Source organism: Dendrobates tinctorius, unplaced genomic scaffold (assembly GCF_039654945.1).
Source record: "Dendrobates tinctorius isolate UK_male_01 unplaced genomic scaffold, ASM3965494v1 ptg000143l, whole genome shotgun sequence".
NCBI classification, from domain to species: domain Eukaryota; kingdom Metazoa; phylum Chordata; class Amphibia; order Anura; family Dendrobatidae; genus Dendrobates; species Dendrobates tinctorius.
The window spans coordinates 21,100,827-21,389,184 of NW_027361810.1; the positions used below are offsets into that span (position 1 = coordinate 21,100,827).

At 42.1% G+C, this 288,358-nt stretch overlaps 1 protein-coding gene and 1 long non-coding RNA gene across 5 annotated transcripts; one reads left to right on the forward strand and one right to left on the reverse strand.

Moving 5' to 3' along the window:
- Positions 1-29,780: 29,780 nt before the first annotated feature.
- ZEB2 (zinc finger E-box binding homeobox 2) lies at positions 29,781-213,286 on the reverse strand. 4 transcript variants are annotated; one of them, XM_073545577.1, is made up of 11 exons: positions 213,147-213,212; positions 211,475-211,607; positions 196,524-196,619; positions 64,095-64,352; positions 49,424-49,495; positions 45,370-45,558; positions 44,451-44,665; positions 41,866-41,974; positions 39,582-41,551; positions 35,921-36,101; positions 29,781-31,936 (listed from the first exon to the last, which is right to left on the reverse strand). In XM_073545577.1, the coding sequence occupies exons 2-11, from the start codon at positions 211,542-211,544 to the stop codon at positions 31,359-31,361; spliced, it is 3,738 nt and encodes a 1,245-aa protein (XP_073401678.1). In that variant the 5' UTR covers positions 211,545-211,607; positions 213,147-213,212; the 3' UTR covers positions 29,781-31,358. The 4 variants fall into 4 exon arrangements, with proteins under 4 accessions (XP_073401678.1, XP_073401680.1, XP_073401679.1 ...); XM_073545579.1 differs by lacking the exon at positions 196,524-196,619 and having other exon boundaries at positions 213,147-213,286; XM_073545578.1 differs by lacking the exon at positions 213,147-213,212 and having other exon boundaries at positions 211,475-212,625.
- Positions 213,287-213,405: 119 nt separating this feature from the next.
- Positions 213,406-215,753, forward strand: LOC141049297 (uncharacterized). The gene is made up of 2 exons (XR_012220320.1): positions 213,406-213,489; positions 214,610-215,753. It is a non-coding gene; the product is annotated as an uncharacterized lncRNA (long non-coding RNA).
- Positions 215,754-288,358: the final 72,605 nt, after the last annotated feature.

The window sequence follows — 288,358 nt, forward strand, 5'->3', positions numbered from 1 at the left end:
TTCTACAGCCACCCACAAAGATGGCCACACACTGGACCTCATCTTCACCCGCCTCTGCTCCCTATCTAACCTCTCTAACTCACCTCTTCCTCTCTCTGACCACAACCTGCTCACATTCTCTTCCCTCTTCACTCCATGTCTACAATCCCCACCCCACAAACTTTCACACCCTCGCAGGAATCTTAAACACCTTGACCTACACTCATTCTCCGAATCCCTCCTCCCTCTTACAGATATAAGTTCCTTACACAATGCGGATGACGCTGCCGCTCTATATAACACCACAATAGCTGTAGCTTTGGAATCCGCTGCCCCACTTACACATACCAAAACTCGCAAAATCAACAGACAGCCCTGGCACACCAGCCTGACCAAAGAGCTGAGGCGAGCTTCCAGGGCTGCTGAGCGCAGATGGAAAAGATCCCACTCCAACGAGCATTTCATCGCATTCAAACAGTCCCTCACTACTTTCAAGACCACACTCGCCACAGCTAAACAAACCTACTTCTCATCTCTCATATCCTCCCTGTCTCACAACCCTAAACAGTTATTCAACACCTTCAATTCTCTCCTCCGCCCCCCAGCACCTCCTCCCTCCCCACTCATCTCAGCTGAAGACTTTGCCTCATTTTTCAAGCAGAAAATTGATAACATCAGGGACAGTTTTGGTCAACAACCCCCAGAGCCCTTCCTCCCGACTTCCCAGCCCTCCACCTTCAAAACCAACTTCTCCACCATTACAGAAGATCGACTCTCCACTCTACTCTCAAGATCACATCTCACCACCTGTGCACTCGACCCGATCCCATCCCACTTCATCCCAAACCTCACCACAGTCTTCATCCCAACCCTAACCCATCTCTTCAACCTATCACTAACAACTGGTGTTTTCCCCTCAAGCTTTAAACATGCCTCCATCACACCTATCCTCAAAAAGCCCTCTCTTGACCCATCCTCTGTATCTAGCTATCGCCCTATATCACTTCTCCCATACGCCTCCAAGCTACTGGAACAACACGTCTACCTTGAACTGTCCTCCCATCTCTCTTCTTGCTCCCTCTTCGACCGCTTACAATCTGGCTTCCGGTCACACCACTCCACTGAAACTGCCCTTACTAAGGTCACCAATGACCTCTTAACTGCCAAGAGCAAGCGACACTACTCTGTCCTCCTCCTCCTGGACCTGTCGGCTGCCTTTGACACAGTGGACCATTCCCTATTATTACAGACCCTCTCATCCCTCGGCATCACAGACTTGGCCCTCTCCTGGATCTCATCATACCTAACAGACCGGACATTCAGCGTCTCCCACTCACACACCACCTCCTCACCTCGCCCCCTATCTGTCGGAGTCCCACAAGGTTCAGTCCTAGGGCCCCTGCTGTTCTCTATTTACACCTTTGGCCTGGGACAGCTCATAGAATCTCATGGCTTTCAGTATCATCTTTATGCTGATGACACACAGATCTACATCTCTGGACCAGATATCACCTCCCTACTAACCAGAATCCCTCAATGTCTGTCCACTATTTCATCCTTCTTCTCCACTAGATATCTGAAACTCAACATGGACAAAACAGAATTCATCATCTTTCCCCCATCTCACGTGACCCCCCCTACGAACCTATCAATTACAGTAAATGACTGCCCACTCTCCCCAGTCCCACAAGCTCGCTGCCTCGGAGTAATCCTTGATGCTGATCTCTCCTTCAAACCACATATCCAAACCCTTTCCACTTCCTGCCGACTTCAACTCAAAAATATTTCACGCATCCGTTCATTCCTCACCCAAGAATCTGCAAAAACCCTAGTCCATGCCCTCATCATCTCTCGCCTTGACTACTGCAACCTCATGCTCTGCGGCCTCCCCTCAAACACTCTCGCACCACTCCAATCTATTCTAAACTCTGCTGCCCGACTAATCCACCTGTCCCCCCGCTATTCCCCAGCTTCTCCCCTCTGTCAATCCCTTCACTGGCTCCCAATTGCCCAGAGACTCCATTACAAAACCCTAACCATGACATACAAAGCCATCCACAACTTGTCTCCTCCATACATCTGTGACCTCGTCTCCCGGTACTTTCCTGCACGCAACCTCCGATCCTCACAAGATCTCCTTCTCTACTCCCCTCTTATCTCCTCTTCCCACAATCGCATACAAGATTTCTCTCGCGCATCACCCCTACTCTGGAACTCTCTACCACAACATATCAGACTCTCACCTACCATCGAAACCTTCAAAAAGAGCCTGAAGACCCACCTCTTCCGACAAGCCTATAACCTGCAGTAACCACCGATCGACCAAACCGCTGCACGACCAGCTCTACCCTCGCCTACTGTATTATCACCCATCCCTTGAAGATTGTGAGCCCTCGCGGGCAGGGTCCTCTCTCCTCCTGTACCAGTTATGACTTGTATTGTTTAAGATTATTGTACTTGTTTTTATGTATACCCCCCTCACATGTAAAGCGCCATGGAATAAATGGCGCTATAACAATAAATAATAATAATAATAATAATATACCAAGGTGGGGAGGACCAGGATAGTCGAGAATATACCAGGATGGGTGAGCATATATCAGGATGGGGGACCATATACCAGGATGGGGATATATACCAGGATGAGGGACATATATACCAAGGTGGTGGACCAGGATGGGGGAGCATATATTAGGGTGGGGGAGTATATACCAGGATCAGAGCATATACCAGGATGGGTCAGCATATACCATAATGGGGGACCAGGATGGGGGAGCATATATCAGGATGGGGACATATACACCAAGGTAGGGGACCAGGATGGGAGAGCATATAATAGGATGAAAACATCTAATAGGATGGAGGGCATATAATAGGATGGGGGAGCATATACCAGGATGGTGGAGTATATACACCAGGATAGGGAGAGCATATAGCAGGATGGGGGAGCACATAATAGGATGGGAGGAGTTTATACCATGCTGGGGGAGCATATATCAGGATGGGGCATTATACCAGGCTGGGGAAGTATATACCAGGCTGGGGGAGTGTATACCAGGCTGCGGAAGTGTATACCAGGCTGGGGGTCTTTATACCAGGTTGGGGGAGCATATACGAGGCTGGGGGAGTATAAACCAGGACTATCTATTGAACCTGTTCTACGTTCGGGTGGCAAGCACCAGAAATAATGCTGTTAACTTGCAGATATGGGGTTAATCTGCAGGTTAACAGCATTATTACGCCTGCATGCTGCCGAATGCAGCAAGGAGAAAATTAATTTTATTCTTTCCGGCAACATTTGGTTTCTGTCATGGGGTCAAGGGCAGCTCGGGTTCAGTCATTGCTCTGAGACTACTGACACCATGCCCTCAGTCCTCACTGACAGACAGATTCAATGTAGACCCAGTGTTGGTCAGGGAATAGGGCACAGTTACAGCGAACGCTCTGTATTCTCAGAGCGGTGACCGAATCGGCACCACCCCCACCTCCATGATTAAAATCGAATGCTGCCGGTGACAATAAAGTTAATTTTCTCCCCGCTGCATTTAGCTATGTGCAGGCACTGGACAGCATAATAACGCTGCTAACCTTCAGATTAACCTCATATCTAGAGGTTAATAGTGTTATTTCTGGTGACAGGTTCCCTTTAATTTTGTGGTACAATATTTCAATAAAATGGCAACGGAGTCAGCGCTTGCACATACAACGCTATACGGCGCCATTTTTTAAGACACTGTATGCAAATTTGCATATACAGTATATTCAATAAAATACAGAAATTTTCATGTACTACAACCTAAACATAGCAGTGCGCATTCACCGTCCATCACCATTATTCCTATGGCCGGCGCATGTGCACTGCTTTGTTGACATTGTACAACATTACTTCAATAAAATGGCACTGAAAATGTACCATTAAAAATGCTCACCACACAGGCGTAGAACGGGTTCAATAGCTAATTCTCTAAAAAAGAGATGGTGCCAGACTCCTCTGCTGTCCTCCAGGCTCTTATGTTCTCCTGCAGATTCCTCTTCCTCCTGACTCCACTGTCCTCCTGATTCCTCTGTCCATCTCCAGACTCCTCTGTCCGCCTCGAGATTCTTCTGCATGCCTCCAGACTCCTCTGTTCTTCTCCAGATTCCTCTTCTCTCCTCCTCGAGATTCTTCTTCACGCCTCCAGACTTCTCTGTCCTTCTCGAGATTCTTCTGCATGCCTCCAGACTCCTCTGTTCTTCTCCAGATTCCTCTGTCCTCCTCGAGATTCTTCTGCACGCCCCCAGACTTCTCTGTCCTTCTCCAGATTCCTCTGTCCTCCTCAAGATTCTTCTGCATGCCTCTAGACTTCTCTGTCCTTCTCCAGACTCCTCTGTCCTCAAGATTCCTCTGTCCATCTCCAGACTCCTCTGTCCTCCTCGAGATTCTTCTGCACGCCTCCAGACTTCTCTATCCTTCTCCAGACTCCTCTGTCCTCAAGATTCCTCTGTCCATCTCCAGACTCCTCTGTCCTCCTCGAGATTCTTCTGCATGCCTCCAGACTCCTCTGTTCTTCTCCAGATTCCTCTGTCCTCCTTGAGATTCTTCTGCACGCCTCCAGACTTCTCTGTCCTTCTCCAGACTCCTCTGTCCTCAAGATTCCTCTGTCCATCTCCCGACTCCTCTGTCCTCCTCGAGATTCTTCTGCATGCCTCTAGACTCTTCTGTTCTTCTCCAGATTCCTCTGTCCTCCTCGAGATTCTTCTGCACGCCTCCAGACTTCTCTATCCTTCTCCAGACTCAAATATCCTCAAGATTCCTCTGTCAATCTCCAGACTCTTCTGTCCTCTTCCACATTCCTCTGCCCACCTCCAGACTTCTTTATTCTTCTCCAGACTCTTCTGACCTCCTTCAGTCTCTTAAGCCCTACTCCAGACTCCTCTACCCACCTCCAGACTCTTCTGTCCACCTCCGGACTTCTCTGCCGTACTGTGCTATTAATTTGGGCATTGTATGTGTTCATTGTATGCAAGCAGGCACAATATTCTGGTATTATTTAGGCATGATTCAATTATCTGGGCTGTACTACTCTCTTTTTCCCCTATTTGGAAAATGAGACAGTGATGTCACCCACATATTTTGCCAATGGGCCTTAAACCCATACATATTCCTACCTTGATTGAGCATTTTGGAGAATCGTAGAACCAGTGCAGAGCCAGCAACATTTTTGTGCACAAGTAAATATGACAGGAGCCATTTATTTTATATCCTTTATCAGCATACATTTAAAATCTAACAAAAGTATAGATGAATTGAATAAGGCTACTTTCACATTTCTGTTTTGAAGCATCAGGCGCGATGCGGCGAAAAATGTAAAAAACGGATCCGGCGCCTGCTGCCACCGGATCCGGCTTTTTTCCCATAGACTTACATTATTGCTGCATTGCGCCTGATGGCCATGCGGTGTGTCCGGCTTTAGCCGGAAACGGCAAAAAATGCCTGTTCGGCGTCTGCAAAAAAACGTTCCATGCAATGTTTTTTGACAGCGCTGGACTGCTTTTTTGCAGAGCAAATGCGCGAAGACTCTGTTTCCCTCTCCCTCTCCTGCACCGTATCCGGCAAAAACAGATGATCCGGCGGGCTGCGGCTTCTACCGGATCAGGTTTGACAACTTTTCACCGCAGCCCGCCGGATTTAAAATCCGGAAATGTGAAAGTAGCCTTACCCTTCACTTTCTTGTATCTACTGTAAATTATATTTCCCCAAAAAATAGGGAGTTTTATTTTTGCAATGTAACAACCCTACAGAGACCTCAGGGAGTGAAATGTTTTGCCTTTGCAGCTTGATACCGGTCCTACGTATGAAATGTGAAAGCTTTGCTGCATTAATGTTCCATGAAACTGGACGGAACTTTCTATTTGTTCATTTCTATGGTTACACCCGTGAGTCACAACACAACCTTGGGCTTCCGTAACTGTAAATGAAGAAAGCTGCGTTACCATATTCTCAAGCCACATGAAATAGCCAGGCTTGAAAATCAGCCATTAAATTCCGCACTTCCTGAGAGAAGGAACCCACAAGGCTACATGTGCTGGCAGCGTTATCATAGACAATTATCAGCTGCAGAACTGGAAAATAAAATGTTTCATATTCGCGTCTCTCCGGCACTTATAGATAAAGAGAAGATTCATGATAGGACGTTGTTGTACAATGAATGCAGCCTCATTGCACAGGATCGGTGAGCTGCTAGTCGGTCCGAGAAAAGTGTTGAAATTCCCGATTGTCTTCTTCTGGTGGGGCCATTCTTCATCATTTTATGTGCTACTAAAGCATTTCTCGCTAGGTGCTTCCGGAAGCAGAAATTTCAAAAACTTTGCCGTAAAAAAGTTACATAAAGCAGATTTCCTTGAATAAATCTCAAGATGAAGACATTGTTGCTTGGGGCCATAAGGAAGAAAAATTCCACGTCTAGAATTTTTACAGCCAAATGTATCCAGAAATGAGCCCATTACTACGTGTCCTGATCATATCAGAGGATATTGCTTGCAAGTGCCAATTTTTTTTTTTTTAACTTTCGGATATTAATTTAAGTACCTTTTGGCATCAGATTTGCAGTCTTGGCTCAGTGCTGAACATTAAGCGATTTGGTTACCATTAAAGTCTTGAAGACAATGGTTAATATGTTTAACTTCCTGCAGTTCAAAGCTCAACATGTGAGGTCTAGGCTACAGAAATTATAAATAGGGTAAAAAAAATAAAATAAAAATTATAAATATTTATTTAATGTATTAATTATACTTTTTTCACAAACATTTTTGTAGTGTTTATTTTTTTATAGCAGTGTAGGAACTTCAGCAGGGTGTTAGGGTGTATTTCACCTTTTAAGTATTTTTTCTAATATATATAATGTATAATTTCTAATATACATAATATCTATAAAAACACATGCATGCATATCTATATATATATATATATATATATATATATAAGAAAAACATTGAAAAAGGTGAGAGAATACCAAAAAATTCTTGCAACTCAAATCTTAGTCTCCTTGCTAAAGCTGCTACACTACTATAAAAGTAAAACACCCCAAAAACAATTTAGGAAAAACTATTAAAAACAACGTGAAAAAAATAACAAGTACAAAGAAAAAATTAAAACACTAATAGTGAAGACTAAATTACAGTATTTCCACCAGCTATATACTTTTGTGTGGTATGCTATGATACAGTGGCCACTGCTATACAACCGTTTTGTTGGAGTTTAATTGCATTCAAAAATCATACATTTTTTCACACGTCCTATTTTGCTAAAATTTGCAAATTTCTCCCCACAATGTTTCAAAAGTGAGTTGTGTTAAGTGGAAGGGTATCTATCCGCAATAGTAAAGACAAAAATGGGTGCAAAATTCTTTTTTTCTTTAGGACATCCTATGGCCACGTTCACACGTTCAGTATTTGGTCAGTATTTTACATCGGTATGAATAAGCCAAAACCAGGAGTGAGTGATAAATCCAGAAGTGGTGACGTGTTTCTATTATTACTTTTCCTCTGATTGTTTCACTCCTAATTTGGCTTATAAATACTGGTGTAAAATACTGACCAAATACTGAACGTGGCCTAAAGTTTCACCAAATTTGTTTAGATTCATGGAATTTGCTCCATAGAATTTCTAAGACTGATGCGTTAACTCTTATGACTTTGGATAAGATAGGGTCCCTCCATGAGGTCTAGGTGATTTGAGGTTCTTTGGGGCCAATACCGCGTGCGAACCACAGATATTGGAATAGATATTGGTAGAACTTGCTACATTTTTGTTTTCTCTACCTTCCTAAATATATAATTATGGTGGAGATTATGTCACGGGGGTGATGATTTGTGTACATTCTCATCAGCTGAGAGCTGACAGATCTGAAATCACTTTCTGCCACTGTAATCTATTTCTGCTGAAAGCAGTGTTCGCTCACCCATCCTTATCGTACGTTATTCCTTTTCAATGCTTTAGTAAACAAATGCATTGTGTTTTTTTCTTTTTTTAAACATGGCTTCTGTGATCACATAATAGAGATAGCGCAACAGTTACATTTAGCTAACAATTACAGTCACTAATAGGTAGCAATGAAACGTGCCTGGCGGAGCGAGCCGAGCGCACCGATATATTTATAGGTGCAGCTAAGGTACTCGCATAATAATTGTTCTTGCTGATAGCCCGCTCTGGGACTGCTAATTTCTTCAGTCATACTGGCTGATATTAACTCTGCAAAATTAAACTCACTGTCTAAACACCCAGGACTTATTAATAAATGTGAAATATGGATCAGCTCCCTTATCTGGATACTCACATCGCAGAGACGTTGATTTAATGTGGCTGAACAGTCGTAGCGTCTGTTACCGTTACGAAATAGAAAATGATATTCGCTTGGTCTTTTTTTCTAAAACGACTGGTGTCAATGAGATTAGAAACACCGGTAGCTAACTCTCACGAAATACAAAGCTCTGATATCGTCTTGGCTGAACATGTTGGGTCACCCATCATCATCATCATAACTAAAACTAACAGGTCTCTCCGGATGTTCCACTTAGATTTTACCGTAGAATCGTGACTTTTTTGGAGAAAGTTTCATGTGACATTTTCAAGTTCTTATATACAGGTTTATTCGAAGAACTGGTATCTCCATGACTCCACTGGCCGCTTATTCATGCGTTCCGCTAACTGCCCCATACACAAGTGTTTGGCTCGCTTGTGCGTTGATTGTGTTGTCCAATAGTAATTTTGTTTTTTCAGACTATCTTTATAAAATTTTCAAATTCGTATAAAACAGTGTTTCCCAAACTCCAGTCCTCATGGCCCCCAACAGGTCGTGTTTTCAGAATTTCTTTAGTATTGCACAGGTGGTGGAAGTATCATCAAGGCATCTGGAATTCTCTCAACTGTGCAAAACTATGGAAATCCTGAAAACCTGACTTGTGGGGGACCTTGAGGACTGGAGTTTGGGAAACACTGGTGTAAAGGTTTACCCCCTACTTGGTATTTCCATGGCTGCACTGGCGGGTATTCATTCTTTCTGCCAATTGCCCTATACACATAAGCATTTAGCTTGCTTAAGCTTTCATGTGTTTCCAATAGGGAGAGAGGAAAAAAGTTGCTGCCAAACACCTCTAGATGTGGCTTATCTCAAGACAAAATCCAAAAGGATCCAGTGTATCTGTCTGACCTTTTTTCATTCCCGAAATCATCTGTTGGGGGAGAATGGGGAAGCTTCCATTCACAGTAGATGGTCTGCTGGTCTCATCGAACCTGTGTACTTTATAATATTATGTATGAAGTGGAGGTGGGGGTGCTGCCAGATATTTATGGAGGGGGCTTATCTTGAGGAAGATCAACAGATTAGGCATACAAATTCAACCTGCCAGATCTCTTCCACTCTTGACATCATTTGCTAAGGGAGAGTCGAGAAGCCTTAATACACGTTACATCCTCTGCCAATCCAGCTGAACCTGTGTATGGGGAGTTTTAGCTCAGATAATTTTACATCAGGTTGCTGGATCAACCTGCAGTATTTGACAGGTTATCTTGAAGCCCTTGTCTTATTTTTATGCTGAGATATGTTTGTTTTCTAATCAGAAGCCTAAAATGTGAAGCCACAAAATGGTCAGGACATCATTACTGGAGCAGAACAAGTTATAGAGATCGTCGGGGACCATCAAGTGCGAGAAATGGAGAACAGGGCACTGAGTAGCGTGAGTTGAGGACGTCACAAAGATCAGATGAAAGTTGCCCTAACCTGCTGATTTCAGCGGAACTACTTGTATTTGACCAGCTGATGTGCATAGGGACCTCTCGTTTCTCCCCAAACAGATGATGTCGGTGAAGAAAAGAATTGGGCAATTGAAATTTTTGACAATGGCTTTCTTCTCTCAAAACACATGAACGCTCAGTGAGACCAAGCAGTCATATGTTTGGGGGAGTTAGTAGAGACTAATGTCTGCCGAACAAATATTCAGCCGGTAGGTTTTTACATGTCTGGCCAGCTATATTTTACACACAAAAAGGTAATGAAGGTACATAGGATTGGGCTGGTGGATATTAACGTGTTTTCTAAGTAACGTTTGGGGGGAGGGAAGCCACAAATATGTCCATTACATTATATATATTAAATAATATAATTCAAGTTTATTAACAATGTCACATTTGTCGTCTTCAGCACCGAGTTATTGAATTTTGATTAATGTTCCATTTTGAGTTTTTTGCTACAACCACAACATTGTGTTTTCATTTACAAAACATATTTTCCAGGTTACAGAATTAATGTTGTCCCCATGTGTGTCCTTTGTGCTTGGGGTGCAGTCTGTGGGGGTTTTACAAAAAAAAAAATGCAAAATGAAGATTTTGTAAATGAATAGGTAATTTTTGTGTTCTGTTTGTGCTGTTTTCTGAGCTTTCATTGTATTGCACAAGTTCTGTGAAAATACTCAATTCCCTTTTTAATGTTATGAAATAAGGGCAAGATATTATATCCACCCATACAATGTTTAAATCCGCTACTACACCACCCACTCCTGACTATTTGTGCACTTTTGCCATAAATTAATCTATATACCATACACCAATTAGCCATAACATTAAAACAAGTTGAAAAGGCGATGTGAATAATATTAGGTTATCTCGATGTTAACAGTGATAGGGTGGGACATATAAGGCAGTAAGTGAACACTACAGTAACAATCAGTTCTTGCTGCAGCTAATCACTGGCTTCACCTACATGCTGCACATGGCAGCATCAGCATTGAGGCCACCAGTGACTGTCTGCAGTGTTCACATTGATAATTTATGAGACTCTATTGCTGAAGGGCCAGTGAGTTATTATATATATATATATATATATATATATATATACATATACAACTGCTTTTCACAAAATTAGAATATCTTCAAAAAGTTAATTTATTTCAGTTCTTCAATACAAAAAGTGAAACTCATATATTCTATAGAGTCATTACAGAGTGATCTATTTCACGTGTTTATTTCTTACTGTTGATGATTATGGCTTACAGCAAATGAAAACCCAAAAGTCATTATCTCAGTAAGTTAGAATAATTAGCAAAAAACACCTGCAAAGACTTCCTAAGCGTTTAAAAAGATCCCTTAGTCTGTTTCAGTAGGCTCCACAATCATGGGGAAGACTGCTGACCTGGCAGATGTCCAGAAGGCAGTCATTGACACAGTCCACAAGCAGGGTAGGCCACGAAAGGTCATTGCTAATGAAGCCGGCTGTTCACAGAGTTCTGTATCCAAACATATCAATGGAAAGTTGCGTGGAAGGAAAACGTGTGGTAGAAAAAGGTGCCCTAGCAACCAGGATAACCGCAGCCTTGAAAGGATTGTTAAGAAAAGGCCATTCAAAAATTTGGGGGAGATTCACAAGGAGTGGACTGCTGCTGGAGTCATTGCTTCAAGAGCCTCCACACACAGACGTATCCAGGACATGGGCTACAAGTGTCGCATTCCTTGTGTCAAGCCACTCATGACCAATAGACAACGCTAGAAGCGTCTTACCTGGGCCAAGGAGTAAAAGAACTGGACTGTTGTCAGTGGTCCAAGGTGTTGTTTTCAGATGAAAGTAAATTTTGCATTTCATTTGGAAATCAAGGTTCCAGTGTCTGGAGGAAGAGTGGAGAGGCCACAATCCAAGCTGCTGGAGGTCTAGTGTGAAGTCTCCACAATCAGTGATGGTTTGGGGAGCCATGTCATCTGCTGGTGTAGGTCCACTGTGTTTTACCAAGACCAAAGTCAGCGCAGCCGTCTACCAGGAAATTTTAGAGCACTTCATGCTTCCCTCTGCCGACAAGCTTTTTGGAGATAGAAATTTCATTCTCCAGCAGGACTTGGCACCTGTCCACATGGCCAAAAGTACCAATACCTGGTTTACAAACAACAGTATCACTGTGCTTGATTGGCAGCAAACTCACCTGACCTTAACCCCATAGAGAATCTATGGAGTATTGTCAAGAGGAAGATGAGAGACACCAGACCCAACAATGCAGACGAGCTGAAGGCTACTATCAAAGCAACCTGGGCTTCCATAACTTCTCAGCAGTGCCAGAGGCTGATCGCCTCCATGCCACGGCCGCATTGATGCAGTAATTGATGCAAAAGGAGCACCGACCAAGTGTTGAGTGCATTTACTGAACATACATTTCATTAGACCAACATTTCGGATTTTAAAATAATTTTTTAAGCTGGTGTTATAAAGTACTGTTTTTTACGGATTATTAGAAGCACCCTAAATTTTGAGGCGAAAAATAGGAAAACATTTTTTTTAATAAAATGGTGGTGCTTCTTATAATCCATGCGTCTTATTGCTTACCGGGGGTGGTGGCTGCGGTGAAGCGAGGTCCCAGGGTTGCTGCTGGAGGGGGCAAGAGTGGGGTGATGCTGCAGGCCGCAGGCTGTGATGAGAGGTGCTCCGATGTGCGGCGCGGCGCTGCGGGTGTCTGGTGCTGCTGCGGTGTCTGGCACTGCTGCGTGTGTCCAGTGCTGCTGCGGGTGTTTGGTGCTTCTGCGGGTGTTCAGCGCTGCTGCCCGGTGCTGCTGCGGGTGTCTCCGGTGCTGCGAGTGCCCGGCGGTGCTATGGGGGTGTCCAATGGTGCTGCCTGATGCTGCGGGTGTCAGCGCTGAAATCTCATCTCCCGAGATCTTGGTGCCGAGATCTCCATCTGCGCATTTTCCCGGAGTCGGCCGCACAGGAAATCATGGAACTGTCGGGGCTCTGGCATATCACAAAATGTCAGCAGAGCCCCGGCAGCACCGGAGACACCCCCAGCAGCATCGGGCAGCACCACCAGAAACCCCCACAGTGCTGGACACCCGCAGCACTGCCAGACACCCCTTCATCCCAACCTGCGGCCTGCAGCAAATGTATATACGCATTATAAGACGCACCCCCATTTTCCCGCCAAATTTTGGGGAAAAAAGTGCGTCTTATAATCCGAAAAATATGGTATTCTAATATACTGAGATAATGACTTTTGGGTTTTCATTGGCTATAAGCCATAATAATCGACATTAACAGAAATAAACACGTGAAATAGATCACTGTTTGCAATGACTCCATAGAATATATGCGTTTCACTTTTTGTATTAAAGAACTGAAGTAAATTAACTTTTTGATGATATTCTAATTTTGTGAGAAGCAACTGTATATATATTTATATATATATATTGTGATAAAACACTCCGGGATCGCCTTTGCTGGGGTCAAAGGTCACGTGCATTCAGCATGAAACTCAGGCGCAGAGCTGGGATTTGGGTGTAACTGACCCTGGGTCAGGTTTATTAATGGTGAAAGCAATGCAAAAGGAAATAAAACATAAAACAAATCCTTGCCTGTCCGGCACTAACTAAACAATGGACAACCTAACTACCAACTGGCGGGCTTCTCCCGTCCAGCCAAACCACAGTTGCAGTGGGCACTGCTTCCACTCACGTGTGTCTCTCACACAGACAGGCTCTCTGTGTTCCCAGGCTGAGACACTCACACAACCACCTTGCATCCTTTTATATCCACCTCCCATTATCCATTAGTAAGCAGGTGCGATACTGACCAGACTAGGCCACATAGGAAAGGAATCTGGGCGAGATATACCTGCCCTCATCCACTATTCCCACATGATTCTCACATATCCCCCCCTTCTGCTCAGACCACTCTGGTCGAGCAATGACACCCGCCAAACAGTGCACTTGGGACAGGGCATCTGCATTTCCCATCTGTACCCCTGGGCGGTGCTCCACCGTAAAAGTGTAGGCCTGCAGGGCAAGGAACCACCGGGTCACCCGGCTATTCCGTTCCTTGTTCAAGTGCATCCACTTGAGAGGGGCATGGTCAGTGATCAGCCTGAACTTTCGGCCCACCAGGTAATATTTGAGGGCCTCTAGAGCCCACTTAATGGCGAGGCACTCTTTTTCTACGACTGCATACCTTTGCTCGTGTTTATTCAGCTTCCTGCTGAGATAGAGGACTGGGTGTTCCACTCCGTCCCTCACTTGTGAGAGTACAGCCCCGATACCGGTATCAGAGGCATCCGTTTGTACCACAAACTCACTGCAGAAGTCTGGAGTCACCAGTACGGGCTGAGAGCAAAGTGCGCGTTTTAGGCTATGGAAGGCTTCTTCAGCCGCTAAACTCCATTTAATCATGACGGAGTCTTTCCCTTTTGTAAGATCCGTCAGGGGGGTAGCGATGGCTGCAAAATTGGGTATGAACCGGCGATCCCCAGGAAGGCTTGCACCTGCTTCTTGTTGACATGTTGTGGCCAGTCCTGAACCGCCTGAATCTTATCAACCTGGGGTTTAACAACACCCCTCCCAATTACATACCCCAAATACCGGGCTTCTTCTAGCCCGATGTGACATTTCTTGGGGTTCGCGGTTAGACCTGCCTCCCACAGGTCGTCAATCACAGCTTGTACTTTCTGGAGATGAGTCTCCCAGTCCAAGCTGTAAATGACAATGTCATCCAAATAGGCCGAAGCATACCGCCTATGTGGCCTCAAGACTCGATCCATCAGGTTCCGTTACGATGTCATGTTTCATTAGCATAGTCTGCCCGGGTTTTTCTGAGAAAAACTTTTGGTTGTGAAGTAGAAACTGCCTGACTTCTGTCTTTTGCCGCTCCGAGAGAGTCTCTGCAACCCGTACCTCCGGTACGGTATGCGAGCAGACAGGACGGGCCAGCTCCGCTGACAAGGCAGACCGATCCTTCCAGGGCTTTATCAGATTTACATGATAAATCTGTTCAGGTTTCCGTTTACCTGCCTGGTATACTTTGTAGTTTACTTCACCAACTCTTTCCTTGATCTCAAAGGGGCCCTGCCACTTTGCCAGGAACTTACTGTCCACCGTGGGGACCAGGATCAACACCCTATCTCCGGGTGCAAACGTACGGATCTTGGCGCCCCTATCATAGATTCTTTTTTGGGCTCCTTGAGCCTGTATCATGTGTTCTTTGACGATAGGCATAACAGCCGCAATACGGTCCTGCATTTGTGTGACGTGATCTATCACTGTTTTAAACGGAGTGACCTGACCCTCCCAGGTTTCTTTTGCAATGTCTAACAGTCCGCGAGGACGTAGGGCGTACAATAACTCGAAAGGCGAGAATCCCGTGGAAGAATGGGGTACTTCCCTGATGGCAAAAAGCAAATACGGAAGTAAATAGTCCCAGTTCTTCCCATCCTTGTCTATCACCTTTCTCAGCATCTGCTTCAGATTTTTATTGAACCGTTCGACCAACCCGTCTGTTTGAGGGTGATACACGGATGTGCATAACGGTTCAATTTGTAACAATCGGCAGAGCTCCTTCATTACCCTGGACATAAAGGGGGTCCCCTGGTCGGTGAGTATCTGTTTTGGCATACCGACCCGACTAAACACATGCACCAGTTCCTTGGCAATCGTCTTGGTGGCCGTGTTACGCAAAGGGATGGCCTCTGGGTAACGAGTGGCATAATCCAAGATGACCAGGATATGTTGGTGTCCACGTGCAGACCGTGGAAGGGGCCCAACTAAATCCATCCCAATCCTCTCAAACGGGACTTCAATAATAGGTAGGGGTACCAAAGGGCTACAGAACCGGGGCTTAGGTGCAGAGGCTTGGCAGTCAGGACAAGACTCACAATATACTCGAATATCGTGATGCATGCCTGGCCAAACAAAACAGTGTAATATCCTTTCGGTGGTTTTCTGGACTCCCAGGTGACCTCCCATCACATGTCCGTGGGCCAGGTCCAGCACCTGCCGCTGGTAGGGTTTTGGCACGACTAATAGTTGCACCGTATCTTCCCCCTTTTTCTCTATCTGATAGAGTAAATCATTCTCCAGAACCATGTAAGGATATGCCAGCCTAGAGCCAGGTTCAACGGGTACCCCATTTATCACTTTTACATTTGTCCTAGCCTGAGAAAGGGTAGGATCCTTTATTTGCTCGCTTTGGAAGTCATCTTTCTGAACTTCCAAATCCGGCAAACGGGGAGGTGGACGGCTGTCGGCCTCCTCCTCTTCCCCGGTCTCCTCCGTATCACCCGCCATGACTGAAAACGGGAACTGTAGGTCATTTCCAGCAGACTCTTCCCCCGTGTCTTCCGGGGAGACCTCTTCCAGGGGTTCGGGACCCACACGCGCCCTGGGAGAAGAATCATGTACACTATTACCCGAGGGCATCAACTGATTCTCCCACAATTGCCAGAAGTGGAGAAAATCCCGGCCCAGGATAACATCATGCAATAACGCCGGGACGAGTCCCACTTTATGTTGCACAGACCCATAGGAAGTAGTAATGCATATGACCGCGGTGAGGTACGAACAGGTGTCTCCATGCACACACGTTACAGAAAATTTGTCTGATGGTCCAGTCGGGGCTGACACCAGACTGGCCTTCACCAGAGTCACCACACTTCCCGAGTCTAACAATGCCACCACATTTTTGCCATCAACAATTAAATCACACAAGTGTTTTTCCACATCCTTTTGACCGGCATTCACACTCACTACCCGTGCAACCATAGACATGCGGTTTTTAGAGTCAGTGATGTCGCACTGCATGGGTTCAGTAGTGACCGGACAGTTCGCAGCAATATGTCCCATCTCTTGGCAGCGGAAACACCTAACGGGCCCCTTGCTTAGACCATAGTTCGTTACTCTCGGCCTCGCAGTGCGGGCAGTCCCGTTTTCCTCCCCCACTGTCTTAGGGATTTTTCCATCTCCCCTACTCCCTGGAACAGTCTTACCGGTTCCACGTGGAGATGATGAAGAACGAGGTGGGGTAGCGTCGTCTCGGAGTCCTTCCGCCACGGAGTAACGTTCAACCAGATCCACCAGTTGATCTGCCGTCGTAGGATTTCCATGGCTTACCCACTTCCTCAGGGCTGGCGGTAGAGCTCTCAGGTACTTGTCCATGACAACTCTCTGGATTATCTCTGGCGCTGTCAACACCTCGGGTTGTAGCCACTTCATCGTCACGTGGATCAGGTCGAACATCTGTGACCGCGGTGGTTTATCCGGCTGATAAGTCCATTGATGCACTCTCTGTGCACGGACAGCGGTCGTCACTCCCAGCCGGGCCAAGATCTCGGCTTTCAATTTGTCAAAGTCCTGAGCGGCTTCAGGCTCTAAGTCATAATAAGCCTTTTGGGCCTCATCGGAAAGAGACGGGGCAATCAGGCCGGCCCATCGTGCCTTCGGCCATTTTTCTCGCACCGCCGTCCGTTCAAACGTGGTCAGGTATGCCTCGACGTCATCTTCGGTCGTCATTTTCTGCCAGTACCGACTCACGTGAATCACTCTCGACTCGGCTTCCAGGTTAACCTCCTGTAGGCTTGCCAAGCGCTGCGCCACCTGCTGGAGAAGCGAACGATCGGTAACTGTCATGTCCACCAACTCCTTCAGCTGGGCCATCATCACCCGATTAGCTTCTTGCTGGACGGCGGTGGACTGTACCAGCGCTTTCACCACGTCCTCTATGCTCATGCTTGCAACGTGATGCCCGCGTTCTCCACCACAATGTGATAAAACACTCCGGGATCGCCTTTGCTGGGGTCAAAGGTCACGTGCATTCAGCATGAAACTCAGGCGCAGAGCTGGGATTTGGGTGTAACTGACCCTGGGTCAGGTTTATTAACGGTGAAAGCAATGCAAAAGGAAATAAAACATAAAACAAATCCTTGCCTGTCCGGCACTAACTAAACAATGGACAACCTAACTACCAACTGGCGGGCTTCTCCCGTCCAGCCAAACCACAGTTGCAGTGGGTACTGCTTCCACTCACGTGTGTCTCTCACACAGACAGGCTCTCTGTGTTCCCAGGCTGAGACACTCACACAACCACCTTGCATCCTTTTATATCCACCTCCCATTATCCATTAGTAAGCAGGTGCGATACTGACCAGACTAGGCCACATAGGAAAGGAATCTGGGCGAGATATACCTGCCCTCATCCACTATTCCCACATGATTCTCACAATATATATATAAAATATATATATATTTTGTTATACTGTATATATATATTTTTCCTACCCCCTTAATATTATGCATAAAGCATATGGAACAGTTGCAAAAATTGTCAACCCCTGGGGAAACAAGCTGTGCAACCATGGCTGTATACTAAGTGCTGCCCACAGGTGAACGGACCAGTCTTACGCTCTGTAGTCTCACAGGGTCCAAGGTTGCTTTTTGCCGCTTGGACCCCCTTTGTCTCTATATTCACTTACTGCTCCAAACAGGAATGTTTTTCTTTTGTTCTGTATTGTGGCATTGAATTATATGTTGGAGTTGAGGCTTTCTATGTAATCAACTGTAAATATATTCAGATCTAAGCTTCAGTGATTTTAATGTTGACACAGATAATGCCGTCGTAAATTACATAACGGTAAACTATTAATTGTGAAATTACAAAAAAAAAAATAGGATTGTTAAGTCATTTTAAAGAAATTGCATTGTTCATCAGCATAAAACTTAATTTAAAAAGGAAATAAAGTTAATTAATCCCCACATCACAGAATTGGAAAGCTGCTGTTTAAACCAACTAGTTAGCCGTAATATGATAAGTCTCCGTGTAAAAAAAAAAAAATCTAACGGCAATGCCTGGAAGAGCGAATCCATCAGGATGTTCACTTCTCACCCCAACATATTAATTGTCTATCATTGTAAAACAATTGTCATGTTTTAAAAGGAATGAATTCATTTACTAAGCTGCGTTCCATCATTTATCCTCAATCAACGCAGATGAGAGGGAAAAGTCGCCACAGTGCAATTTATTTAAAAATAACGGCTATCATTACCAGCAATCTCTTAATTAATTCAACTGTGTTTTATTTGACATTATGCCTTCTACGTGCTAGTCAATGGCTCTCATATATAGGGTCTGTGGAGCCTCTTCATTACTGTTGGTGGTGTTATAAAGGCTCCAATCTGTGAGTATTGTATTATGATGCACGAAGAATAAGTCTCAAAAAGAGCACGTCCGGCAGTCCATTGGAAGTGTGGTATAAGCCCATAGCTGTAGGTTCTGTATTATGACTGTGTGCACAAGGCATAAGCCTTATAAAGAGTCTGTGTGCTGGTCTCTTGGGGTGTAGTACAGGTCCAAAGCTGTGGGTTATGTATTTCGACTGTAATCAAAAGGCATAAGTCTCAAGAAGACCATGCCCAGTAGTCTATGAGAGGTGTAGTAGAAGCTCATAGCTGTAGATTCTGTATTACCACTTTGTGCATGAGGCATAAAACTCATGAGTAGCCTACATAATAGTCCAATGAAGGCTCAATATAACTGTGGGTTTTATATTACAACTGTGTTCAAAAGGCATAGGACTCAAGAAGAACATGTCCGGTTATCCAAGGGATGTGTAGTACAGGACCATAGCTGTGGATTGTTTTTGGCTATGTGAATGGGGCATAGGTTTCTTGAAGATCATGTGTGGTAGTCTGTTGCAGTGGTAGTATAGATCCATATCTGTGGGCTCTGTATTATGACTTGGTGTACAACGTTTAGGACTCATGAGGAGCCCATTCAGTGGTTTGTTGGAGTTGTACCATATCTGTTACTACTGTGTGCATGGGGTTTAGGACTCATGGAGAGCCTGTGTGGTTGTGTGATAGAAGCCTATGACTAGGGCTCTGTAACATGACTGTGTGCATAGCACATAGGCCTCATGAAGAACCTGTGTGGTAGTCTGATGGAGATATAATATAAGCCTATAATTGCGGGCTCTGTATTACAACCAAATGCATGAGGCCATTAAAGAAATTTAGATATTTAACTAGTAACCTCTTAAAACCGATATATTTACATTGCCATGATCATTTTATTCAGATTTAATGTGATATTACAATACAAAGTAGCAAGTATTTGTGAAGTGTGAAACAATACATGGTTTTCTAATCATTCTAAAAACATAAATCTGAAAATTGTGGCGTGCATTTATATTCAGACTCTAGTTGTCTGATACCCCTAAATAAAAAACTGAGTGACCACTTGCCTACAGAAGTCACATGATTAGTAAATTGAGTCCACCTGTATATAATTTATTCTCAGTATAACCACAGCTGTTCTGTGAAAGCCTCAGAGGTTTGTTTTAAAACATTACGGATCATACAGCATCATGAAAACCAAAGAACCCATCAAACAGGTCAGGGATAAAGTTGTGGAGTAGAGTAAAGAAGAGTTGTTATAAAAAATAGCCTAAGCTCTAATCTCACGGAACACTGTTCAATCCATCATCCTAAAATATAAGGAGTATGGAACAACTGCAAACCTGCCAAGATATGGCCGTCCACCTAAACAGACATCCCAAGCAAGGAGCGCACTAATTAAAGATGCAGCCAAGAGGTCCAAGCACACTCTGCAGGAGCTACAGAGATCCACAGCTTATGTGGGAGAATATGTCGATAGGACAACTATTCGTCATGTACTCCACAAATCTGGACTTTATGGACGACTGGCAAAAAGAAAGCTATTTTTGAAAGCAAGCCATAAGAAGTCTCATTTGCAGTTTGTAAAAAGTCACCTGGATGACACAGCTAGCATGAGAAAGAAGTGACTCTGGTCAGATGAGGCCAAAGAAAAACTATTTGGGCTAAGTGCAAAACGCTATGTGTGGTGGAGAACTAACACTGCACATCACCCTGAAAACACAACCCCCACGGTCAAACATGGTGACGGCAGCATCATGGTGTGGGAATGCTTTTCTTTAGCAGAGACAGGTAAGCTGGTCAAAGCTTGATGGGAAGATGGATGGAGTTAAATACAGGGAAATCCTGGAGAAAAACTGTTAGAGGCTGCAAAAGACTTCAAACTGGGGCTTAGGTTCACTCACCAGCAGGACACTGACCTTAAACATCCAATCAGAGCTACAATGGAGGGTTTAGATCACAGCATATTCATGTGTGTGAATGGCCCAGTCACAGTCCAGACCTAATTCCCATTGAGAATCTGTGGCAAGACTGGGAAATTGCTGTTCCGAGAAGTCGCCATCAAATCTCCTTGAGCTATAGTGAGAGTGCAAAGAAGAAGAGGCAAAAATGTCAGCTTCTAGATGTGCAAAGCTGGTAGAGACATATCCCAAAATGTTGCAGCAGTAATAGCAGCGAAAGATGGTGCTTCAAACAATTGACTCAGGGGGGGCTGAATACAAATCCACATCCTAATTTTCAGATTGATATTTTTTTAAAATATTTAGAAAACCGTTTATCATTTACTTTAGAATCATAGAATCATAGAATCATAGAATCATAGAGTTGGAAGGGACCTCCTGGGCCATCTGGTCCAACCCCCTGCTCAAAGCAGGATTCGCTAAATCATCCCAGTCAGATGTCTGTCCAGCCTCTGTTTGAAGACTTCCATTGAAGGAGAACTCACCACTTCTCGTGGCAGCCGGTTCCACTCATTGATCACTCTAACTGTCAAAAAGTTTTTTCTAATATCTAATCTGTGTCTCCTCCCATTCAGTTTCATCCCATTGCTTCTAGTCTTTCGTTGTGCAAATGAGAATAAAGTTGATCCTTCTACAATGTGACAGCCCTTTAGATATTTGTAGACAGCTATTAAGTCTCCACTCAGTCTCCTCTTTTGCAAACTAAACATTCCCAAATCCTGCAACCTTTCCTCATAAGACAGGGTTTGCAGACCAGTCACCATTCTGGTCGCTCTTTTCTGAACTTGCTCCAGTTTGTTGATGTCTTTTTTAAAATGTGGTGCCCAAAACTGGACACAATATTCCAGATGAGGTCTGACCAAAGAGGAGTAGAGGGAAATAATGACTTCATGTGATCTAGACTGTATGCTTCTGTTAATACATCCTAGAATTGCATTTGCCTTTTTTCCTGCTGCATCACACTGTTGACTCATATTCAGTCTGTGATCTATTAGTATACCCAAGTCTTTTTCAGATGTGCTGTCACTTAGCCCTATTCCTCCCATTCTGTATATGCTTTTTTTCATTTTTATTGCCCAGATGTAGTACTTTGCATTTCTCCCTGTTAAAAACCATTCTGTTAGTTGCTGCCCACTTCTCCAGTTTATTTATATCTTTTTGAATCCTCTCTCTCTCTTCTCTAGTATTTGCTATCCCTCCTAGCTTTGTGTCATCAGCATATTTAATCAGTTTACCCTCAATTCCTTCATCTAAATCGTTGATAAAGATGTTGAACAATACAGGGCCAAGGACAGAGCCCTGTGGTACCCCACTTGAGACATTCTTCCAACTGGATGTGCAGCCATTTACGACCACTCTTTGGGTCCGATCACTAAACCAGTTATGAATCCACCTAACAGTTGCCTTGTCCATTCCATACTTAGTCATTTTTTCAATAAGGATTGTATGAGAGACTTTGTCAAATGCTTTGCTGAAGTCAAGATATACTATATCTACAGCATTTCCTTTATCCACCCAATCAGTGATTCCATCATAGAAGGAAATTAAGTTAGTCTGACATGACTTATTAGTTACAAACCCATGCTGACTCTGTTTAATCACTTCATTCTTATCCAGGTACTGACATACATGTTGTTTAATAATTTGTTCAAAGATCTTTCCTGGTATAGAAGTCAGACTCACCGGCCTATAGTTGCCTGGGTCCACCTTCTTCCCCTTTTTGAAGATAGGAACAACATTTGCTCTTCTCCAGTCTTCTGGCACTTCTCCTGTTCTCCAAGAATTTTCAAAGATTATGGAGAGGGGTTCAAAAATTTCTTCTGCTATCTCCTTCAGTACTCTGGGGTGTAATTCATCTGGACCTGGAGACTTGAATTCATTTAGGTTAGCTAAGTGTTTCCTCACTATCTTTCTGTTTATAGATATCCTGGATTCTTCTATTCCCTTAATAGGACAGTGAAGAACAGTTGATGTTTCATTTCCTTTCTGAGAGAAAACAGATGCAAAATAGGAATTTAAAAGTTCAGCCTTCTCAACATCCTCTTACCATTTCATCATTTTCATCCTGTAAAAATCCTATAGCATCTTTGACTTTTCTTTTACTTTTGACATATCCCCAAAATCCTTTATTATTGCTTTTGACATCTCTTGCAAGCCTCAATTCATTTTCAGCTTTAGATAATCTGATTTGTGCCCTGCAGGTTCTGCAGACAGCATTATATTCTTCTTTAGATATGCCTCCCTCTTTCCATTTTATAAACATTTTTTTCTTCCATTTTAGCATGAGCTTAAGTTCTGTGTTCATCCATCCTGGTTTCCTTAAATGCTTCCTATTCTTCCCTCTTTTCGGAATTGTTAACAACTGTGCTTTGAGAATTTCATTTCTCAAGATTTCCCATCCTTCCTGGACATTTTTGTCTTTAAGGATATCCAGCCATTGGATCCCTCCAATTCTCTTTCTGAATCCCTTAAAATCTGCCTTTCTGAAATCTAACCTTGACTATACAATGACTTCATACTTCATCTCAATAAAACTATATTTACGTTTTTTGGTTGTAATGTGAAAAAATGTGGAAAATCTCATGAGGTATGAATACTTTTTCAAGGAACTGTATATATAAATTATGCTGAACCTGCAGGTGCTGCATTATACCCATGGGATGAGCTGCAGGAATCTGGAGATACACAAAGCTGGGCTCGTGTAGAGACAATGGGCTCATTTAACCCCTTAAATGCTGCAGCCATTAACCACTGTGGCCTCTGACTGTCTAGACAGAACAAGCTTCCTCTGTCTTCACATTGACACTCTCAAAATAGAGCCATGGTGTGCATTGTAAAAAAAATGAAATGAAAAAGTTTCAAAATGGTGTTTTTTTTACTTATTGTATACACCCCAATACGATGTCATTAAAAATGTAAGTCAACCCGCAAAAAAAAAAATCGATCCTCATATGGAAATGTCAATAGGAAAAAGGCCATAGTAAAAAAAAAGCATCAACTTCCCAAGGGGTTTAAGTATGGTCTAATTAAAGCCCATAAGACTATCCTGAGACAATCATGTGCCTGTGAATTTTACATATATTAAAAGTCCTTTTATAGGTTAAGTTTTGTCCTAAAGTAGAACTGAATATTTCAGAAAATTGGTCCAATTTAAATATAGAAAAAAATATTATCCGTCATATTTGTATTCATCACCTTATTGAAACACTCGGAATCCGTAAGTTGTGTGCATGAAGCCCCAGGACTACCTTGTCATATGGGCTGAGTTCTAATCATGGAGGATATTGTAAGTCCTGAGACTGAATATTTTTATTATAGTTACTGTATTAATAATAATGTATGAATTACTTCTGCCAATCCTCAATAACTTAAAGACTACCTGTCTCTTCACACAAAACCAGTAAAAAAAAACCTTGGTCTTGCTGCCATTATTGTTCACAACTGCACACACCAGTCTAATATAGACACACTAACTTCCTCTAAGGAGACCATGACCCACTCTACTTCTTGTAGAGAAAAAAAAGGCCCACCCCATTTCCTAAAGAGAGGCAAAGAATCGCCTCAACTTTCTATAGAGACAAAAACCTGCCTCACTTCCTGACAAAGACAAAGTTCAGTACTCACTTCCTATACTGAGACAAGGGCACACCCTCACTTCCTGTAGAGACAAAGACCCACACCAAATTTCTTTAGAGTCAAAGAACCACCCTCATTTCCTGTGGAGAGTCAAAGACTTATCACCACTTCCTGCACAGATACACTCACACTTCTTGTAGGGAGATAAAGACTCATGCCCACCTCCTGCAAAAAGAAAAAAAGCGCCCCACTTCCTGTAGAGACAAATGAACCACCACCATTTCCTGCATTGAGACAGCAACCCATCCCCACTTCCTACATATCCAAAAGATCTACCCCACTTACTGTAGAGACCAAAAAAAAATAAGCCCCAACCTCCTGTAGACACAAAGACCCACCCACATGTCCTGTAGAGAAACAAAGATATGCCCCAACTTCATGTAGAGAAGCAAAAAACACACCCCCACTTCCTGTAGAGAAACAAAGACACGCCCCCACTTCTTGTAGAGAAGCAAAAAGCACGCCCCCACTTCCTGTAGAGAAACAGACATGCCCCCACTTCCTGTAGAGAAGTAAAAAACACCCCGACTTCCTGTAGAGAAAGAAAGACATGCCCCCACTTCTTGTAGAGAAGCAAAAAACATGCCCCCACTAGAGTTGAGCAACTTTAGTCGGATCGGGTTTCATGAAGCAAAATTTGTTTCAGATAAAACTGGTCCGACTAGGGCAAAAAAAAGTCGGAGTTTCGTCCGAAACCCAACCCCAATGCAAGTCAATGGGGAATGAAAGTCGGCATTGAGCGGATGACATTCATCCACTCAATGCTGACTTTTAATGCCCATTGACTTACATCGGGGTCGAGTTTCGGACGAAACTCCTACTTTTTTTGCCCTAGTCGGACCAGTTTCATCTGAAACAAATTTTTCTTCATGAAACCCGATCCGACTAAAGTCGCTCAACTCTAGCCCCCACTTGTAGAGAAACAAAGACATGCCCCCACTTCCTGTAGAGAAGCAAAAACACCCCCCCACTTCCTGTAGAGAAACACAAATGCCCCCACTTCCTGTAGAGAAGTAAAAAAACACCCCCCACTTCCTGTAGAGAAAGACATGCCCCCACTTCCTGTAGAAAGAAAACAACATGCCCCCACTTCCTACATATACAAAAGATCTGCCCCCACTTTCATAGAGAGCCAAAGATCCGCCCTATTTCCTGTGAAGAAACAAAGAACCGCCTGTTATACACTTATACAATGCACTTCTGTAAGTACCAATGATATATCCCATTGATATTTTTGGTGTGTAGATTTTATACATTTTGCCTTCAGAGACTTGACAATAAAGAGGAATACAGAAAGAGGTAAACCACTAATAATAATTACTGAAATAGATCCATCTCTGCACTGATTTAAGACAGACGATCCCTGCACATGTAGCGGCTGTCGAAAATATTTTTTCAAGCACGCCGAAGTCAGCATATGAGCATGCTCGGACGGATAACCCCTTATCCGAACACATTCGCTCATTACTACTCATAATCTCACATCAGGGTCATGGGAGGCGTATACTCATACTGCTGAACAAAAAGTTACCTTGGCCCCACAGAATAGCATAGTGTTGAGTGATGCTTGCTTGAGTTTTTTTTATTATTTTTTATTGTTCACTTGGTCAGTGTACAAAAAATATGGGACATCAAACCAGAAAAAGTACAAAAACAAAAGAATAAAAAAATGTACATTAGAAAAATAAATTACAATTCAATTTACAGAGACAAACTCAGCGTATTTTATTTTATTCTTGTTTTCTTTTACTGAAATGATTTTTGTAAATTACTGACATTGTATATTTTTGGCTTGTCTGCCCATCATACATTTACAATGGTCTAGCTGGGATACAACCAGACGTGAATCTGGTTAAAGTGGAATAAAAGAAACAGCCCAATGAAAAAAAATCACATGCTATATACAAAGCTACAAGTCAGACAGTAAACGTATTTGAAATGTTATTTGTTGTACTTTATAAAGCCATGTTGAAATAAATTTTTGTAGATAAAGATAGATAGATAAAGACAGATGGATATATATAGATAGATAGATAGATAGATAGATAACTGAAGTATTTTTGTGTGCAGTGGGTGTATACATATAAAGTATATACCTGATTGATTTGACTTGTGTCTGCTCAGATATCTAAGACCAGTAATATTATTAGGAATTTATGTTGTTTTTGTTCTTTTATAAATTAAATAGAAAAAAATATAAAAAATAACATCATGAATTTTTGAGTAGTTAAATATTCTTTTTTTTTACATTTAAATTACATTTTTTAAAATAGTTAAAATTAAAGAGGGTTTTGCCATTGCGAATATTTAAAGAGAACCTGTCTACAGGTCAAAGAGACCTTTTTTATTTTATTCCTGCTGCTCCCAAGTATTCCATTCATTTATTTATTTTATGTGCCATTTTCGGTTCCAGATATACGGGTCTTTTTCTTTGAAATGCCCATCATTGTAATTTTTATGTTCCTTGGGGGGACTGCTCACAGGATTCTCTGGGGCGTGTCTTTCGGCTGCCCTACACTATTATTCTGTGAGCAACACCCCTTTGTAAAGACCATAAAATGTAGTATATTGGGCTTGTAAGCTTGCGAGCACGGCCCTCACTCCTCTTGGTATCTTGTGAAATATGTGTCTATTCCGTTATGTCTTTATGGTCTGTACAAGTCCCCTCTGAAATGTAATGTGCTGCGGAACATGCTGGCGCTATAGAAATAAAACATATTACTATTAATAATAATAATAATAATAAAAATAGTAATATTATTTTATGCATTAACTAAAAATACACACAGTCATGCCGAAAGTGTTGGCACCCTTGAAATTGTTTCAGAAAATGAAGTTTTTCTCCCAGAAAATTATTACAGTTACACATGTTTTGTTATACACATGTTTATTTCCTTTGTATGTATTTGAACAACACAAAAAAACAGGAGTAAAAAGGCAAATTGGACATAATTTCAACAAACCCCCAAAAAATGAATCAGACAAAATTGTTGGCACAACTTTAAATTTGGTTGCATACCCCTTATAACAAATAGCTGCAATCAATCACTACCTATAACCATCAACAAGCTTTTTGCACCTCTCAACTGGAATTTTTGACCACTGTTCTGTTGCAAATTGCTCCGGTCTCTCATATTTGAAGGGTGCCTTCTTCCAACAATTTTAAAATCTCTCCACAGGTGTTCAATGAGATTAACATGCACTTCAGAACTCTCCAGCTCTTTGTTTCTATCCATTTCTGGGTGCTTTTTGAATTATGTATGGGGTCATTGTCCTGTTGGAAGACCCATTACCTGGGAGGTAAACCCAGCATTCTGACACTGGGAACTACATTACGACCCAAAATTATCTGTTAATCTTCAGACTTCTTGATGTCTTGTGCACAGTCAAGGCACCCAGTGCCAGAGGCAGCAGAACAACCCCAAAACATCTTTGAACCTCCACCATATTTGACTGTATGTACTGTGTTCTTTTCTTTGTAGGCCTTATTCCATTTTGGGTAAATAGAATAATGTGCTTTATCAAAAAGCTCTATCTTGGTCTCATGTGTCCACAAGAGGCTTTCCCAGAAAGATTTTGGCTTACTCACATACTTACTTACTCACTTACTCCTGGGTGTCCTGCCATAGTATGTGATTTCTCAAGTTGATATTTTTCAACAATTTTGGTTCTCAACTCCTCAGACAGTTCTCTTCTCTTTTTTCTGTTTTCCATGCTTAGTCTGGTACACATAGACACACAATGCAAAGGTTGAGTCAACTTCTCCCTTTTTTATCTGGTTTCAGGTGTGATTTTCATATTGACCACAACTGTTACTTGCCACAGGTGAGTTTGAACAAGCATCACATGCTTGAAACAAAGTTGTTTACCCACATTTTTGGAGAGTTGCCAACAATTTTGTTGGGTTATTACAGTATGTCCAGTTTTGCTTTTTTTCTCTGTTTTTTTGTGTTGTTCCAATACATACAAAGGAAAGAAATTTGTACAACAAAACATGTGTAATTGCAATAATTTTTTGGGAGTAAGACTTCATTTTCTGGAACGATTTGAAAGGTGCAAACACTTTCAGCCATGACTGTACCTATGGAAGAAAATCATTAAAAAAATCAGATAAAAGAAAGAAAAAAGGATGAATACTTAGGAGGTAGCATAAATATAATAAGGGCTAAATCTGGCTTCTTTTTATCCAAGTTACAAGTTCCCTTCAGGGGCTATTAGTTAGGCTACTTGCACACTTGCGTTATCAGTCGCAGCTCTCGGCCACCACTAAGCTCCGCCCCGGCCACGCCCCCTCCGGTCAGTTCCTCCTATGGTCGCATGACGCTGCATGCGATCAGTGTACCCTATATTTAGCATTGGGTACGCTGGCTGTGCACTGGTATGATTTTGCTGGCGCATGTGCCCTTTTTGCATTGCACCGATGTGCGGCAAACGCACCATGTTGCATTTTTGTGTGCTCGGCGCAGCGCAAAAAGGGTGCATGCACCGGCAAAACCATACCAGCGCATGTCCAGCGTACCCAACGCTAAATATAGGGTACGCTGATCGCATGACCATAGGAGGAGCTGACCGGAGGGGGCGTGGCCGGGGGCAGAGCTTAGCGGTGGCCGAGCGCTGCGACTCATAACTCAAGTGTGCAAGTAGCCTTAGAGAGACCAGACTAATCTGACCCCAGAAAGGGGATGTCTACTTTTTGCAAGAAACTACTTAGCGCAATGGCTTTTCAATATTATCTATGAGGAATATGGAAAAGAGCAGAGTACACTCCTAATCTTGGAATCATTGAGGTCACAGGAGTTCACTGGCATTGTACATCCAATAGATAGCTCAATTGTATGTCCTGGGAATGTTTTCACTTGTAACTTTTTTTACAATTGCTTTATAAATCAAAGTTAGCAAATAACATATCAAATATTCTGAGCTATAAAAAAAGGAATGGGCTACTTTTTTTTTTTTTACTAATTTACTGATATTTCTGAGCATTGTCTATTTACTATTTCCTGTTTTTTTTATATTGAAACTTCAACTTTTTCAACATTGGTAAACACAAATGACGTAAATCACAAAATCCACAGGAGCATAAATACCGTTCTTGGAAAAAACCACACTTATGAACTAGGTTAACATGTGCAAATATTCTACGGATAATTCATCAATATAACTGTGTTTGCAAATAGAATATAAACATATAAAATTACTTTATCAATAAACACTACAAAACCCACCTAAGTATTTTTTTTTTAAGTAGTCAGTCACACTTTGCATAGTTTGGCTACATTTTTTTATTTGAGCATGGTCATTTTCAAGAGAAATTACAAATTGAAAATTCAATAATACTTTTACAAAGACAAGTCAGGAAAGATTTTTTTTGTCATGGTATTATACATTGTATTTAACAGTCCCTCCTTTTTTTTTTTTTAGCTAAAAAACAAGATGAAGAAAGTGGAATTTTTTTCAGTTGAAAATACAGTGTTTTCACAAGATCGTATCAAAAGTTCCCAAATTTGGAATTTCCAGTAATTGGAAAGAAGAAAAAAAAAAAAATAATAATAATAATAATAATAATAAAACAAAAATAAAATAATAAAATTGAAAAAAAAAAAAATCGCATTTCACAATTAATGTTTCAAAACATATAAATGCTCTTCTCTTTACGTAAAATTTGCCCAAGTGATCAACATCATGTTCCTTTTTTACTAAAATATATCTATATTGAAGAACTATTATACTGTACACTACAGTATGAAATAAATAAAATTAGGAAATATAAAATGAGCCACATAAATAAAATGTTATTTGACCTAAAATTAAATGAATGCAAAAAAAAAAAAAAAATGAAAAAAAAAATTGCAAATAAAATTTTTTTAAAAAGTTTGGTGTAATACTGACAAAATTAATAAACAAAATAAAAATTACAGAAAAAAATTGCACAAACATATGTAAACTAAGGAACTGCCGCCTATTCTAATACTGACATGGGTGCTTCAAAGAACAGGGTAAGCTTAACACTGAAGCTGGTGCGTTGGGTAACACATGTTACCTTCTTAACACTGTACAAGGATGGCACTTGCAGAAACACACAGATTAAAAGGTTTGCATATAAGGCTTTTTTTTTCTTTAAAAACACCTTACAAAGGCTTTCTTAATAAATCACCTTTCTTTTTACCACCATATCCTGTTCACTCTTAAGACTTTGAAATCTCCATTTTTTTTACACATGCATCACTTCATGTTCCTTCACATTAAAATAAAAAAAATAAAATTAAAATAGGCCTAAAATTGTGTGGTTATCTATTATGAAACTGAGAGTAGCAAAGTAAACTTATGAAGGATTTTTAATAAAAGTTGTATTGCAGTGCGGGCACCTTAAATTAAAGTGAAGTGATAATACTGATGTACAGCAATGCGGGCACTTTTTTTTTTTTTTTTTTTTTTTTAATTTTTAAATGTATTAATATAAATTAGAAATATCTTTTTTTTTTAAGTCTGTAGTGATATATAAGTAGAGTGCAATTCGTACAATTAACTATTTTGTGCTTAAAGAATAAATGCTATTAAACACAGGGTTTAGTCTCTGAAACCACACAGTTTCTAGGCCTTTAATACTGTACAAAAAAGTTTGCATAATGCAGTTCTCAACAAAGACCACCTCAAACTTCAATTAACTTTTTTTGTTTTGTTTTGTTTCGTTTTTGGCAGAACTGCCCACCCCCCCATCAGTTCATCTATACAGGCTTCGTGGAAGCTTCAGGCACGTGCATGGACAGCTTAAACACAGCAGAGTTTTCAAGCAGGTAACAAGACTACTGAAAAAAATCGGAAGCTTAAAATGCAGTAGTTTATTACATGCCATCCTCCATGTTTTCTTCTTCATGATCTGACTTTATTTCCATTTTACCATCCTCGGAACTATCGTCCATTGAATGTTCCCCGTTTTCTTCCTCGTCCCGGATTGTGTCCGGATCCGTGTCCATGCTCTTATTTTCGCTCTCTTCCTCTTCCTCCTCAAACTCCTCATCTCCATCCGGTCTTCCAAGTTTATCGTAAACATCCTCCACCTCTTTGTCGTGCTCTCTTTCAATCTCTCTGTCTCTCAGCATACTTTCTCTTTCCTCTGAGTCAGAGTAGCCCTGAGGTGTAATACTCTGTAAGTAAGCTCGATTCATCAGCAGCTCCGTGGGTTCTAAATGACCCTTCTCTCTGGCTTCCCTCTCCGCGGCCTCCCTTTCTTCGGCCTCTCTTTTACAGTAGGAATACCTGTGGTTCATGTGCTGTGAGTAGGACCCAGAATGTGAGAAACGCTTCCCGCACTTGTCACATTGGTATGGCTTCTCGCCGGAGTGCAGACGTGAATGTTCTATTAGATGGTGTTTATGTTTAAATGCTTTTTTACAAATCTGACATTGGTGTGGCCTTTTTCCTGCAAAAACAAGAAGAAACAGAGTTATATTAAATTTCATCCAAATAAGAAAATCTACAAATAATTCTGAAACAGTCATTGATCGCCAAGTCTCCAAACCCATGTTAAATTGCATCCATTTAAAATAAAAAAATCCCAAAAACATTTTGTTGGTAAATTTTCCAACATCCCATGCTAAAATGTACTTTAGAATTGCTCCATAATCGGCAGTAGACTGTCCAAGAGATCAATTTTTTCAAGAGCAGTATACACATTCTTCAGCCCAAGATTGGAACTTGAGAGTAACGCTGAGCCTAAACACATCTGGCTGATTCCAGGCTACAAATAGATTAAGAATGCCTTTCACACCTACCATAGCGGCCATGCTTGACGTTGCATTCAAAAATAGAACTGACACTAAATGCTTGACAGCTTGATGCCGGGGCACAAGATTGGGACACATGATGCAACGAAGAGACATAAAGGCATTAATAGACACTACAACTGCATTGCTCTGTAGGATGTAGGATAGTAGAGCTGAATGAAGAAGCGCTCCTGTATGTTTGTCCTACTACTTCAACCAGGAATGAGAAGCTTACTAGTATTATGTCTGCTATTTGACATTGTCAATCTAGAGTGTGTGTCCAGAAATAGTGTCTGTGCTGACAATCTGTTCCCAACACCCAGACAATTGTCCTTGATTTGGTCTAGCAGTAGACAATTTTAGATCTGTCACCTATGTGGCCAATGTTTGGCCAAGCAGTAATTTCCTGAGTGTCAAAAATTATCAGGGAGTAGAAACCAACATTGATCTGGTCAATGCCAAAACGGGAGAAGCCGGAGATAGTAGTTGGATGAGCATATTTTTTTAAGGGTCCAACCCATGGAATTACTGATCATCTTATGGAACAAATTTGCAGTGGTACTAGGAAAATACCACCAACTTCTTTTAGCTTTTTTTTGGTAGCGACATGGACTTTCATTGACTGTAATAGTCGTCAATGCAGACACTTGGAGAAAACGAAGTGAAACTCTTGGGAAATGGACACACGATAACACAACTCTTTCAAGTAGGCTCTGGCCAATTCTGTGGTCTAATTTGATATTTGAACTGGGCGATATAGGCTGTGAATTATGACCATGTTTTACTGTACATATACAAAATTTTGCACTGAGAACATTAGTCCATGGCTCCGCTTACGACTTTTCTCTATCTAAGGGCTTTTTCAGATGTCTGTGATATTCGGTTTGATGTCGGATCTCAATGCACAGATTAGCAGAACATCTCTTGACCCGAGCATGACAGTTTCATAGAAATATATGAAGTGGTCACACTCGGGTCAGGAGATGTACTGCCAATCTGTGCATTGCGATCTATCCAACATCAAACCGGTTATCACAGACATCTGAAAGAGAGCTTACATTCAATGCCACCTGAAACTTTTCATCACACACTGGGAGTAGGAAACATATTTGGTATTAGATCTAAACAAAATTTTGGTAATACAACTGAAAACAAAGAATTGGAAGGAATGTAGAAAACAATTTTAGAAAATTTGGAAAAACCCTACTGGAAAATTGGACAAAAATTTTGCTATTCACCATCACCTAGTATCTATTATAAGTATGTGTTAATAATAATATGGGGAAAACATTGCTAAATGGTAGAAGAAAGCCACTGTACTCTAAGAAATAAAGTACAGTAATTTTTGTTTGCTGTCAGTAGCTGAGTTAACATTACTAAACGCTACGAGAAAGGAGAAAGATTCTTTTCCCGAGACTGAATATCACTGTAAGTGATCTCTATTTGCATCTCTTAATGAAGGTTTTTAAAGCGTTCCTCAAATAAAAGAACGTGCCTTGTGTGAAAGGATATTTCATTACTTTTTTAATAGTTGAGCATTAAAGTGCTGAAGCCATAACTGGTTTTCTATTGAACAATTGTAATGAGACGAGCAAATCGTGGCTTTAAATTGCTTGAATTTTTATGAATCGACCTCAAAGTGAGCAAAAAGAATGTACGACGGCAGCCAGGGCTGGTGTGTAACTAGAGGCTATGTACACCTGCTGTGTCAGCACCAGAACGAGAATGACAGAGGAGAGGAATGCAAACATTAGGGGTAGGCTGGCAGGGAATGGCAGGAGGGTGGCGGTGTTGGCGGTGGTGGGGGGCTCTTGTCATATTAATTATCTGGGAGGATCACATACCAGCGGAAATAGACAGATTTAAAAAAAAATGTGCAGCTGCTTCAGAACCTCTTAAAGCACACAAAGCTTCAAACATCTTCACTTTTTACTAAGTTTCTTTATTGCGCAAGAGATTCTGAGGCATCTGAAAGCAAAAATGGCCTAAGTGCCAAATGGTTTACTTTAATATTGTGACTGGCACTTATTCATGCAATACAGACCTGAGACCTCAGACTTCCCAGCTAATATGCATGATAAATTTGGCTAAATATTCAAATTATTTCAATTTAAGGTGGGTGGGTATATGTATCTACCAGATCACCTTGTTAGGTCCTTGTCTTCTCCCATGGCATAGAGTGATATACTTTGGCCATTAACTTCCATTGCACAAAAGGATACAGAGCTGTATACTATTACACTATATGCCAAGAGGTCACTCATTACATATATTCTGGGGTACATGGGACCTATGGGTTTGTGCAGCATATGTCATTGGGAGATTTCACGATACAGGATGTTGTTATGTTGATAGAGTCTTACCGGAGTTATCCAAGACTTTTATTATTTCAGCAGGTAGTTTCGAACTAACTTCCGGTTCTGAACAGGATGATCTCTGATGGCTCACCTTGGCAATTCTGCTGCTTTAATTCACCACTCATCATCAGAGCAGCTCTCCCTCTTCTGGCCTGCTCCGTCGATGAGGCATCACTACAGAAGTCTTGCTGATTTGACAACTGGCTCCCTGCAGTTAGGCAGCGGGGAGCCGACTGTTAATCAACATGACATTGGCAGAGACGTCCTGTCAACAGAGCAGAATGGAAGAGAACACGCAGCTCTGTCAATGTGACATCAGCAGAAGTTGCAAATTTGACGGCAGAGGCGGTCCATGACTGCTCTGAGCAAGCAAAGATCGGCACCAGACAGAACAGGAAGGTAGTTAGCAACTGTTAGTTCTAAGCCCCATGTCAAAAAATGATAAAAGTACAGGATAACCCTTGTCTTCCCTATCCAAAAGTTTTATACTGTGCGAGTTATAGCAAACATTTGTCATCCCTAACACTGGCAATACAAAAAATGATTAAAGGGAATGTCAGGTGAAAACAAGTATCACTTATTCAAAAGGATATGCTATAACTTGTTGATTGTAGGAGGTCTGATCACTGCTCAATGCTCAATCACTGCTCCATTCATTTCCTATTGGGCTGACGATGGTTACTCTTGGCTTTTTCTAGCAGCCCCTTAGAGAATGAATGGAGCTGCAGTCGGACATACAACCTGCTGCTCCATATTGGGGATAAAAGTGTCCTGTGGAGGATAAAAGTTCACCCATTTTCAGTGCAGGTGTCACTGGTTGGACCTCCAACTGATGAGTTCTACCGGAAAACACATTTAAGATTGGCAGCAATGCAGCCAATTAATAGCATGTGAGATTTGGATTGGTCTGACCTGGCTGAATTGGCAAATCAGGGGAATAAGTTGAAAAAAAAAAATAGCTGCAAATTATTGGCTGTTTTTTTTTTATTCCTCCCATTATACATTATACACACAGCCAATGAGCAGCCCAAAAAAAACCCATATGATGAGTAACCGTTTCAGAAGAAAAAACAAACGGATGAGTAACAATGAGCCATTTCTTCCAACTGTGTCCTAGGTGTTGAGAGCCTAAAAGCAAAATGCAAGATATCTACTTCCTCACTAGCTTGAAAAGAGAACTACTAACGGTGTTTAGTAGACTGTCCCTTTAAGAATATGTGTAAATATATATTTATATGCATAGTAGGATTTGCAGATGAAGGTACAGGTGAGCAATGTATTTACCTGTATGTTCGTATTTGTGTCTCAAGAGGGAGCTACTTTTCTGGAATGTCTTATCACATAAATCACAAGCGTACATGCCACTCTCTGTCTTTTTAATCTTCTTTCGACTCAGGCAGGAGTCGGAATCCGTCAAGTCATCTAGACCTGACATGTAATCCGGGGTTCCATCAAGCATTTCACCCTACAATCCAACAAATTATCGTTAGTGTGTTTATTAAACGTTGATGCGGTTCTAAAACTAATGAAACTCTCTGCGCCGTCATTAAAAATATTGTTTTATTCAAATTTAGGCATATTAATTTTGATCAGACAATAAACACTGCAAGAAGAAGTGAATTTGTTTTCATTTTTCTCCTTTCAAAAAAAAAAAAAAGTTTTAAAAAAAAAATTGTATAATTGAATTTTATGATCAGATGCAAAATGTTATTACACAATCCATTTAAGTTTATGTCTGCTGACAAGATGCCCTAAGCGTAATACTTAATTTTGTAATTTAAAATGGAGAATTTTTTTTATCAATGTTCGACGTCCACATGCCTTCAGCATTAGAGGATGATGAAAGTGGGTTGGTAAATCATTCGGTGTATTTAGATTTATTTTCGGCATGACTACAGAGAGCACTCGCGTACGTTTACATCGTACATATGGCTTCGTCTATTTGACTTCCAATTAATTAATAGAAAGCAGATTACTTTGGCTTTGTGGGGTGGATGCACTTTAATTTAAGTTCTAGATAAGGCTCTAAAACTTGAAGGCATATTCTTTGTCTTGTATACGGAACCAAACCTCATTGAAATGAAGCAATAAGTCACGCTGCGCAATTTACCTTCAGTTTGATACCAGGTGAAAAAAAAAACCCTTTGGTCGATATTGTAAAAACTCCATTTTTAAAATTTTTTAACTCTGGGTTAAAACTTCACCTCAATCATAGACAATAGTGAACAAAACTTTCGGATATGTTCAAAAACTCTTCAGAATATCTACATAATTTCCGGCTTTTTTTCCCCCTTGATTTGGGAGAATACAATCTATCTTATCCATTCACAGTCGGCAATAATGTTAAAAAGACCCGAGCCTCAAAAATGTCATTGGCAAAAATGTAAATTAACGTTTGACTTAAAGTAGTTGTCTGATTCACCTTTCCATTTCTTTCTTAAAATTCACCCTATTGTCACATTTGGCTAAAGTAGAAAGTATTTGAAAATAGTTTAGATTTTTAATTTTTTTCAACTTAGATTTGGTACTTGTTGCGTCTTAAAGGGAATCTGTCAGCAGGTTTTTGCTATTTAATCTGAAGACAGCATGAGATAGAGGATGAAGCACAGAATTTAGGGATGAGTCACTTGTCAAAGAGTGTGCTGCTGTTTACTAACTGTCAAGGATTTATCACTATGAGATTAATATTGCAGAACTACACTAGTCCGGCAACGCCCCTTCCTGTGATAAGCAGCTCACTGTCTATGGAGTTTGTACACAGAGAGCCTGGTGTGGGTGAAGCTAGCTTTCTCAGCTCTGCTTCATTCATAGCTCGGCTTCATTTTGCTGTAAATCTAAAAGCTCTGATTGTGTCAGAACGGCTGAACCTAGTAACCTAATTGATACATCATTGGATTCATCTTCTCTTTGCTTACATCAGGCTGCTCTCAGATTGGGTAGCAAAAATCTGCTGACAGATTCCCTTTAAGGCTTCCTCCCCCAAACTCCCTGTACCCATTAGACTAAAGTTGGCAAAACCCACTGATACTGATGGGAGTGGCCGATGGTCTGGCTAAATTTTTTCTTATAGAGAACCCAGAACTGCTTTCTGTATGAGGAAACAGAGCTTTTGGTCGACAGCTATGTAATGTGCACGGGGGCCTTTAGTCTTTTTAGATATACTTGTAGTTAGGTTTAGGGTAGGTTGACCAAAGCTTTGGCCATACTTTTTATTTGCGTAAATACATATAGTTGCTGCTTAAATATATATATAAATATATATATATATTTTTTTTTTTCATTAAAAATGTTGCACTGTTTGACTTTTACAGGCTTTTTGTTTCTCTGGAAATTCAACTTTAAAGTGATCTGTAGTCATAAACTAGGAGAGAAGCTCAAAAATAGAAAGAAAAAAGTTAGGGCAGCAAGGAGGAGGTGGGGGGTTCAATGGTGAACACTGTTGCTTTGCAGCACTGGGTTCAAATCTCATCAAGAACAATATATGCAAGGAGTTTTGAACGTTCTCTCCGTAATTATGTGGGTTTCATGATCTACTTGAAAGACATACTGATAGGGAATCTAAGGAATTTAGATTGCGAGCCCAATGGGGACAGCGATAACACAGTCTGTGGAATATGATGGTGCTATATAAGCGAGAGCATAATAAATCATATCCTCTCCTATTATCGCCTTCAGAATAAGCTCGGATTCTCAGTTAATTCATTCCGCAGCCAGCAATAAATGGTGCAACACAGAGGCAAATGTTGCAAGAATGTTTTAAATGAAACCAAATTACAAAAATGATTTTAAGTAAGAAAAAAAAAATGAATTTCCCAAAAGGTGGAGAACCCCTTTAGGTAGATATTCTATCATTGTAAGGATCATTTGGGTTTTCAACCTTGGACTCTAACCATTGAGGACATAATAGCATATCCTTGTGATACATCATCACTTTCAATGAAAAAAACAAACCTTTTTCGTTTAGTCAGATTGGTGTCAAAGTCTTAACGGGGTTTTCTGATTACATAAAGTGATGCATTATCGCCTGGATATGTCATGACTTTAAGATCAGAGGTATGACGTCTAGGTCCCCACCAAAACGTAGTACTTTGTCCTTTTCTCATTTTTTTCCTAAACAACTGGGCTTGTGGCCACAAAGATCTGCAGGGAACTAAATCTTGCCTTATGCACCTAAATAGAGCCAGTTCTCTGCCCAGCTGGGGGCCACAGCACTGCAACCCATCCATCCTCAAAGATTAGACCTCTTTAATCACAAAGTAATGGCATATGCTCATAATATTCCATCACTTTATGACATAGGAAAACCCCTTAAAGTTTGGGATTGAGACTATCAAAGTAAAAAGAAGGTGATTGAGAAAGTAGCTGAATATATGTATTCATCTTTCGAAATTCTCCACCTTCAGCAAGTATAGATGACAATAGATGACAATTACATTTATCCAACAAAGGATGCTTGGTATGGATTTCTTTCTGATCCTTTCTTGCCTGCAGCCATCTTATACTTCCCGTATCTACCAGCTTAAGCATTGACAAATCGGAATCTAATTTTCGGCTTCTTCCACTAGATCTCTTTATTTAAACCTCTATACCGAAGTCTACAGGCTGCATAATATCCAAAAATAGTTAAGTACAGAACTCAGCTTTTGTTAAATTGTTGTAAAACTGTCCATAGACATGAGATAGAGAGAGAAGCGGCAGAAGACTAAAAATTAATACAAATTGTTGGGAGTCATCTATTTGGGCTGACCATTTTCTCATGTCTTTGGGTAGCTTCACTCTCAAACTTTCCAAAATCAATATATTCTGGTTCATTAGATATATTAACATGGTATAATATTGCCAATAAAGAGCTGTATTTAATAAAAATGATAGGAAAAGCTTCAAAAAGCTTGGGGAAAAAGAAAATCTAAAAATTGAACAAGTATAACATACACATAAAAACTACCTGAAATCCCTGTTTTCGCTGATATTTCCTCCTCTGTTGCATATCGGCAAATGTAGCTGCTCCAGTAGGGTATGTGTAGGCCATATGTGGAAGGAAGCTCATGTGATCAAGCCCTGGATAGTGTCGCAACCCAGGAATACTCGCCTGTACTGGAGGCATGAAAGTGGCTGGTGGAAAGGCGCTCTGTGGTGGAAGCGCCGTGTACAAAGGTTTACCACTAAATGGATTCAGACCAAATAGCGGGTTAGTGCTTTTGTCCAGATTATTAGAATGACAAAATTCTTTCTTAATGTACGTTAAGTTCAGGGGCTCATCTACCATGTCTGTAGATATAGGAACATTGTTATGTTCGATTGTGATGTTATTAGGTTTGGTTTTGTTCTTTGTGGCTATAACACTTTTCATTTCCTTCATTTGTCTTGGAACAGATAAGTCCAAAGGCTCAGCTTGAAGCTCCTCTGAGGAAAAACTGTTTGGAGTGTAAGAACTACTATGGGAGTTTTTAGAAGATGTGGAAGAAAGATTTAAAGGAGATGGAGTATTGCTCCTAGAGTGGTCCAATTTATCAATGACTGGCTTCAGACCAGCAAAATGACTAGGTTTTGTTAGCCTGAGAGGCATATCGCAATTAGATACCCGATTATGAAGTTCTGCTATAGACGGCGAAGTGATAGAATCCACAGGTTTTACTGGTGATCTGGCTGACATAGAGTCTTTAGTGGGAGTGGTGGTTACTGGAGCCACTTCCACACTGGTCCTTTCCAAAGACGGCGACCTGGAAGTTGCATATTGGTAGACTTTTCTTTGTTGAAACCAGTCCTTCACAAATTCCTGAGGAAGGCCAACTGCTATGGAAATTTTCAGTAGTTCATCAGAGTTAGGTTCCATATTCATAGCATAATAAGCTTTAAGTACAGACATGTGGTCCTTGTATGGGTTGATCGGGCTAGTCATTCCTTTCTCGGAAAGTACCGACGACAGCAGGAGTGCTTGTTTCTCAGCAAACGTTCCCTGTTTATTGAGAATCAGGTTTTCACTAGGTTGGAGGACTGCTTTTATTTCTTCATTCATTTTACATAAATATCGTTCATGTTGATGTAAAGGAATGGGGCCATTAAAACTTTCTTTACAAAACTGGCAAGAAAATGGAGTGGATATAATATGGCTCTCTAACATCTTTTCTTCACTTACAAGGTCTATCAACGTACGTAACTTTTCCTTCTTAAAACTGTTAAATGGCCTTCTTGAATCAGTGGTCAAGCTCTGTAAACAAGCTTTGGCTTCATTCACTTTCTCCAGCGTATAGTCTATAATACTTTTAGTGGCACCATTATGACTCACTACAGGAAGACCGACTTGTGGAATACTAGGAGACGTCATACCTTCATCTCCTTGAGGTCCTGGTTCCTTCATGTGATATCCCTTCATCTTTGTTATCTCATCACCTTTGCATTCCATCTTCTGTCTAGAAACTGTGTTGTCCACAATTTCTAAGACCTTCTGCACCTCACTTAAATTACTGCTTATGGTTGGATACCCAAGTAGCGCTGCTTCCATCCCTATGTTTAAGTGCTGCATTGGACTTTGGGCTGAGGAGTGAATTCCCAAGGGACTCGTTGCTCCAAGACCACCATTCATGAATGGAATAGGACCATTGAACCCGTGAGTGGCTGCCATGAGAAGTTTATAATCATTATAATCTAGTGTTTCAGTCTTGATCTTCAACAAGCCAGAAGATTCAGTCATACCGAGTGGTTTACCATTCTCCAGTTTGTGCCGGAGCTGCGTTATGGCTGAGTTGGTGGGAGATGAAGACACAGAGTTAGGAGATGATCCCGCCTTCATGTTGTTTCTCATTCTCCCGTTCACAGAGATTAGGCCGATGCATTTTTTACTGCTAATGTGTGAACTGTAGGAACCTGAATGGGAGAAGCGTTTCTTGCAATTTGGGCATTCGTAAGGTTTCTCCCCTGTAGAGAAAAATAAAAATAAATCAAATGTAACATAGGTTTATAAATATTAGAAAAATGTGGTTTGATGTATCAGTTTTTCTGTGTTTTTTTCATTATATTTTTTAACTTGATAGAAAATATTAACATTGGCTAGTTAACAGGTAACTTCTGTTAACTATTGTGTAATTAATTATTTTGGGGTAAGCTAAAAGTTAGTAAGACAACCCCACAAGGAATAGCTGAAATCTACCCAAAAAGTTTGTAAAAATTAGTCACATTTCATTAATAGAATTGTAAAAATTAGACTTATTTTCTATCAATAAAACACTTACCGCTATGTATTCGCAGGTGTTCTTTTAAATGGTGTTTGTACTTGAACGCCTTGCCACACTCTGTGCACTTGAACTTCCGATTGCTAGCTCCCTGGGTCAACAATTGGTGCTGTGGACAAACAAAAATTAAATTGTAAATTTAGTTTAAAAGTAGAGAAAAATCTGTAAAATACATTTTGTTCACCAACGAGTGTTTTCTTAACACAATAGGACACAATTAAAAAATAGAATAACATTTTTCAACAATTAACAACTCCAATTTGCAAGATGTCTAATAAATGTCTACATTTCCGGATTTATTCTTCTTTTTACATAGCATATGTGCTTTTTACTTTCATAAATTGCTGAAAGTAACAGGAGATGCATAATGCAGCCCCTGCAAAGAACAGATTGTGCCAAAAGAGGAAATCAGGTGTACGTTGAAAGCATTACAGAAATATATGAGTTGTGACAGAGAATGTTGAAATAACGTAGTGTCGATGCTCAAGGTATGTCAGTTAGCTTCAAGCAGTAAGGACACAAAAGCTTCACACAAAAAAAACCTCAGAAGCAGTATGACAACTGCTGGGGTGTACTGAGTCTTCCCACATTCCTAGTGAGACAGATGGTGTACACAGGACACAGGGAGGTTTGTTCAAACACCAGCAACCTTCAAAGATCAAGCCTAGCCCAACCCGTCGAGCGCCATTGAGGGACCACGGTTCATATGTTGCCGAGTTGCATAAACAAACAGCAACAGCTGCTTGTCCTCCCCCCATGGCCCTCAGAGGACCACTATAAACTTTAGTTGTGCCACTGTTAATATGATACAATCATTTTAATTTACTAATTGTAAATGCCACGAGCAAATGAGGGGACTTTTCAACACCAAAGCTTTCTATTCATACCGCGCCAACACAATCGTCATGTATGCATTTAAGGTTCAGCTATGGCACACGCTGATAAAATATGTAAATAGTGTTGACATGTTACAATTGTTTGACATCTATTGAATTTGCATTTTACACTTAAATATTCACAATTTAGCTTTGAAAATTTTGCAAAAATATCAGAATAATTGGAAAACAAAATTGCAAGACTTCTTAAAAATCTTACAGGTATTTTCTTTTTCTTTTTGTTCGGCTTTTAATGATGAAACTTTACAAACATTTAGCAATCATCTTAAGAACATCTCTCTAAACTTCTAAAAAAAATTATTGGCGGTACCGATAAATCATACCATCTTGAACTGGCAATGCTCAAAAAATAATGTCTATGGTGATAAAACTTCTTGTGATTACAAAATTTTTCAAATTTCATTATTTTCCCTAGAGTTGAGTGAATCTCCCAAAGTTTGATTCAGGGGGGAAATTTGATTTGCATTGAATAAATTTGAAGCTAATTGAATCAGGGTTAAAAATAATCTTATACCTGTCCTTCAATGAGCTCTTTTATCTTCTTTCTTCTAACTTTCTTTCTGCCAGGGTCTTCCATTCACTAGATCCCACACTCTCACTTGGGATGTGATGAACGTCATTCACGTGTGTGCTACGCGTGATGGCATGGGGCCTAGTGAATGGTAGATGCGGCCACAAGAAAGACAGAGGATAGCTCTTAGAAGATAGAAAAGCCGATAGGAGGTCCAGCAATGAGACAGCTACATGAGAGCCAAATTGCAAAAAGTTCAGATTCTTGTGAAACTGATTTTTTTTGTAAATTTTGTAGCAATGACATTGATTCACTCTTCTATACTAAGCAGCTACCGCATTATTACTACAGTGATAGATGTTAATTCATTGGTGCTAGATTTTTTTTTAATAGAGTTGGAAGAAATTCTAGTCTTGGCGTCTGTGTTGTTTACGTGTGATCATTTTGAGATTAAATATTTATATTTGAAAGTCAACCTTCTTGGGGTTACTTTTTTAATATTGACCAATCAAAGCTTACCCTATACCCGATTTAGAATGAAAACTAATGATTGGTTGCTTCATTTCTTTTGAAAACACACCCAGGCACACGCTAACATTAGAGATTAAAGCTTTGGCTCCAGCTTTTCTAGCAATGACAGCACATATTCCACTTACAACACTGTCATTGACATGCAGTCACATAATAACACAGATGTCTTAGCCCCATGACTCATTACGGAACAAGAAAATTCCACGCACATTATTATTTTTCATCATTTTTTCATCCAGGAGGACGAAGCGCATTTGGAAGTTAACGCTTGCTTTCTAACATTTTGCCGAATGACTAAAGAAAACCTTAACGACAGTAACTTCTCTTACATCCCGTTAATTAAAAATACCAATGTTTCATTCACCTTTTGAGCGGCATTAAAAAAACGTTAAACTAGAGTGAAGTTATCGTGCAAGTAAAATTTCTAAATTAGAAATTAACACACTCATTCGATCGTGAACATAAGACTATTAAATTATATTAGGAGACACCATCAAAAAATCATTTAGCCCTCAATTAAGGCTATTACCATTAAAAGATCTGCATCTTCAAAATGCCATGAAAAATTAATAATGATTGCCAATCAAAGCAATATAGTTTCTCTAAGGGGTAATTATAAAAAGAATCACTTAAAGCCAAACCCCCACCTGATCTCTCCCCGGCTTGTGCGTCACCATATGCCGCTCGAGTTGGGTGCGGTAGGCGAACGTATAGCTACAGAGAGGGCAGGAAAAGTTCTCCTCGTTCTTCTCATGGCGGTATTTGATGTGCTCCTTCAGTGACGTCAACCGCTTGTAGCCTCGGTCGCAATAGGGACAGGTCAGCAGCTGGGCAAAGGCATCTGGTGTTCCAGGTGGTAGGTCTACAGTGGAGATAAATGAGAAGGAGAGACAGGCCAAAAGGTCAGTTAATCAATGGCAGCTAATGGGCTCTTTGCCCAGTATGGATTTATGGCGGCAGCAGCGTATCATCATCTCACACCAGCCTCAACGCACTTCAATCCCCTCTATACACCCAGGAAATACTTGTATGATTCATTTCAAACTGCTATAGTAAATTAATTAAGTACTTGGCTCCTAACCTTTTACAGTCTGAAGAAGGTACAATGGACCCTGGCCTCTTTCAGGAGCTACAAATGGAGTACTCGTGTACAATTTCATCCTTGGCCTTTGGCTACATAGATCTTTTTCTTGTCTTTTCAGAAATTACAATTAGCCAGAGGAATTGTCACATTTCCCAGCATATGGGCATCTCGTTCTGTTATTATTTATGCTGGGAATTACCTGGAACACTTGCTCGTTATTAAATTTCAACACTAGTTAGGTTCAATTCATCCCAAGTTCCTAAAGCTCAGCAATTCCTGTCCTTCAAATGTTGAAGAAAAATGTTAGGAACTTGCAAACAGGACAGCATGAGCTTATTGAATGTTCAGCTCATGAAATTCCTGGCCCGTGCAGCTGTTGCCGAAATTTTAAGGTAAACACCACGCGGCCCATAATGCATGTACAATTGCAACAGCTGCAAAGGGTTCTCCTCAAAGTATCTAAAAATGAATCATGGCCTTACCATTCTCCTCCTGACCATTGGCCTCCGGTGTACCCAAACGACAAAGCTCTTCAGGGGCTTCTGGGTAAATAATTGCCGTATCACTACGATGCAAGTATTCTGCTATGCTAACGCCGTGCCCGTCGCCATCATCCATTTTTCTTTTGGTAAAATATTCTTCAAATTCCGAAGTGCAATTCGTGTTCTTCACTGTTGAAAGGAATCAGTATTAGAAGTTGTCAAAAGATATAATTTTCCGTCTATCAAAAGGTAGAAAATAAATGACAGTAATGGACAAATTGTGCATTTCCAGACTGAACGGTGATCAGAATCCACTTTATTTTGTGGGATTAAAGAAATGTCACCCATTATTACTCTCAGTGGTGAAAAAACATGCCCCGGGGATGAATGTTACTCGCTAACAGTCAAGTAGGATACACTTACGTAAATAAACACAACTAATGCTTAACAATGATGTCTTCTATAACTGGCATTCGCTGACCCATAGTGAAGTGCCAGAGCTGTTAACTTTGCCTGAAACCTCTGACCCCATTCCGATTCTTAACAGCTTACAAGTGGACTCTTAACGTAACAATATTGAGTAATTGCTGGCTGAATAAACAGTCTTATTGGTAGCGAAAACCTCACGGAGTGCACAATTAAAAAATGATAGAATGCACTGAAATATAGAGTACGCCGCGTTTTTATGTTTTTACCTTTTTATGAAACATATGTAATATTGTTAAAAGAAATAGATAACCATCTTTGTAATAGGAATTAAATGAATTATTTATTTATCATGCTTGCTTCTGTACCATGATATCCCGCAGCACTTTCCAGACATCACCATCACTTTCCCCATTGGGGTTCTCAATCTAAATTCCTATAGGAGGAATCCGGCAGAAAACCCCAAAAACACAAGGGGAAGATACAAATTCTTTTCTGATGTTGTCTTTGTTGGGATTTGAGCTCAGAACCCCACTGGAGCAAAGCAACAGTGCTAACCACTGAGGTACGTTGCTTTCCAAAAGATAAGGCTGGGTCCACATTGCGTTAGGGGGCTTCGTTTAACGCATCAGTTACATAGCGGCATTAACGCTATGAACGGATGCGTCAACGCACCCATAGACGGCCATAAGGTAGCGCATCGCTAATGCATGTCATAATCGGCATGCGTTGGCGATATGCCGTCATTCTGTGATGGGCCCTTGGACGCGGTCTGCAGTGTTCGAGGGTCCGTCACTGCTAGTGAGATGGAGCATCTGTGCTAGTGCAATCGCATAACGCGATCTTGTTAGGGAGTAGCATTAGCGCATCCATTTAACGCATGCGTTGAATGGACTGCTCTAGTGCAATATGAACCTGGCCTTAGAGTGGAGATTTTGGCTCATTGTAGAATGCATATGCGGCAGTTCTACGTTTGGTGTATTCTCCAGGACAAACCCCTGCAAGGGATGAGCAAAAAGTTTTGCTCTACCCTGGCTTGGCGTCCACTTAGGTACTCCATGGCAGCCAGACCAGGCACTGTGAACCTCCTTGGCCAGCACTCGAATGCCAGCCAAAAACATTTGCACCATCTTTGTCCAGCTGCCAGAGAATAGTGAAGTGGACATCAGTTCTAGGTGTGTGAATATATATATATATATATATATATATATATATACACACACCGAGGAGGGCATCAGCTTTAGGTAATTCTATTTAAATATACAATATATAGGGCTCCATTCACTTTAATGAGGCCTAAAAAGTATCTTTTTGGCATTTTTCAGGATGGTATAAGATGGTTTACCTCACTTTCATTGAAGGGGTTGTCCCGTGAGTACAAGTCATCATCACCTTGCCACAGGATAGGTAATAACTCATTGATCGGTGGTGGTCATACCGTGGGGATCCGATCCGCAGAACTTTTATACCTGGTAGATTGGAGCGGCAGTGCACATGCTCAACCTGTGCTCCATTCTCTCTCTTTGGGCTTCTGAGCGCTGCATTTGGCTTTTTCCATCATCCCCATAGGGAATGAATGGTGTAATGGTCGGTCTTCTGGTGTTCAGCTCCATTTTGTAACGGGTTAAAAGTTCCCCATCAGGGATAAAAAGTCTATTGGTGTGGGTCCCACCGGTCAGACACCCACCAATAGGACAGGTGATAACTTGTTTTCATTAGACAAATCCTTTTAAGGGGCTTTGTCGGCACAGAATGACTGTTCAAACTAAGTACAGGTGCTCGGTGCACCATGGTATGGCCAAAAATTTAAGAGCACCTTCTCAGCTACTTGTTTCCATCTAGCTGTGCCCGTCTGTGGCTATAACGCCAGAGCTATCAATCAAAGTATGGGGTGGAGATAAAAGGAAAACAAGTAGATAGGAAGGTGCGCTTATATGTTTGGCAGTACCAAGCACCGAGCGCCTGTGCTTGGTTTGAACAGTCATTCTGTGCGGACAGAGTCACTTCAAGGCCAGATTCACACATCCATGTTTCACAGTTCTAGTACATGCTATGATATATGGAACAAATAAGTGGTTGTCGATCTAGACTCATATAGGAGTCTCTCGATTTCAGACAGCCCATACATCACGGTCCATGTTTACACCAAAATAAGGCGCCATTTGGACATCCATTTTTTTTCCTGATCACTGTACTGGATCCGATTTTCAATTTTGGCCCGTATGTCGACTTTTACCATCAGTATGGTATCAGTTTTTTTCTTGGATGGCTCCGTGACTCCTCAGATCAAAGACGGACATGACGCCAATTATTTATTTTTTTCATTAAAGACTCACGGTTGTAATAAACACAGACATGTGAACAGCCCCATAGACAATAATGGGTATGACTTCTTTCTATAAAAACCACGGATAGATCACACATGTGGAAAAATCGGACCTCTGAGTGACCCTTTAAGGAAAGCGCCTTCCCATACAGCAGCCCTTTGCAAAATAAAGTGTAGCACACAGGATAGGGTTTATACAGTTGCATTTAATGGCCGACATTTGCCATACTATGCGTTTTCAGCTGCACCTTCCCTCAGTGGTAGACGCTGCGCTGGGAAATTTTTCTGGCGTATACCTCCGAAGAATGGTATAAAACCTTACAAAAAACAACCGGAAGTCTCCATCTTACAAAGGCCTGTATTCTTATTGTCACATGCACCTTATCTACGGCATATGCCACTATGGTGCATCACAAAAAACAAGAGGGGCGCAAATCTTATGATATCAACCATCAGGATTTAAAGGCTATGACGACTCAAACAACGGATGTGTCACCTAAAGTATTATGGCTTCCTTCCTTACACATGGAGTTGTTATGAAGGATATTTTTTTTTTTTGCCATCAGGCCTAATTTCATTGGTAAATATCACCTTAGGTGCCATATAAAAAATGAGAAACTGTTGCCCATAGCAACCTGTTAATTTCCAATTTCTAAACCTGACTGGGAATCTGAATGGTTGCTACAGGTTAATCTATACAAATCAGTGACACAAATAAGCCAATCAGATTCTTTCTTCCATCCTGTACCATTCCTTTGCGGAATGTGAGCTGGAGTCTGATTGGTTGGTGCAGGTGAGGCCTCCATCTTGTTTTATATAGGAGGCTTGTTATGGTTGTGTTTAGCAACCAATTGTATTCCAGTTTTCAATTTTCAAAGGCCACCTGATTGGTTGCTAAGAGCAGCTTAGCAACTCAACGTGAGGCCCAAGCTATACAATCAGTGACATAAATAAACCAATCAGATTATGTCTTTCATCTTGTAACCTTCCTATGCAGAATGTGAGCTGGAATCTGATTGGTTGGTGCAGGTGAGGCCTCCATCTTGTCTTGTATATGAGGCCTGTTAAGGTTGTGTTTGGCAACCAATCACATTCCAGTTCTCATTTTTCAAAGGCCACCTGATTGGTTGCTAAAAGCAGCTTAACAACTCAATGTGAGGCCTAAGCTAAACAATTCAATGACATAAATAAACCAATCAGATTCTTTCTTACATCCTGCACCCTTCCTTTACAGAATATGAGCTGGAATATGATTGGTTACAACATCCTCCTGAATATTTAGCGAAATCATGTATTATTTACCTGTACCATTGTTCATAGTGGTGGCATGAGTGACTTCTGGCCCCATACAGTCATAGTCGCCCTTCATTTCATCTGCAAAATAAAAAAAAATATAAAAAAATTGACCATTTAAACTAAATATCACATGTCTGCATTATTAAACACTGGGATACAATAATATGGGGATGTAATATGGATTTGGAGTCTGTGTTTTTGCAAGGGGCGGTCTTTATTCCGAAATGAGGTTTATGAAGTGTTTAGGGGAAGGTGTTGGGTTAATCCGACCCTCAGTCACTCCGACGCTTCCGGCTTGTCACAACTTGTATTTCCAGCGCGCCGAGTCTGACGCCGCCGACACCTTGTAATAATCCCCCAGCCGGGGCACTAATGTGCGAGGGAGCTGCGACTGGGAAGAACAATCTTCATACGTGTGATCCGGGAACATGCGTGGAGAACTCTCGAAGATACAAGGGCCACTTACTGCTGGATAAAGACACTCACTCGCCTATTGTGGCCCTTTTATTTCGCTTCCGTCTATTGAGGGTGCGGAAACGTCCACATTTAACGAGCGACCTGCTCTTTATCCTTCATATTTAGACGATGTTGTTCCTTATGTCATTATTACCGATGTAGCAGAGATGAGTTTGTCATTGAGTGCAACTCCGTATTATTTATGGCTTTACATGGGACTTCAGGCGAACCTAAAGCATCACCTTAATCCAACTATAATGATAAATTCAGCGTAGCTCCTCTGCATATATACTGTCCATATTTATCAGACATAGCAGAGATGAGGTAGTCGCTAGGCCCTTATTAATGTAAAACTGCGTGTTATCTGTCGCTTTATATCAGATTGAGTTATTACAGCAATGCTGAGCCAGACCTCACCAACCAAGTCAGCTCAGCTCTGTGTCTATATACTCCAAGATTGTGAGATATAGCTGAGATGAGCTTGTCATGTGGAACTCTTAGGATATCAAGATCTGTTAGCTGTGGCTTTACATGGGACTGCATTATCTCTGTTATCATAGTGGTCAAGCTACAGTATGCTGCTCTATCACAGCTCACGTGTAGCAGAGCTGAATTTGTCACTTCAAAACTTATCTATGGTTTTCTCCAGAAGTAACAAAATGAGTTACTGTTAAGCAAGATGGAGCAGTGCAATGACAAATTCACCTCAATTCCAAATCTTTCTTTCTATCTATCTATCTATCTATCTATCTATCTATCTATCTATCTATCTATCTATCTATCTATCTATCATCTGTCTATATATCTATTATCTAATATCTATCTATCTATTATCTATCTATTATCTATCATCTATCACATCTCATATTTATCTATATATTATCTACCATCTATCTATCTATCTATCTATCTATCTATTATCTAATATCTATCTATCCATCTTTACAATGTGAAGCAAAAAAAGGAGAAATATGCAGCACTCACCGATATAGCTGAAAAACTGTGCATCTTTATTTCACATAAATTCCATCAATAGATATGTGGACATGCAGGACGTTAGAGGAATGCTAGGGGAGGGAGGTGCCGGACAACGGCCGTTTAGCGATTACTCGCTTCTACGGGTCTTCTATCCGTCTTTACATCTACCTAAGATCTATCTATCATCCATCTCATCTCATCTCATCTCTATCTATCTATCTATCTATCTATCTATCTATCTATCTATCATCTATCTATTATCTATCTATCTATCATCTATCTATTATCTATCTATCTATCCATCTTTACATCTATTTATTATCGATTTATTATCTATATCTATCTATTATCTATCTCATAATTATCCATCTTTACATCTATCAATCTATTATATATCTATCTATTATCTATCTATCTATCTATCTATCTATCTATCTATCTATCTATCTTTCTCTCCTGAAAGCCATCGGCGAAAAGTATGTCAGAAATATGCTGTTGGTGCGAGGTCTTCATGTATGGTAGATATCTGCCTCTGATTATTCATTACTGATGTATTCATTTTGCCTACTATGCTTTCCTTCACTTATTATTACTTATTGTTATTGAAGCATATAGAGCTACCAGGTTTTACTCTCTAACTATTGAAGCACTATGCACTTCATACATGTATACCTTCAATTATTAGCTCTATGGCAGCATATGCACTCTATCTATACAAGAAATCGCATGGGATATGTATATATATTGTACTGAGAACCAACCGCTAGATATTATACCTCTCACCATCTGATGTACTTACTGTTTTTAATTTATCTGTTGATGAAACTTCCCCTTTCTCTTTTCCATTATGCTTTTATAGTTATCTAATAAAGATTATTATTCATATTTAAATTAGCTTTTGGCTATGCATCTCTATGTAGGATGGTAAATATTGTGCAAGGTTGTCAAATGCGGCAGTGATGAGCTTGTCGCTTGTTAAGATATCAGCATGTGTTATCTGTGGCTTTACATGGGACTGCATTATCTGTGTTATCACAACGCTCAAACCATGCAGTTCTGTGGTATCTCAGATCTTGCAGAGTTTGGTTTCTACATGAGTTGAAAGTTCAATTACAAATTCAAATCTGCTGCATCTATATATATTTATATGGCTTGTAATGATTTTCTTTCCAATATATATATATATATATATATATATATATATTTGTCATGTTACCACCTGCCTCCTAGAGTTCCGTTAGGTTAGAAGGTTCGGATTGGATCCCATTGTGAGAAACCATCGTAGTGATGGTGGTGGGTGGTGGCGATGGCGACAGAACATTTCTCTACAGAGAAATTGAAAACATCTCACCCACCTCCTTCTGCTGCTGTCATGTCACAGCACAATAACAGGCTCCAATTACAACATGGAAACCAAAAAAATATACAAAAAAAAAGTCTGAATCCTTCCCCTCGTGACCATTATGCATTATTAATAAAATGCGGGATTGTTGACGCGACTGTAACAATATTTTTACTGCATCATTTTCGCTGCTGCAAATATTTCCTCCTCTGATATTTGCGGGGTAACAATACTTTGGGACAATATGTCACTTTTTTTCCTTTGATGACTCAGATAATACACAGCCCCCTATTTCATCTCCATTTTCCATCCATATGATGGCATATCGATATTCCTACACTGTAATCCACTTAGCAGAAGTGCAACTATAGCGGGTGCAGGGGTAGCACTTGCCCCCCTCAAGGGGCGTATAAGAAGACTAGTATTATTAAACTCCCGATAGTTGGGGGCCTTGATAGAGATTTTCCATTGGGGCCCTCAAACTTCAAATTATGCCACTGCCTCTTAGTTATGTACTTATTTATTTTACTCAATTTTCTAGCACCATTATATTCTGCAACGCTTTACAGACATCATCATCACTGTCCCCATCGGGGCTCTCAATCTAGATTCCCTGTCAGTATGTCTTTGGAGTGTCGGAGGAAACCGGAAAACCCGTAGGAAACCCACGCAAACACGGAGAGAACATACAAACTCCTTGCAGTTATAACTTATGTGGCTTTTACAGTCTTGTTGGTAGGACTAGCTGAAGAGCCCGGCATTGCCCGGGCATAGTAACTAACTGCCGTCCCACTCTCTTCATCCGCAGCCCCACTCTCCACTCGCCGTCCCTTGCTCTCCCTCCACAACTCAAGCTCTCCACCCGCCATCCTGCATTCTCCCTCAGCAACCCTGCTCTCCATCCACCGTCCCGCTCTCTCCCTTCACAGCCCCTGTCTCCACTAGCGGTCCCGCTCTCTCCCTCAACAGTCATGCTTTCGCTCCGCAGCCCCGCTGTCTCCCTCCGCAGCCCAGCTCTCCATCCACGGCCACGTTCTCTCCTTCCACAGCCCCACTCTCCAATCGCCATCCCGCATTCTCCCTCCACAGCCCCGTTTTCTCCCTCAGCAGCTCCTGTCTCCACTGGCCGTCCGGCTCTCTCCCTCCACAGCCCCTGTCTTCTCTGGCCATCCCACTCTCTCCCTCAGCAGCCCAGCTCTCCACCCGCATCCAGCTCTCACCCTTAACAGCCCCTCTCTCCACCCACCATCACGCTCTCCCTCCACAACCCCGCTCTTTCCCTCCACAGCCCAGCTCTCCATGCGCCGTCCCACTCTATTCCTGTGCAGCCCCGCTCTCCATCCGTGTCCCGATCTCCCTCCACAGCCCCGCTCTCTCCCTCCACAGCCCTGCTCTCCATGCGCCATCCCGTTCTATCCCTCCGCAGCCCTACTCTCCATCCATGTCCCGCTCTCTCCCTTACAGCTTTGCTCTCCATCCGCCTCCCGCATTTTCCCTCTGCAACCCCACTCTCCAGCTGCCAGTGGGCGGTGCTATGTACTTTAGAGTGGTTTGGCTTGATACATACACACACACATACATACACTCAGCTTTATATGTAGAGATATGCCATCACTTTATGATTAGAACAGATCTGGAACCCGCACAATCCTGGGAATAAATGGCATGAAGAATTGCACAATAGTGCCCCTGATGCGTGCTGTGCAGGACATTCCAGCACAGCCCCATCTAAATTAACGGTAACAGCGGTGGTTCCCTGCACAGCCTGGTGACCTGGAGCACCACTGGTTTTATTTGGTGGGGATCTCAGGGGTACCAAATTATAATATAATACAGCCCCTAGTACCTTCTTTCTCCCGTACTCATGAAGAGTCTAGGAAGCTGACATATGTGTAGCTATTCGCTAGAGACGTTCTGTGACAAAAGAACCAACAATGGGGTCGCCAAAGACTTTGTTTCCCTAAGATAGCATGGCATGATCAAATGCTGACTGCTACAACTCTTCAACATACAGCACCACAAATCTCATCTTCCCGAATACATGTAAATATGAGTTTATTTTGAAGTGACAGCAGAATTTTTCAGGTTTTGCAGCCATGGCTAGTTTGTAGCAAAGGTCAAAGTATATATTATTCTGCAAAGCCACTGTTACATTTTTTTGAGTCTGCCATATGGCACAATACAATGCACTACCTGTGCATTTACAACAGAGCACTGCCACAACATACAAACTGGTAACCCAATCAGCTCTGCTACATCCTATGTATATCTAATGTGCTTCTTGGGAAGTCATGTCTCTGTAGTTCCAGGAAAGTCCTGTTTCCGCATATACCTGTCAATACACACCCAGAGCGGACAGCGCAAGGTAAGACGTAGCTGTCTCCAACCCTGCTCCTGAGATCTGTATTTCAGGGCATACGGCGGAGTTAACCGGCCCGCTTCTGATATTTATATCAATCTCTGCAAGTAATTAGATCAAGGTATTTCCGAGAAGGTTGTCGCTGAGAATAAATATAGCTATTGTGTATCCAGCTCCCCTACTCTACTCATGTGATTCTCCTGGTAGCAGTCACAAGATTCCCATCTGAGGGCACACGGGCTCAGCCGCCCAAGAAAACCATTTGTAGAATTTTTTTTTTTTTTTCCTCTTTTTGCATAATACTGGTAATTTTTCAAGATTTTATTTTATTTCCTTCCTTATTTTACATGCGAATAAGTAAAGAGAAGTTCATGGGTTTGGAAAATTTCCAACTTATAAACTATTCCGTCCTCAAACCATATGCGAGCTTAGCCTAAGGCCTCATTCAGACTCAGATGTCCGTTTTTCACGCTCGTGTTTTTTTTTTTATTAACCGAGCGCTGTTCACATGTCCTTGTTTTTTGCAGACCACGAAAAAAAAAATATGGAGATTTCCATGTTTTGATCCGAGTCATAAATCAATCTCATCCATTTAAAACAATGTGTCCATGAAAAAAAACCAAAAACATAAACCACACGGATGGTACTGTTTTTGCTGTTTAATGCATAGAAGATCGGAATTTTATTTTAGTTTTTTATTTTGCATATAAGAAAAATGGATGCCGCCCTGATGGTAAAAATGGGCACAGGAAGCACAAAAAAGGATGAAAATCCGATCCAGCAAAATTGATAGAAAAAGGCCATTTATTTCACATATGTAAAAAAAAATACCTGGACATCTGAATGAGGACTTAGTTTGTGACGTCATTCGTCATGATTAAGAATTAGAGGGGTACTCTCACCATAGACTCTAATATCAGAGCCCAACTGCACGACAGGGGGCTGTAATCCACTTATGTCTCGTCCATAAGGCCATTGTATACAGAGGACATGGCCCTACAAATACCGCAATGTATTCCCTGCATCTCAATAAAGATGTATCAACTAAACCCAGGATTCCTACCAATCACAAGAACGGAGGTCCCAACATCCCAAATGTGAATGGAGCGGCAGTGAGCATGTGCGACCACTGCTTCATTCACGGTCTATAGAAGGAATGATCACTACTGTACCATTCACACGGAGTACTTTGGACCCCCATTCTCAAGATCTGTAGCCAGATCTCCAACGTCCCCACATTTATGACCAATCTGAGGTTCAGTGACGGATTTTGTTTATGGGGCAACCCCTTTAAAGGGGTATTCTTTTAAGGACAAGCTATTGTCGTAGGATAGGCATTAAATTCTTGGTCCCTGGGGGTTCTGCAGCCGGGACCACCACAATCCTAATACTGCAATCCTAATACTAGAGTTCTACAGAGTTCTACAGTGCCCCTTATGGATGAAAAGGGGGTCAAGCATTAGCATCACAGCTCAATTATTTGTCTAAATACTGCCCGCTAGTGCTGCAACCCCTAAGATCATCCCCAGGGGTCTGTATTTTAAACCATATATTTGCGCTCATCTTTCTATCGCTTAAAGAAGACCTGTCTCTTGCTCTCCAAAAAATCAAGTTAAATACCTTGTAAAAATCCCTGAGCTTCACTGCTTCTGCAGCTCTTTTGTGATTTGCTCTGCATCGCTCCATTGCAGAGATATTCACATTTGTTGCTTTTGGAGCGCTATATGTGAAATCTCTTCTTGCAGTGCAACTGGGATTTACTTGAGAATTTTCTCTGGGAGCGTGCACTTTGACTACTCCATCCCAAGCACTGCCAATCACAGCTCGGGAGTGTCTCAGACTGCTAGACTTCTAGATTATCCGCTGAACTGCGATTGGCAGCATTTGAGAGGGAAGTGTAAAAGTGCACATCCCACAGAGAAGACCCTGAAGAAGCGCCCAACTGCACTACAAGCAGAGATTTCACATGCTGTACTTCAAAAGCAAAAAAATGTGAATATCTCTGCATTGGAGCAACGCAGCACCAAATGCAAAAAATCAGTATAATCGGGGGATCTCAGTGATTTCTCAATATTTTGGAGCAAGTGACAGGTCGTCTTTGAACTGTAAGTAGTGAAGACAGTCATAAGTGCAAAATCAAGCAGCGAGGATAAAAATGGTCTTATGAAAAATAAACTTTCTATAGGACTTAAATTGATATATTCCATCTCCAAAAGGGAGGTAAATTGATCTGCTTCGCCGCCCGTCCCCATGCAGTGTGAATTCTGCCGGACACTCATAGGATTAGTCTTCACTGCATTACTTCACTTCACAGGTGATGAGCTTGTGGCATGCGGGAATTACAGAGAATTCACGCGGGCTCCGGCCTTTTACCCCCTAACGTGTGCAAGCTGGGAATCACAGAGTTAAAAGCACAGGGTTCTTTTGCCTATAAATACAAGCCTAATTTACAACCCTATAGGGGAATTTCTTTTGACCTTTACGCCAGTTTTAAGGCATACAAAAAGTACAATTTTTGGGTACAAATATTTTGTAACTTTTATCTTTTTTTGCGCCAACTCCCATACATTTCTGAGTCTTAGAAGGAGCGGCGGTCCATCAGCTTCTCTCTAATTTACCCCAGAATGTGGCATAAATTGTAGCAGAAATCTATTCCTTCTCATAGTTGGGTTCAATTTCCTATTCTGCAACATGGATCCAAAAGATGATCCCAATGTCTTAAGACGTTTGTGCCTCTTAATTAATTTGGCGGACTTTACCCACACATATGGTATGTGTGCATGGGCCTTTACCCTTTCTTTACCAGACTGTTCAGTTTGCAGTAGATGTGGTTGCGAGTGTTGGGCTTGGACCAACTGTGATAGTATAGGTTGTGGAAGCTAAGGGTACTATATGGGCATATTTAAAGGGAACCTATTTTTGCATATGTAGGTTGTGGTATGGCTGTATGGGTGCTGCCACCCACAAATAAAAATTATACTTTTTTTTTGTAGCACTCCCATGTGGCAGTTGTGAGACATCTAGTGTAGAAGCCATCTTCAAATCAGTCTGAAAGTGCGGGTCATTTCGTTTGAAGCAAGAAGTCCAAGAGTATTAAAGGGATTGTCCTGGACTTTAACATTGATGACTTATCCTGAAGATAGGTCATCAATGTCTGATCGGTGGGGGTGCAACATTGGCACTAGAGTTGAGCGTATATCTTCAGTTCCCCGCTTATTAGGCAAGCTATAGCGCTTGCCGAACCGAATAAGCTACAGCGGGAACCCAGCTTCCTGGATCACGCCGGCTGAACAGCTGATCGGCGCCGCAGCTGCATGTGTGGAGACTGTGTCACTGTCACAGCACATGCATGGACAGCCTGTGTGTTGGGCTCTCCATGCATGTGCTGTGACTGTCACACAGCCGTGACACATGCAGCTGCGGCGGCGATCAGATGTTCAGCCGCCGCGATCCAGGAACCTGGATTCCCCTTGTAGCTTATTCAGCAAGCACTATAACTTGCCGAATAAGCAGGGAGCCAAAGATATTCGCTCAACTCTAATTGGCACCACCTCCGATAAGCTGTTTCTAATGTCATCCAGAACTGCTCAGTTGCGGAGCTGCATAGCACTGTATATTGGTTGTGGCTGGGTACTGCACATCCACCTCCTACAGTATTCAAATCAATAGGGGGAGGATGTGCGGTACCTGGCCGTGGCCACTACTTCGACAGAGCTGTGCATCTCTGCAACTGAACAGTTCCAACGCTACCGACTGCGGACATTATGGCGACAGAGCTGTGCTGTGCATCTCCGCAACTGAACATTTCCAGCTGCTACCGACCACGGCCACTACATCGACAGCTGTGCTGTGCATCTCCGAAACTGAGCAGTTCCGGATGCTACCGATCACAGCCACTACATTGACAGAGCTGTGCATGTCCGCAACTGAGAAGTTCTGGCCGCTATCGACCGCGGCCAATATGTCGACAGAGCTGTGCTGTGCATCTCTGCAACTGAACAGTTAAAGCAACTACTGACCATGGCCACTACATCAACAGCTGTGCTGTGCATCTCCAAAACTGAGCTGTTCCAGATGCTACCGATCACGGCCACTACATTGACAGAGCTGTGCATCTCTGCAACTGACAAGTTCTGGCCGCTATCGACACTGAGGGTGCCAATCACACATTGATGACCTATCCAGTGCACTTCCAGCCTTGTTTGAGTGTAAGGGTACCGTTACACTTAGCGACGCTCCAGCGATCCAGACAACGATACGACCCGGTAAGGAGCGCTGGTGCGTCGCTACATGGTCGCTAGTAAGCTGTCAAACAGGCAGATCAACTCAACGACGCAGCAATGATCTGGCGATCCGTATAACGACCTCGGCGGTTGTTGGTACCTTGTCACACAGCAGCTATTCTGACGCATGAGTTCTGCGTCACCAACGAGGTCGCTCGTCGGTGTCAAACACAGCGATGCATGCTGGCCAGCGAGATGCCAACGATCAAAAAATGGCCCAGGACATTTGAGCACAATCAGTAAGATCGCAGCGGGGGGGCCGGTCGCCGCTATGTGTCACACGTAGTGAGATCGCTGTTGCGTCACAAAATCGGTGACGTTTCAGCGATCTCGCTAACGATCTCGTTATGTGAGACAGGGCCTTAACTTCTACGCTAGATATCTAATGACTTTCACAACTGATCTCTACAAAAGAAAATATTTTTTATTGTTGGGCAAACTTCTCTATAGCCCTACCACTGCTTACATCTAGTTAAAGGGAAGAGTGATTGTGATCCACTCTGGCTATAGATTGATTTCTATTGCAGCTGTAAAAGAAAAGTTTTACCCAACTTTTAGGCCTCGACAGGTGTGCGAGGAACAAGCTGGGAAAAGTGAAATTGCGCCTTATGGTTTTTTTCTTTTTAAGGTCGCGGTGTATTTATTTTGAAAACAAGAGGAAAAGTTAGCATTTTCCTGTCGCCCTTGGGGATAAAGGTTTGTGAAAATAAAGCATACTTTCCCCCCCTCCGGCGGAGGAATCCTTGTCTAAGCAGAATGCGGTCCCAATGCAGGTGATTTATTTAAGCGGATGATGATAATGATGTCATGCTGCATTTCAGCACACGGCGTCCACCCTATTGTGGGACCATGGAATGTCAAGGACAATTGCTAGCACAAAACTTTGATTGTGCCTGAACCGGAAAAGGCACAGTAAGAAGTCTACAGGCCTCTTCAGTTCAAACCCTACATCCTGCAGACAAAAAGGAGAAAGTATGGCAGTGTAAGCAAAGGAGAAGGGCTTATCTCACAGAAAAACTATGCACAGAGGTGCCACGCTAGACAGACAGGCACCAGGGATAAAACACCACTGAAACAGCCTACAATCGTTGTCTAGAGTCGTTGTTTTGGGGTTTTTTTTTTTTTTAAACAATAAATATGTAAAAAGAAAGAAAAAGAAAAAAAAAATTATCAGAAGAGGAAAAAAAAAAATTGTGTTATCTGCCTGTCAGGATAAACACTGGCCTGATTGCAAGGGAGAATGGGAGGAACAACAATCTTTTTTCATTTAGACATCAAGGCACCACATCCCAGCACTACAGAACAATAAAAAAAACCCGATAAATCATTACCAGTCATTAGGAGCAGACAGGTAAAAAGCAAAAGTATCTCCCCTGCCCTCCTAGAATAGTAAAATAAAATTATGGATGTAGACATTGCCGAGCAGCTGAAAACCAGGCTGGACCCGAAAAACGTCCCAGGAAAGTTAACCGTTGAAAGCAAAGGAAAAAAAATGAATTAGAAAAAAACTAATAAAAAAAAAAAGAAATATTAAATTCAGTTTTTTATGTTGGAAATGAGCATGATTGTTTTAGGGAGTATATCCATCACATGTAGCAGAGCTGAGTTTATTGTTTAACCCTTTTAACCATTTTGACAAGTAAAGGTTTAATGGTGGGAAGGGGGGAATAGGTTTTGGGGGGGGGGGGGAGGTGATTTTCAATTTTGCAATGAAGCCTTGTTCCAAATGACCGACTCAGCTCTGATACATCACTGATAATACAAGCCTATATGCGCACATTTTCTTCAATGAGTGCAAGCAGCTGTAGCAGGGCTGAGTGTGTTATTTAACTCTATGGGGCTGCATTGCTATGAGACCTGATGTAGTGGGATTAGTGGCAATGATATATAGGATGGGGTACAGGTTGTAGTGTCAGTCGAGGTCTTGTACATGAGGGAGGAACAGCGGTATTACAACCGGAGGTGGCGCGCAAGTTTATATTTTGCATTGTGGTCTGGGTGATAAAACCAATAAGTCTTGTTCCAAATAACCGACTCGGCTCTGCTGCATCTCTGTAAATAGTAGAGCAACCGTTCAAACCATATACTCACACTTTCTTCATTGGATGCTATCAGATGTAGCAGAGCTAAGTTTGCTATTTAACTCTTTGGAGCTGCATTGTGATGAGAAAAGATGTAGTAGGGTTAGTTACCTTCGCGGTGCCGGTATATAACGAGTCGCAATGCGTTGTGGGCTAATCTAGAGTCTTGTACATAGTGGAGGAGCAGAGATATTATAATCGAGGTTGATGGGCAAATTTACATTTTGCATTGCGGCACAGTGTAAATCAATAGCTCCAACTGTTTCAAACAATCAACTCGGATCTGCTACATCACAGGAAACAACAATCACACTTTTTGTACTAAAATCGCAGATGGATAGTTATAAAGATTGGATCTGTACATAGATCCCCATAGTGATCCATGCCGGAGTATACGCACATAAACATGGCCCCACTTTTGCTTTCCTTAAAGGGAAAATAGCTGCAGCATCCTACTTCTAAATTATTAAAGGAATGTTTCCTCTATAACTAAATAAGCCTTCAACGATTAACCCTTTAAAAAAATATTTCTAAGAGTCAGAGACGCAATAAATAAGGACCACCGGGAATAATAATAACTATATATTTTTTTGAATATGAAGTATACAAAGGAGGGTAAATCAGATTTATTTTGCAATAGTTCAGATAAGTTCATCCTATTCCTGGAGGGAAAAAAAAAGAAAAAGAAACTTTTTTTTTCCCTTCTAGAAGTTTGAAGTCTTGCATTTGTTAAATCCCTATTAATTATTCCTTTAAGGGTAAAAAATCCCAGTAATTGGCCCTTACCCTTGATTTCTAGATATTAAAATTTAAACCATCAGTACATTCACTCTTATGGCCCTGCATATCTTGTTCATTAACAAGTATGAATAGCTAACGCCAGCTCATTTAAATAGTATGTCTTACAAGACTTCTCGCTACACTCAGTTTCTGTCACACTGCTCCTAAGAATCATTGGCTCTTATTATACATGTAAATGGCTATCATAAAAATAAAAATTTCATTTAAGATTGTTAATGACTCCTACAGCAGTCAGACTTCCTTTAATGATCATCTTCTGCCCCCTAATTAAACGTATTTATCTTTTCTCCATCTTTGCCTGGTCGTCGTCGTCGTCCCCCCCCCCCCTTTGCCCCCACCATAGTGGAGAATCTGAAACCTTAAGGTCTTTCACGATAAATGTTTATGTGAGATTCGAGAAATAGTTTGCCCCCACCTCGAGGAAAAAAAAATATCAAATTTAATGTGCAGTTTACAATTTGTTCGATGACTTGAGGACAGCTCGGTTACAAACACTGCTGGTGAAATGTAGATGTGAACTTACGGTTCTTCAGATGTTACTGTTATGGCACCGTAAGTTCAGCTAGACAGACAGCTAGTCTGTCTTTGTCTTAGATGATTGATTTCGGATAAACATCTAATGTGTAAGGGTGCCCTGACTTTCCTTAAAGCTTCCATACACACATGACAAAAGTGTGTTGAACCCGCCAATATTGATGAGACCTGTTGACAATCTTATGTTTATGGGGGCCTCCTGACTTTCCCCAATAGATAAGGTCTTGGGGGGCACAAGGATCGAGCCTGGACCCGCCAATATTGATGAGATCTGTTGACAATCTTATGTTTATGGGGCCTCCTGACTTTCCCCCAATAGATAAGGTCTTGGGGGGCACAAGGATCGAGCCTGGACCCGCCAATATTGATGAGACCTGTTGACAATCTTATGTTTATGGGGGCCTCCTGACTTTCCCCAATAGATAAGGTCTTGGGGGGCACAAGGATCGAGCCTGGACCCGCCAATATTGATGAGATCTGTTGACAATCTTATGTTTATGGGGCCTCCTGACTTTCCCCCAATAGATAAGGTCTTGGAGGGCACAAGGATCCAGCCTGGAACCAACAAGATTGATGAGATCTGTTGACAATCTTATGTTTATGGGGGTCTCCTTACTCTCCCCCAATAGATAAGGTCTTGGCAGTGGCATAAAGATCCAGCCTGGAACCCTCCAATATTGATGCGATCTGTTGACAATCTAATGTTTAGGTGGGTCTTCTGACTCTCCCCTAACAGATAAGGGCCGTGGGGCACAAGAATCCAGACTGTTGGGTTTACAATGGCCGATTCTTTTTTTCCCCAGAAGATAAGTCACCACCAGAAGAGTCAGCGATAACATATAAGCCTTTGACCAAGTGTTCTTGTGTATGGTGAAGTTGGGAAAAATAGTTGTTGGCCAAATGATCGTTCAACTGACAGCTATCGGAAGGGTAGGGGGTCTTAGATGTCAAGAGGAAAAGGGAAATGCCAATACCACCGATACGGCCTCATCGCTCATGAGGACATAAGTCCCATGTCTGAATGGGGCAGATGTCGGGCATCTGTGCTGCCGCATCATTCATTCATTGCCTACAAACCTTGTACAGCAAGTACTCGGCTCCCTTCATCAGCCCTAAAAATGTTGAAGGAAGCACACCCCACGTCTCTGATGGCATGCATTTAGAGCACTTGCACACTCGGCTCAGTGTACATGTGTTTTGATTTGGAAGAGTAAGGAAGCTCCCAGACACAACTGGCACAAGTTTATCACATAAGTACAAAAGGATTGGCCATATGGAAGTCCAACAGTACGATTGTTCCAATCTCCGGCACGTTACATACACATCAGATGGTCATCTTTGAAAAAACGCTATAGCTGAACAGAAGTCATGACTAGATCATCACATACATCGCGCTATGACGTCACAGGGTCTACTAACCAAAAGAAGCACTGGGGATGCCACTACGTAGTAGAAAGTTTGCACTGTGCTCTTCTGACTGCCACGGAGTACCGATGTTTCCATTGGACTAAGGTTTTGTGATTTGTTTTGCTCAACTCTAATGTACTCCCAGTTTCACTTATAACCACATTTCCCCCCAATGCTTCACTAAAGTCATCCATTGTGACCTTAAACACCTTCAGGTAATTTCCACCCCAAAATGACACTCTCACAACTGGAAAAAATGACCTTATGAAACAATTCCAAAGTCCTACAATGCAAAGTAGCCAATAAGATACAAACATGGCAACCTACTGCAGAGCTCCGCAAATATCATGGTTAAAGTGTACAATTGGCTTCAAGTCAGTTCTTCTTTTTCTCCAACAGTAATAAGTCTATCTCTACTGAAGCGAGTAAAACTTACCTGTGCCATCTACAGGCGCCTTCAGAAGATCTTCATTGTGCCAACTGTGTTCCATTCCTCCATCTCTCAAGTCATCTTCTTCTTCTTCTCTAGCCAGTAGAGCTTGATTGACATGCGGAGAAGACTCATGGTTGAGCATACTAACTGGACTGGTTTCCTGGTCCAAAGTGGTAAGAATACTGTCATCTTCAGCAATATGAAGCTTGTCGTCTTCATCTGTCTCCGAACCCGTTTCCACTACATTATCGTAATTCAAAACTGCAAAATAATCAAGAAAAAACATTGTAAAACTCTCCGAAAATCTAAAATATCCCCCCCCAATTGTAGATATTTAAACATACTTTAGGAAGTAATTTAAGGCAACTCAACTACAAAACTTTTTAACGTCTCATTTATTTATTTTTTTTTATTTCATATTCTATCAATTTTAGTCAAAAGATTCGAAGACCTCAATTGATGAACATGCCCAATTGAATCCCAACTACCCTATTCGTATTCTTTTTCTTTTTTTTTTTTAAAACGCACCCTATAAAAAAGGTCCGTGAGCTTCTATTGAAAGGTGGCCGTTTCTGAATTAGCCAGCCCTCGCAAGACACCCAGCCTACATGATAGTACATAAATTGACCACTATACCAGCAGACAAGAAAGATTAGCGTAATAAACACCGGGCATTAGCTCAGCTACAGCAACACACCATCCGTTATGCACACATGGGATTGCCAAAATACGTTAACCTAACTCTGTACAAACATGCACAAAAAAACAGTCAGAACCATGACATCATGGGAACGCGAAAGAGAGAGAGAAGAGAGGAGGGGGATGGGGGGTGCTGAGAAGAGAAGACTGAGGAAAGGGGGAAAAAAACAACAATTTTCAGCTTCATTTTGATTTCTGTGTGTCTAATAAAGCCGCCCGCTCTTAAATTATCAACTGAGCTATCTCAAGTGGCTCTTGCCAGCTATCGGATTATAGAAAAGTATCATAAAAGGCTAAAAGAAGAAGAAGGAAAAAAAAGAAGGATTGTGTTTCAGGATCATAACGCTTAAGGAGAATTTTTGTAACACGTCTAGTTACAAATTTTTGTCGTTCATATCTGTTTGCTTTGACAGGTTCCCAGGGAGAAAAAAAAGGAACAAAAAGAGATTTTTAATTTTTTTTTTTTTTGTCATGTGAGTCTGGGGACAAAAAGATTACACCGTGCATATCTGCTCATAATATGATCTTTGTATAATCCGCGGGTCCGCACTTGCCTTCTGAACAACTGCACAACAGGTGCAAATTAAAATGAAAACGGCTGCAGGAGCAGCAAACAGAATCTGCTGACCTGGTTTGAATACCAATTGACGGGGGAAACAAAACCTTTTCAAGAGGTGTGACCACAAGGGTTTAAACAAGTTCAGGCTGGGTAATGCCCTAAGATGTACAAAAAAAAAAAACCCCAAGAGATATTCTACCGTCCCCGCTCGAGCTGTGTGGTCCAGATATACCTTAGTACAATCAATATTGTGAATCTTTCTTCCCGTTGGTGACAAAGGTTTAACCAATTCTTAGCAACCCACAGACGGCCCTTTATAAATGTTCTGAGCTCTGAGTCGGGGAGGGGGGCAAACAAAAGATCCTTAGGCCTGGGAATCTTTCAACCCACCTCTTAAAAAGTGATCTCTGGGCACAGGAGAAATAAAGGAAGGTCCAGGAGGAGTGAATAAAATTATCTAAGGCTGGACAAGCATTAAAAGTCCTTTATCCTGGGAGAAAATATATCCTTTGAGGTCTCTTTTTTTTGCCCATCGTTGACTATCCGGAATGACACGTAGTTTTTCCTAGTGCAATTGGAACTCAAAGATATGTTTTTTTTTTCAAAATTTATAAAAACAAAGATAGATGATTTATCAACAAACCCCTGAGGAGCCAAAAAAAAAAAATCAGAACAATTTCAACAAGTAGTGAAGTCATGTCTCAGGATACAAGGTCAGGAACGCAACATCCATCACCATCACAGGACAACAATGCTTTACGCCTGCTGCTCTGTTTTTCCCAAACAGTAGTAAATACTTTCAGACAGATAAATAACTTAAGACGAAAGAACGAACAAGAGTTACGTTGCTCAATTAACAGTCATCCCTTGCACCTATTGATACACGCACATGTAAATTTCCACATCTGTCTTTGTTGTTGACCAGTCTACTAAAAGGCATAATCTAAACTTGTCAAAAGTAAAACAATTTCTATACATACAAATTCAGATACAAAAAGGTTCTATAAAAGCAGAAAAATAAAATTGCTGCCATCCAACAATAGAAATGTAGTCCATGGAGTGAATTGATTCAATGTAAATTTAATTTGTGTCCGATTTATAGGAATTTGCTGGATCCAGCGAGTCCAAGCAATAGGCAATTTACTTTGCACAAATCACCAAAAAATGGCCACCGTAATTTTGCACAAAGCAGAAGATTACATCAACCAGAGATGGCTCAAATGACCTCAGGCATGGACAGGCAGGCTTCCCTATAAGCCTTGCAGCTATCACATCACATGGCATAGCACAGCCAACCAATAGCGACTATCACAGCCTGTATAAAACCAAAAGCAGGAATTGCAGCTGCCACTTTAGAGTGAATCTGGAAAGTAAAACAACGTCACAGCTTAGCCATAACGTTAGGAATGGAAAGCCATAAAACCATGAACATACTTGACTTGTTAATAAAGCTATTTTATTTACAGAAGTCACAAATTACTGTCTACTTTGACCTTTTTTCGGGGTTTTCTCTTCATTGGTCTCTGATTTTTTTTTTAAGTATTAGCTGTAATCAAAAATTTAGGGTCATTGTCAAAAAGTAGCAAAGTCTAAAGTCTGTTAAAAGTTTCTGAAAAACTTGTAAGATACCAGTACATAGTTATAATGTACAGTAAAGGCCCCAATACACACTGGACTTAAGTTCAGTGAACCCGCCGATATCATCAAGTTCTGACGACTGTTTTATGTGTATGGGAGCGCCGTCCGACTGATGGTTGGGAGAGATGCTGATCAAGCATCTCTAATTTCGGACTGCCAATTGCATTGCTCTCCATGAGATAAGTCGCCAGCCAATGTGCCAGTCAGCGGCTTTCTCATAACACGGGAGAGCTCGGCCAAATGAGTGCTACTGTCTATGGGAGAAATGACTGAGATGCCTGTCAGCTGAATGATCGACTTAGTTGGCTGTCAACCAAACGATCAACTGAGATGGCTGTCAACTGATCGACTGAGATGGCGCTGTCAGCCGAATGATCGACTGAGATGGCTGTCAGTCGAGTGATCGACTGAGATTGCTATCAACCGGACAATCGACTGAGATGGCTGTCAGCCGAACGATCGACTAAGATGGCTGTCAGCCGAAAGATCGACTGAAATGGCTGTTAGCCGAACGATCGACTGAGATGGTTGTCAGCCGAATGATCGACTGAGATGGCTGTCAGCTGAACGATCGACTGAGATGGCTATCAACTGGACAATCGACTGAGATGGCTGTCAGCCGAAAGATCGACTGAAATGGCTGTTAGCCGAGCGATCGGCCAAAGCATTTTTCAGCCGATGGCCAGCTAATGAGTATTGCCGGCTTAGTAGTAGTAGTAGTTTGGGTTAAAAAAATAGTAGATGAATTAGTAGTCAGGGCTGGTGTAGCCCGAAGGACATGCTGGTAACCACAAAGAAGTTGGAAGCCCCAAGAATTCCTTTGCCTTAGTTCTATAAACAAGCGGGAAGATGTACTACTATTTCTGGCTCAAAAATAGACACTCATTCTACATGCCTCTCCGAGGAGGAGGTAAGAAAGAAAGCAAAAACAAACGCACAAACATCTACTAAACAGAGGTGATAAATGGCCAAAAACACCAGCATTGATAACCAATTCCTCACAGTAATCTTTAGAAATTAATTACAATCCAAGGCTTTAGAAGCTTTGCCAGATAGCGGCTGTAATTATGTTCCGTACAGGTAGAGATGGACGACTGCCATGTGATCCAACGATTACAGGATAAGACGTAGTTAGGCAGCGGGCTTAGGCTGTGCATGGTAATCACAGGCAATCCCTGGAATTCTAGGCTGACATTACTTAAATGGTTTTCTATAGTAAAACTGTCACACCATTTACTATTAAAAAAATCAAAAATCTAAGTTTCATCCCCCAAAATTCTGTAGAGACATTCTATGGATTCCTGATATATGTTATTTATCTTCGCATTCACTTCTTTTATAAACAGATAGGAGTTTCCAATAACAATTACAGTAAGTCATTTTTTATTTTGGATTTTTTTTTTTTAAAGGGGCTCCAGATTAATTTTTGGAAGCGTCCAAAACGCATTTAAAAAAATCAAACAACTCAACGTTTTTTTGTAACATTTGTTCTATAATGATTTTTTTTGCTTATAATCTCATCAGAGCTTGACATTTCAGATCACCTTTACCTGCTGGAAGGAATTACGAAGACATTCCAGGCCAAGGTACTTAGTAAGTATGGCCGATAATTAGTCTGACATTTGAAGTAGCTCAACCATTATCTGTGACCGCTGTAGACAATGTTACCTAGTGAGCCCCCTTCGCACAGATGGACGTTACTTTTGTCAGTTGCAGAACACAGAAGCATCTGTTCCTAATACATGGGGTATTGATCATGGTGACTTTTCGCCTTGAGAAACTTGGGGGGGGGAGGGAAGAGGGATCCATGGTGTCAACGTGTGTCATCTCAACAAAGCTTTGTTTTGCAAGAAAGGAGAAGAAGGCGAAATATAATTAGTGATTGGTCACACTGTGCCTGTGCTGCCATATACTGATGCATCTGTACTGATAGCCCTGGCAGGGCAGAAGAGGCTCATCAGGGTGTTCAAAGTAAAACAAAAAAAGCTATTTGGCACCTTCACAGTTTATTCTAAACAGGAAATCTCCAGGGTTTTACAACAAATGGGTCTGATCACACTGCAAGCAAGTGGCTCTTTCTTACAAAGAGGTGATGCAGCAGCAATAAGACTTATGTCAACCACCAGATGTGTTAAGCCCTCGTCACACACAGCGAGATCGCTGCCGAGTCACAAGTTTTGTGGCGCAACAGCAATCTCACCAGCGATATCGTTGTGTGTGACGGGGATCAGCGACCGGCCCACCTGCCGGGAATCGCTGATCGTACTCGAATGCCCTGGACCTTTTTTTTGATCGTTGGTCTCCCGCTGGCCAGCACGCATCGCTGCATGTGGCAGGCGGGAGACCAGCGATCAGCGAGCTGGACGCCGGTTTCCAATGTAATCCGCGGGTAACTAAGGGCGCACGTCACTTAGTTACCCGCTGTGTACCTTAGATACCAGCGCGCTGGTGCAGGGACCTGGTAACCAAGGTAAACAGCAGGTTTCTAAGTGCTTGTTACCTGCGTCGTCGCTGTCCTGATCGCTGCTGAGATCTGCCTGTTTGGCAGCTCACCAGCGATCATGTAGCGACACACCAGCGATCCTGACAAGGTCACATCGTTGTAGGGATCGCTGGTGCATCGCAATGTGTGATGGGGCCCTTAGATCCAGGGCCACGATGCAGAACTGATAACCATACCCAGCAAGTATCATTGGCCACTACCGATTCCATATCTAAAAGGGCCTTTTGGCCCCATCAGAGACCAGGACCAGGGTGTCACTGCAAATTTTGCACCACCTATGGACTGAGAAAAAATGGTAATCACCTCTCAGGGAAGATAAGTCAGTGTGAAAACCACTTGAATTTACATAGGAACCCTAGTAGACCTTATTCAAATATAAACACATGGGCCATGCACAAAGTGAACAAGTCTGTAGGACAGTGTTCACACCACCAAAAGACTGAAACACAGAAAAACACAGTATAACAAACGTATAAAATTACTCTGTTGTAAAAAAGTAACAGTAAACAGCAAGTGCTAGTAAAAAGATGATAGTAAAACAGGGTATTTGGCTGATACGTTGTTTGCAAAAAATGTATACTAAGCCGCTCTATACCAAACGTCAAGACCGGTCAGGATGTGGTGTAAGGAGTGTAGATCACCAGTCTGGTATCCAGGTCAGAAATGGAGGAAAGGTCCATGAGGGCTGGACCCAGCAACGATGAGAATGTTAAAACATAACTTTTACTGTGCACATGGTGAGAGAAAGACAATAACAAGAAACAAAAGATTAAGGATCCATAAGCTTACGCGTTTCGATTTGGCAACCCTTATTGATGACATAAGGCTGGTATCCGGTCAGAAATGGAAGAAAAGTCCATGAAGAATGGGCTCCGGCACCAATGAGAAAATGTTAAAACATAGCTTTTCCTGTACAGTTAAAAATTTGGTGAGAAAAAAGCAAAAAGATAGAAAAAAGATTAAGGATCTTTACGCGTTTCGTGTTCGCAGCCCTTATTCATAAAAAAATGTTGCTCCTCATTTTGATGGAAAATCCACTTTGCTTTTCATTTGAGATTTTTGAGCTTGTTTTCTCCTGTAGAAGTTTTGAAAAACTTGTGGTGGAAAAAAAAGGGGAATGCCACATAGATAAAGCAGAACCTGAAGACACTGCCCGATCGAAACACTGCAAAAAACTCTTCCATAACGCTTCAAAACTACATCAGACAAAGAAAAACTTCTCCAAAAAAGAGCAATTACTGGGGTGGTTTTCACTTGAAACACAGTTTGTTTCCAAAGTTTCTGGAGCAGAAACTATTGGGGATTTTTTTTCTGACTTTTAAAAACAATAATATTTCAAGGAACATACTCTTCTCTGGAGTTTTGCAAGCCTCAAACGTCTTTTTTTTCCTGCTTCTTTTGATTGTCTCCTGAGCATTTCTGGTTTGTAGCATTTTTGAGCGTTTTCTGTATGTTTTTTGAACTCCATTATGCAATGAAGAAAACAATAGCTTTATTTGTGGCAGAAACTTTAAAAAAAACTGTAAAAAAAAAAAAAAAGCGAAAAAAATGTCCAGGCGTCTTCCTAGCATCTTATGGTCTTTTTAGCCTTCAAATTGACTCGCATTGTAAGAATTGAGGGTCTTCTTAGTGGTAAAAACATGGAATCCGCCTGAAAGAGAGTCGTAAAATTGCCGCAAAAATGGATAAAATGCACAGTAATGTAAAAGCCATGCTGATGTGCACATTTTCATCCATTTGTTACTTCTTCTAACCGTTTCAGGGTTCGGAAACCGCGTAGTGGTTAGAAGAAGAAGTGACATGCTCATTCATTACGCGGCTTCCGCCATGTAGTCGTTCTCTAGTTTAGTTGAAATGATAGAAAAAAAGACGCAGCGAAGATAGCAGCAATAAAGTCGGCAAAGCTGCTTCAGAAAAAAAGACTGCCGGCTAGTTACTGAAGTGGCTTCTGGTTACTAAAACTTTGGCAGGTACGCCGCCGTCTTTAAGACACCATGTGCATACTCTCTGAGCTATGTTCATACAGAATTTTTCAAGGCGGACAAAAATGATGACTTATTTTTGAAGGAACCACTTCGGAAAACATTTCTTTTTTTGGGGGGGGGGGGTCTATGTGCACACAAAGTTTTTGGAGAAGAAACTTTCCAAATCCTCCACCAAAACTGTGACTTTCTGCTTGGAAAACTCAGCCACAAGACTCTGTGTGCACAAAGCCAAAAGCTCAAAAAAGTTTAAAAAAAACATCTTTCTATCACTCAGCAACAACTTTCTCACATGATCCGATGACATAAAGTCTCTTGTGAACCAAGTAGGGGATGTGATGTCCGCTCGCTCTCCACTGACAGATAGCACTTGGCTCCGCATGTCTTTGATGGACAAAGCGCGTGAATGTGACCGATCACAAACGCTTTAATAGATCATTCCCAACCTCTAGGGACAGATAGAATCCCATGCCATTGGCTGATGTTCTTTCTATACATTGCTGCGATATACCATTACGATCGGAGCCGGTGGAGGTTTGGGTGTATTTACTGATGGTAAATTGCTTTTTTCTCAGTATACAGTGAGTACCTAGGTGTAAAGAGCCAGAAAAAGGTAACACTTTTACACTACGGTGAGAATGGATGGGCAGCATGAGAACTGAGCAAACATGCTAAGTAAGTTGTGTAATGGGGTATGGCAAGGATCCTTTATAAAGCTCTTCTGGAGAGGCCATCACTCCATCTATTAATTCCAGTCTCAGCTACCAGTGCTACCACCACAGCACAGTCATCTGCCATGTGGAGAAATTGTGCATTGTGAATAAACATAGTAATTAACACAACACATTGCCCTGTACTGCTCATTACTCCTGCTCAAGTGCACGCGCTGAACGTGGAGCAGAACAATGGCGGAAATACAAAGTGTAAAGATCAGGACTTCCTATCCGAAAGGATCACAGTAACCTCGTCACGGCCACAGGGCTGGAAGTTACCATGGCTGAAGAAAGCTCAAACTTACAAGTGAAGGAACAACATCAGACAGATAGATAGAGAGATGTATGGATGGATAGATAGATAGATAGATAGATAGATAGATAGATAGATAGATAGATAGGTAGATAGATAGATAGGTAGATAGATGTATATTAGATAGATGATAGATAATAGATAGATGATAGATAATAGATAGATAGATAGATAGATAGATGATAGATAATAGCTAGACAGACAAACAGATAGATAGAAAGATAGATATTAGATAGATGATAGATAATAGATAGATAGATAGATAGATAATAGATATTAGATAGATAGATAGATAGATAGATAGATAGATAGATAGATAGATAGATAGATAGATAGATAGCATTATGAATGTTGTCCCACATTTTGTACAAATGGAATCACCTCTTCCAATGACAAAAAGTTGTACAATCTTCAAAAAGATGACGGCAGCAGTCACAATCCGGAAGGTAGCACACACCAAATCTTTAATACATGTGGAATATATGTGTCAGGGGGTGAGATAGAATTACCTCCTTGCTCCCCTTCCTCTAATTGTTCTCAGTGTGTCGATATTTACAAGTGCTAATGTTGGTATTGTCTATGTTAATGTTTGTGGTACTGTTACATACCAGTATGTATGACCGCTCACATTTATGGTGCTGCCACATTCATACATGTGTTACCATTCTCTGTAGGACTTTGTATATTATGTTGTGTTCCTTTAAAGTAATATAATAATGTGTTGTCATGTTCCTCACTGTAATAATGTAATAATGTTTACTATGGCTCATGTACAGTTTAGGGAAAGTGAAATGCACCCTTCGAACATTAGAGAGGGGAATTTTAATATTATAGTTCTCATAGATAAGCCTAAGTGCAGTTTCTTTTTGGGCCACTAGATGGAGGCATACTAGTGTGCACGGTTAGAATAGGTTATTGTTAGTGTATAGAGGGTTAAGAGTAAGAGGGGCTGCTGGGTGGTAAGACTGAAGTTTTTAGGAAGTTAGTTCAGAAGGGGCCAGGGTGTCCGAAGCGTCCACATGGGCTATAAGCCCGGACGGCTCGGCAGCCACACAACGTTAAATAACTGCAGCCCACGTTATCCACGGCCATTGTGCATCATTGCAGTGGGCCAGTACGGGAGAAGTAATATGTGGAGACTCATAACCTGGGCGGACGCCTTTAGGGCGAGAGTCGGTTGGAGTGAGGAGTTGAAGGAAATTGGAGCTGTACAGATGGGCTGGAAGCTTTTCCAGAGGCAACCAAACCGGGTGACTGATGATTTCGAGTCTGGGGCGAAACAGGCAGAAGGAATTGCCATCATGGCGAGATTAAGCCAGGAAGGATCTGGGGAGCAGTCTAAGACGGTCCGGTCCGGACGTGTGCCGCACAGAAGCGTCAGCGAAGTAGGGAAAGATGAGGAAACAAGTGAATTCCATGATGTGCCAACTGTGGATTTAACGTGTGAAGTGCTAAGTCAACTTATCCTGGACTGTGTCTCCATTACTGGGGGTTGCCTGGAAGAGGGGCCATCGCCACCTGGGAGTGCCCGGGGGGACCTGAAACTGGAAACGCAGGTACGCTGAGAAGTGGAATACAGTTTTCTGTGAGGGAAGGTCGGGACACAGATGCTTCAGTGACTCTGGCCATGACTACAGTCAGGGGCGTGACTACAGTGGTTGCAGCGGTCGCAGCTCCGGCGGGGCTCAGAGTGCTTAGGGGCACAATCGTGGAGCTGCAGCCGCTCATTGGCTGTGCAGCTCCGTGCTTTGATTGGCTGCCAGGCTGCAATTGGCCTGACGCGATGGCTGCTCTGTGCGCACAGGACCTGTGATGAGGTCACAGGAGGGACGGAGTTAGGGGTCACATGATCAGGAGCCTCTGTGTGTGCAGGACTCTGTTGTGCTGGTTGTCATGGTGCTGGATGAGAGTTAGTTTGTGTGGGGTCAGGATGGGTTTACAGGGTGGATGTAGCAGAGCCGTGTGTGTACAAGGTGTACGGAGTGGAGCCATGTGTGTACGAGGTGAGCGGAGCCGCATATGTACGAAGTGTACGGAGTGGAGCCGCGTGTGTATGACGTGGACGGAGCGAAGCCGCGCGTGTATGAGGTGTACGGAGAGGAGCCGCATGTGTATGAGGTGGATGGAGAGGAGCTGTGTGTGTACGGAGCGGAACCGCGAGTGTACGAGGTGTACAGAGCGGAGCTGCGCATGTACGAGGTGTATGGAGCGGAGCCGTGAGTGTACGAGGTGTACGGAGCGGAGATGTGCATGTATTTTGGCATGGGGGCCCCATTTGAAAGTTTGCACTGGGGCCCATAACTATGTAGTTACGCCACTGACTATAGTCCTGGCCTCCCCTTACGTTGGTCCAAATCCACGTCATTCTCCAGTCTAAGACCTGACCTCCTCCTACTTCTGCAATACATAGATTACATAGATGGCTGTAGATATCTTATCGGTAGAAGCACGGATGTAGTATTCATTTATTCTTTTTTTTTTCGAGTCTTGCATTTTGTTATCCAGTGCAGGGACCTTGCATAGAGTTACGTTTTTTAAAACCTTGGACCTAAAACCTTGACAACTAAATGAGAAGAGAAATATGAGGAAACGGCGTCCTTGTGAAAGTTATTGTGTCTAATACCTTCCTCTTAGAAAGATTACAAAATGTAAAAATGTGCATGACTGAGACAAGAGGCACCTCCAGACCTCAGACCTGTGCTCATCCTTATATACCCACTGCTCAAATAAATAAAGGGAACACTTACACAACACAATGTAACTCCAAGTCAATGACACTTCTGTGAAATCAACATGTTCAGTTATGAAGCATCACCGATTGTGAATCAATTTCTCCTGTTGTTGTGCAAATAGAACAGATAACAGGTATAAAGGCTCCGAGATCGCTAGCGGTATCGCTAAAGCGTCACCGATTTTGTGATGCAGCAGCGATATTGCTAGCGATATCACTATGTGTGATAGATACTTACCTCCGACCGGCTCCCCCGCTGGCTATCGCTGATCACGCGAGAACGTCCTGGGCCGTTTCTCGTTGGCCGCTTCCTGCTGGGCTTCCTGCTGGCGCCGACGAGCGATGCGTGGACGCGGGGGGGAGGACGTCTTCATCGCCGCGTCTGACAGGTAAGTTACGACCGTCGACCGCTGCTATGTCGCTGGTGAGACCTGCCTGTTTGGCAGCTCACTAGCGACCATTTAGCGATGCACCAGCGATCCTGACCGGGTCGTATCGTTGTCGGGATCGCTGGTGCATCGCTAAATGTGACGGTACCTTAAATGATCAGCAATTGGCAAGACAACCCCTATAAAGAAGTGGTTTTGCAGCGGGTGACAACAGACCATTTCTCTGTTCTCATCCTTTTTGTCTGTTGTTTGGTCATTTCTGTACAGCAGTATGAGGTAGTGTCTACAACCCATATAAGTTGCTCAGGTAGTGCAGCTCATCCATGATGGCACATGAATTCGAACTGTGGCAAGAACGGTAGTTGTGTCTGTCATCACAGTGTCCAGAGCATGAAGCAGATAGCAAGAGACAGGCCAGTACACCAGGAGACCTGGAGGGGGCCATAGGAGAGCAAAGACCCAGCAGCATCACCACTACATCCTCCTTTTTGCAAGGAGGAATAGGAGGAGCAGTGCCAGAGCCCAGCAAAATGATCTCCAGATGGCCCTAACATCCATGTGTCTGCTCAAACTTTCAGAAACAGACTGCATGAGTGTGGTATGAGGGCCTGACATCCACAAGTGGATGTTGTGCTTAAAGCCCAACACTGTGCAAGGTGATTGGCATTTGCCAGAGAACACCAGGATTGGCAGATTCGACATTGGCGTCCTGTGCTCTTCACAGAAAACACCAGGTTTATACTGAGCACATGACAAAGTCTGGAGATGCCGTGGAGAACGTTCTACTGCCTGCACACACTACTGAGAATCATTTCCTTGTCTTGAGGCATTTCCACTGAAGTTGGATCAGCCTGTAATTTAAATTTCCGCTTTGATTTTGACTATCACTCCAAATGCAGACCTCCATGGGATATTACGTTTGATTGACATTGATCATTTTTATGTTTCATTGTTCTCAATGCATTCCACTATGTAATGAATAAAGATTTACATCTGGAATATTTCATTCAGTGATATCTAGGATGTGATATTTTAGTGTTTCCATTTTTTTAACAGTGTATTTTCAGCTGAAATCTTGCATCAGTTCATAGAGGTATTACGTCTTGACAAGACAACGGTGACGAGTGCACCGCTCTCCATATATCACATAGGGATGTAGGACATCTGTCACGTAAAACTAGTTCCGATATCTGAACCCCGATCTACAGCGGCTTTTAACAAACTCATTCACGAATACCTTGCAATGTAAAAGCTCCTTAATGTCAGTGTGTAACCGGGGTAATCTAGACTAGGGTCAGTGTATAACAGGGGTAATCTAGATTAGGGTCAGTGTATAGCAGGGGTAATCTAGACTAGGGTCAGTGTATAACAGGGGTAATCTAGATTAGGGTCAGTGTATAGCAGGGGTAATCTAGACTAGGGTCAGTGTATAACAGGGGTAATCTACATTAGAGTCAGTGTATAACAGGGGTAATCTACATTAGGGTCAGTGTATAACAGGGGTAATCTACATTAGGGTCAGTGTATATCAGGGGTAATCTACATTAGGGTCAGTGTATAGTAGGGATAATCTACATTAGGGTCAGTGTATAGCAGGGGTAATCTACATTAGGGTCAGTGTAAAGTAGGGGTAATCTACATTAGGGTCAGTGTATAGTAGGGATAATCTACATTAGGGTCAGTGTATAGTAGGGATAATCTACATTAGGGTCAGTGTACAGCAGGGGTAATCTACATTAGGGTCAGTGTATAGCAGGGGTAATCTACATTAGGGTCAGTGTATAGCAGGGATAATCTACATTAGGGTCAGTGTATAGTAGGGATAATCTACATTAGGGTCAGTGTACAGCAGGGGTAATCTACATTAGGGTCAGTGTATATCAGGGGTATTCTACATTAGGGTCAGTGTATAGCAGGGGTAATCTACATTAGGGTTATTGTATAGTAGGGATAATCTACATTAGGGTCAGTGTATAGCAGGGGTAATCTACATTAGGGTCAGTGTATAGCAGGGGTATTCTACATTAGGGTCAGTGTATAGCAGGGGTATTCTACATTAGGGTCAGTGTATAGCAGGGGTAATCTACATTAGGGTCAGTGTATAGCAGGGGTATTCTACATTAGGGTCAGTGTATAGCAGGGGTAATCTACATTAGGGTCAGTGTATAGCAGGGGTATTCTACATTAGGGTCAGTGTATAGCAGGGGTAATCTACATTAGGGTCAGTGTATAGCAGGGGTAATCTACATTAGGGTCAGTGTACAGCAGGGGTAATCTACATTAGGGTCAGTGTACAGCAGGGATAATCTACATTAGGGTCAGTGTGTAGCAGGGGTAATGTACATTAGGGTCAGTGTATAGCAGGGGTAATCTACATTAGGGTCAGTGTATAGCAGGGGTAATCTACTTTAGGGTCAGTGTATAGCAGGGGTTATCTACATTAGGGTAACTGTATATCAGGGATAATCTATATTTGGGTATTCGTATAACAGGGGTAATTACACTTTGGCTGATTTGCATGAATTCCCATTAGTTGTCCTACCTTTGTTTCCTTTGGTTGACGATGCCTCGGCTTCTACTTTAATCCCATGTCTCTTACGTATTACCCGTTTATATTCCATGGATAAAAACCCTTTTCTCCTTTTTCCCTCTTCATACAGAGGAAAGTTACTTTTCCTCCTGTGCATCTCGCCTCTCCCACCAGACTGTCCAAGGCAGCAGTTGTGAGGGACAAATGTTTGCTGCAGGTAACGGATTTGTTGTCCTGCTGTCCATTAGTAAAAGGATAGGATGTCTCCAAGATTTTTTTTTTCCTGCCTCATGCTAAGTCAGCTGGGGTTAGCTGATCACCTGAATGGTTAAAAAACAGGGGGAGGTCAAACCATTAAAGTGGAAATGAGGGTCTTGCTTGTCCTAAAAGGAAAAAAATGGATTTGTAGATCTTAATAATATTGGGGTTAGGATATTTTTATGGAAATCTTCCAGTTCCTTCTATTGCGAGTTGTGAAATTAGTTTTAGAATGGTTAATTTATTATTGATAAAAACTGTTTATCCTTCTTTGGGAAACATTTTTGCAAAAATAAATTTTTTTTTAGGATCAATCCTTTGGATACCAAGCGCAATCCTTTGGTCCCATGGTTATCGGTCAAATTTATGTATTTGTTTATTTTTTTATTGTTACTTTTATGAAAATATTTATTTTATTTTAATCAGAGCATTGCTTGCTTCTGACACATTAAACCTCTTTGTTTTCTGGAACGGCATAGTCGTCCGAACCTTACAAAGCCAGACAGGGACAGTGACATAGCTCAGACAAAAAAAGCTCAATGCATTACGGTCACTCGAAACAGGGTACAAAAGGCGACAGAGGCAGCGATGTGTAAATTAAACAATGCGAAGGGGAGAAAAGAAAAAAGTAGGGGGGTGGCAGCGAAATATTGAATCATTTTTGTCATGAGGCACTGACTAAAGCCATGCTCTAATTGAATTAAATTCCATTTATTTGCTCAGGCCTAAACAACAGGCTGAAAAAAAAGTAAGGTTTGTTCAACTGTTCGGAGGTACCACCTTTCCTCACCCCAATACACTCCACCATCTGTGCTCGCGCACACACACACATGTTCCACCTCGCAGCAAATGTATCCAGACCCACAGTGAACACTGAAGCCAAAAAAGAGAGAAAAAAAAAGGCGCACAAAAGCTCTTTAGGCCGCCCCTACCCCAGGAGAATGGGGTAATAGCTACGGGGTGAAGGGGGCACTTTCTTTCTAGCCACTGCCCAGGTGAGATGGTCTAGTGTTGTCCTCTGAGCCTCGACACGCGTCAAGAAAAAGAAAGGTTAAAATTAGAAAATTCAATTTATTTGATAATTTCCCAGAATAATTAGAGTTAATATGGGTTAATTAATATGCAAATCTCTCAGCAGATGTTCTGCAGCAGGGCCTGTGTGAGAAAACAGCCTTTGCTTTTCTCCTACGTGATTTTGGCTGTCAGTTATTGGGTATAATTACTGTAACTAACCGAATACACACAAAACCTTTGGAATATCAAATCGTTACAGTTTTGGTGCTGCTGAAGCTACCACTTTGCTGCAATAAAAGCTAACAATTTCTTTCACTAAGACCCTTATTTATTTTTTTTTTGTTTTTTTTTTGTTGTTTCTTTTTGTATTTTTTTTTTTTTATTCAGAAGAGAAGAAATGAATCCGGGCTGAATAGATTCTTCTTCTTCTTTTTCTCCATAATTAGGTCAGTATTATAAGTGCATTCCAATCATCGCCGACACGAGAACGTCACCACCTGCAAAATCAAACTTCATTGTTTGCCGGTCTTTATGCTGACCAATGAGGGTGCTCCGTGCCAAGATTCTGTCGCTATGACTCAATGCGGGGAAAGATGGATCCTCGGTAATGAAGATCCTGCATTCAAACCGGTAGAAAAGTCACATATAATTAAAAGATGTCATAAGTAACAGAGAGATGGAGGCGGACAAAGAGCCCGTCGTTCAGATACTTGGGTCTATCTACTTTTCCGAAAAGGGATCCGCTCACATGTGGATGTGACTTTATATAATCTGCACGTGTGACGTGAATATACGACAGCTACCAAGGTGATATAGCAGAGCTGGGGCTGTCAGTGCCATGGGATGAGGAAGGGCGGCAGTTGTGGATTCCCATAGGACTAAGAGATAGATAGATAGATAGATAGATAGATAGATAGATAGATAATAGATTGATATATATATAGATAATAGATAGATAGATAAATAGATTGATAGATAATAGATAAATATATGATAGATAGATGATAGATAGATAGTAGATAGATAGATAATAGATAGATAGATAGATAGATAGATAGATAGATAGATAGATAGATAGATAGATAGATAGATCCGCTCACATGCGGATGTGACTTTATATAATCTGTACGTGTGATGTGAATATATGAGAGCTGCCGAGGTGATGTAGCAGAGCTGGGGCTGTCAGTGCCATGGGATGGGGAAGGGCGGCAGATGTGGATTCCCTTAGGATTCCAGGTAAAGTTACTAAGAGATAGATAGATAAATAGATAGATAGATAATAGATAGATAATAGATCGATAGATAATAGATCGATATATATATATAGATAATAGATAGATAAATAGATAGATAGATAACAGATAGATAATAGATAGATAGACAGATAATAGATAAATATATGATAGATAGATAATATATAGATAGTAGATAGATAGATAATAGATAGATAGATAGATAATAGATGACAGATAGATAGATAGATAATAGATAGATAGATAATAGATGACAGATAGATAGATAGATAGATAGATAATAGATAGATAGATAGATAGATAGATAGATAATATCCAGGGTCACATACTGATTCCCGCCATATAATGACCTCGTCGCTGCCTGACGTGGCGCGCTCGGCTCCGCTATATCTTGGTACCATTCCTACACTCGTGCCGAATAATGAGCAAATATTGAAACAAATATAATCTTCAAGAGGAAGCAAAACAGCAGGAGAAACGCCGGCATAGAAAGATGTGTACAGAGCGCGGAATCAGAGCCGCGACTCACAGGCCGCACATTACAGGTGAAGGAGGGAGTGTACCGGTAAAGGTGACCACATACTTCATCAGGGTTACTGGATGGTCAAAATATGATCTCATGAAAAGGGATTTTTTTGGTTAGTGTTTATAGCTATTTTATGTGAATGGTCTTATGATATTCCTGCCAATTGCAGTTGGATAAAACTTAATACATTAGTGTCACCGGATGTTTTAAAGGGTTATTTCCAAATAATCAAGTAACCCCCAATTCACACGATAGCCAAAAATAAAAAAGAGGAACAAATGCTTCTTAGGCTGCTTCCTGATAGTGGGGTAATAGGCACTTCCTTCTCACCACCGCCCAGATAGGATGGTATGGTAGACGCCTCGATAGGATAAGAGATAACTTGCTGATAGCTGGTAGTCCAACCTCAGGGACCCCAATCAATTCGGAAAAAGGGGTCCACTCCATTCATTGTATATAGGACTGCGGGAATAGCAGAGCGCAGTACTTGGCAGTCCTGTAGACAATGAATGGAGCACGGAAAGCATGTGCTCCTCCATCCCATCCAGTATGGGGCCGCAGAGCCTTGTTCTCGCGGTTTTTCTTAGAGGTCGGAACCCCAGTGTGATCAGCAAGTTATTCTGCATTCTATGTATAGTGGATAACTTAAGTTTTGGGAAATAACCCTCAAAATTAACTCAGGCAGCACGGGGGCTCAGTGGTTAGCACTGATGCTTTGCAGCGCTGGGGTCCTGGGTTTGAATCCCACCAAGGACAACATCTGCAAGAAGCTTGTATGTTCTCCCCGTGTTTGCGTGGGTTCTCTAATTTCTTCCTACATTCTAAAGACATCCTGATAGGGAATTTAGATTGTGAGCCCCAATGGGGGCAGTGATGATGATGTCTGTAAAGCGCTGCCGAATAGGATAAGCAAAGCATAACCCTTTAAGGCTTCTAAGTCCCAGTGCAAAATTTTGTATCAGGGCCCACGACTATCAAGCCCCGGCCTCCCCATAGGGGAGCGGCACCTTCTGAGGATCCGCAGGCCCACAGCATCCTTTGCGCTGTTTATGGCACAGATTTCTGCCTTTCCAGCTAATTCCATGTCCATTCTCCTCCATCCCAGCAGCTTGTGACAATCAGCTGTCACTTATGCGTCTCTGTTTAAACACCAATTCCGTTATCTGCTCTGGTGCGGATTTTCCCCTCTCCCAAACCCTTCGACTTGGCTCCAGATCGCTAAAAGAGTTGTCATGGCCTGGTGCCACTAGTAAAGCATGGCGCTGCCCTCCTCCCTCCCGCAGGGCTCCTCTCTCCCCCTCAATCTCTTTCAGGTAGTGGAATTTGCTGACACTGGCAATGTATGGTGGCTTGTCAGCTCGAATCCTGGGTGTGGCGGTAACCAGACAGATAGCTCCAGCACACAACCAGGCTGTTCTTAGGAAAGGTGGACTGCCGCAGTCAGCTGGATTTATTAACCCCTGCGCTGCACCCGCTGTTTACCCAAAGAAGAATATCAGTTTATTAAACGAAGGCGGGAAAAACACAATTCTATTCCGCATTCTCCCAACCTGTCGCTCTCCAGCTGCTGCAAAACTACAACTCTCAACATACTGGATATTAGGATAGGGCACATTGGGAGCGGTAGATGCGCAACAGCCAGGAGATCAATGCAAAAATCAGGCTGAAATTTCTCCTTACTGTGTAACAACTCGTGCTTTATTATACTGTATATTATACTGATGGATACCATATCAAGCTATATTGTTGTACGCAGGCATCTGAGCATGCTCGGGTGGTAACCGAGTGTCTTCGGCGTGCTCGAATAATATGTTCTAGTCCTCGCGGCTGCAGGAATAGCGGCTGCTCGACATCTACAACACATGCAGGGAATGCCTAACAAACAAGTAATCGTTGCATGTGTTGCTGCAGTCGAACAGCCGTGAGACATGAAGGCCCCGGAGTCTTGAACTTATTTTTCGAGCACGCCGAGGAAACTCGGTTAGCACCCAAGCATACTCAGATAAGGCCGGTTTCACACTGGTGTTTTTTTGCACAGCGCATCGTGCGCAATAGAAACGCATGCAAAAAACGCATCATGCGTTTGCGATTTTTAGGCGCATTCGTTCAATAGGGGTTAAAACCAGTGTCTACACAATTTTACGGCAAAAACGCATGCTCACCAAAACGCAGACGAACTCATGTCCATGCGCACGCCTGCGTTCCCATAGACTGTAATACGTTATTTTGTCGCATTCCATGCGCATGCGTTTTTTGACGCAACAGGTTGCGTCTGGAGCGCAAAGGCACACACCTTGAAAAAACGCATGTGCACAAAAACGCATACGATCGCGTGCAAACACAAGACCATGCCCCCCCATGTTAAACATAGGTACGCATGACGCATGCGCATGGAAGCGCACGATGCGCTGCGCAACGAAACGCCAATGTGAAACCGGCCTAACACCTTATCCGAGCATGGTCGGTCACGCATCACTAATGGTAAGGTTTGAATACTAGAGGATAGGACCATCCCGGTTGAGGTTCACCTTGTCGCGGTGGGATGACTTTTACACTTTTTTTAAAATAAAAAACAGAGCTTACAAAGTCCCCGATGTTATTTATACGCACTACTACTATTTGATTTACTTACAGCAGGGGACATGAACATTTTGGTTCTATCTTTGGTTTTGATGTAATGTGTTATTCTATATTCGATAATATACCCATATGACTTTGTAATACAGGACACTTTACTGTATCATTTTATATTATTCTGTGGTGATCCAATGTGTGATCCCGTCCTTATACAGCACTCTAGTGTGTCTCTAAACTATGATTCAGGGGCGGATATATCATTGGGGCTACTGGTGTGGCCTCACAGGGGCTCAAGAGGTAAGGGGGCCCATTAATACCTCCAAAGGAAATGCAATTTTGCATTTTTAGGAGCTCTTGGGCCCCAAAGGGCCCATATATATGTATATTGTTCTGGCCCAGGGGCCCTCTTCTGTCTGTGTCCTCCAGCGCTATGTGTTACGGTATGCGGTAATCTATTACTATATGTTGCATCTATTTAGACTGTGATATATTATACTTTGCCATTTTGTACTTTTATATACTTTGCTTTATTATTCTGCATCATTTTCAACTTACATCATAGTAAATCTCACTAAACAGTACAAAACTAATGTATGCTACGATATTGTAACGTACTCTTATTTATTGCATCTATTTACATTATATTACACTATGCTCTATTTATCTTAATACTTTTATGCCCAAAAACACAAATGTATTCTTGGAGTTATTCCTTTATTGGCTAACTAGAAAAATTATATTTTACAGCTTTCAGAGCTTTCTGGTTATCCAATAAAGGTACCTCTCTGAGAATACTTATGTATGGTAATTTTTGGGCATAAAAGCACCCCATGGTTTTTCTTGTGAAATTCTCAATAAGTTTGATGTGTCACATGACCCTCTTCCCATTGGAAAAAATAAAGTTGGATCCAAAATGGCCGACTTCAAAATGGCCGCCATGGTCACCACCCATCTTGAAAAGTTTCCCCCCTCCCATATACTAATGTGCCACAAACAGGAAGTTGATATCACCAACCATTCCCATTTTATTTAGGTCTATCCATATAAATGGCCCACCCTGTATTTATATTGATTTTTCTGTCTTTTGGTACCACAATATAATTTTACATCACTATAATATATTATAATTTAATATAACATGCAAATTTATGTTATGTTGAACTATAATATACTGCCATATATTGCATTTTTGCACACTATTCGGCAGCATTTTAACTTACACCATAGCAAATATCTCTAAACTATACTATACTATGTTACATTATGTCACAATATATTACCATTAATCGCATTTATTGACACTTTATTACACTTTATTATTCTCTAATAAACTTTTATATGCTATACTTATTAGTTACATTATAATATACTACTATATAGTACATTTCTTTCGACCACATTATTCTATACTATATTATACTTTTATATACCTTTTTTTTATTATTTGGCAGGATTTTAACTTACACCACAGCACGGGAAATCTCACTAAACAGCGCTACATTAATTTATATGACATTATATTAAAGTATGCTATTATTTTTTTGCATTTATTTACACTATATTATGCTTTGCTGTGCTTTATTATACTTTTATATACTTTGCTAATTTGTTACTTTATATTAAACTAGATATTGCATCTTTTTACATTATACTATTTTATACTATGCAAAATTATACTTTTATATACTTTTCTATTGTATATTATCTTATATTATAATATTCTACTACATTTAGCATCTTTTTATACTATATTATGCTATATTGTACTTTTATATACTTTTCTATTGTATATTATCTTATAATATTCTACTACATTTAGCATCTTTTTATGCTATATTATGCTATATTATACTTTTATATACTTTTCTAATTTATATTATCTTATATTATAATATTCTACTATATATTGAATCTTTTTACACTACATTATACTATATTATACTTTTATATACTATTTATTTAATTATTATTTATTTATTTATTTATATACTAGGTTAATTTGCTCAATTATATTATGTTATATTATAATATTACACTATATATTGCATCTTCTAAGGCCACATTATTCTATACTATGCTATATTGCACTTTTATATACTTTGCGACGTCGTGTTGTACTTTCATAGTCACTTAGCTAGTTTCTGTTACGCTACGACATACTATTACGGTATTTCTTGCCTCCATTACGGTGCACTACGCCGACTATTCTACACTGTGCTTTTCTACGCAATGCCTTCTTTTTCACTTTCCCGGGCCGCGCTATACTATACCGCCTTTAAGAATCCATCAACTCCATCGCTCCCATACCGTTATATCGCGCCGAATCAAATAATAATTTTTATTTTTTCCTCGCTGTATAAAAATGTATGAGATTTTGCAAAAACTCAATGAATTTCAATGTCGCGCGAGATAAGTGCATAGTATCGCCGCCGTCCTCATGAATCGCCCATAGTCCCATACCTCCGCTATTATAAAGTAATGCCGATACAACGTGACAAAGACAGGAGGGAACCTGGGAAGCAAAAGTTTAGTCCCAAACTGTCCAAACTGGAAAGCTCCCAGTACAGGAGGCCGATAAGACTTTTATCTCCCGCAGCAGAATTTTACTGTGCGCGGTGATAACGGCCCGGCTGCAGAAGGTTTCACACTTGTGCACTTATCAATGCCATGTGTTTGTGTAGACCTCAAATACTTATCTAAATCCCTAAGCTGAAAAGTACAGGACCTCCACTGAAAGGAAGATACAGAGGGGGTGTTTGAAAGTGTGATCCTGATAATACTCCTAGGCCTGGTCGATTGCAAACCCCCCCCCCACGCCAATCATGGATGGCACTTAAATTGGTCTCCGGCACAGAACAGGTTAATGGTCCTGATAAGATAGATGGATGAAGAGGTGCAAGACTGGTCTGCAGAAAGCAGACCTGGATATTTGATTCTTATCAGGTAGAAATGAGGCTAAAAAAAATAAAGAAAAACATTGGGACTTCACCATTTAACTACAGTTTACAGGTATTTAGGACACCTAAAACAGCCGCGATTTACTGCAAAATCTGATATAAGGACCAACTGCACCATGGAAGACAATGAGGTGTAGGAAGAATGCCCAAAAATTATCACGGGTAACGATAATGGTCCTCTTAATGGGGAGGCTCTGCTCCGGCTGAACTGGATGGATTCCTCACTCCATCCACAATACTCATTATTAAGGTTCGATTCCTTTATATAAATCCAACAATATACTCTGAAAAGCTGTACAGTCCCTGTCCCATTTGGAAGAACAAAACCGTTGGCACAACCCTGAGAATTGTAGGTGGTGCCCAAGTAGGATCCCAATCCGTGAACTAAATATATATAAACTTGGCACACACCAAAGGTTTCTGATGCAGAAAGGTGATTTTTAATTATACAACAGTACATACATACACAGACGTTTCGGTCTAGGACCTTCATCAATGTACGATATATTGTACTGTGAGATTCTTAGTGACTGGGCTTTGTGAGATAGACCAATCCTGTGAGGAGGCACATGAAGCCGTCCCACTGCGTGGTGGTTTGTGGAGTGTGGACGCAGTATCCGCCGCGAATCCCAAGTGTCCCATTTGGGGCTCCCAATCTAAATGTGTATTTGGAGGCCAAGTCAGCATTCATGTCATCTCAATAAGGGAGTGGAGTAAGCCATGGGAGACAATTCACTTCTAGAAGTGACTTATTATATTTCATAAAAACAAAAGGATCAGGCATGTTGAAATCACTCAGTCCGATCTTTCTTTACTCCAAATTCTGCCTATTATGCAAAGTCCGGATAAAAGTCGGCTGACAATATTGTGTTGAGCGCCTTCAGGGCTACTGAATATGGAGGAGCTTTGTACATGGATGTCCTTAGCTTAAAGGGGATGTCTGGTCTAAATTGATAAGTCTGCAGTCACTTTGTGTACCTGCAGACTTATGAATCCCGCCAGAGCATGCACTGTGGGCTGCGAGGATTCGCAGGTTTCTGAGCCGGAATGGCAGTGATGTATGTGTTAAGGTCCCGTCTCACATAACGAGATCGTTAGCGAGATCGCTGAAATGTCACAGATTTTGTGACGCAACAGCGACCTCGCCACCGATCTCACTACGTGTGACACATAGCGGCGACCGGCCCCCCCTGCTGGATATCGCTGATCGTGCTTGAATGTCCTAGGCCATTTTTTGATCGCTGTGCTTGACGCCGACGAGCGACCTCGTTGGCGACTCAGACCTCAGGGATGCAGGCGGGAGTCGTCAGAATAGCTGCTGTGTGACAAGGTCCCAACGACCGCCGAGGTCGTTATACGGATCGCCGTATCGTTGCTGCATCATTGAGTAGATCTGCCTGCTAGACAGCTTACTAGCGACCATGTAGCGACGCACCAGTGATCCTTACCAGGTCGTATCGTTGTCGGGATCGCTGGAGCGTCGCTTAGTGTAACGGGACCCTTATGCATACTTCCTGGAACCTGTCTATCGGACGCGGCCTCATTCAATAAAAATGGAGGACAAGTGGAGGAAAGCCCCTTTAAATACCTCCATACAATGTGTGTAATCTTCCCTAAAAACAATACTTGTATGAATAAGTCATTGTTGGACACCTCTATAAATGATTTATACCCCAATGAAAACAAAACGATCAGGCATGCTGAAATCACTCAGCCTCATCCTACTTTCTTCAATCTGAAGAAAATCCGGACACCGTGATCACCAGTGATTATTGTGTTGGCCACCTTTTGGCCCAATGAATATGGCAGCGCTTTGTACTGTACATGAAGGTCATCAGTTGCAATGATTTGTGTGGCTCTATATTATGTGGGTCATTTTTTCTAGAAACAATACTTGTAGGGGAGGCCTTTTCCAAAATAAGGGTCCAATGGAGTATGCTATTATTTTTTCCCCTTTAAGGGTCATATTAAACCCAACCGCCAACACCCTCCCTAAAATTAGAGACTTATGGATGGATATACAGTAGGGGCCCATAGAAGTCTTTGGTTGCCCTATTATGGCTGAGAACTTGTACAAAACCATAATAGATGGGATGGCACGTGAGCCCTTCCATGATGTTGTATTGCGGATTCATGCGTAAAGTTGTATCCGATGATGGTTGAACACTATGCGCTATGTGAAAGTGTAGGAAACTTAGAAAGTTTCCCCAAGTTACCATCTTGATCATAAATATCAATAATGAACCCATCTAATATGACCCCCAAAAGATAACCCTCAGTACACGGTTCTGAAGAGTCACAAGTTACAGTTGCAGAAGACATGACCCCGTCGTGTACCTAAGAGCGATCCAAAAAATGATGAGTGGGGCTTGACAACCCATAATTGCCTGTTCTTTCCAACTTGTGGAAAAGCTTCAAGCCCATATCCTGAAAAAGTCCAAATGAGGACCCCAAAGTCTACATCCATGGGTACAAAGAATGCCAAGTTACGGTTAAAAAGATATAACCCGAAGTCTTCGAAACGATGGGATAACAAAGCAAAAACTACTGGTTGATACAGAAAAAGCCTAGTTGGAATTCACAGCCAATAATGCTAAAAAAAATTTTTTAAATTTCACCAACATGTGGGAACAGCAGCAAAAAGTTTCGGAGCTTCAGGCCCGTGTCCTGTTTTAATATCCAGTGAAATAAATGGCTTCCTCGAAATCTATGCAAATTTCAATGTAAGCAATCATTGCAAAATTAATTTTGCCTGAACTGATTAAAAGCATTAATAAATCTATATGCCGTATTGCTTCAATCTGATACTGTAAGAATCCCACCACTTCCTGTAAGATTAATTATAATTCTACAATAACATATTACAGTGCCAGAAGAGTATAACTGTACGTTCTGTTAATAATGGCTAAGTCCAAAAGAACGAGCAGTAATTACGCCGAGAAAGTCATTTGATCGCGGTTGTTTTCTTTAACTGTTGATGTTAAGCGTTGAGCTAAATGTCTGTGTGTGCAGGGACTTTCATTGTATATTTTATTTAATGCAGTTTTAATTAAAATCATCAAACCTAGCTGCATTTCGTTCCCACAGAGTCTTCGTAACATTCTACAAACCACCAAAACTGTCGAGCTCATTTAGATAAAAAGAGAAGGTTAATATCACCACTTTCCTGTTTAGGAGGTTTCTCATTCCTTGTCTTAGCCATAGACATAGAGATTAATTGCTACTTCGGCCAATCACCGGGATGTAGAATTCACACTATTATACTTCATTATTATATTAAAGGCATTTTTGTACATAGGGATGGTGAGATCTGCCATGAAGAACCCAACAGATTGTCCACTTACTCCACTGAAAAAATATTTCATGAGGAACCCAACAGCTTGTCCACTTACTCCACTGAAAAAATATTTCATGAGGAACCCAACAGATTGTCCACTTACTCCACTGAAAAAAAATATTTCCTGAGGAACCCAACAGATTGTCCACTTACTCCACTGAAAAAATATTTCATGAGGAACCCAACAGCTTGTCCACTTACTCCACTGAAAAAATATTTCATGAAGAACCAACAGATTGTCCACTTACTCCACTGAAAAAAATCTTTCATGAGGAACCCAACAGATTGTCCACTTACTCCACTGAAAAATTATTTCATGAAGAACCAACAGACTGTCCACTTACCCCACTGAAAAAATATTTCATGAGGAACCCAACAGATTGTCCACTTACTCCACTGAAAAAATCTTTCATGAAGAACCCAACAGATTGTTCACTTATTCCACTGAAAAAGTCTTTCATGAGGAATCCAACAGATTATCCACTTACTCCACTGAAAAAATATTTCATGAAGAACCTAACAGATTGTCCACTTACTCCACTGAAAAAAATCTGTCATGATGAGGAACCCAACAGATTGTCCACTTACTCCATTGAACTGGACTCCATAGAATATTTTTTTCAACACACTTTTTGGACCAGTGCTTACTGGCTCCAGACACAAGTTTTTCTCTCTCTGTCAAGATTTTTGGCTCGTCCATAGGTGACCATGCCCATACGAGCGAAGTCTATGATTTTAGCTGGACTCGCCAGCTTGAAGGCCCCTTGAGTAAGAAGGCGTCTTGACTGCCTGACTTTAAAGGCCTCTTAAGCTTAGAAAGCTTTTGACCGACCAAATTAATGTATGAGGGTCATCATCACTTTTTAGACCAGTAATCACTGGTTTGAGACACAATTTTTTCTCCCAGCGTCAATATTTTTGGTTCATCTTTAGGTGCCCATGCACATGTAGTCAAAGTCAGTGATTTTAGCGGGACTCGCCGGCTGGAAGTCCTCTTGAGTTAGAAGGTGTCTTGACTACCTGACTTTAAGGACCTCCTCAGCTTGGAAGCCTTTTGACTGACCAAACTAATGTGAGGGTTATCATCTCTTGGGGTGAGAAGGGATGGGGCATGTTGAAGTTCAAAATCCGGATCTATTTGTTCCCATGGCTTGTAAATCGCTGCCAAATGTTGAGACACGTAGAAGCCTTTGAACTGCCAGATCCCTCTTTTCCCCAACAGATAATGATCCTTATACCTCAATTACTTTCTTCTCTCTTCCGACCAAGAACACATGCATGATTGGTCAAGCTAAGCATGCATGTGCATATGGTGATCGAGCAGAGAGCTATTAAAGATATAAGGGTAACTTATGGCCAGTTTAAGCTATTTTAGCCATAGGTTGGCAACTTATGGATCTCCAGATGTTGTTGATGACAAAGATGAGACCAGATAGGTCTACAGCAGATGGTGACTTAGGCATATAGGCTTTCATAGATGGATTTAAGATATCCATGAAATATCTAGGATTGATGACCTGATATTGTTGTGAATGGAACTTTATAGAGACCCAACATGGTTGGTTAAAAACATTCAAACAAACTATCAACTTAATCAGTCATGTGGAATGGTAGGTGTTAGGCTGTGGCTGCAAGACCCCCGAGACCTTGGACTACATCAAAAATACGTTATGTCGGCAGTCAGCCTATGGCGTCTTCGCTGAATGCCAAATACTTTTCCTTATTGTATTTTGGACACACATATTATGGAAGATCAAAAACTTAGAAGCCCTAAAAGCTCCATGTCAGAAAATGTGAGAACCACTGGTGGCCATTGGGCACTACACAAAAACGTGTGCATGAACTACGTGCAATGCCGATATGTACAGAGGAGGTTTTATTTAACGCTGTATCTCCACACAATACACGGCTGAAGAAGCTGAAGGATCACATGTAATGATCAATAACAGTCTGCATGCACAGGAGGATATTCTGTATCAACTGCTGCTAAAGGATCAGGTGTTGTCCAAAAACCCCGGGGGGGAAACAATTGTGTTCATCTGTTTCTTTTAAGAGAATGTAACAAAGTACAGCTCCTAAACTGCAACAGTAAATGGATAAAGAAGAGATGATAGAGGGATCGATAGATCGATCGATAGATTGATAGATAGATAGATAGATAGATAGATAGACTGGGACTGTGTATTCGCACTGTTCACATATACTCAGGATTTATAGACATCTTCAGTATCTCATTTTCTCGTCACGAGTCTTTTTTATCATCTCATTCTGGGTGACGTGTGACAGGTCAGCGGACACTCATGCGTCTCGTGAACCACACGGAGATCACTAACTCTTGTGAACATGATGTTATCGTTCTAAACTTCAGATTAAAGAACATTTCCGCCCGTAATCCCCAGTAACTGTGCGTCCTTCGCTCATCTATTCAGCCATTTCTCCATTATAGCCGGGTCTCGGGGGCAGCGCCAATATGGCGGATACTAAACTTCCTTTCCCAGGTACCTGAATGATCTACGTCATGCAGACATACAGCGTCGGCAGTGGAGTAACGAGAGCTCCAACGTGGCCCCCAATAATTACAAATCCTCAATAGCCATGGTCTTTTCTTATGGGCCGAAGAGACCGTTTTGGACCCCCAACGGTATCAGGGCCCGAGTGCGATGGCAACCCCTGCACCTATAGTCACGCCCCTGAGCGCGGGGTTGTTCAGGGTCCTGGTAAAGTTGGGTGATGTAGACATGAAGCGTCTTTGCTTTTGGCCTTCTTTTTACTCCCATGGAAGCACAACCGCCTTGTCCCCCTATCGTATAATGTGCCCTATTCGCAGATTCAGTCCGCGCCGCTCCACATCGAGGTTCGCACTAATTAGGATCGTTACCGTCACTCACTGATTGCTGCAAAATTAAAACCGCTTTGTATACAAAACAGTAAGCGACACTATATAAAGACGCCGCACATCTCTCGCATGGTGCAGTCTTGATGAGAGAAGGGTATTTTGCAATATGTGCACAATTTCAGCTTTTTTTTTCTTTTTTTTTTTGCATTTTCGATAGATTTTTTTTTGGGAGGGGTGTTGTTTTTGGATTTAATTCTGAGCTCGAAAATCAATGCAGAGTCAGATTTTCTTGAATGACATCTGTGCAGAGAGATACCACACGGTGCCCCCTGCCATAAACTCCTATATCACCAGCTGGGGGTCAGGGATTTGGAGAGGTCGGGGGACCAGGTCTCTCAGATGGGATAAAGATCAGAGGCTCGGCTGACCAGGTGATGGCCGTGGCTGCGGATCAGGACTATCTGTGTTTTTATTAACATGATAATGGCCGAACATCTGTTCCCCCCTCCTGAGTCTGTATCTCTGTCACCTGAATAGCATCCCCACCAGGTATCAAAAACCCCACAGGAAATAGGAGTTTTCATCTATTCTCAAGCTGGAATGAGAAAATGATCACCTAATGAGAGTGTCCACTGCGATGTCAGCCATGAAATTCCCTGATTAATTACTACCCGTCATATACTACAAAATGACCCAAAGGGCATTTGCCCCGAGGCAAAAAAATATATTTTATAATTACTTATTTTACTTTCTTATATAACCATCATATTCTGCAGTGCTTTACAGACATCATCGCTGTCCCCATTGGGGCTCACAATCTAGATTCCCTATCAGTATGTCTTTGGAGTGTGGGAGGAAACCGGAGAACCCGGAGGAAACCCACGCAAACACGGGGAGAACATACAAACTCTTTGCAGATGTCATCCATTGTGGGAGATGAACCCCTGACCCCAGTGATGCAAAGCTCTACTGGGCACCTGAATGGCAAATATGACTTACTTGTTATATATATATATATATATATATATATATATATATATATATATATTGTAAAGTTTGCCCCTTTTTATGCAATGATAAATAATAAAGAAAGTAAAGATATCACAATCTCATTGTAACATCATATAAAATTGTGACTACATTGGAGAAAGAAAAATGACACAGAGCTTGCAATAATTGCTAAAATTGCAAGCGGTTGATTTTTTTAGGATCTCAAAATCGTGTTAGTTTGCAGGGAATTTTATATTTTGAATCCCTGGACTAATATGCTGCAGGTTTGCAATTCAGGCATGACTTATAAAGAAGCTTAAAAGGGTTGTGCCATTGCTTTTGGAGATGACATACAAATGAATGGAGAGAGCAGCGCATGTGCGGCCACCTCTAAGCTTCAGGAGAGCAAATCCCGGAGAGTGAAAACCTGTTGGGGAATTTTGTGAAGTCTTATCCAAGATGCTGCTACTATAATCCACAGTGGACATCAAATTCACCACATACAAGCCCCTTATTCTAAGTACTAGCTATATTTTTTTAAGTTTTATTTGTAACTTACTCATTTGGGGGCCTATATAACACCATAAGGACTGTCACCCAGCTTTCCCAGAGTCTAGAACACACTTGTCAAAATCTGGCCCACAGGTCAAATTTGGCCCAAAAGGTAAGTATATCCCTCCACCATCAGTCTTCCTCTGAATCTGACGTCTCAGCACAGCAGGAGCGATGACGTAATTACAAGGGCAGGCCCACGCTGTGTCAAGCAGTGCAGAGGATCAGAAGATGCACTGCAGAGACCGAAGCAGCAGGGGAATGAGGAGAGGTGAGTATTTATTGATTTTTTTATGTGGGGCCCATTACACTATACGGAGGACTATGTGGGGCCCAGTATACTGTATGGAGGACTGTGTGTGGGTCATTATACTGTATGGCGGAATATGAGGGGCCATTATACTGCATGGAGCACTATGTGGGGCCCATTATACTGTATGGAGGACTATGTGGGGGCCATTATACTGTATGGAGGCCATTATACTGTATGGAGGACTATGGGGGGCCTATTATACTGTATGGAGCACTATGTGGGGCCCATTATACTGTATGGAGGACTATGTGGGGCCCAGTATACTGTATGGAGGAATATGTGGGGCCATTATACTGCATGGAGCACTACGTGGGGCCCATTATACTGTATGGTGGACTATGTGGGGCCCAGTATACTGTATGGAGGACTATGTGAGGGCCATTATACTGCATGGAGGACTATGTGGGGCCCATTATACTGTATGGAGGACTATGTGGGGCCCAGTATACTGTATGGAGGAATATGTGGGGCCATTATACTGTATGGAGCACTACGTGGGGCCCATTATACTGTATGGTGGACTATGTGGGGCCCAGTATACTGTATGGAGGACTATGTGAGGGCCATTATACTGCATGGAGGACTATGTGGGAGCCATTATACTGTATGGAGGACTATGTGGGGCCCAGTAGACTTTATGGAGGACTATGTGGGGGCCATTATACTGCATGGTGCACTATGTGGGGGCCATTATACTGCATGGAGGACTATGTGGGGGCCATTATACTGTATGGAGCACTATGTGGGTGCCATTATACTGTATGGAGGACTATGTGGGGGCCATTATACAGTATGGAGCACTATGTGGGAGCCATTATACTGCATGGAGGACTATGTGGGGGACATTATACTGAATGGAGGACTATGTGATGGCATTATACTGTATGGAGCACTATGTGGGTGCCATTATACTGCATGGAGGACTATGTGGGGGCCATTATACTGAATGGAGCACTGTGTGGGGGCCATTATACTGTGTGGAGCACTATATGGGGTCATAATATTGCATGGAACACGATATGGGGGCCATTATACTATATTGAGGATTATGTGGGGGCTATTATACTGTATGAAGCACTATGCTGGGCTATTATACTGTATGGAACACTATCTGGAGGCCATTATAGTCTTGAGAGCTGTGGGGGGGATTAAAGCTGGCCTGGGGAAACATACTGTGTTGGAGGTCGCTATACATTTGCCACGGGGTTGAGGGGATGTACACCACGGTCATCATACCGTGCATATGGAGGGTTGTTCATGTGACAACCCCTTTAAGTTTGTTTCCATATGAAAAGGTTCATTCATCATTATATTTTATGACAAGGAAAAACTTTCTCAATTGTAGACTTTTTTTTAGTAAATATCAAGGTTGGCCCGCTACTTTGTCCAAGCTTCCCAGCTATACAGTCATGCACCAACGCAGGACTTGGCATAGTTGCCGTCCAGAGTTGTTGGAAAGCTGTGTGCCCATGTCCCATTGCATTTGCAATTTTCAGAAAAAGTATGAAATAATCAGGAATTGAGCTTGGAAGCAGTAATATCTTGCACCTATGAGTTTGATCGCATCCTCACGTTATCAATCATGAATTGATCTGATCAGATGCACAGACGTGTGAAGGCCTTAGGTGCCCGGGCAGGGAAGGTGGTGATTAGCCCAGCAGGATAATTGATGTGTAGATTGCAGACTGAACTTGTTTCTTTCTTCACTCTCTGTTTAGCATCCTTCTTTTTCTTTAACTCGCTTTTGCTAATGAACGTCTCACCTGCTTAGATAAGCTGCTAAGGATCTACATTTCTCACAATGGCACCCCTTGGACCACAATGGGGGGAGAAAGCCGGCATGGGAGCTTTTCTCTCTTTCTGGGGCTTTCTCCTATAAAAGCTTTGATATTAGTATTGCAACTTTAAATCCCTCCTGAAAGTGAAATAAGCACTGGATAAAATCCCACCTAGGAAGCCGCGACCCCTATGGCTGGCCTATAGTGGACTGGATTACCCCATTTGCATGGAGACCATAGGTGCTAATAGCAGGAGTCTATGGATCTCGGTAGAAGTCTCTATGCACAAGTATGTACAGGCGACCCTACGTGATGGGGATTCATTCATTGGGTCCACGTTAGCAAAAGTGGCTCAGGGTCATTATAAATTGGTCGACGCCGCACATTACAATTACCAGGAGCAAAGAATCAAGGTTCTATCTCGACAACATGATGAATTCCAAATGCAAACGTGGTTGTCAGACGAGCTGTGCCCCCAGATTGCCCGCTATTCACAGCTTGGAGGGAATAACGCCGCCATTCCTCAGCAATAATCCATCCCAGGTGTGGAGGGGGGTGGGTATCACTGTAAACCACAGGGGTCTTGGATATGGGACCCCCATGGTTCTATTAGATACAGAGAGGGAGGGGGGTTGTTAAATATTTACTACTTTTTTTTGTCTCGCTAAATGTGACCCCATAAACTAGAGGGGTCGTATTCATGACAACTAGCTGGATAGATAATGGACAGCGAGATAGCTAGACAGATAGATAGATGAATAGATAGATACATAGATAGATAGATACATATATAGATAGATAATAGATATATACATAGATAGATAGATAGATATTCCAAAAAAAAGCAGCACTTTTTTCAAAGTGGTAGGTGAGTTTTTATTCAGCCCACATATCAAGGCAATGTTTCGGCTCAACTGAGCCTTTCTCAAGCTAGATAGATAGATAGATAGATAGATAGATGAGAAAGAAAGAAAGATAGAAGGAAGGATGCACAGATAGATACGAGAGAAAGAATGAAAGAAAGAAAGATGGATGCACAGATTGATATAGATAGATAGATAGATAGATAGTTTTATTTATCTAACACCACACTTTGCACTCAGGGATGGAGCCCAGTTGTCCTAAAGATATATATGATAGGAGCCCCCGTTCCCTCCGGCTGACCTCGCGGACGGCCCTTTAGGCCCAGACCTATAGTTTCTGCTCTTCACTTCTGAGATGTAAAGAATCAATGTCTTAAACCTGAATCCCAAAATGAAATGTGATACAAACTGAAATAGCCGGGACAAGAGATCGGATTTATGTCCCTGGCGGGGTCATATTTCCGTCACTTTGTAAGTTATTAGGAATGTGTTCCTTGTGGCCCAGGTATTGTTACCAGTCGATTTGTGACAAATAAAGCTGCCTCCACATTCCTTACAAATGTCTTCATGGCCGAGTATTAATAGAAAGTGCAGTGAGATAAAGGAGGGGGCACCGGCGGGGTCTGTGCATCAGGGTTACACGCCGTGCAATATACCGGCTAGGACTGATCCCATTGGGGTTGAGGCTTCTCCTGGGCTTAGTCGAAATCTGAAGGGGTCGTCCTCCTTTGAGGCCATTTTTTTTTCCTATTTTACCCAAATGCAAATATAATTTTTGCAAACTGGTTTTCATTAAAAATGTTTGCACCGTTTGTTCTGTATCCTCTGTTGCACTGTCTATCGCAGGCTGCAGAATGAGTGAACTGAGAGTCTATCAGTAAGCCCCAATGCTTTTATCTGTCTTTTTCTGAGCTCTTCTCAGTTGATTAAGATCACCTCAATCTTGTAAAATCCAAACTGTGCAACATTTTTAACGAAAACCCAACTGTCAAAAATAACTTTTGGCCCAAAATAAAACAAGCTCAGCACTGCTACATTGGTAGCGGCACTCGTTAAATAGTTCTAGAATATTTCCTTGTGCTGTCCTTATTCAGTCGCTCATCGCTACGACAGCAGGCAAACAATCAAGACAGCTAATTTCTTAATGAGCTCCGCACCTGCACTAATGATTGCGGAACGCGTCGAGTAAAATCTGTTTGGATTCCTATAAATTGGAGTCCGACAATCCTGAAGTTCCGTCGCCAACCTGATAAATCTCACCCCCCTGTCTTTTGTTTTTACTCCAAGCCTCTTTCCTGTCGCCATCTCGGTATTTAATCTGACACCGCCAGGCAGCGAGAAGGGCTCAACTCTTCCCTTTAAAGAGAAAGAGAGATGGAGGAAAGAAAACTCGCAGTGGGGACAGGAGGGCTGGCTGCACAGGAAGTCTGCGTCAAGGCGAAGCCCTGACACCAGCCTTTAATCTTCCCCTTATTCTCCGCTATATACACTGCTTTTATGTAAACTCTGATTAGACTTTTTTTTTTCCCCCTATGTTACACATTGTACTTCTTGTATCCATTCCTGGAAAAGCTGGGTGACAACCGATACGACCTCCGCAACACTGGGCGACAACGGTGACCCCCCGAATAATCAATAATAGTCATTTTTAGCACTTCCTGCTGGTAATCCCATTGAAGAATAGTACGGAACGGCTGATTAGTACGGAACGGCTGATAACAGGGAATAATAGAATGTATTACAGTAAGACCACATTCAGGAGTGGGTGATAAATTCATGAGTGGTGACGAGTTACTATTCTACTTTTCCTCTGATCGTTCCACTCCTGGTTTTGGCTTACAAATACTGACCAAATACTGAACGTGTGAATGTGGCCTTAGACTTCATATTCCTAGATTAACATTTAGGATCAGTTTTGTATCTTTATGCTTAGTGTCTCTTTAGGGTCAAGTCTCATCTAGACGTCTGGGATTTTTTTCGGCCGAGTTCCATCAGTGTTTTTAAATCTGATTTTCACCAGCGCTTTGGATCAGATGTTATTAGTGTTTGGTCGTTGTGTCAGTTTTTACCATTTTTTGCATGATAAAAAAAAAAGAAATAAATGAAATACCGTAATAATAGTAATATAAATACAAGGTTAATCATAGACAGTGCAGTGATTCACACTGATACAATCCGAGTTCCATGTTCATGATTCCCATAGACTTGTATGTTTCATTCCTATATGCTGATGACACTCAGATCTACCTCTCTGGCCCAGATGTCACCTCTCTGCTGTCCAGAATCCCAGAATGTCTATCAGCCATATCCTCTTTCTTCTCCTGTCGCTTCCTCAAGCTCAATGTGGACAAATCAGATCTACGGTATCTGTCTTTCCTCCATCTCACATACCTTCCCTACCTGATCTATCTATCACAATAAATGAAATCACACTTTCCTCTGTCCTGGAAATCCGCTGACTCTACCCTGTCCTTCAAACCGCACATCCAAGCTTTTGCCACCTCCTGTCGCCTCCAGCTCAAAAATATTTCCAGAATCCGTCCTTTTCTCAACCCTCACTCTACCAAAATGCTTGTGCATGCCCTCATCATCTCCCACCTCGACTACTGCAACATCCTCCTCTGTGACCTACCTTCCAACACTCTCACACCCTTCCAGTTCGTCCTTAACTCTGCTGCCCAACTAATTAATCTCTCTCCTCACTACACTCCAGCTTCCCCTCTTTGCAAATCCCTTCACTGGCTCCCATTTTGCCAGAGTATCCAGTATAAACTAACACTGTCCTACAAAGCCTTCCATAACCTTTCTCCTCTGTATATTTCCGAACTAATCTCTCAATATCTTCCCTCACGTAATCTCCGATCCTCCCAAGACCGTCTTCTCTCCTCCACGCTTATTTGCTCCTCACTCAACCGCCTCCAAGACTTCTCCCGAATATCCACCATCCTCTGGAATTCTGTGCCCCAACACGTCCAGTTATCCACCACATTTGGATCCTTCAGAGGGGACCTGAAAACCCATCACTTCAAAAAAGCTTACAACCTGTAATGACCACGCAGCCACCTCAACACCATCGGAGCTACTGCAACCCCCAACCCACTGTCTCCTTCCCCATAATCCTGTAGAATGTAAGTCCGCAAGGGCAGCGTCCTCTCCCCTCTGTACCAGTCTGGCATTGTTAGCTTGTTTACTGTAAGTGACATTTGTATTTTGTTGTAACCCCCGTCTCATCGATTTAATGAAAAAAACAAACATGTGAACAGCACATAGATCACAATGAGCATGCGTTCTATCTGTGAAAAACACGTATGTCAAAAACAGACGTCTGAATGAGACCTTAGGATTAGTTTTGAGTCTTTGTCGTTTTTGCTACTTTTTAATCTTTAGATTATTTGGACCCCAATTCATCAAGGAGTGTTCTCCAGAATTCTAGAACAATACTCCCTGAGATGTTGCAAATGTTTTTGCGCAGCCTGGATTTATGCGAAAATATGGTTACTTTTGGTGGTTTTACGCCAGTCCTTGGCCAGCTTCAACAACTTTTACAACAGTGTGATGAGTTGGTATGGAGCGTGGGGAAATCCACCGGACAAATTCAGCATCATTGATGAATTACACCAGTCCCTGTAAAGTAACATTTATTAGATACGCTAATTTACTAAGAGGCGCATGACTTTACCTTTAGGGCTTAGTTTTTTATTTAGTGTGTTTTTAGATTAACTTCCTTCGAGGTTAGGAATAGAACTTGGAGTAATGTTGCTTGATTTTGTTCTTTACGTTTAGCGTTTTTTTAGGTTTATTTTTGTATTCTAGCGTAATTCTGCTAGATTTTATTCTTTAGGTTTAGCGTCTTTTTCGGTTCAGGTGTAGATTTGGTGTAATGTTGCTTTATTTTATTCTTTAGGTGTAGCATCTTTTTAGGGTAAGAATGGAATTTGTTGTATATCGGTTTATCGTTGCTTTGCTTCATTCTTTATGCTTACCTTCTAAAAAGAAGAGACAGAGGTGCCAGGGCAGAATTAATGAGTTAAGAAATGATAGGCTTTATTAAATTCAATCAATAAAAACAGCAATATGTAAGTAAACCGGGCGATACAGACGAGAATAAAATTAGTGGGTGAGCGCCCAGAAATGCAAAGCATGTTGCGCAATATGCAGTCAACTAGCGAGTAAGGGTACCGTTACACACTTTAATGTCCCGGCGATCCCACCAATGATCCGACGTGGATGGGATCGCTGGGACATAGTTAGCTGATCGCTGGTGAGCTGTCACATAGGCAGACTCACCAGCGATCAGGACCAGCGAGCACGCTAGTATCCAGGGTAAACAGCGGGTAACTAAGCGCCGCGCCGCTGATCGATGGTCTCTCGCTGTCACACGCAGCGATGTGTGCTGCCCAGCGGAAGACCAACGCTAGATTTATGGCCCAGACCATTAGGCAACGATTAACGATCAACCAACTGATCGTTGATCGTTGCTATGTGTCACACGCAACAATGTCGGCTGCAACGTCACCAAACTGGTGACGTTGCAACGATATCGTTCACAATATCGTTGCGTGTAACGGGGCCTTTACCCTAGTTATAAAATAGTAACATATATAGAAAAATATTCAAAAAAGAATAATATTATTTTATAATAAAGATATGTTATTTTGGTTTCTCTATCGTGCCAGAGCCTTTGGGACACAAACTTCTTCCAGGTTGGCGAGTTTTGGTAGCTTCTAAAAAGAAGGTAAACCTAAAGAATGAAACAATTTGTCCAGTACCCGCCAGTTACATTGTATCAGGCCTCCTTATTCTTATTTTTGCAGCGTCTGGTCCATCCAAAGACAGCAGTGAAGGAGCGCTGATCCATGCACGCTGGTATGCCACACAGACACTCCTTGGGTCATATTTCTGGCTCGTAGACGATCCTTAGCTGCACTGTAAATTCATCTCATACCAACACTCTGAAAATTCTATAAGCGTTCTTTAAAATTTCCACTTATTTCATACATTACTCTAAGGACTTGTATAGACGACATTATCAGAGCTACAAGACTGGGCGTTCTGCCCACCCAAGGGTTTTTTTATTTTTTTTTTTATTTTCTTGTAACCAATGCTTACATTACTTTCTGTGCAAGAAAAACAAAACATATTACAGCAGGCTGGCAAAGGTAAACGGTGACAGACATGTAAGGTCATCAGGAATAAGTGGGAATGTTTAGGCCTCCTCCGCTGGGTAAACATTCCTGTGCTGACGGCCCGAGATGAAGTATGAGGCTGCCAGTTATTGGATCCTCGAGTGAGGATAAAACAAGAAAGGAGAGGGCTTAAGGAGAAAACTCAGAGTGTTCCAGGAGTTATGGTCAAGGTGGGTGAGCATGGAGTAAAAGGGCGCCCCGTCAAAAACTTGGAGAAAGTGGTCAGAATCTGCAAATAGTCTTCATTGGGAAATTCTGGAAGATAGTGATCATAATAGAGGGTGGGCCATGTATATGGATACTCCTGGGTGGGCCATGTATATGGATACTCCTGGGTGGGCCATGTATATGGATACTCCTGGGTGGGCCATGTTTATGGATACTCCTGGGTGGGCCATGTATATGGATACTCCTGGATGGGCCATTTATATGGATACTCCTGGATGGGCCATTTATATGGATACTCCTGGGTGGGCCATGTATATGGATACTCCTGGATGGGCCATTTATATGGATACTCCTGGGTGGGCCATGTATATGGATACTCCTGGGTGGGCCATGTTTATGGATACTCCTGGGTGGGCCATGTATATGGATACTCCTGGATGGGCCATTTATATGGATACTCCTGGGTGGGCCATGTATATGGATACTCCTGGATGGGCCATTTATATGGATACTCCTGGATGGGCCATTTATATGGATACTCCTGGATGGGCCATTTATATGGATACTCCTGGGTGGGCCATGTATATGGATACTCCTGGATGGGCCATGTATATGGATACTCCTGGGTGGGCCATTTATATGGATACTCCTGGATGGGCCATGTATATGGATACTCCTGGATGGGCCATTTATATGGATACACCTGGGTGGGCCATTTATATGGATACTCCTGGGTGGACCATTTATATGGATACTCCTGGGTGGGCCATGTATATGGATACTCCTGGATGGGCCATGTATATGGATACTCCTGGGTGGGCCATTTATATGGATACTCCTGGATGGGCCATGTATATGGATACTCCTGGATGGGCCATTTATATGGATACACCTGGGTGGGCCATTTATATGGATACTCCTGGGTGGACCATTTATATGGATACTCCTGGGTGGGCCATGTATATGGATACTCCTGGGTGGGCCATTTATATGGATACTCCTGGATGGGCCATGTATATGGATACACCTGGGTGGGCCATTTATATGGATACTCCTGGGTGGGCCATTTATATGGATACTCCTGGATGGGCCATGTATATGGATACACCTGGGTGGGCCATTTATATGGATACACCTGGGAGGGCCATTTATATGGATACTCCTGGGTGGGCCATTTATATGGATACTCCTGGATGGGCCATTTATATGGATACTCCTGGATGGGCCATTTATATGGATACTCCTGGATGGGCCATTTATATGGATACTCCTGGATGGGCCATTTATATGGATACTCCTGGGTGGGCCATGTATATGGATACTCCTGGATGGGCCATTTATATGGATACTCCTGGATGGGCCATGTATATGGATACTCCTGGATGGGCCATTTATATGGATACACCTGGGTGGGCAATTTATATGGATACTTCTGGGTGGGCCATGTATATGGATACTCCTGGGTGGGCTATTTATATGGATACTCCTGGATGGGCCATGTATATGGATACACCTGGGTGGGCCATTTATATGGATACTCCTGGGTGGGCCATTTATATGGATACTCCTGGATGGGCCATTTATATGGATACTCCTGGATGGGCCATGTATATGGATACACCTGGGTGGGCCATTTATATGGATACACCTGGGAGGGCCATTTATATGGATACTCCTGGGTGGGCCATTTATATGGATACTCCTGGATGGGCCATTTATATGGATACTCCTGGATGGGCCATGTATATGGATACTCCTGGATGGGCCATGTATATGGATACACCTGGGTGGGCCATTTATATGGATACTCCTGGGTGGGCCATTTATATGGATACTCCTGGGTGGGCCATTTATATGGATACTCCTGGGTGGGCCATTTATATGGATACTCCTGGATGGGCCATTTATATGGATACTCCTGGGTGGGCCATTTATATGGATACTCCTGGATGGGCCATTTATATGGATACTCCTGGGTGGGCCATTTATATGGATACTCCTGGATGGGCCATTTATATGGATACTCCTGGATGGGCCATTTATATGGATACTCCTGGATGGGCCATTTATATGGATACTCCTGGGTGGGCCATTTATATGGATACTCCTGGATGGGCCATTTATATGGATACTCCTGGGTGGGCCATTTATATGGATACTCCTGGATGGGCCATTTATATGGATACTCCTGGATGGGCCATTTATATGGATACTCCTGGATGGGCCATTTATATGGATACTCCTGGATGGGCCATGTATATGGATACACCTGGGTGGGCCATTTATATGGATACTCCTGGGTGGGCCATTTATATGGATACTCCTGGGTGGGCCATTTATATGGATACTCCTGGGTGGGCCATGTATATGGATACTCTTGGGTGGGCCATTTATATGGATACTCCTGGGTGGGCCATTTATATGGATACTCCTGGGTGGGCCATTTATATGGATACTCCTGGGTGGGCCATGTATATGGATACTCCTGGGTGGGCCATGTATATGGATACTCCTGGATGGGCCATTTATATGGATACTCCTGGGTGGGCCATTTATATGGATACTCCTGGATGGGCCATGTATAAGGATACACCTGGGTGGGCCACGTATAAGGATACACCTGGATGGGCCATGTATATGGATACACCTGGGTGGGCCATTTATAAGGATACACCTGGGTGGGCCATGTATATGGATACTCCTGGATGGGCCATTTATATGGATACTCCTGGATGGGCCATTTATATGGATACTCCTGGATGGGCCATTTATATGGATACTCCTGGGTGGGCCATGTATATGGATACTCCTGGATGGGCCATTTATATGGATACTCCTGGGTGGGCCATGTATATGGATACTCCTGGGTGGGCCATTTATATGGATACTCCTGGGTGGGCCATTTATATGGATACTCCTGGGTGGGCCATGTATATGGATACTCCTGGGTGGGCCATGTATATGGATACTCCTGGGTGGGCCATTTATATAGATACTCCTGGGTGGGCCATGTATATGGATACTCCTGGATGGGCCATTTATATGGATACTCCTGGGTGGGCCATTTATATGGATACTCCTGGATGGGCCATGTATAAGGATACACCTGGATGGGCCATGTATATGGATACACCTGGGTGGGCCATTTATAAGGATACACCTGGGTGGGCCATGTATATGGATACACCTAAATAAAATGGGAATGGTTGGTGATATCAACTTCCTGTTTGTGGCACATTAGTATATGGGAGGCGGGAAACTTTTCAAGATGGGTGGTGACCATGACGGCCATTTTGAAGTCGGCCATTTTGGAACAAAACTTTATAAATGGCCCACCCAGGTGTATCCATATAAATGGCCCACCCTGTATAATGACACAATCCAGCCAAGGACATAGCTTAGGGGGTGCGAAAGGTCCCTGTGAGAAGACCAATACCATTAAAGTCCAGTGATATTGAGGCACCTATTGAAAAATTTTCTTTGGGGTTCACCAGCTTTATGTTTTGTTACTGGCTCAATCAAAACCTAATATTACTTACACTCAAGGTCGGACTGGCCCTCGGGAGAACCGGAAAATCCTCCGGTGGGCCCTGGCTTCTCCTTTAGGGGAGTCTATAGTGCAGGCCTTGCAGATGCAATTGGGGCTCTTAAGTAGGGGAGAACCTAGCGCCACCATCTGGATTTCAACGGTATCTGAACAATCATGTGATAACCGATCGAAACAGCAGGCAGAGTCGAATCCTAGCATCGGCTATACCACTTGATACAGTGCTTGATGAAAATTAGCCCTGATCTGAATAAACCCTTTAATGATAATGCGCCGATTATGTATAGATGAAAGTTGGGCCCTCGGAATCAAGTCCTCTTGCAGGCCCAATGTTCCTCAGCCTGATACTACTCGTCCCCTATTCGGTGTGGATACTGTGGTATCTGGGGAACAGGCCCAAAATGCCCATCCTCCTATAGATGTATAGGTTGACATTGGAGAGCAGGTTCATGCAGATAACATCATAGAAGCCCAATTCTTCCATATTTTATGATTATTCATTTATCAGAAAGAGGTGTTGAGGATGAGAAAACATTGGTTTATGGGCAGCTGAATGGAAATGACTGAGGCTGAGCTGCAATAACGCATTCCACCTATGGACAGGTGTGGCGCTGTTTTGGGAAGAATGCAGCCATCCTGAATAAAAAAGGATGACCAATTTTGGCAATCTCTACTCCTTAGAAGAGTAACTCCTCACCTCCCCACCGGCCATATTATCCCACCCACAGGACTAATTAATCATCTAGTCATATATCTATCACTAAGCCGCCTGTGCACATTAGATATAAGTCCGTGGATGCCACTGAATGGGAAACCAGAATGTTCTGTCTTTGATGGGAGTATCAGTGTAAGGTAGGGTCGCACCAGCGTGTTTCCTCTCATCCGAGAGAATCGGGACAATTAGATCAGAGTTTGATCTGATTCTCTCAAATAAGAAGATGGAAAAAAAAAATTCTCCATCTTCTCCATTGTGTCAGTGTGCAGAGATCGGACTCCACTCAGATGTCATCCGAGCACAGTCCAATGTTTTCTCCTTGACTTGCACGGCCGAATGCGACCGGAATATCAGATCATACTTGTGCATGGTGATTTTTTTTCATTGGACCAAAACCTGCTCGATTATTGACCGTGTAAATGCACCATAAGGGTCGTGGCCTATTGCAAGACCCTGACGCACGTCCATATACCTACCGTACATTGCACGATCCTTATATATGAATTCTAGCATGAAACCATCAAGCAATAGCGAGCGCTGGATGATCACACAAATCATCACGTCAAGACGCGTTTAACGACTTAATGTATCGACTTATAAAGAGATCCAATCCCGGCCACTTATCAGTCTCCAGAAAGGATCTTCCTGAGCCGCGGCGGCTCGTACGGGGAGGAATCATTAGACAATTAGCCTAAAAACCTAGAACGATTTTACCGGGAGAGATTGTTCTCTTAAGGAGCCCGACGATATCAATCCCCCGGCGCGCGTTACCTGACTCAGCAGCTTGTAGAAATCAAATTCGCTCAGAGATAGCAGCTAATCATTTGTCACCGTGAGAAGCAATTCCCGGGAATCATGGGGAGACCCCGCCGCTTCCATCCGCAGGTCTGTCAGATTGCCGGGAATTACATTCCGCTACGACTGTAACCTCTGTACTTCCATTGTTAACAACAAGGAGCCCCAGTCTATCAAATCACAAGATCCCGGGAGCCGGAACAGCTTTTCACGTGTTCGTTTCCTGTAACGATGTAGCAGAGCTGAGTATGTCATTTGGCACAACTCCTGTTACTGGTTACCTGTCGCTTTTAAAGGTGAAATCTCATTTCATGAAGTTCGATTTACCATCGCTTTATAAAGGGTGTCCTAAAAATGACCCCTTCATCCAATGGCGGACATACACAGAAGGGGTCCCCTGTGCAACAACAGTACTGTGTCTGTGACAGAAGCTGTGATGTGGTTGTGGCCCCCTTAGCTCTTGGTCCAAGTTGCATCAATGACATGTCCGCCCCTGCCTCCATTGTTTCTCGTTGCACAGTGGCGCCCCCCAGCCATCTGGCTAAGCAGGGAATTGCAGCTAGCCTGTGTCATTCAATGGGTTACTCCCAAAATCCAAATTTATTATGTATCCACAGGATAGGTGGTGATGACTTTCTGATCGGTAGGGGGTCTTTTCCGAAGAAGGGGGCTCTGAAATGCTCTGTCCGAATGTGTGACGCCACTCCGTTTACTATCTCTGTTTTTTAACCGGCCCCGGAGACAAGTGCTTTTGCAGCCAGCGCACCATTCCGACGCGGCATTTCAGAACTTCATTGGTAGGGGTTTGTCCAAGCAGTCGGACCCCCACTGATCCAATGGAATGAAGCAATGGAATGAAACTGAAAGGGAGAAGATACAGATTAGATATTAGAAAAAAACTATTTGACAGTGAGGGTGATCAATGAGAGGAACAGGCGGCCACGAGAGGTGGTGAGTTCTCCTTCAATGGAAGTCTTCAAACAGAGGCTGGACAGACATCTGACTGGGATGGTTTAGTGAATCCTGCATTGAGCAGGGGGTTGGGACATGATGCCCCTGGAGGTCCCTTCCAAATCTAACATTCTATGATCCACAAGTTATTACCTATCTTTTTGATCTGTAAAGTGAAGAAAAAAGGGGATAGGAGAGTCAGCTCCCCCAATCTGGCAGGACTTGGATCACCACGTGGAGACTCCCAGGTCAGTGCCAGAACGAAATGCAGGAGGAAGTAATGGAATCCTCCTTCCTCCTCCCTATCTTTTTCATAGATGATCACTTTCAATTAAAAAAAAACCCTTTAAAGGGAAGATGTCATCATAAAATTACCTATTGTTTAAATCTTTTTTTTTTTATTGCAGCAATGGTTTATTTTTCCATATTCACAATCAAATAAAAACTTGCAATTTTCACGCCGGCAACTGGGAGTTTTTTTTAGACTGTAAATTCCTGTTGTTTCAGGAAATGCACATGTACATTAGCAGCTATGAACATACTCTCCGCCCCTATCTTTTGTATTGAAGCATCTAATGTTCAATGGGGATTGAGAAGGGAGAGGGAGCAGGGGAGCTGTACCATTGCCTAATATGATTGATGGATCCCGTGTTCCGTTTTGTATACAGAGATGTTACCTATCATTGCATTCCTGCCTCTGATGATAATGAGCCTGCTGAAAACTCTTCCTAAAACCACAGGAAGTATGAATCTGAAAAAGCACCCGCCCCCTGGCCAGTGTAGAAATTGCAAATTTACTAATTTTGTTAATAGAAGATCATGGCATGAATTTATTTATTAAATAAATAAATAACTTAAAGGATATGGAGAAAAAAGCAAACACTGGCAAAAATGTTTAAAAAGTACATGTCACGCAAACATCTGATGTAAGCAATAGGTTGTTTTCCGGTTATAGCTTTCCTTTAAATATAGCTTCGCCCCAGTTTCCAGCTCTAGTGATCGATTGTTACGGACCCTTCTCACTTAATCAAGTGATGGCATACGCCAGCAACATGCCATCAGTTTACAAGATGGCAATATCCCTTTAAGGATAAGTACTTTAGTCAAACACATTGAAATTATAAACAACACATTCAGCTCTGCTGCATCCATAAAGTACATGAAGTAAATACACAGTCACATGCATAGTCAGAAAACACAATTTCTCCTCGCCCTGGAACATTTAGGCTGTGTTCACACACAGCGCTTTTTAGCGGTATTTTTAGCAGTTTTTCCAATAAAACCGCTAAAAATAAGCTTCCCATTCATTTCTATGCATTTTGCACTTTTTGTGGATACTGATGCGTTTTTTACCGCAAAAAAAACGCATCACTGTAAAAAAAACGCAGCATGCTCATTAGTTTCTGGCTAGTTCTATGCGTTTTGAAAATGCACGGAAAAAAAACGCATAAACACCGCGCGTTTTCTGAGCAAAAACCGCGCAGAAAACGGACGGAAAACGCGCAGAAAAAAACACGCGGTTTCCGGGAAGGGAGTCAGGTTTTTCAGCAGAAATTTTCTGCTACGTGTGCACACAGCCTTATGCTGCCATTTGCGTTTGACCCATTTGCTAATTCATGTAACTATTGTGTATGAAGAAAAGACAGATACATGAGATTCTGATCTCCGAGAGATCGACTTCTGACCCTCCCGCCATAATATCAGATAGGCAAAACAGGAAGAAGAATGCTGCAAACATGCAGTGATAAGTATGTGCCCCCCCCGGCAGCAAACACAGGAAGGTACAGTGTGATCAGCGCCAATCCTGATGGTTGTATCATTAATTACACTTTTATATTTTATACATCAGGACATATCAGGCAGCTCGTCTGTACGTCCTAATAGAATGGAAGCTCATATGGTCCGGACCGCTAATGTACTTAGTCTATGCTGAGAGGTGAGGGCCACAATGTCTCTATGATGTGGTAGGCATATGTGGCTCAGTGGTTAGCACTGTACTATATAGGGCATCATGGTGGCTCAGTGGTTAGCACTGTACTATATATAGGGCAGTACGGTGGCTCAGTGGTTAGCACTGTACTATATAGGGCATCATGGTGGCTCTGTGGTTAGCACTGTACTATATATAGGGCATCACAGTGGCTCAGTGGTTAGCAATGTACTATATATAGGGCCGCATGGTGGCTCATTGGTTAGCACTGTACTATATATAGGGCAGTACGGTGGATCAGTGGTTAGCACTGTACTATATATAGAGCAGCTTGGTGGCTCAGTGGTTAGCACTGTACTATATATAGGGCATCACAGTGGCTCAGTGGTTAGCACTGTACAATATATAAGGCATTACGGTGGCTCAGTGGTTAGCACTGTACTATATATAGGGCAGCACGGTGGCTCAGTGGTTAGCACTGTACTATATATAGGGCATCACAGTGGCTCAGTGGTTAGCACTGTACTATATATAAGGCATTACGGTGGCTCAGTGGTTAGCACTGTACTATATATAGGGGATCATGGTGGCTCAGTGGTTAGCACTGTACTATATATAGGGCCGCATGGTGGCTCAGTGGTTAGCACTGTACTATATATAGAGCAGCTCGGTGGCTCAGTGGTTAGCACTGTGCTATATATAGGGCATCACAGTGGCTCAGTGGTTAGCACTGTACTATATATAGGGCATCACGGTGGCTCTGTGGTGAGCACTGTACTATATATAGGGCATCACAGTGGCTCAGTGGTTAGCACTGTGCTATATATAAGGCATTACGGTGGCTCAGTGGTTAGCACTGTATTATATATAGAGCAGCTCGGTGGCTCAGTGGTTAGCACTGTACTATATATAGGGCATCACGGTGGCTCTGTGGTGAGCACTGTACTATATATAGGGCATCACAGTGGCTCAGTGGTTAGCACTGTGCTATATATAAGGCATTACGGTGGCTCAGTGGTTAGCACTGTACTATATATAGGGCATCATGGTGGCTCAGTGGTTAGCACTGTACTATATATAGAGCAGCACGGTGGCTCAGTGGTTAGCACTGTACTATATATAGGGCATCACGGTGGCTCTGTGGTTAGCACTGTACTATATATAGGGCATCACAGTGGCTCAGTGGTTAGCACTGTACTATATATAGGGCATTACAGTGGCTCAGTGGTTAGCACTGTACTATATATAGGGAATCATGGTGGCTCAGTGGTTAGCACTGTACTATATATAGAGCAGCTCGGTGGCTCAGTGGTTAGAACTGTACTATATATAGGGCATCACGGTGGCTCTGTGGTTAGCACTGTACTAGAAGCAATTGTCTAGAAGCAATGGGATGAAACTGAATGGGAGGAGACACAGATTAGATATTAGAAAAATCTTTTTGACAGAGTGATCAATGAGTGGAACAGGCTGCCACGAGAAGTGGTGAGTTCTCCTTCAATGGAAGTCTTCAAACAGAGGCTGGACAGACATCTGACTGGGATGATTTAGCGAATCCTGCTTGGGGCAGGGGGTTGGACCAGATGGCCCAGGACTCAGGAGGTCCCTTCCCACTCTACGATTCTATGATTCTATGATTCTATATATAGGGCATCACGGTGGCTCTGTGGTTAGCACTGTACTATATATAGCGCATCACAGTGGCTCAGTGGTTAGCACTCTACTATATAAAAGGCAGTACGGTGGCTCAGTGGTTAGCACTGTACTATATATAGGGCATCACGGTGGCTCTGTGGTTAGCACTGTACTATATATAGGGCATCACGGTGGCTCAGTGGTTAGCACTCTACTATATATATCATCACAGTGGCTCAGTGGTTAGCACTGTGCTATATATAAGGCATTATGGTGGCTCAGTGGTTAGCACTGTACTATATATAGAGCAGCTCGGTGGCTCAGTGGTTAGCACTGTACTATATATAGGGCATCACGGTGGCTCTGTGGTGAGCACTGTACTATATATAGGGCATCACGGTGGCTCAGTGGTTAGCACTGTACTATATATAGGGCAGCATGGTGGCTCAGTGGTTAGCACTCTACTATATATATCGCAGCTCAGTGGCTCAGTGGTTAGCACTCTACTATATATAGGGCATTACGGTGGCTCAGTGGTTAGCACTGTACTATAAATAGGGCAGTACGGTGGCTCAGTGGTTAACACTGTACTATATATAGGGCATCATGGTGGCTCAGTGGTTAGCACTGTACTATATATAGGGCCGCATGGTGGCTCAGTGGTTAGCACTGTACTATATATAGAGCAGCTCGGTGGCTCAGTGGTTAGCACTGTGCTATATATAGGGCATCACAGTGGCTCAGTGGTCAGCACTGTACTATATATAGGGCATCACAGTGGCTCAGTGGTTAGCACTGTGCTATATATAAGGCATTACGGTGGCTCAGTGGTTAGCACTGTACTATATATAGAGCAGCTCGGTGGCTCAGTGGTTAGCACTGTACTATAGGGCATCACGGTGGCTCTGTGGTGAGCACTGTACTATATATAGGGCATCACAGTGGCTCAGTGGCTAGCACTGTGCTATATATAAGGCATTACGGTGGCTCAGTGGTTAGCACTGTAATATACATAGGGCATCATGGTGGCTCAGTGGTTAGCACTGTACTATATATAGAGCAGCTCGGTGGCTCAGTGGTTAGCACTGTACTATATATAGGGCATCACGGTGGCTCTGTGGTTAGCACTGTACTATATATAGGGAATCACAGTGGCTCAGTGGTTAGCACTGTACTATATATAGGGCAGTACGGTGGCTCAGTGGTTAACACTGTACTATATATAGGGCATCACGGTGGCTCAGTGGTTAGCACTGTACTATATATAGGGCAGCATGGTGGCTCAGTGGTTAGCACTGTACTATATATAGGGCATCACAGTGGCTCAGTGGTTAGCACTGTGCTATATATAGGGCATCACAGTGGCTCAGTGGTTAGCACTGTACTATATATAGGGCAGCATGGTGGCTCAGTGGTTAGCACTCTACTATATATATAGAGCAGCTCGGTGGCTCAGTGGTTAGCACTGTGCTATATATAGGGCATCACAGTGGCTCAGTGGTTAGCACTGTACTATATATAGGGTAATACGGTGGCTCAGTGGTTAGCACTGTGCTATATATAGGGCATCACGGTGGCTCAGTGGTTAGCACTGTACTATATAGGGCAGCATGGTGGCTCAGTGGTTAGGACTGTACTATATATAGAGCAGCTCGGTGGCTCAGTGGTTAGCACTGTACTATATATAGGGTAGCATGGTGGCTCAGTGGTTAGCACTGTAATATATATAGAGCAGCTCGGTGGCTCAGTGGTTAGCACTGTACTATATATAGGGCATCATGGTGGCTCTGTGGTTAGCACTGTACTATATATAGGGCATCACAGTGGCTCAGTGGTTAGCACTGTACTATATATAGGGCATTACAGTGGCTCAGTGGTTAGCACTGTACTATATATAGGGCATCATGGTGGCTCAGTGGTTAGCACTGTACTATATATATAGAGCAGCTCGGTGGCTCAGTGGTTAGCACTGTACTATATATAAGGCATCACGGTGGCTCTGTGGTTAGCACTGTACTAGAAGCAATTGTCTAGAAGCAATGGGATGAAACTGAATGGGAGGAGACAGATTAGATATTAGAAACATCTTTTTGATCTTTTTGACAGTTAGAGTGATCAATGAGTGGAACAGGCTGCCACGAGAAGTGGTGAGTTCTCCTTCAATGGAAGTCTTCAAACAGAGGCTGGACAGACATCTGACTGGGATGATTTAGCGAATCCTGCTTTGAGCAGGGGGTTGGACCAGATGGCCCAGGAGGTCCCTTCCCACTCTACGATTCTATGATTCTATGATTCTATATATAGGGCGTCACCGTGGCTCTGTGGTTAGCACTGTACTATATATAGCGCATCACAGTGGCTCAGTGGTTAGCACTGTACTATATATAGGGCAGTACGGTGGCTCAGTGGTTAGCACTGTACTATATATAGGGCATCACGGTGGCTCTGTGGTTAGCACTGTACTATATATAGGGCATCACGGAGGCTCAGTGGTTAGCACTGTACTATATATAGGGCAGCATGGTGGCTCAGTGGTTAGCACTGTACTATATATAGAGCAGCTCGGTGGCTCAGTGGTTAGCACTGTACTATATATAGGGCAGCATGGTGGCTCAGCGGTTAGCACTGTACTATATATAGGGCATAACAGTGGCTCAGTGGTTAGCACTGTACTATATATAGGGCAGCATGGTGGCTCAGTGGTTAGCACTGTACTATATATAGGGCATCACGGTGGCTCTGTGGTTAGCACTGTACTATATATAGGGCATCACGGTGGCTCTGTGGTTAGCAATGTACTATATATAGGGCATAACAGTGGCTCAGTGGTTAGCACTGTACTATATATAGGGCAGCATGGTGGCTCAGTGGTTAGCACTGTACTATATAAAGAGCAGCTCGGTGGCTCAGTGGTTAGCACTGTACTATATATAGGGCATCACGGTGGCTCTGTGGTTAGCACTGTACTATATATAGGGCATTACGGTGGCGCAGTGGTTAGCACTGTGCTATATATAGGGCATCACGGTGGCTCAGTGGTTAGCACTGTACTATATATAGGGCAGCATGGTGGCTCAGTGGTTAGCACTGTACTATATATAGAGCAGCTCGGTGGCTCAGTGGTTAGCACTGTACTATATATAGAGCAGCTCGGTGGCTCAGTGGTTAGCACTGTACTATATATAGGGCATCACGGTGGCTCTGTGGTTAGCACTGTACTATATATAGGGCATCACGGTGGCTCAGTGGTAAGCACTGTACTATATATAGGGCAGCATGGTGGCTCAGTGGTTAGCACTCTACTATATATAGAGAGAGCAGCTCGGTGGCTCAGTGGTTAGCACTCTACTATATATAGGGCATTACGGTGGCTCAGTGGTTAGCACTGTACTATATAGGGTATCACGGTGGCTCAGTGGTTAGCACTGTACTATATATAGGGCAGCATGGTAGCTCAGTGGTTAGCAGCACTGTACTATATATAGGACATCATGGTGGCTTAGTGGTTAGCACTGTACTATATATAGGGCAACAGGGTGGCTTAGTGGTTAGCACTGTATATATATAGGGCAGCATGGTGGCTCAGTGGTTAGTACTGTACTATATATAAGGCAGCACGGTGGCTCAGTGGTTAGCACTGTACTATATATCGAGCAGCACGGTGGCTCAGTGGTTAGCACTGTACTATATAGGGAAGCACAGTGGCTCAGTGGTTAGCACTGTACTATATTTAAGGCAGCACAGTGGCTCAGTGGTTAGCACTGCTGCTTTGCAGCGCTGGGGTCCAAAACTTAAATCCCACCAAGGACAACAAGGAGTTTGTATGTGCTTCCCATGTTTATGAGGGTTTCCTACGCTTTCGTCCCACATTCTAAAGACACAGCGATAGGGAATTTAGATTCTGAGCCCTGATGGGGACAGCGATAATGATGTCTGTACAGCGCGGCGTAATATGATGGCGCTATATAAGGATAATGGAGCTACAATAGAGTTACAACTTTCCAATGTATTTACAGGCTGTTTGGATAAGTGCGATGCAAAATACGCCGAGCAGAGTCTGTCATTTAGCACAACTCGTCCTGTATAGCTGTATTTGTTATACGGCTCACCTTTTCATGATGTAACAGTAATGAGTTTATTATTTGGTTCTCGGATGTGGCAGAAAATGGATTGTCAGTTTGTCACCAATCAGGCTATGGCAAAGCACAACTAGTTATTTTGCGAATGAGTCATGATGCAGCAGAGCTGAACTTGTCATTTTGCTCGCCTTGCCCCTTTTTTTTACAGCAGAGCCAAACTAGTCAGAAGGTTCACACCTCTCATGTAGCAGCAGAACCAAGCTTGTGATTTTTCTCCCATTGCTCTATTGTAGCAGAGCTAAGGCCGGCTTCACATTTGCATTCCTCAGAGCTGCGGAGGGCTGCGTAGTTCCTCCGTGAAGCTCCGCCCACTGCTGCACCTCCTCCGGTCAGCTCCGCACCTCCACATGTGGCCTGCGTACTTATCTTTAACATGTATGCAGATGCGTCTGCGTGCGTCGTTTCGACGTGCGGCGACCTGCATCGAATGCACCGTGTAAAACACAGGGTACGCAGGCCGCATGCAGACGTAGGCGGAGCTGACCGGAGGAGGTGCGGCAGTGGGTGGAGCTTCATAGAGGAACTACGCAGCCCTCCACAGCTCTGAGGAACGCTAATGGGAACCCAGCCTTAACTAGTCATTTGTTTTACGCTGGTCATGATGCAGCAGAACTGAGATTGCCATTTTGATCGCCTCCTCTTGTTGGGGTTGAGCTGTGTTGGTAACCCTAGCTGGCAGGGGCCTAACTATAATAGGTGCAGGGGTTGCAATCACACCCGGGCCCTGGAGCCCTGGGGGCCTAAAAGGTTCTCTGGCCCATATGAAAACACTATTGCTATTAACGGCCTGTGATAGTTTGGGGCCCTGATAGAAATGTTACATCGGGCCCCCTGAGCTTTAAATCGCACCGTTGCTAGGTTGGGCTGCAGACAGTGACCTTGCCCAAAATCATACCACTTAATATTACAGAAGAAAAAAAAGAAGCCAAAACCGTGGCTGTGCCCAGTGTCAGACTGAAGAACATTGGGCCCACCAGAGGATTTGATTCTGAAGGCCCATCTTTCTTCCCCACTCAATAGCCCAATCGCTGCAGCAAGGTTTGCACTATGTAATCTCCTGAAGGAGAAGCGAGGGCCCACCGGAGGATTCTCCGGTTCTCTGGTGGGCCAGTCCAACCCTGCTGTGCCATCTGGTCACCTCCACTACATATGTACGTGTGCTGTGATATCGTCACCCACCAGCTTTACTCGCCGGGTATATAAAAAAAACCTTCTGAGGAACAGAGAATTCTCTGAAATTTAATCAGGGGACTCTTGAAGAAGGAAAAAAAGAAGATAAGACGAGAAGAAAACCAAAGACATCTTCAGTGGGAAAGTCTGCAATTTCTCAGGTTTAACTAAATAATTGATGCCTACATTCTCTTTGGCATGATGAAGCAATTTTAGCCTTTAAAACCCACAAACTACTCAGGAGGGAAAAAGCCGAGTTCCTGCGACTTAAATAATTTAAACATCCAGGTGGAAGTGCTGGCAGCAGCCTTTCCCCTCCAAGACAAAGGGGGCGAGATGTGCAAATCACAGCCCGCACTGATACAAAGTATCAACCTCGTGGCCGAGGAAATCCGGGAAATTAGGTTTTTTCTTCCCTTTACCGGAACAGAGCAGATAGCCACTTATCTCTCCGAACTCCTTGTAATCCTCTCCCAGATCCTCACACTCAACAGGAAACTCCACTCATTACAATGTATTCTTAAAGGAAATAAATAACTATCCCCCCTAACGCCCACCTTACAGGTAAATGGGAATTTTATTTTTCTTGCCATTTCTATAAAATGTCTATACTTGGAATCCCTAGACTTCCTCGAGTCCGGTCTCTCCTCCGCTGAACGTGTAAAATAGCTTTTTGGAAAAAGTTACCGTAAATTTCCTTATTTATTTATTTTTTTATAAAGAAGAGATAAAAAAAAAGGAAAAGTGTAAGTATAAAAAAGAGTAAAATGATACGTAATAAAGAAGAAGTAATAACAAGTAATTATCATTAATCTGAAATAATAACTACCGACTTGTAATAATGAATAAAGTGTAATAATCTATAATAAGTGCTGCAAATATTGAATGGTGAAATGCAATAAGAACTGATAATAATCTGTAATAAGGGTCAGGGCAATGGCGATCTGTAATAAGGACCTGGACTCTGTAATAACCATTTCATAATCTGCAATAATGCTCATGGCAACAGCAACTAATAGTAACGATGGCCGTTAATCTGTAATAAGGACCTATAATCTGAGATTATAATTTATTATCTGTAATAATGCTCCTTGTAAGGCCGGGGGTCACACTTGCAAGAAACTCGCGTGAGTCTCGCGTCTCAATACCCGGCACTGCCGCCGGCACTCGGGACCGGAGCGTGCGGCTGTATGTATTTCTATGCAGCCGCACACTCCGGTCCGAGTGCCGGGTGTTGAGACGCGAGACTCACGCGAGTTTCTCGCAAGTATGACCCCCGGCCTAATAGTAACTATTAGTAAGGATTGCCTTTAATCTGTAGTAATGACTTTTAATCTGCAATACTAATTATTAATTTGTAATAGCGGTGTATAATCTGTAAAAAATGGCCTGTAATTTGTAATAATAACTAATAATCTGCCATAATAAGCATTTCAGTGGTAGTAGCCAGTAATACTAACAGTGGCCTGTAATCTGTAACATGGACCTTATATAGGACGATTTATTCATGCTAATGTCCTGTAATCTGTCGGAATGTCCTTTTTTGTGTAATAATGACAAATGATCCGCTATCATCAGCATCACAATGGCGAGTTATAGTAACAATGGCCTTTAATCTGTAATAATTACAAGTCATTTGTAATATTAGCGCTGTAAGAGCGGCCTTTAGGATTCTTTTCGTGACAGAATAAAAGTACATTAACAACTGTATAATGCTTCCAATAGAGAGTAGTGGCAAACAAAAGAAACATCTTTCCGGATAGTAAGAATGACCTTTAATCTGTAACAATGGCCTCTAATCTGCCATTAGGACCTAATAATGACTCCTAATCTGCCATAATCTGTGAAATATTTGCTATTCATTTGAAGCCAATGACTCTAATATTCTGTAATAATGACTCTAACGGTCATTTATCTGAAGTCATACCTAATAATCTGTAATAATGACCGATCAATGGCCAACAATGATCAATAATCCACAATAAGGACTCCTGAGTTATAATAAGGACTATTTATTAGAAATGACGACCATTACTGGGACGTTATATCTAATAATGTGTAAAATGACGATTAATCTGTAATACCCGTAATCTGACCGTTAGTTAATCTGTAATAAGGACCATTATTTTCCCTATGAATAATCCTAATCCGGAGAAGATAGAAGACACAACATTGTATTTAGGAGCCGATACATACAAGCCCCATCTTACCTTTCATCTATCGCTCCCCCTGCCCTGATGGACTACAACTGATCAGGTATCAGATAGGCGTTGTAGTCCGTGTTTTGTACAGGTGACTGTGCTGTCCGGGTGTAATAACTATTCTACATCTGGCACATTGAGAGAAGCCGAGTAATCACCGTACACTCATAAGGATAACTCGACTCATTCTTTCCTTTCTACATTCACCCACACATAATAAATAATCTAATGAGAGATTACACGTATTATGGGATTCCCCCCGAGAGCCTGTAATACGAGCGGGCCTTTGACTCAATGTCCTCCTAACCCAAAAGTGTGTTTCGGTATAAATAAGGGGGGGAATTTGGATTAAAACCACCATGGAGTCAGTGTCAGTGGCGCAGTGACTTCTTGAAAGAAGGTTCTAAGTTTATTTCTTCTTAACATCACTTGAAGTAGAGATCTGGAGGCCTGACGTCTGTGGAAAATACAGGTTACTTAGAGAGAGGGTGGACATGGAGTATATAAATGAGCGGCGGGCTGTAGGAGGACCGTGTGGTCTCGGTGCTACAACGTAAGCTATGTAACATGAGAAAGCTATGGGTCAAAACAACATAAAGTGAATGCTTCTCTTCCATAAGGAAGCGACGTCATTAAAGGGTTGTATGACATCAGGAAAAGAAGACAGAAACAGCGCCACTCTCGATTATGGATATATTTGGTATTGCAACTCAGTGTCCTCTCCAGTCAATGGAGAATAAATGGAGGGGTGGTGCATCTTTCTTTAGTCATAGTCCCATTGAGGATAGCAACAAGAGCCACCTGACCAAGTGGGATTGAGGTCGGGCAGTAAAGGCATGGGTCGTACTTCTGTTGGACAATTACGATGGGCTCTGTCGATATGCCTTAAATGTCAAGTGGCTGTGACTATCCCTTTAAATGGGGGTTATCTACAATACCACATGCAGCCTATGGACAAGAGTGGCGCTGTATCTGTAAAAAAGAAGTCCCTTTATTTTAAGGTCATAGAATAGGATGATACTAAAATTTAGAGGCTTGCATTGGATCAGTTATAGCTGATGAACTGGAGTGGCCACTAAATAAAAGGTCACCATCACCAATGTAGGCTTCCATGTTCCATCCAATGTATGTGTTGGGAGGATTTGCTCATGTGTGACTGGATGGATGCACAGTGGCATGCGTGGCTCCCATGTTGAAAAAAGATATACTTTGTGTATACTCCTTTTTTACAGGATGGCACTACATAACAAAGTAACAAAAATGGTAGACTGAGATATACCTGCCCAACAGAGGCCAAAACTACAGATTTTTGCGCATTTTTGGGCACTTTTGTCAAAATTTACACCATTTTTTTTGCAAAAAAATTAGCAGAGTAAGGCACAAAAATATAACGAAGGGGTCTAAATCTTAATGCGACATTTTGCACCAATATTTGGTGCTGTCACGATATTCTATTTACCCCAATATGTGATTTAGAAGTATATACAGTAGCCCAATGTAGCCCGAGCCAGAAGGGGCTCTTGTCCCAAGACGTGTGCCAAGAACACAACATGAACCATGTGCCGCTCGCCGTCTTCCCTTCCCTGTATCACTCTCTTCCAATAGTAGAATTCCGCGAGCCGCGTAACAAACATTTCTTACTCTACGGAGCAGATTGCGAGCCTTTGTCTAATTAGAACACTCGCAGATACAAAAGAAACTCAATTTGATCGAGCAAAAACAATCCGTCTGCCAAAAAATGTCTAACTACAATTCTTAAAAAAAACTAAAAAAATAATAATAATCATCCATCTCGCCGTTCAGCGTGCTATTTTGTTTGATATACTGTCTCATTGGAAGCCTAATTTGCTTTCAGCTGGAGAAACAACATGTAACATACGTTTTTGTGATTAATTTACTCGGAAATATGAGTAATTACAGTGAGTGGACCGTTTCCATGGATGGATTATTAAGTTTGCAATAAATGCCGCACATTTTTCTCCTCTCTCTCTCTCTCTTGAAGTTTTATTGCAAGGCGACAAACCCTTGAGTGAGCAGTCTGGGCTGCAGCGCCATGTGAGCAAAGGGGGTTTATTACTCAAGGTAAGCTCTCCCAGGGCCCCCCGGGGCCAGAAGGCATTAGCCGTATGTTCAAAGACAATTACCAAAATCAATAAGCAGGAACCCCCCACCTGTGCTACGACCCCTGTGCTAAGTTTTACATTCCATAATAATGCATATCAATTTCCACCGCCCACCGTACATGCCCTCCAACCAACAGGGAGACTGCTGTGTCAGACTTGTTTATCCTGGTGGGGCGCGCAGATGCCAGCTTTACTGCATCATTGTCAGTTTTGCTCCCTCCAGAAGCTTTTAAGGATCTAGTCTACCTTCAAGTGTGCCTCCTGTATAACCCACCACTATGAAAATGTGCGAAATGATGACAACGGTACCCAAGGATCTCAAAAAAGGAACTTATGTTTACAACGCTCATCATTTTCAGTGCTATGTAGGGGGGACATATACAATCATCACTACTGCAAGAGGAGGTTATTATTGCCATAACCAGAGATGAGCCAACCTGAACTTAAAAGTTCGGGATTCATACCGGAGAGTTAGTGTCCGGCGCTAAATGCCGAACACAAACTTCTCCCGGAAGTCCGTTGCAATGTTCTGAGTTCCAGGGGAAATCTGTTGCAGAGAGAGAATTTTTTCCAAATCCAAAGTTTGGGTCTCCATTGTTTCCATGGCGTTTGGGTTCTGGTTCAAGTTGTGGTATCCAAATCGAACTTTGGACTAAAGTTGGGGTCAGGTCCTAGAACCTGAACTTCCATGGGTCCGCTCTTCCCTAGCCATGACACCAGCAATTGAGCAATAGATAGGGCCAGCTCTACTTTTAGCCAATACAAATACCATTCCTTAATTATCAAATGTTAATGTATGAATGGGCAGATGAGAAAGGTGGAAGTTTTGGAAAACACCATGTACAACAATTGTTTCTCAGAATTTCTCTTCATCGAAGGACTACGTACCACCGAATAATTCTTGGAATTATTCTCCATAGACAGGTTAAGTACCACTAAATGTTTTTCAGTACCATTCTTTATAGAAGGACTACATACAACTAAGTGTTTTCCGATATCACTCTTAATATAATGGTCATTTACAAGCAACTGTTTTACAGTATCATTCTTCATAGAATGACCATGCACAGACAAGTGTTTTTTGGTATCATTCTTTAGAGTAGGATCATGTCCAACCGAGAGTTTGTTTTATATCACTCTTCATAGGAAGGCCACATACAACCGAGTGTTTTTCAGTATTATTTTCATAGAGGGACCATGAACAAAAAAGAATTTTTTATATCAAAGTTCACAGAAGGACCATATACAACCAAGTGTTCTTGGGCATCATTCTTCATAGAAGGATCATATAAAACAAAATGATTTTTGACATCATTCTTCATAGGACCATGTACAACCAAGTGTTTTGCAGTATCATTCTTAATTGAAGAACCATGGGCAACCAATTGTTTTTTTTGGTACTATGTTTCATAGAAGGACCATGTACAAGAAAGTATTTTTTATATCATTCTTCATAGAAAGACCATGTACAGCCAAATGTTTTTTGTTATCATTCTTCTTAGAAGGTTTATGTACAACTGAGTGTTCTTTGGTATCATTCTTCATAGAAGACCATGTACAAACAAGAGTTTTTTGGTGCCATTCTAGATAGAAGGACCATGTGCAACCAAATATTTCTTGGTATCATTTTTCATAAGAGATCCGTGTACAATCAAGTGTTCAATAGTATCAATCTTCAAGATTCCATAGGAAATACAAGTTCATCCATGAGCTAATTGATATCATTTCCCATGAAATGATTTTTTGGCTTCATTCTTCCTACCAGGACTATACACAACCAAATATTTTTCATTACCATTCTTCATGGAAGGACCACATAAAACCGAGTGTTTTTTCCGTATCATTTCACATTGATGGACCATATACATCAAAGTGTCCTTTTGGTATCATTCTCAATAGAAGGACCCTGTACAACTGAGACTTTTTCGGCATAATTCTTCATAGAAGGACTACATACAATGGAGTGTTTTTCAGTGCCAATCTTCATTGAAGAACTATGTACAACCCGGTGGGTTTTTTTTTTTGCACCATTCTCCATAGACGGAGTATGTACAATCAAATGCTTGTATCATCCCTTATCCTCTCCAATATGTGTGCACCTTGCAAACTCCTATAATGTATGTAAGAGCAGATAAACTAGCTGTCCAGGCAAAACTACGATGAAGCTTGGGTCAAACATGCAGCGCGGTGGCTCAGTGGTTAGCACTGCAGCCTTGCAGCTCTGGAGTCCTGGGTTTGAATCCCACCAAGGACAACATCTGCAAGGAGTTTGTATGTTCTCCCCGTGTTTGTGTGGGTTTCCTCCAACATTCCAAAGACATACTGATAGGGAATTTAGATTGTGAGCCCCATCGGGGACAGTGATGATAATGTGTGCAAACTGTAAAGCGCTATATAAAAATTATTATTATTACCGGTACATGCAAACTCATTCCACCTCCTGTAGGCCAAGTGCTACAAAAGGTCAAATAGCCATAGCAATTAACGGTAAACTAAAAGTGGTATGGCGCCTTAAAAGGTCTCATAAGTGTCCTCCACAAGTGTTATTTTTTCTTTTTTCAGATGACACTTGTATAATTATTAGCACCACCTAAATACCGTCAGCAGACCGGGACGAGACCCTTGACTTTCTCTAAACCCGAAAAAAAAGAAAGTTTCTTTGTCCAGGCTGGAGTTGTTGTCATTGTGTCGATAATATCTAAGTGGTACTTATGGCCTCTCCAGGACCATCAGTCAGCCCCACAAAAACAGAAAAGAGAATGTTTACGGCAAGGGAGGAATAATGGCTGTAGAGCTGGAATATTACAGCGCGAGGACGAAGCGAATGTGCAACGGCCTAGATGGATCCAGATAGAGGATAGTGGTGTGCAAATCCACCAAGGTACCGCGTGCACACATTAAACTTTATCTTCTGTAGTCTTGTCATTGACATTGCCGGCAAAGAGCATTATCAGGCATCGGATAGACACTGAAACGGGTACAGTGGTGAACAGCTGGCGTGTAATAGATAATTTAAGGGAAAGTGACCCTTATGTATAATTTTTAACTGGAAAACTGTCAGGGGCCATTAGTTGTAACAGAATCTGGCGAAGCACAGATCTGCTGATGGGGTATTGTAAACCTAAAGCCGCTCGCGCTGTTACCTTTATTGTGCTGCAGAAAATGTATTAAAAACAATTTCAGTCCAAGGTGTAATCGGCGCAATCATTTGTCTACTAATAGCCGGGATAACGTTCGGCCCACTGGACCCATACGGGCGCTATTAAAAATGTAACCTTAGAGTGGCCGTTCATAATGATTACGATACCGATTGACTGACCCATAATGGATCTGATAGATCTTTTTTTTCCAGAAAACTCTGATAGGATCGTATATAGGGAAAAAGCGCATCAGGTTTTGTTTTTAACCATAAAAATTCTTGAATTTTATTGTTGGGTGGATGTGTCAGATAAAATCCTCTTTTTTCCCATATATCGACTGTACTTCACTAGCGGGAACCTCAGCCATCAAGTCTTACATGGTGGTGAGCTCCATACATCCCTTTCCTCTAGGACCATATCTACTGTATTTTTGTGTGTATATATATATATATGTGTGTGTATTTAACGACTATTTTTATAGTTTACCCGATTCTTAAATATAAAGCTAGATAACTTTCTAAATAGTCTTCATTAAAACTTTTTGACAATTTTGCTTCTGCAGAGTATGTGTAAGCTATTTATCTGAGATATCTGAAAAAAAAATATTAAAAAAACAGTCAGAGCTTCTGCTCCTGGTTCTGACTGCTCTCTCTGCTTCCCCCTTCCTTCTTCTCAGTGTTAGGGATGGCAGAAGGCAGGAGGTTGCACAACGATCTCAAAAGTGGAGAGGAGAGAAAGCAGCAACAGTCTCGGGGAGGGCAGGGAAAACAGGTTATAGGTAAAGAAGGAAGCATATGAAGAGGAACTAAGCGCAGGATAGAGGTAATGATACAAATAGAATTCACACCCAGCCTATATTACTAGGAGAAACACTCCCTTACAAGAGTGGAAACTTGAATAAGGCTACAAACTGCATATCAGGGGGCTGAAAATGAATGAAGGAATTAAGATTATAGATCGGATCTTAGTGCAATTTTATATTTATATTAAAAAATGTTTTCCATGTCAAAGGAGTCCTTAGCCTTTAAGTGCATTATTTATAAGGTTTTATTTGTTTAAGTTTGTTATCTTGCACCACTTGTCTTGGGAATATATTTCGGTTTGAAATTTTTTTTACGTTTTTTATTTAATTTTAATTCTTGTTATTTAAAAAAAAAAAAAAAGCAAAAACAGACTATTGTTGTATGAGCTTGGCATAAATTTCACGAACATATCCTCTGCTTCAGTAGAAGAGCAGATATTATTCATTCCGCCAGACTTACTCCAACTTGCCAAGTGCATGCTGGTATAATTGTATGATAAATAAACAGATAGCACCGCGCTACGGCCTATTACTGGCATCAGATCCGACTGCAACACAACCAGGTAACAGAATTCCCTTTGCTGTCAATGATAACACTTGTTAAATCTTAGCTGTAAAAAAATAACAATAATGATAATAAAATAAAAATAGTAAAAAAAATTCTATTTATTTTTATTATTGCTTTTTTTTTTTTTTGCTTTTCTTTTTGACACTATGGGAGTACCGTGAAAGCGAGAGAACAAAAAAAATGCAGCAATTTGGTTTTTCAGCTTATCGAGACAGTTCCTGGTAAACGTAAAAGAGAGCATGATACGATGTGACAGAACATTATGTATGTTATAGAGAACGAACGTCTCCTGGGCATTCAAATTGAAATTTTTTTTTTCCTTTGCACTAAAAAAGTTAGATTATGAATGTTTATTATGCTTTCATGCCTTTTCTTAGCCCCCCCCAAAAAAAAAATATTGGACTCTCTAAAAATAATATTACCTTCCTTGATAGCCTTATTATAGGCCTAAACTGGCAATTTTCAATTAGTTGCTGCCATTTGGTGGAGTTATCAACCCAACCCAAGTCATTCACCTCCGACTCTGCACATTCTATTTGTTCACTTGTCGTAAACTATATACTGCATTGGCGCCTTTTGTTACTACATAGATGCATATTTGGGTATGAATATAATATGAATGCTATGTAGCAGCATTATTTATCATGTAAGTACAATGTGACAGTATTATTTATCATATAAGTACTATAGGGCAGAATTATTTATTATGCAAGTAGTGTATGATTGCAGCATTTATCAAGTAAGTACTTTATTATAACAGTATTATTTATCATGAAAGTATTGTATGGCAGTGGTATTAGCCATGTAAGTAGTGTATGACAGTATTATTTATCATGAAAGTATTGTATGGCAGTGGTATTAACCATGTAAGTAGTGTATGACAGTATTATTTATCATGAAAGTATTGTATGGCAGTGGTATTAACCATGTAAGTAGTGCATGACAGTATTATTTATTATGAAAGTATTCTATGGCAGTGGTATTAGCCATGTAAATAGTGTATGACAGTATTATTTATCATAAAAGTATTGTATGGCAGTGGTGTTAGCCATGTAAGTAGTGTATGACAGTATTATTTATCATGAAAGTATTGTATGGCAGTGGTATTAACCATGTAAGTAGTGTATGACAGTATTATTTATCATGAAAGTATTGTATGGCAGTGGTATTAGCCATGTAAGTAGTGTATGACAGTATTATTTATCATGAAAGTATTGTATGGCAGTGGTATTAACCATGCAACTAGTGTATGACAGTATTATTTATCATGAAAGTATTGTATGGCAGTGGTATTAGCCATGTAAGTAGTGTATGACAGTATTATTTATCATGAAAGTATTGTATGGCAGTGGTATTAGCCATGTAAGTAGTGTATGACAGTATTATTTATCATGAAAGTATTGTATGGCAGTGGTATTAACCATGTAAGTAGTGTATGACAGTATTATTTATCATGAAAGTATTGTATGGCAGTGGTATTAGCCATGTAAGTAGTGTATGACAGTATTATTTATCATGAAAGTATTGTATGGCAGTGGTATTAGCCATGTAAGTAGTGTATGGCAGCATTATTTATCATGTAAGTACAGGAAGGCAATATGATTTCTCATATACGGTAAGTACTATCATTAAAGTATTGTTTGGCAGTGGTATTAACCATGTAAGCAGTGTATGTAAATACTGTATGGTAGTGGTATTTATCATGCAAGTATAATATGGCAATACTATTTATTATATAAGCATAGTATGGCAGTACTATTTATCATGTTGGAATTGTATGGCTGTAGTATTTAACTTATAAGTACTTTATGGCATTATTATTTATCAAGTAAGCATTGTATGGCAGTCTTACTTATAATGGAAGAATTGAATGGCTGTAGCATTTATCTTGTAAGTACTTTATGACAGTATTACTTATCAAGTAAGTATTGTATGGCAGTATTATTTGTCATGTAAGTATTTTGTGTGGTTGTAATATTTATCTTCTAAGTGACTTCTGACAGTATTATTTACCAAATAAGTTTTGAATGACAGTATTATTTATAATGTAAGTATTGTATGGCAGTGGTATATATCATGTAAGTACATTGTGGTTGTAGTATTCATCCTGAAATCACGTTATGATGATATTATTTATTCAGTAATTATTGAATTACATAATTATTCATCATGTAAGTATTGTATGGCAGTGGTATTTATCATGTTCCACAGGACTGGCGTATAGCAGATGTGGTACCAATATTCAAAAAGGGCTCTAAAAGTGAACCTGGAAATAATAGACCAGTAAGTCTAACCTCTATTGTTGGTGAGATATTTGAAGGGTTTCTGAGGGATGTTATTCTGGATTATCTCAATGAGAATAATGGTGTAACGCCATATCAGCATGGGTTTATGAGGATTCGCTCCTGTCATACCAATCTAATCAGTTTTTATGAAGAGGTAAGCTATAGACTGGACCAAGGCGAGTCATTGGACGTGGTATATCTTGATTTTTCCAAAGCGTTTGATACCGTGCCACACAAGAGGTTGGTACACAAAATGAGAATGCTGGGTCTGGGGGAAAATGTGTGTAAATGGGTAAGTAACTGGCTGAGTGATAGAAAGCAGAGGGTGGTTATAAATGGTAAATTCTCTAACTGGGTCGCTGTGAACAGTGGGGACCGCAGGGGTCGGTGTTGGGACCTATTCTCTTCAACATATTTATTAACGATCTGGTAGAAGGTTTGCACAGTAAAATATCGATATTTGCAGATGATACAAAACTATGTAAAGCAGTCAATACAAGAGAAGATAGTATTCTGCTACAGATGGATCTGGATAAGTTGGGCCGAAAGGTGGCAGATGCAGTTTAACAATGATAAATGTAAGGTTATACACATGGGAAGAAGGAATCAATATCACCATTACACACTGAACGGGAAACCACTGGGTAAATCTGACATGGAGAAGGACTTGGGGATCCTAGTTAATGATAAACTTACCTGGAGCAGCCAGTGCCAGGCAGCGGCTGCCAAGGCAAACAGGATCATGGGGTGCATTAAGAGGTCTGGATACACATGATGAGAGCATTATACTGCCTCTGTACAAATCCCTGGTTAGACCGCACATGGAGTACTGTGTACAGTTTTGGGCACCGGTGCTCAGGAAGGATATAATGGAACTTGAGCGGGTACAAAGGAGGGCAACAAAATTAATAAAGGGGATGGGGGAACTACAATACCCAGAGAGATAAGCAAAATTAGGATTATTTAGTCTAGAAAAAAGGCAACTGAGAGGCGATCTAATAACCATGTATAAGTATATAAGGGGAAATACAAATATCTCTCCGAGGATCTGTTTATACCAAGGAAGGTTACGGTCACAAGGGGGCATTCTCTGCGTTTGGAGGAGAGAAGGTTTTTCCACCAACATAGAAGAGGATTCTTTACTGTTAGGGCAATGATAATCTGGAATTCCCTGCCTGAGGAGATGGTGATGGCGAACTCAGTCGAGGGGTTCAAGAGAGGCCTGGATGTCTTCCTGGAGAGTAACAATATTGTATCTTACAGTTATTAAGTTCTTTAGAAGGACGTAGATCTGGGGATTTATTCTGATAGAATATAGGCTGAACTGGATGGATTAATGTCTTTTTTCGGCCTTACTAACTATGTTACTATGTAAGTATTGCCTGGCAATATGATTAATTATGTAAGTGTTGTACGGGACCATTCACCATAGTGAGTCTTGGCTAGCGATTTTAGGAGAAAATGTCTATCAATTGACTAAAAGGGGTTGTCCCTTAAGCAACATTTGTCACCTTTCAACAGGATAAATGGTAAATGTCTAATAGGAGTTTGACTATTGAGACCCTTACTTACCCTCACAATGGGAAAGGAGGGGGTAAAGTTGCCTGTGTATGGAGCAGTAGTGGGCATGTGCAACTGCCTCTTCCATATGTGCAACCGCCTCTTCGGAGACCAACAGGACAACTACTCTAGTGCCACCTACTGGAGGTAGCATTCCAAAAACGCCAATATCTTAGTACCAGGTGGGGTCCTGGGAGGCAAACATCATTTACCCATAGTTGAGTGACTGCTGGCCCTCTGTATGGCCCTTTATATGACCCCTTATATGGCCCTCTATATGGCCCACTGTATGGCCCTTTATATCACCACTCATATGACCCTCTATAGGGCCCTCTGAATGGCCCTTTATATGACCCCTTATATGGCCCTCTACATGGCCCTTTATATGGCCCTCTACAGTATATGGCACTCTGTATGGCCCTCTATATGGCCCTCTATATGGCCCTCTATATGGCCCTTTATATGGCCCTTTGTATGGCCCTCTATATGACCCCTTATATGGCCCTCTATATGGCCCTCTGTATGGCCCTCTGTATGGCCCTGTGTATGACTCTCTGCATGACCCTGTATATGGCCCTCTATATGGCCCTGTCATTATCTTTTTCCAGTATAAGGAAAAGAGACATATAGATACATTTATTCCCGCTGCGTGTGCCCTTCTCCTCTCCGCTCATTTTCCGACTTGTTTACATACTTATATATTTTTCAGTGCATTCAGTAAAGCGGCAATCAGTGCGCATTAATAATGAATATCACAGTTTCTGTGACAATTGCCCATTTATTCGGCCACTTTGTCAGCTTGAAAGAAAGACGTCAGCGAGGCGCACTAACCACAATGCCCGAACAGAAGTCCCTCACAAATACATAATGTATTGAGTTACAGAGCGGCTCCATTATTGACACGCTGATGGCTGCTGTCAGCCCCCCTCGCCCGCATCAGCACCTTACAAAGGGTTATTGTTTTCACAAATGTCTCTTTTTTAAGTGGTTCGTGTAATAACCCTAATGAGGTGATGAGCAAATTAACCTCTGATATAGGTGACCTGATTTGCCAAAATAACCGTCCAGGACCCCTGGCAAATTGGATGCATTATTAATCCCAAAATAATTCCATTCTTAATCCCCCCCAAAAATTGACTGAGCACATTAATGGGTCCGTTCTGGAAATGTGCTTAGTTATTGGTATGAGCACTTCTGAGAGGCATGAGATGGCAGTAACCCCCTGCGCCCTTCCAAAAAAATCTTGGGCTCTATTGGAGTAATACCACCGTCATTTATAGCCAGATTATTAGGTAAAATGGCACTATCCCTTGAGTTGGTGCCATCTGGGGACTTCTTAAACCAGCCCACATCATTCACAGCCTATCCGATGGCTTCTTGTAAACCGTATGCTGTTATCTAAGGCATATGGGCACCTTTAGTCACTACATGGATGTAAGACTGTATAATATCACTTGTACACTATATGACAGAATTATTTATCAGGTAAGTATTGTATGTCAGTATTATTTATCATGTAAGTATTGTATGTCAGTATTATTTATCATGTAAGTATTGTATGTCAGTATTATTTAGCAGATAAGTATTGTATGTCAGTATTATTTATCATGTAAGTATTGTATGTCAGTATTATTTAGCAGATAAGTAAGGTATGTCAGTATTATTTATTATGTAAGTAAGGTATGTCAGTGCTATTTATCAGGTAAGTATTGTATGCACTGTTATTTATCATTAAAGTGTTGTGTGGCTATATTACATATCAAGTAAGTATTGCATGTCAGTATTATTTATCATTAAATTATTGTATAGCAGCATTATTTATCATGTATGTATAGTATATCAGTATTAATTATCATGTATGTAATGTATAGCAGTAACAGAGGGGTCGGGACAAAATTCTGCAGTCAGTCTATGTGACAGTATTCCCCGTGCTAGTCGGCGGTCATGTATGCAATTTGCATATATTGCATAAGTATTATATAGCAATATTATTTATCCTGTAATCACAGTATGGCAGGATTAGTTATCTCTTAAGTACTGTATGGCAATATTATTTAACACGTAAGTGCTGAATGGCAGTATTTTTCATTATGTAAGTATTTTATGGTAATATTATTTATCATGTAAGTTCTGTATGACAGTATTATTTATCATGTACAGTGGGGCAAAAAAGTATTTAGTCAGTCAGCAATAGTGCAAGTTCCACCACTTAAAAAGATGAGAGGCGTCTGTAATTTACATCATAGGTAGACCTCAACTATGGGAGACAAACTGAGAAAAAAAAATCCAGAAAATCACATTGTCTGTTTTTTTTTTCATTTTATTTGCATATTATGGTGGAAAATAAGTATTTGGTCAGAAACAAAATTTCATCTCAATACTTTGTGATATATCCTTTGTTGTCAATGACAGAGGTCAAATGTTTTCTGTAAGTCTTCACAAGGTTGCCACACACTGTTGTTGGTATGTTGGCCCATTCCTCCATGCAGATTTCCTCTAGAGCAGTGATGTTTTTGGCTTTTCGCTTGGCAACACGGACTTTCAACTCCCTCCAAAGGTTTTCTATAGGGTTGAGATCTGGAGACTGGCTAGGCCACTCCAGGACCTTGAAATGCTTCTTACGAAGCCACTCCTTCGTTGCCCTGGCGGTGTGCTTTGGATCATTGTCATGTTGAAAGACCCAGCCACGTTTCATATTCAATGCCCTTGCTGATGGAAGGAGGTTTGCACTCAAAATCTCACGATACATGGCCCCATTCAATCTTTCATGTACCCGGATCAGTCGTCCTGGCCCCTTTGCAGAGAAACAGCCCCAAAGCATGATGTTTCCACCACCATGCTTTACAATAGGTATGGTGTTTGATGGATGCAACTCAGTATTCTTTTTCCTCCAAACACGACAAGTTGTGTTTCTACCAAACAGTTCCAGTTTGGTTTCATCAGACCATAGGACATTCTCCCAAAACTCCTCTGGATCATCCAAATGCTCTCTAGCAAACTTCAGACGGGCCCGGACATGTACAGGCTTAAGCAGTGGGACACGTCTGGCACTGCAGGATCTGAGTCCATGGTGGCGTAGTGTGTTACTTATGGTAGGCCTTGTTACATTGGTCCCAGCTCTCTGCAGTTCATTCACTAGGTCCCCCCGCGTGGTTCTGGGATTTTTGCTCACCGTTCTTGTGATCATTCTGACCCCACGGGGTGGGATTTTGCGTGGAGCACCAGATCGAGGGAGATTATCAGTGGTCTTGTATGTCTTCCATTTTCTAATTATTGCTCCCACAGTTGATTTCTTCACTCCAAGCTGGTTGGTTATTGCAGATTCAGTCTTCCCAGCCTGGTGCAGGGCTACAATTTTGTTTCTGGTGTCCTTTGACAGCTCTTTGGTCTTCACCATAGTGGAGTTTGGAGTCAGACTGTTTGAGGGTGTGCACAGGTGTCTTTTTATACTGATAACAAGTTTAAACAGGTGCCATTACTACAGGTAATGAGTGGAGGAAAGAGGAGACTCTTAAAGAAGAAGTTACAGGTCTGTGAGAGCCAGAAATCTTGATTGCTTGTTTCTGACCAAATACTTATTTTCCACCATAATATGCAAATAAAATGAAAAAAAAACAGACAATGTGATTTTCTGGATTTTTTTTTTCTCAGTTTGTCTCCCATAGTTGAGGTCTACCTATGATGTAAATTACAGACGCCTCTCATCTTTTTAAGTGGTGGAACTTGCACTATTGCTGACTGACTAAATACTTTTTTGCCCCACTGTAAGTACTATATGGCAGTATATTTTTATCATGTTTGAATTGTGTGACAATATTATTTATCATGTACTATACAGCAGTATTATTTAACAAGTATTGTAGAAGTATTATTTACCATATAAATACAGTATGGAAGTATTATTTATCTTGTGAGTACAGTATGGGAGTATTATTTATTATGTAAAGTGTATATGATAATTATATTATGTATCATTGTATGGATTTGCATTGTCATTTTAATCCCTTTTTTCAATAAAAGAAGAAAAGCTTACAAATCTGTTTTGCCCTGGATCCTGCATCACTTATCTGGTTTTATCTATGGCAAATAGGCGCCATAGGGCCTAATTAGAGGTTGGTAGAGCTGTTGTTATGGTGTCTAGTCCAGCCAGACCAATGTTCTAACTGGACCAAGGCAAAATAGTCTGGGAAATGTATGTTATGGCAGCAGCACGTCCACCCCTTGCTGATACAGTGTCACACTGGCAGCACTTCTCTTCCTTTCTATCTCTATAATAGTCTGCCAAGATGCATGAAAAATCGAAGACAGAATCTCGGAATCTCAGCGTAAGAATCAGCGCAAACAGAATAAAAGTTCCAATAATGGATAGGGATTCAAGAACCATAATTCACTTCTTGCTACCTCTCTGACCGGAGCGTTACCCATCGCTGTAGTTAAAGTGAATTGATGCATTTAACGTTTTCTCTCTGTCCTCCCGGGTGCGAGAATCAGCTGTAATCTGATAAAAGCAATGTTTTCTAACATTCCCTCAGCCACAAGTGGGAATCTATGACTATGGCGTAAAATGGACAGAGAAGCGGAGGCTAACAATATAGAGAGACTACAACTCCCAGCATCTACTGACAGTGTATACTGGGACTTCCGAAAAAAAAAACCCTTCTTTATGGACTGCATACTAATCCCATGCAAGGCTGTGTTCACACGTGTGTGGCAATGGTGTTGCATTACTGGTGGGGATTAGGATTACATGGATTATGAAGATTATATAATCCCGATAATCTTTTATGGGGTTTGTAAATCACAACAACGGTCATATCATCATATCACATGTAAGGCCGGGTACACACGTGTGCCAACGGTGACGCATATTTTGACGTGATTAGGATTACATAGATTATATAATACCAATAATATCTTTATGTTACCAAAGAAATAGGAGAAAATGCAGCGAGGAAACAAATGTAGGATTATATAGATTAATAGCTGAAGAGCCCAGCACTGCCCGGGCATAGTAACTAACTGTGGTTAGTTATAACAAATTATAATTATCCTCCATCCCATAGTCCCGTGCCCATATACCATCATACATATCCACCATCCCATAGTCCCGTGCCCATATACCCATCACACATCCTCCATCCCATAGGCCCGTGCCCATATACCCATCATACATATCCACCATCCCATAGTCCCGTGCCCATATACCCATCATACATATCCACCATCCCATAGTCCCGTGCCCATATACCCGTCATACATATCCACCATCCCATAGTCCCGTGCCCATATACCCATCACACATCCTCCATCCCATAGTCCTGTGCCCATATACCCATCATACATATCCACCATCCCATAGTCCCGTGCCCATATACCCATCATACATATCCACCATCCCATAGTCCCGTGCCCATATACCCATCACACATCCTCCATCCCATAGTCCCATGCCCATATACCCATCATACATATCCACCATCCCATAGTCCCGTGCCCATATACTCATCACACATCCTCCATCCCATAGTCCCATGCCCATATACCTATCATACATATTCATCATCCCATAGTCGAGTGCCCATATACCCATCATACATATCCTCCATCCCATAGTCCAGTGCCCATATACCCATCACACATCCTCCATCCCATAGTCCCGTGCCCATATACCGGTCATACATATCGTCCATAACATAGTCCCGTGCCCATATACCCGTCATACATATCCTCCATCCCATAGTCCCGTTCCCATATACCCATCACACATCCTCCATTCCATAGTCAACCATTATGACATCATAATGAGCGGCGGGGCTTGCAACCTATGATGACATCAGCGTCGCCATGGCAACCATTGTGACATCATACTGAGGGGCGGGGCTTGATATGCACACACTGTTTCCCCAGTAGGCAAATAGGGGCATTATGACATCATAATGAGGGGCGGGGCTTGACGCGCACACACTTTTTCCGCAGTATGTAGACGGGGGCAAAATTGGTGAATTGGAATGCGCGGGGTTAAAATTTCACCTCACAACATAGCTTAGGATGCTCTCGGGGTCCAGACGTGCGACTGTGCCAAATTTTATGGCTGTAGCTGCGACGGTGCGGATGCCTATCCTGGACATACACACATACATACACACACACATACATACATACATACATACATACATACATACATACACACACTGAGCTTTATATATTAGATATCACTCCAATAATATATATATATTTTTTTTTCAATCAGAAACATATTTTGAATGGTGAATAGAACCAAATGCTGGATTATGTAGATTATATAATCCAAATAATATGTATTTTTCTACTTAAAGGGAAGAGGCAAAAATGCATAAGAAAAAATAGTGCAAAAAATATGGTCGGAAAAATGGACAACTGTACTGAATGCTGGATTATGCAGATGAAATAATCCCAATGTATCATTTATAGAAAAAATAGCGCAAAATTGGGGTAAATGGTAGATAGAATCGAATCCTGGATTATGCAGATTACATAATCCCAGTAATATATTATTTATTGGGGAAAAAAGCGCAAAATTGGGGGTGAATGGTAGATAGAACTGAATGCTGGATTATATTGATTATATAATCCCAATAATATATTACTATTTATTGGAATAAATAGCACAAAAATGGGGTGAATGCCAGATTGAACTGATTGCTCAAGTATGTAGATGATATAATCCCAATAATATATATATTTATTGGAAGAAATAGTTCAAAATTGGGGTAAATTGTGAACAGAACCAAATGCTGGATTATGCAGGTTATATAATCCCAATAATATATTATTTATTGGAACAATTGGATCAAACATGGAGTAACTGATGGATAGAACTGAATGTTGGATAATCCAGATTATATAATCCCAATAATACATTTATTGGAAGAAATATTGCAAAATTGGGGTAAATTGTGGATAGAACCGAATGTGGGATCAGGATTATATAGTCCCAATAATATATTATTTATCAGAAGAAATAGAGAAAACATGGGGTAAATGATTGGTAGAACCGAATGATGGTTTATTCAGATTATATAATCCCAGTAATATATTTATTGGAAGAAATATCGCAAAATTGGGGAAAGTTGTGGACAGAACCGAATGTGGAATTATCCAGATGATATAATCCCAATATTTTATCAGAAGAATGTGGTAAATGGTGAACGTAGCAATAACTAATTTTTCTACTTGGGTGGAATAAAGCAAAAAAAAATCTACAAAAGGTTGGTCGGAACCAAATGCTGGATTATGTAGACAAAATAATCTCATTACTATACAACGTATCAATGTAAATTTGCAGGATATAAATAATTGAATCCCAATGATGTAGATTTATTTCAAAATATAGCAAAAATGTGGAAATTTGGCCGGACAATGTCCCAGTGGCGATCAGAGCCCGCGGTGAGTTTTGTCCGGCATGGGCGGCTCTGTGCTCGGCCAGACCCCGTGAAGGTGACACCGACTGGAAGAAAGAAAATGGACAAATATTCTATTTTTTTTATTAATATTTTTCGAGAATTTATGTAAAAAGGTCATTCCACCGCGGCTAACAAATGAGTCGGCTAATTACGAATTACAGTGACATCTTCCCGGGTCGCTGCTATGAAATGGCGCCGGCGATACGAACGCAAGGTAACGTATTCGGCGTCAGTCCTACATATTTATAGTTTTGAAAAAAAAAAATGAGTCAAAATTTATGTCCTGAGGTTGCACCTACAGGAAGCCAGATGTGTGCCTTCTGCATGTGACCTAAGACAGGCCTTAAGCAACGACGAGATAAAACCTCGCTCAAACGCCACACCGTCGATAGCGGCGGCTTTCTGAGGTGAGAGAATCTGACAGCTCATACTCTCGGGGGCAGAACATTCCAGTCAAGTGCATCAACGGACGGAAAATCTCTTATGAATAGTCATTAGGCCTTCATTACAAACCCCTCACAACCCAGTTCTCTTTTTGCAACCAAATGCCTTTTGTCATCTTCACAAGGTGCATCATTTAATTACCAATTGATTTCTTTCTATATGACAACATGTCAGATAGCAAAATACAGAGTATCTCCCTTAGGGGCGAAAAGTCTTTTAACTCTCCGCGTGCCGAATTAGTCCGTCTGGCTGGAGAACGGAAAACGGAAAACTCTGTGCTCTGTGTTGTGCTCGGAGTCTATAGTGCTGGGATTTTTTTTCACGTCGTCCATGTGTTAAGGTAGTGAAACGCGTCAGGTTTATTCCATTCATATCTAAAAGTTTCTGTTCTATTTCTAAGCCAATTATGGTTACACTGCTTATGACTATAACAGAAAAAAAGAGTGAAGACAAGGGTGTATGTTCTCAGGATCCTTATTCATACAACGCGTTTCGCAGTCAGGTTGACTCCTTCATAAGGTATAGTATCGTTATACGCCGCCTCCTCCCTTGAAGCACCTTTTCTCTAGTTCTTTTCACAACAATGACTTTGGAATGCAATATAGCAGAGTTGAAGGTGCCATGTAAAAGGGATCTACCATTTGCCATGATTATGTTATTTTATTAACTTGTGTTCACGGCACTGTTCTCCTGAATCCGGCGATGTTATTCTTTTATTTCTACGCTTCTCCATTCCTGAGATATGGCCTCTTTTTCCCTGTTTATAAATTGAGTCTTGGTAGCCAAGTGGGCATGGCCCTCAAAAAGACACCACACAAAGAAGAGTCAATGACCATGCCCACTTGGCTAAAAAGACTAGATTCATATACAGGGAAGAAGGGGCCATATCACTGGAATGGAGAGGCGTAGAAACAAAAGAAAAACAACGTCGGATTCAGGAGAACAGTGGCATTTATACCAGGCTAGACATTAGATATTTCTGACAAATGATCGGTCCTCTTTAAAGGGGGACTCCATTGAAAATAGACATTTCTCATTAGAACTAGAGCTTTCTTTAAACTTCATAATGGATAGTCTTTGCAATGGTCATACTTGATTTGCAACAGAGGCAGCTACCATCGTGCCACCAGATAGCCACGAACAGCAACATAGCATCATTGTGGTATAGGAAAGAGTATAAAGAAAGGGATAGCAAGGGAGACAATGTACTACTGTCATCACTGCAATGGTTTATCTGCAGTCCTACGTAAATCCCCCAGTAATGCAATGTAAAACAGTGTTATGTTTCATATTGCAAATTTAGCACTGCTACGTCTATTTATGTGTTTATATCGCTGAGCTAAATTTGCTATAGAAGCCATATTGCTGTTCAACATATATAAATGTAATTAGGAAATAGCAATCAGGAGTGGAATTGGGGCATCAATGTCTTCAGCCATGGGTTGTGGCTCAAAGGGTATGTTCCCACGGTCAGTAAACGCTGTGGGTTGGATGCTGCATACATCCACAGCGACATACCCGCAGTGGTCAGATGTTACAGCATAGTGGATGGGATTTCATGAAATCCCATCTCCCCTATACGTGCAGGGACGCCTCCAGCTTCCATGCGTAGACGCGCATGCGGCGCGTCTTTCCTGACCGCAGAATGTTTAATTATATAAAGTCACCCATACACTGTATTGGACGTGGTGATTCCGCGCGGTTCAATGAACACATGCGGAATCACCGGCGTTCAAAAGCCGGCAGCGCTTTGAGCGGAGCGGACATGTGCTGCGTCCAAAGCGATGCCGGTTTCTGCCCGTGGGAACATACCCTGACAGTACATAGCATATATTCCTGAGGTGCCAATGGTACTTATACCCCCTATAAGATGTGAGCCAGTTTCCAGCACAGGATAACAAAATATTAGATATGTTTTTCTTCTCATTGTGGTATTGGAAAGGGTTTAAAGTGAGAGATGGCAGGAGAGACAATATATCCCTGTCATCCCTGCTATAGTTTATCTGCAGTTCTATAAACCCCCAGTAAAGCAATGTTAAACAGTATTATGTTTCATATTGCAAATGTAGCAGTGCTACATCTATATATGTGTTTATGTAGCAGAGCTATGTTTGCCATAGGAGGCATATTGCTGTTAAAATATATACAGTTGTGGCCAAAAGTATTGACACCCCTGCAATTCTGTCAGATAATACTCAGTTTCTTCCTGAAAATGATTGCAAACACAAATTCTTTGGTATTTTTATCTTCATTTAATTTGTCTTAAATGAAAAAACACAAAAAGAATTGTCCTAAAGCCAAATTGGATATAATTCCACACCAAACATAAAAAAGAGGGTGGACAAAAGTATTGGCACTGTTCGAAAAATCATGTGATGCTTCTCTAATTTGTGTAATTAACAGCACCTGTAACTTACCTGTGGCACCTAACAGGTGTTGGCAATAACTAAATCACACTTGCAGCCAGTTGACATGGATTAAAGTTGACTCAACCTCTGTCCTGTGTCCTTGTGTGTACCACATTGAGCATGGAGAAAAGAAAGAAGACCAAAGAACTGTCTGAGGACTTGAGAAACCAAATTGTGAGGAAGCATGAGCAATCTCAAGGCTACAAGTCCATCTCCAAAGACCTGAATGTTCCCGTGTCTACCGTGCGCAGTGACTTCAAGAAGTTTAAAGCCCATGGCACTGTGGCTAACCTCCCTAGATGTGGACGGAAAAGAAAAATTGACAAGAGATTTCAACGCAAGATTGTCCGGATGTTGGATAAAGAACCTCGACTAACATCCAAACAAGTTCAAGCTGCCCTGCAGTCCGAGGGTACAACAGTGTCAACCCGTACTATCCGTCGGCGTCTGAATGAAAAGGGACTGTATGGTAGGAGACCCTGGAAGACCCCACTTCTTACCCCGAGACATAAAAAAAGCAGGCTGGAGTTTGCCAAAACTTACCTGAAAAAGCCTAAAACGTTTTGGAAGAATGTTCTCTGGTCAGATGAGACAAAAGTAGAGCTTTTTGGGCAAAGGCATCAACATAGAGTTTACAGGAGAAAAAAAGAGGCATTCAAAGAAAAGAACACGGTCCCTACAGTCAAACATGGCGGAGGTTCCCTGATGTTTTGGGGTTGCTTTGCTGCCTCTGGCACTGGACTGCTTGACCGTGTGCATGGCATTATGAAGTCTGAAGACTACCAACAAATTTTGCAGCATAATGTAGGGCCCAGTGTCAGAAAGCTGGGTCTCCCTCAGAGGTCATGGGTCTTCCAGCAGGACAATGACCCAAAACACACTTCAAAAAGCACTAGAAAATGGTTTGAGAGAAAGCACTGGAGACTTCTAAGGTGGCCAGCAATGAGTCCAGACCTGAATCCCATAGAACACCTGTGGAGAGATCTAAAAATGGCAGTTTGGAGAAGGCACCCTTCAAATATCAGGGACCTGGAGCAGTTTGCCAAAGAAGAATGGTCTAAAATTCCAGCAGAGCATTGTAAGAAACTCATTGATGGTTACCGGAAGTGGTTGGTCGCAGTTATTTTGGCTAAAGGTTATGCAACCAAGTAGGGTGCCAATACTTTTGTCTGGCCCATTTTTGGAGTTTTGTGTGAAATGATCAATGTTCTGCTTTTTGCTTCATTCTCTTTTGTGTTTTTTCATTTAAGACAAATTAAATGAAGATAATAATACCAAAGAATTTGTTTTTGCAATCATTTTCAGGAAGAAACTGAGTATTATCTGACAGAATTGCAGGGGTGTCAATACTTTTGGCCACAACTGCATAGATGCAATTAGGAAATAATAACCAAGTGGAATTAAGGAATTTATGTATCCAGTCTTGGGTTAGGACTCAAACAGTACCTAGCATATATTCCTGAGGTGCCAATGGTACTTATGCCCCCTCTGTATAAACCCCCCAGTAATGCAATGTTAAACAGTATTATGTTTTGCACTGCAAACATAGCTATGCTACATCTATATATGTGTCTATGTAGCAGAGCTATGTTTGCAATAGGAGACATATTACTGTATAAAATATATAGATTATATTTCGCATTGCAAATGTAGCTCTGCTACTTCTATATATGTGTTTATGTAGCAGAGCTATGTTTGCAATAGGAGGCATATTGCTGTTTAACATATGTAGCTCTGCTACTTATATATGTGTTTATGTAGCAGAGCTATGTTTGCAATAGGAGGCATATTGCTGTTTAACATATATAGATAATATTTCGTATTGCAAATGTAGCTCTGCTACTTCTATATATGTCTTTATGTAGCAGAGCTATGTTTGCAATAGGAGGCATATTGCCGTTTAACATATATAGATAATATTTCGGATTGCAAATGTAGCTCTGCTACTTCTATATATGTGTTTATGCAGCAGAGCTATGTTTGCAATAGGAGACATATTGCTGTTTAACATATATAGATTATATTTCATATTGCAAATGTAGCTCTGTTACTAGAGTTGAGCGACTTTGGTCGGATCGGGTTTCATGAAACAAAATTTGTTTCAGATGAAACTGGTCCGACTAGGGCAAAAAAGTCGGAGTTTCATCCAAAACCCGACCCCAATGCAAGTCAATGGGAAATAAAAGTCGGCATTGAGTGGATGAATGTCATCCGCTCAATGCCGACTTTTATTTCCCATTGACTTGCAATAGCGTCGGGTTTCGGTCGAAACTACAACTTTTTTTGCCCTAGTCGGACCAGTTTCATCTGAAACAAATTTTGTTTCATGAAACCCGATCCGACCAAAGTCGCTCAACTCTATCTGTTACTTCTATATATGTGTTTATGTAGCAGAGCTATGTTTGCAATAGGAGGCATATTGCCGTTTAATATATATAGATAATAATTTGTATTGCAAATGTAGCTCTGCTGCTTCTATATATGTGTTCATGTAGCAGAGCTATGTTTGCAATAGAAGCCATATTGCTGTTTAACATATATAGATGTAATTAGGAAATAATAATCAGGAGTGAAATTAGGGCTGTTATGTCTTCAGCCATGGGTTAGGACTCAAACAGTAAAATATTAATATACTTTCCTACTAATTGAGGTACATAATACGATCATACAAAATCCGTGAACACCTAGAAGCTCCAAAATTGAATCATAGAATCATAGAGTTGGAAGGGACCTCCTGGGCCATCTGGTCCAACCCCCTGCTCAAAGCAGGATTCGCTAAATCATCCCAGTCAGATGTCTGTCCAGCCTCTGTTTGAAGACTTCCATTGAAGGAGAACTCACCACTTCTCGTGGCAGCCTGTTCCACTCATTGATCACTCTAACTGTCAAAAAGTTTTTTCTAATATCTAATCTGTGTCTCCTCCCATTCAGTTTCATCCCATTGCTTCTAGTCTTTCCTTGTGCAAATGAGAATAAAGTTGATCCTTCTACAATGTGACAGCCTTTTAGATATTTGTAGACAGCTATTAAGTCTCCTCTCAGTCTTCTCTTTTGCAAACTAAACATTCCCAAATCCTGCAACCTTTCCTCATAAGACAGGGTTTGCAGACCGGTCACCATTGAGATGAAGCGCAGCTACCGACATAGCAGAGCTGAGTTTCTAAAGCCACTTCATGCCAAAGACAAACTCATATCTGCTACATTCAGAGGAATGGACAGAGTTTTCTTCACATTGACATTAAATATTCAGGTTTTTTTTTTTTACTGAGCCCACAACACAGAGTCACAAATGTCCATTCTCCTCCGTACTTTGCGATGGAAGATACACAACTCTGCTTTTGTGTTTTTTTTTTCTTTTTCATGCTCTCGCACACATAGCGGAATGTGGCCGACCGCAGATTTGGCTCATACACAAGATCTTCGCTATACCGCAGCCTGATAATCAAGTCAGTATTGCTTTAATAAGCTGAATAATAGGGGGAATTTCAGATGTGCACAGGCCCATTATGGCCTAACAATGAAACCTCAAACTGTGTCGACCGGAGCGGCTCTGAAGGTAGGCGTTAAAATATAATGAAGCCTGTGTTGATGTTGTACATTCCATTGTGCGGCACGGAAAATGCTCCCTTCTTTTCGGCACAGAAGCCACTTTATACACGAGCCCAAAGTATTCTCCGAGAATCACAGTGACTGGTGGTGACAGAACCTGGCAGAGCCGCTCGCTGAAAGCTGACATTATACCGTACGATGTGCTGCAGGTGTGCGGCCCGCGTGAAAACGTGCTCCAATTACGCAGTTTTTTTTTTTTCCCGCAGAGCGACAATTAAGGTCGCCGAAATAATTGCCAGTTTCTTAATCCCTCTCTAACAAGACTGACATAAGGATGGGTTTATTCTTCTCTGGTGAATTTTGGGAAAAAGTGTTTGTGAATATTTCATCTTTTTATCACGCTGAATAAAGCAATGTGCCATAATGTGCCGCTCGGAAGGGGAAGAATTATGGGTTCGACTTTATGGCTTTTTATTATTTTATTTTTTTTTTTTTTAAGGGGTTTGTTTGGATTTTAGTTTATGACCGGATAATGATACATCATTGGGGGGGGATTGAATATTTATAAGGGTGAGGAAAGAGGAAGTAGTGATGTGAGAGGAATGAAGATTTTTGAAATTCTTATAGGAGACTGCTCGACTATATAGAAATCCAGGGGCTCCATAGTAAAGTTCTGAAATGGTGGCCCCATCATGGGTCCTTGGCTGCCTTTTATCAACACATCGGGTTGCATCATGAGAAGCCAACGGGGGTGACAGAGAGCTCCTTCCCCTATCTAACCACTTAAATGCCATGGTCGTCATTAGCCGCGGCATCTAAAGGATGATTAAACTGCGGCGATCCGAGCTGGCGCCAATCACAGTAGTGAGTATGGATGCAAGCCCGCTCTCTACAAACCCTCCAGGTTTCTGATGTACATGTTCAGCAGATGTCAAGTAGGTGGAAGCCATGCAAGAGGCAGGATTGTTTGGCGTCGGGTCCCCCCTTAGTAGCTGCATGGGTTGCATGGTCGATTGACTATACACCACTGGTGGCAACAAAATATCGTCAACTTAGTGCACACGGAGTTAGGATTTCCTTTTTACTGTCCAAGCTCTGTACCTGAATGCTCAGGCAGAGCACTGGTGGACAGAGACAGAAGAGGACGCCTGTGCAACAACAGGGCCCCTGTGCCCTTTGCAGCCCAATAGTTCATCATAATGCACAATTCTACCAGCTGTGCGAGATGGAAATGGGCCCTCTTTCCTCTTAAGCCCCTGTGCAACTGGGCAGCTTGCGCCAATGATATGGCCACCCCTGAGGCCGAGGCAGAATCATGGGTCTAGAGAGGCACTTTGGGGCACTTGGTGAGAGGGAAACGGTCCTATTTGGCTCAATCCTCATTATTATCATATGTGTAAAGGGACGAGGGGTTACGGAATTGGCCCAAGAGTCATGGAAAGGAGGAGGATGAGGCAGTAGAGACGAGGTCTTTCTGGGTTTCAAAACCAGGCACCATAATGAGGGGCCAATTTGATGTTTGCTGTTGGGTCACCTCTTAACTGTGGTAGCTAAAACCATCAGCCACTCACTTCAGTGAACAGTCAACCCCATATATATTTGAGAAAAACAACTGAACCCCTGAATTTCATGGATTGGGGGCCTCCCGACACAATAATGGGATAAAAGAAGATCGGATATGTTGAACTTCATCTCTCGATCCTTTTATCTTCAGGTGACATAAGCCGCTGTCAAAGGTGTCCGGCACTGATTTATTACCCTTATTACTATGCACACTCATCTAAACTGAATGTGCATGTATGTGGGAGGAAAAGAATGTCGGTCAAGTTATATTCTATAAAAAAATGAAATATCTTCAGCATTCCAGGTATCCTTCAGAGAACGCTCCATTAATGAGCAATGTTAGACCACCGGTCAGATTAGGGGGTGGTCTTCCTGTCTATGGCTGATTTAGCTAATTACATAGAAAGGTGACAAATTTCCCCAGGTTCAAGATGTGATATCAGTCATGGAAGACACAATGAAAGCCATTTGGTCAGCAAAATGGTCAGTAACTGTGCCCGGAGCAACAACATAAAGAAATCTCCTGTTTCACCTTCTGTCCCTGGAAACTAATTTACCTCTATCCCCCTCTATAGCCAAGAGGGGGCACGTGAGGACACAGATGTGCATCAGATGTTCCTAGGTAGCAAAAATGGCAAAAGCAATAAGGACCCTAAAGGCAGCGAAATGTTCAAGGGCACCAGACCTATGGACTATTGTTCCCTGTTATCAGCCATTTCAGTGCAAGTCCGCTTCAGCGCGTATGCTCCTGCCTTACCCAAGTCACTGATACATTATATATATATACATACATTATATATGTGGTATATATATATATCATATATAACACATCTATAAAAAGTATATAAAGATTTCATTTTTAATTTTATCTTTTTGCTTTTCAAAAAAATATAACTAAATATAACTAAAAGTTGGACATAAATCTGAAACAAATACATAGAAAAACAAAAAAAATAAAATAATAATTATAAATATTTGAACAAATATAATTTGTATGAACTTTTACTTAATAAAGAAAAATAAAAACAATGCATGGAATAATTCATCGAGTGTAGAATTATTAATCCCGGCTATATGTACCTATAGGCAAATGATTGATATAGGATTGATTTAATTAAGCAACTTTTATTTTACAAAAAAAGTTACAAAAATAATTTCAAAACTTTTTTTTATATTTAATATATTAACCTATACGAATAATAAATGTTAATCCCATTCCAATAGCCCACGGCCGGCACGTGCCATTCAGATCCTGGGCACAGATAGAACTGTTCCTTTATTTATTTAATTTTTTTTAATGAACAGAATCGGATGACTCCAATGTTATGACGGGGGGGACGGTACGGAGAGCAGGTGCAGAATTTCGCCCCCTTCTCTAATATGGGAACCATTTTTATGTCAGGCCAAGCGCTCTTGAGATCCAGCTAATGTTCTCGTGTACTCCTCGGCGTCTGCCGCCTCGTAAACGTGATACTGTCATGGCGCTCTTGACTGCGGCTTGACATCACGGTTTGTGAAGTTTGTAAATAAATACGATGAAGAGGAGAAATGTCGAGGTTTCAAAGTAAGGAAAAAAAAAAGCAAAAAGCCAACAAAAAAAAAAAAGAAAACAGAAAAGTGGTGGTAATTCCAACATCTGCTTATAATGGAGATGTGAACATGACACAAATGTTAGTGAGTCATCGGCAACACACCCTACAATTAGGTTCAAGGCAGATTTGTAATGCAAAACCATAAAAAGGCCACATTTCCATTTCCGACACATCCAGAAGAAGGAAATAAATGGACAAAGCAAGCGAAAGCACAAAATGATCCAATCTTATAATAACATAACTAGTTATTAGTGTTGTGTGAATATGCTGGGATAAGGCATTATCCCACCATGCTCGGGTGCTATCGATTGTCTTCGGCGTGCTCGAATAATATGTTCGAGTCCCCGCGGCTGCAAGTGTTGTGCCTGTCGAACAACCGCAAGACATACAGCCGCGGGAACCCAAACATATTTTTCGAGCACACCGAAGTCACTCGGTTAGCACCCAAGCATGCTCAGATAGCACCTTATCCCAGCACGTTCGCTCATCACTAGCAATTATAACATTACTGTTACTTTACAAACAATCCTATGATTTGAGTGCCAAGTTTTTGTACTACATTGTTAGGTGGCTGGATACCCGACTTGTGCACCTCTCTCCTCATTGAGTGCAGTGTTTTTCTATTTATAGAGTTACCTATGAATGTTCTCAATGATATTGGTGTCTTAAAAAAAAGGGAACAAGACCCACTTGTTCTTAACATCAGTAGGGGTCCGGGCTGCCAGACCCCCACTGGCCTGACTTTTACAACATGTCTGATGGATAAGTCATAAAAGTCCATCATTAGAGAAATCCCCCCTAAGGTATAAGGTATGTCCAGCCTGGGATTGCTGGCATTGGTAGTTCTGCATACGGTGGGAAAAAAGTGTCACAAAGACAATAGGGGACAAAAAAAAAAAAGTTCATTGAGAAAACTGTATGTTAAAAATGAATCCGTGAGTACAACAAGAAAAATACCTTCACTCCGAGATAAAACGTTCCCAACCGGCTAGAAAAAATAAACAGATCGTCATTTTTGTTGACTGACAATGGGGAATTTTTTTTTTCCTTCCCTCGTTATCAGTTCACCTTGTGCTAAACATTTTTGTAGATTTCCTTTCGCACAGTGATATATTTGTTAGAAATGTTCTGTCTTTTGTTTGAAAGTTGGTCCTGCGAAACATGACATCAGCTTAGAAAACAATATAGTAGCTGTAACTTCGTCTCGTGGGGGCCGTTATACTTTACTTTGTTGCAGTAAAATTCAATTTTCAAAAAGAGAGAGAGGAAAAAAAGAGAAGGAAAAAAAAAAAAAGAAAGCCCACAGGCAGTATTAACCCTATGATGGCTGCGGAGAAGATGGATGGGAACCAAAATATGACCCAAATTGTGACGGCAAATTTACTATTCCAGGGAAGATATTAGAGGCAGAATTGTAAAGGTTTAAAAAATGAAATAAATATTACATCCACTTCATTCCTCACTTGTCTTGGAGCCACTGCACCCCATCTGGTCCTCCGCCGGCTCGCTTTGCTCACCGGTCTTTTATTCAGTCCTCATTCTCACGCTCAATAGGCCTCACGTGAAGTCATAATGACGCTTGAGACCTAGTCATCTACTAGTATGTGATTATTGTTATGCTGTAATGTCTATTGTCTGTACAAATCCCCTCTGAAATGTAAAGTGCTGTGGAATATGTCGGCGCTATAAAAATAAAATTTATTATTATTATTATTTATAGTCAGCAAAAGAGGCACTGATGAAAGACAATCGGAGTGGGAGGGAAAAAGCGAGTCAGCGGAATACCGGCATGGAGCTGTTGGGTCAGGACGTGAGAGAGTGGAGCATAATGGGTTCTTTTTTATCATTTTTTACTATTTTCTTGGTCCTACAAATATGAAGCAAAATGGCAGCCAACAGGCCATCATTTTTCTGTATTTGAGGGAATCAAATTGCAAAAAATTTGAGTAATGGAAAATGTGAAATTTTGGGGGGGTGAAATTGGAAGTGAATTCTCTTTGTTCGTCCTTTATGTCTATTATTCACCTTGTATATTCGACTTTAGTCATTGGTAGAAACACTACTCGACACGATGGATGTTGTGATCATGAGTCTTGGACAGTTGTGTCCAATTATGGTCACCTAATCTCCAATTTGTGATTTTCCAGAAGATGTAGTTTTGCAATTGCTATAGGTTGGAAACAAATGATTTTAGGCAGTGGTTGTAACTTGATGCTCTTGGGCCTCAATGCAAAAGCTCTAACAGGGCCCCCAACTATTGCAAGTCCTTAATAGTAATAGTTTTTTCATATGGATCGAAGGGACCGACCCGGGTGCAGTTGCAACCCCTGCCACTATTATGGTTACGCCCCTAATTTTAGGGCATCTTTACCTATTAACCTGAGATGTCCAGGCAACAAATATTGCTAATTTAAATAACTCTGTTGACTTCTCCAACCAAACTCTTGATCGCCTGTAGAGCTTAGTCTTCAGTTGGCAGCAACAACTCTGACCATTTTTCAGGTCAAACCAGAACAGCAATTCCTCAATTCTCAAGGTAATTTTGTCACATATGCAAAAGGGATCTGGTAAATATTTTATTGAAAACTCAATTACACCAACATAAGACCAACAAAAAAAAGCTCAAAACTAATGCCAAAGATTACAGTTTGGCATCACAAGGCCGAAGCCAAGAGATGAACTTCATCTTATAAGAAACCAACTACAACTGAACGAAACTTCAAATTCTTGATTAAATAAGGACTTGCTTTTCGAATCTGAACCACTCTGAGGACAAGGGCTAAAACTTTTTTTTAAGCTTGTCTGTGTTTAACCTCAACAGCTCAGAAAAGGTTAAAGGTTGGAGAAAGGGTTTTTCTCTCCTTCAGGAGAAAGGGATAGGATCAAACACCTCTATAGAACAAAAGGTAATGTCAGGGGGGCACTCGGTCAAAAAACTCCTTCAACAAGGGATATTTCAACCTTTCAGAACAGTTACCCAGGCAGCGTGGCAAAACATCCCTGACATGAAAAGCACAAAAGAGAGAAAGGACAGAGGTAGGTATTGTTATGCGCACGCCTCCTCGGCAGTAATATTTCCATCCCCCACACAAGTTTTGTGCAAAAGCTGGTGGGGAAAGTAACAGAACACTTAGCAAAAAGACAAAAAATAAAGAGCGAAGTGACCATGTGTGCTTCCGACCTCCTGTGTATGACCAGCTGATACTTAGCAAAGTTCACCTGATGAATGGCAATCCAATGTAAATAAGTTAACCCAACCCTCACCAGATGAGCATGCAATTCAATCAGCGCCAGACCCCCCTCCTGCCAAGGCATCAGCGGGACCTAAAACATGCACCACTTTGCAAGATGTAATAACGGCAGTCATCTCGAATAATGGATTATGGCTCGTCTTCTTCTAACATGACACAAAGTATCTACAATTAGTAATTTGAAACCAAGAAAAGCTATGAAGTTTCTATCTATGGCAATGATCACCATTAAGAAACACATGTGGACTCTGCCAGTCATCACAACCCTCTTCCCATTGTTCAACCGGAACCTCGATCACCCACAACAGATGTTTCAAAACTAAACAAGACCTTGAATGTAATACTTAAAAAGATTTAATTTCAAGAAATCTTGTGGTAGAGTGTAAGACATATAGATAACATAAGTGGAGCCCAACATGATGACCAGGCTTGGGTCAACCAATGTGAAGACGTAGACCTTCAAAAGTAGGTCAAGATTTGTTCACCCAAACCCGGAAGTTCTCACGATATAAAAAAAGTCAAGATCACAACAAGTTAGCATAACCCCTGGTAGACAGCAATTCACATCGCAATCATTGAGTGGCTACATATAGACACTTGTAGTAGAAACATCTAACAACAGAGTATCACAAAATAATGTTTTGGTTTTTATTTTTCCAAATCATCATCTCAAGGTTTGTCAAGCCAAAGAGAAATGTAAGAAAGGACACATTTAAATCTTCTTCGACCAAATCTTTGATTGCCTGATGAGCTTTGTCTTCAGTTGGCACCAACAACCATTTTTAAGATCGAACCAGTAAGGCAACAGTTGCCTAAATTAACAGGCAACTCGTGAAACCTCATGCATCCCTGATGACATTTAGTTCCTCAGTAGGTTGCATCTTAATGTATCACTTTGGGTCAATGGGTAAACCTTCCATATGGATAGACATTTTCTAGGACCAGTAGACCGCCAATTTCAGGCAAAGTCAAAGGTTTTGGCAATAACATTACCAATGTTGCTAAGATATTTTTTATGCCCTATCCCCAGAGCTCTGGTGCCAGACAACTCTGGAGTTGACAAATAACCCAGTAAGTGTCCTGGCAGAAGACGTGTTAAGTAGAAGAACTGATGAAGAGGTGTATTATTTCAGCTGCAAGTACAGCAAAGCTTTTTGGATGAGACTGATTGATTAAGACCAGATGGATGGCCACACATAGGTGTGACAAAAATAGAAACACATTGCTGGCATTCCAGGCATTGTCCTCCTATAGCCGAGGAGGTGGATGGTCCAAAATGGATGGACCTTAGATGCTTCCTGATGAGATCGAGAATGAGAGAATGTTAATGGCACAGTAACTCTTCCACTCCTTGTTTTTTGTGACATTGGGGGCTCACAATGAATCACCCAGGACAACCTTACAAAACAAAACCTACACTTTTACCTTGATGATTTAGAATAGCAGCTGCCCTTGGGTGAAGCTTTGAACGTGGCTTGAATTTAGAACCTCTCCAGACGTCCCCAAGTCACTCGGACAGTCAACTACTATCTTAAATGTCTATTTTTGGGTAAAAGTTTATAATGTATTGTCACTCTATAGCTATAGCTGTTACTTACACACATACAGTCATATGCATTTAATGTGTCACTGAATACTAAAACTACAGATGTAGCAGAGCTGAGTTTGTTCACCGGCAGAATAAAAAGGGAAGATTTAAAGGAATTAAATATTTATGCAAAGGTAAAGTTGTTATAAGAGATGCACAATGAAAGTAGCAGAGGTGCATTTGTCAGATGTAGCAGGGCTGAGTTTGTCAAAGGTTTTTTATGGGACTGACATATTTAGCTTTAGAGCCAAACATGAGTCATGAAAAAACAAAGAAATGAGCCGGATCACAAGTTGGTATACGGGCAGTACGTAAGAGCACGTTCACACTGCAGCCATTTCGCCAACAAAACCCAAGAAGAAAAAAAAAGAGCAAATACCCTATACTAAGGAAGTCGTAAGAGTAAATATAAATATGATATGGTAGTTGTTAACACTCTTTTGATCAAGAAAGTGGAAAAGCCCTCCAACTGCGACAAGGTGTACCCAGTCGACTATAGGGTATGTGCTCCTTTTGTTTTTCTATGGTTAATTTTTCAAATATGAGAGATGTAACAGGAAAAGATACCACAATTTCTCAATATTTTCCAATATTAATCCCTGAAAGTTCATAATTATGCCTCATTTGAGAAAAAATGTTCCTTGTTTTATGGGAGCGCCGGAACCGATTTTCATACATTTTTGGTCTGTGCATCCATTTTTACCATCAGTATTTCTCATATACAAAATTAAAAATAGGCAATTGAAGGATGACACACAGATGTCATCCTGGTCATTTCCCCCATTTCTTTGTCCATCGACTTGCATTGACGAGTTTGATCTGTGGCTCGTTTCAAAAATGGACATGTCTGTTTATGTGTTGTAGCTGACCACAAAAAGACACAGCCCCATAGACAATAATGGAAAAGAAAAAAAAAACGGTTGTCCACATGGGGTCTTAGGGCTCATACTCACATGCGAGGAACTCGAACGAGTCTCGCACTTCAATACCCGGCACTGCCGCCGGCACCCGGATCGGAGCGTTCAGCTGCATAGAAATACATGCTGCCGCCCACTCCGATCCGAGCGCCGGGGCGGCAGTGCCGGGTGTTGACGTGTGAGACTCGTCCGAGTTTCTCGCATGTGAGTATGAGCCCTTAGGCCTTTACTCCAAGAAACACAAAAAAAACAACCTTGAAAATTAATGAGCTGAGCTGATTGTTGAGTCTATTCCATCTCCACCGCTCCCCGGTGTGATGTCATCGGGGCTGCGATGATGTCACACGCTGACAGGATGAGGTCATCGCTTTATGCACAGACAACGGATGACATCAAACGTTTCAGATTAATCGTCTGACAGACTGCGCTCGTATATCACCAGTGCCATTATTGATGATCGGACGTGAAAAGTTCCCATTCTTTTTGCATTGTTCTTTCGCATCGGTCATTTAACCTATTCAGTGCCGTGCAGATGTTTTATTGCAATGACAAGTAGTTATTAATCACCGGGGATCAGCCCTTTATTCCCCTCTGTATGGAGTAATGCAGCAGATGGACGCCTCTCTGTAGCACCATTACCTGCAGGCTTCTTTATTCTACCCTCATGAATGTTTTATTTGCAGGAGGGCAAAGGTCTGTCCAGGAATAGGATGCGGACCCTGCCCAGCCCCCCAGTCTCCTTCTGTGTCCAGCCTTATATATCCCAGCATGATGTATTCAGTAATGCGCCATGACACAGGCCTGAAACTGTTACCTACTTGTTATAAATCTTCTCAAGTTACACTACAGACGGTAATGTGACCTCAATGGCCCCCATACCTGGACAGGGGGTAAAATACCTCCCGCAACCCCCCCATAACACCCCACTATTGTTCCTGTGTTCAGCCTAAACCTCTTACTAAACAGGATCAGTCCCGGTGGACCCCTCCTCGCCCTTCAAGAGATCTAACTTTTTTCTATTTTTCCATCATATAAGATAAATATTATGATATTTTATCACCAAATATGTATTTTTTTTATTTAATATTTTTTTGTTTTAGGTTCTGCTAGAAAACGATGTGATGTAAACTCTTCCATATAGAAAATATTTAAAAATAAATATATTTTTTAAAAATGCTTTTGATTTTTTTATTAGTCCACTGCAGCGGAGTTGAACTGACGACTTGGAATCAGGTGCCGTTTGTACAACACAGCTGGAATCCGCATCATATCCGCATCCGCATCATCTGCCGTATATGTTGCCCATGAAAATCTCTGGGCTAAGTGGGCACAGACGCTATGGACCCCCCGATATTTACCCTGGTTCTCTAACTGTGCACTGATATTTATTGCAAACGTAGCAGTGCCAAGATAATTGCTGGATAATTTGGGATTTGTCAAAACAGATAGTGATTTAGAAAGTCGGTATTGTCTCAATGACAAATTCAGCTCTGCTACATCTGCAGTTTCTTTTGAGAACCAAAAATCATTAGTTTTAGCTTTTGTAATTGTAATTTATGAAACCACATACTTTCCATGGAAGATATATTAGGATTAGGGATGAGCAGACCTGTGGAAGTTCGGATTCTGGTACCTAACATGAACTTTAGTCCAAAGTTTGATTCGAGGACCAGAACTGTACCCAAACTTGAACCAGAATTCAGGCCCCATTAAAAAGAATGAACTTTGGATCCGGAAAAAAATTCTCTCTCTCTCTGCAACAGACTTACAGACCTCCCCCGGGACTCCAAACTTTGAAACGTAACGGACTTCCCCTGGAACTCTGAACTTTGCAATAGAACGGACTTCCTCCAAGAACTCTGAACTTTGCAACTGAAGAGACTTCCCCGAAACTCCAAACTTTGCAACGGAATGAACTTCCCCCAGGAAATCTGAACTTTGCAATGGAACGCGCTTCCCCTGGAACTCCAAACTTTGCAACAGAACGCACTTCCTCCGAAACTCCGAACTTTGTAACCAAACGGACTCCCCCCAGGAAATCTGAACTTTGCAGCGGAAAGCGCTTCTCCTTTAACTCCAAACTTTGCAACAGAACACAATTCCTGCGAAACTCCGTGCTTTGCAACCAAACGGACTCCCCCCCAGGACATCTGAACTTTGCAACGGAAGGAGCTTCCCTCGGAACTCCAAACTTTGTAACGGAACGAACTTCCCCCAGGAACTCTAAACTTTGCAACGGAACGCACTTCCCCCGGAAAGCCGAACTTTGTAACCAACCGGACTCCCCCCAGGAAATCTGAACTTTGCAACGGAACGCACTTCTCCTGGAACTCCAAACTTTGCAACAGAACACACTTCCTCCGAAACTCCGTACTTTGCAACTGAACGGATTCCCCCCAGGAAATCTGAACTTTGCAACGGAACGAGCTTCCCCCGGAACTCCAAACTTTGTAATGAAACGGACTTCCCCCAGGAACTCTGAACATTGCAGCGGAACGCACTTCCCCCGGAACTCCGAACTTTGCAATAGAACGGAATTCCTGGGGAAGTCTGTGTTCAGCATTTAGCATCAAACACTAACTGTCCGGTATGAACCCTGAACTTTTAAGTTTGGGTTCATTCATCTATAATTAGGTTCATAGACAGGATTACTATTTAAGAAACCCTCTGAAGACTGAAGGCGGACCCTAAAGATCGGAGTTTGGCTCAATCAAAATACAGGTATCTACTTTCCAAATACTTCATTTTATCTGTACGTATTGTATTTTTCCAGTCCACCATAGGAGCCAATCTTTATTATTTGCCAAGTCGTTTCTAATAAATTCTGTGAAGATGGGAGTGATAGTCTGACTCTGTGATGTAACACGATCCTGGGCCCATTGGAAAACCTTTTAGTCCCTCCCTATAATATTCTCCAAAAGTCATATATTACTCCACCACCTCTCGACCACCTAGTGGAACCAGGGACACCAATATCTACTTTTACAGCTCCATGCAACCCTCGCTCCAAGCTCCTTGTGCACCATATTCAATTTAAAGGAGAATGTATTGTATCACTTACTTGTAGCCGACTTATATTGTAGCATCAACACACTAAAAGCCTGTCCCCCAATTTTAGGAATGAAAATATTAATAGCTACCTTTATATACATTTGTGTACAAGCCGCATGGGTGCAGCCATAATTATACAATTCTGCCCTCTTTATCCAAGTAGAAAAAGGAATCTACAGCACCCCCTGCAGGATGAAAAGGTGAGTCCTCCAAGACAAATTACTGATTTAGAATAAGGATAAATTTAAATAGTTAAAACTGCCTAAAATGTAATAGAAATATCGTAATAATACTCTTTGCTTTTTTTGTACAATGTCTTCTCATCCAAGATCCGAATACATTTCCACGCTGGTCTGTATGATGAATGGGAAATTGGGTCCCAAATTAGCAGACTTTATAGCTTTGTTTTACCAGTCCCATCGCCCTTGTGAACTGCAGAGAGAAGGAGAGGCCACATACATGCATTCTTTATGAGACCATTCACTATATATTATTTTTTTCCATTTTTTTTCATAAATGAGTTCATATATATCATTTAACATTGTACATAGCTGCAGGATAGGCATTTTGCAGCCACCGAAAGGACATCTCAACAACGGTCACATGCTCTCCATATCACCACGAGTTGAAAAATATAAATGCATTATTATAAATAATTGTAATAATAATAATGCATAAAATATTAAAAAATAAAAGGTAAAAAATAAAAAAAAAAAAAAAATTAAGGCAACCCATAATACAAAAAAAATTTATCAAAAAGCAAAATAATTTTTGTTTTTTTGTTATAGATATTTTTGAAATTTTTTTTTTTGTATATTATTTTTTTACCATTTATGTTGTAATATTTTTATTCTATTTGTTTATTCATTATTATAATTATTATTTATAATAATGTATTTATTCTTTCCACTCGAGGCATGTACATGTATAAATATAATTATGCGCACACACACATACCGTATATATATATATATATATATATATATATATATATATATATGTGTGTCTATAGAACACTGATGACACCGCGGCTCTGACCTTGCCGACCGTTTCAATTTTGTGGATGTAATTTTTAGTTTTATATTAGCGAATTTCAATTGTCCCCCTCTTATGCTCCAGCTAAAATATGGAAGGGATGCAGAAAAGTGCGTGCATAGCAAACTGCATTATTACAATGTTTAAATATTAATTGCAGCACTGTGTAGTAAAGATGATCAACTATGGTGTCAGGTAGAATTTGCTTTTTATTTATTTTTTTTTTCCCCGCTTGCGATGATATTAATTTCTGTGAATTTTTTTAAATTTTTTTTTAGGATGAGACCAAGTTAATTTTTGCTGTATTTAAACTCACTTATTATTACTCTATAAACCAATTTTAGCACTTCTACTCTATAACTACAGTTTGTGTTATAAAATCTTCATCTGAAAAGAATATACATGCAGGGGCGAGGCTAGAAGTGGAAAATCAGATACTTAAAAGTGTGGTTGATCTGTAAAGGGAGGGGGCATCACCGAGCCTGCTTACCTTGACTGTGGTATATAGATACAGGGATAGGGCAGTGAACTGAATCTTTGCCCTGGGTGACGTAAAGCCTGGCTATGATTTGTGATCGACTTTAACCCATTTGTGCCCCGTCTGGAATGTTTTTACATTTTTTTTTATTTTTCACAACAGTGGCCAAATATAGTCCCATTCTATTATTTATAGTTTCAAAGAGAAAAAAAAAACAAAAAACTAGCGTTCAGGTGTTGTACAGACCTTGTATCTAAGAAAAGCTTTGGAAAACAGATGGGGAGACAGATGCACACGGTTAAGTGAACGCACATCACGTTTTATTAACCTACGCGGGCGCCGGCACGAGCTGATGGATCCAGGCAGCAGGTAAGAGGAGAAGAAGAAGCGGTGTGGTCTCCGAAGAGTTAATCTGCAATCAGACACAATAACTTCCAAGATATTTTTGTTTTCCTTAGTACCAGGAAGGATCAAAGATGGTGAATGACTTTGAGATGGTAGAGAAGTTAGAGGGAAGGAAGACTCGTCGTCGCAGGGCTGCCGTTCTATCACTCACCGAGGCACTGCCAGGATTTCCCACCTGAGACAGATCCGCGACGCATGTTGGAATCATTCATGCACATGAAGCAATACACAAGTTCAGTGTAAAGCCACTTTTAAAAGCTCATTGGGCGCATACTTTACTTGTACAAAATACCTTATTCATGACGGAGCAGTGAGGGCCTAGGTAATTACTCGAATCAAGGTGGCCTCAGAAGTGTTTAAATCTACAAGGACACTTAGAATATGAATAATGCAAAATAATTTGCATCTAAATTTTTTAAGTGTTCTTTATTCAAAAACTAAAATGCAGTTTCGATTAAAGTTTGATGAGTGAAAGCTGAGCACTTCATACCCACTGTGAAACATCTCCTATTTGTGAAAATTATTTCAGACAGTGGAAAGGGACAAAAGAGAAGAAAAAAAAAAAGTTGAAGATCAGAATTCGCTTCTTCCAGATAGACTTATTTCCTGAGGTTTCTTCTTCTTCCTTTCTTCTTCTTCTTCCTTTCTTCTTCTTCTTCCTTTCTTCTTCTTCTTTTTTCGTCTTCTCCTTCTTTGAAGACGCCAAAGAAAGAGACTATTTGAGCAAGAGTAACTATATGGAGTGGTCACACCTAGAACCTGGTGCCCGTTCCCTTGTTGTTGGGACCACCCTATAGATCATGCATAATAGTTGGAGACCACATTTCAGAGTTTGCTAAGGAAATCAAGAGATTCATCTTATAATGTTCCACCCTTATGACTTATCTCTATGGATTATTTTTCTTAGTACATTTTTGGAGTTTCGTTTTTCCAGTGGCACCATGAGAAGCATAGCCCAGTCCATGTGGGCACTTCCAATCTGACACCATCTGTACATGGACTTTTTAAGTCTTAATCAAATTCGCAGGCAGGGTCCTCTTTCCTCCTGTACCAGTTATGACTTGTATTGTTTAACATTATTGTACTTTTTATTATGTATACCCCTCCTTACATGTAAAGCGCCATGGAATAAATGGCGCTATAACAATAAATAATAATAAAATTAAAGAAGTTCATCGAAGGTGTCTTAAGATGCCCATACACAACAGATATCTCTTAGGGGTCCCCACATATACATTGCATGCTCAGTTCACATAAGCATGCATGTATTCTCAACGAGTGGAAGACAGTAAGGCATTTCTAAGAGTGGATTATCTTCTGCAAAACTAAAGGATTAGGTGGTGAAACCCAAAAAGCTTAATCATTCTTCTTCCCATAGATCATTGGAAGGAAGTCGGGACCAGGATATTATAAGAGAATGGAGACATTATACCAGGGAGGGGCCCAGAAAGGGGGACATATATATCAGGATGGGGGACACTATGCCAGAATGGGGGACATTATACCAGGATGGAGACATTTAAACCAGAATGGGGACATTATACCAGGGAGGGGTCCAGGATGGGGAACATATACACCAGCATGGGGGACATTATACCTGAATGGGGGCATTATACCAGAGTGGGGATAATATACCAGAATAGGGACATTATACCAGGATGAGGGACATTTTACCAGTAAGAGGCTCAGGGTGGGGGACATATATACCAGGATCAGGGACATTGTACCAGAATGGGGACATTAAATCAGGGAGGGGCCCATGATTGGGGACATATATACCAGGATGGAGGACATTATACCAGAATGCGGACATTTATGCCAGAATGGTGATATTTAGGCCAGGGAGGTGCCCAGAATAGGAAACTTATATACCTGGATGTGGGACTTTATACCAGAATGGGGACATTATATCAGGAAAAGACCCAAGATGGGAGAAATATATACTAGGATGAAGTACATTATATCAGAATGGGGACCTTAAACAAGGTATGGGCCCAGGATGGGGACATATATGCCAGTATAGGGGACATTCTACCAGAATGGGGGACACTATATCAGAATGAGGACATTATACCAGGATGAGGGACACTATACCAAGAAGAGGCCCAGGATGGGGGCAAATGTTATAGCATGGAGCCCATGATGGGGGGCATTAATACTGAAAGGGGCCAGAATGGGAACATTATTACTGCAAGGGACCCAGGATGGGGGTGATTACTTTAAGAAGGATCCAGGATGACTTTGGAGTAAAATTTGTATGTCTCTGTAGGACTTTCCATGCTACAAGGGTCCATACATCTAGTCTACATGCAGATGGGGGCCCAAGTCCAAATTTTGCACCAGGACCCATCAGACTCTAGTTATATCACTGGTCGGGAGCCCCCCATGTACAAGTAATGGTCGGCCGGTCCCACGAAAATCAACGAGTCCAGGCTACAAGGTGGCTCTGGTGTTTATAGTCTTACAGATCAATTGATGTGGCCCGGGCCATGTTCTGTGCCATATGTATAGTGCCATGCTGGCACCGTATAAAGAATGATATATCTTGATCAGTAGAAAGATAAAAATATACATGAAAACTTTAGAACTTTAGGTAAGTGATTAAAGGTTTATATTTTTCTAGATAAGCTGATCACAGGGTGTATTTCTTGTATCATCTTCAGTGATCAGACGTAAGCATTCAAATATCCAATATGTAATTTCCCTGCAGCGCCACCACTGGGGAAGTGAAGCATTACACTATGCCAATTGAGATCATTGGTTTCTTAGTGTAATGTATGGATATGTTGGATCCTCCAGCGTTAGAGGGTCTCTTTGCTAACAGAAGAAGACCAAGGATGGGGGACTCCATTCAGAATTCCTTAAAAAAATATAAAAATGTAATATTTTTTTAATTGGGATTTTATTTTATTTATTTATTTCAAATAGATCACCAATGTAGGAGTTAGTTACATTTCTGGCTTTTTGCAGTCACTTTTTACAGTCATGATCTAAGTTAGGTATAGACGTTGCGGCCGTAAACACGAACCCTAAAATCTGACACTACGTAAGTATAAGGCTGGTTTCACACTTGCGTTTTTTTTGCGCTGTTATTTAGCGCTAAAAAACGCATGCTTTTTTTCCCCTATATTTTGCATGGGATGCGCTTATGTGCGCTTACCCATGCGTTTGTATGCGTTTTTGTGCGCATGCGTTTTTTTGCAGTGTGCGCTCGGGCGCACAAAATGCAACTTGTTGCATTTTTTGTGCGTCTGACTTGCCCCAAAAAAACGCATGCGCACGCTATGCATTTTTTTACAGCAAGACACCCATTGTAAATCTATGGGTGCGCATATGTGCGCATTGGCATGCTCATGTATGCGTTTTTTGTTGTACATTGGTTAGACAATGGTTATTGTAAGGGTTAGGGTGAGTTAGGGTTAGTAGAGTCAGGGTTTAGGGTTAGGGTTAAGTTAAGGGTTAGGGTTAGTTAGGGTTAAGGTTGGGGTTAGGGTTTGGGTTAGGCTAAGGGTTAGGGGTTAGGGTTAAGGGGTAGGGTTAGGGGTTAGTAGGGTTAGGTTAAGGGTTAGGGTTAGTTAGGGTTTAGGGTTAGGAGTTAGGGTTAGTAGAGTCAGGGTTTAGGGTTAGGGTTAGTACTACTAACCCTAACTAACCCTAACCCCTAACCCTAACCCTAGCCAAAATAATATCTTGATTTTTTTGGTGAAGACAATGTTGAAAAAAACGCAAACGCACTAAAAACGCATACAAAGCATAAAAATGCTGCGTTTTTTCCCTGCATATGCTTGAAAAAAACGCAGCGTTTGTATGCGTTTTTCCATGCGTTTTTGTGTGCAAAAAACGCGCAGCAAAAAAACGCAAGTGTGAAAGTAGCCTAAGCCCCCTACCACCACATCATCTCCATAGAGCATAAATAAATTGTGTTACATTGTATCACTGCCTGCATAGAGTAACATAATCGGACCCTCTGTACCATAAATCATGCACCCAACTGTATGGGAAGACATCATTGACCCCTGATTCACTCCTGGAGGTAAAATCTGACATGTTTTCTATTTAGTGCAGTAAATAAAACCGATCTGTAGTTAAAAGTGGGTCAGATCCTGAACGCTAAGGATTTAACAAAGGTCACGTGAGCCGAGTGTAACGGCCGTGCTGTACAGGTGGGGACGGGTCACGGAGGCTAAGAAGGGTCTGGGCGGACGGGAACAACAGGAGGACTCGCTTATGGCACAATCTATTGCCCGCAGCATGTACCCACACTCACACGCGTTTTGAGGCCGGAGGGGGTGGGGGGCTGCCCACGCTCAAAGTAAAATGATATCCTGTGCTTACAAAGTTTTCTTTTATTTTAATTTTAACAATGAGGACTTTTCGTCCCCCCCCCTTAAACGCAACGAACAAAGATTTCCCCAGTAACGGACCCCCTGCTCAGCAGGTCACCTATATTTGCGACAGTATGTTTCTTTTCCCACGCTAACCCCGGGGCTCATTTGCATAAGATCTCTGTTGTGACAATTAGTTTCAGGTGAGATGATTTGTATGAAGCCGCCTCGAAACGATGCACTAGTTAGGGATTTCCTTGGTCCTGGCTCTAATTGCGACTGACTGGCACCATTCACAATCGCCCTCTTGATTCAGCAGCGGATTGTTCTGCCAGTCGCTATTGGTGACCTTACCCTGCACAGAAGTCTGTCCTGTGCGGCAGACAGTACGCGCGCTAATACCAAGAAGAAACAAAGACAACAAAAGCCATAAAAATAATCAACAGAAGTAAAAAAAAAAAAAGAAATACATCTATGAAATTTTTTTTTAAAAAAATACATATTTTCTATCTATATATGTAATAGGGCTGAATTTGTTATCTGCACATTTCCTTATGAAGAGATGCAGTCCCATGTAAAAGCTAGGAGTTATGTTCAAATACAGCTCTGCTACATCTGGATACAAACAGATTCTTTCCATTTAACCCTTTCAGGACAGCCTCACACAGGTCCGTGACAGCGGCCTTTCCGAATACGTATTAAGATCAGGACGTGCACAACAATCCTTAGCGCCACCCCTGATCACTGGTTGTGCCCGATATCGCCCCCTTTGAAGTGAAGCCGCAATACCACGCGCAACCCATGCTCAAAGGTGGCGCTGTTTTTGAAAGAAAGCAGCCATGTTTTTCTCATCCTGGACAAGCCCTTTAATGTTTACTGGAAGTCATTTATAAATCAGATACGTCGCACTAGATTTGTATCCCAACCCCTATGTAACATTTAGGTTTCCCAACCCTGTTGCATGCAGTGGGCACAATGTCACCATATGGGAATGAGACATGGTTTATTTTTTAATCACTGAATACACAATCAATGCAAACATAAAAAAAATTTTTAAAAGAAAACACAGTACATGCCTTTGCCAATGCAAATTTGCCGCCCTAGGCAAGGGCCTTCATTTGCCCTGCCAGACAGTGGAGCCGGGTAAACAGCATCCTGCAGTTTACATACAACCATATGGTAGTTTCTGTCCAGCACTCACGATCTCATTGCTGTTTCCACTGAAGGGTTGCCACCCTATGTAAGGGCCATTATATGCCTCTTCCAGACATTAAAAACCAGTGACAGCTTCTAGCAATGTACACACAACCATACAGTTATTTTTCTCTATCACTCTCATTGAAGGTTTCCTGCCCTAGGCAAGGGTCGTCATATGTCGCTTCCAGACAGTAAAGCCAGGTGACAACTTCTAGCAATGGGCACATAACCATACAGTCATTTCTCTTTATCATTCTTGTTCTCATTGCCACCTCCACTGCAGGCCATGCTGCCCTAGGCAAGGGCCATCATATGCCAATCCCAGACAATAAAGCACAGTGACAGCCTCTAGCAAAGTACACACAACCATACAGCATGGTGGCTCAGTGGTTAGCACCGCAGCCTGGCAGCACTGGAGTCCTGGGTTCAAATCCTATAAAGGACAACATCTGCAAGGAGATTGTATGTACTATCACTCATTCTCATTGCTTCTGCCGCCATAGGCAAGGGCCATTATATGATCTTCTATACACTTAAAACCTCTTGTAGTCTACACACAACCATACAGTAATTTCTCGTTCTCACTTCTGACAGCAGCTAATATTCTCACTATTGTCTCCAATCGTCTTTGATGGTTCTCAGGTGTAATCAACTGTTTTCCTTGAAAGTAATCGTACAAGGAGGAGATGAGTGGCAGTCTGCGGAGAAACAACGCTTCTCTTTATAAAATGGAAATGAACCAGGTATTAGGAAATATTATCCCGTAAAGACAGTGGACTAATCTGGAAGGAGACAGATCCCTGAGCCGCTTTAGAGGCGCAAATGAAAGTACTTTGCCTTTTGAAATAAGTAATTACACTTTAAAAGAAAAAGGCGGGTATTAAATCTTGAGAGGAGAGCAATCGGCCACCTTAGTGTTACATATAGCAGATTTACTTTTGTGCAAATGATTATGGGGAATTGGTTTGTCGTGGACATGTTGACTTATTGCATCTACTCTATAATGATCTCGATCAAACTACATCAATAGATGGCTGGTGACCCCCAGTGCAACAGGTGAATGAGGCTCTCGCTAGAGTTGAGCAAAAATTGGAGGACCCTGGTCTTGTGGACAAGTTGGTACCCGTGCCCTGAAAGCCACCTCCTACCTGCCGAAATCCCTGACTTTTTCTGATTAGTCGACTCGGCACAACATAATGATTGCTATGTGATGAATGCCTAGAAGTCAACTGAAGCGATGGAGATGTCGACAGGTAGGAGAAGGTTCTCTGGACTGTGGTCCGGTGGCCATGATGGTACCAGATCCCTGAAAGCCACCTCCTTCCTACCTGCCGGCATCCCTGACACTTTTTCTGATTAGTTGAGCCGGCCCAACATCATGATTGCATTATGATGAATGCCTAGAAGCCAAATGAAGTGCCTGAGAAGGTAGACAGGAGAGGTAGGAGGAGGAAGGAGAAGTTTCTCGGGACTCTGGTCCAGTGGCCATGATGGTACCAGAGCCGTGAAAACTGCCTCCTACCTGTCGGCATCTCCGGCACTGTCTCTGATTAGTCATCCTGGCACAACATCATGATTGAAATGTGATGAACGCCTAGAAGCTAAATGAAGCACCCAAGATGTCGATAGGTAGGAGAAGGTTCTCGGAACTCTGGTCCAGTAGCCATGATGGTACGGAGAAGCCATGATGGTACAGAGCCCTGAAAATCACCTCATACCTGCCGGAATCCCTTACATTTTTTCTGATTAGTTGACCAGGCACAACATAATGATTGTTATGTGATGAATGTCTAGAAGTCAACTGAAGCGCTGGAGATGTCAGCAGGTAGGAGAAGCTTCTCTGCACTCTGGTCCGGTGGCCATGATGGTACCAGAGCCCTGAAAATCACCTCCTACCTGCCAGCATCCCTGACACTTTTTCTGATTAGTCGAGCCGGCCCAACATCATGATTCCAATGTGATAAACGCCTTGAAGCCAACTGAAGCGCTGAAGATGTCGACAGGTAGGAGAAGGTTCTCGAGACTCTTGTCCTGTGGCCTTTGACTTCCGACCTGGGTCCTATGAATCTTTTTTGCTCTCCTCTGATTGCCTCCACACACTTTGGTAACTTGGTGAGCAGTAAATTGACCCTAGTCTATACTTTAGAATAGGTGATTAGAATATCTGTAAGCAAAAACGATCACATTTAATATACCAAACGATCTGAATAATGGGTAATGGAGGAGAGTTGTAGAAGAGCCAAACATGTCATTTTGATTTTTAAACTTCTCTTTTAGTACATTTTCCAGCAGTCCTATGTAAAATGATGCACACCACAATGCCAAATGTAGGGGTGTAGCTACTGGAGCTGGTGAGGCCTGTAACCTCCTTGCTAACAGTAAGGCCACCAAACCATTTTTTCCTTGGGTTTATGGAAAACAGTAAAGCACAGAAGTCTACCGAACAGTTTGCCACATGCGCCGGGCAAGCTGAGCTCTGCTACATCTGCAGTGATGTATGAAATGGCGTTATAATGTTTCGATAAGCAGTACTGATATTACAGCGTCATTCATCAGGTTTCCAGCTAAATATGAATAAGCCCGTATGATGTCGCAGTGTTACATTCGGCAATAATTAGGCAGCGCTGCCAGAGTTCAGCCTTGATGCAAAGTCATTTAGTAACAGTGATACGATCAGGTCTGGATGTGAGAGCGGTGACGGTGTTCGGAGCGCGATGAGATTCACCGTCTGATGTGACTGCATGTGGAAGAACGAGGCGCCGCTGCTGTTATAATCCTGCCAAACTACTAGGTAATAAAATAAAACCATCTGATAATAAGAGCGCTCGGCTGCCAGACTTCAGATTTGTCTTATTAAATAATACGGACTTTTTATTTTTTTCATGTGAAATCAATAACCATTCAATTAATGAATTAGTTTTATCAGGAGCGCGGAGCGGTGTCAAGTGCATTAAACGGAAGACGTGAACCAGACTCCGGGTGTGAAGAGAACAATCATTCAGGTCAGTGAGATCGGAATAATATCATCCAATGTACACAAATGTATCAAAACGGAGCAACTAGAGGAAGCAGAGGAATACGAGGCCGTCTGTACGTAGCCAGGCGTGCAGCGGCATCACAGGGGCATGTAGGGACCGGAGCAAAACTTGGAAATGGGCTCCTCCTGACCAAGACTGCCTTCATCTGCAAGTTATGTGCGAAAAAAGCTTACCAATAGTTATGTCTTCCTCAAGCACACAATAATGTCACAATAGAGAAAGAAGGCACCCAGTGATGTCATAGTACAAGGAAAATGCACACAGTGATGTCATAGAACTGAAATAAGGCACACAGTGATGTCACAGTACAGAAGTAAAGGCACATATTGCTGTTACAGTACAGGGATGATTCACAGTGATGTCACAGTACAGAGATAATGCTCAGTGATGTCACAGCACAGAGATAGTGCTCACAGAGATGTCACAGCACAGGGATAATGCACAAAGAGATGCCACAGTTCAGAGATAATGCACACAATGATGTCAGAGTACAGATATAATGCAAAAAGTGATGCCACAGTACGGATATAATGCACACAGTGATGCCAAAATACAGCTATAATGCACACAGGGATGTCACAGCACAAAGATAATGCTCACAGTGATGTCACAGTACAGATATAATGCACAAAGTGATGTCACAGGACAGGGATAATACACAAAAGGATGTCACAGTACAGATATAATGCACACAATGATGTCTCAGTACAGATATAATGCACACAATGATGTCACAGTACAGATATAATGCACACAGTGATGTCACAGTACAGGGATAATGCACAAAGAGATGTCAGAGTACAGAGATAATGCACACAGTGACGTCACAGTACAGAGATAATACACAAAATGATGTCACAGTACAGGGATAATGCTCACACTGATGTCACAGTACAGGGATAATGCTCACACTGATGTCAGTACAGATATAATGCGCACAGTGATGTCACAGTACAGATATAATGCGCACAGTGATGTCACAGTACAGATATAATGCACACAGTGATGTCACAGTACAGATATAATGCTCACAGTGATGTCACAGTACAGATATAATGCGCACATCAGAGGTAACCGCAGGTCGTCAGAATAAAAAATGAATTGCACAATGCGCTTACAATTTTGCACATCCCGTTCCTAACAGCTTTTGGCTGAGTGGTGGGACCCCATAGCAGCTGCTATGTCTGCTTCCATGGAACTTACACCCATGCAGGCTTGATCTTCCTGATTCTGGGGTCTTATGACTAGGCTAAATCTGTGGCTTAATCAAGTGGATGTGGCCCCTTGAAAAATAAAAAACAAGTCCACAGTTTTTGACGGTTCAAGTCACCCGCCGCCCCAGACTCGTAGGACTTATTAACCCTTTCTTAACACCACATATAGAGTTGTCAGCTGGCTATGGGTGGGATGAACCTGTCCTACAAACGGTAATTGCAAAAAGATGGTGGTCAGCTGCCCTGCCCTTCATCCCGGGAGGACATTTGTGGTGGTATGATCCAGCACCAGCAGAGGGACAGCTTCACTGTTTGCTCTACCTCCTTTTCCCACATCAGCATATGCCTTGGAGTGGGACACCAGAAGACCCCCAAAATCTTCAGAGAGACTTTCTATGTCATTTTCATGCATGGCACAGGACAGATCGGCACGGACGTTCATCAAACCCAAGTGAAAGGCGAATCACTGCTGGTAAAAGAAGCAGACGTCTCATTCTTAGAAACAAATTCACATGTTCTGAGAAAGAAAGCTGCAAAGCAAAAGTGACAAAAATGTGTCATTTATCAAGTGATGCATTTCTGGGGGATAAAAAGAAAAAAAAAAGTCGCCCCAAGGAATTCTCCGCGCGGCTCTTACTCCTGTTCAACAGATGGATCTTCAACAAGTTGCCGAATACAGCGGACCCTCCGGCAGCTCGACTGGGATAATTAGAAATTATTGCACTTCTGTGGGGAGAGTTTTCATCGCCCCTTTCATTTTTTTTTTTGATGACATATAAGTCATGCTGTGCAGAAATCTGTTGTAAGGGTTAAACACAACCACCGCCCCTCTCCTTCCTCTCCGTTTCCCCCCCCATGCTATGAGGTTTTTTGTTTTTTCTTTCTGTCTCCCATTAGACTGGAGCCGGAATACTTCTACCCAACGGAGACGATCAATGCGCGGCGCACTCTACATATATCACAACTTTATTAATGTACATCCCGTTTTATATCGTAGTATTTCACCGCAAACCCTGATGGTTTTAATGAACACTCAGAAGGACTCGAGCCGTTTTAAGCATATTAAAATCAGTCAATTTGAGGCTAGCGAACTGAAAAGGTAATGAGAGAGCCGTCCCGAGCCTTAAGGAGTGGAGAAGACGTCTGTCGGAGCGACTGGAAGACGCTCACGATGGGGTAACACAACCCTGGTTCTAATTTGACAATTGACACAATCTGGTTGAACAGACCAGTCCTCGTCAATCTCATCGGAATAATATTCAAGGTCTGGACATTTATCATTTATCCAATCTGCAAGGGAGACCCCTAAAGACTGGACTCGGAGGAGCAACCGGAGAATAGAGTTTTAACGAGACCTCCATGAACTTTTCTATTAACTTCTGCATCATAAGTGACTTTTGTATTAACGCTTTCACTACATGGGTATGATATGGCGGTATTATTTACTGGAAATGGGAAAATGAACTTAAGTCTCTTTTTCACATTGGACTAATGGGATCTATTGCCAAAAACGTAGGAGGACAGAAGGAGCGCAGTAACATACAGTTTCTTGGCCTGGGCAAATGGGGCCATAAAAGAGAGCAGATCAACACATATATAGACATTTATGGGGAGAAATCAACCTACGTAAATGAACACTAGCAAAGTAGAAGGAAGATGATGCGCAACACTGCTGCAAAGTTGTGCATGTTCGAGAAATGGATGCTTGGACCTGCACCGAAGATGGTAGACGAAGAAGTATGTTGCACTGCAATATGTTTATTTTAAGCTGGCAAGGAATCAGTAGAAGTGGCCCAACATTGATAGTGTTTGTCAAGGACACCTGTGTGCAGGCTCGGACTGGCACATCGGGGAAGAGGAGAATCCTCCGGTGGGCCCCTGTGAAGGAGTAATAATGAGTAGTGCTGTTGCACTTGATTCACAATTTGCAGAAAAAGGTGTAATCTAATCATTCATTAAACAAGCTAGCTAAATTATTATTATACAGAAGCAAAAGTAAATTTGTGTACTAGGGTCAGGTTATTTTAACGTGTAGCTGAACAGTGTGACCTCAAGAATCAATGTTACTGGTGGGCCTTTGCCAATCCAGACCTGTGTGGATCAAGAGCCGGGGGTATATCTAAGTAATGCAGTTTTATACAGGCTGTCAATCAACCAAGTCCACACTTCACGCCTGGAGCCAGAAAGATGCTTCACATGGACGTCCATGACTTTACCGCTACTTACAACCTGTTTCCAAACAGTTAAGTTATATTTAGGCTGGAGCTATGCGGCGACTTTGGCTGTGATACAGGTCACATGGCCACAAACTGCTGTATGCCGCAGCTACGTAACACATGTGAATGGGATCATATTGTGTTGCTCAAGCAAGTTGCAAAATGCTGGAACCATTTGGATATTTTTTTTGTTACCGTTCCGGCACTTGCATTATGCTGCGATGCTAAAGTTGGCGCATAACCCCAACATTAAATGTAGCAGAGCTGAAAGATGATGAGGTGATCTGCCATATACTAAGGAGACACATTCGGTCTATCGGTAGCAGCCAGCCGGTAATAAAGAACGCACGTGTATCGGAGCTGGCGTTCTCCGTACGGAGCGCAGGTAGACGACCGGAGTGAGCTGCAGACTGAAAATCGATCATTCCGCTGTGTAGTTTTACTTCGACGCGCGCTCTTTACCATCATCTATAATGTGGATTGCAGATTCCTTCTGGGGTCGGCCTCCTCTCGTTACTCTCAGCCAAGAAAAGGAAAAACTTCGAGCCATCTCGTAATAAACCTCTCTATTAAAAAAATAAAAAATTCCCCTCCCCCTCCCGTGACAAAATTATAATCTCCACTTTATCTTTTTCAGAAATTAGGAAGAAACGGCGTTATCAGCAGAATCCGCTTTCTGCTTTATTTCATTTATAAATTACGAGAACGATGCTATTATATATTATTAATTTCTGCCGTTCTTCAACTTCGGGCTGCGGATGTGAAAATGGTGTAATTATGTTCTGCTCAGGCGCCCATCCGTTTCCATTCAAAAAAATGTGCAGGATTCTTAATTGCCCCGCACTTTTGGGTGTGTGGGAAGGAGCGCCGCCGCGGCGGCACGTATACGGTGCACGTTTGTTGACACAGGGACACCTGCTTAGTATGACAGCTGATGCCACTACGGCCGGGAACAGATTATGGGATCGTGCACTCGGCCATCAATGTCATCCGTTTTCAGTTGAGCACTTTTTTGGGGGAAGGACCATTTAATAGTTACCTGTCACTTTAACAAGCATCAGTGGTGCATTACAGAGCTGCTGTTCCATAAAGCAAAAAGTTATTAAACTTTCTAATATGACTCAATCCATTTTCAACATCTGTGCTTGCTGTCTGTGAATATAAGCGTTCCTGGCAGAAAATCCTCTGTGATCTGAAAGCATCTAAAATGTTAGAAAGTCGAATTTTTGTAAATTATTATTTATATAGATTGGTTTAACCTATATGATTAGATTCTAGTAATTTGGGAAAAATGGGAAACAAAGTGTTAGATTTCTTTTAACTTTTCTGCTCCTGATTTCCCCAGTAAATATAATGGGACATGGGTTACTGAATACAAGGGGATGAATTTGTGGCCAACCACATAGTCAGAGGAGAACGCTGAACATGTGAATGATCTTCGTGTTTTTACTGGGAAACCCAGCACTGGCGGATGTGCCCAAAGTGGCATTTCTCATTCCTGTGGTATATGCAATCTGTATTTTGTATCCTCTCCTGCTAACCACTGGAGACTGTCTATAGGCGTCTAATCAGGAGGGGGATATGTGCTCTGTGCAACTATCCAGATTTCCTAAGAGGAGCACAGCCGAGCTCACAGACACCATGCCCGGGTCACAAGAAGATGCAAACTCTGTAGCGTGCCTTGTGGTACCATGGGTGGAATATAACTGTAGCCTCTGCATCCAATACAGCGACCCTGAATATACTGTCACCTCTGCACCCCAGACAGCCACTCCAAATATGCTGCTACCTCTGCACCTTATATGGCTTCTTCAAATCTCCTGCTACTTGTGCACCCCATAAAGCTACTCCAAATACACTGCTACCTCTGCACCCCATAAAGCTACTCTAAATACACTGTTACCGCTGCACCCCATAAAGATACTCCAAATACACTGTTACCTCTGCACCCCATAAAGCTACTCTAAATACACTGTTACTTCTGCACCCCATAAAGCTACTCTAAATGTACTGTTACCTCTGCACCCCATAAAGCTACTCTAAATGTACTGTTACCTCTGCACCCCATAAAGCTACTCTAAATACACTGTTACCTCTGCACCCCATAAAGCTACTCTAAATATACTGTTACCTCTGCACCCCATAAAGCTACTCTAAATACACTGTTACCTCTGCACCCCATAAAGCTACTCGAAATATACAGTTACCTCTGCACCCCATAAAGCTACTCTAAATGTAATGTTACCTCTGCACCCCATAAAGCTGCTCTAAGTGTACTGTTACCTCTGTACCCCATAAAGCTACTCTAAATGTAGTGTTACCTCTGTACCCCATGAAGCTGCTCTAAATGTAGTGTTACCTCTGTACCCCATGAAGCTACTCTAAATGTAGTGTTACCTCTGTACCCCATAAAGCTACTCTAAATGTACTGTTACCTCTGTACCCCATAAAGCTGCTCTAAATGTAGTGTTACCTCTGTACCCCATGAAGCTACTCTAAATGTAGTGTTACCTCTGCACCCCATAAAGCTACTCTAAATGTAATGTTACCTCTGCACCCCATAAAGCTGCTCTAAGTGTACTGTTACCTCTGTACCCCATAAAGCTACTCTAAATGTAGTGTTACCTCTGTACCCCATGAAGCTACTCTAAATGTAGTGTTACCTCTGTACCCCATGAAGCTACTCTAAATGTAGTGTTACCTCTGTACCCCATAAAGCTACTCTAAATGTACTGTTACCTCTGTACCCCATAAAGCTGCTCTAAATGTAGTGTTACCTCTGTACCCCATGAAGCTACTCTAAATGTAGTGTTACCTCTGTACCCCATGAAGCTACTCTAAATGTAGTGTTACCTCTGTACCCCATAAAGGTACTCTAAATGAACTGTTACCTCTGCACCCCATAAAGCTACTCTAAATGTACTGTAACCTCTGTACCCCATAAAGCTACTCTAAATGTACTGTTACCTCTGTACCCCATAAAGCTGCTCTAAATACACTGTTACCTCTGAACCCCATAAAGCTGCTCTAAATGTACTGTTACCTCTGTACCCCATAAAGCTACTCTAAATGTAGTGTTACCTCTGTACCCCATGAAGCTACTCTAAATGTACTTTTACCTCTGCACTCCATAAAGCTACTCTAAATGTACTGTTACCTCTGTACCCCATAAAGGTACTCTAAATGAACTGTTACCTCTGCACCACATAAAGCTACTCGAAATATACTGTTACCTCTGCACCCCATAAAGCTGCTCTAAATGTACTGTAACCTCTGTACCCCATAAAGCTACTCTAAATGTACTGTTACCTCTGTACCCCATAAAGCTGCTCTAAATACACTGTTACCTCTGAACCCCATAAAGCTGCTCTAAATGTACTGTTACCTCTGTACCCCATAAAGCTACTCTAAATGTAATGTTACCTCTGCACCCCATAAAACTGCTCTAAATGTACTGTTACCTCTGTACCCCATAAAGCTGCTCTAAATGTACTGTTACCTCTGTACCCCAAAAAGCTACTCTAAATGTACTGTTACCTCTGCACCCCATAAAGCTACTCTAAATGTACTGTTACCTCTGTACCCCATAAAGCTGCTCTAAATGTACTGTTACCTCTGTACCCCAAAAAGCTACTCTAAATGTACTGTTACCTCTGCACCCCATAAAGCTACTCTAAATGTACTGTTACCTCTGTACCCCATAAAGCTGCTCTAAATGTACTGTTACCTCTGTACCCCAAAAAGCTACTCTAAATGTACTGTTACCTCTGCACTCCTTAAAGCTGCTCTAAATGTACTGTTACCTCTGTACCCCATAAAGCTGCTCTAAATGTACTGTTACCTCTGCACCCCATAAAGCTGCTCTAAATGCACTGTTACCTCTGCACTCCTTAAAGCTGCTCTAAATGTACTGTTACCTCTGTACCCCATAAAGCTACTCGAAATATACTGTTGCCTCTGCACCCCATAAAGCTGCTCTAAATGCACTGTTACCTCTGCACTCCATAAAGCTACTCTAAGTGTACTGTTACCTCTGTACCCCATAAAGCTGCTCTAAATGTACTGTTACCTCTGCACCCCATAAAGCTACTCTAAATGTACTGTTACCTCTGCACTCCATAAAGCTACTCTAAATGTAATGTTACCTCTGCACCCCATAAAGCTACTCTAAATGTACTGTTACCTCTGCACTCCATAAAGCTACTCTAAATGTAATGTTACCTCTGCACTCCATAAAGCTACTCTAAATGTACTGTTACCTCTGCACCCAATAAAGCTGCTCTAAATGTAATGTTACCTCTGCACCCCATAAAGCTGCTCTAAATGTACTGTTACCTTTGTACCCCATAAAGCTACTCTAAATGTACTGTTACCTCTGTACCCCATAAAGCTGCTCTAAATGTACTGTTACCTCTGCACCCCATAAAGCTACTCTAAATGTAATGTTACCTCTGCACCCCATAAAGCTGCTCTAAATGTACTGTTACCTCTGTACCCCATAAAGATACTCTAAATGTACTGTTACTTCTGCACCCCATAAAGCTACTCTAAATGTACTGTTACTTCTGCACCCCATAAAGCTACTCTAAATGTACGGTTACTTCTGCACCCCATAAAGCTACTCTAAATACACTGTTACCTCTGTACCCCATAAAGCTGCTCTAAATGTACTGTTACCTCTGTACCCCATAAAGCTGCTCTAAATGTACTGTTACCTCTGCACCCCATAAAGCTACTCTAAATGTACTGTTACCTCTGCACCCCATAAAGCTACTCTAAATGTAATGTTACCTCTGCACCCCATAAAGCTTCTCTAAATGTACTGTTACCTCTGTACCCCATAAAGATACTCTAAATGTACTGTTACTTCTGCACCCCATAAAGCTACTCTAAATGTACTGTTACCTCTGCACCCCATAAAGCTGCTCTAAATACACTGTTACCTCTGCACCCCATAAAGCTACTCTAAATATACTGTTACCTCTGCACCCCATAAAGCTACTCTAAATATACTGTTACCTCTGCACCCCATAAAGCTACTCTAAATACACTGTTACCTCTGCACCCCATAAAGATACTCGAAATATACTGTTACCTCTGCACCCCATAAAGCTACTCTAAATATACTGTTACCTCTGCACCCCATAAAGGTACTCGAAATATACAGTTACCTCTGCACCCCATGAAGCTACTCTAAATGTAATGTTACCTCTGCACCCCATAAAGCTGCTCTAAGTGTACTGTTACCTCTGTACCCCATAAAGCTACTCTAAATGTACTGTTACCTCTGTACCCCATAAAGCTGCTCTAAATGTACTGTTACCTCTGTACCCCATAAAGCTACTCTAAATGTACTGTTACCTCTGTACCCCATAAAGCTGCTCTAAATGTACTGTTACCTCTGTACCCCATAAAGCTACTCTAAATGTACTGTTACCTCTGTACCCCATGAAGCTACTCTAAATATACTTTTACCTCTGCACTCCATAAAGCTACTCTAAATGTACTGTTACCTCTGCACTCCATAAAGCTACTCTAAATATACTTTTACCTCTGCACTCCATAAAGCTACTCTAAATGTAATGTTACCTCTTGCCCCATAAAGGTACTCTAAATGAACTGTTACCTCTGCACCCCATAAAGCTACTATAAATGTACTGTTACCTCTGCACCCCATAAAGCTACTCTAAATATACTGTTACCTCTGCACCCCATAAAGGTACTCGAAATATACAGTTACCTCTGCACCCCATGAAGCTACTCTAAATGTAATGTTACCTCTGCACCCCATAAAGCTGCTCTAAGTGTACTGTTACCTCTGTACCCCATAAAGCTACTCTAAATGTACTGTTACCTCTGTACCCCATAAAGCTACTCTAAATGTACTGTTACCTCTGTACCCCATAAAGCTGCTCTAAATGTACTGTTACCTCTGTACCCCATAAAGCTACTCTAAATGTACTGTTACCTCTGTACCCCATAAAGCTGCTCTAAATGTACTGTTACCTCTGTACCCCATAAAGCTGCTCTAAGTGTACTGTTACCTCTGTACCCCATAAAGCTACTCTAAATGTACTGTTACCTCTGTACCCCATAAAGCTGCTCTAAATGTACTGTTACCTCTGCACCCCATAAAGCTGCTCTAAGTGTACTGTTACCTCTGTACCCCATAAAGCTGCTCTAAATGTACTGTTACCTCTGTACCCCATAAAGCTACTCTAAATGTACTGTTACCTCTGTACCCCATAAAGCTGCTCTAAATGTACTGTTACCTCTGTACCCCATAAAGCTACTCTAAATGTACTGTTACCTCTGTACCCCATAAAGCTACTCTAAATGTACTGTTACCTCTGTACCCCATAAAGCTGCTCTAAATGTACTGTTACCTCTGTACCCCATAAAGCTACTCTAAATGTACTGTTACCTCTGTACCCCATAAAGCTGCTCTAAATGTACTGTTACCTCTGTACCCCATAAAGCTGCTCTAAATGTACTGTTACCTCTGTACCCCATGAAGCTACTCTAAATGTACTTTTACCTCTGCACTCCATAAAGCTACTCTAAATGTACTGTTACCTCTGCACCCCATAAAGCTACTCTAAATATACTGTTACCTCTGTACCCCATAAAGCTACTCTAAATGTACTGTTACCTCTGTACCCCATAAAGCTGCTCTAAATGTACTGTTACCTCTGCACCCCATAAAGCTGCTCTAAGTGTACTGTTACCTCTGTACCCCATAAAGCTGCTCTAAATGTACTGTTACCTCTGTACCCCATAAAGCTACTCTAAATGTACTGTTACCTCTGTACCCCATAAAGCTGCTCTAAATGTACTGTTACCTCTGTACCCCATAAAGCTACTCTAAATGTACTGTTACCTCTGTACCCCATAAAGGTACTCTAAATGTACTGTTACCTCTGTACCCCATAAAGCTGCTCTAAATGTACTGTTACCTCTGTACCCCATAAAGCTACTCTAAATGTACTGTTACCTCTGTACCCCATAAAGCTGCTCTAAATGTACTGTTACCTCTGTACCCCATAAAGCTACTCTAAATGTACTGTTACCTCTGTACCCCATAAAGCTACTCTAAATGTACTGTTACCTCTGTACCCCATAAAGCTGCTCTAAATGTACTGTTACCTCTGTACCCCATAAAGCTGCTCTAAATGTACTGTTACCTCTGTACCCCATGAAGCTACTCTAAATGTACTTTTACCTCTGCACTCCATAAAGCTACTCTAAATGTACTGTTACCTCTGCACCCCATAAAGCTACTCTAAATATACTGTTACCTCTTGCCCCATAAAGGTACTCTAAATGAACTGTTACCTCTGCACCCCATAAAGCTACTATAAATGTAATGTTACCTCTGCACCCCATAAAGCTACTCGAAATGTACTGTTACCTCTGCACCCCATAAAGCTACTCTAAATATACTGTTACCTCTTGCCCCATAAAGGTACTCTAAATGAACTGTTACCTCTGCACCCCATAAAGCTACTATAAATGTAATGTTACCTCTGCACCCCATAAAGCCACTCGAAATATACTGTTACCTCTGCACTCCATAAAGCTACTATAAATGTACTGTTACCTCTGCACCCCATAAAGCTGCTCTAAATGTACTGTAACCTCTGTACCCCATAAAGCTGCTCTAAATACACTGTTACCTCTGAACCCCATAAAGCTGCTCTAAATGTACTGTTACCTCTGTACCCCATAAAGCTACTCTAAATGTAATGTTACCTCTGCACCCCATAAAACTGCTCTAAGTGTACTGTTACCTCTGTACCCCAAAAAGCTACTCTAAATGTACTGTTACCTCTGTACCCCATAAAGCTGCTCTAAATGTACTGTTACCTCTGTACCCCAAAAAGCTACTCTAAATGTACTGTTACCTCTGCACTCCTTAAAGCTGCTCTAAATGTACTGTTACCTCTGTACCCCATAAAGCTGCTCTAAATGTACTGTTACCTCTGTACCCCATAAAGCTACTCGAAATATACTGTTACCTCTGCACCCCATAAAGCTACTGGAAATATACTGTTACCTCTGCACCCCATAAAGCTGCTCTAAATGTACTGTTACCTCTGTACCCCATAAAGCTGCTCTAAATGCACTGTTACCTCTGCACTCCATAAAGCTACTCTAAATGTACTGTTACCTCTGCACCCCATAAAGCTGCTCTAAATGCACTGTTACCTCTGTACCCCATAAAGCTACTCTAAATGTACTGTTACCTCTGTACCCCATAAAGCTGCTCTAAATGTAATGTTACCTCTGCACCCCATAAAGCTACTCTAAATGTACTGTTACCTCTGTACCCCATAAAGCTGCTCTAAATGTACTGTTACCTCTGTACCCCATAAAGCTGCTCTAAATGTAATGTTACCTCTGCACCCCATAAAGCTGCTCTAAATGTACTGTTACCTTTGTACCCCATAAAGCTACTCTAAATGTAATGTTACCTCTGCACCCCATAAAGCTACTCTAAATGTACTGTTACCTCTGTACCCCATAAAGCTGCTCTAAATGTACTGTTACCTCTGTACCCCATAAAGCTACTCTAAATGTAATGTTACCTCTGCACCCCATAAAGCTACTCTAAATGTACTGTTACTTCTGCACCCCATAAAGCTACTCTAAATGTACTGTTTCCTCTGCACCCCATAAAGCTACTCTAAATGTACTGTTACCTCTGTTCCCCATAAAGCTGCTCTAAATATACTGTTACCTCTGCACCCCATAAAGCTACTCTAAATATACTGTTACCTCTGCACCCCATAAAGCTACTCTAAATACACTGTTACCTCTGCACCCCATAAAGCTACTCTAAATGTAATGTTACCTCTGCACCCCATAAAGCTACTCTAAATGTACTGTTACCTCTGTACCCCATAAAGCTACTCTAAATGTACTGTTACCTCTGTACCCCATAAAGCTGCTCTAAATATACTGTTACCTCTGCACCCCATAAAGCTACTCTAAATATACTGTTACCTCTGCACCCCATAAAGCTACTCTAAATGTACTGTTTCCTCTGCACCCCATAAAGCTACTCTAAATACACTGTTACCTCTGCACCCCATAAAGCTACTCTAAATATACTGTTACCTCTGCACCCCATAAAGCTACTCTAAATGTACTGTTTCCTCTGTACCCCATAAAGCTACTCTAAATGTACTGTTACCTCTGCACTCCATAAAGCTGCTCTAAATGTACTGTTACCTCTGTACCCCATAAAGCTACTTTAAATGTACTGTTTCCTCTGTACCCCATAAAGCTGCTCCAAATATACTGTTACCTCTGTACCCCATAAAGCTACTCAAAATGTAATGTTACCTCTGTACCCCATAAAGTTACTCTAAATGTACTGTTACCTCTGCACCCCATAAAGCTACTCTAAATGTACTGTTTCCTCTGTACCCCATAAAGCTGCTCTAAATATACTGTTACCTCTGCACCCCATAAAGCTACTCTAAATATACTGTTACCTCTGCACCCCATAAAGCTACTCTAAATGTACTGTTTCCTCTGCACCCCATAAAGCTACTCTAAATACACTGTTACCTCTGCACCCCATAAAGCTACTCTAAATATACTGTTATCTCTGCACCCCATAAAGCTACTCTAAATGTACTGTTTCCTCTGCACCCCATAAAGTTACTCTAAATGTACTGTTACCTCTGTACCCCATAAAGCTGCTCTAAATGTACTGTTACCTCTGTACCCCATAAAGCTACTCTAAATGTAATGTTACCTCTGCACCCCATAAAGCTACTCTAAATGTACTGTTACCTCTGTACCCCATAAAGCTACTCTAAATGTACTGTTACCTCTGTACCCCATAAAGCTGCTCTAAATATACTGTTACCTCTGCACCCCATAAAGCTACTCAAAATGTAATGTTACCTCTGTACCCCATAAAGTTACTCTAAATGTACTGTTACCTCTGCACCCCATAAAGCTACTCTAAATGTACTGTTTCCTCTGTACCCCATAAAGCTGCTCTAAATATACTGTTACCTCTGCACCCCATAAAGCTACTCTAAATATACTGTTACCTCTGCACCCCATAAAGCTACTCTAAATGTACTGTTTCCTCTGCACCCCATAAAGCTACTCTAAATACACTGTTACCTCTGCACCCCATAAAGCTACTCTAAATATACTGTTATCTCTGCACCCCATAAAGCTACTCTAAATGTACTGTTTCCTCTGCACCCCATAAAGTTACTCTAAATGTACTGTTACCTCTGCACCCCATAAAGCTACTCTAAATGTACTGTTACCTCTGTACCCCATAAAGCTACTCTAAATGTAATGTTACCTCTGCACCCCATAAAGCTACTCTAAATGTACTGTTACCTCTGTACCCCATAAAGCTACTCTAAATGTACTGTTACCTCTGTACCCCATAAAGCTGCTCTAAATATACTGTTACCTCTGCACCCCATAAAGCTACTCTAAATATACTGTTACCTCTGCACCCCATAAAGCTACTCTAAATGTACTGTTTCCTCTGCACCCCATAAAGCTACTCTAAATACACTGTTACCTCTGCACCCCATAAAGCTACTCTAAATATACTGTTATCTCTGCACCCCATAAAGCTACTCTAAATGTACTGTTTCCTCTGCACCCCATAAAGTTACTCTAAATGTACTGTTACCTCTGTACCCCATAAAGCTGCTCTAAATATACTGTTACCTCTGCACCCCATAAAGCTGCTCTAAATATACTGTTACCTCTGCACCCCATAAAGCTACTCTAAATGTACTGTTTCCTCTGCACCCCATAAAGCTACTCTAAATGTACTGTTTCCTCTGCACCCCATAAAGCTGCTCTAAATGTACTGTTACCTCTGTACCCCATAAAGCTGCTCTAAATATACTGTTACCTCTGCACCCCATAAAGCTACTCTAAATGTACTGTTTCCTCTGCACCCCATAAAGCTACTCTAAATGTACTGTTACCTCTGCACCCCATAAAGCTACTCTAAATGTACTGTTTCCTCTGCACCCCATAAAGCTACTCTAAATGTACTGTTACCTCTGTACCCCATAAAGCTGCTCTAAATATACTGTTACCTCTGCACCCCATAAAGCTACTCTAAATACACTGTTACCTCTGCACCCCATAAAGCTACTCTAAATATAATGTTACCTCTGCACCCCATAAAGCTACTCTAAATATACTGTTACCTCTGCACCCCATAAAGCTACTCTAAATATACTGTTACCTCTGTACCCCATAAAGCTACTCTAAATGTACTGTTACCTCTGTACCCCATAAAGCTACTCTAAATGTACTGTTACCTCTGTACCCCATAAAGCTACTCTAAATGTACTGTTTCCTCTGTACCCCATAAAGCTGCTCTAAATGTACTGTTACCTCTGTACCCCATAAAGCTACTCTAAATGTACTGTTACCTCTGTACCCCATAAAGCTACTCTAAATGTACTGTTTCCTCTGTACCCCATAAAGCTGCTCTAAATATACTGTTACCTCTGTACCCCATAAAGCTACTCTAAATGTACTGTTTCCTCTGTACCCCATAAAGCTACTCTAAATATACTGTTACCTCTGTACCCCATAAAGCTGCTCTAAATATACTGTTACCTCTGTACCCCATAAAGCTACTCTAAATGTACTGTTTCCTCTGTACCCCATAAAGCTGCTCTAAATATACTGTTACCTCTGTACCCCATAAAGCTACTCTAAATGTAATGTTACCTCTGTACCCCATAAAGTTACTCTAAATGTACTGTTACCTCTGCACCCCATAAAGCTACTCTAAATGTACTGTTTCCTCTGTACCCCATAAAGCTGCTCTAAATATACTGTTACCTATGCACCCCATAAAGCTACTCTAAATGTAATGTTACCTCTGTACCCCATAAAGCTACTCTAAATGTAATGTTACCTCTGCACCCCATAAAGCTACTCTAAATGTACAGTTACCTATGTACCCCATAAAGCTACTCTAAATGTACTGTTACCTCTGTACCCCATAAAGCTGCTCTAAATATACTGTTACCTCTGCACCCCATAAAGCTACTCTAAATGTAATGTTACCTCTGTACCCCATAAAGCTACTCTAAATGTACTGTTACCTCTGTACCCCATAAAGCTACTCTAAATGTACTGTTTCCTCTGTACCCCATAAAGCTGCTCTAAATATACTGTTACCTCTGCACCCCATAAAGCTACTCTAAATGTAATGTTACCTCTGTACCCCATAAAGCTACTCTAAATGTAATGTTACCTCTGCACCCCATAAAGCTACTCTAAATGTACTGTTACCTCTGTACCCCATAAAGCTACTCTAAATGTACTGTTACCTCTGCACCCCATAAAGCTACTCTAAATGTACTGTTACCTCTGCACCCCATAAAGCTACTCTAAATGTACTGTTACCTCTGTACCCCATAAAGCTACTCTAAATATACTGTTACCTCTGCACCCCATAAAGCTACTCTAAATGTACTGTTACCTCTGCACCCCATAAAGCTGCTCTAAATATAATGTTACCTCTGCACCCCATAAAGCTACTCTAAATGTACTGTTACCTCTGTACCCCATAAAGCTGCTCTAAATATACTGTTACCTCTGTACCCCATAAAGCTACTCTAAATGTACTGTTACCTCTGCACCCCATAAAGCTACTCTAAATGTACTGTTACCTCTGTACCCCATAAAGCTACTCTAAATATACTGTTACCTCTGCACCCCATAAAGCTACTCTAAATGTACTGTTACCTCTGCACCCCATAAAGCTGCTCTAAATATAATGTTACCTCTGCACCCCATAAAGCTACTCTAAATATACTGTTACCCCTGCACCCCATAAAGCTACTCTAAATATAATGTTACCTCTGCACTCCATAAAGCTGCTCTAAATATACTGTTAACTCTGGACCCCATAAAGCTACTCTAAATGTACTGTTACCTCTGCACCCCATAAAGCTACTCTAAATGTACTGTTACCTCTGTACCCCATAAAGCTACTCTAAATGTAATGTTACCTCTGCACCCCATAAAGCTACTCTAAATATACTGTTACCTCTGCACCCCATAAAGCTACTCTAAATGTACTGTTACCTCTGTACCCCATAAAGCTACTCTAAATGTAATGTTACCTCTGCACCCCATAAAGCTACTCTAAATATACTGTTACCTCTGCACCCCATAAAGCTACTCTAAATGTACTGTTACCTCTGTACCCCATAAAGCTACTCTAAATATACTGTTACCTCTGTACCCCATAAAGCTACTCTAAATATACTGTTACCTCTGTACCCCATAAAGCTGCTCTAAATGTACTGTTACCTCTGCACCCCATAAAGCTACTCTAAATGTACTGTTACCTCTGTACCCCATAAAGCTACTCTAAATGTAATGTTACCTCTGCACCCCATAAAGCTACTCTAAATGTACTGTTACCTCTGTACCCCATAAAGCTACTCTAAATGTAATGTTACCTCTGCACCCCATAAAGCTACTCTAAATATACTGTTACCTCTGCACCCCATAAAGCTACTCTAAATGTACTGTTACCTCTGTACCCCATAAAGCTACTCTAAATATACTGTTACCTCTGCACCCCATAAAGCTACTCTAAATGTACTGTTACCTCTGCACCCCATAAAGCTACTCTAAATGTAATGTTACCTCTGCACCCCATAAAGCTACTCTAAATATACTGTTACCTCTGCACCCCATAAAGCTACTCTAAATGTACTGTTACCTCTGCACCCCATAAAGCTACTCTAAATATACTGTTACCTCTGCACCCCATAAAGCTACTCTAAATATACTGTTACCTCTGCACCCCATAAAGCTACTCTAAATGTACTGTTACCTCTGCACCCCATAAAGCTACTGTAAATACACTGCTACCTCTGCACCCCATAAAGCTACTCTAAATACACTGTTACCTCTGCACCCCATAAAGCTGCTCTAAATGTACTGTTACCTCTGCACCCCATAAAGCTACTGTAAATACACTGCTACCTCTGCACCCCATAAAGCTGCTCTAAATGTACTGTTACCTCTGTACCCCATAAAGCTACTCTAAATATACTGTTACCTTTGTACCCCATAAAGCTGCTCTAAATGTACTGTTACCTCTGCACCCCATAAAGCTACTGTAAATACACTGTTACCTCTGCACCCCATAAAGCTACTCTAAATACAGTTACCTCTGCACCCCATAAAGCTACTGTAAATGTACTGTTACCTCTGTACCCCATAAAGCTACTCTAAATACACTGTTACCTCTGCACCCCATAAAGCTACTCTAAATACACTGTTACCTCTGCACCCCATAAAGCTACTGTAAATGTACTGTTACCTCTGTACCCCATAAAGCTACTCTAAATACATTTACCTCTGTACCCCATAAAGCTACTCTAAATACAGTTACCTCTGCACTCCATAAATCTACTGTAAATGTACTGTTACCTCTGTACCCCATAAAGCTACTCTAAATACACTGTTACCTCTGCACCCCATAAAGCTACTGTAAATGTACTGTTACCTCTGTACCCCATAAAGCTACTTTAAATACACTGTTACCTCTGTACCCCATAAAGCTACTCTAAATACATTTACCTCTGTACCCCATAAAGCTACTCTAAATACAGTTACCTCTGCACTCCATAAATCTACTGTAAATGTACTGTTACCTCTGTACCCCATAAAGCTACTCTAAATACACTGATACCTCTGCACCCCATAAAGCTACTCTAAATACACTGTTACCTCTGCACCCCATAAAGCTACTCTAAATACAGTTACCTCTGGACCCCATAAAGCTACTCTAAATACTGTTACCTCTGCACTCCATAAATCTACTGTAAATGTACTGTTACCTCTGTACCCCATAAAGCTACTCTAAATACACTGTTACCTCTGCACCCCATAAAGCTACTGTAAATGTACTGTTACCTCTGTACCCCATAAAGCTACTCTAAATACAGTTACCTCTGCACTCCATAAATCTACTGTAAATGTACTGTTACCTCTGTACCCCATAAAGCTACTCTAAATACAGTTACCTCTGCACCCCATAAAGCTACTGTAAATGTACTGTTACCTCTGTACCCCATAAAGCTACTCTAAATACAGTTACCTCTGCACTCCATAAATCTACTGTAAATGTACTGTTACCTCTGCACCCCATAAAGCTGCTCTAAATGTACTGTTACCTCTGTACCCCATAAAGCTACTCTAAATACACTGTTACCTCTGCACCCCATAAAGCTACTGTAAATGTACTGTTACCTCTGTACCCCATAAAGCTACTCTAAATACAGTTACCTCTGCACCCCATAAAGCTACTGTAAATGTACTGTTACCTCTGTACCCCATAAAGCTACTCTAAATACAGTTACCTCTGCACTCCATAAATCTACTGTAAATGTACTGTTACCTCTGCACTCCATAAAGCTACTCTAAATACAGTTACCTCTGCACTCCATAAATGTACTGTAAATGTACTGTTACCTCTGCACTCCATAAAGCTACTGTAAATGTACTGTTACCTCTGCACCCCATAAAGCTACTCTAAATACACTGTTACCTCTGTACCCCATAAAGCTACTCTAAATACAGTTACCTCTGCACTCCATAAATCTACTGTAAATATACTGTTACCTCTGCACCCCATAAAGCTACTCTAAATGTACTGTTACCTCTGTACCCCATAAAGCTGCTCTAAATGTACTGTTACCTCTGCACTCCATAAAGCTACTGTAAATGTACTGTTACCTCTGCACCCCATAAAGCTACTCTAAATACACTGTTACCTCTGTACCCCATAAAGCTACTCTAAATACAGTTACCTCTGCACTCCATAAATCTACTGTAAATGTACTGTTACCTCTGCACTCCATAAAGCTGCTCTAAATGTACTGTTACCTCTGTACCCCATAAAGCTACTCTAAATACACTGTTACCTCTGTACCCCATAAAGCTACTCTAAATACACTGTTACCTCTGCACCCCATAAAGCTACTGTAAATGTACTGTTACCTCTGTACCCCATAAAGCTACTCTTAATACAGTTGCCTCTGTACCCCATAAAGCTACTCTAAATACAGTTACCTCTGTACCCCATAAAGCTACTCTAAATACAGTTACCTCTGCACTCCATAAATCTACTGTAAATGTACTGTTACCTCTGCACTCCATAAAGCTACTCTAAATGTACTGTTACCTCTGCACTCCATAAAGCTACTGTAAATGTACTGTTACCTCTGCACCCCATAAAGCTACTCTAAATACACTGTTACCTCTGTACCCCATAAAGCTACTCTAAATACAGTTACCTCTGCACTCCATAAATCTACTGTAAATATACTGTTACCTCTGCACCCCATAAAGCTGCTCTAAATGTACTGTTACCTCTGCACTCCATAAAGCTACTGTAAATGTACTGTTACCTCTGTACCCCATAAAGCTACTCTAAATACACTGTTACCTCTGTACCCCATAAAGCTACTCTAAATACACTGTTACCTCTGCACCCCATAAAGCTGCTCTAAATGTACTGTTACCTCTGTACCCCATAAAGCTACTCTAAATATACTGTTACCTCTGTACCCCATAAAGCTGCTCTAAATGTACTGTTACCTCTGCACCCCATAAAGCTACTGTAAATACACTGTTACCTCTGCATCCCATAAAGCTACTCTAAATATCCTGTTACCTCTGCACCCCATAAAGCTACTCTAAATACACTGTTACCTCTGCACCCCATAAAGCTACTCTAAATACAGTTACCTCTGCACCCCATAAAGCTACTGTAAATGTACTGTTACCTCTGTACCCCATAAAGCTACTCTAAATACACTGTTACCTCTGCACCCCATAAAGCTACTCTAAATACACTGTTACCTCTGCACCCCATAAAGCTACTGTAAATGTACTGTTACCTCTGTACCCCATAAAGCTACTCTAAATACATTTACCTCTGTACCCCATAAAGCTACTCTAAATACAGTTACCTCTGCACTCCATAAATCTACTGTAAATGTACTGTTACCTCTGTACCCCATAAAGCTACTCTAAATACACTGTTACCTCTGCACCCCATAAAGCTACTGTAAATGTACTGTTACCTCTGTACCCCATAAAGCTACTTTAAATACACTGTTACCTCTGTACCCCATAAAGCTACTCTAAATACAGTTACCTCTGTACCCCATAAAGCTACTCTAAATACAGTTACCTCTGCACTCCATAAATCTACTGTAAATGTACTGTTACCTCTGTACCCCATAAAGCTACTCTAAATACATTTACCTCTGTACCCCATAAAGCTACTCTAAATACAGTTACCTCTGCACTCCATAAATCTACTGTAAATGTACTGTTACCTCTGTACCCCATAAAGCTACTCTAAATACACTGATACCTCTGCACCCCATAAAGCTACTCTAAATACACTGTTACCTCTGCACCCCATAAAGCTACTCTAAATACAGTTACCTCTGGACCCCATAAAGCTACTCTAAATACTGTTACCTCTGCACTCCATAAATCTACTGTAAATGTACTGTTACCTCTGTACCCCATAAAGCTACTCTAAATACACTGTTACCTCTGCACCCCATAAAGCTACTGTAAATGTACTGTTACCTCTGTACCCCATAAAGCTACTCTAAATACAGTTACCTCTGCACTCCATAAATCTACTGTAAATGTACTGTTACCTCTGTACCCCATAAAGCTACTCTAAATACAGTTACCTCTGCACCCCATAAAGCTACTGTAAATGTACTGTTACCTCTGTACCCCATAAAGCTACTCTAAATACACTGTTACCTCTGCACCCCATAAAGCTACTGTAAATGTACTGTTACCTCTGTACCCCATAAAGCTACTCTAAATACAGTTACCTCTGCACTCCATAAATCTACTGTAAATGTACTGTTACCTCTGCACCCCATAAAGCTGCTCTAAATGTACTGTTACCTCTGTACCCCATAAAGCTACTCTAAATACACTGTTACCTCTGCACCCCATAAAGCTACTGTAAATGTACTGTTACCTCTGTACCCCATAAAGCTACTCTAAATACAGTTACCTCTGCACCCCATAAAGCTACTGTAAATGTACTGTTACCTCTGTACCCCATAAAGCTACTCTAAATACAGTTACCTCTGCACTCCATAAATCTACTGTAAATGTACTGTTACCTCTGCACTCCATAAAGCTACTCTAAATACAGTTACCTCTGCACTCCATAAATGTACTGTAAATGTACTGTTACCTCTGCACTCCATAAAGCTACTGTAAATGTACTGTTACCTCTGCACCCCATAAAGCTACTCTAAATACACTGTTACCTCTGTACCCCATAAAGCTACTCTAAATACAGTTACCTCTGCACTCCATAAATCTACTGTAAATATACTGTTACCTCTGCACCCCATAAAGCTACTCTAAATGTACTGTTACCTCTGTACCCCATAAAGCTGCTCTAAATGTACTGTTACCTCTGCACTCCATAAAGCTACTGTAAATGTACTGTTACCTCTGCACCCCATAAAGCTACTCTAAATACACTGTTACCTCTGTACCCCATAAAGCTACTCTAAATACAGTTACCTCTGCACTCCATAAATCTACTGTAAATGTACTGTTACCTCTGCACTCCATAAAGCTGCTCTAAATGTACTGTTACCTCTGTACCCCATAAAGCTACTCTAAATACACTGTTACCTCTGTACCCCATAAAGCTACTCTAAATACACTGTTACCTCTGCACCCCATAAAGCTACTGTAAATGTACTGTTACCTCTGTACCCCATAAAGCTACTCTTAATACAGTTGCCTCTGTACCCCATAAAGCTACTCTAAATACAGTTACCTCTGTACCCCATAAAGCTACTCTAAATACAGTTACCTCTGCACTCCATAAATCTACTGTAAATGTACTGTTACCTCTGCACTCCATAAAGCTACTCTAAATGTACTGTTACCTCTGCACTCCATAAAGCTACTGTAAATGTACTGTTACCTCTGCACCCCATAAAGCTACTCTAAATACACTGTTACCTCTGTACCCCATAAAGCTACTCTAAATACAGTTACCTCTGCACTCCATAAATCTACTGTAAATATACTGTTACCTCTGCACCCCATAAAGCTGCTCTAAATGTACTGTTACCTCTGCACTCCATAAAGCTACTGTAAATGTACTGTTACCTCTGTACCCCATAAAGCTACTCTAAATACACTGTTACCTCTGTACCCCATAAAGCTACTCTAAATACAGTGTTACCTCTGCACCCCATAAAGCTACTCTTAATACAGTTACCTCTGTACCCCATAAAGCTACTCTAAATACTGTTACCTCTGCACCCCATAAAGCTACTGTAAATGTACTGTTACTTCTGTACCCCATAAAGCTGCTCTAAATACACTGTTACCTCTGCACCCCATAAAGCTACTGTAAATGTTCTGTTACCTCTGTACCCCATAAAGCTACTCTAAATACAGTTACCTCTGCACCCCATAAAGCTACTGTAAATGTACTGTTACCTCTGCACCCCATAAAGCTACTGTAAATGTACTGTTACCTCTGCACCCCATAAAACTACTGTAAATGTACTGTTACCTCTGCACCCCATAAAGCTACTGTAAATGTACTGTTACTTCTGTACCCCATAAAGCTGCTCTAAATACACTGTTACCTCTGCACCCCATAAAGCTACTGTAAATGTTCTGTTACCTCTGCACCCCATAAAGCTACTGTAAATGTACTGTTACTTCTGTACCCCATAAAGCTGCTCTAAATGCACTGTTACCTCTGCACCCCATAAAGCTACTGTAAATGTACTGTTACCTCTGTACCCCATAAAGCTGCTCTAAATACACTGTTACCTCTGCACCCCATAAAGCTACTGTAAATGTTCTGTTACCTCTGTACCCCATAAAGCTACTCTAAATACACTGTTACCTCTGCACCCCATAAAGCTACTGTAAATGTTCTGTTACCTCTGTACCCCATAAAGCTACTCTAAATACAGTTACCTCTGCACCCCATAAAGCTACTGTAAATGTACTGTTACCTCTGCACCCCATAAAGCTACTGTAAATGTACTGTTACCTCTGCACCCCATAAAACTACTGTAAATGTACTGTTACCTCTGCACCCCATAAAGCTACTGTAAATGTACTGTTACTTCTGTACCCCATAAAGCTGCTCTAAATACACTGTTACCTCTGCACCCCATAAAGCTACTGTAAATGTTCTGTTACCTCTGCACCCCATAAAGCTACTGTAAATGTACTGTTACTTCCGTACCCCATAAAGCTGCTCTAAATGCACTGTTACCTCTGCACCCCATAAAGCTACTGTAAATGTTCTGTTACCTCTGTACCCCATAAAGCTACTCTAAATACACTGTTACCTCTGCACCCCATAAAGCTACTGTAAATGTTCTGTTACCTCTGTACCCCATAAAGCTACTCTAAATACAGTTACCTCTGCACCCCATAAAGCTACTGTAAATGTACTGTTACCTCTGCACCCCATAAAGCTACTGTAAATGTACTGTTACCTCTGCACCCCATAAAACTACTGTAAATGTACTGTTACCTCTGCACCCCATAAAGCTACTGTAAATGTACTGTTACTTCTGTACCCCATAAAGCTGCTCTAAATACACTGTTACCTCTGCACCCCATAAAGCTACTGTAAATGTTCTGTTACCTCTGCACCCCATAAAGCTACTGTAAATGTACTGTTACTTCTGTACCCCATAAAGCTGCTCTAAATACACTGTTACCTCTGCACCCCATAAAGCTACTGTAAATGTTCTGTTACCTCTGCACCCCATAAAGCTACTGTAAATGTACTGTTACCTCTGCACCCCATAAAGCTACTGTAAATGTACTGTTACTTCTGTACCCCATAAAGCTGCTCTAAATACACTGTTACCTCTGCACCCCATAAAGCTACTCTAAATACACTGTTGGTAAATTGCGCTTTCATTTGAGTGGCGTTACATCAGCTTTTAACAAGCTCGATACACATCATATCTGCACTCCCCCAAGATCAACCACACGCTATGCTGAACATTAAAGGTCCGATATCAAAGGACTTCTTTTTTTTTTCTTCAATGCACATACTAAAAAAAAAAGCGTTGAGATGTAAGTCCATCTCATTCTTCGCCTTGAAGTGAGAAATTCACATTGGAAGCGACTGATTTTTCATTTATGGATATCGACGAATAATTTTGAAAAATAAAAAATGGAAACAGAAGAATGGATGGGTATGGGAAAGTTGGAGAAATATGGGCCGTCCGATGAGGTTTGGCTTAATGAACGGGATGGAGGATGGCGTTCCGTCTACATGTCACAATGGCGCGTTAATGTTGCTGATTTGCAGTAAATTTTTCTCATCTTGTAGATTGCGCCCTCCGCTTTTGATTCCACAGATGTACTCGCGGGGAACAAAGACGCCACATTCTAACACAAATCTAAGCCTTTGTAATGAGCGATGCAGGACAGCTGTAAGTACAGCTGAAATTTTTTTTTTTAAATGTTCCTTTAATGTCCAGCTGGTCCAACGCTTTAATAAAATTGACATATTGATTCTTTTGAATTTACAGATGCCGGTTTCATAAACTTCTATCTCTAAAGCCGAGACATCTTCGAGAGCGGTGTCATTTTTTTGTCTCTCTCCTCCAAATGGATCAATTATGTGCCCAAGTAATCCTGTTACCTGTGAAATCCATGCATACTTCTCCCATTTGCCTCAGTTCCCAGGCGGACAAACTGAGCATTATGTACGCATAAACAAACAGAGCGTTTCCCAGATATTAGGAATTGTTTTCAAACTGGAAATCTATCTCTTGGGTCATTTTCCCCCAGTCATAGATAGGATTGACTCCGACTCTTCCTTCGAGTAACCCCGGTGTCTTAAGATAAATAAATAACTAGGGTGTTATGGCTTCTCAGAAAGGTTGTCTATTTATCTTCAAGGACCAGCCTCCTTAATCCCCCCCATCCCTACCCCCACCATACAAAGAATGATTCGCCTTCTCGCTATAAGTACCTATGCATTAGTCCTTAACCACAGCCTTATAGATTATCAGCTAGAGGAGGCCTCAGTCATTAATACACCACAAACACTGGAAAATACTCTTTTATAAAATGTACAATATCCAATTTCTAGAGAAAAAAAATGATGGCCAAGTGTAGTTTATTGGCTTGGTCTGATGGGGAAAACTTTCCACAACATTGAAGAACTTTAACTCTATGATTTGGTCTCCTTGGAAATCATTGATGGACCTATTTTGAAAGCCAATAATTTTATTAGAACATTGTGCAAACCAATGAAAATACTAAAACGTTTTGAAGACCAATGATGATGCTGAAACTTTTTTTGGAAAGCACTGATGGTCTTGGCCATTTTTACGATACCTGACTTTTTTTTAGACGTCAATCATAATAATGGACCTAGTTGGAAGATAATGATGGCACTGGGACTTTTTTGGAAGATAAAGATGGTGCTATACCTTTTTTGGAAACCTCTGAAAATGCTAGAACTTGTTGGAAACATATAACTATATTAAAACTTTTTGAAAGCCAGTGGTGATGTTTAAGCTTTGGAAGAACCCTTTCTTGCATTGCAATGATGGTACTAGCACTTTAAGGAAGACATTGATGATATTGTACTATGACAATGCTGGAAGTTTACGAATGGCAGTTATGGTACTGAAATGTTTTTGAAAGCCAATGATGGTCCTAGAACTTTTTGGAAACCAAGGAAAATACTAGAACTTTTTAGAAACAAATGATGATGCTAAGAGGTGGAAGGAAGACAGACTGGCCCTTTTTTGGAAGTCAATTATGAATGGCATTAATTATACCGGAACTTTTTGGAAGTCACTGATAGTATTGGACATTTTTTGGAAGCCAATTATGAAACCTCTTTTTTATTTTGGAAGTCAATCCTAATAATGAACCTAATGGGAAGGCAGTGGGACTTTTTTGGAAGACAATGTTGGTGCTATAACATTTTGGAAACTAAAGACAATACTACAACTGTTTGGAACCAATCGGTGTTAATAAAAAATTGTTTGGAAGACAGTTATAGTATTGGACATTGTTTTTAAAGCCACACATGGTACTATAACTTTTTGGAAACCAAGAACAATATTAAAACTTTTTGGAAGCCAATGATGATGTTCAAACTTTGGAAGGAACTTTCTGCGTGGCAGTGATTAAAGTACTTATAATGATAATACTGGAACTTTTCAAATGGCAGCTATGGTACTGGAATGTTTTTGGAAACCAACAATGTTTTTAGAACTTTTTGGAACCTAAGGAAAATACTAGAAATTTTTGGAAGCAAATGATGATACTGTAAGGAAGAAGGTGGAAGAAAATCAGTTTTGGTACTTGTCCTTTTTTTTGGAAGCCAATCATGGATGACAATGACTGTACTTGATCTTTATGGAAGCCATTGGTGTTGTTGGACATTTTTAGAAATCATTGAATGTACTAGAATTTTTTGGAAAGTGACGACATCCAAGCTTTTAGAGTGTTAATGATTGTACTGGACTTTCTTTAGAAGCAAATAATGGTACTGGACCTTCTTTAGAAGCCAATTATGGTACTGGACCTTATTTAGAAGCCAATTATTGTACTGAACCTTCTTTGGAAGCCAATTATGATACTGGACCTTCTTTGGAAGCCAATTATGGTACTGGATCTTCTTCGGAAGCCAATTATATTACTGGATCTTCTTTGGAAGCCATTTACGGTACTGGATCTTCTTTGGAAGCCAATTATGGTACTGGACCTTCTTTGGAAGCCAATTATGGTACTGGACCTTCCTTGGAAGCCAATTATGGTACTGGACCTTTTTGGAACTTAAGGAAAATGCTAAAAATTTTTGTAAGCCAGTGATGATACTAAAACTTTTCTTGAAGGCTGTTATGGTACTGGAGTTTTTAGAAAGCCATTAGTTCTTTTTTGGAAACCAATGAAAATACTAGAACTTTTTGGACACAAATGATCATACTAGATAATGTTTATAGACTGAAGGTCTTGAAACTAAAATTCAAATGAATGTTCTTGATACTTATGATGTCACCAAGCCATGAAGCAATAAAGAAGAATATCTATAAGTCTAGCTTCTGAGAAGGTGGATAAGAGATTATATTAATATGACATTGCTTATAATATGACGCAACATCTAGTTGTATTACATGACCAACCTGCTGACGTAAATGGGTTTCTAGTGCCAGGTTAAAAACGCAATATAAATGCTTTGTCTCATTTACTGCCTAGGCTATGCCATCAATCTTTTTTTTTTTTTTTTATAAATATCATGAGCAAACGCTTATGCCCAAATGAATGCCACAAACAAGCAAATCAATTATGTCATACAATGATGCCATGCAGTGATGTCACACAAAGATTTTCCTCTGTGATGATGAAGCTGGTTAAAAAAAAAAATACAGTACGAATATATCACGTATAATTAGTACCGAACGAATGGATGTAATACAGAACATTTCTTCACTAATACATAAATTCACAGAGACAGAAAATCAATGCATGGACGATATCCACGGTCAGAAAGAGGTCACAGAAAGCAATTAAAGAGAATATATCCCCAGATTAGAGAACTTGTGAAAATAAACTTTTTATAATTACATATTATCAATGGAGAGAATTAAAACAAAAATTTAGCTTTGAGACCATTTCATACCATATTATGAATATTTGTGTACGGTATAACTACTACCATTAAATGTTTTTTTTCTATGACCTTCGAGTCTACCCTAATCTATATGGGTTTCCTGCAGGGTATGACTCACTATTTGGGCATTAGGTCAGATGTAGATCATAGCCCTCGAGTCAGATGCCTTAAAACATCAAAGTACAAAAGGCATTGTATTAACCCCGCTCGAGTGTATTATAACTATGGCGTCTGGTAAGAGACCCAAAACCATTATCACCAAGGCGTCAAAGCTACTCTCACTATAAATTTAGTGTACTCTAATAAGTCATTTACAAAAAATGTATATTGGTGACTTATTTAACATTGAATGACTACACATATGTAGATAAATTGCATTGGAAGCTCCTCAGGGGCGGGACTTATCAGGCAAGTCTAAATATTGGTCTTGCACAGCACTCTTAACTCCATAAAAGGAACAATTCTAGGTAGATAGTCACAATAAGTCTTTGGCAATAGTTTTTCAGCTGCAAGCTAATGTATTTTGTTCAGCTTCTAGGTAAACATTCCATGGGGCCACTTTCTATAAGGGAGGATAACGCAAGTAGTCTCAATTTAGACTCAATAAAAAGCTGAAGAATGTGTGGAATTATTTTCAAATTACCTCAATATTTTGCAAACATCTTCACCTGCATGCTGGGAATGCCAAGGAGGGGCAGAGTGTCGGTTGTGCATTTTTTTTTTTTTTTTATTCCCCATCCTCTGCTGAATTCATTTATAAATTACCTCATCACTGACTGAAATTAACACTGATTCTTACAGGCAATTTCTCAATTTCCAATGCTAATTACATTTTTTTTACTTTTAAATTCCGTACCACCTGTTTTGGGCAAGACATCTTAGGCAGCGAGACCACATTTAATCACAATTTTAATTAACCACCCCGTAGATGTGGAAAAGAAGCAATTATAATGTAGATGAATGATGATTTTTTTTTCTTTCCTTTCGCATAGAATTGTTTTGTTTCTCTGCGTGTTGATTCTTGAACGGAACACAAATACGGAAACTGCGCTTTTTTTAATTCTATTATTGTAATTTTATAATAGTTTTTGAATATTTTTTTAGGAGAATAAGTGACATCATCTATTTACAAATAAAGGAATCTCAGAGGCTTTTCTTAGCCGTGATTTAAACTTTTTTTTTTAATTTTATTTGCCAATTCCAAAAATTCTATCCCTACTTTATTATGTTGCCATATGTTTGATTTTTCCAAAAATTGAAAAACGATGTTTGAAGTATGTCCTGAAATGCTGTAGAGAAGGCTCCGAACAGCAGAAATTATTACCAACATATGGGACTAATACACTTGTTTGCTGTTCCACAGGCCAGCCCCATTCATGAGTTATGGTATGTAATGATCTCACAGCTTGCATGAAACTTCCATCAAGGGTTTTTTTTTAAAAAAATGTTATCATCAATGCTAGCTGATCTTTCTCTGGAAAGGAAATAAAAAAAATAATAATAATAATTCCCTCCTTGCTTCAGAGATGGTTAAAAAAAAAATTGCAGTGCATGTATTTATAGATTGGGAGACAGATACTGACATGATCCAACAATTAATGCTTCCTTGGGGATGTCAATCTCTTAGCTCTAATTACAAAAAGATTTAAAACAGTTATGATAACCAAGGCAAACATTTAAAAAGACATGTCATAACAGAAAGGCGATTGTGCATAAGAAATCGAGACAACAGTACACCAGGAAAAAAGACCTACTATTGCGGGAGTCTTTCCTCCTACAAATATTTGGGTGTCGCTCTGGTAGAAGGGATAGGTCCTGCTCATCTCTGTCAATGTGTAATATAAGTCCTCCTTTTTTAAGCAAGGGAAAAAAACAAGGAATGATTCAAACAGCCAAACATTAGTCAAACACACACCCATCTACATGCTACAACTACAGTAGGAATACAGACAAAATAGGGCTCTAGGGCGATAGGGGAGTCCTATAAGGTATCGTGACTTAGGGTGACCAACCTATGCCATAACGGGTATTCATTTGCTCATACGGAGGATACTGAATAATATAGTAGTACATAATAAAAATAACAACAAAAACCACATCCAATCTGGTCATCGAGCACATTACAAGGTCTTCAGAGAAGAGAAAAGACTTGGTGGATCAGTAGAACATCTTTTTTGGTGACAGTACCCAGTAAACATTGCCTACTTTCATTGATTTATTCTTACGATTCGAAGGGCATATATCTACTCTTCCCTGGTTAAATATGATGTACCTCTTACTTTTTTTTTTTTGGTTAACCAGACTAACTTATTGGACAGATCTCATGCCAAGGAGAAGGGAGGACAGGCCGGCACTGTTTTATGTAAATTCTACAATATGTGCAGACTGATGCTCCACATCTGTCTTTGTAGACCTTCTCCCGCTAATGAGGTCTGTAGGTTAAAGAGGTGGAACATTTGTACTACTTTGAGAAGAAAAAGAACAACCTACAGATAATTATGACAGTGTCAAAAAAGAAGAGATAGGATAGGAAGAAAAGTTAAGAATGAGGCTTGGATGGAGAACATTGTATTCAAGTATTCAAGTACCATGTGGCTCTTGTCATGATCATGACAATCTTTTCTGAGTATCTTAGAACTAATTGCATAATCGTTCGGCCAAAAGCTAATCCTATTGCCTAAAACACTTGCACACTCCGTTTGGATAAATGTGCATGTGTTCTATATGTTATGAATGGAGAGAGGAGAGAAAGGCTTTAAAAGATACCTGTAGTAGAGGCTTATCTCCCCTGAAAAAGCAAGGCTTGGAGATGTTGATCAGGAGTGAATCGTGAGGCCTCCATACATATTAGATGGTCAGCCGGTTCCTCCATCATCGGCCATCTCAGCCAACATTATTCTAATGTTTACGGTGACTTTAAAATTGAGCCGTTATCAATACTGTCAACCTGCACATGTTTCCAAAAATGGTGGCCGCATATCATAGATTTTACAACCTGGATACAGAAAGGGATGAGAGCTGCTCCTATCCATCCATGTCCATTCAACCACATAAACTACTGGCAGATAAATGTATTGGGATAACTTAGGGTTCCAAAACCCATTTTGAAATGTACATGCAATTACGAAAAATTTCCCCCCCCAGAAAAAAAAAAACAGCCCAGTGTGGTCATTACAGGGATTGTCCACTTTTAGTTAAATTTTGTCCCTGACCAAAGTTTTGTATAAAAAACGAAAATCACTTTGTACTCATCTTCCCTGAGCCCATCGGTGAGTATTCCTATGTTTGACATTGGCTGCGGCACTAACGTCACATTGACAGTACGGCAGCCAATCACTGAGCTCAGCTGCTCTGTCAGTTTAGACGGAATACCCCATTTGAGCTTGCTGATTGGCTGCCTTGCAAAGAAAAGTCAGTGCCACAGCCAATCTCTGGGGGGTGGAGACCCGCCGGGGAAAGTGACTATAGCACAGGGTTTTCTTATATACCCAACTCCCTTCAGACATTAAATGTAACCAAAAAGAAACATCCCCTTTAGGTCAAATGTGAACAGTTCTGCATTAATTATACCAAACATGGACCCATAACCCCTGGTTCTCTAAAGACTATGGCATTGCTTTACGGGTTTTTCAAGAATAAAACTGAAAACGTTTAACAGCATCACGTCAGTCAAGAGATAAATAAAAGACAGTCAGAGATCCCGAGTTATCGAGCGGTAAAATAATTACGTCCTAGTTCTCGGTGCCAACTTTCCTAACAATCCCGACACATCATATACATGTATCTTCTTATCCATGTGTTTGCATTTATTTGTAAATCATCTTTTCGAGATAGAATGCAATTTCGAATTATTCTTGTCATTTTCAAAAAAAGTCTAAGCAATTCTCAACGCCTGCAAATAGACCTAACCTTTTTCTTTTTTTTATGTAGGAGCTTATAAGCAAATCCACTGTAGAAATAATCACTTCTAACAAATGATCAAAGAAGAATAATCTTTCCTCTCTCCTAATAAGACTTTTTTTCTTGAAAAAAAAGAGAAAAAAATCCCCCCATTTAAAAAATGGATAACAGCTCGGAGGCAAGTTGCAATCTATGTTTCGAAAGTTATTGTTTTATTGTTTTTGTTCTATGGAAATGAGAGTTTGAATCCGACATTTGCTTCTATATCTTAAGTCTCCAGAATAAAAGTTTTTGTACGTGGAGTATGGAAACTCATTGTTCCGACCTTAAGTTTTTAATATTAAGGCATAAACAGAGCATTAAATCAGGGAAGACTGTGACAAGTCCAATGTGCACGAGGATGGTGCCAGCACGCCATCTTCATCCCTTTGTTCAAAGCTTAACAAAAATGTGCCGTCACACCATTTAAACTCAACAGGGCCTGTCGAATGGGTATCAACAGATCAGCCAATGCCTGTCACACACACGGTTTGAAAGCAAAGCTTACGTCTGCTACGTCTCTTGGAGAAAAAGTAACAGACACTTACTAATCAGGCTAATACCTAAAAAAAAAAAAAATCTCTTTTTTTTACCCAAAAATTGATACACATTTACAATTGTAAACTGAATATTTTTTTTTTTACATTTTTTTATATTAATTTTTTAATGTAAATCACATCTCTGCACTTCAAAAGACAGAAAAAAAAAATCACACAACTTTTTTTTTTTTTTTGTTCTCAGGCCGTGAGTTTCAGGATATCATTGAACAAACAATAATGTAAACCCTGCAACTATTCAAGGAAGTGTTTATTTTATTCTGGTTTAATTAACTTTACGGAGCTTTTTGTTTTCTTTTCTGACAAAGAAAGGACATCCCCCCCCCCCATCCACAAGAAACATTAGCAATCCTTTACAAGGGTTTGTTATAATTCTCCAGAAAGTAAAAGTAACTTTAAAAGGCAGAGGTCGAATAAAAATGATCTTTTAGGTTACAATTTTTTTACAATTTTGGGGGTAAATTTGATTGAGATCTGACTAATTGTCGTGAACCGTGAACCTCATGGGAGGGTCCTGAAATTTGACCAAACTCTATTTTAGACCAATCGTATTTGAAATAGAAGATAGGGTCGGCCAAAGAACTTCACAAAAACATTTTTAATCCTAGTCTAGAAATTCTATGATCTTGTAACGGAATCCGACAAAGGCCAATGAGAGCTTGAGAGACTTCGGCTGATACTTTGCCTGCACTCTGAGAGTTACAGAGTCCCAATTTCACTCTGAATGCTGTCGGTTTATTGCTTATATTTCAGCTGTCTCACTCCTAGTCCCTATCCTGTCAGTTTCTGGGCTGCCAATTTCAACTTGAAGCTTGACTGGGTTGATCGGATGCAAATACCTCGAGGGAAAACCCAGAAACTCATGAACAGTTATGTCAAGTCGATTTTGCACCATCGGGAAAAGGTAACCTCTGCGAGACAAAAACCAACAAGGTTAAAGAGACAGGGGTTTTCACGTGTAATATCACTGCTCTACATCTTGTTCACTGTCTCCCATCCCTCGGAAATTGGAACTGTCAGAATTACTCCTAATTGCAGATGCAAAACTGCCATTAGAAAAAAAAAAAAAAAAGAAAACAGAAGCAGAGCAGACATTAAAAGTATCAACCTAATTACTTTAATCACAAACGAATACTAGTTTTTTTTTCAGAATGCATTTTTTTTTAAACATTTTGCTTCATTTTTTTTTTCTTTTTTTTTCTCTGTTATGTGATTTTTGACATCCAGCCACCGGAACAAATCTCATATGTAATGGAAATATACTTTGGCAGATATAAAAAGACCTTGACAGTTTGCCTATGGACTAATAAACGATGTTAAAATATGAGCATGTATGGCAAGAAAATAATAATAAATTTACATTTTCTGTCTTTCTTTCTTTATAAATCTAGCTTAATTTTTTTTTTTTGGAGGGGGGATGTTAAAGTGTTAACATTTTACTGTTGCACGGAAAAGATATTTGTATAAAAATCCGGAATCCAACGGAATCCAGCGGAATCTAAAGGATTCCGGCCCTTAATTTCCAAATGTAGATGAAAACATTATTTTTTTTTTATTGAAGCATTCTATACAAAATAGAAACTAATAAAGTCAAGACAAAATGTACAATGACCCACGCGTTTCGAGCCTGCGGATCTTACTGAAAAAAAACATATAAATGTCAATAATTAGAAATATTTAAGTAAAGAACCGGGTTCTAATACAAGTTGAGCGTTTCGGATCATCATTTCTTTTTTATGGAAGTAAAGTTTTAAAAATGTATCACTATAGGTGACATATTATGTTTTGTAATAAAAAGCTATTTTATAAAATAATATTTTTTAGGCATAGAATGCCGGTATGTCAGATGGACAGAGGGGCTGGACAAGAAAACTATGGCTGCTGTATTCACTTATCACCCCATTTTGGGGCAGAGGTGGAGGTGGTTATTATACTTCCCTTCTTCTAGGTGCGACTTTTTGAATTCTAAAATTTGTAGCCATTTTTTTTAGCATCTTTCATTCCATAGAAACCCAAATAGGAAATATTAAAATTAAAAACTTTAGAAACGAATCATCATAAGCCAGTTACCAAAGACATGGAATAATTTAGATAACTCAATGTGGCTGCAATAAGCAGAAACGAAATTGCGATGCTGTATATTATAGAAAAAGTAGTCGTCTCACGTCTTATATATCGTCCTACCGATGCAGCAGAGCTAAGCTTGCCACTTAGTATGACAATGGCAAACAAGATGTTTTACTCTTATTTTTTTTTTTTTTTACATAGGACTGTTTAGGAAACTTAATGCCGAATGATGAAGTCATCACTGCTGTATCTACAGCCACTTTATAGGGTCCATTATTTGCGACTATATACTCGCCCAAGGCTGAAATTCAGACTTATAACGAATTGACACGAATTGTCACAAAATGATCAACAGATGAATATATAAAAGTACCAGGTCGGATGTAACACTCCATACAGTTAGGAGAGCGTGATATGTACGTGAGCCGTATATATTTGGACATACATATATCCTATAGATTGTGAATGAGATATGACTCGTTTAATGCACTAGATGTCATTTTTGACTCATAAAGAGAAATAAAAAGCTTATTTGACATGGAGTTTCATTCCTCAATCATCCTGACCCTAGGTTCTTCTGTCTTCCTCAATAACGCACCTTTTTTTTACCAAATCATGAAACCTGAGCATTTCCCTTTTCTCTGGAAGCTCTGTGGTCCTATGAGACTCTACGTAGAAGTGTCCTCCTCCTGACCCTTGTGTGCAATAGGTATAATATCATAGCATGACCCAATCTATGAAAGAACCTAAAAGGCAAAAAAGAAGAAGAAAAAAAATCTTATTCTCAGGGTCAGTGTAATCTGAGGGCATTGAGCTCCTGGCTACCGTGGCCCACCCTTGGAGTCGCCGCAACACTATAGACCTCCAAAGAAGAGGGATTACTCATTCACATGGGTCAATCTGCTGCAAAGCATCTTGGGAAGGAAAAAAATATTGGCCACTAGGATGAGAGAGGCTCCTTCTTTTTTTTCGTACTTTGATAATTTAGCTAAGAGGTGATGCAGCATCTTGGGTCATCGGGTTGTCGATAACTTGAATAATTGGGCCGTTAATAGAGCGTCGTTAACCTTTCAAACTTTGGTCACCTGGACAATTTTCCGATAGGCTTCGTAAAATGAAATCGTCTACGTATCAGCATTCCGATAACATGATTTGCCGAATTCTGGATTAAACATAGTTTCAGCTCAGCTTTTTTTTATTATTTATTTCCGAAATAATACATTATGCCTGATTGTTCATACGAATAACATAACACTTCATTACTGGATGCTTTGACAGATGGCATCTCTGCCAACCAGACAGACCTTGCCAGCTTGCACGGTACTTCTGCCACCATGGGACGCAGAACGAAGGCACCCAAATGCATATATGTGCACGTTACCTGGCACGGCTAATGCAAATGGTTAACCACTGTACCACCCCTCTGTGCCACCAATGACGGTGGTTGAAGGTGGTTTAATTATTTTTCACATTACTTTATTTACTCTTTACGCACCGTAACGTTACCCAATGAGTCGGGTAGAATATCCGGTGTAACACCCATAAGTAATGAACGTCTGGCTCATAGGAGCTGACAATCTACAGTCTACTCCGTCAATGCACAAGACCTTCAGAAGGTAATGTCATAGTCGTGGTGGTAGGGGGGGAGTCGATTATAACTCGTCTCAAATTTTGCTGTATCACCTACCAGGGAAGTTGATCTACACTGCACTGTCAAATCACCAGGAGGCTGTGACAAAGGGAACTGTCTGTGTACAAGGTGTAACAACACAACAGACACCTTTCATCCTGTCACGTCTCATACACTTTCACACCTTACTGGCTGCTCCGTCAGTGACATTTGCAGTTCTCCAAAACTAAATAAGGAAATTGTCTCTAAACTCCAAATCAACACCTGTACACATATTCCAGTCCGTACTTGAGCGCCGGGTTATATTTAACCTGATGTCAGATAGTAGCTGTTCGGTTAAGAGGATGACATTTAGAATAATAAGAATTATAGACGTAGCAGAGAGCTGAACCCTTTAAGGCTATGTTCACGTATATCAGTCCTTTTATGACAAAATTGGACTCTACCAATTAAAAAAGAAAAACAGTCGCGTGCAACATTTTTGCGGCGAATGCCATCCAGTTCCGGCATCACTTTTTCCTTTACTGGGATGTTGTAAAAAAAAAAAAAGATCTAGGTCCATCAAGTTCAACTTTTCTCCACTAATTATGTATAAGTGACAAACTCGCATCCGAAACGTGTGACAAACCCGGCTCTGCTAGCTCAGTGCGCTCCCAATGCACCGCAGCCTACATATGTTACGTCTCCCGTACAGTGAAAGGACGGGCAAATGTGTTATTTTGACATATCTGATGACAGACAGCAGTGAGTGAAATTTGTAAGCCCTGAAAAAGAGAGGAAAGGGAAAAGGCGGGGGGCAGGGGGGGTCCCTCAGCTTCACCCTGTGGGGCGCCCTACATCCACACTGCTTTGCAGGCCTCTCCAGCACACAGGGGGTACACAACTGGTGTTAGGAGGATTCTTTTTTTTTCTCTCTCTTTCTCTGACATGTAAATTCTTTGGAAACAATCATGTCTAGAGATCTTGAAAGAAAACTCAATAAAACAGATCTTATCTGCTGAGCGAAAGTACTTAATTCAGAAGGAGTTAAGCAGTTTTTCAGCATCGCTCTGTAGGTTAATATCACAGCTGCCCAGTAAACCTCATTTAACAAAAGGCTCCCTTTGCAAACAGAATCCTGTACCCCCCTCCCCAAGTGTCCAAAGGTGTTTACTGAAGTAAATCTGTCTAAATCCTTCATCGCTGGGGTCATGGGGGAAAGCAGAGAGGGGGGCTGAAGGTGTAGGGATAATCCCTTTTTGTACCAATGTTCCTGAACCGTCTGGGAACAAAATCACAAATCTGTGTCACATGTTTCTTTAAAAAACTTGTAACATCTCGCTTTTAACTCAGAATTACACCCTAAGATGTAGGATGGGACAGAAATACCTTTTACTGCACTTGTGATGATGATGATGATGATGATGATGATGATGATGATGATGCAGATACAATTGCATCAATTAAGAAACTGTAAACAAATCTAAAAAAAAATACACAAATGTACCCGAGATTCTAAGAGACGATCCCAAGGACCATAAACTTCCTAGCATAACGTAAATATCAGGATAAAAAACAATGTCAAAAAATATTACATCACGTCACACCCCTTCACGTCAAGAATAAGCAAAAGGCCGTTAGAATGTTAAAAATATTCTTCACTTCTTATTTTTGTTTTTACATATTTGTATTATTATTTTTTATTATTGACAATCAATTTTAGATTTTTTTTATAAAATATTTTCAAATTCAAATGTATCAAATCAGAGACGCGGTATAAAACCCCATTCCGGGGGTTCGGAATTTGACGAAAGTTTCACCGGGGTGATGAGAATTTTTGAAAAATTTTTTTTTTAGAAGGATTGCTCATCAGTAATGGTATTAGTAGTAATAATAATAGTTACTACTACTACGACTACTACCAGACAGATGGATTCCAGTCTGGCTGGAGTGTGTGTATACACCTGACCTGTTCTAAGGGAATATGATCCGTCTGCAACACTTTTTACCTCAAGTGCCAAAGTAAAGGCCATGAATAGTACCCTGTGGTAACACTATCTGGCTGTTAGTAAGGCCCGAGCTGGGGCTATATAAGGCCTGTAACTAGGGAAAGCCAACAAACAACCACAAACACCTAAGTTATTTCTTTCAGACTACACCCTTTGCTTTCCCCCCCCCCCATCTCTCTCTTTTTTTTTTTTCCCTCTTCTTTTCATCTTGGCTTTCTGTTGCAGAATGCAAATGTTCTCTGCCGGCGGTGAAAGGGCTGAATTGTGATTAAGAAGAAGAAGAGTTCCTTTCTTTGTTCATCCCTCAGGGGATGTTTACTGGGAGAGACACAGCGGATCAGATATGAAAGGCATTCAGGTCAGCATTGATGTGAACGAAAGTGAAATCATACCTAAGGCATCCTCAGGACTGTAGTGTCAGGGGTTCACTTAACGGTACATGTGAGTGCAGTGTGTGTGTGTGTGAGTGTGTGTGTGCGACACTGCGCGCACTAGTGTGCAGCAACTTCCCAGCCACAGAAAAAAATCCTCAATGGCCCCACTGGTCCCCAGAGTGTTCACATCATATGTATAATATATAGAAATCCATCTGTGCTCCATGTAATGGTGTCGTCTCCATTTATCCCATCAGTGCAGTATGGGCAGAATTTTATATAGGAATGCCCTTTGCTGGCCTGTAGCACACACTGCACATGTCAAGCCTCCATGTGTGTGTATATATATATATATATTACACACACACACACACACATATATATATATAAATTACTCACACATATATATATATACATTTGTATATATTTATGATACAATAAATATATATATATGCTATGTATAGGCTGCATTGTGGGACTATACACACACACGTATATATATATATATATATATATATATGTATCACAGGCAAACATATACACATGATAATAGTAATATTAGCTATATAGCGCAACCATATTCCCCAGCACTTAACAATTAAGATTTATATGCACATAAATTCATATATGTATATATATATATATATGGCAATGAACATGCAATTTATATAAATTCTGTGTAACGTACATCTATACAAATGGATATATATATACATATGTACATATACAGATTTATATACAAATTTCTTGTCTTATGTATATATCCATATGGTCACATATGTAGAAATATCAATATTCTCGCTATACCCTTAATTCATCATGATTCATTGACTGTAAATGTATCTCAATCCTTAAAAATAATAAAAGGCTTCCTTCTTCTAGATCTCTAGGTGTCTAGTTTTCTGTGAAACTTCCTAAAACTGTCTAACTCTACTCATATATATATATATATGTACAAAGTGTGACACTTTGGCCACTTAAAACCTTGTTCCCCATGAATGTCCTTTCTTTTATAATAATAAAAGTGTTGCAGCCCTATAGGATCCTCCTCATCAAATCATCCTATAACGAGTAATCAATTAATTCATTAGCTGGGGTATTTTTTTTTCCTTTCTCTTTTTTGTTTTCTTTACTGTTTGCTCTGCTTTAATAAAAAAAATTAAAAAAAATTTTTTTTAAAAATTTTTAAAAAAAGCAAGCCCCCTTTTTCTTCATTTAGTAAAAATCCAAGCCATGAGGCAAGGTGTCTGCCTGGGCTATTCAGTGTATTGCACCCTTGTGGGAATATGGAGCTGAACACTACAGTGGGCATCCTGCGCCATTGTCCTTATAAACATGTAAATGAGCGACATTAGGAAAAGACAATCAATTGTCTGGAGTCACTGTGAACCTGCAATCCCTTTCTGTGTGACAGGCACAAAATAACCGGCTACCTTGGGAAGCCCAGAGAAGCATAGAAAAAGGGACAAAGACTTGGGGAAAAATGCACCTTAAAAAGCTTTCAATGGCCCAAATGTCAAAGAAAACAGTTATAAGGGCTGTATTCCCTGCCATGTATGTGAATGCACCAATGTTCTCCAGCTTCCCACCTTAAGGGTCAATGCACAATTCCTTCCTAAATGACCCTGTGTCATAATGGTATTATTTCTTAATGACCTGTAAGCTTTGCTTTGCACACACAATATGCAAATATATATATATATATATATATATATATATATATATATATATATATATATATAATGCATATATACAATATTATGCTGTATAATAACTGATCCACTAATAATACATACCACTTATAAATAAAAAAACAAATAAATACATATAAAACAAATTTTAAAAAAAATTACTACAATTCCTTGACTCCAATAAATGCCAAATAGTTAAACTCATCATCCCTCTTAAGTGCAAAAAAAATTGCATTATTTTTATATTTCCTTTTTCTTCTCCTTTCCACTAGAAATTCCAATTAGAATGAATTAATAAATAATCCTAACTAGCCCTCATTAAAAGCTTTATTAGTTTTACAGCTTGAATTAAAAAAAATAAAAATAAATTTCCAGATTCAGCAAAAACATTGTGCCACATTCATTTTATTTCACTTATTTTTTTTAATATAAATATATTATTCGTTAAAAGATTATCTCTTAAAAAAAAAAAAAAACGTGGCCTCCAAGTCAAAACATCCCAGGACTGAAGAGAGATCAAAGCTTCTCCAAAGAGATCGATACAACATAGTATCGAATAACTGTCTCTCTCCCCCCCCCCCCTTATACAGCCATTAGAATAGCAGCTTTTACAGAATTTTTTTTTTTTGTTATTGCTACTTTTTTTTTTTTTTGCATCATTTGTTTAAAGCCCAAATAATAAATAAAACTAATTAAAAAATAAATAAATGCAAATAAAACAAATTAAGGATGAGCTTGATATTCAGCTTTTGGGTGCAAGACACAGAGGAAGCATTAATTCAATGCGAGTTTATCTTTTTCCTTCTCAGGCGGAAGAAGAATCATTTCCCATTTGATACATAGAAAGATTCTAAACACAACGAGAAATATCAGGAGTTTTAGATGGAGAAGATCGGAGGGTGCAAAAATGTAAAAGGGAAGAACACAAAAATCCACAGCACAGTGATGATGATGATGATGATAACACTGGGTGACACAAGACAGGCAAAAAAAAAAAAAAAGTTTCCTCTTACCCAGAGCTTCCCCTCCCTGACAACACACTGGGCTAATTATCTGTACATGGGACTCTGTAATCTTTGCATTTTTTTTTTTTTAAAGGAAAAGTTACAAAGTAGCAGCAGCAGCAGTCAGGAGACTTAGGGTCATCTGACAAAAGTGTGAAACTTACAAGAAGCCTGGAGTCTGATTGTCCTCCTGACTTCTCCAGAGTTCTGCATTATCTGGAGATGACTGCAGCCTAAGTTCTCATTAATTAAGATGGACATGATGTGTTTTAATTAAACTTTCCTAGACTCCACCTTAAATATTTTTTTTTTGTAGTTTACCATGTATTAGTATCAGATCCTTAATACTAGTGTCAGTCATTCATTGGTACAAAACAATTCTAAAGGGGGTTCTTATTTTAGAGTGTGGTTCATTGATACCTATGATACAGAGTTTATAGTTGATCTATCTATCTATCATATATATATATATATATTATCTATCTATGTATTGCTCTATCTTTCTATTATCGATCTATTTATCTATCTATTATCTAACTATTTATCTATTATCTATCTATCTATCTTCTATCTATTTATTTAGCATCTATCTCATTTCTATCATCTATTTTATTCTTCTATTTATCTACTTTACATCTATAGTTCCATATAATCTATGAACATTCTATCAAGTTTCTCTCTATCTCATATCTAGAATGTATCTTAGACTTTTATTTATTCACTTTCCATCTATAGTTCTATATAATCTAGGTACATTCTATCTATCTTGCACTTTTTATTTACTTTGCATCTATATTTCTTTATGATCTATGAACATTCTATCTAGTTTGCATGCCTCCATCTATCCCATCTGTTTTATACCCATCCATATAACTTTTTTCTCCCCTCCTCATATGATATAAGCGCAGACAATTCCTAAATAATCAAGAAGATAAACACACAACTCATTTTTTACATTTACTCCAACTTCCCAAATCCTCTCTCACCACAACGGATGGAATATTATAGAACTACTATGGAACAAGATAAAACATACTCTTCAATTTGTCAACACAGGAGGATACAATATCTCACTACTATGCATCACAGGTAAAACTCATTATATTCTGACTATTTCATTCTCAAGTGTCAAAGCTCCAACCTTTACAATCACCACAAGATGTAAACTTCATGTCACCCATTTCTTCCCCCCACCCCATGGGCAGGTGTGTACTGAAGTCTTATGCCAGTGCAACATTCTTTTAATAGCTCCTTCCACCTTGTGAGGCAAAGTCTTGTAATGACACAACATCTTTCTTTTAAAAGAGAAAAAGGAAATATGACCAATGATCATGAAAAATAAACCACAAAGCATGTGATGTAGAGAGAGAGATGACACAGCACACCTATGAAGAAGCATGACCTGCAGCCAGCACACAAGAGCTGACAACTTTAATAACCAAACAAGCAGCATTTGACAACTCTTCCTTTATGATACAATCCTGCACTTTGTTATGCAGTTATTATCAGCAGCACCAGGCTTTGCTAATGCCCCCACATACACAGAGTGGATACAAAAATCAATAACCAACATTTAATAAAAATGGACTCAGGGAACAGAAGTGGGAAACATTACATGTAATTGTATAGCCTGGGCTCAGTCATTCTGGAGTGAGATGGGAGGTCTTGGCTATGGAGGACCACCTTATAAAACTGACAGCCAAGCCTAAGCCAGTGGTCTGGGACTGGACAGGGTGCCTATATTTTTTTTTTAATTACTAAAGATAAACAAATAGATGAAAGGAATGAAGGGTGGGGTATAGAAGTCTCTGGCTATACTAGAATCCCTATCTCACACCCCACCTTAACCACAGCAGGGTCCTAAAGTGTAGATTGACCTCTCTCCCCTCTCCCCAATAAAATCACCCACTAAAACTCAACTAGTGTTTACTGCAAGCGGCCTGGCACAGCACTGGTTAATAGCAATATAATGGACACAAGTTAAGAATCCATTAAAGCTGGTACAAAAAAAAGAAAAGTTTAACTTGAAGTGAAGAAGAAGCAGGAAACCATGCAAGGAAAACTGGCTGAGAAGTGGTCTTAGGAGCAGCCCACCCCCCTAATACTATAGCTATAGCAATGCCATGGGTTAATGGGGATGTAGATGGCACAGCAGAAGGCAAACACCCACCCTGTAACCATCATTGTGCTGATTTCCAAGTTAGAAATGAACATTAGATGTGCAATGGAGGCTGGGGGGTCTGTGCTGGGCACCCAGGCTGCTCTGTGAAGCAGGACCCCTGCACCCCCCCTGGTCCCATACACATGAAAGAAAAAGGAAAAAGAAAAAAGTGACAAAGCTGCTATCTGCCAGGACAGGAGGGGAGACATAGCAATGCCTGCTTGGACCTGGGATAGCTGGAGCCAGGGGAGGGAAGACATAGCAATGCCTGCTTGGACCTGGGGTAGCTGGAGCCAGGACAGGAGGGGGGACATAGCAATGCCTGCTTGGACCTGGGATAGCTGGAGCCAGGGGAGGGGAGACATAGCAATGCCTGCTTGGACCTGGGATAGCTGGAGCCAGGGGAGGGGAGACATGGCAATGCCTGCTTGGACCTGGGATAGCTGGAGCCAGGGGAGGGGAGACATAGCAATGCCTGCTTGGACCTGGGATAGCTGGAGCCAGGGGAGGGGAGACATAGCAATGCCTGCTTGGACCTGGGATAGCTGGAGCCAGGACAGGAGGGGGGACATAGCAATGCCTGCTTGGACCTGGGATAGCTGGAGCCAGGGGAGGGGAGACATAGCTATGCCTGCTTGGACCTGGGATAGCTGGAGCCAGGGGAGGGGAGACATAGCTATGCCTGCTTGGACCTGGGATAGCTGGAGCCAGGGGAGGGGAGACATAGCAATGCCTGCTTGGACCTGGGATAGCTGGAGCCAGGGGAGGGGAGACATAGCAATGCCTGCTTGGACCTGGGATAGCTGGAGCCAGGGGAGGGGAGACATAGCAATGCCTGCTTGGACCTGGGGTAGCTGGAGCCAGGACAGGAGGGGGCTCAGCTTGCGCCCTGCATGGAGAGCAGCTGCTGGGGGAAGCCGAGTGCTGCCGAGCCGGAGAAGAAAGGGAGTCTGGCACACAGTGTCATTGCTGAGCTGCTCACACGAACCGTTATGTGAGAGGCACAGAGACTTTTTTTTGTGAGCAGAAAGTTTTCAGCCTGAAAAGCCAAAAAGAAGCCCCCCAACTCCCTACCCTACTCCACTCCCAGCCCGGATCAGGGGGGACCGACGAACCACGCGCACCCCCCCAAAGCTGAGACCCTTCTCTCACACTTATTAGAGGGGCGATCTGCCTGCGAGAAGAAGCTCCAGACCTCACACTCAACTCCTCAACTCTTCAGCACAAAGACGCACAGCCCAGGACCCCCCAAGTCCAGATGCCAGGGGGGAAGGGGGTCTCCAGCAGTCCTTACCGTTTTTCCTCCTTGGATTGGCTTGTTTTCGCCTCTTACACCTGGGGCCATCCGCCATCATCTGCTTCATTGATAACAGTGGATCAGAAGCTAGTTCTCATGGACTCGGCTGTATATCAGCAGCACGCAGACTCTATCAACCAAACACAGCACAGTGTGGGCATTGGTAGATCCCATTTAAACACAGGGCGCCAAATTATGCCCCAAAATTCTCCCAGAGACCCCTCTCTGGCTTCTTCCAGGGTCTCTCTCTCTCTTCCCCCCTCCTGCTTTGCAATGATCTCCTTTCTCCGTTGTCTTAAGGGTTGCACCAGATAAAGACAAGAATTACATCTTGCAATCATGAGTCAAAGCTTCCCCCCTGTGTCCATCCTCAGCCAGGTCTTTGCACAACTTTGGGTGTCGAGTGTGATGGGATATACAGATCCTCGGATAGTGGTGACTGTAATTAAGCCTTGTGAGCTCAGAGGCAGAGAGAGAGACACTGACACCCAGGCTGGAAGGCTCCCACCACATGTATGCAAGAACCAGAGAGTGTCCCCCCTTGTGAGGCAGCAGCCCTGGCTGTAGGGTCCACACAGAATGTAAGTCAAGGGGATTCTTCTGTAGGGTCTTGTTTAGGGGGGGGGTAAACTTTTATGGGTAGTAAAAAAAAAAGTTACATTTCAGATTGTTTCTGTCAAAATGTTGGGGAGGGGGGATAAGGACAGCTTTATAAAGGGGGGCTTATGGAACAGATGTAACCCTTAAGACAAGGACAATTAACCCTTCCTGTGCAGAATGTTAGCCCAGATAAAAGTACACTTCTATCTAATCACCTAGACAAGTTTTTTTTTTTTTTTTACTTTTTGCCAGGACAAACATTTTTTTTTTTCAAAGTGTGAATGAACATTTACTAATAATGTGGCTATAAACATAGAGCTCCAAACAAATGACGCACCCTCACTCACACTCACACTCACCCACACCAAGAAAAAGATGTGTGTGTGTGTGTGTGTCACAGAAAAACAAACAATGTAACAAAAAAGAAGAACCTTTACATAAACAACCAGCAAATATTAGAAACTGCACAGAATCCAACTTTTGCCTAATGAGAATTGTGGGAAATTAACACCAAAAAAAAAAAAAATCACACATACCACAGCAAGGTTATCTGCCTAAAGGATCCATTGGGGGGGGGGGGGTCTGGAAAATAATGTAACACTATAGATATGTAGATCTATAGGTGTCAGAAATGCAACAATGTATCAAAAAAAATTGTGACTTTTGCTGGGCAAAAAGATAAATAAATAAATCTAAAATAAAATACAGAAATGAAACTCGCTTCAATTAACAAAAAGAAAGAAAGAAATAAAAAAAAAGCCCTGAGAAAAGTAAAGTGTTTCTGGGAAAGGCTAAAAAGACAAAAAGAAAGTCACGAGATGAACTAAAAACAGAATTTATGTAAATATTTCTCAGGGTTTGAAGTGATTCGAAAACTTTAAGGAGATACATAGGTGGCATCTTCTATCTGTTTAATTTGAAGAATTCATATTTACAAAACAAACAAAAGAAATGTGTGTGTTGCCCTATTGTTACCTGCACTAACAGGTAGAGGAAGGGTCTCTGTGTCTGGGGGGTTGGAGTTTGGGGTGGGGGGGATCTGGATAAAATACAGAAATGAGTCACCTACCTTTAAAGTCTTGTGGGCAGTAGTTGGGTAGAGGAGCTGGACGGGGACATGAAGAAGTTGGTGGACCTGGGGTGTGAGAAGATGAGAAGAAGGATGAGAGGAGCTCCTCAGAAGAAGACAGTGGTGGAAGAAGGGAGGCCAGGCAGTCAGGGGAGGTGAGGAGGAACCGCTATTCCTGCTGGGCAGGTTAGGACTGATCTCTTACTGCCACTTCAGGAAACACAGACCTGGGGACGGACTGACGTGTTACGCTTTTCCTAATGACATTTTTTTCTTGTTGGTGGAGGAGACCCTGCTACTCACGCCACCTATCTTTATGGGGAGGGATAATTGAGCACCAAACGTGAGCATCATTTGCAAACGTGATCACTAAGTTTCTCCCTCTCTGGGAAAGGATCTGGGATAGATTATACCTTGAAGCCTCAGCAAAAAAAAGCTTAGGGAGAAAAATTGAAATTCCACCTCCCTTATCCCCCCCCCCACCCCAATACCACCAAACACTTCTCTCTTCTCTCTTAACTCCCCCCACCCCACCTCAACTCTTTCTCTCCTCCTCCCCCCAACCATCATCAAGTCCCTGCCATCATTATCTTCGTCACTAAATCCTAGTGGATACAAGACTGGAAACATTTTTTTTTTTGCACCAATCATGCATCTTAGAACCCAAAGGAACTTCAACTTCCCAAGGCTGCAACAAGGAAGACCCCCAGATATTGAAGACCACTGGGCTGGAGCTTCACTGTGGATCCATTCGCTGATTGTGTCCATTGTTTATCCATTTTTTCTCTCTCCTCTTTTCCTGTTTTTATTTTTTTTAGTGTGTGTCTTTGTGTTGTATCTGGTGACCGCTTTGTGTTTCTATGTTGTGAGTCCTTGCATTGTATATTGTCTAGGATAGATAGATAGATAGATAGATAGATAGACAGATAGATAGATAAATAGATAGATAGATAGAGATAATAGATAGATGGATGGATAGATAGATAGATAGATAGAGAGAGATAATAGATAGATGGCTAGATAGATCAATAGAGAGATAATAGATAGATAGATAGATAGATAAATAGATAGATAGATAGAGATAATAGATAGATTGATGGATAGATAGATAGATAGATAGAGAGAGATAATAGATAGATAGATAGATCAATAGAGAGATAATAGATAGATATGAAGGAAGTTTTGGAAGGAAGATTGATACATTGTTGCACTGATTTAGCAATCTTTGTAAGTAACAGGTATAAGGTGGGATGGGATGTAGAAGTTTTTTTTTGTAGAGTTTGATACATGTGATTAGTTTACTGTCATGGTTTATGAATGGGGCTCAGCAGTTACATTTTCTATGTAGATATTGCATTGTTGTTTTTTTTTAATTTTTTAAACTGTATCCCTAATTGAATCATCAGTCAAAAAAAAAAAAAAAGAGATTGTGAAGATGTGACGTTGGGTTTCTTCTTCTTCAGCCAATCAGGTCCAAACACAGATATTCCCACATCTGGAGCAGTCAGGACAGAGGAGCAATATTAACTAATTCAAGCCTGCATCCCAGGGGAGGACACTGAGCTTAAGTGTTTTAACCAGTGATCTGCTGCTGCCTCTTCACACACAGCCCACGGAGCAGTTCAGCTGGGAAACTCCTGAGGAGAAAAAATAATGTGGCTATTTAGAATTGCAAGGAAATCGATTTTTTTCCCTCTTTATATTTTTAATGATTAAGATTGTTTATATTCTAACTGAGGGAAGTTCCATATTAAAGAGAAGACGAATGGAATAGAGAGAATGTTCAGAGAGTTATTTGTATAAAGCATCCACTATCCATAGATACATAGATTCTTATCTATCTATTTACTTATATAGATATATTTTATTGTCTTATGTGTTTTTTGGTTCTTTAGATATGTGCTGATATTACTCTACAATTAAATGTATATTACACATGTAATTAGCAGCTACACACATATAGATGTAAGGGTATGTCATGTATATATACATTTATCTAACTCAATGTGTATATCTCCTCGTAAATCATTTCTGTAATACCTTCTACACCTATCTATGTATCTATCTATCTATCTATCTATCTATCTATCTATCTATCTATCTATTATCATCTAGCTATCTATCTCCCCTTTTTGCCTGTTTCTATCCCATGTAGAAGTTTCCCTTTAGTCCTGTGAGCTGATCTCAGTGGTGGTCTCTCCTCTTCCTCTGATATATTCATGTCTTTTTCCAGTATTCTCTGTGTATATCTTTTGTATTATCCTCTGCCCCCTGAATGTGCAGAGTGTTTCCTCCACGTTCACGCTTCACTTTTCGCTCAGATGACTGTCGCTCGTGCCCTTGCGGGGGGCTTCTCTCTGTGTCAGTGGTCTTCCACTTGTGGACCTCCAGTTGTGACATAACAGCTCCCACCATGGACAATCAGCCATCAGATCACAGTGCAATGTTAGGAGTTGTAGTGCTGTAGCCGCTGGGAGTCCCAGGTCTCGGGTCCCCACCTCTGCTGGGTGATGGGGGTCTCACACAGAGGGGCTTGTGATCGGTAAAATAAAGGAAATGGAGGAGCAGAGAGCAGATCAGCTGGGCTTTCTGTTTCTTCCCTTTTTACGGTTGTGTCGAATTGCTGCTTTTTTACCTTGTGATGACACAATGTGAGACGTGCTGTGTCCAATACGTGTCAGGACGAGAGGCAAAGGAAGCCGCAGGTGTGTGAACTGTACCAATGTGCAGCACCTTCATCTTCCCGCATCAATCTGACATGGAAGAATCTGGATACAGAGCAGATATCTCCTGAGACTGACAGTGCAGAGAACAGGTCATCTAAATGCAACTTATGTAGTATTAACTAATTACAATAATATATTCTATCATCTATCTATCTATCTATCTATCTATCTATCTATCTATCTATCTATCTATCTATCTCTCCATCATCTTTCATTAGATTTCACAATACAGACTGCATATATCAATAGATGTCTTACACATGATGGGATTGGTGTACATACTGTGAATTCAACCCTGGCTGGATAAAATGGCAATTTTAATATCAGGTAAGATTTTCAAAGTAAGTACACCAGCCTGATCAGATCTAACATATCTATTTAATAATGTATGCAGTTTGTATTGTATTGTAATGTGAAATCTGGTGACAAATCCTCTTTTAGATAGAGCTTTATCTTTCTTTCGTTTTCTTTCCTTTCTCCCTCTATAGTTTTCTTTACCCCTCTCTATCTTTCCTTTCTTCCTTCCATCCTTCCTCTCTCTTTCCTTCCTTTTCTTTCCTTTCTCCCTCTCATTCATCCATTCCTTTCTTTTTCTTTCACTTTCTTTTCTTTCTTCCTCTCTTTTCTCTTCCTTCATTTCTTCATCTCTTCCTCCCTTTCTCTCTCTCCTTCCTTTTTTCCTCCCTTCCTTTTTACTCTCTTTCTTTCTCCCTCTATATCTTTCCTTCCATCCTTCCTATCTTTCTTTCCTTCATTTTCTTTCTCCCTCTCTATCTTTCATTGCTTCCATCCTTCCTCTTTCTCATTCATTCCTTTCTTCTTTCTTTCTCCCTCTTTTCTCTTCCTTCATTTCTTCGTCTCTTCCTCCCTTTCTCTCTTCTTCCTTTTCTCCTCCCTTCTCTTTCTTTCTTTCTTTCTTTCTTTCTTTCTTTCTTTCTCTTTATATCTTTCTTTCTTTCCTTCGTTTTCTTTCTCTTTCTTTCTTTCTTTCTTTCTTTCTTTCTTTCTTTCTTCCTCCATCCATCCATCTTTTCTTCCTTTCCTCTATATATAACAGATTAGTGACACAGGAAGGGTCAATTACTCTCAGGGCTGCTCTCTTTTTCCCCCCTCCTGTTGAACTAATGTCTGTTTCCAGATTCTTAGGGCTAATTATCCCAAATTCTGGGACTAGTTTGGTTTTACTAATCCTCGTGGATGACTCCAAAGTTGAAAGATAGGAGAAATATGATCTTCTGTGAAATACAATCATATCTTCTGGGCAAACACTGGAATAATGACTAATTCCAGATGGGGGGGGGGTCACTATTGTGCTTGGCGTCCCCTCCATGCACAGGATCGGGGGGGGGGGGGGGTGGCATTGAGCGCAGGCACCTCTTCTCACATTAGTGCTGGACAGGGCTAGGCTGGGTCTATGGAGCCTAATTTGGTCCTGATGGACCTGAGTGACCCCCACCACCCACCCTATATATATATGTGCATAAATAAACATGTTTGCTGTATCATAGTGAAAAGGAAGTTATTCTCTTTTGTGATGGTTAAAAAAAAGACAATTGTCAGCTTTTCCACTTCTCCAAATGCACCAGGCACAATGACATGTGAATTAAGACAGAGGAACAGTCCTGATGTAAAACCCCTTGCTCAGAAATGTCTCAGGAAAAAGAAACCCAGAGCATATGTTGGGATCAATAGCCTGGGTCTGGACTCATCCATTCTCCTCCTTGGTTTGCAGACAGCCCCCCCTCCCTATTATGAGACAGGGTGGGCAGTATGGATGCACTGGTTACTATACAGGGACTGGAGTGTGGTGTCTGCTGAGTACATGTCAGACCTGACAGAAGGTGCCTGGGAGCAGCTGTTGCTTCCTCTGCTTGTGACTCACTAGGGAATCCCAGGTCATTCCACACAAGCCCCTAACTCTGTGTTCTCAGTCCTGCAGCCTTCCCCTCCTATACACTCCTGTGTGCCCTCCTGTGCCCAATCATCATTGCACTGCCACCACACACTGCCTGCTGCAGCCAGGCCCCCTCCCTGGCCACAATCATCTGATTAATATCTGCACTTGGTACATTCAGCCTCTATAGATCCGCCTATGCTCAGGGGAGGTTGCCAGGATGGAAAGAAAACTCTCAGGAACAGCACCTGTCCACATCAAGACAAAACGGCTAAGCTGTAATACCACACGTGGCCTGTAGATAAGGGTGGCGCTGTTTTGTTGAATGAAAAAGCAGTCCATTTTTATATAACACTTAGATCCTAATTTCTGCAATCACCATAACAATAGTGATAGAGAGGCTTAATGCTTCTTTACTAGGGCCAGGGAGCAAGAGAAATCATTGGCATTCGGAAAACTAGGAAAAGAACTTGGGGTCTAAAATCAGATAGATAGGACATTTGTACATATGGGAGGTGATTATAATCAGGGGGGTAACTATAATGGTTGCAGGGGAGCCTGGAACTTAGGGGGGGCCCATAACATCACTTTGGCCCATGTGAAAACACCATTACTATTAAAGACTTGATCTTGTGCATCGGGGCCCACAAAACTCAAGTAAGGCCACTTATTATAATGAATGACTGAGTAGTTCAACATAAAGGTCAAACCAGAGAGGGCACAAAGGCACCATAAGAGCATATTCATGTAAAGGTGCCCATACACCTTAGAAAGTTGATGTCTGAATGCCAAGGTGTTCAGATAAAGCATTCATGTGCCTTTAATGGGGACAGTGGAGTCAGCAGCTAGCAGAGATATTTTCTGGAGGAATGACACTTTGTGATATCCTCCCTAGCACTACAGCACCCCTAGCTAGCTAAAAGTGTCACCCATCTCTAAAATAAGAAATACTGAAATTTAACATACCCGATTCACCTCCCCTCCCCTTTAAAAATGTACAAGATCCCTGAACATAGAATGTTCAGCTGGTTCTATCCAAATCCTGCCTTCAGACATACACAGGGTAGATGTGTGGGTCCTGCCACAGATTCTACATTGGAGCTTAAGAATTTACATTGTAGTGTATACAATATAACGTCAACATGTCCTGGCTCCAGTGCTGGGCTTTGTGTCTTGCTTCCCTGATGACTCCTGTGCACATTAGGTTATTATAATGATTCCGGCATACACAGCTGATGTCACATTCCTAGTCCTTATTAGTCTGGCTCAGATGGTGGTATGTCGCCTGAGTATTCAGGTAGTTTAGATTACTGATACCTTAGTTCTGGGCCCTGCTACACCTTACTCTCCCGACTTGGTTTATGCCAATATAACACCAGCAACACATATCTAAATGAAATTCTAAAGACAATCACTTGCATATAAGTAACAAACCTAGGTATGTCTCCTGAGTCCTGACTAACACAGTTATACCTCTCTGTTGGGCTCAGCTACATAAGGCTGCAAGTGTTTCTCTTGATTAAACTGGCTCTGCTATAACACTAGGCCCTGCTGTTCCAAGATGCCTACTTGAATACTCACTTCTGCTCTTCTAAAATACCTGTTTATGTACTCAACTTCGGTATTCCAAGGTGTTTCAATCCACATCCAAGGTGCCATCCTATATACCTAGCTCTGCTGTTCCAAAGTGCTTCAGTCCACAACCAAGGTGTCATCCTACATACCTAGCTCTGCTGTTCCAAAGTGCTTCAGTCCACATCCAAGTCACCATCCTACATACCTAGCTTTGCTGTTCCAAGGTGCTTCAGTCCACATCCAAGGCACCATCCTACATACCTAGCTCTGCTGTTCCAAGGTGCTTCAGTCCACATCCAAAGAGCCATCCTACATACCTAGCTTTGCTGTTCCAAAGTGATTCAGTCCACATCCAAGGCACCATCCTACATACCTAGCTCTGCTGTTCCAAGGTGCTTCAGTCCAAATCCAAGGTGCCATCCTACATACCTATCTATGTTATTCCAAAGTGCTTCAGTCCACATCCAAAGTGCCATCCTACATACCTAGCTCTGTTGTTCCAAGGTGCTTCAGTCCACATCCAAAGTGCCATCCTACATACCAAGCTTTGTTGTTCCAAGGTGCTTCAGTCCACATCCAAAGTACCATCCTACATACCTAGCTCTGTTGTTCCAAGGTGCTTCAGTCCACATTCAAAGTGCCATCCTACATACCTAGCTTTGCTGTTCCAAGGTGCTTCAGTCCACATCCAAAGAGCCATCCTACATACCTAGCTTTGCTGTTCCAAAGTGATTCAGTCCACATCCAAGGCACCATCCTACATACCTAGCTCTGCTGTTCCAAGGTGCTTCAGTCCAAATCCAAGGTGCCATCCTACATACCTATCTATGTTATTCCAAAGTGCTTCAGTCCACATCCAAAGTGCCATCCTACATACCTAGCTCTGTTGTTCCAAGGTGCTTCAGTCCACATCCAAAGTGCCATCCTACATACCAAGCTCTGTTGCTCCAAGGTGCTTCAGTCCACATCCAAAGTACCATCCTACATACCTAGCTCTGTTGTTCCAAGGTGCTTCAGTCCACATTCAAAGTGCCATCCTACATACCTAGCTCTGCTGTTTCCAGCTGCTTCAGTCCACATTCAAGGTGCCATCCTACTTACCTAGTTCTGCTGTTCCAAGGTGCTTCAGTCCACATCCAAGGTGCCATCCTACATACCTAGCTCTGCTGGTCTAAGGTGCTTCAGTCCACATCCAAGGTGCCATCCTACATACCTAGCTCTGCTGTTCCAAGGTGCTTCAGTCCACATCCAAAGTGCCACCCTACATACCTAGCTCTGTTGTTCCAAGGTGCTTCAGTCCACATCCAAAGTGCCATCCTGCATATCTAGCTCTGCTGTTTCCAGGTGCTTCAGTCCACATTCAAGGTGCCATCCTACTTACCTAGTTCTGCTGTTCCAAGGTGCTTCAGTCCACATTCAAGGTGCCATCCCACTTACCTAGTTCTGCTGTTCCAAAGTGCTTCAGTCCACATCCAAGGTGCCATCCTACATAACTAGCTCTGCTGTTCCAAGGTGCTTCAGTCCATATCCAAGGTGCCACCCTACATACCTATCTATGCTGTTCCAAAGTGCTTCAGTCCACATCCAAGGCGCCATGCTACATACCTAGCTCTGTTATTCCAAGGTGCTTCAGTCCACATCCAAAGTGCCATCCTACATACCTAGCTCTGTTGTTCCAAGGTGCTTCAGTCCACATCCAAAGTGCCATCCTACATACCTAGCTCTGCTGTTTCCAGGTGCTTCAGTCCACATTCAAGGTGCCATCCTACTTACCTAGTTCTGCTGTTCCAAGGTGCTTCAGTCCACATCCAAGGTGCCATCCTACATACATAGCTCTGCTGTTCCAAGGTGCTTCAGTCCACATCCAAAGTGCCATCCTACATACCTAGCTCTGCTGTTTCCAGGTGCTTCAGTCCACATTCAAGGTGCCATCCTACATACCTAGCTCTGCTGGTCTAAGGTGCTTCAGTCCACATTCAAGGTGCCATCCTACATACCTAGCTCTGCTGGTCTAAGGTGCTTCAGTCCACATCCAAGGTGCCATCCCACATACCTAGCTCTGATGCTCCAAGGTGCTTCAGTCCACATCCAAGGTACCATCCTACATACCTAGTTCTGCTGTTCCAAGGTGCTTCAGTCCACATCTAAAGTGCCATCCTACATACCTAGCTCTGCTGTTTCCAGGTGCTTCAGTCCACATTCAAGGTGCCATCCTACTTACCTAGTTCTGCTTTTTCGAGTTGCTTCAGTTCACATCCAAGGTGCCATCCTACATACCTAGCTCTGCTGTTCCAAGGTGCTTCAGTCCACATCCAAAGTGCCTTCCTACATTCCTAGCTCTGCTGTTTCGAGATGCTTCAGTTCACATCCAAGGTGCCATCCTACATACCTAGCTCTGCTGTTCCAAGGTGCTTCAGTCCATACCCAAGGTGCCATCCTACATACCTAGATCTGCTGTTCTAAGGTGCTTCAGTTCACATCCAAGGTGCCATCCTACATACGTAGCTCTGCTGTTCCAAGGTGCTTCAGTTCACATATAAAGTGCCATCCTGCGTACCCAACTCTGCTGTTCCAAGGTGCTTCAGTACACATATAAAGTGCCATCCTGCATACCTAGCTCTACTGTTCAATCTCCACACCAATGCTTCCAGTCTGTGTTACACATTCAGACCTTTGAGAACCCTCTCCACCAGTTGAGCTATAACACAGCATCAAACCATCCATGAAAACACACAAGGAGCCCAAAAATTAATTTGAGGTCAAAGGGAAAGAGAATCTTTTCTACATTAAGAAGATTCCTGAAAGACTTGCAAGTTTTCAGAGTGCTATAGGTCCCAGATGAGTTTTTAGGACATTTTGTCTTTTTTTTCCTGATCCCCCTATGGGTGCATTAGATGCTGATTGTAAAAAAAACATTTGGGTGGAATTGTTCCCTAATGAAGTCTGTGTCCTCATGTCTGGCCTTGGTAAATTTATGACTGCACCATGACCTGGCAGAAGGAGACTGGAAGCAGCTGTTGTGTTCCTGCCTGTGAATCACCTATGAATCCTTGATCATTGCAGACTTCCTCTCACTCTGCTCATCATTGGCCTCCATTACTATCTGCGCTCATTGTGTCCACCCCAAACCTTAGCACATATGAAGTGACTCCCTGACCTCCAGCATTCAGGGTGTGCTGCCCCCCATGGCGCCCTCATCTCTGGGCTCTGTCACTTCTGGGCACAGACACCTCCTCACCCTCAGTGCTCTGCTGCCCTGACCCCCAACAGTCAATTACCTGCAGGTTCCAATGTCACAGATAGATAATAGCTGATTACATGTCACGTGTCAGTGCTGCAACCCTGATAACATGTCCATACATATGTGGTAATGCTGCGTCTATAGGGTCTGGGGGTCCCGGGGAACAAGCAAATAAAATACCCCATAGGGGAACAAATTCTGGGGTCTTTCTAACACTATGAACATCACTCCATAATTACTCTATTATATTTAACCCTTTCAATAAAGTTATGTCAGCCATTGTGTGCTTACTATTATAAATATACATAGGCCTATGGAATAAATATCTCTCTCTCTCTCTCTCTCTCTCTCTCATATCCTTCTGTTTCATGTCAATTCAATTGACTTCAAATGTAAAAAGATTTATTGTTTGGACTAAATACACATCAATTTTACCAAAAGCAAGTGTACAGTAGGGACAGGGACCGTAGGAACCATGGATGGGGAACTTTCAGGGGGAGGGCTATGGAAGTCCATGGCGTATCATAGTTTTTTCTCACAGCCTATGGCTACTCTCACATACTGTGCTGCTCTCTCCCCCACCCTCACATGCTGCGCTGCTCTCTCCCCCACCCTCACATACTGCACTGCTCTCTCCCCCACGCTCACATGCTGCGCTGCTCTCTCCCCCACCCTCACATGCTGCGCTGCTCTCTCCCCCACCCTCACATGCTGCGCTGCTCTCTCCCCCACCCTCACATACTGCGCTGCTCTCTCCCCCACGCTCACATACTGCGCTGCTCTCTCCCCCACGCTCACATACTGCGCTGCTCTCTCCCCCACGCTCACATACTGCGCTGCTCTCTCCCCCACGCTCACATACTGCGCTGCTCTCTCCCCCACGCTCACATACTGTGCTGCTCTCTCCCCCACGCTCACATACTGAGCTGCTCTCTCCCCCACGCTCACATACTGGGCTGCTCTCTCCCCCACGCTCACATACTGCGCTGCTCTCTCCCCCACGCTCACATACTGCGCTGCTCTCTCCCCCACGCTCACATACTGCGCTGCTCTCTCCCCCACGCTCACATACTGCGCTGCTCTCTCCCCCACGCTCACATACTGTGCTGCTCTCTCCCCCACGCTCACATACTGCGCTGCTCTCTCCCCCACGCTCACATACTGCGCTGCTCTCTCCCCCACGCTCACAAACTGCGCTGCTCTCTCCCCCACGCTCACATACTGCGCTGCTCTCTCCCCCACGCTCACATACTGCGCTGCTCTCTCCCCCACGCTCACATACTGCGCTGCTCTCTCCCCCACGCTCACATACTGCGCTGCTCTCTCCCCCACGCTCACATACTGCGCTGCTCTCTCCCCCACGCTCACATACTGCGCTGCTCTCTCCCCCACGCTCACATACTGTGCTGCTCTCTCCCCCACGCTCACATACTGTGCTGCTCTCTCCCCCACGCTCACATACTGCGCTGCTCTCTCCCCCACGCTCACATACTGCGCTGCTCTCTCCCCCACGCTCACATACTGCGCTGCTCTCTCCCCCACGCTCACATACTGTGCTGCTCTCTCCCCCATGCTCACATAATGTGCTGCTCTCTCTCAGTGGTGTGGTTGGGGCTATGCACAGCTCAGCATTTACAGTTCTGTTACATCTGCAGCAGAGAAAACTGTGATTGTATCAAAACTGCAGCCAGCAGTTCAGTAAGTGACACATCCTTGGAATCGGTGTCTCTGCCCCTACATCATGCTTCTGAGAGATTCCATGACAAAACCTTCTGACAGATTCCCTTTAATAAATTTGGAGAATTTTGTGGTGCTATAGAAATGAGGTTTACACTTGCACAGGATTAGATTTATGGGAAGATTTTTGCTGTTTTCTGATTTTATTATAAGTAAACATTTGGGGTAATTGAAGTCCATTCCCACTGGTAATACTATTATTTTAGTGTGCGGTTCATTGATCCCTATACAGAGATAAAGAGCTTAGAGTTTATTGGTCTTTCTAGAGGTTTCACAATATAAATGGCATGTATAAATACATCTAATGAGGTTGATGTACCTATTGTTAAAATCCACTCTAGCTGGACTAATAAAATGGCCATTTTACTATCAAGCAGGATTTTCAAAGTAAGTACACCAGCCTAATCAGGTCTAAAAGAATTGCTTATCTATTTATTTTACTTGTTCATATAAAAACTTTAATTTCCACAGCACTTTGCAGATATCATCATCAATGTCTCCACTGGAGCTCACAATCTAAATTCACTATCTATATACAGTGGGGAAAAAAAGTATTTAGTCAGTCAGCAATAGTGCAAGTTCCACCACTTAAAAAGATGAGAGGCGTCTGTAATTTACATCATAGGTAGACCTCAACTATGGGAGACAAACTGAGAAAAAAAAATCCAGAAAATCACATTGTCTGTTTTTTTTTCATTTTATTTGCATATTATGGTGGAAAATAAGTATTTGGTCAGAAACAAGCAATCAAGATTTCTGGCTCTCACAGACCTGTAACTTCTTCTTTAAGAGTCTCCTCTTTCCTCCACTCATTACCTGTAGTAATGGCACCTGTTTAAACTTGTTATCAGTATAAAAAGACACCTGTGCACACCCTCAAACAGTCTGACTCCAAACTCCACTATGGTGAAGACCAAAGAGCTGTCAAAGGACACCAGAAACAAAATTGTAGCCCTGCACCAGGCTGGGAAGACTGAATCTGCAATAGCCAACCAGCTTGGAGTGAAGAAATCAACTGTGGGAGCAATAATTAGAAAATGGAAGACATACAAGACCACTGATATTCTCCCTCGATCTGGTGCTCCACGCAAAATCCCATCCCATGGGGTCAGAATGATCACAAGAACGGTGAGCAAAAATCCCAGAACCACGCGGGGGGACCTAGTGAATGAACTGCAGAGAGCTGGGACCAATGTAACAAGGCCTACCATAAGTAACACACTACGCCACCATGGACTCAGATCCTGCAGTGCCAGACGTGTCCCACTGCTTAAGCCTGTACATGTCCGGGCCCGTCTGAAGTTTGCTAGAGAGCATTTGGATGATCCAGAGGAGTTTTGGGAGAATGTCCTATGGTCTGATGAAACCAAACTGGAACTGTTTGGTAGAAACACAACTTGTCGTGTTTGGAGGAAAAAGAATACTGAGTTGCATCCATCAAACACCATACCTACTGTAAAGCATGGTGGTGGAAACATCATGCTTTGGGGCTGTTTCTCTGCAAAGGGGCCAGGACGACTGATCCGGGTACATGAAAGAATGAATGGGGCCATGTATCGTGAGATTTTGAGTGCAAACCTCCTTCCATCAGCAAGGGCATTGAAGATGAAACGTGGCTGGGTCTTTCAACATGACAATGATCCAAAGCACACCGCCAGGGCAACGAAGGAGTGGCTTCGTAAGAAGCATTTCAAGGTCCTGGAGTGGCCTAGCCAGTCTCCAGATCTCAACCCTATAGAAAACCTTTGGAGGGAGTTGAAAGTCCGTGTTGCCAAGCGAAAAGCCAAAAACATCACTGCTCTAGAGGAGATCTGCATGGAGGAATGGGCCAACATACCAACAACAGTGTGTGGCAACCTTGTGAAGACTTACAGAAAACGTTTGACCTCTGTCATTGCCAACAAAGGATAAATCACAAAGTATTGAGATGAAATTTTGTTTCTGACCAAATACTTATTTTCCACCATAATATGCAAATAAAATGAAAAAAAACAGACAATGTGATTTTCTGGATTTTTTTTTCTCAGTTTGTCTCCCATAGTTGAGGTCTACCTATGATGTAAATTACAGACGCCTCTCATCTTTTTAAGTGGTGGAACTTGCACTATTGCTGACTGACTAAATACTTTTTTTCCCCACTGTATATAAGAGGCATTGTGATTACTCGCTAATCCCGCCCCTGCACAGTAGCTCCACCCCCCACCACATTACCACACATAATCCCGCCCCCACCACATTACCACACACAATCCCGCCCCCACCACATTACCACAAACAATCCCAGCCCCCCACCACATCACCACACAGAATCTCGCACCCCACCACATCACCACACACAATCCCACCCCCCACCACATCACCACACACAATCCCGCCCCCACCACATTACCACACATAATCCCCCACCACATCACCACACATAATCCCGCCCCCCACCACATCACCACATATAATCCCGCCCCCCACCACATTACCACACATAATCCCGCCCCCCACCACATCACCACACATAATCCCACCCCCACCACATCACCACACATAATCCCGCCCCCCACCAAATTACCACACAGAATCCCGCCCCTCACCACACATTATCTCGCCCCCCACCACATTACCACACATAATCCCGCCCCCACCACATCACCACACATAATCCCGCTCCCCACCACATTACCACACATAATCCTGCCCCCCCACATTACCACACATAATCCCGCCCCCCACCACATTACCACACATAATCCCGTCCCCCACCACATTACCACACATTGTCCCACCCCCCACCAAATTACCACACATAATCCCGCCCCCTCACCACACATTATCCCGCCCCCACCACATTACCACACATAATCCTGCCCCCACCACATCACCACACATAATCCCGCCCCCACCACATTACCACACATAATCCTGCCCCCCCACCACATTACCACACATAATCCCATCCCCCACCACATTACCACACATAATCCCATCTCCCCACCACATCACCACACATAATCCCGTCCCCCACCACATCACCACACATAATCCTGCCCCCCACCACATTACCACACATAATCCCGCCCCCCCACCACATCACCACACATAATCCCATCCCACACCACATCACCACACATAATCCCGTCCCCCACCACATCACCACACATAATCCCGCCCCCACCACATTACCACACATAATCCCGCCCCCCCACCACATTACCACACATAATCCCGCCGCCCACCACATTACCACACATAATCCCACCCCCCACCAAATTACCACACATAATCCCACCCCCTCACCACACATTATCCCGCCCCCCACCACATTACCACACATAATCCCGCCCCCACCACATCACCACACATAATCCCGCCCCCACCACATTACCACACATAATCCCGCCCCCCCACCACATTACCACCCATAATCCCGTCCCCCACCACATTACCACACATAATCCCGTCTCCCCACCACATCACCACACATAATCCCACCTCCCACCACATTACCACACATAATCCCGCCCCCCACCACATCACCACTCATAATCCCACACCCCCACATTACCACACATAATCCCGCCCCATTATTATTGTTGTTAACTTCATTTTAATTTAATTTACCACCTGCGTAAGCGCTGTTGAATGTTGTCATTATTTACTTTAGTTTAATCACCAGCAGCGTTAATTAGATAGCAATGAGCGTGCCGGGCGTTAGCTGGCTGGAAACAGCTAGGTTAATCATATCTGCAGTTTGTACTGTGAAATATGGTGACAACTTACCTTTAAAGCATCTATTTTATATATATATAGTTTCCCTTCCTTCTTTCCCTCCCTTCCCCTCCCTTCCTTTCTTTCTTCCCCTCCCTGCCTCCCCTTCCTTTCTTCCCTTCTCTTCCTTCCCTCCCTTCACTTCCTTCCTTCTCTTCTTCATTTTCTTCCCTCCTTTCCCTTCCTTTCCTCCCTCCCTTCCCCTCACTTTCTTCCCCTTCCTACCTCCCCTTCCTTCCCTCCCTCCTTTCCTCCCTCCCTTTCTTCCCCTCTCTATCCCCCCTTCCTTCCCCTCCCATCCCTCCTTCCCTTCCCTTCCCTTCCCTCCCTTCCTTTCTTCCCTTCCTTCCCTTCTTCCTTTTCTTCCCTCCTTTCCTTTTCTTCCTCCCTTTCTTCCCCTCCCTACCTCCCCTCCCTTCCTTCCCTTCCTTTCCTTTCCTCCCTTTCTTTCCTTCCCTTTCTCCTTCCTTTCCTTCCCTCCCCCTCTCTAACTCCCCTTCCTTGCCCTCCCTCCATTCTTTCTCTCCCTTCCTTCCCATCCTCCCTTCCTTTCTTCCCATCCCTGCCTCCCCTTCCTTCCTTCCCTTCTCTCCCTTCTTTTCCTTCCCTTCCCTCCCTTCCTTCCTTTCCTACCTTCCCTTCTTCCTTTTCTTCCCTCCTTTCTTTTCCTTTTCTTTCCTCCCTCCCTTCCCCTTTCTTTCTTCCCCTTCCTTCCTTTCTTCCCTTTCTTTCTTTCCTTCCATTCCTCCCTCCTTCCTTCCTTTCTTCCCCTCTCTATCTCCCCTTCCTTCCCCTTCCTCCCTTCCTATCTCTCCCTTCCTTCCCTTCCTTCCCTTTCCTTCCCTCCCTTCCTTTCTTCTCTTCTTCCATCCCTTCCCTCCCTTCTGTCCCTTCCCTCCCTTCTGTCCCTTCCTTCCCTTCCTTACTTTCTTCCCTTCTCTCCTTCCTTTCCTTCCTTCCTTCCCTTCCACCCTTCCTTTCTTTCTTCCCTTCCTCCCCCTCCCTCCCTTACCTTCCTGTCCCTTCCTTCCCTTCCCTCCCGACCTTCCTTCCTTCCCTTCTCCCCCTTTTTTTCCTTCCCTTTCCTCCCTTCCTTCCTTTCTTCCCTTCCTACCTTCCCTTCTTCCTTTTCTTCCCTCCTTTCTTTTCCTTTCCTCCCTCCCTTCCCCTTTCTTTCTTCCCCTTCCTTCCTTTCCTCCCTCCCTCTCTTTCTTTCTCTCTTTCTTTCTTTCTTTCTTTCTTTCCATCCTTCCCTCCCTCCCTCCTTCCTTCCTTCCTCCCCTCTCTATCTCCCCTTCCTTCCCCTTCCTCCCTTCCTTCCCTTTCCTTCCCTCCCTTCCTTTCTTCCTTCCCTTCCCTCCCTTCTGTCCCTTCCTTCCCTTCCCTCCTGTCCCTTTTTTCCCTTCCCTCCCTCCCTTCCCTTCCTTACTTTCTTCCCTTCTCTCCTTCCTTTCCTTCCTTCCCTTCCACCCTTCCTTCCTTTCTTCCCTTCCTCCCCCCTCCCTTACCTTCCTGTTCCTTCCTTCCTTCCCTTCCCTCTTTCATCCCGCCATTCCTTCTTTCCTTCCCTTCCTTCCTTCTCTTCCTTTCCTTCACTTCCCTTCCTCCCACATGGAGACATTTTAATTCAAGAACTAAACATTTATAAACCTATTTGTTTGAAAAAGGTTCAGTCCTTGAAGCAAAAACAAATTGCCACATGGGCCAACAAAAGTCCAGTTTGTTTGCACGGTATGTTATTGCCTCCTTTTTTGTCTAAGATTTTGCATAGACTGTATAGCTGAGAAGTTTTACGCTGCTATTTTGTTATCTACTTATCTGCTAGTAATATCCTTTAATGCCGTGTAATTATGACCTTAAACGCAGATGTGAACTCCATTCTACATAAAGATTCCTCCTCCTAATGGGACATTAGAAACCCTCTAATTTTCATTTCTTCGTTCTTTCTTCCCTGCAGATTGTTTTCATCCCTTTGTACATTTCACTGTAAATGTCTTTTGTCCATGTTATATATCATATCTTCTTGTTGGAATATATTTTGACAGCCCCGAGCCGTTATTACCGCGGAATGAATGGAAGAACGGAGGCACAATGCAAGTGACCTCGGAGAGCTGACAATAACGTTTTCTTAGCATCATTGAGAAACAAGATAAGGTGTGTTTCCTCGATTCACACTTCTGACTCAGCAGTCTCCGCGTTCAAAGAAAAGTCTATTACACAAGAGGTTTTTGTTCCCCTTGATAATGTTCACTTCTGGAAGCTGGAGGTTTACTTGTTTGTTTCCACATCTCTAGAATTAAGAGCAACTTTACATTTAGGAAAACTGCGAAGAAAACAAACCTCAAACCGCTTACACCTGACTATACATTGTATGATCTATAGACTGACGAGGCGATTGTTTCCACTGGAGATTTAAGACATGACCATGCACAAGTAGCACATACAGTGTGGGCATCTATTGGGTTCAAGGGGTTGTCCAACACTAAAGCCCCCCATACACATTAGACAAATGTTCAGCCGACTCTATGTTTAATGTGGGGATGCCGGTCAACTGATTGTCAAGGAAGACGTCGATCGGACATGTCCAACTTTGCACTGCTGATTAGAGTTGAGTGAAACAGGTCAGCCAGATTCATAAGTCGCCGACTTATGGCAAAGTCGGGTTTCGCCGAACAAAACCCGATCACAGCATGAAGTCAGCCTTGCGGTCGGCAAAACGAACGCCAAAGTCGGATTTCCCAGAATGCTTGTGGGTCGCCCTCCCAGGGCTGTGGGGTACTCATTACCGGGCCGGTCTCTCAGAGGGGATTGTCACAGCAGCGGTGACCCAGTCCGTGGCCCTGGGTGCCCATGTAGAAAGGGTTGAGTTGGGAGTAAAGTTTATTAGTGATTCGTGACGCCACCTGTGGTGTTCGGCAAGGGAGGTGTTAAGCCGATGCTGCAAGCAGATTCTCTGGGACAGAGGGTGTAGTGCAGCAATGATGTTATAGCCCTCCACAGGTAGGGCTGTTGGTCCCAGGGCAGAGTAGGTGAATGTTTAGGAAGAGGGTGCAGTGTTTGGCACAGAGATGTAGCAGTGCTGAGGATGTTGCAGGAAGGAGGCAAGGACACAACAGGGTGCAGTTTCTTTACCTCTACTTGGCAAACGCAGTCCGGGGTCCTGGTTACAGATGGCACAGGAGCAGGCTAGCCTGGAAGCAACTCAGGGATCTCTTTATCAGATGGGTTGTGTAGTCTCCTTCCTAGCACTGGCTTGAGGTACATCCAGTACGGTGTTACACTGAAGTTCCCCCTTCTTATCTTCTCTTAAAACTACCTCGTATGGCAGACAGCTGTAGCCCTCTATCTCTCTTGGCTCACCCGTCACTGTTGTGCCTCCGAGTCTTAGTTGGGAATAGAGCATTTACAGCTTCCTATTCCTCTGGTTTCTGTTGCAGGACCTTCAGTATCCATACAACCGTGGAGACCAGACTCCAGATCATGCGCTATCACTGGGAGGGAGCTCTCTATACTCTGCTCAACCTCCAGCTTCTCTCCACACATCTACACTCGTTGCCCTCCTCACACTAACTCCTAATTTCCCTTCCTGGCCCTCAGAGAGCACTCCTCCCCCAATTCTGGTTCAGAGCTCCCTCTGCTGGCCTGGAGTGGGAACCGTGTTGCATGACATGGTTAACTGTTAGAGAGACCCTTCATTGCCTCCAAACCTGACATCACCCTCCCTGGAGGAAGGCAATGCCACTGTGGCAACCATACTCCTGGGGGTGCCACATTTGCACGTGACTTTTTTCAGCCACTGAGCAAGGATGTACACTGTGGGCAACAAGATGGCATGTGCAGCCTCCGGGGAAAGAGAGAGAGATTTTGCGCACTTTAAAAAAGCGGTCCGGCATGTAGGTGTTTACTGTCCTCCACTCCCTGCCGACTTTGCTTCCCCATTGACTTGCATTGGGTTTCGTGTTTCAGTCGGACCTTTGACTTTTCCCGATAGTCGGCCGATTTCGTTCGACTCGACTTTTGAGAAAGTCGGGTTTCATGAAACCCGACTCGACCCTAAAAAAGGCAAAGTCGCTCATCTCTACCGATGATCTCTTTGTTCTCCAGAAGATAAGTTACCAGCAGAGATCTGTGTTGATGGTTTTCTCATAGGGAACACAGGAGTGCTCAACCAAATGATCACTCCTGTGTATGGGACAGACGGCCAAGTTGGCTGTTGGCCAAACGACAGCCATCTAAAATATATAGGGGCCTTCAGATATTGATGATTTGAACATAGAACAATTCATCAATATCAGGTGCTTAGGGTTCTAAAAGCCAGCACCTTCATGGATCAGGTCCTGGAGCCGCAGGAGAACCCTCATACATTGTGTGATGAGAACCACTACCTAGTCTATGGAACTGCTGTAAACCGGAAATGGTGGCGGTGCCATATGTCGCCCCTAATATGAGTTGGATAGGTCATCAATATCTCAGTCCTGGATAGCCACATTAAATGCCCTTTTATATGACCTGAAATTCAGACAAACATTGTCCCTTACAGATTGCACTGGCCCATGTAAAATGACTGTTAAATGAGCCCCATTTGGAGGAATTCTGCTGCTGTAAACTCAGCCTAATTATTACCAAGTAATTATGGCTCATAAGCTGGTGGTGTCCAGCAAAGCTCTTCCTAGTAGATGAAGCCATAGTTTGATTGATGCCCATTTCAGTACTAATTCCCCCTGTCATGGTGGACCACAAAGTGCCCAAAGACTATAACAATGTAGTACTGTGCTGTAATACTGTAATTAAATAATTAGAGAATACAGTTACATCCTCTGCAGCCATCTTTCCATAGGTTCAAATACAAAGTAATCAGCCACACTCACAGAAGATTGCAAATGTTTCTGTTTATTTCAACACAACATAGTAGTTCACCACAGTGGTTGATAAAATCCATAGGAAAATCAATACACCCAGGGTGGGTCTAAACGTAACCTTTTTCAAGCATCGCTATATCCAGATTTGCTCAATAAACCACTGGTGATAGCGCTATACATCTAATCCCCCTGCGTCCTGATTGACGCCCTCCTTTGCATGCCACACTATTGCTCTGCAACGCTCAGAACACGTTTACCCTATTTTTTCGGCAAATCTGGATATAGCGATGTTTGAAAAAGACCCAGGTAGGGTCAAAACATAACCTATCGCTTTTCTTATGGCATTTATCTAACATTGCGGTGAACTACTAAGTTGTATAGAAATAAACACAAACATCATTTGCAATCTTCTGGGAATGCAGGTGATTACTTTGTATTTGAAGATTTGGCGTTCTCCAGTCCTGCCAGCACCCCCATATATTGAGATATTGAGGGTCCACCTTTTCTATTGCATTTCCATAGGTTCAGACACCGTGTTGGGCAAAAAGGGCTGTAAGTGTCAAGTTTAGGGGTATATTCAGTAATACGCCTAGTGCAACCCCACTTGGATCAGACCTTAACTTTTTTCCTAGCATTAGGGTAAGGCCTCTTTCACACTTCAGTTTTTTAGCATCAGTTCAAATCCGCCAAAAAGTCAGACAAGCGGATCCGTTCTCAACTGATGTTGAGGAAAATGAGGAAGTATAATGGAACTGCTGGCCGGGGGGAGGGAGAGAGAGAGAGAGAGAGAGAGATATCACAAAAAACGGATGCAACGGACAGCAATCCGTCACAATCCGCCACTAATGCAAGTCAATGGGGAAAAAAAACGGATCCTCAAAAGAAAATTGAGGATCCGTTTTTTTCAAAACCTGGCGGATTGTGACTGATTGTAAAAAACTGAAGTGTGAAAGAGGCCTAAGCAATCAAGATTAAAATGGCTAGAGGCTAACTCCCGCTATCACCATCGATCAGCTGACTGAAGAGCCACGGCGTTCTGGGAAGCTATGCCTCCCCTTTATTGTCTACCAGGCACTGCTTTGTACATTTGGTCGTGGCCGGCACATGATACAGTGATCTCTACAGTTCAGTCATTTTCATGTGCATGGGAGTCATCCATGGACTGATTCATGAATTGTGTGTCTGGTAAACAATGCCACATGTTGGCAAAATAAGTTATCACCTATCCACAATGAAGGTGACAACTTCCAGATCCAGGGAAGTCTGGCTGCTGAGACCCCCACCCATCACCAGAATTGGGAACTATTGACCCCCATTTTAACAGAGTGGCGGCTGCTCCATTCATTCTTTATAGAATACAAGAGATAATCAAGCCCTATACTCAGCTATCTCTACCTTTGGTGGGCCATACCAATCCAACTGCAAAGGATGGGGTAGAACAAGAGAAAGCTTTGCCCCTCCATACTTGCCCATTAGTGGTGAATTGGCATAGTCGATAAATCCATTGTTGACTCGATTCTGTCACATCAGATTCCATTTTTCATAGTAAAACCTGGAAAAGATAATGCTATGGTTGGTTTAAAAAATGGAAAACTAGATGAAACGTATCTGTGATTCGAGCAAGAACAGTTTACCAAAGGAGGTAAACTGATAAGAAGTAGAGCTGTGATTGGGTTCCACCATATTGGATGACACCTTATCCAAAAATTCATCATCTTGCCTGGTCCATTCATGGCCCAGAAGGGAATGGCCAGTTCCATTGCCTAACGTGATAGGACCCTGTCAAGACTCACCAGGTGAGGTGGATCCTCAAGGCCTCAGGTCCGAGTGGGAACACAAATCCCAGCCAGGTGTTGATGCAGAGAGCAGGAAGGCATGTAGGAAGTGAGGGCTTGACACCCTCAGGAATCTCAAGACAGCAGGATGGATAAGGTGCAACCCAGCAGGGATGGAAACAGTGGAGGACACCAAACAAAGAGACCTACAAACTCAATCCCGAGACTCAGGTGTGTGTGTGTCAATGGGCCTTAAATAGGTCTAGGGAGATGATGTCATTGATCCATACCAGTCAACCTGAAAAGCCTGACGTGGAGCACAACAGAAGGCAGGAGACCCAGGAGAAGGGAGTGAAGCCCTGCATACCCAGGACAGGTGTGTAACATGCAGCCTGTTTGGCCAGCCTTGTACGAATGAGAATATGAAGGTGCTATTACATAATAAACCACAAAATAATACAAAGTACATAAAAGCTGTAAACACGCATACACTTTTATTTGTTTGCCATCTGTTTGAAATATGCTATATGTTAATTGATCATAAGTATTAAAGCTAATTTTTGCATACGAACGCACGCAGAAAAGCGCCATTATCTCCCGGAATTATTAATGAGTTATTTTTTTCATGATGAATAATTAATCTTTTGGAATAATTTCTCTATCTGTGATCTTAAGATCTATTTGCATATCTAATATATGATTACTTTAGTTCCATTCTCATAGGAAAAAAACATAAAGTCAATAATATTCCCCAAACTTTTCCTAAGTTTTGCTCGTAATTATTTTTAATACACATTCCAAACTTAATGGACGGGATTGAAGGAATTACGCAGCAGCAAGGTCCTTAAAGGGAGCGACAAACATTATTCCCTTCCCTCCTTCACCTTCTATTCATCAAAGCGATGTCCAATTTATAGTCCGGAATGACAGAAAACATCGTAAAAAAAAAAATGAAGCAATTTTATAAACATTTTGAAAAAATGTCAACGGTTCAAAAAGTTTTTCACTTTTTTTAAAGTTTTAAAGTCAGTATTTTTATTTTATATTATCACTGCTTATGTAAAAAAAAACAAAAAAAAACCAATAAAGAAGCCAAGCTGTAGCGAATACACCATGGTTTTTTTGGTTTACCTGCTACGAGCTGTGAGACGACTGACGCCGTGATTGGAGTGATGTCTGCACCACGTCTACCCACTTCAAAGGCCGTAATGTAACCACTGAGCGTCTGTGTACGAAATGAGGTAGAATACATAATGAACACCAAACCACACCTACAACCACACCGAGCCTTCACCTTCCTCTTCCTCACCTGAGAGCAGAAAGCAGAGATTAGCGTGGAATCACTGCCCAGGCGCTTCACCACGTGATAGGATTTTGATCCCAAGACCCTCTTCCCCAAGAAATGCACCAAAGCCATGAAACAAAAAAATAAAAAAACAGACTGGGCAGATTTATTAAAAACTTCTACATGTTAACTTACATATGTATATATTCAATTTACATGAAAAAGTGTATTTAATTTATTTAATCATCCAATCATTCATTTCTCTTTATTATGTTTTTTTTATGCTACTTTTTTTATTTTTATCAATTTTTTTAATCTTTTTATTTTCTTTTATATCTTTGTCATTTATTTCTTCATTCAATCTGCAACTTTCATGTTTTTTAACACATATTTTTGCAAAATTCATTCCTGAAAGCTGGGTTTTATCCGCTCCATCAGGCCACGCTCACATATTCCGTATTCAGTCAGTATATTTTACATCAGTATTTGTAAGCCAAAACCAGGAACGGGTGAAAAATACAGAAGTGGTGACGTGTTTCTGTTTTACTTTTCCTTTGATTGTTCCACTCCTGATTTTGGTTTATAAAAACTGATGGAAAAAACTGAATGTGTGAACATGGTCTCAGACTTAAAAAAAAAAAATCCTGATGCAACTCAGCAGATTTACTGATGGAAAAATGCGTCACGTGTCATCAGGCTTTTCACTATTCTCCCAGGTGTTGCAGCAGTTCATCAAACACCCCAAACCGGCACCTGCCCCTGTCCAAAGGAACAACTAACGTCTCTGACAACTAGGAGCGAACAATAGGATCAGTTTCTATCTGACATTTAGTTAAACACTGGATGGAATCTACAACCCAGCGCCGGATATATGTGCAGGGGCCTCATTCATTCTGCAAAATTCATTAATTTACTCATTTATTTGGAACATTTTAACCCCTAAAGGCACGTGCACACTTTAAGTATTAGTTGCAGAAATTTCTGCATCTCTTGGCTGGAAAAACGCAGCATATAATAGGTGCGATTTGATGCTTTTTTTTTTTTTACATGCGTTTTTGTTGCAGAATTTTCCCCCTTCATTAGTATTGGCGAAATCTGCAGCGAAAATGGTGAAAGAATTGACCTGCTGCAGATTTAAATCTGCAGGTGATAAATAAGCAACGTGTGCATGGGACTTCAAGATTCTCATTCAGGTTGACAAATCTGCAATGTTTGCACGGGTCCTTTCCATTTTAAAACCTAAATTGCTTAATTTACTATTTCTGTAAAATCCTCTCGTTTACTCATTCATTCACAAGTTATTCATTCTACAATATTCATATATTTTCTTTTAATTTTTTTTTTTCGTTTAGAGAAATGCATTTCTATCTTTCTGTAGAAGAAGAGGAAATAAATAACTCAGAATGACGATATAATAATTGCACATTTTCAGCAAACCTTGTAACACCTTTTTTATTGCAACATTATGTTTAAGTTAATATAGCAACACAAATAAATAAAGGAGAGAATGTTCCAGAATGAATGAATATTACAGAGTGAAGAAATTAACACTTTTTTTTTAAACAATCTGATTGTGGTTATTGGGACAACTGCAATGCAATGGCTGGACTTTATTTGGAGTTGCTTATTTCTTGTAAGGCAACTCGCGAGACACTTGCACGAGTCTCGTGTCTCAATACCGAGCACTGCCGCCGGGACTTGGACCGGAGCGCTCAGCTGCATAGAAATACATGCAGCCGCACAGTCCCGAGTGCCGGCGGTAGTGCCGGTTATTGAGACACGAGACTCATGCAAGTGTCTCGCGAGTTTGACCCCAGCCTTAATCACTTTTCCCAGCAAAATAGCTATAAATGTCCAAAGATCCTGAGAGGTATTTAAAAAGTTAATTTCATGAAGCTCCGTGGTCAGAGACGGTCAGCCTCTCTCCATACAAAAATGCCTGAATTAGGGAACAATTGATTGCATTGAGCTGCAAAGTTAATAGAAAGACTTTTGGGTTAGTGTCTTTTAAGTGGATGATCAGTAGCTTCTCCTTTCTCTGACCATAGAATTGGTTTGAAGAATCCGGCTCTGTTACAAGTATCCACAGACAAGTAGATATTGATGTATTTTGAAGTGCATCTCACATGGAGCATATGTGATGTGAGCCATTTATTTCCTGCATGCTGAATAGCTGATCTGCGCAGCAGACGAGGTAGGCGTGCTGGTAATGTTGTGACAGTGCTGGGAAAATGACAATTGTGGATTTTTTAAATATTTTTTTCCCTAGAAATCTTCTAACAATGTTAAAGCGGATCTGTCACCAGATTTCCCAATACAAAGCGGAAAAAGTATTACAGCATATGCATCTTGTAGACCTGATGAGGCTGGAGTACTTACCTTGAAAATCCATCTAAGGCCGGGGTCACACTTGCGAGAAACTCGCACGAGTCTCGCGTCTCAATACCCGGCACTGCCTCCGTCACTCGGCACCAGAATGTGCGGCTACATGTATTTCTGTTTCTAAGGTGCATGTCCATTACATCTGGGGTAGACGTAACACAACACTTCAGAAAATGAACATCATACCAACAGTAAAGTATGGTGGTGGTAGTGTTCTGGTCTGGGGCTGTTTTGCTCCTGCAGGACTTAGAAGACTTGCTGTGGTAAACGGAACCATGAATTCTGCTGTCTACCAAAAAATGCTGAAGGAAAATGTCTGGCCATCTATTCGTGCCCTCAAGCTGAGTGCACTTGGGTTATGCAGCATGGCAATGATCCAAAACACACCAGCAAGTCCACCACTGACTGGCTTAAGAAAAACAAATGTAAGACTTTGGAGTGGCCTAGTCAAAGTCCTGACCTTAATCTGACTGAGATGCTATGGCATGACCTTAAAAAGGCGGTTCATGCTTGGAAACTTTCCAATGTAACTGAATTACAACAATTCTGCAGAGATGAGTGGCCAAAATTCCTCTAGAGTGTTATAAAAGACTCATTGCCAGTTATTGCAAACACTTGATTTCAGTTGTTACTGCTAAGGGTGGCCCAACCAGTTATTAGGATTAGAGGGCAATCACTTTTTAACACAGGGCCCTGTAGGTTTGGATTTCTTTTTCCCTTAATAATAAAGACCTTCATCTAAAAACTGCATTTTGTGTTTTCTTGTGTTATCTTTCACTAATATTTATATTTGTTTGGTGATCTGAAACATTTAAGTGTGACAAACATGCAAAAGTATAGAAAATCAGGAAGGGGGCAAACACTTTTTCACACCATTGTATCTACTGTTTGGAGAAGTTTGAGTAGAAGTGGTCCAAAAATCCATAATTTTGACATGGAAGCAAGACCAAGCGACTTATTCATGTCCAAAAAAATAGGAACCGATGTGCAGAAAAATGTCAGCAGGTCTCTGAGTCACAATGTGAAATATTTGACTGTAACAGGAAGCAGTTTGCTCTCCAAAGATAATAAATAATGGGTGTCTGTATAAGAGTACGAGCAGGAACGCGGGATGCAGTGACGGGACGCAAGCAGAACAAGGGTTAACAGGTTTATTTACAGGGGAATATTCCACACAGGGAGGTAAACAGTTAAACAGTCCAGAGATAAAGGGTTAGTCAGGGGAGACAAACGGTACATTAAAGGCAAAGGATATTACAATGGTTCAGATGACGGCAGTTCGTTAGCATAGGTGTAAGACAGTCCTTAAACTGCAGGTCCTGCTGTAAACTCAATTGCGCGGCATCGGCTGGCGTGGTATCCTCTCTAGTGGGGTCAGGTAGATGACAATACCCTGTCTTCTGGTAACAGTGATCGGTCTCTGGTACCTTCCACTGCCCCTTGTCCATATACTGCTGTAGCTATTAAAGGCAAGGGCCATAGACTGGTACGAGCCCAACGTGGCTCCTTAACTGTCTTAACTGATGAAGTGAGGTCACAAAGGTCAGGACAACTATTCTGTATCCACGTCAGGGTACGAGTGTCAGTCCTATGTGGTCTCTCTTAGGCAACGCGTGTGCGGTACTCACGGTCAGGTCTTGTACAGCACCTGGTACTCTCTGGTTGTCACTGGACACACACCACACGTCCCACACTCCCTGGTCCCTGCTGTTGGCGGCGAGTGCCGCTGGTCTGCCTGGTGCTGGTACTCCCAGCCGGAGCACTCCTCTCTTGGTCTGCTGCGACACCCAGCTCTGCTCCGCTCTGGTTGCACGGCTCTCCTCCGTATGGCTCTCACTGCTGGCATAGCTCTGCTCTGCTGACACTGCTCTCTCTCGTGGCACAGCTCTGCTCTGCTGGCACGGCTCTGTTCTGGATGACTCTGTCTGCTGACACAACTCTGCTCTGCAGACAACGGGAGGCTCCTTCCATACAGCCCATTGTCAAGTCAGTCCTCTCAAGTGGGGGATGCAGAGGGCTCTGCTCACCACTCTGCGCGCTGCTCTCTGCGCTGCTCTATGCGCTGCTCCCCGCCGGCGCCAGACTGCAGTCCTTCGTGCACTTTTTCCTTTTACCCCACTACTGCTGCACACACTTTTCTGGCTCTCCCTGCCCCCTCCTGTCAGCAGGAAGCTCCATCTCCCTAGGGCTTCCCCCAGGCTTCAGGGGAAGGTCCACCCCTTTGAGGCTTCCCCCTGGGAACAGAGGATGCAGCCCTTTCAGTTCTAGACATGGCATGCAGGTACACACGGTCCGGTCTATCTGCTTACATCTGCAGGAACAGTGAAGCATGGTAGAGGGTCCAATAAGCTTTGGGCTGCAAAGGGAGTTGAGCATTTGGTCAGGAATAATTGGGTCTTCAATGCTGAGAAATGCAGGCAGATACTTATCCATCATGTAATACCATCACGAGGCATCTGTTTGGCTCCAAATGTATTCTACAGGAGGACAACGACCCCCAAACATCCAGCCAATGTCATTAGGAATGAAGAGTCCTGGAAGTGATGATCCGGCCCCCACAGAGCCCTGGTCTGACATCATCCAATCTCTGGGATCACATGAAGAGACAGAAGGAACTGCACAAGCCTCAAACACAGAAGATCTGGGGTCAGTTCTCCAAGATGATTCGGACGACCTTCCTCCTGGGTTCCAAGAGAAACTTTGTGAAAAATTGATGATTGCCAGGGTGGACACCAAACGTTGATGTGCTTTAGATTTCTCTTTTGTTCATTCAGCTTTTAATTTTGAAAGCTTCTTACTTTGCAGCATTTTTTCCACACCTGCCTAAAACGTTTGGACGGTATGGTATTTATGTAGATAATGCATTTTATAATTGAGTATCTGTATTGGCTTTTACCCTAAGTCGTGTGGCAAGGCTCAATAAAGGGTCAATATTGACTTTTAGGTTTGCTATTTCCAATAGTTGGTACTAGACATTAAGTCCTCTTCCTTTCTTTAAAGGTTATTTGCATATTTAAATTATCAGAGGAGCATTACATGGCCTATAAGTCTCCTTAGGCTGACTTTGACAGGGAGAAACACTTCCCCTTAAGGTACTGTCACACTAAGCGATATCGCTAGCAATATCGCTATAACTTGTGACGTTATAGTGATATTGCTAGCGATATCTCTGTGTCTGATACTTACCTACCTGTCTGATACTTACCTACGACCGGCTTCCCCGCTGGTTATCGCTGATCGCGCGAGAACGTCTAGGACTGTTTCTCGTCATCAGCTTCCTGCGGCGCTTCCTGTGGAGAGACGAGCGTGGAGCCGGGCGGGAGGACGCAGGATCGCCTAGTGTGACAGGTAAGTAGCGACCCCCGTCCACAGCGATGTCGCTGGTGAGATCTGCCTGTGTGGCAGCTCACTAGCAACCACTTAGCGATGTACCAGCGATCCTGACCGCGTCATATCGCTGGTTGGGATCGCTGGTACATCGCTAAGTGTGACTGTACCTTTAGTCCAACAGGCATAAGTGTTTATTTTACTCCAGAGCTGTTATAACAGCTACACTGCTCAGTATTGTTGTACAGTATCCTCCATGCTGCTGGTGCTTCTGAATCTTGTTACATAGACATAAGAAATCATGAAATCTTCATGTCTTTGCAGTATATCGGAGACTTAATTACAGCTAGTTTCCATCCACTAGCACAGAGAGAACTGAAAATTAGAAATAAGGGCCGCAAAGGGGAAAACTGGTAAAAAATGCAGGATAGAAGTCGTACAATGACCAGAAAATAATGTTATTCCTCATGTATAGCTTATTCTGAAATGAGACCTGGAAGGACAGGTATGCTTTCAGTGTAAACCAGGAGAACATGCATGCTTTATCTGTCCAGCTTGTCTTTGGCCTTATTCCAATGTGAAGCACATGACAATCCTGATAATTTCCGAGCATGCAGAATGTCTATAATTCATACTTGTGATCTGAGAGGTTTGTTCTCACTCGTCCCCTTAGCAATAGATTAATATGGCCACTGTAGTGAATTGTGCAGTGGCCACTCGCCTTTGTCCTGTAGCCTTAGTTGCCGGTGTCAGTTAACGGTCAGTGGACTTACATCGTAAACCTGTAAATCAGATCTGTGAAAGTCAGCGGCTACAAATCAAACACTGAGTGGAATGAAAGAGACCTGTTATCTGCAGAGTTATGTAAGACAGTCATGTGGATGCAGATTCTCACTCGGAAAGAGTCAGAATAGTCTGTATCATGACACATCGCCTTGTGACTTCTTTTATTCTTATTTTGATAAACAAGGTCTTTAGGGTGTTGTCAGAGAATGAGAGCGTCCAGAGCTGTGAGAAAACACAGTCACCTAAGGATCCAAAGGAAATCCAGTACAACTCCATAGGGGGTTGTCACCCAACTTTCCCCAATTCTGGCTGGGCAGCACGGTGGCTCAGTGGTTAGCACTGATGACTTGCAGCACTGGAGTCCTGGGTTCAAATCCCACCAAGAACAACATCTGAAACTTCTGGGTTCCTCCCACACTCCAAAGACATACTGATAGGGAATCTTGATTGTGAGCCCCAATGGGGACAGTGATGTGGCTTTTCTCAGGACTCGGTGACCCCGTTCTGTAATGTTACATGCTCTCCGCTGAGTCGCCTAAATGCTTCTACTTTTCCACAATAACACTCACAGTTGTGATCATGTTTCAACGCTACTCTCCCAGCCTGCTAATAGAGAGCAATAGATCACAGTGATCAATAGATCACTGTGCACTTTCCGAATGTGAAAGCGCATTTTCACCATCATCTTTTTATACGAGTTCAAATATTAATTCTACATCTACCCTAAAATTTGATTACATTTAAAAGTAATTCCAATTAACCCCTTAACGACTGCCGATATGCTTTTTAACGTGCTGAGAAATAAGCGTACGGTATAGTGCCCCCCCAGGGTTGGAATTTCTCCAGGATCTCGGCTACCAGGGGTAGCTGAGACAACAGAGAACATGATTCGGGTCTGTTTTTACCAACCCCAGTGTTGCGAATGCCGTTGTTAACGGAATAATGGCGACCGCAAAAAGATAAAAAATAATAACATTTTTTTCAGACATAAGCGCAAGTTACATTGAAGAAATTTTACCACTAACATGAAGTACAATACGTCATGAAAAAACATTCTCAGAATCAGTGGGATACGTTGAAGCGTTCTAGAGCTATAATCTCATAAAGGGACAGTGGTCAGAATTGTAAAAATCGGCCCGGTCATTAAGTACCAAATTGGCTCTGTCACTAAGGGGTTAAATAATTGAATGAATTGATGAGTGCTTGTACTCGGTCTGCAATGTCTGGGAGTCCATGCTGCTTTTGTGAACACCGAGAGCCCTGACACCTGTTTATTGAGCTCAAATGATTTCTGTGGCCTTTCAAATATCGCCTCCAATTATCGTGTTTTTGTGCATTTCAGGCTTTTCTCTAATAACAATGTGTTGACTAAAGTTTGACATAACCTGCTGAGAAAAGCGAGAGCTGCAGGTTTCATGAAGTCTAATTAACACTGTTCTTAAATAGAGCTTACCTCGCCTACAAGATTATATATACATATATATTTATATATAGGCAGATCAGACTTCTCTCTTATTATTGTGTTGATAAATGTAATGTTAAGCTAGATAAATCCATCCGTATCTAGATACAGTATCTCATATCTGTCGAAAAAAAAAAAAAAATCAGGCAGAGCTTCCGAATTGTCACATTGAAAAAAATTTAAAAAAAGAAGCCTTGTTCCAGCTCCTTTAAAATAAAATCCAAAATTGATTTAGTCCATATTAAAATTTTATGTACACTCATATGAAAGAAGGGAAAAAAAAATGACGCGTTTCGATCACGTTCCTGTGATCTTAATCCGAGGCTCAGATTTCCATTGTTGCTTACGTCTAATCAGGATGGAGTTCCGTTCATCTGCCGTGTGTGGATATTGATGCAGTGAGATTTTTTTTTTTTTTCTTTTTTTCACCATGTTTCTTTAACAGCGAAAATATATTGATTTATTCTATGCCAAAGTATGCAACGCTCTAGCTCCAAGACTGAGCCTTTCCCCCAAGAAAAGGGCGCCATACACATTAGATTAATGATGGTTGAACCCGCCGATATCGACAGGTTTGGTATTTATATGGAGGGCCCCCAAATCTCTCAGATGATGTTGGGGGCAGAAGGATCAGTCATCTCCATACCACTGAAAGGCAATACAGCAGGTTTTTGATGATGCTGGTTGTTTGGCCAAATTTAGCATACACTATAATGTGCTTGAACACATGTATAATTATTATTTAGAATCATAAATATTTAACAAAAACCTAATTGAAACATACTTTTTTTGTAAAAATAAACTAGAAAGAAATGGAAAAATAACATAAAAACATGCAAATACTTTTATACCAACCAATAACAGACATATATTTGTCATAATTATGACTGTAGCAGAAAAAAAACTAAGATAAAAACAAAATGAGCAAATGCCTTCTAGTAAGTAAATAGTGTGGCGCCCCTGAGGCTTCAGTCGCCACAGAGGTACTGCACCTTCTCCTAAGGTGTGGTGCCCCACCATCCAGGTAGGGTGGGAACTCCCTTCCACGTTCCAACACCTGCACCCCACACACAGGATAGTTCAGCAGGGACCCATCCATGCTTTATGCTGGAAAGGTCATAGGGTGCCTTTTGTGGTCCCTGGCTTTGTAACACGAGAGGTGCTGGGGAGGCGGGTGGAGTTAGATATAAAAGAGAGGGAAGGTGTAGGATTTCAAGTCAGTCCACAGAAGAAGGCAGGCGGAGTAGGAGAGGACAGCCACTCGGTGAGGAGTGGGGATCCCTGGAAGAAGGGATGGAGGAAGGGGTGCTGCAGCTGCCCCAGTGACCTGAGCCAGCTGGCACGTTAAGGAAGAGAAGGAGAAAGAGACGTAGACTGGAGACTACAGATTCCATAAGAGAGGTAGAACAGATCGGAACGAAGGAGAATAGAAGGACGGTGGGAAGCAGGTTGAGAAAGAGAGAGAACCCTTCCAGTCCAGAGCGCAAAGGCCGGGGCCCGGTCCCCGAGGTTGATTGGATCTTTATGTCCGGCAACAGACACCGGAGGAGTAGTGAGCCACTAACGCCTTACTCCCATCATAGACTTGGGACACAACAGCACTTGGATAGTGAGCCAGGACGCAGAGAGGAGTCCCCGAAGGAGGCTACAGCTGTCTGTCGTACAAGCAGAGACTAGGAACACCTAGAGAGAGGCATTCCAGGGTAACTAAGTACTGGAGTGCTTCACACCTAAAGGCGCAATGGAGGAGTCGTTCAGTAAGGTACATATTGGCGGAGTGTGGAGGGGAGAATCCTATCCTGCCTGGAGGTTGGCTGGGGCCCTGACCTGAAGAACATGGTGTGGAGGCAGGCAGGTGTGTGACCTGCAAACAGTGAGTAAAGCTTTGGAACCGCATACTCTGGTGTCCTCCAGTTATTCCAGCACCGCTGCACCTGGGTACCAGCATCTATACCATTCTGCGCCTCTCCTCATCCATTGCACCTACACTGCACTGGGACTCCAGCTCCACCTGTGGGGAGCTACACCATCTTTGCTGCACCACACCTTCAGTCCCAGTGGATCTGCACGCAGCGTTGGCTTAACATCTTGCTTTCCAAACACCACAGGTGGCATCACAAACTATCTAAATAAACTTTAACACCATTAACATCACCACCATTGATATTGGGCGCCCAGGGCCACGGACCGGGTCACCGCTGCTGTGACACATTCCCCCTGACACCGGCCCGGTACCGAGTACCCCGCTGACCTGGGTGTGAGGGGCGATCCAATAGTAATAATGCATGTAATTAACATAGGGGACTTCATTATCACTATTTTGATAAAAAAGCATAAAGATAAAAAAGCATAAAAACCATCCCACCATGACAAGGTGTACCCAACCAGGACGACCATGTCTCTGGTATTAAATCTCTATATGTGTCAGTTGATCGCAATATAGATGGGAGAGCAGGAACCAGACCCCACTGTTTAGACACCTAATATTGAAAGCTTCATATACAAAACAAACAGCTCAAAAAGGGAATCCATGCCAATGTTTGTGCAAAGTACAAAAAAGTAAGGAAAAAACAAAGAAATGAGCCAGAACATATTGTGTATAAGTCTAGAGGGTAGATGGAAGTATAAATCACAAATCAAGGACATGAGTAAATAAGGTAAATTTAAAAAGAAATTATAAAAGAAATCACTCAGCTACAGAGGGGAAAATAAGCATTTAATACACTGCCGATTTTGCAAGTTTTCCCACCTAGAAAGAATGGAGAGGTCTGTAATTTTGATCGCAGGTACACTTAGGTTCAGGTTCACTCAGGTTCATTACTAGTGATGAGCGAGTAAGCTTGTTGCTCGGGTTTTCCCGAGCATGCTCAGGTGTTCTCTGAGTGTTTGGGTGTGCTCGGAGATTTAGTTTGTGTTGCCGCAGCTGCATGATTTGCGGCTGCTAGACAGCCTGAATACATGTGGGGATTGCCCGTTTGTTAAGAAATCCCCACATGCAGTCAGGCTGTACAGCAGCCACAAATCATTCAGCTGTGGCGACACAAACTAAATCTCAGAGCATGCCCAAGTACTTGGAGAACACCCGAACATGCTTGGGAAAACCCGAACAGCGAGCATACTCACTCATCACTATTCATTACCTGTATTAATTGCACCTGATTGAACTCGTTACCAGTTTGAAAGACACCTATCCACACACTCAATCAATCCCACTCCAATCTCTCCACCATGGTCAAGGCCAAAGAGCTGTCTAAGGACAACAGGGACAAAATTGTAGACCTGCACAAGGCAGGAATGGACTACAGGTCAAAAGGCAAGCAACTTGGTGAGAAGGCAACAACTGTTGTCACAATTATTAGAAAATGGAAGAAACACAAGATGACTGTCAATCTTCCTTGGTCTGGGGCTCAATGCAAGATTTTGCCTCATGGGGTAAGGATGATTCTGAGAAAGGTCAGTGATCACGCCAGAACTACATGGGAGGGCCTGGTCAATGACCTGAAGAGAGCTGGGACCACAGTCTCAAACATTATCGTTAGTAATAAATTACGCCGTCATGGATTATAATCCTGCAGGGCATGCAATGTCCCTCTGCTCACTCCAGCACATATCTATGCCCGTTTGAAGTTCTCCAATGGCCATCTGGATGATCCAGAGGAGGCATGGGAAAAGGTCATGTGGTCAGATGAGACCAAAATAGAACTTTTTGATATCAACTACACTTGTTGTATTTGGAAGAAGAAGGAAGATGAGTACAACCCCATGAACACTGTCCCAACCGGGAAGCATGGTGGGGGAAACATCATACTTTAGGGGTTACTTTACTGCATCGTATTGAAGGAAGGATGGATGGGGTCATATATCATGAGATTTTGGCCAACAACCTCCTACCCTTAGGCGAGCATTAAAGTTGGGCCATGGCTGGATTTTCCAGCATGACAATGACCCAAAACACACAGTCAGGGCAACTAAGTAGTGGCTCCTTAAGAAGAATTCCAAGGTACTGGAGTGGCCTACCGAATTTCCAGACCTGAACTCAATAGAAAACTCAATGTTGCCCAGCGACAGCCTTGAAACCTGAAAGATCTGGAGAAGATCTGTATGGAAGAGTGGGCCAAAATCCCTGCTGCAGTGTGTGCAAACTTGGTGAAGAACTACAGGAAATGTCTGACCTCTGTAATTGCAAACAAAAGTTTCTGGACCAAATATTAAGTTCTGTTTTTTTCTATTGTATCAAATACTTATTTCATGCAATAAAATGTAAATTAATGATGCAAAAATTATACAAGGTGATTTTCTGGATTTTCTTTTTAAGATTCTGTCTCTCAAAGGGGAAGTGTGCCTATGAAAAAAATACAGCCTTCTCTGTTCTTTGTAGGCGGCAAAACTTGCAAAATCGTCAGTGTATCAAATACCCCCGATATGGCCACTGGTCCAGAGTCTTGCAAAACTTTTAGCTCAACTCAACAGAAGATATGACCTCCAGAAAGCAGAGAAACAAAACATTCTAATTTGAGTTTTTCTCTAAGTCCTTTAGTTCTGGTCTTCACAGTTTTAAACATGAAAAATGAATTAATTGTATTTAATAATATCCATGGAAACTTCAATATGAACTTAAACCTGTGCAGAAAAAAAACTTTCCCGAAAGCGCCATCCTTCCTGCAAAGAACAACGGCCACATTTCTACTATTCTTATGCGTTTAGGTTTGTAACCTTACTTTTTACTATTTGGCCTGTGCTCGGCGTCCAAAAATGTGCTTAATATGATTGAAGTGCTGGCAACGTACAAATCAAGCAGCCATTTCCAAGCTCTTTGTAAGTTTGAAAACCAAAACTATGTTTCAGGGAAATAATTGTGTTTCCAAGTGTGTGGTTTTGTAAAGCCGTTAGTTTCATGTGCACTTTCGGTGCCAAATACTGAATTCTCTGCCTTGCATAAAATACAGCAAAAATCAGAACGAGTAAAAAAAAAAAAAAAAAAAAAAGTTTCGCGAAAACAATCATTAGTCAATTTTTCTCTTTCATCTTTTACAATATAGTATTTGTTTGGCCTCACACGTGAAATATTTGTATTCTATAAATATAGAGGAATGTTATAACTAGAGTTGAGCGACTTTTGGTTTTTTAGGGTCGCGTTTCGTTTCGTGAAACCCGACTTTTCCAAAAGTCGGGTCGAGTAAGATCGTCCGATTATAGGGAAAAGTCGGGGTCGTCCCGAAACACGAAACCCAATGTAAGTCAATGGGGAATAAAAGTCGGCAGTGAGAGGAGGACAGGAAACACACCAACAGTGCCCATTTGAATGCCAAAAGCATCAATTCTTCTTACTTAAGCTTGTCAACCTTAATTAACTTCATAATACAAGTTACGCACTGAAAAATGGGGGTTATTTGGCTAAAGTTGAGGGGGGGAGGGCTGGCTGCAGGTTTTCATGTGCCCTGGGCGAAAGAGCGCCCCTTTAACACATACCACAACTCATCATGCTCCGATACGGCAGAGAAATAGCGGTATAGTACAATGAAAAATACCTCACTTTTTACATCTCATGACGAGGCCCATCTATTTCTCCATACAGAATCATTGGTCCCATATAATGTTTGAAACAGTATATGATGAGCTCCACATAATGCTACAGTATATGTTGGTCCCCATGGATGAAGCTCCACTGTCTTATGGGCCCAAATAATGCTCCAAACATAATGGGCCCCATTTCTAATGCTCTAGTGTATAATGGGCCCTGTAAATGCTGCTCCAGTGTCTGATGTCCACCTTTGGAATGTTCCAGTGTATGGTGGGCCCCATCTATCATTCTCCAGAGTATAGTGCTCCCCAAAAATTGCTGTCCCAACATTGAAAACAATCAAATAAGTCTCCTCGCTAGGGAATCTCTGTACTTGTCTGGATTCCTCGTCGTCCCCATCTTCCATCTCACTGCACAGTATTTCAACTTTGCAAGTGCTGTGATCCTGGGCAAGCAGGGGGGGCCCACTCGTTGGCGACGGCACTGGCACAGGGCCCCTGATAGTACGGTGGTGTGTCTGATGGCGGGTGGGCCGAACCTGCACTTTCATCTGCAGCTTCCTCTTTGTCACTGTGTAAGATGGAACTGTATATGGGAAGGGTAACCTGAGTTTCATCAGGGTCAGATTCAGGTCGTGTAGCGTGCGAGGGGAATGTAGTGGTCTGGGTCAATGTACCAGCAGATTCATCGAGCAGTGGCTGGGCATCAGTGCACTTGTGTCGCCCCCAGGAGTACGGTCGCCACAGTGGCATTACCTTCTTCCTAGGGAGTGTGATGTCATGCTTGGGAGCAACGAAGGATCTCTCTAGCAGGTTAACTGATTGGGCGGCGTTATTCCCACGAGTCATGACCCTCCAAACAGCGTTCATGAAGGCAAAGTGTTCGTTTTACGTGGGCAGTATGGTTGCAAAGCTGAACCTTAAAGGAATGTCCAGAAGGGCACCACCAGGAGTGGAGCCTACGGTTAAATTCGACTCCACCTGGGAAACCTCAACCATGCCAGCTACAGAACAGATGCACACATTGCAAGCTTAATTCCGTTAACGAACGAGACTCCGTCATGCCCCGCGGTCCGAGTCCGGCTTACTAGAGGGACACGTGAGGCTCTGGCACATGAGATTGGCCAATAACTGGTGTGTCATGCCCTTACAGGTCCGTGGCTTCATGTGCGCTACACTGAAAAGGCCAGCGTTTGTCGCTTACAGGTGCAGATAACCCGCTGAACAACGTTAGTGATGGGGATCACTGATTACAATTATTACCCGCGAACAATGATTTCCCAGTAAGTGCAGGTCAACCGCAGTTCCGGAATTAGGCCTAACCGTCATTCCTGAAAAAATGAAAAACTTACGTGTGCAAACCACAGGTGCTGTAGCTTGCTTAACAGCTCGCCAGCCGTTCTCACGCCCAGTATGGGTTACACGTGATTGCACAAAGGTTAGAAAGGGTACCGTTTCCCCGGATAACATGTATGGATAGCGTACACGTTCAAAATATATGTCTCAGGAGGCAGGCTCAGACGGTGTTAGGCCCAGTATGGATTGCACGTGATTGCACAAAGGTTAGAAAGGGTACCGTATCCCCGGATAACATGTATGGATAGCGTACACATTCAAAATATATGTCTCAGGAGGCAGGCTCAGACGGTGTTAGGCCCAGTATGGATTGCACGTGATTGCACAAAGGTTAGAAAGGGTACCGTATCCCCGGATAACATGTATGGATAGCGTACACATTCAAAATATATGTCTCAGGAGGCAGGCTCAGACGGTGTTAGGCCCAGTATGAATTGCATGTGATTGCACAAAGGTTAGAAAGGGTACCGTATCCCCAGATAACATGTATGGATAGCGTACACATTCAAAATATATGTCTCAGGAGGCAGGCTCAGACGGTGTTAGGCCCAGTATGGATTGCACGTGATTGCACAAAGGTTAGAAAGGGTACCGTTTCCCCGGATAACATGTATGGATAGCGTACACATTCAAAATATATGTCTCAGGAGGCAGGCTCAGACGGTGTTAGGCCCAGTATGGATTTCACGTGATTGCACAAAGGTTAGAAAGGGTACCGTATCCCCGGATAACATGTATGGATAGCGTACACATTCAAAATATATGTCTCAGGAGGCAGGCTCAGACGGTGTTAGGCCCAGTATGGATTGCATGTGATTGCACAAAGGTTAGAAAGGGTACCGTATCCCCAGATAACATGTATGGATAGCGTACACATTCAAAATATATGTCTCAGGAGGCAGGCTCAGACGGTGTTAGGCCCAGTATGGATTGCACGTGATTGCACAAAGGTTAGAAAGGGTACCGTTTCCCCGGATAACATGTATGGATAGCGTACACATTCAAAATATATGTCTCAGGAGGCAGGCTCAGACGGTGTTAGGCCCAGTATGGATTGCACGTGATTGCACAAAGGTTAGAAAGGGTACCGTATCCCCGGATAACATGTATGGATAGCGTATACATTCAAAATATATGTCTCAGGAGGCAGGCTCAGACGGTGTTAGGCCCAGTATGGATTGCACGTGATTGCACAAAGGTTAAAAAGGGTACCGTTTCCCCGGATAACATGTATGGATAGCGTACACATTCAAAATATATGTCTCAGGAGGCAGGCTCAGACGGTGTTAGGCCCAGTATTGATTGCACGTGATTGCACAAAGGTTAGAAAGGGTACCGTTTCCCCGGATAACATGTATGGATAGCGTACACATTCAAAATATATGTCTATACATCAGGAGGCAGGCTCAGACGGTGTCAGGCACAGTATGGATTTGACGGCCCAGACTACACAGCGGAGGAGCAGGGAGAGGTAAAGATTGCAAATTCTGGGGCCCTGCCCAAGCAAGGGGGGCCCACTCATGGGCGTCGGTACTGGCACTGGGCCCCTCATAGTACGGCGGTGTGTCTGACGGCGGGTGTGCACCACCACCGTCAGAGACACTTGATTGCACTATGAAGGACCCTGTACCAGTGCCCGCGCCCAAGAGTCGGCCTACCCACCTGTCCAGGGCAACAGCACTCGCACGGTGTCGTGCGCTAGGTGGTGACCCCGGCCATGGGTGGGGAGGCAGCACAGTTAGGGAGTTTTAGAAAGTGGCATATGTTGATGTTGGACATTCAGCTGATGTAAAAGGTGAAATAGGTCAAGTCCCAGGAAGAGGTGGACCAAAGCAAGCCATTTTTCTGTCTCCCTATGTGTCATCAGAGGAAGGTGGGACAAAATCCTTGGAAACCCATGCGTGGTTCATTTTAATGAAGGTTAGATCATCCACATTTTGGGTTGACAGACGGGTCCTTTTTTCTGTCAGGATTGATCCAGCTGCACTGAAGACTCTTTCCGATAGCACACTTGCAGCTGGGCAAGCGAGCTCCTGTAAGGCATATTGTGCCAATTCAGGCCAGGTGTCCAGTTTAGCGGCCCAATAGTCAAAGGGGAATGACCTGTGTGGGAGAACATCGATATGGGAGGAAAAGTAGTTTGTAACCATAGTTGACAACTGCTGTGTCCTGTCACTTTCCATCGATGCAGTATTACCAGTTGTGTGAGCGGTACTTGAAAAATCAGTCCACAACATTGTCATGAAACCCCTGTCTCCAACGCCACTTCTGCTGTGTGCACCACGAACACCTCTGCCAAGCTGCCCCCGGCCCGTACGGCTCGTGTGAGAACCATCACCGCTGCTGTGTGCTGGGAATGCCTCAAGCAACCGATTTACCAGAGTTGCTTGTTTATTAGCCAATATTAGGTCAAGGTTCTCCTGTGGCATGATGTTTTGTAATTTGCCTTTATAGCGTGGATCCAGGATGCTGGCCAACCAGTAGTCGTCATCGTTCATCATTTTGGCAATGCGTGGGTCCCTTTTTAGGATCTGCAAGGCATAATCTGACATGTGGGCCAATGTTCCCGGTGTCAATGATGCACTGCGAGTGCTGGTTGGAGGAGCACTTTCTGGCAAATCCACATCCCTCCAGTCATGCACAAACCCTGTACCAGACCTTGCCACGCCAACATTTTCACTTGCCCCACGAGATGCATCCTCCTCCCCTAAGTAATCATCCCCATCATCCTCCTCCTCCTCTTCTTCCTCCACCTCGTCCAGGAGAGGTCCCTGAGCAGACAATGGCTGAATGTCATCAAGGATTCCCTCCTCCTCTTCCTCCTCATCAACATTGGCTGCAGACGCCTGCTCCTTAAGGTGCGTCAAAGTTTGCATGAGCAGACGCATAAGTGGGATGCTCATGCTTAGGATGGCGTCGTCTGCGCCTACCAGCCGTGTGCATTCCTCAAAACACTGAAGGACTTTACAGAGGTCTTTCAGCTTCGACCACTGCACACCTGTCAACTCCATGTCTGCTCTCAAAGTGCCTGGCCGTGTATCCTCCCACAAATGCATTATGGCCTGCCTCTGCTCGCACAGCCGCTCCACCATGTGCAGGGTGGAGTTCCACCTTGTTGCAATGTCGATAATGAGGCGGTGGTTGGGAAGGTGGAGCAATCGCTGCAGCTTCTGCATACGAACGGAGTGTACAGGCGACCGGCGGATGTGCGAGCACAGTCTTCGCACCTTCTGGAGCAGGGCTGTTAACTCCGGATAATTTTTAAGGAAGCACTGCACCACCAGGTTCAAGGTGTGAGCCAAGCAAGGTATATGGCTGAGTTTTGAAAGGGCTATGGCTGCCACAAAATTACGGCCGTTATCACTAACTACCTTGCCTGCCTCAAGATGTACACTGCCCAGCCATGACTCAGTTTGTCGCTTCAAGTACTCGGCCAGCACCTCGGCAGTGTGTCTGTTGCCCAAACACATCATCTGCAACACAGCCTGCTGACGCTTTCCACTAGCTGCTCGATAGGGGGACACATCGTGTGCAACTGTGGCAGCTGCAGATGGAGTGCTCGTACGACTGCGCTCTGTGGACGAGCTTTCGCTTCTGGAGGAGGAGGAGGAGGGTCGAACGCATACAGCCAACTGTTTCCTATACCGTGGGCTAGGCAGCACTGTCCCACCACCGCTGTCCCCTGTGGACCCTGCTTCCACCACATTAACCCAGTGCGCAGTGATGGACACGTAACGGCCCTGGCCATGCCGACTGGACCATGCATCAGTTGTGAGGTGCACCTTTCCGCTCACTGACTGCTTGAGTGCATGGACAATGCGGTCTTTCACATGATGGTGGAGGGCTGGGATGGCTTTGCGAGAGAAGAAGTGGCGACTGGGTAGGTCATAGCGTGGTACTGCATAGGCCTTGAGTTCGCGGAAAGCTGTGCTTTCCACCAACCGAAAGGGCATCATCTCAAACGAGATTAGTTTGGCAATGTGGGCGTTCAAACCCAGTGTACGCGGATGAGAGACTGAGTACTTTCTTGACCTACTCATAGTGTCTGGGAGGGTGAGCTGGACTTGAGAGCTGCATATGGTGGAAGTAGCGGTGGACAGGGCGGACTGAGAGAGGGTTGATGATGGTGATGGAGTTGGTGTTCTTTCTGATGGCCTAGAATCAGTCTTTCGTTGATATAACAGTTCAATAAGGAATAAATTCTTGGACTTTAAGTGCGCTGCCAGACAGATTCCATAACCACACAAGGTTAAAAAAGTTAACCCTTTAATCCCTACGCGTTTCGAAGCATAACGCTTCTTCTTCAGGGGTTGACATGTGTCAACCCCTGAAGAAGAAGCGTTATGCTTCGAAATGCGTAGGGATTAAAGGGTTAACTTTTTTAACCTTGTGTGGTTATGGAATCTGTCTGGCAGCGCACTTAAAGTCCAAGAATTTATTCCTTATTGAACTGTGGTGCGGTTCCGCTGTGGACCGTTGGACGTGCAGCAGGCTGACATACTATACAGGCTTTACTTTCTCTTTGAGAAGGTGAGTATAATACTTTTAGTATTTGTACATTTTACCCGGATAAAACCCTATTGCGCTCTTGTTTCAACCTTTTAGTGAATACAAATGTTGATATAACAGTGGGATTCCCTGACTGCTGTGGCCTTGCAACGACACCTCAACATTTGCTGCTGTGCTAACCGGTGGGCTTACAGTGGAGGAAACAATGTAGCGTTGCTGACTACCTTCGTTGTGATCAGTTGCACATGTGGCACTTGAGGTTTGGTGTTATGTCCACGCTTGCAAGTGCATGCTGGTTAAATGTCTAAGCATGCAACTGGTATTCAAATTTTTCAGATTTTTCCCTCGGCTAAAGGTCTTTGCGCACTTCTTACAGATAACCTTGGCCTGATCATGAGGATTTTGTTCAAAAAAGTGCCACACTGCACTCTTCCTACTTTGGCAGACATTTTGCGGCCTAGCACGCTGTGATCTTTTGACCCTCTGGACAAGCTGTCCAGCAACTCTTTTGATGTTTGGAACCTGTCTTTGGAGTGCTCCGGGCCTGCCAGATAACAGCTGTTGCGATGTCGATGTCTGCTGTGGATGCTCCTCATCTGAGCTATTGGAAGCAGCACCCTCTTCCCCCAATGGATGCCAATCTGGGTCAACAACTGGGTCATCCATCACCTCCTCTTCTATGTCATGTGCACCTTCCTCTGTGTCACCGTGTATGGTGGTATAGTGTGCGGGAAGGGGCACCTGAGTCTCATCAGGGTCAGAATCTGGCTCTGTACACTGCGAGGACAATGTAGTGCTCTGAGTGAATGTACCAGCAGAATCATCCATCAGCGGCTGTGCATCAGTGCACTCCATGTCAGATTCATCTTGGCCTGGGTAATTCACCATTTCACTTGATAATCCAGGCATGGTATGTGAAAACAGCTCCATGGAGTAATCAGTAGTATGGCCTGCGTCATCCTTCAATCTTGGTTGGGGTAAAGGACACAAGGAAAGGTGTGGTTCATGAACATGAGCCTCCAATGACGACTCAGTGCTTTTACTTTTTACAACTGAAGAAGAGGAGGCGATAGAGCTGAAGGCTGAGTCAGCAATGTAAGACAAAACTTTTTCCTGATGCTCTGGCTTTAAAAGCGGTTTGCCAACTCCTAGAAAACTAAGCGTTCGAGGCCTTATGTAGCCAGACGATGACGCAGGCTCAACACCTCCTGCATTCGGTCCTATTTTGCTCTTGCCACTACCATCAGATCCACCACCAACACCATCATTACCAGCTGCCAACCCCCGCCCAATTCCACGGCCTCTTCCACCAGCCTTCCTCATTTTTGGTAGAAATGTAGACAAAATCCAACAAACTATATAGTAATGTAAAACAAGGTACAAGGTGTCTATAGGACAGGGGAGATTTTGAATTTCTGCAGACACTTGTGGACACTGGACACTTTTGGATTGTGTGAGGCCCACTGATATCTGAGCGCTATGTGACAGGCTCGATGGCACAGCTGTGACCAAAGTGACTAGAGGATAAGGGAGATTTTGAATTTCTGCAGACACTTGTGGACACTGGACACTTTTGGATTGTGTGAGGCCCAATGAATATCTGAGCGCTATGTGACAGGCTCGATGGCACAGCTGTGACCAAAGTGACTAGAGGATAAGGGAGATTTTGAATCTCTGCACACACTTTTGGACACTGGACACTTTTGGATTGTGTGAGGCCCAATGAATATCTGAGCGCTATGTGACAGGCTCGATGGCACAGCTGTGACCAAAGTGACTAGAGGATAAGGGAGATTTTGAATCTCTGCACACACTTTTGGACACTGGACACTTTTGGATTGTGTGAGGCCCAATGAATATCTGAGCGCTATGTGACAGGCTCGATGGCACAGCTGTGACCAAAGTGACTAGAGGATAAGGGAGATTTTGAATCTCTGCACACACTTTTGGACACTGGACACTTTTGGATTGTGTGAGGCCCAATGAATATCTGAGCGCTATGTGACAGGCTCGATGGCACAGCTGTGACCAAAGTGACTAGAGGATAAGGGAGATTTTGAATCTCTGCACACACTTTTGGACACTGGACACTTTTGGATTGTGTGAGGCCCAATGAATATCTGAGCGCTATGTGACAGGCTCGATGGCACAGCTGTGACCAAAGTGACTAGAGGATAAGGGAGATTTTGAATCTCTGCACACACTTTTGGACACTGGACACTTTTGGATTGTGTGAGGCCCAATGAATATCTGAGCGCTATGTGACAGGCTCGATGGCACAGCTGTGACCAAAGTGACTAGAGGATAAGGGAGATTTTGAATCTCTGCACACACTTTTGGACACTGGACACTTTTGGATTGTGTGAGGCCCAATGAATATCTGAGCGCTATGTGACAGGCTCGATGGCACAGCTGTGACCAAAGTGACTAGAGGATAAGGGAGATTTTGAATCTCTGCACACACTTTTGGACACTGGACACTTTTGGATTGTGTGAGGCCCACTGATATCTGAGCGCTATGTCACAGGCTCGATGGCACAGCTCTGACAAAAGTGACTAGAGGATAAGGGAGATTGGATTGCTTTTAAAAAAGCAGTTTGCAGAGCAGTGGGTAAACAGCAATGCCAGCCTGTCAGGAAGCCTTAAAAGGCAGCCCAACAACCAACACCACTGATACACCACAATATAGCCTCCCCTTGCACTGCACACACAGTGACTGGTGTGTTGTGCAGGCCAAATTGCTAGCAGCAGAAGCAGTTTTTTTTTCTTCTCAGCAGGACAAAAAAAAAAAATTGGGATTGCTTTTAAAAAAGCAGTTTGCGGAGCAGTGGGTAAACAGCAATGCAGGAATGTCAGGAAGCCTTAGAAGGCAGCCCAACAACCAACACCACTGATACACCACTATATAGCCTCCCCTTGCACTGCACACACAGTGACTGGTGTGTTGTGCAGGCCAAATCGCTAGCAGCAGAAGCAGTTTTTTTGTCTTCTTCCCTGCCTAACGCTCTCCCTACAGAATCAGCAGCAACCTCTCCCTATACTGAGATCGGCAGAAGTAAGATGGCGGTCGGTGTGCACGCCCTTTTATACCCCCTGTGACGCCCACCAAAGCAAGCCAATCACTTGCATGCCCTTCTGAAAGATGGTGGTGACCCCTGCCTATGTCATCACGTTGACCACAGTGTCCGTGGATCCTGATTGGCTGAAAAAGAGCGCAAAACAAACTTTTGAAACGCGACTTTGGCGCTTAAGTCGCCGACCTCGTGGCCGACCTCATCCTAGGGTCGGGTTTCGTTTCATGAAACCCGACTTTGCCAAAAGTCGGTGACTTTTGAAATTTTTCGACCCGTTTCGCTCAACTCTAGTTATAACAAGTTGTTAAATGGGACTTTTCTGGGACAACTACATGAATGCATAGAAAATTCTAAAAACCCATCTATGTTGGATATTCAAAATTGACTTTAATGTGCTTTTAAAGGGAATGTGCTATCAGAAAATGAGGCATTATTAAAATCAGGTTTTTGTGTTACATGTATTTTTTTAACCCCTTAAGCGACAGAGCCAATTTTTTATTTAATGACCAAGCCAATTTTTACAATTCTGACCACTGTCACTTTATGAAGTTATAGCTCTAGAACGCTTCAATGTATCCGACTGATTCTGAGAATGTTTTTTCGTGACATATTGTACTTCATGTTAGTGGTAGAAAATATTTGATATAACTTGCGTTTATTTATGAAAAAAACAGAAATTTGGCAAAAATGTTGAAAATTTTACAATTTTCAAACTTTTCATTTTTCTACCCTTAAATCAGAGAGACATATCGCACAAATTAGTTAATAAATAACATTTCCCACATGTCAACTTTACACCAGCACAATTTTGAAAACATTATTTTTTTTTCGTTTGGACATTATAAGGGTTAAAACTTGACCAGCGAGTTCTCATTTTTCCAACAAAATTTACAAAATCATTTTTTTAGGGACCACCTCACATTTGAAATGAGTTTGGGGCTCAATATAACAGAAAATACCCAAAAGTAACACCATTCTAAAAACTGAACCCCTCAAGGTGTGCAAAAACACATTAAAGAAGTTTATTAACCCTTCAAGTGCTTCATGAGAACTAAAGCAATGTGGAAGGAAAAAATGAACATTTTACTTTTTTCACAAAAAAAATATTTTGGAACCAATTTTTTTTATTTTCACAGGGTGTCAGGAGAAAATGGACCACAAAATTTATTGTGCAATTTCTCCTGAGTACGCCAACACCCCGTATGTGGGAGAAAGCCACTGTTTAGTCACATGGCTGGGCTCAGAAGGGAGGGAGCATCTTTTGACTTTTTGAACGCAAAATTGGCTGGAATCAATGGTGGTGCCATGTCGCATCTGCAGACCCCCTGATGTAACTAAGCAGTTGAACCCTCACATCTAACTCCAACCCTAACTCCAACATGCCCCTAATCCTAATCCCAACCCTAACCATAACCCTAGCCACAACCCTAACCCCAACACACCCGTAACCCTAATCCCAACCTTAACCATAACCCTAACCACAAACCTAAGCCTAACACACCCCTAACCCTAATCCCAACCCTAACCATAACCCTAATCATACCACAACCCTAACTGTAGTCCACCCTAACTTTAGTCCAACTCTAACTTTAGCCCAACCCTAACTTTAGCCCTACCCTAACCATAGCATAACCCAAACCCTAGCCCAACCCTAATTTTAGCTCAACCCTAGCCCCAACCCTAACCCTAGGCCAACCCTAACTTTAGCCCATCCTTAACTTTAGCCCAACCCTAACCATAATGGAAAAATGGAAATAATAACATTTTGTTTATTTTACTATTTTTACCTATCTAAGGGGGTGATAAAGGGGGGTTTGATTTACTATTTTTTAATTTTGATCACTGTGATAAACCCTATCACAGTGATCAAAATGAACCAATAGGAAAAATTTCCTATTGTTACTGGGTGCCAGCCTGCAGATCTCGGCAGGCGCACTGCACATGCGCCTGACATTTTCTTTCAGGAAGAAGATGCCGTAAGCCGGGGAACATCATGGGAGGATGCAGGAGGATCCAGGGACACCAGAGGTACCGGGGTGAGATCGCGGGTCCCCATTTCTCTCTCCTCTGATGTGTGATCACTTCAGAGGAGGGAGGAATTAAATGGTTAAATTGGAAATCAAACTTTTTTTTGCTGTCACCTTTATTCTGTTAATAACGGTGATCGCAACTCTGGGGTCGGTAAAAACCGACCCAAATCATTTTCTCTGGGGTCTCGGCTACCCCCGGTAGCCGAGACCCCAGAGAAATTCCGATGCTGGAGGGTGCTACACACTTACTTATCTGCGCTGTTAAATAGCGGCACTGAGGCATAAGTATCTTTAACTGCCGCCGTTAAAAGGCGTATGAGCAGTCATTAAGGGGTTAAACAAATTTGGAAAAAAACTAAACAAAATTAGTAATATTGCAGTTTTTACACTGGATTTTTTAGAGTCATACTTCTTATCGTTTCAGGAACAGTTTTCAGCAGGCTCCTTATCATCAGAGACAGAATTGCAATGACTCATAACACCTCTATACACAGCTCATAACGCAGGATCCAGAAATCACAACAGATGATGTCACAGCTCACGTACTCCCCCTTCCTGCACAATGACCCTTTCACACACTTACTGGATGCTTTGATAATATAAAAGGATCGGGTGACAGTCTGTTCACAGCGGCTGATGTACGTATTGATTTCCTGAAACAACAGGAAATTTGAGTCTAAAAAGCCCCTGTGGCCAATGTGAGAATTGCACGATTTTTATTTTTATTTTAATATAAATTGTTAAAATAATAAATTAATTTTTTTAACACAAAAATCTGATTTAGACAATGTTATTGTCTGATGACACATTCTCATTAAAAATTACATAATCTATTATTTTGTCCCCATGATATATTCCTGACAGCAGACAGACTTTTGTTGATGCTGGCGCATACCATCACACCCCTTGTAGTAAGGAACTTTATGACCATCATGCTCTAAATATGGATTCATGGCTAGTCTTGCCTTCGCAAAGAAAAAAAAATAACCAGCACCCTTTGTCATATCCTCTATTGGCTACTCTAACTCTGCCTCTGAGTATCAGTCAGATCCGGTGATGTACTTCGGATTTGCTAAAATAAAGACACACATACACATTATATTTACTTGGAACATGTTCTAAAAAACACTGTCTTTTCACTAGATACCATATATACTTGATTATAAGCCGAGTTTTTCAGCACATTTTTTATGCTGAAAAAGCCCCCATCGGCTTATACTGAGGGTCCCACATGATGGAGGGGGAGCGGCAGCGGCGGTCAAAGGAGGCAAGAGCCAGCTGCTGCTTCTAAAACCTGTGCCCGCTGCTAAATCAGAAATGAATAATCACTGCACTGCACTGCACTCATATCTCTTTAATAGCGGGCACAGTAGTCTCAGCCGCCAGCTTCCTGCAGCAGCTGGGCGATAACGTTTGCCTGCTATGTGGCGCCCCTGAAGTTCAGTCACCACAGAGGTACTGCACCTCCTCCTGAGGTGTGGTGCCCCACCATCCAGGTAAGGTGGAGACTCCTGACCACACTCCAACACCTGCACCCCACACCACAAAGTAGTGTAGCAAAGCACCTTCGGCGGCTCCCTGCTTGGAGTATAGCAAAGCACCCATTGGTGGCTCCCTGCTTAAAACATGAAACGTGCTGGGAGGTGGGTGGAGTTAGTTTACATTACAAGGAGCGGGAAGAGTTTAGGATTAGAGGTCAGTTGGTTAGGGAGTTGGAGAGAAGATCCCCGGAGAGAGAGATAGAGGGATGGTAGTGCTGCAGCAGATCCCAGTGACCTGGGTCTGCTGGCACAGGAGAGGAAGAGAGAGAGCAACAAAGACTGAAAGCCTGATTCTCCATAGAAAGCAAGATTAGTACAGAATGTGAGGAGTAAAAGAGAACAGAGGACGTGGGTTAGAAGAGAACCCTTCCTAGATGTTCTAAGAGCAAGGCCGGGGCCCGGTCCCCGAGGTTGTATGGATACTAATGGTCCTGCAGCAGACACCGGAGGAATAGAAGTAGTGACCACTTTATTCCCACACAAGACTTGGGGGCACAACAGCAACTGGATAGTGAGCCGGGACTTAGTAGCAAGGAGTCCCCGAAGCAGGCTACAGCTGTCTGCCGTACAAGTAGAGTTCATAAGAACATCGGACAGGAGGAACTCCAGTGTAACTCAGTACTAGGAGTGCTTCATTTAAAGGCGCTATAAGAGGAGACGTTCAGAAAGGCACATGTTGGCGGAGTGTTGGAAAGGAGTATTCCATCTGGCCTGGAGGTTGACTGAGTCCCTGACCCGGAGGACACAGCACGGAGGCAGGCACCTGTTTGTACAACAGACTGTGAGTAAAGCTTTGGAACAACATGCCCTTGTGTCCTCCACTTATTCCCTGCGCCAACCTGTCCAGCACTGTTACTCCCTCTGTGCCTGACTCTACACCATCTTAGTGTCACTGCACCTACACTGCCCTGGGACTACAGCCCTGCCTGTGGAGGGCTATAACATCATTGCTGCACCACACCATCTGTCCCAGAGGATCTCTCTGCAGTGTCGGCTTACATCTCCATTGCCGAACACCACAGGTGGCGTCACGAATCACTTATAAACTTTCACCACCACAAGCACACCGAAACAACTCCCCTTTACAATGGGCGCCCAGGGCCATGGGCCGGGTCCCAGCTGCCGTGACATCTCCCATTGAAGCTCATCGGGCCCGGTACCGAGTACCCCACAGCCCTGGGAGGGTGACCCACTACTTAAGGGAAAGAATATTCACTGCTCTCCACCCCCATGGACATGGAGTGCAGTGAATATTCATTCCCTTTTGCAGCGGGCACACGTGATCGCCAGGCCTCTGCTGTTGCTGGCATCGGAAAAAGACACTGCGAGGGAGCGCAGGGAAGGTAAGTAGGATGGTTTATTTTTTTAACGTTTTTCTGATGTGGGCCATGCAAACCAGGATAGTGATGAGGGGTCCATGCATACCAGGATCGGGATGAATGGTCCATGCATACAAGTATATGGATGAGGGAGTCATGCACACCAGGATAGGGATGAAGGGGCCATGCATACCAGTATATGTATGCGAGAGCCATGTATACAAGGATGGGGATGAGGAGGTCATGCATACCAGGATGAAGATGAGGGGGCCATGCATACCAATATATGGATGAGGGGACCATGCATACAAGGATAGGGATGATGAGGTAATGCTTACCAGGATGGGGATGAGGAGACCATGCATACCAGGATAGTGATGAGGGGGCCATGCATACAAGGAAGGGGATGAGGAGGCCATGCATTCCAGGATAGGGATGAGTGCCTGAGAGCAGTGGTCGGCCTCTCAGGCACCATGCTGTATATAAAAGAAAAGTGTTATTATCTTGAGAACAAATTTAATAAACAGAAAATTGCAAAATTGGTTGTATTTCCAACCCTATCCATTCATCAAAACTATTATTAATAAAGATAGCAATAATCCTTTAAGAAGCTATACTTCTTAGAATCAGCAGCCAACTTGACTCTTTCTCTGCCCTGATGAAGGGCAAGGAACCTGAAACAGCTGCATGTAAATAGTGATTCTGGTTTGGTTTTACACACTAATTCATGTGGTAAGGCAAGACTTATAGGATGACTTATAGGATGACTACATCCTCTAGGTGCTACTATAGACCCCGTTTTCTTCTAGGTGTAGCATAGGCAAGACTTACCCTCATTTCGACTTTGGAAGGACACATTGTAGAGCTCTTCTAAATTGCATCTTCAGTTTTAGCCATTGTGACGAGCTAGCTAGATGTATAGAAGACAGTGAAGATGACATTGAGTAGTCACACAAGACGTTTTTTGATGATATAAGTATATCCTGGCACTCGGCCCATCTCGGATCGAGGAAGAAGGCTTGTTTATAAATTAACTGACTGCAAACATCACATAACTTCATGCAGGATAGATCATTTAGGCCATAAAGCAAATATACACATGTATTAGACATTTAATTGTCTACATGTTTATCAAGACCCAAGTAAAAGCTTGTCTTCATTAATTATAGAGGGACAGGAATTAATGGTTCGGTATAATTGCCACAAAAGCCTGCCATTATTAATTCTTAACAGTTTAAGGGCTTCAACTTGAGTGATGTGATCTTTTGTATTTGATTCTTTATTTCGCTTTATACATTGGCATGCCTTATCCCATCCCATAAAGATTAATTTGCTGCAGTCAGATACATAAATAATGAACTTACTTACTCCAAAATGGAGCCAAACAGCATAATCATTAGCAACACTTTAATGCAAACAGCCGAGTTTATCATTATTCCTAGGTAATGCTGATTATTTGGCATTTTATTGCAGCTTTAGACCCCACAGAGCTTGCAATCTAATTTTAAAAGAAAATTGTCTTTCGATATACCGTGTGCATGTACATGTGTGTGTATATATATATATATATATATATATATATATATACACTGCTTAAAAAAAAATAAAGGGAATGTTAAGATACCACATCGTAGATATTACTGAATGAAATATCGCAGCAGTAAATCTTTATTCATTACATAGTGGCATGTGTTGAGAAGAAGAAAACCTAAAAAATGATCAATGTAAATCAAAATTAATATCCCATGGAGGTCTAGATTTGGAAGGATACTCAAAATCAAAGTGGAAAATCAAATTACAGGTTGATCCAACTTCAGTGGAAATGCCTCAAGACAAGGAAATGATGCTCAGTAATGTGTGTGGCCTCCAAGCCTGTTTGACATCCCTACAACACCTGGGCATGCTCCTGTTGAGTCGACGGATTTTGTCATGAGGGATCTCCTTCAAGACCAGGACTAAAGCATCCACCAACTCCTGGACAGTCTGTGTGCAGCCTGACATTGGTGGATGGAGCGAGACATGATGTCCCAGATGTGCTCAGTCGGATTCAGGTCTGTGGAATTGGCGGGTCAGTCCATAGCATCAATGCCTTCGTCTAGCAGGAACTGCTGACACACTCCAGCTACATGAGGTCTGGCATTGTCCTGCATTAGGAGGAACCCAGGGCCAAACGCACCAGCATATGGTCTCACAAGGGGTCTGAGGATCTCATCTCATTACCTAATGGCAGTCAAGTTACCTATGGCAAGCACATGGAGGGCTGTGCAGCCCTCCAAGGAAATGCCACCCCACACACTTTGCATTACTGACCCATTGCCAAACCGGTCATGCTGAAGGATGTTGCAGGCAGCAGATCGCTCTCCACAGCGTCTCTAGACTCTGTCACATGTGCTCAGTGTGAACCTGCTTTAATCTGTGAAAAGCACAGGGCGCCAGTGGCGAATTTGCCAATCCTGGTGTTCTGTGGCAAATGTCAAGCGTCCTACACGGTGTTGGACTGTGAGCACAACACCCATCTGTGGACATCGGGCCCTCAGACCATCCTCATGGAGTCGGTTTCTATCCGTTTGTGCAGACACATGCACATTTGTGGCCTGCTAGATTTCATTTTGCAGGGCTTTGGCAGTGCTCCTCCTGTTCCTCCTTGCATAAAAGGCGTAGGTAGCGGTCCTGCTGCTGGGTTGTTGCCCTCCTACATCCCCTTCCTCATGTCCTGGTGTACTGGCCTGTATCCTGGTAGCGCCTCCAGCCTCTGGACACTACGCTGACAGACACAGCAAACCTTCTTCCACAGCTCGCATTGATGTGCCATCCTGGATGAGCTGCACTACCTGAGTCACTTGTGTGGGTTGTAGAGTCTGTCTCATGCTACTATGAGTGTGAAAGCACAACCAACATTCAAAAGTGACTAAAACATCAGCCAGAAAGCATTGGTAGTGAGATGTGGTCTGTGGTCCCCACCTGCAGAACCACTCCTTTATTGAGGGTGTCTTGATAATTGCCAATAATTTTCATCTGTTGTCTATTCCATTTGCACAACAGCATGTGAAATTGATTGTCAATCAGTGTTGCTACCTAAGTGGACAGTGTGATTTCACAGAAGTCTGATTTACTTGGAGTTACTGTATAGTCTGTTGTTTAAGTGTTACCTTTATTTTTTTTGACTAGTGTGGTATATATATATATATATATATATATATATATATATATATGTATATATATATATATAGGCTTTGTTAAAAATAAAATTACTCTGAAACCTCTGAAAATGTATAAGGGGACAACTGGGTGTTACTATGTCCCAGGCCTCTGCATAATGGCACCTAAACTCCCCCAGCTAGCAACCAAAATTTTCTAATTTATCTCCTTCCTGACATGTGACTTATGTATATATATTCATAGATAATACACAACCATCATCTGCATGTAAATCCGGAGCTAACTTATGATCACTGCTGTTAACCCCTTAAATGCCACTGCTAATATACTGCTAATATATGGCAGTGGCATTTAAGGGGGCATCATGGTTATTCTCCCAGGACGCCTATTGCTCACATCCAAGTTTATTGGTAGATGCCAATAGATTGCCGTAGCAGTTGAAGACCTGTTTAAGGCCTCCATAGCTGCCATTTTGGTACTCTGTCAAAACCTGTACTTTCACTTGAAGGGGTTGTCCACTACTAGGACGACCCCTTCTTGATCAAAGTGTTTTGCGCCGATAAAATAATAAAGCCTATATTCACCTCCCGTGCCAGTGCTGTTCCCATGGTGTCAGCACTCGCAGTCCCGGAGCTCCCATGATCTTGTTGTGATACATTACTCCGGTGCCCAATCAGTGCTGGCGTCACTGTCTCAGCCATCGGACAAATCAAACATGAAGAGGAAGTCCGAGCTGCAGCTGATCTTGGACTTCTTCCCACTCAACTTGACAAGAGGCGGGGACAGTGAAGCCAACACTGATTGGGCGCTAGCTAGCATTATGTGTCACAACAGCCCGGGAGCCGAAGGTGAGTATAAGCTTTATTAATTTATGGGGGCCAAGTGAGGGATATGCGAAGAAGTTGTCCAAGTAATGGACAACTTTTTTAATTTGCATGGTGAATGCCAAAATACAAAAGAAAAAGAATTTCCAGAATTGTGTTTTTATGTTTTCCACATCTCCACATCCAAGTGATGAAAACATTATCTGTCCCCCAAATGGTATCAATAAAACTACAGCTCGCAATGAAAAAAAAACAATCTATCACAAAGCTCAATGGCGACACAAACTTATTTTTTATTTTACATTTGTGAATTTCTTTTCTGCGCTAAAATAAAAAAAAAAATCTCTACAAGTTTAGTATCACCTTCATTCTACTGACCTGGAGAATCATGTTGCCAGGGTCATTTTTATCACACAATGAATATCATAAAAATAAAAACCTAAAATTTATGGAAAAGTATTTTTTCACTGCATTTTTTCTTTTTTCTTTTATATCAGTACAATGTATGATAAAATGAATGGAGCAATTCAAAACTGCAATTCGTCCTGCAAAAATGAAGTCCTTATATGGCTACATTGATGGAAAACTAAAACTAAGACTTTTGGGAGAAGGGGAGGATAATACAAAACAATGAAAATGAAAACTTGGCCACAGTGGGAAGCAGTTAAAAAGGGTGTCCACTTTTAAAATGTGGGCCAATCAATGCTAATCCCCCCCCTCCGGACACAGTCACCTACCGAACCCCATCACTTCTCCATCCTGCTGTCAATGTCCCTCACCATTTCTTAGCTACTGGGGAAGGGGAGCATCGGGAGATTGCTGCAGCCAATCATTGTCCACTAACTGACTGTAGCAGTCAAAGTTTTGTCTCTTGGTTGTTTCTTCAGGCACACATGCAACATGGCTGTGTAAAGTGGAGTAGCAGATTTGGAGCTGTGAATCATCTCTGACCTCTTTAAATATATAAAAAGGGGTTTTTCCCATCTATATAAATGATCACTTGTTCCCCATAAGCTTGATCAGGTTGGGTCACCCACCTATTGCTAAACTTTAGTACTCTCATTCTTTCTTGGCCGCAAGATCAACAATGGTAAGAGGAGAACTAGGGACACAAGTTCTCCATTATGGCTCCACTATGACCATGGCTGGTCATGCAACCAGGGCAGATCCAGTCTATCACACTGAGGATACAAAGATTAATGAGCGCTGCACATGGTTATCTTCACCAGTGCCAGATTCTGAAATATACGCAACCACCGGTGGAAACAAGAGAGATCTAACCATGTTGACCTGTGGAATACCCATTAATTAAACTTTAGACTTAATGACGACACAAGGCTAAAAGGTCCTGATTCCATCGTCTTTGGAGTTTCCCATATTCTGTCATTTCTCGTTCAGGAAGATTTTGAAAAAAATTAGCACCGAATCTTTCCATAAAGTAGAGACTAAAGGGAAGCTTCAGAGCAAGAAACAAAACCGTCTTATTTATGGGATCCTCAGTGACTTTTTACGATTTTATTGTGCAGCCTAGGTGTGTCTCATCCAGTTGTGCGGCAGAATTTGACCTTTTCCCAAAGTGAAATATTATGCTATTGGGTCCCTGCCTCGCACTAGATCAGTTCACTTCTGCTGAAAACAGCACTTGTTTGAAATCTTATAAAAGGAAAATGAAAATTACGATGAGAATTTACTGACTTTTTTGTTTTTGCCAGGTTGACAAGAATCTGAACATTAATATTACACGTTTATAAAACACGGCACTGATTTTTTTTTTTTTTGCATTTAAACTCTTTGAAATAACTAACAGAAGTTTACAGAATTCCACATTTAGGGAATGTGAGAACATCCGCTGTCGATTTGGAGGACAGGTTATAAACAACTCAGACTGAAGTGGAAATGACTCAAAAAGGGGTTTTCCAGGAACATATATTGATGACCCATGATCATACTTGCCAACTCTCATTAAACAATGGAAGACCTGGACTCTTGGAACAGTTTACAAATCTTCAAGGTGCTTTCAAAACCTCCCAGAAATCAGCACTTTCTATCTCCAGGAGTGCCCCGGTCTCAGCCTACCGGCTTCCTGCTTGATAGTGGACGGTGCACTCCTAGAGATTGACAGTTCAGACCAGTGGCATGGTTGCAACACTGGTCTGTGTTGAGCGTTGTTCAATTTTTGCCTCTGCGGTATGGCAGTTTTACCTCTGCATGGTGAGAAAAGAAAAGAGACAATGAAGCCGGCCTGATACAGAGATCTGTCCAGATTCAGAGCAGTGCTTACAGCTCTAAAGCAAAGAACTTGCAATTGCTGGGCTCAATGACTACACAACTGGCCACTCTGAGACTGGAGAGGTGGTCAGTAACTAGTGGCGTAACTTGAAGATCGTGGGCCACCATGCAAAAGCTCCAACAGAGCCTCAAACTATTGCAAGTCTTTAATGATAGTGATCTTTTCTTACCGGGCAAAGGCCCCTTTTGGACCCCCTAGGCTCCAGGGTGCAGGTGCGATTACAACCCTTACACCTATTAGAGTTACGCTCCCTCTGGTAACCTACTCAACATGCAGTAAACTATAGAATTATCCCCTATTCTTTAGACTAGAGAGGACTTTTGATAAAAGTTGCAAAGTAAGCTGCAAAGTTGCAGTTTTTTACAAGCACTTTATTTATTTAGTTTAGTCATTTATATAGCGCCATTAATTCCACTGCACTTTACAGAACATTATCAGCACTGTCCCCGATAGGGAATTTAGATTGTGAGCCCCATCAGTATGTCTTTGAAATGTGGGAGGAGACCGAAGAACATGGAGAAAACACAAGCAAACACGGGGAGAACATACAAACTCCTTGCAGATTGTCCTTGGTGGGATTTGAACCCAGGACCCCAGCTCTGTAATGCTAACCACTGAGCCACCGTACTGCTTTGCAATTTTACCCATTTATGAACATGAGAAAACATTTTTAATTGGTCAACGAAGACAAAAAGAATCTCCTTCTTCAGGGCCCACGATGTACCAGTCCTTAAAGTGAATCTGTCAGAAATATCAACCCTCCTAAGCCATATATGGTATATCAACATGTAGATCATGGGAAGCTGAATAAATTGATACATTGATAGCTGCGATCTGATGTTTAATTCCAGAGAAATTCCCATTTTTCTTATTATGTAAATGAGCTGTTAAGATCTTTGGGCCTGACATAGATCTCCTGGAGAATCTGCCTCCAGAGCTTATATTAAATGAAAGGAGGCATTACCAGTGTGAGACATGTAATGACATAGAATAGTGATTACTGTATTTCTGTGGATGTTGCCCAAGTAGGATTCCATCCCATATAAATCTCAGGTAAGTGTTGTAAGAAGGTAATTTTATTGTGTGTAGGCAATCCAAAATTAAAGAAGATGGTTTGGTCATATAAAGACCTTCATAAGTCAGACAAGTTGCAGCATGCACAAGGATACAGGCCATAACAAACATTCTGGATAAACAGCATGTGCTGCACACCGCAATCTATGGACTGATGAAGGTCATTACATGACCGAAACGTCTTCTTCATTTACCTAAGAGACAAGTTTTCTACAAAATGTATGGACTGATGGTCTGCTCTCCTGATCTACAAGTCTCACATTTCATTTAAGTTAATCTCCGGAGTCAGATTCTCAGGGAGATCTGTGTCCCGCCCATAGATCTTAAGAAAAATGGAGTTTTTTTTCTGGAATAAGACATCGAATCGCAGTTATCAATGTATCATTTTATTCAACTTTCTATGACCATATAGAAAGTTTAATAGGGTTGATCCTATTGACAGATTTTTTTTATGTGAATGGAATTTTTAAGATTTAAAGAGGACATACTCTTTAATAGCTTCAAAAAGTTTTCTAACTTTGATGATGTAGTCCTCACTAAGCATTATAACGTTGTATATTGTATAAGAGAAAACAAGGGCGGGGGCGCAGACATAGGGCTTCACCTGGTATAAATCAATTAAAATATAAAAGTACTCTGGAGTACTCACCCTTTATGGGTTGTGTTCAGACACAACCACTCTCAACGTTTGTTGCAGTCATATAGCTGCTGCAGAGCTCGTGCAGGTGGACAGCGTCCACTAGGTATCATAAGTTGAGGATCCAAGAAAAGCACTTCTGAGCATCCGCGCTGCTTTAGTGATAAGCATTCTTCCGAAATCCATATAAATCTTTCAAGTTCTTTATTATATGTACTTATATGTATTTATTATTGAATGCTTATCACTAAAGCAGCGCGGATGCTCAGAAGTGCTTTTCATGGATCCTCAACTTATGAACGTTGTATATTGGGGACCCTGATACATTTTATTTAGTTTTCCTTCCATGACTTAATCCCTAACCTAATGATATAACTAGGCTGCGTCCCATTTCGTCTCCACTGCCCTTACACCTTTCTGTGCTCTTTTTTTATTATTATTTTGCAGCATCCTAAACACAAGGATATTGAAGAGAGCTGATCTGGCATTGATCCCCACTCTTGATGTTAAAGCCCTCTGGATTGAAGAGTCTGTTGGCTACAATTGACTGTGACAGTTAGGAGATGATCAGAGTCTTAAAGTGGAGCACTTAGAGTGTAATTTACATGTCAGTTCTCTCAATAAAAAAAAATAAAAATTCTCCTTCGAGTCTCGTGAACCACAATTTTGTGTTCTGGTAAGAAAAAAAAACCTGGCAGAAGAGTTCCAATCCCGATTAACATCTGAAAAGCAGAATCATAAAAAGACCACTGCTGGGCCTATTGTCCACTAGAAATGGTGATTTGCAGTCAGTGAGTGAATGAGTGGGACTGTCTGTAAATGGAACCTTGTCCGAGGTAACTCCCTCCTTACTGTTATATTATCCTTCCGAAATTGTTACATACCTTACTCCTTCCACTTATTATACCATCATTATGATATTGTCGCTGTCTGCAGAAACCCTTTGCCTTGTAAAGAATGCTGAATATATTGAACCAAGAGAGAAAGATGTTCATAAAATATCTAATTATATCTTATTAATCTGTTCAGTGGATTTGTACAGCCTAGGATGGTGCTCCCAAACATGGCAGAGAGAGTCACAAAGATGACTGTGCCCAATAGGATGCAGCATTATGTTCAATGTGCCCCAAGTGGTAAGTTATTTTGCCAATTTTCCACACTTGGTGTAACTTTGTTTTCTACTGCCGCTACATTGACGACATTCAGGATGCTGCCCAATCAATGCTTTCATACAGTTCACTAAATAACAATGTTGTATAGTGTTATATAATATTTACAAAACATTACAATGTATGTATCTAGTTAGCCTTGTCATACAGGACATAATACGACTACATATTGCTGAAATAATAACAACATATAGCAGCCAAACATTACATAAAATATAAATAGTGTAACATATTGTCAAATAAAGCTACAATATTATTAATATTAGGACTTAGGGAAGTCATAAATCTGATTGTCAGGGCATCTGCAGCCTCCTCTCCAGTAGGCTTGCTTGATGTCTGGCCCTAGTACCCAGAAGCCCTTGAGCTACTATCCCAAATTTCCATTTAGTCCCACCTGTAGACATTCTCTGTAAGGGTATGTGCACATGATAATTAATCGCTGAACATTTGACTCTGGGTAGTTATGCAGCGTCAAATCCACAGCTGCTAAATGTTACACCATAGTGGATGGGCTTTCAAGAAATCCCATGCCCATTATGCATACACATTCGCCTACGGCTCACTCGCGGAGACGGCATAGGGCGCGTCTCTCCAGACCGCAGCATGTCAATTTAACCCATAGAATGTATTGGACGTGGTGAATCCAGACGGTTCAGTGAACACATGCGGATTCACCGGCAGTCATTAGACTGCAACGCTTTGCCAGTTCCGGATCGTGTGCATCCGGCCTAAGGTTTCAGTGTATGACCACAATTTTATGAGAAAGGGTTAATAAATGCAAACCCCATACCAGACATTAAATTATATGCTGACCCCAAATCAATACCCCAAAATAAGATTCAGACTTCCCAAAAACCATCGTCCAAAGTAAATTTAGACCTCAGAATAAAAACAGACCACCATACCAGACCCCCAATTTAATACAGGCCCCATCATACATTCAGACCACGTTTAAACTAGCTTGGGGTCTTTGTACGTGTTTAGGTTTGGTATGGGGGGGGTCTGTATTTATTTTGGAGTCTCCTCTTTGGGAAACTGAATATATGATATGGTTTGAATTGGGGTCTCTATCATGGTGTAATCTGGCATGGGGTCAGGATTAATTTTGGGGTCTGAATTTATTTATGTGTCAGAGTTGATTTTGGTGGTGCGTTATGGGGTCTGTATTTGTCTTGGGGCCTGAATTTATTTTACACTTTAGTGTGTGGGGTCTGAAATTATTTTGGAGTCTACTCTGAGGGGACTCAATTTATGATGGGGCCTGGACTCGGGGTCTGGTTAATTTTGGGGTATGATATGGTGGTCTATTTTTGTTTTGATTTCTAAATTTACTTTGGAGCGCCTAGTCTGAGGAAACTTATTTTAGGGTCTGAATTGGGGTCTGTGTGTGATTTAGGGTCTGGTATGGGATTTAAATTCATGCTGGGGTCTGAATTTATTTTAGAGTCTTCCCTTAAAGGAGAGTTAATGATGGGGCCTGGACTGGGGTCTTGTTAATTTTGTAGTCTGTTATGGGGTCTGTATTAGTTTTGGGGTCTGAATTTATTTGTGAGGCAGAGTTGATTTTTTATTTTTTTGGGGGGTTATGGGGTCTGTATTTATTTTGGATTATTTTGTAGTGTATTTTTGAGGCTCTGTCTGTTTTTCTTTCTTATCACACCACTTCTCAGACTATTTATAAGGGTTCTAATACCCCATAAGTGGGTCCAATGCTACCGGAAAGAGTTACAGAAGATTCGATGGTGCGGAACTTTCTAAAGTTATAATGTAGCACATCGCATGTTCTAGGACGATCCCTTAATCGCAGCGAGAATAATAGATTGTGATGTCATGATAGTAAATTTTACTTTTGCGAGAGATCAGCTTTTAACAGAATCTCTTAACCCCTTGAGTGCCAGTAGGAGGTGTACGGCATCGGTAGGACGTGTTTTTCTGTCTCTTTCTGCTCTCCGGAGATTTGTAATGGCTGCTAATGGGATTTTTAATTGCTTTATAACTTTATAGGCATTGTGGGGTTGGTAATTTTACCCTAGCACCTTCCCTAGCTCTCACCATAATATAACAGTCACTAAATATGCTATGAAAACAGACTGACAGTTCCCGTCCAGAGTGTGAGACGCCAGTAGTTATGGGTGGCCCCTGGGCTCGTGATATATGTTAGCTCTCCTCGAAGAAGGCGGAATGTGCTCGGTGGGGAGCGGGGATTATACCCTGCAGTCTACTGTTATAGCGCTGAGCTTTCCACCAGCAGCATGTACTACAAGCAGCGCATACCCCACGTATCAAGAGGGCTCAATAGCCCTGGAGGCTCACAAGAAATGAAATGTGAGACATAAAAATCTATTTAATCATGTGACCCCCTCCAATAATTCACAGCTCTAGCATTGTTCATCCTGAGCTCTCTGGTTCAGGAACACAATGCCATTACTGCAGTGAAGACTGACACAGTAAGATTGAGCAGAAAGAAAGAATGGAGAACAATTCTACTTGGGATAGATTACTATTCATACAAAAAGATAGATAATAGAAGATAGGTAGATGATAGATAATAGATAGATAATAGATAGATAATAGATAGATACTGTAGATAGATAGATAATAGAAGATAGATAATAGATAGATAGATAGATAGATAATAGATGATTGATAGATAGATAATAAATGATAAATAGAAAGATAGATAGATAGATAGATGAGAGATAGATAGATAATAGATGGATAATAATAGATAGATGATAGATAGATAGATAATGGATGATATATGATAGATAGATGATAGATAGATAGATAATAGATGATAGATAGATAATAGATGATAGATGATAGATAGATAGATAGATAATAGATGGGTGATAGATGATAGATGATAAATAGATAGATAGATAGATAATAGATAGATAATAGATAGATGATAGATAGATGATAGATAATAGATAGACAGATAGATAATAGTCAGACAGACAGATAGATAGATAATAGACAGATAGATAGATGCTAGAAGTGTCAGCAGTTAGTTGCAGCCTCATATTTGGGTGCAGCCTCATATTTGGGGGTTGCCGCACACATTACGTGGCGGAGTTCTCCTTTCGCCGGATCTTCCGCACATTGTGATGGAGATTACTTACATTCCTGGAGTTGGTCACACACTGGCTGAGACTGCGACGTGATTGAGAATTGAACAACGGGATATTTGCACAATTTGGCCACACATGTTGACGGCTATGCGGCATTATGTCCGGCCATTGATGCATCCTGGGGTCGGGCTATAAATGATCATTACAACACTTCTCCACAGCAATTCTACCGATGCAATTGTTCAGTTGGAGTAGGGGGTTCCTGAGACCCTCCAAAGCACGTGATTCTAAGGGGCTGTCCTCCACCATTAGCCAATTTTTGTTTTTCCTCTGTCTTTTTTTTCTTCCAAAAGCTATAACATCTTCTCCCCCCCCCTAATGTCATAGTTGTATGGGGGGGGGTTGTGTTTTGCAAATCGAAGGACCCCATTCATTTTATCCTATAATGAAATAGAAAACCCACGGTGAAAAAAAACACACACAATTCCGCCTCTGTTTTTTTTTGTGTTGTTGGTGATCATTTTGCAATAAAAATTACTTTGGGGTATGACTTTTCAGTTCTTTACGATTACAGCGTTACCAAACTTGTAGATTTTTATTTTATTTTTTTTATTTAAATGCTAAAAAAAATTCTGAAATGAAAAAAAAGAACAAAAATAAAAAATAATAAAAATTTGGTTTGCTTTGCCATTTTCTGAGAATCAGAACTTTTTGCCTTGGATGAAGAACTTCTGGTTTTTCTTTTTTTGCACAAAGATTTGATGTCATTAGTAAAATTTTTGGGTTGCAAAAAAAAATAATTATTTTTTAAAGGAGGCATGGTGAACAAAAATGATGCATTTCTGGTGTCAAAGGAAAATTCATCAATTTCTTGGACAACTTTTTAAAGAGCTTAAAAGCCAATATCTCCAGTATCTGATCAGGGCATGCTGGGTGTTGTAGTTCCCCAACCACATACTGTATATGTATTTCTCCCTGGTTGACACCTCCGCTGATTCGGGGCTCATATTCGATTCTTCTCTCGTCTCTTTTGCAGGTAGCAGACGCCGCAGAATATTTTGCCTTCCACGGAAACAAAACATTCGCTTTGATGGAGAGATCTGATGGAGTGTTTATGAATCTGAAAGAAAATTATACTTTTAATATCGGCGGCTCTAAATATAGGATACAAAGCTCTTTCCATCTAGAATTATGCGTAAATGTCTTGTCTTCAGCCGCCATAAGAAACCGGCGAGAACCGAAATGAAGCGCATATTTCACCCAATAAAAGCATGATGGCTGCGAAGGTGTGGATCCGCGACACATACTAAGAGCCGTTTAAAGGCAAAATGTCTACTATTAATCAGAGGAGACGACCAATATGGGCAGATTAGCCCAAGGAATGTCTTCTTTATCAGATCAGTCAATCCCTTTCTGTGGATTAGCATAAAATGTTTAGCAAAGAAATTCTGGAATAATGTGGTTGCAGGAGATCTACGAGCGTTCCTCGCCGCTGTCACAATTATTAGGAAAATATTTCAAGATTAAAAAAAAAAAAAGTAAAAAACAAAACGAGAAGCAAAAATAAAAGCGACTAGAATTTAGTTTTTGACTTTTTTTTTCTTCTTCACCCCACCCGTGTGAATGGCCGGTGATCAGCGTGCTAAGCCTTGTTAAGCAGTTTTGGCATCTATACTATAATGCAAATGGCGTAATGCTCTTATCGTATAAGCAGCACCCCAAGTGATCATGGGTATTTAGCTCGCAAAAGATCATATTGGACGCCACCTGGGTTATAAGACATGTGATGACTGCTGCGCTAGTGACAACACGAAGTCAAATATGTGATAATGACTCAACGACAGGTCGGCATAAAGTAAATTGCTCAGTAGGTGAAATAATAATTATATGGGTGGGAAGGCATGTGGATCAGAAGGAACCACTAAGACACAAGGTTTCAGTTCGTCATAGGTATGTCACTGGAAACAAAAAAAAAGCTAATTCCTGTACCTAGAGTGCTGGTAGAATGTTGTTATAGAGAAACTGCCTACTGAACGGCAAGATGAGAATTAGGACCTTTACTGGATATATTAGACTGGTATGTGCACCAAAAGTAGTTTTACTTTATTTTGGGGGATAAGGGCATCAAGGCTATTCTATCAAGACAGTGCTGAGAAGTGACAAAAAAAAGCCAGCACATATAGTGCTGGCAGTCTATAGTACTTTAGTCCGGTACCTATAGTGCTGACAGAATGTTGATAAAAAGGACTGTTCTTGGATTAGACTGGTATGTAGATCAAGAGCAGTTTTACTTTATTTTGGGGGTTGAGGGCATCAACACTATTCTATCAAGGCTGTGCTGAGAAGTGACAAAAAAAATCCAGTACATATAATGCTGACAGTCTTTAGTGTTATATTCCAGTACCTATAGTGCTGACAGAATGTTGATAAAAAGAACTGTTCTTGGATTAGATCGGTATGTAGACCAAGAGCAGTTTTACTTTATTTTAGGGGATGAGGGCATCAAGACTACAGTATTTTATAAAGAAAGTGGTAAGAAGTGACAAAAAAAAGCTAGTACATATAGTGCTGGCAGTCTATAGTACTTTAGTCTGGTACCTATAGTGCTGACAGAATGTTGATAAAGAGGACTGTTCTTGGATTAGACTGGTATGTAGATCAAGAGCAGTTTTACTTTATTTTGGGGGATGAGGGCATCAAGGCTATTCTATCACGACCATGCTGAGAAGTGACAAAAAAAGCCAGTACATATAGTGCTGGTAGTCTTTAGTGTTATATTCCAGTACCTATAGTGCTGACAGAATGTTGATAAAGAGGACTGTTCTTGGATTAGACTGGCATGTAGACCAAGAGCAGTTATACTTTATTTTGGGGGATGAGTACATGAGGACTGTTCTTTTCAATAGTTGTTTTGTGAATTAATTTAGCAATATGTCACATGGTTATATAATCTCATCATATGAACAGCACCCCTTATATTCATGTGTATTTAGCTTGTGAAGGCTCATGTTGGGACCATTATTGGATACGACGTAGGACATAAGACATGAGGACTGCTGCACTAGTGACAACACGACGTCAAATAGGTAACAATAACTTTTCTGTAGCTATGCGTAAAATCAATTACTAAGTAAATGAAATAATAAATGTATGGGTGGGCAGGCATGTGCACTAAGTGCTAAGTGACTAGGGGGAACCAGTAAGACAGGGTTTCAGTTCATTGCATGCCATTACACAGTGCTGAGAAGTCACAAAAGACCTAGTACAAATAGTGCTGGCAGTCTAAATTCTATCGTCCGGTACCTATAGTGCTGCCAGAATGTTGAAATAAAGGACTGTTCTTGGATTAGCCTGGTATGCAGATCAGGAGCAGTTTTACTTTATTTTGGGGGACGAGGGCATCAAGACTAACTTTTTCTGTAAGATTTTTGTGAAGTTTACCAATATATCACATGATTACTGAGGAAGTGGCCTCACTAAATTTTTTATTACCCTGAAGTCTTCATCAGGATTGATCTTTTTCTTTTTGCATAAATTATTTTATGAAGGGCATCGGGTTAGCCCCCTGTCGCAATTAAAACGCACCTCTTTTGCATTGTTTGGGGGACATGCATCATTTGTTTCCCCTTTCCCATACATCTAGGATGCACCCAAGTTTTTCTCCATTCACAGCCCTGTGATCGCACCCTGCCGCCTGGAGTTCTCATAGACCTGTACTTTCCCTTATCAGCAAATAATGAAAATTGAGGCATTATGTTTTTCTATTCGATGGCGCTCCCCATCCGCTCACTCTCCTGTAATGGTGTAATGTGATATTGGTGAGCACTTACTGGTGTTTAAACTTCTGCCCACAGAGGCCTGAAGTGTGACTGACGGGTCTGGGAGTCAATGGCTTACTTTATTTACCGTGGCCTATAAACCACGCTCCTCAGGGTCAGGGTCAGCAATTAATGCATTTTACTACTATACAGCACAACCGGCATCCTGCTTGTTGGAAGGACAGCAGTAAAGCAAAAAAAATGACTTAGGAAAAAGTGAAAAAAGTTGTAAAAATGTTACCGAAGTCCTCTTCTGGCACTCTTGGAAACAAGTGTAGGATTATTGGACTCCCTAAATTATGGGATTAAAGGAGAGGGACAATTTCAGGGGCAATTATTTTTACTTAAATTAATGTATTTTGGGCTAAAAATATTTTTTGCAAGTGGGTTTCATTAAAAAATTTGCTTCATTTTGCTTTTACAGAGTATTTATTTTCTTGCTCATTGATAGCTGTGGAATGACATAACTGAAAATCTTCACTGCGGCGCAAACAGTGGGATGGTAAGCGCTCCATGGAGCCTATGAAACAAGCAACTTCTGTTGTAGGGGAACGGGTGTTAATGAAGGGAGAAGTATGGTGGGATAGCATGGAGAATGGGAAAAGTTTGAGAGGGGGCACAGTATGGAGAGGAGCAGCGTGCGGGGCTGTATTAAAAGGACAATATGGAGAGGGGCAGCATAAGAGGGGGTCAGTGTAAAGATAAGGAAAGCATGAGGAGGCAGTGTGAAAAGGGGCAACAGTATGGATAAGGGGCACTGTGGGTGAACTAGAATGTGGGGAGATTATATGGAGAGGTGGTAACGTGGGGGTACAGCGTGAGAGGACAGTGTGAGGAGGGGCAGTGTGGGAGACAGTGTGGAGCTAGGGACAACGTGAGGGCAAACTGTGGACAGGGAACCGGATTAGAGGAAATAGTGGAAAGGTGACAGCATGAAGTGAGGACAATGTGGAGGTCATAGTTTATAAGGGCAGAGAGTGTGGAAGTTAAAGCACATAAGGTTGGAAAGTATGGAGGCCATAGTTCATAAGGACAGACAGTGTGATAGTTATAGTTCATACTAGCGAACAGTATGGAAGCCATAGACCAAAAGGGAGGACAGTGTGGAGGCTAAAGTTGATAAGGGAGGACAATATGAAGGCCATAGCTCATAAGGACAGACAGTGTGATAGTTATAGTTCATAAGAGTGTACAGTATGGAGGCCAAAATTCATAAGGACCGACTGCTTGATAGTTATAGTTCATACTATCCACTCCAGTCCATCCTACACTCTGCTGCCCGACTAATCCACCTGTCTCCCCGCTATTCCCCAGCCTCCCCCCTATGCCAGGCCCTTCTCTGGCTTCCTATTGCCCAGAGGCTGTAGTTCAAAACCCTAACCATGACAAACAAAGCCATCCACAACCTACCTCCTCCATACATCTGTGACATGGTCTCCCGGTACCTACCCGCACGCAACCTTCGATTCTCTCAAGATCTCATTCTCTACTCCCCCCTCATCTCTTCTTCCCACAACCGCATACAAGACTTCTCCCGTGCTTCCCCCATACTCAGGAACTCTCTGCCGCAACACATCAGACTCTCACCATCAACGGAAACCTTCAAGAAGAACCTGAAGACCCACCTGTTCCAACAAGCCTACAGCCTGCAATGATCCTCGGTCTACTGAACCACCGCACGACCTGCTCTACCCTCTCCTACTGTATCCTCACCCATCCCTGTAGACTGTGAGCCCTCGCGGGCAGGGTCCTCTCTCCTTCTCTACTTGTGTGTCCCTTGTCTTGCACATGTTTATTGTACTTGTCTATATTTCCCCTTTTCACTTGTAAAGCACCATGGAATAAATGGCGCTATATAAATGTATAATAATAATAATACTAGGGTATAGTGTGGAGGCAATAGGCCAAAATAGGAGGACAATGTGGCAGTTACAGTTCATAAAGACGCAAAGTATAAGAGCAATATTTTGTAGGAGAGGATAGTGCAGAGGCAATGCATCATAAGAGGAACAGTATGGGGGACATATTTTGTGCAGGGAGTACCGCAAGGTGCACCTATTTATTCAGGGGCTCAGTATGGGCAGATATTTTCATACAATGGTCGTTATAATTTTTAAGCGCACCTTGCTGGATGTGCTGTAAAAGGCTGGAGAAGAGGGAGCTTGCCAAACTAAGACTGTAAAAAGCCATCATGGCGTCTGGACAAGATGGAGAAGATAAGAAACAGAACATCTCCAATCAAAGAAGATACCAACTATAAGGTTCCCTGGGTGTAAATGTTTATTTTTTTGTACTTACAGCATGTAATACGTACTGCAGTTTCTTTATAGTGCACAATCTGATGATGACTAAAAACAACTGCTTGCGTCTCCTTAGCACTGAGAGTTGTAGTTTCAGGCGAAACAGATGTGTATGGTGGAGCCCAGCCTAACATTGCAATTGATCACAATACTAATATTGGTGCTGTATTCATCTAATAATTGTTCTGATGATGTATTCATGTACTGATGATGGTTCTGGTGCATTATTTATGTACTGATGGTGCTGTATTCATGTACTGATGATGGCTCTGGTGCATTATTTATGTACTGATGGTGCTGTATTCATGTAATGATGGTGGTTCTGGTGCTGTATTCATGTACTTAGAGTATTTCTTTTGCATTATTCATGTAGTGATGTTGACTCTAGTACAGTATTCACGTACTGATGGTGGTTATGCTCCTGTACTTGCAGCAACCCATAACTTGTCAGGTGACGTGCTGCATTGCCATATTAATAAAGTATTGTGCCATCTGACAAGTTAAGGATTAATACATGTAGATTTGATGGTCCTGTTCACTGCCCTCTTGGCTCTCTTGGGCCATAGGCTTCATAGGGAGCAGTGATTTGTCCTACACACTACAATACTATAGCATAGCAGTATATAGTCTGGATGATAGCGGGCTTAAGTCCCGAAAGTATTTAAAAAAAAAAGTATATATATATATACTGCTCAAAGAAATAAAGGGAGCATAAGCAGCCTGTTGCAAATGGAATAGTGTTCCCTTTATTTTTTGAGCAGTATACATAAGGGAAATATATATGCACCCTTATTTCTTTTTTATTAAAAATAACGAAAAAAAAGAGATATTATATTTGGTATCGCCACGTTCGTAAAAGTCTGGACTATTAAAATGATCAATAATGAAAAAATAATGAACCTGTACGTTAAAAAAACAAAAGCCTATTATTGTTTTTTGTGCTAGCTCACCCCCCTAAGAAGTACAATAAACAGTGATCAAGACATTGTATGTACCCCAAATTAAAGTCAATAAAAAGGTCAGATCACCGTGCAAAAACAAGCCCTCATGCAGCTCCATAGCTCCACAAAATGAAAAATGAAATTGTTACAAGTTTCAAAAAATGTTGACACAAACTAAGATTTTATTTTTAAGTGTTGGAAGGGGATTTTTTGAAAGGCTGGGTTTTTGTGGCCAACCATAGAGCGGGTGGGAGGTTGTCTACCTTATCTCCACCCCAGGGTGTGGTCTTAGGCCTCTTTCACACATCAGGTTTTCGCCGTCAGGCGCGATCCGGCGCTTTTGACAAAAACCGGATCCGGCGAAATGCAATGCCGGATCCGGTTTCCCCCCCATTGACTTGCATTAGAGCCGGATCGAGCCGGATGGCCATGCGTTTCATCCGATTTTCGCCGGATCCGGCAATGTGACGCGATCCGGCGTCTGGAAAAAACGGCTACTGTAACGTTTTTTGTCTCCGGCGAGACCATACCATCGTCTCTGGCTTTTTCATACATTGAAAGCCTATGAGCGCCGCAATGCGCCTGATCCGGCGACAGCCGGATCCGGTGGCCGGATCCGGTTTTTTTGGTCTGAGCATGCTCAGTAGCTCTGCCCACAAGACATATATAAAAGCAAGACAGTGGGACCCTCAGCCACACCCAACATGCCACCCAAGCCAAGAACCAGGAGCAGGAGAAGGCAGCAGACATCTGCAGCAGCACCATCAGCACCACCCCAAATGGAGCAGCATGCTGAACAACGGGAAGGGAGTCCAGCAGCAGATGAGAGACGGTAATTATCAAATCCCCCATTCCTCCAAACTAGGGCTATGGAATATCAAGATATTCATTGGCCCTTTGTTTCTCTTTATTCAACAGCCGCCCAATAGATGCAGCAGCAGCAGCAATGGCAGCAGCTGGAACACCACCCACAGCCATGGAGTCTGGCCAGCAGGAAGACAGCACATCTTCTTCTGGGAGCCCTCCCTCGCATCGTCAGCGTTTGACGGTAAGTTTTTATTTCCAAAATCCATCATCTCTGTAATATATGTCTATTCATTGCCTTTTATTTCAAAACAGGAATCACAAGATGAAGAGGAGCTCCCAGAAGAAGAAGGAAGGGGTGGACAGACACTTGGAGTGGGCTCACAATTGGTAAGATTTTGGCATTAAACGCAGAAACACAACATCACACTACACACAACACATAGAAAACAATGTTCTGCAGACCACACACAGCAAACAAATTCCTACATCCAAAGACATAACATTTTTTGTTTTCTTCTCTAGTCTTCCCAATCTGGTGCTCGGCCAAGAGGTCCTCGCAGTGCCTCCCAGGGTCGTCGACGACAGCAACGCGGCGGTCACCAGCGTGTAAGTATAAATATTTTTGCTTTGTTTTTTTGCACTTTTTATTTCATTTCTTTTGTGGAGGCTAATTATGTTATTTTTGTCTTTTTCTTTAACAGCCTTCACAGCGTGCTCCCGACTCTGACGGTGAGGATGGAGGAATCGATGTGGACCACCTCATCGATCTCGTCAGAGAAAGGGAGCCGCTCTGGAATATGGCTGACCGCCGCCACGCTGACCTTATCGTTACCCGACGACTCTGGGAGGAAATCTGTTCGCTCCTTGTGGACCGCTGGGAGGACCTTGAAGCTCGGGCCCAGATTAAAGAGCGTAAGTATATACAGTACCGGTTGCTTGATTTAAACCAGTGTTTCCCGAACTCCAGTCCTCGTGGTCCCCACGGATCATGTGTTCAGGATTTCTATTTACTTTGGAAATCCTGAAAGCATGACCCCTGGGGACCATGAGGACTGGAGTTTGGGAAACACTGATGTTGTATACTAACCACTTTGTCCTTTCTCGTTTCAGGGGAGAGAATTGTGAAGCGGTGGCGGTCTGTGAGGGATCGTTTCAAGAAGGAGTTCAATAAAGAGATGCGGGCCCCGAGTGGATCTGGAGGACGCAGGAGCAAGTACAAGTACGCACGAGCCCTGTCGTTCCTCCGGGATACAATGCTCACCAGAAGGTAAATATTACACACCACATGTGACAAAAAAATGTTTAGATGTAACTTTTTTTTTCAGCCAGGGCCATACCATGTCACTATTTTAATTGTTTTTTTTTTCTCTTTATTCCACAGCACGGTGAGCAGCACTCGGGAGCCTGCACGATTGGACCCTTCTGAGGCGATCCCTGAGGAGACCGGCACCGAGGGACACTTCGACCGCCCCAGTACATCTGCACCTTCCCAGCCTTCCCACACATTCGACCCATCTGTCCCATCCACCAGCACAGGAGCATCGTGGCCGCCTACATTACATGAAGCTGCTGGTGAGGAGATCGCTTTCCCTTTACCCCACCCTTCTGCCCCTGCCACCTCTAGTACACCTGCAGGTACTGGGCGGCAGCGGCAGAGGGGTCAGGAAAAGAGTTATGCGCCAGAGTTCTTGCATCTGAATGCATCTTTCCAGAACTGTCTAAAAGTCTTGTCAGAGCAAATCTCCGCAGGCTTTCAGCAGATCAACTCCAGCATTCTGGAGGTGAAGACACTTCTGCAAACCATGCATTCAGAAGCAAGATCTTCGCCAAACCACACCTTTTTCAGGTCTGTTGTGGAGCGCATGGCAACACTATCTCCTACCCAGCAGATGCATGTAATGCATTCGTGCCACGGTGCTCTACAGCAGGTTACCTCCCAACTTCCACCTCCCACCACTGTAGTTCCTCCACCTGCACCCCCTCCAGCCACTTTCCATCCTCCCCCTCCTATTACATACCAGCAACCTCCCCAGTACCAGCAACCTCCCCAGTACCAGCAACCTCCCCAGTACCAGACATCTCCCCACTTCCAGCAACCTGCCCCGTACCAAACTCCTTCCCCATACCAAACTCCTTCACCGTACCAAACTCCTTCCCCATACAACTTTCCATCAACATCATCTGCTCCTACAGTCCCTGCCCAACCCTCCACTCCACCGCCCACCACCTCTTCTGCCTCCCACATGTCCACCCATTCTGTAGCTTTTTCCACACCATCACCTCTAACTGTTCCATCCCACCACGATCCCAGTCCTCTCTCCACACTCCCATTGTCGAAGTGTCCCGCAGCCCCTCCAGCAGTATTTCCACCCCACACTACACAGATTTATGATGTGTTTTGTAATAAAAATGCCCAGTTGGTTTCAAACCTTTATTAAAAAAGTTTTTTTAACTTTAAAAACAGTTTACAAAAAAAAAATATTTTAAATAAAAGTTAAATTATTGTTTACACTGGTTGTCTGTCATTTCTTTCTGCGGCGAAATATGTTTTAAAAAAAGGTTAAATACAGGGTATTTAAAAGGTAAAAAGGTATTCAAAACCAGGTATATAACTGTGGGTAAATTTTAGCTTTTTGCCACAGTTGTGTTCCTGGTTGGGTTTGAAGCAAAGTATTTCACCTAAAAAGTTGTGTTTATTGTTGGTGATTTCCTAACAATGTACACAACTTTTGTTAAAAGGTGAAATACTTTGCATTAAACACAACCAGGTACACACCTGTGGCCTAAAGCTAAAAATAGAGACCATGACAAGATAGCCAACTTTGGTTGGCAAAGGTATATACTGTTGGTACAGAAGGTACACAAGTTTGGTTAGGGCACAAATCTTTCACACTCTGTCATCCTGCCAGTGTACTCTGCCTTGAGGTGACATAAAGTATAGTGCAAAATTGTCCCTCATTACTGAAACCGTCACAGAACTTCTAGTGGTAATGTCATGGTAATCTTGCAAGGTGGTTTCTTCAGAGGTGTCCTCAATGGAAATGGGTTCCTTGCAGATAACAAAATTGTGGAGTACCACGCAAGCTTTGATCACCTCGTCAACAGTTTCTGTCTTGAGGTTGATCGCAGTCAATAGGACCCGCCATTTGGCTGTCAGAATACCAAAGGTACATTCAACCATTCTTCTTGCTCTTGTGAGGCGGTAATTAAAAATGTGTTTTGGTCTTGTCAATCCTCTGCTAGAGTACGGTTTCAAAAGGTGTTCTGACAGCTGGAAGGCTTCATCCCCTACACAGACAAATGGCATAGGTGGACCAGATGTTTGCGGCAGCGGTCTAGGTGGTGGGAACTGGAAGGTGTTTCCATACAGTTTACGCCCCATGGCAGACAGTTTGAAAACTTGAGAGTCATTGGAGCGGCCATAGGCCCCAATATCAACAGCAATAAATTTGTATTCCGCGTCAGCGATGGCCATGATGACAATTGAAAAATATTTCTTGTAATTGAAATATTCCGATCCCGATCCGGCTGGCTTTACAATGCGGATATGTTTCCCGTCCACAGCGCCCAAGCAGTTCGGAAACTGACATATCTGTTGAAACTTGTCAGCAATTTCAATCCACCTCTCTGTTGTGGGCTCTGGTAAAAACTCTTCAGCTAAGGAGTCCCACAGTGCACGGCATGTGTACTTCACAATTCCAGATATGGTGGAAATCCCGAGTCTGTACTGGAAATGCAGTGACGAAAGGGATTCTCCAGTTGCAAGAAATCTGTGGGGAATTAAAAAACAATAAATTAGTTTTAAATCACAGCATTACATACCAAAACTCAGCTATAACACTTGGAGATACAAACTACCACCAACAAGATTGCAGTGAAAGTGTGCTCTGATGCGATCACATCCAATAAATGTGGCTTACCTTAAAGTCACCATCAGACGCTCTGCGGGTGAAACAGAGAAGCGGCAATAGGTGTCCGCTTTTCTTATGAGGTGTGCAATGCGCTCCACTAAGTAATCAAAATTCTCCATTTTCATCCGAACATATCCAAAAAATGTATCCGGGTTTCGTCGAAGGTCCATGCAGAGTGTAGAATAGACCCCACGCGTCATTCTCTTGGCTGTGATGGGGTGGATCCACAAACGTCGTCTACGATGCCTGATGCGCTGCTGTCTCGCTCTCTCCTTCTCCAGAACAATCACCCTCAAACGATTCGCCTCCGCTATAAAATCCGCCAAATTCTTCAAAATATTTCCAATCACAACATCCATCTTCGCCAGTAACTTGCTCTTCTCTCCAACCTGCACTTTCTCCTCTACAACCTGTCAAAGAAGGGCTGTAGGAACACGCTATATATAGTTTTCCAGTAGCCAATCCCGTTCGGAAGGCCACAAGGGTCAATTTTAAAAACCGGATCCGGCGTAATCCGTCGAAAAACGGATAGAAAAACGGATGAACCGGATGAGACGGATCCGGTTTTGTCTGTCAAGAACAAGACGGATCCGGCAGAAAACCGGATCCGTCACATCAGGTTTTACGAAAGATTTGCCGGATCCGGCGTTCCGGCACGACGCCGGATCGCGCCTGACGCCGAAAACCTGATGTGTGAAAGTAGCCTTAAAGAGACAGTCTCCAAAGGCAGCCAGGTTTCAGTGTCTGGAGAGCAACACTCCAGAGAAGTGTTTGTGTGTGTGCTAAAATCCTGAACCATGAAACTTTCTAACCCTGAGCGGGCTGATCCCTGCTACCACAAGGACTGTACTTTGTTTTGCTGTTTTTGCCCAGAGGTCTGTGTTTACTTTTTGGAGGTCTCCCAAAAATGATGTGGGGTCCCGCTATAATTAATAACCTGCAAAGGCTAGGCAGACAGCTGTGGACTGATATTATTAGCCTAGGAATTGGCAATGGATATTGGCCCCCTCCTAGACTAAAAATATCAGCTTTTAGCTGCCCCAGAAATGGC

Excerpts from the sequence above, each read along its gene's own strand:
- ZEB2 (XM_073545577.1), bottom strand. The coding sequence starts at position 211,544 with ATGAAGCAGATGATGGCGGATGGCCCCAGGTGTAAGAGGCGAAAACAA. Across the intron at positions 64,353-196,523 it reads GAGGAAAGACTCCCGCAATA|TTTTGAATTACGATAATGTA; the intron begins GTAGGTCTTTTT and ends ATTATTTTGCAG. Across the intron at positions 41,975-44,450 it reads ACAAGCCGGGGAGAGATCAG|CACCAATTGTTGACCCAGGG; the intron begins GTGGGGGTTTGG and ends GTTTGTCCACAG.